This window comes from Python bivittatus, unplaced genomic scaffold (assembly GCF_059951505.1).
Source record: "Python bivittatus isolate LINGU-HERP-01145 unplaced genomic scaffold, Pbiv_v1 ctg000480_np1212, whole genome shotgun sequence".
NCBI classification, from domain to species: Eukaryota; Metazoa; Chordata; class Lepidosauria; order Squamata; family Pythonidae; genus Python; species Python bivittatus.
The window spans coordinates 23,253,701-23,459,282 of NW_028277075.1; the positions used below are offsets into that span (position 1 = coordinate 23,253,701).

The following is a 205,582-nucleotide window of genomic DNA, read 5'->3' on the forward strand; positions in this document are numbered from 1 at the left end:
TTTTCCAAAAATCATGGCGCCAAGGCTGCTAGAATTAGTTGGATACCAGAAGCAGAACATTTTGTATGTAAACCTTGCCTATCTGTCGCCCTTGCCTTCCGCCCAAAGCCAAGTGCCGCAGTCTGCCGAAGGCAGGGCAAGTCCTGACTTGCAGAGAAGCAATTCTGGCGAGGTCCTACGCCCTTCCTTGAATTCTGAGGAGGGGCATCGGCGAACCTCTCTCGTGGTTTCCGGTGACTATTAGTTGTTTGCAGTCTTCCCCAGCCTGGTGTCCATTAGTAGACTACAATTCCCATCTCCTTTGGCCAATACAGTAACTGGAGATTATGGGTATATGGTAATGTAACGTATGTGAATGGCACCAGACTGAGGAAGACTGGATGCTTGGTTTTCCTTGGCTGGTGCCCCCAAATCGGGCACGTACAAATTGCCAAATAAAGAGGAAAATCTTTAGCTGTCCTACAGCTGTATGTCTCTGGCAGTGGTCAATCCTAGGTGAAACTAAGTGAGAGGACACAAAGAACTGTTCCCAAGTTGTTTCCAGTATTAAAAAGATGTACTGTATGGCTTTTGAGCAGGGAGGTTTCGTTTAGTTGTGATAGCAGATAGCCTTTCCTAAACTTACCCTCCCAGGATTCGATTTTTCTTGAAACTTGCTGGATATAATTTCCTTCTAAACAACCCCACTGCCTTTGCTTTTTATGTACCTTGAAGAATTCCCAGTGGACAGCCTTCAGTACTTACTTCCCTCCATTGTGAAAACTGTCAATTTATTCTTACCCTTGCTTCCTGTTTTGAAACCACTTGCTGCTCTATAGGAGAACTTTGCCTGCTTTGTGAAACATAAATATTTTCCAAAATAGTTATGCAAAGAACTTTATACTAGCAATATTAATATAAAAACGGCCATGTTTCTCATTCTCTGCCTAAGAAGGAACCTGTGTTTTGCCTAACACAGGACACAGATCCAGATAATCTTCTTTATTAGATTTGGAGGCTATCCAACTCCAGAATGACTCTGGGTGGCTTACCATTTAAAAACAGAAAAACAAAAGCAAAACATTCAGACAACAGTATCCTCTATCTATCTATCTATCTATCTATCTATCTATCTATCTATCTATCTAAAGACCTCCAGAAGATCATTAAGTTCCATTAGGAAAATCATTATACAGATTTATGGGAGGATCTCATTTCCGAAGACAGGCACCATGACGGAGAATTGTTCAACTGATGAGATCTGAAGAGTAGCAAGTGGGCCTGATTTTACTGGATGGGCAGAAATAATAGGAGATAGGCAGTCCCTCAAAAACACTATGCCATGAAGGGCTTTATAGTTGAACCAGCATGTTGACTTGCATCAGAAGCTCACCAGCAACCAGTGCAATTCAAAGAGCAGTGGTGTCACAAGGGCATACTGAGGCATGCCCAGCACTGCCTGCATCACTACATTCTTGATCAGCTGTAGCTTTCAAGTGGACTTTAAGGGCAGCTCCATGTAGAGCACATTGCAATAATCCAACCGTGAAGTGACTAGGGCATGAGTAAAAGTCGAAGATGTAGTCTGAGACCTGCATCCACTAGGGTTACCTGAATTAGGTTCTATTTTTTTTCCTACTCTTCATTTTAAGATTGTGACTCTATAAAACATCCCAACTCTGGAATTATACCTCAGTTTGTAGAATCACATCAATCCTTTGCTCTATTCCTATAATAACTATTTTAGCTTTGATAATATTAGGCATCAATTGACTGATAGATGGGTTTAAAATTTGTCAGATGTCTCCATCCCATTCAATAAGCAGTTTAGCTTTTGCCATTCCAACATTTTCTTATACTGTATTTCAAAATAAGTTTATTGTTTTGATAGCAAGGACAAGCGAAAGGATTGATTCATAGTACCGTGGAAATTCAGTTGATTCTTTCAGCTCAAAACATGCTGATTGCAGAAGATGATGAGAAGATAAGGAATGATTAGATTAAAAGGTTGTGATTTTCAACTGATCAAAATTCACTGATGCCTGAGAATCATATCTGTACAGCTAGGATTTCTCTGGATCAAGTTATATCCAAGTTCGGTTAAGCGCTATAGGGTTTTAAAATTTAAGTGACACTGAAATTAAGGGGTTATATCCATTAACGTGAATAAAGCAATTGATGGTAGGTATGGAAAAATAAATTTTGGCTGGATAACATGCAGAATAACACAAATCACTTGGGGCAGAACAGCAAGAATAACATTAAGAACATAAGCAGTGCCCTGCTGGACTCCACCCCTGGTGCATCTAGTCCAGCAGTCTGTTCTCTCAGTGGCCAACCAACTACACAAGGAAGCCCATTAGTCTCCCAGCAGATGGCTTTCAGGGCAGTCTCACTGCCATCAAGGCTAACAGGATCCCCTTCCTAGCGTTTCTCACTTTAAAAAGATTGGATGAGCAGGAGAGAACCTCTCAAGGAGCAGGAGATAGTAGTCTGTTAATTTTACTGCTTGTTCACGTGCAACACAGCTTTGTGGCATTTCTACAATAGCCACTTGTCTTGTAGTATCTAAAACAAAGATGCTGTGACATTCTGCACTCATTTTTCTGTACAGCAGGTTTCCTGTTTCTCTGGGAGGAAGAATGGCATTTTCCCAGATCCAAAATACAGCCAATGGCTAGGGAAAATGTGATATCCTTGCAACTTATATCACCTCAAATTAGACAGCAGATATTTGGGCTCTATACAAGGAACAAGTCCAAAACTTGATGGTTGAAAAATGGCCCTTTGAAATAGGCCGTTTTTCTCTGAGCTTACCAGTAGAAGGCAACATAACCAACACAAAACAATAGTGGATGGGTTTTAGCATTTTTAAACAGCAAGGGCAGTATACAGGCATGCCTCGGAGATATTGTGGGTTCAGTTCCAGACCACCACAATAAAACGAATATCGCAATAAAGTGAGTCACAAGAATTTTTTTGTTTCCCAGTGCATATAAAAGTTATATTTACACTACACTGTAGTCTATTAAGTGTGCAATAGCACTAAAAAAAATGTATATCCCTTAATTAAAAAATACTTTAGCTAAAAAATGCTTTAGCTAAAAAATGCTAATCATCATCTGACAGACTTGTTTGGTGCAGGGTTGCCACAAACCTTCAATCTGTAAACAAAAATGCAATATCTGCAAAGTGCCATAAAGCAAAGCGCAATAAAACGAGGCACGTCTGTATTGAGGCACTTTTGATTCTTCAGAATCACCATTGCATTTCCACCTCAAAGAGTAAGCATTTGAATCCATATTACTTCTTTTGTTTTGCGGTGGGGGGGTTGATTGTAAAGGTGTTGGCTACATTTCTATAATTCCTGCTTCATACACATAACTTCCACTTGGGTTGCTGCCCCAAAATATGACTGCACCTGACTGATTTTTCTTTAGTCCTGTTATAATACAGTATTATTTTCCAGATAATTTGACTTTGCATTTAAAATAATCCTATTTACATAACCTTCATTCACACAATACAAAATGTTTAACTGAGCCAGTCAGGTGAAACACAGCATTCACCAACAGCCTGGCTACTGCATGTGTCTCCCAAAAGTTTGGATTCACCTCTGCACTTGGTAAAAGTGACCCAGCTTCCTTCTTAGTTGATCATTTCTCTGGGGTAGCACTACAGGAGGTCTTACTGACTGTACTCAGATGACACAAGACACACATAGTTAGTCAGGAATGTGCCAGCTGGCTCCTCTCTGCTGGTCTGGGTCAGATGTGCAGAGTTTCTGCCTAAAACCCATCAGAGGAATATACCTAAAACAAGCCAACTTTTTAAAAGTTAGTTTCTAGAATTAGTGAAGAGTAACTTCCCTCTTCTTCCACTCCTTGTCTGTCTGCTCCTCACTCTTTTTTCTCTGCCCTATGGGACTGGCAGAGAAGCATCAGATCATCCTTACCAGAGATCTGATCCTTTCTTGAAAAAGGTTTTTGAAATTAACAGGTGGCCTACCCTGCTCTTAACTGGGGCATAACAGGCAGAAATCCTGACCTATATCAAACAAAATATATTTTTACAACCGACCTAAAGAGAACCATCTATCAGGAGGAGCTTCTCTGTATGACTGGGTGGGCTGACTACTTCTGAAACAGAAAAGAAAATCTGCATTTGAAGAATTGTTTTTGTAAGAAAAGTAAGCACCAAGAATTTCAAGATTTTTTAAATTGTTTCAACTGAATCTGTACTTCTGGGCCTACATCTCAGCCACATTTTTAAGTATGAGTCTCGTAGCACAAATGGGAAGCAAGTGAAGGAACCAGCTGGCAGATAAGGAATGGAATGAGCTCTGCTGCCCTTCTGCACCCAACCCAGAAGCCAACTGGTTGCTGTAGGAGGAAACCCTATTTTCTGCTTGCATGGAAAAGAAATTATCACTGCCCTCCCTATACTTGTTCATGCAGCACATAGCTAATCTGAAGCATTCGATTCCTTAGGATTATGTAGTGATGACTGTCAACAGTTAGCTTTAAAAGAAGATTACAGTACACACATTCTGGGAAAAACAAAGCTAGCCAGACTTATTAGTCACGATGTCTGTGACCATCTGCAGGTTTGTCGGCTGTTTGGGGCCTCTGGTTTGATATAGCAGAATCTGACTAATAAACATTTTGCAAGATATAAACTTTGACGGCTGTATGCCTACAGCCTACTTGCAAATCTTTATACTGAATTCATGAAGAACTTTGCAGCCATCCAGATACACAGGGAAAGTGATGGGACATACATGACCAACTATGTTTGCCACCATAGTTTAACTCTTAAGTATGAGCAGGTTTCACTGGTCTAAAGTCAGAGAAAATGGATGTTACTATTCCTTGGTTAGCATTTTATCTAGAAAGCATACCATTTCAAGAAACATTCCTAGATTTCAGTGGGCTACAATACCCGGACCTGTCATCTTTTGCCATTATCCACCTTGACTGGGGATGACAGGAGTTGCAGTAAGAGGACAAGGAGTTTCTCACGGCTTTTTATATTGCATTACACATGCAGCATGCTGTGACGCTGCAGCCTTGGTAAATGCCCAAGGATACTGATAATGAAGCCATGTAGAGATGCCTTTTATATTTTGGAAACTACCCATCTACCCTCACAGGTTTGGTGTTTATCCATTTCCATGTTTTATCTTTGCTCATTCTAATTTCTGTTCTAAACGTGCATGAGTAAGGATAGAATGTAAACGAATGCATTAATATCACATGGGTTACATTTCATTTTCCTAATCAAATCATTAGTTTAGGTTCCTGCATTATTCCTGCAACTTTGAGGGCCCTGATTCCCATTCTGAAAGCAGAGTTATTGTAACAGATGTTCTGGAAAGTTTTAGCTGGACCTGCAACTGATTTCAGACTTTTGCTGCAGCAGCCAGTCATTTTCAAATCAAACAATTGTTTGTTTGGGCTTTAGAGACTCCCCAAGGCTTTTGAAGTCTGAGCACTCCACTACTTAGGCATAGGAAACAATGAAACATACTAAAATGTGTGTTTATGTGTTTTTATGTCTGTGCACCTAATATGAAATAAAATTAATGATCTGTTGGAACAAAAGAGGTTAGTAAAAGGACAAAAATTTCTCAAGAGACAGCTTTGTGAAAAGCCATATCAAGCAACAAAAACATTTGAGGAAACAAAAGAAGCCAGACATCTCATACAATAGTACTTCTTAAAGGGGTTTTTTTTTGGGGGGGGGGGGACTCCAGTTCTGGCACTAGATATAATAAAAGTAAAGCTTTTGCTTCCAAGGGGTATAGTATGAAGCCTGTATCCATGGAAAAGGGCCATATAAAACCCAAGGAATTAGAATGCTGGCCCTAAGTACCAATACATGCTGTCATTATTTTGGAAAATTATTTGGGTTTGTATTGCAACAGAACAGGGGAATGGAGGAGTTTGACATTATTTCCGGAAAACCACTTGGGTGTCAGGCTGGGTGATGGGTGTGCGTGTGTAATGGTGTTAATATTTAAGGAGCCCACCTGTAACATGCTATCAAGGCTCAATTTGTTTTCCTTGCTCCTGCACGAAATATCATTTCCTAATCTATCCTCCTCATACTAATTCTTTCTCCACACACTATTTAACCCAGATATTTTTAATGCCCTTTATGGGTTCTGTGTACATGATGTAAATCCCACCATGGGGGATGGTCGCTTTTCTGTATTTTATATTTCTTTTACTACTATTTTATTAATATAGTTTACTTGTTAAATGTTTTACTATTTTATTACTTGAATAGCCTTCTAATTTGTCTGATTCATTATTGGATGAGTTAAAGTATAATAAATAAATATTGTGTGAAGAATTTCTTCTGCTTTTTTTTTTTTTACTATTCTCATTTGATTTTAAAAGGTGAAAAAAAAGGTGGAGTTGAGATATATTGCACTTGTTTTCATCCTTGAAGGGAAGGTGAGTGTCTGACTTCCATTATACAATACTGTACCTGTAATCTACAACAGTTTGTCACATCACAGGCTTTCTATTTTTTAGTTAAAACTTATGATATTTTAAGGGAATTTCTTCCATAGTTGGTTTTTTGTTTTTTGTTTTCAGATTAGGAATATGAACAGTTAGAGAAAGACAGAGAGGATGAAGGGGAGATGTGCATTACGAAACAACAAAAACAGCACCTTTGCTATTTTGCAATGCTAAAATAAACTCACAATCAGTGTAAAAAATTCTAAAGGCACTCAAAATCACTTTGAGAATGAGGTGGAAATACAGAAGCCTTTTTTCATTCAAGGAAAAACAAAAACAAGACCAATTTTTGTAGAATATTAATATTGCCTCATAAAATTTTGATTTCTGTTGTAGATAACTAAGAAGCCCTGTATACATCATGCTGCAGTTTTGCAGACGTTAACGAGAGAGGGATGGGAAAGCAGTTAAAAGACTTTATGTATATTAAATTAAAAGGAAGATATACATTTAATTCATAAGGTAAATGCAAAAGGATCCATGGTATGATCATTGCTTTCAGTGACATTTCTTCATGCAAAAGATTTGAGAATTTGAAACATTACATGAGAAATAAAAGTGAATGTCCAACTAGCTATGACAGTGTCAGAATAATAGCTTTGCAATGATTTTCAGAGAGATATGGCTGGATCTCATGAAAGGTAATCTCAGGGGGATTCCTCAAGGAAATTAGTCATTGTTAAGCAATGGCTCTGAGTAAATTAGTCCAAAACAGAGACAGTGTGTCTGAAAAGAAAAAAAATCATATCAATTGAAGCAAACTATGTAGTGATGAATTTGCTGAACTCTGCTGATGAAGCTAGCACAATAACATAGGGTACAAATGGACAATTTTTTCCCCTACACATGCTAGTTCCATTTAAATGTATGGGAATAGTTAAAAAATGCTGTGTTTTTGCATCATTCCCACTCACTGAATTGGAACTTGCATATATAACAAATGGACCAAGTAGAAGCTTTCTCAAAAAAACAAAACAAAGCACAAAATCAAGATTTTTTTTTTCACCTCTAGCTCCTAACATGACATGGTTGAGAATTATGAGTTATACTCCAACACATTTAGTTGATGCCAGACGTGGGAAAGCTACCTTAGGCTTTTGGCCTAAGCCTGTTATCACAGTATAAAGTGATAAACCTACTGGAAATCTAAATACTTCAAATTAAATATACATCTAGGTTATTTATGTCAAAAGGGAATGATAAGACACCCACTGATTTAAAATGGAAATGAAAATATTTTAATTATTTTAACTACTCATCTGCTACACACCACTTCTCTCTTGGAGCCAAACTAGACATGAACTGGAAGTAACAATGGGAGTTCATCCCTGTTCTTTGGAAGAGAGATTTCCTGGAAATCCACAGTAAGGAAGAAAACTGTTTACTTCTTCCATGCCCATTCCAGAACTGTTGATTTTCAACCTCCTTGCTCCACATACAAACACAACTGCTATAATGTGCACCTTAAATGAGAGTGGCCAATGAAGGTGTAGTTCTGTTTTGTTTGTATTGGATTTCTATTTTGTAAGCTTTAGCTTACAAGTAAGTTCAACTATTAAATGCTTTTAAAAGTGTTGTATAGATTCTTTGCCAACTGTCTGTGCTGCAAGAACAGGTCTTCTTTCCTAACTACATTGTAAACTGGATTTTTCCATTTGTATATTTAACTGAAGGCACTAATTTAAAAATTAAGGACCCAATTCAGAATTTGGTGGTATCTGCAGAAAAGCTTCTCTGGTTTCACTGGAGATGAATAGATTTTCCTGCAAACCTAAATGTAAGAACCAAGAAGTGAAAACAACAATGAGCATGTCTCAGTAGTCTTACACATACTTAGGAGAAATTCTCCCTGAACTAAGAAGGCTTATATCTAAAGAAACATGGATGTAATTACCCTGTGAGAGTTTGTAGCTAATAGCAATTGTTTTACAATTCACTGTTTATTCTCCTAAAACTATTCACTTATTTTGGGCATTTTAAGTACAATGATTCTAGGTAGCTTTCTGATGATTTGATTATTATAGTTCAGAAGATTCACATTTGCTACATGATACATGTTTGAGTCATATAAAGAATTAGTCTATACAGTTGCTCATCATAAATTCTTCTGCTGTATGGAAACTGTCCTTCCTTGTCCCAATGGGGCAATCTTGGGGATATCTTGGACTACAATTCTTATAATCTCATGCTCAGTAGGGGTTATGGGCACTGCAGTTAAACATATTTGCAAGACACTAGGTGGGATAGAGGTGGTGTATAAAAAAAAAGAGGGCATGCCAAATATGCAAAATACAGAATTAATAAGAATAGCTCACCCATGTTTCTGTCATGCCTATATTAGATTGATTGGCACAGATCTTCTGATCCTGGTGACCGGAAGAGTTTCATCTGAAAAAGATCCTATTCATTGATTCTTTTTCCTCCTACACTCCTTTTAAATGTTTATCCTTTCTAGGAAATTGATTGAAAGCCAGAGACAGATTTTCATTTTTAATAACAACTAAGCTTCAAGTTCCCAAGGAGGAAAATGTTCTCCATTGGATACAAGAAGGTCTTGTATCACCCAAATTCTTTACTTATTAAAGAGATAGACCAGATCTTCTTACATGCTCCTCTCCCTTGTAAGGATGCCTCTTTAAATCAGATGAGATTATTATACCACCTTCCTCCTATAGAACAGTGGGGATAACATCCTCCATAAAAGTTACGCATGTTGGAAATTTGATAGCAAAACCTTTTGAAGTGCAGGATCTCACCATGAAAATCTCATAAAGATACCCCCAAGTCCTAAGTATATCTAGAGTTATCCTAAGGGAAGATAAATCTGGTGGATGAAGCAATAGACAAAAGTGGATGAGATATTGTAGAGGGCTTTTAAAAACAGACCAAGAGCAGCAGGCTGTCCTTCTCGGGGATAGTCAATATTAACAGTATATAGAAGCCCATTTTCTCCTTAGTAAAAAATTGTTCATATTCTTTGCTTTATGATGCCTTTTTCTGTGTAGAATTTTTTTTATTTTTCCTAGTCTGACAGCACAGAAAAAAATGTTCTCATTTTTCCAAATCCCCTACATTCTCTGCTAGATATTGCCCCCATGTGTTTCCATGCTCACATCTGCAGGCTTTCTCTTCATTACTTCCACAGACAGTGAGTTTGCTTGTTTTTCTGATTAGAATTTCAAGGATTCAAAACATTTCTGTCTTGAAAGTGGTTTTTGAGATGTTTAGACATTTGTTTTTCAAAATACATGTGACACAGATGTGGTAATCTGGAGTGCTGTGAGATGAATAGACCCCTTTGCCATATTCCATACCAACAACCGCCAGAGCAGATGCTGAATTCTAAATAAGTGTTTAGAATTTTTTTCACTAAGTTTTTCAAAACCTGTTTTTTTTTTAAAAAACAAAGGTTACTTTAGCACCAAATTCAGTGCTTACATTAGTCCTAAAACAAGGAGCAAACCGTTAGGAGTTACAATAGATTTCCAAGGAAATTTTGGGCGTACTAGCCAATGAGGCAATGTGTTGCATTCATTGCATCACTCAGTTTGACTAGTAACGATCACATTGTGAAACAGTAATAATTCTTTGCTGGTTTGCAGCCATAGAACAAAAGTGACAGTTTAGCAGCACAAAATTGTGAATGTTCCATTGCAAGTGGAATTTGGCTTCCAGATTTCTAAACTCCAAATGACATTCTGTAGCCAAGTGAATTATTTCACTTTTCCCAGCCTGAAATTTTGGAGGAGAGATTTTTTTCAGAATCACAGAGTCAGAAGAAAGTAGCAACACTCTTTGGTCTTGTTGTACAATCCCAGCTGTGATTATCCTGCAACTGCAATTTTTTTAAGTGAGATATTTGGAAGGGGGTGAGGAAAAAGAGAAGGTTTAAAGAAGTACAGTTGATTCTTAGAATAGATGGATAGTTCACTGAGAATGAACTAGCTAAAGCAATAATTACTTATTTAGGTCACAGTTGGCTAAAAGGGTACTGTATTAACTATTTAAAGTGCAATGAGTAGTCTTTGTTTTGGGAGATTATCCTGTCACTTTTGAAAAAAAAAATCCTTCAAATTTTTAAATCTTTCTTTCACAGAAAGAAGGAAAACAAAACACAGGAGGAAGAGATTTTGTTTACAGGTAGTCCCCCGGTTAAGAATGCCCGGGTTACAGATGACCCATAGTTAAGAACAGAACCTACTGTAGCAAAATTCAAGCTAAATACACAATGGTTCGATTTCATTACACAATACTACTTATACAGTATTATACAATAATATTGTTCCAGCTTACATATAAATTCGACTTAAGGACAGACCTTGGGAACGGAACTCATTCTTAAACTGGGGACTACTGTACATCAAACAGATGCCCTGCAAAAGGCTATTTCCCAATAAATGCCAACAGTTTGATTCAACACCACTTGTCACCCACTAAAAATTCTTCTGGAAGTGCCCTAATAATTCTTGTGGATAAAATGAAGTGTCTCCTTCCTAGTTTCTAGCTTGCTCTTTTTACCCTTGCCTCTTTTTTGTGTGTGGACCCACTTGTTTGAGCACCTTAAAGTTGACAAGGAGATCTATGGGTAGGTCACATGCCAGCATACAATCAAACCTCTGTCACTCTCTCTTAAACATACACCCAGAGCAATTATGTTTTAAAACAAGCCCCATTAACAACAACAGGGAGTATATTGTAACTCAATTCCAAAATGGAAAGGAGAAGTCTTTGAGAAAGAATGCAGTGTTGGGGAGATTTCTATGATCCCTCCCATAAGTCCAAAACACTTTTGCACAGTTTCTGGTATTTTAGAGCCTCAGGACAGGAACCAACTTGCATCTCTGATCAGCTGCTGATCATGAATAATCCCTTTTTTTACCCGCATAATACAGGCTAGAATCACTGAAGGGTCTTGAGGGGTGGAGAATCTTCCTAAGTATCTAATAGACCAAATGTAATGGTTCTATAGACTATATTCAGGCCACGGGGGGTTGGGAACCTCTGAAGTTCATATCCTGGAGGTTCCCCATGCCTTGTTTCAGTTCTTATGAGCCATGCAGGAAATTAATTTTTGGCTCACATATAGTTGCTATTACCTTTTGTTTGTGGAAATTATCAATTAGATAATTTGTCACCTATCTGCCTCTATTTTAAATTCTGCCCTAATGCAGCTTGGTTTTTATGCAACTCTTGTCTCTACAATAATGTGGTAAGATTTTCCATGTGGACTTTTGCATCTGTATACACATGGCAGCACAATCTGACTTACATGTATTTCTATGTACCGTAAGTAAAGTTATTCATGAAAGTAATGAGGGAATGGGGAGATCTTGGCTCTCATCTATTATGCTAACCCTTCTTGGAATACCATTAAATTTGCATGATGTTTTCCTTTGATATGGCTTTACTCTTTTGTTTGACTCAGGCCACTGCTGACCAGAGCGACTCCAAAGCTAGTCAGAGTCAAGAGAGAGAGAAAGCGCAAATGACCTGTCAGTCAAGGGCTGGTTTTATAGTGTAATTTGCTACTGCAAAAGCAGCCAGCATGAGATATTCATTCAAAACTGATGTATAGCATGCATTAAAATGTAATTAAGTTCAATCAGAATCAGATACATGACTGGAAATGAGCAATCAAATCTGTCTTAAGGCTGATTGCTAACTTACAGGTTCTAACTTGATTTATATGTATTCAAAATTTACTGAGTTTTCATTTTAAAACATGGCAAAGATCCCCTCTTGATTCTCTAAGACTGAATCCTGTGCACTGTGCTTGTAGAATTTATGTATGGAGTTAATATTCACAGGATTGACTCATATCTTTCAGCAGTTTCTGACACTGTGGATCACAGGGTTTTTAAAATATTTCTTTAAACGCTGTTCTGTCTGAGGCTGCTTTCGATGCAATCATCAAGAATTTTTAAGTAAAATGTCATCAGTATATTAAGATTACCCAGTTTAGTTTTCTTTAATTATCACAGTGGGAATATTGATTGTAGCCTTGAACCAGTATTTGGAAACAATGTTTGAGAGAACTAATACACTGCAGCTAAACCTGAACAAGGTGGAATTGATGACTATAAGAAACTAAGCATTCCCAAGGAGGAGTCTCTAGTAGCAATAAACTAAAGGATTTGCTTGTTCCTGTTTTTTATGAGCCAGAAGCTTCCTAAAATAGGTCAGCTTTATTCTGATCAAATGGCAGCATTCTGCCCCAACCGAAATTTCCACAATGATTTCCAGAGCAGCAAGAAACATAAATTTCAAAAACAGATCACTACTGGTTTATGTATGATTTAGGGGCTTGCATATCCAGACAAGGCTGGAAAATGCCTACCAGATATCTTGAGGTTCTGCTGGTTGTTAGGCAGTAATCTGGCTTGCATGTTGAACTAAGCTATAACATTGATTGACTGATGTTGGATTAGCATCATATGTGAACACAGATAATGTGGTTTTTGTATTCCATGCTTTACAGCCAAGCATAACGTGAGAATCCAGCCAACGGTGGCTAAAACTACAGCCATAGATTAGACAATTCTATCATGCTCTCCATGGGGCTGCCTTTAAAGGCCATTTGGAAACCACAACTGGTCCAGGATGCAGCAGCCTGAGTGCTCATCAGCACCTGATGCTGGGAACATATAACACTAATTTGACAGGCCCTGCACTGGTTGCTGCTTTGCTTTGGGGTAGAATTTAAAGTCCTGGTTTTAACCTATGAAGCCCTTTATGGTTTGGCACCTGGGTATTTGCAGGACCAGCTATTCTAACTAGAATTGGGCCAACCTACTAGAATTTTTTTTATTTATTTATTTTTTGGTGCCTTTGAGTCAGTGTTGATTCCTGGTGACTGCCTGGATGAGTTTCTTGGCAAGATTTCAGAAGTAGTTTGCCATTGCCTCCTTCTTAGGGCTGAGAGTATGTGACTGGCCCAAGGTCGCCCAACTGGCTTTGTGTCTAAGATGGGACTAGAACTCAGGGTCTCCCAGTTTCTAGCCTGATGCCTTAACTACTACACCAAACTGGCTCTCTAACTTACTAGATATCTCAGGTGAAACTCTTCATTGTCTCACACTTCCAAGAGGTAAAGGGAGCTGAAGCTAGAAGACACTGCTTCTCTGTGTCAATAGTGCTCTAAAATAATTTCCCAATGGAAATCAGGCTAGTCCCCTCCTTGTTGGTTTTCAGGAAGATGTTAAAACCAGACAATTTCAGAAAGTATTTTTACTGAGTTCATGCACTGCACCGTCCTTTATTTTTATTTTAATTGTGTTGGGCTTTACTCTGATTACATTGTGACTTTTGGTTTGGGGCTTTATAATTATTATTTTATTACTCTATTTTTAATCATACCTTGGATGTTTTAATATTTTTCTATATTGTATATCATATAAGCCACCATGAGTCATTGGTTTGTGGCAGGATATAAATGCAATAAGCAAGCAAGCAAATTAATAAAACATGATTAGCAGAAATAGCTTAGTACAATGTGTACATTCAGTCAAGTTCAACAATATGAGATTACATATTCAGACTGAGTAGCTGTGGATTTCAGACCTCCCAGATCCCGAAACTTTCCATCTTTATCTCTGAGTGGGACTTTACTCCCTCAGAGTTGGTGTACAGTTTGGGGCTCCTCTTCAACTCACAGCTCCTGCTTGAAAAGCAAGTGGCAACTATGGTTAGGAGGGCCTTTGTACAGGTTTGTTTTGTGTACCAATTGTGCCAGTTTCTGGATCAGGAGGCTCTACTCACAGTAACTCATCCCTTAGTCACTCCCAGTTGTATTACTGTAATGTGCTCTACCTGGGACTGACCTTGAAGGGCATTTGGAAGGTACAGTTGGTCTAGAATGCAGCAGTATGGGCACTTTGTGGCATTCCACAATGCCCCCATGTAACACCTCTGCTTTGCAAACTGCTCTGGCTTCCAGGTACAATTCAAGGTGCTGATGATCACCTATAAAGCTCTACATGGCATGGGGCCAGGTTATTTGCAGGACCACCTGCTCCAATAATGTCTGCTCACCCTTCCAGAACCAGCAGACTTGGCGTGCTCCTATTAGCCAGTGTCATCTTGTGGGACCCAGGAGACATGCCTCCTCTGTTACTGCACCTGCCCTTTGGAACAGCATTACTCCAAAGATCTCAATGGTCCCCATCCTGTTGGCCTTTTAAAGACTTGGATGTTCTCATAGGCATTTGGGTTGGGAGTGTACGCTCTTGGCAGTTTTCTTCGTTCATCTCTCCCAGGAACACCCCTACCACCATGATAAGACAGCATAGCAGGACTTGGAGGGGATCTTTAGTGAAACAGAACCATAAAGATTACTTCTGATTAGGTCCAACCCACAAAAACTATATTGTACTCCAGACCTCTTTCCTGTGGTTATCAGAATTTTCAGAGATTATGCCATCAAAATTTGCAGGCAAACTGCTAAATCACAGTGGCATGGTCTGCAAATAAAAACAAAATTGTCACGTGCCACTTTAAACACTCTTAACACAGATTTAAAAGTAAAGAACCTCCTGCCACATTCTCATACACAACATACCCAAAACACATCCAAATTACAGACTTCTGATCCTGCCCAGTCCCAGCCCTATACTATGGCCCTTTAAAAAGTGTAGTTCTTAATTGCTGAAAAACTGTCTGCCCCTCATTTAGTCTACAGGATGCCAAAATCACACAGACACACACAATCTCCATATCGAAGACACAAGTAATGCATTAATCCAGCAATACCAAATACAAGCAAGCTAGTCTACATGTAACTAAGAAGGTGGGGAGGGGTGGGGAAGACAAAATGACCCGAGAGACAATTTCCAATTCCAAGCTTATCAGTTAAGAGCGCATTGATAAACTGAGCTGGATCATAAAACCTGAGTGGATCTAAGGTTATAGAAAGGGACTTTTTTATTCCAAAACCACTCCACACCCAAAATCATATAGGAAGGCAGAGAGCCAGTTTGGTCTAGTGATTAAGGCTCCAGGCTAGAAAGCAGGAGACAGTGAGCTCTAGTCCTGCCTTAAGCATGAAAGCCGGCTGGGTGACTTTGGGCCAGTCACTCTTTCTCAGCCAAACTCACCTCACAGGGTTGTTTTTGTGGGAAAATAGGAGGATTAGGTATGTTCACCACCTTGAGTTATTTATAAAAAAAAAAAAAAAAGGCAAGATAAAAAATGTAAAAAAAAATGCACTCAGCACTTCACATAAATCTGCAGCTGCATGAGGAATTTGGAGGACCTTCAAAAAACAGTAAGCTGTACTCAAGCAAGTCACCTACTGGATGCAAAACATTTAAAGTGAATACAGAAAGATATAACATGGAATGTGCATTTGCTGCACCTATCTTACTAAAAGTATTTCAGGTTACTTCCCTAAAAACTTCTCTATGATGTATGCCATTTTCATATGAACTGTCTCTCCCCCCCCCCCCGCCCCGCCACCCCCAAAAGAGCGATGAAAGCTATAACCTTCCATCTGAAATTTGCTAGGTTATATCCACATAGAAAGATTATATCCCTCATACCTACAAATATTACCCAGTATTCCAAAAAGTTAAAAATCTTATAGAGTATTTGTTCAATACCCTGTTATATGGGAAATATATGTGGGAGGTTCAGTAGTGGCAACACTTTGATTCAGACTGAAGTATATTGCTTTCAATAGCCAAAATCAGGCTCTTTCTAAAGCACCAAAGTAGGGTTGTAAATAAATCCAAGGAGGTGGTTTAGGATACAGCCTAACAAAGCTACTTCCCTGATTTTTGATTGTATCAATCTTTGACAACAGGGCAGGATATCTTGAGAAGATAATATTTTTATTGGCATACCTAGCTAAAGTTAGACAGTTATAGATAGGAAGCATGTCCAAATGATTTCTAAAATGAAGGAGAAACCAACGCCTATTGAAGATCCTTCACTATGTTTGGTGTACAGCAAATCATTTAAAAGAGAAGCAAGAAAGTAAAGCAAGATAGGGGCTATCTGAGTGAAAGATACTGAAGTACAATCCTAGTATGAATTATTGAAGTGGAATCTGGAATGCACACCACATTATCAGGCCTTCTTGAGGCTGCATCTGATCAGAAGAACTGAGTTACCTGAGAAGTAATAGAGAAGTTGTTGCCTCAAAGCTTTGTAGTCTCAGCCTCCTGAGGAATAGTGACACCAGAGATGGAGGCAGGGGAGAAAGAGAGAGAGAGAGAAAGAGAGAGGGAAAGAAAAGGAAAATCAAGGAAGGAGGAACCTTCATTCAGTGCACAAGCATATTGCATTTCAAAACCAGGCACAAGTGCAAAGTTTAAACACAAACTCACAAAACAATTGTTCAGTGATCGCAAGGACAATCAAGAGTTGGCCCTTGAAAAATCAAGGCCAAGGTTTCAATAGTAGAGAAGTTAAAGATACAATTTGTGAAATAACTTTTCAGTTGTTTTTGCTGTAGAACATATTTTCAGTAGTAGTTACTGAACTGCTGTTTGCATACGTACCATCTCAAAGATGACATTTTGAGAAACAGATACAGTGTTATAACTGGATCTGTACCATGACTGGGCTGATACATTGTGCTAAGCCATAGTGTATTGGTGTACTGGTTTTGGCTTTGTGTGTCATGTGAACCCAAATAATGGCAAAATCCTGTGTTAGCTTGATGTGTGAATATAGTTCATATGCTCTCAAACACAGAACTGTCATATGAAACTGAGATCCAGTTCACATGGCCCCAATATGCTATTTTCACATGTGGGAAGTCATAGAATTGAGCTTTGGATCACAAAATATAGCATCTTCAGCCATTGTAAACATGCCTGCAGAAACAAGGCCTTTCTGCAGACATGTTTACAATTAATAAATTCTATTCCTAAAATCTGTGTATCCAATCCTGCTTTTGGATATTTATTTTCCTGTGGAAGATCACTTGTATGGAAGCTTAGTTTCCTGTTCATTCCACTTCATTGTTGCCCAATCCTGAAATGGCTATGTGACGAGTCATGTGTGCTACATTAACTAGATCACTGTTTCTCAAACTTGGCCACTTGAAGATGTGTAGACTTCAACTCCCAGAATTCCTCAGCCAGTGCAGAGATGCGGGGGAGATAGGCAGGTGGGCGGAGTTGAAGTGCCCCTGCGGTTGTAAAAATGGGTGGGCTACCAAGTGCCCGAATTTTGATCATGTGACTGTGGGGGCACTGCAATGGCTATAACTTCGGGGACCAGGTATAACTACCATTCGCTCAGCAGCACTGTAACTTTGAATGGTTGTTAAGCGAGGACTACCTATATAGCAAAATTGATTCTGTTTACGGCAGTTTACAGCAAAAACATAAAATATCCATGGTGAAAGGACTTAAAAAATACAATATTAAAACATTCACAATAGGTTTAAAAATAAAATATTTAAAACATTTAAGATATGAAACAATAACAACAACAACAAAAACTGAAACAGCCCTTGAAACTTCTTAGAAGTGGTGTCATTTCTTCAAGATAGGCCAGGTCAGACAACAGGTATCACAAGAAATGCCAGAACTCTACTTTATTGATAAAGGCTATAATTACAGAATCTTGAAGGCCTGACAACATTCTGCCTTCCCTATCTCTTATATGAAGACAATCAAGGAGGGGCAATCTTTAGTTTCTTTCTCATGCTTTATTTTTCTGAGCTAAACTCAGAGATTTTACTAATGGTCAACACATATTTTCTGCAAGGTCATCTCTGTACTCTTCTATATCTGGAATATCAGTAGCAATTTCTCTTGAGTGATCTTGTTGACTAGGAAATTTTCCTGGAGAATGTGGTCCTGGAAACCTAAGTACCAAGCCATGGAAGGTTTTGAAAGTTAAAACCAGCACTTTAAATTGTACCCAGAAAGCAAGTGGAAGCCAGTGTAGGGCCTGAAGTACAAATGTGATATGTTGCTGACGCCAAGGGCTGGTCAGAACTCAGGCTGCTGCATTCTGGAAAAACTGTAGTTTCCAAACAGTCTTTAAAGGCAGCCCTATGTATGGAGGATCGTAATAGTCCAGTCTCATGGTGACAAAGACGTATGTCACTTAGCCCGGTTCTCACACCTTAGGTAAGGGCATAACTGGTGCATCAGTCAAAGTTTGGCAAAGGTTCTCTGGGTCAGGGCCTCAATCTGATGGTTTAGCAGGAGCCATGAGTCCAGGAGGACCTCCTAGTCACAGACCAACTCTTTCAGAGGTAGGACTTCCCTATCAAGAGACAGCACTGGAGGCATAGGAGTACCCTGATGCATCAACAGTAACTCTGTCTTACTAGAGTTTATCTTCAGCTTGTTTGTCCCCATCCAGACCCTTACAACCAGTCACCAGGAAAAGACCTTCATGATATCTCCAGTCCAGCCTGGGAAAAGGTTGGAGACTGGGATGATAGTTGTCAAGCATGACTGGATCTAGGGAAAGTCTCTTCAAAAGGGGGCACAGCTTTTTTAATGCCACTGACAAAACCCCTTCCTGAAGAGAAGTGTTGACAGTTTCTCAGGTCCAGTCAGTTATATGCATTTTGGACACCTGAAAGAACCAGGAAAGGTGGATCAAGGCCATAGTAGTGAAGGTCATATATAGGTAGTCCTCTGGTTATGACCACTCGTTAAGCAACTGTTCAAAGTTATGACGGCATTAAACAAGGGGAGCTTACAACTGGTCCTCAAAGTTGCGGCCACTGCAGCGTCCTCATGGTCATATGATCCCGATTTAGGCACTTGGCAACTGGCTTACAATTATGACATTTGCAACATCCTGTGATCACCATTTGTGACCTTCCCTGCTGGCTTCCCACAAGCAAAGTCAATGGGGAAGCAGGCAGGAGGTTGGAAGTTGCTCCCACAAGTTGCTCCCGCTCCCACCACTTTTTTGCCCGCTCATCCGTCCATGGTCCATTATGCGCGCTTGCAGCACCCACTTGCCCACTCATAGCTCTTGCCCGCCAGCCTGCTTGCCTGGTACTCCTACCTCTTCCCACATAGTGCTGAGTTATGATGGCAACTGGGACTGTTGGGATTGTCATCACTAAGCAATGTGGTCCCATGACACCATGTTTTATGACCACATCGCTTTGTGATGAAAATTCTGGTCCCAATTGCTATCATAACCCGAGGGCTATCTGTAGAGAACACCCTATCCACTTCCTTGGAGTACACAAGACAGAAGGAATCACAGATAATAATATAGTCAGACTTTGTCCCTGTCATCACACTGGACTTTGCCCATAAGGAATTAAGACTCAGGCATATCTGAGTGAATTTGTTGCCAAAATGATGAGCAAATTGATCAGAGTAGCCTGAACGTGGCATGTGTCTGTGCTTGGTCAGTTTCATCTTTCATCTTCCTCCATCCTCACTTTAGGCATCTCTTCTGTTGCTGTATCTCCTGTAGTTCCTTGGTGAATCAGGGAGCCAAGCGGGATTGGTTGGCAGAGGGAGGCTACTTGGGTGCAATCTTATCAAGAGCCTTGTAGCCTCTTGTTGCCAGTGATCAACCAGGCCCTCAATGGAACTACCAGATCAATGGGAAACTCCCCATGCACTGTCAGCATCCAAGTGGTATCAATAACAAAGAAGGCCACCTTAGTTGCCAGCCTTAACAAATTCCAGATCATTCATATGCAATTTGAAAGCATTATAACCTCTTCCATGTATTGGGGCTACTCAGGTTTGCCTAATTGCCCTGCACATGGAACAGGTAGCATTTCCAAGGAAGCAACCTTGGCAGTCCTAGATTTCAACATCATACCAAGAATTCAGCTTCCAGGGTCTCCCAATCTATTTCCTCATATCAGTGGTGCCAGCATGCATCACAGCTTCTGTCTCCTTCCTAGGACTGCCTACAGGACTACGTCGCTGGGACCACACTTACAGCATTATGTGCAATTCTGGCCACCACACCAGCATAAAAAGTGTAAGCAGGTGTAAAAAAAGACAAACAGAATAGCTCCCCTACAAGGAATGATAACAGCAACAGGGCCTTTTTAATGTGGAGACAGAAAAATGTTTTTCTGCCTCTCGTATGGTTACAACTCAAGGTCATCCTTTGAAACTAAATGCATAGAGAGGCAGAACAGAAGATAATAATGTTTTATACAGTACATGGTTAAACTGTGGAAGACACTGCTGGCAGCTGTAAAATTGGCAGTCAATATGAATGACTTTAAAGGGGGACTGAACAGGTTCATGAAGGACTAGACGGCAATGATTACTAATAATGATGGCTCTTACCTACTCCTAAAGTATAGGTGACATGCCCTAAATACTGATTGCTGAGAAACAATATGAGCTTCCCAAATGCGCCAGTTGGCCACTATGTGGCACAGATTACTGAATGGCCTGATCAGCATTAGATTTTTATATCATTATCTAGAGGAGTCACATATTTCTCATCCCTGCTATAGCAGTCAATTCAATAACAGTGTAGCAGAATGGTTACTGCACTGTGTCAGACTAGGATGAAGGAGATTGGAGATTACATCTCTGCTCAAGTCATAAAGCCCACTGGTTAACTTTGCACCAGTCATAGTTTATGTGAAAGCATTTTGGCCAGAAGAGCTTGATCGTTTTCAGGATGCAGCTGTACTTGTCTGTTCAGTGTTGTGCCCAGTGCTGGACTTTTAAAAAGCAGTAAGGCAAGACAAAAACTATTTTTGCTTTAATTAACTGAATTTACTGTATGAGCCATTAACTCATTGTCAGCTCTTAGCAACCCCTTATATAGATTTTTTGAATTAATCAAATACAATTTATATGAATTCTCTCCATCTATTTGATAATTTCTCTTCCTTTCTATTAACAATTATAATCTGATAACCATTTTAGGGAGGAAACACTGAAGGCTCTACATGCTGCAGTTGGTGAACCCATGATTCAACCCACGCTCTCTTGCTCATATCCTACCACGTGATTTTACCATTTTAGTAATGTCCTTCAAATGAAAGTGTTCCTGTTTTATAATTGTTAGAAGAGGCATGGTTTCATTTGCCAGAAGCTTGGAGTAAAATAAACTAGATGAAAAAAATAAATTTACTTTTGTCACTGTGGAGGTAATTTTCTTTTCTCAAGGTAATGTATATGGAAAAGATTATAGTAAGTGGTGTGCAGTCACAAGAGATAGAGATCATTGCAGTTAGTGATGTCAGTCAAAAGATGATAGCTGATCTTTCAGCATCTGTACTACACCGTTGCATAAGGAGTAGATGGTTTATTTAGTGGCTTCTCAGTGACAAATGTCGGTTGTAAAGCTTTCTAAGGATGTACATCACAATTGTATCAGACCTCTGTCTCAGCTGTCTGGAAGCCAGTAACAAAAACCAGCCATTTGATCTTGGCCATTTAAAATCTAATCTCATCTAACTAGTGCATGCTCTGCTTAGTGGTACCTGACCACCTTAACAGAAATTACATGAAGTCGACAGCCCTCTTGGAAGAGGTTTGTATGCTAAAGTATTGTTTACCCCAGCAAATAATGTCTTCCTAATTAGAATTAGAATAGCTGTCTGCTCCATTTAAAGAAAGGAGATCCCAGTGGATATCTTTGATTCATCCATATGCATTCCATGCAAACCATATAGAACCTTGTGTTCCAGATAACGCAAGTATATACCCTATATTATGTTCATACCACTAGTTATCTGTGATTATATAAACATACTGGTCTATTTATTACTGAAGATATTCAGTTGCTGAGCCAGCAGATGTTATTTACTCTGCAGGCATATCATCCATGTAATTAACTCCCTCCTGATCACAGATAAAGCATCTCATCTCCACATTGAATAGAGAACAAAGAATGGAGGCTGCTTGATCTCTTGGGAACCCAGAACATGTAGAAAGGGTACTCCTGATAGGCTGCATAGTGTTGATGGATGGAAGGTCAGAGTCAACTATTGCCCTATTCAATCCAGTGTAGCAATGGGAACGCCTTATATTTCCAGAATAGGTTTTTTTTTTGCCAGAGCATGGGTTTTTTTAAAGTTTATCTTTTAAGATAATCCTTTAGCAGTTTGGGTTCTTGGTACTCTGCAGCACAATCTTATAGCTTTTATTAAGAAATAAGCTGGGGGTTTTTGTTCAACAAAACTTACTCCCAAGAAAATGTATATTGAATCGGAGCTTACATCAAATATATTATATGAATGACAAGACAGGAAGAGATGATAGCAGGAATCAAAAGTGGAAATCAAAAATACCAACAGTTTGAGATATGCAGTCAACATTACTTCATTACCTGAAGACAAAATAATTTAGAAGACCTCATTATGAAACTAAACATGGAAAATCTGGGCTAATATTAAATATTAAGAAGACAAATATAACATCAGATAGCATATTTAAAGAACTTACAGTTGTCAGTGAACAAGTTAAGTTGTGTTTCCTACAGTTCAAAGTTTTGATGTGCTGGAGAAACAAAGAAGACATTTCAATAGCAGCAAAGATCATGATTGTTAAAGTATTGTCCTTTCCAGTGATATTATGTGGTCATGAAAACTGGAATACTGAGAAATTACAGATCTGTTTATGAGGAACTTAAGAAAAATCAGCCAGACCCCAACCAAATAAAGGCTGACTGTGCCACTGAAGTGATGATCAACAAGCAGAAATTCATATATCTTGGGTGTGTGATATTACAGACTGGACTAGAAAAAGTAATATACTTGGCATGGTTGAGAAAAGATAACAGGTAAGATGAATAGACAGGTTCAAAAGGATTACAGGAATGTTTTTGGAAGAACTACATATTTATTACTAAAAGCAGTTCAAGATGGTAAGTATATGTTCATATAATCACCAGGTGTCCCACTCACCTATATGACACATAACTAACTTATAAAACTATTCCGCTTGACACTCAATGTAATGGAAACCAAAAAACAAGTAAACATATATTCAAAAATAGCATTACTTTCTTAGGACATACTTTGAAACCCTTTGATACAGAAAGATAATGGCTGGGTTCACACGTTACACTATGTCAAAATATGGTTTATTTGCTTATGGTTTAGATTGTTATATGAACCTAGCCATCGTTGTTTGTTTAGCTGTGGCTTTTAGAATTGCATATTATGAGAATTGAGTCAATTGTTATACAAAGTATGTTAACAAACCATGGCTTAGTGCAATGTGTAAACTCTGCCAATATATACAACAGTCCCTTAGTTCTTCTTGTGGAGGCCCACCAGAATTCAAAGCAGAACATTTTCTGAGTTATTTAGCATTTAATGTCTAACATTAAATATCAGCTGCTTGACAGCATAAATACATTCATGTTTCATAAGAAAAAATTTTCACTGAGTTCAGTGGAAATTAACTCTGAGTAGACAGCTATAGGATTACACTATTAATATTCCACATTTTAATACATTCCAATTAAATTCTAAAAGCTCTTCGCAATGAGCAGGACCATCCACTATCCACCTGAGCTGGCAGAAAATTATACTGACTTACTGGTGATCTCTTACCACAGGCATGAAGCCAATGAAAGGTGCTATGCTATGTATAAGGCATCTTAAGAACAGGAACTGGGGGATTTCCTAGCTGCGTTACCTTTCCTTCCTACAAAGTACTACCATCTGATAAAAACACCCATCCCTCACTCTCCTTAATATGAGATGAAGCTGGAGGTAGAAAAAAGACAAGTTTCAACAGTTGATTAGATCAGTACTTTTTTGCAGAACCACAAAAAAGGGTTCAGGCGTCATAGATTGCCCACCCCTCCTGTAAGCCCAATGTTTGCATAGTTATCTGGTGAAGTAGAATTCCCCCCAAGTAACCAAGGAGTATTAATAATGTTGTAATGTACATGAGCTTAGGGTCCTTGTGGGCGTGCTATTCCAAACATCATCTATGTACAGACTTCTGTTCTTCAGTGGGTTTTTTTGTTTCTTTGTTTGGGGTTTTGTTGATATTCATCTTGTTTTCCACTAACTGTAAATTCTACAGTTTTTAAATCTTTCCTGCAGACAACTTTCAGGCTAATTGAAAGACCAGTCTTCAGTTTGTTTGTGTTTAAGATGAAGCCTCATCTTTTAAGAGTTCATATTACTGTTTTATTGTTGAAGGATTTGTTTTAGGATCCTATGATACAGGCTAAGATCTAAATTACAGTAATGCTGTATTGCAGGGGCAGTTAAAGAGACCTGGAGACAACACTGCATTATCTCAAGTCACAATTAGATAGCAATGGCTGCAATTAATAGGGGATCATGTGCCTAAGTCATATAAATAAATAAAAGTGACAGAATCATCCTTCAGAGGCTTGTCACCCTTTAAGCACTCATGCATACCTTAAGCACATTGGGCTAACACAACAGTCTGGAAACAAAATGAGCAATTAATTAAACAAATGTACAGTAACAGAGGTAACAGTAACTATTTGTAGAATGGGAAGGCTTCCCAGAGATGTATCACTTAACAGGAGCCATGGTTAAAAAGATAAAATGGGGAAGTAATCATTCTTGGTCAATCTATAAAAAGCCACCATGATTGCATTTCAATTTTTAAAAAGTTGCGTTCTGATACTAATTACATCAGCTTCAGTGGTAAAGGTACGTGTATGTATGTGAAAATACATGAGTATATCTGTAAGAGATACTGAGTAATGCAAACACTAGTTTTAAAAACAGGATTCAACTGTTTGGTGGCGGTGGGGGGAGATCGTGCGGCATCTCTATTGTGGAACACAGCTGGTTTAAAAAAGAAATTCCATATCCTAACAGCAGCACCTACTGGCCAAAATGCACAAAGAAAAGAAAATATAATGAAGGGGTATGCTCCATTACTCACCCCATCAACTTCAGCATTTCTAGTGTAGCAGATTGGTGATGTTACTGATGAGATGGTAATATGCATTTCTTTTCAGCACTATATCTCTATGGATGCATCTACACAACATACAAAGTCATGTTTTGTTCAATCAAATTATATGAATTAACCACAATATGATTTCAAATAATACACTAGGCCCGTGTTTCTCAACCTTGGCAACTTGAAGATGCATGGACTTCAACTCCCAGAATTCTCCAGTCAGCGTGCTGGCTGGGGAATTCTGGGTGTTGAAGTCCACGCATCTTCAAGTTGCCAAGGCTGAGAAACACTGCACTAGGCTGTGAACTATGGCTAGCTTCATATACAAAGCCACCAACAAACCAGTCATATTTTGGCTTAGTACACTGCTCTCAGCCATTACTTCTTTTTCATCTATCCATAGAACAGGGTATGTATGGATGCAAGTAGTATATATTAGGGGGTGCACGCTTTCAAAAGCTTTGGGAAGAAGTGCTTTAAACTTTGCATTAGCACAGCACCTCTCTGAGCAAGCCTGAATGAAAAGGTTATGTTGCTTTTATGTGTCAGATTATCCTTAATAAATGAATTCCTTTAGTCAACTCAATGCCTGGACAACTGAAGAACTGTTCCATTGCTAGTGATTGATAGTGTTTTCCAGCATCACCCAACCATCACTGTGGAAATATAAAGCCTTTCCTTATTATTGTTCTATCAATGCAGTGATGGTTGGATGGCTCACTAGAAATCATAGAGAGGAAATGCTCCCCAAAATACTATAAATAATTAGTGGAGAAAAGGCCTTGCTATAAAGTGTTTCTGCTTGTTATAGATTGCTGCAGGCAAAGATAATTTACTTACTCATTCAATCACACTCAGTAGGTGGCAATACCTGGCTAATTTTGTCTGGACTCAAAAGCTAAGTGCTGATTAGGTTTGCATTGGGAAGTCAAAACTCACCCTAGAAGAAGACAATGGCAAGCCCCTTCAGTACTGTTGCATGGATGTATCCATGAAGTTGCCATGGACAAGTTGCCAGGAGTCAAGACTTTTACCATTCAATTAAAAAAATGGCTAATATTCATTAAAACAATAACTCATTTTTGATTTGAGTAATGTAGTCTAAAGGAACAAAAGTATTATTTATGAAAAAATTGGCATGCACAATATGTAGGGTTACCAGATCTAAGCAGCAGAATATCTGGACAACTTTTAAATGTCAACAGAGATAAAGAAAACTATTTGCTGCCATCTATTGGTCATCAATGTAGCCAATGTAGGGCTACAAGATCTGAGCTGCAAATTTCTGGACGACCACTAGATGACAACAAAGATACAGAAAATGCTAACCTTTTCCTGCCATCTTGTGGTTGTCCTGATTTTTGCAGGCCAATCCAGTGGGGTTTTTTTTCCTTTTTAATTAATATGTTTTATTGTCATAATATACAAAGAGAGAAAAAAGAAAAAAAGAAGAGAATAAAGAGAAAAGAGAAATAAAAAACACAAAACCAAACATAAAAAGATGGGAAAAAATGGGGAAAAAAGATTGTATGCATGTAAAAAATTATTCAGCCCATTTTAAACAAACAATGAAACCCTGACCTCATGGGATATTGAGCAGTCTTTCCATACTAGAGAGCCAGTTCATAAACAGAAAGCAAGCACGTACCACCAACCTAAGATTGTAAATCTAGGTTTGCATCATCTTTCCTATATTAAAGAGTAATCTTTTTTGTAGCCTCCCTCCCACATCCTTGATAATACCATAATACACTTATTTAACAATTACACTATTAATACAGTGATAAGTTTCAGGTTTTTGGTATATACAGTACTTCACATCTTTATACCATACTGATCTTTGCAACACAGTATTAACAGAAATATGGATATTAAACCAAAACAGGACAAATAGTGGGACTATTTTATGCTTCTAACATGATCCTGTGGATCTTGAGGAAGTGGACAGCATTCTAGTTTCTATGTACTCGATTTCTGCCCTGGCTGGTCAGTCAGATGGTCAGGAAAAGTGCAGGGACTTGGATTCAGGCCATAGTCAAAGAGTCTTTGCAGGAGGAGAAGTACCAGTGGCCTCAAGATGCTGGTGCTGGATCCTTTAATATTGGACAACTATAATCTTTTCTATCTCCTACTCTTGGGGAAGGCTGTAGAGAAAGTGGTGAGGCAACAACTGTAAAAAGCTCTGGAAGAAGTGGTTCATCTACACCAGTGTTGTCTAAACCTGGCCACTTTAAGATGAGTGGACTTCAACTCCCAGAATTCCCCAGCCAGCATCTTAAAGTGGCCAAGTTTGGACAACACTGATCTACACTCCTGGGTCTCAGGGTTCAGTTGCATTGATTACCCTGATGGGTAACTGTGGCAGGGTTTGGATGGAGAAGTGTAGTCATCCTTGTTCTGCTATATCTCTCAGTGGCTTTTGGTGCTATTGACCTCAGTATCCTTCTGGATTGCCTGCGAAGGTTGAGGGTCAGAAGCACTGTATTTATTAAATTAATATCTTACTTTTCATTCAGGAGTTCAAGGCAATACACAGTGTACCTAATGCTCCTTCCACCTATTTTCCCCCACAACAACCCTATACGGTAGATTAGGCTGAGAGAGAGTAACTGGCTCAAGGTCACCCAGTGAACTTCTGTGGTTCAAGGTAGATTAGAAACCGGCTCTCTCCATTCCTAGTCTAATACTTTAATCGCAGTTGTTCCTCCCATTTCTGAGTTTTATTGGTTGTACTGCACTGGCATTTGCTAGTGTTGTTCTGATGTATACCACCTGGAATCTTTTAAAACTGAAGCAATATATTAATAACAACAGCAACAACAATAACGTTGATAGCCAATCTTTTTAAAGCATTCTTTGCTGTATCCCATAACTGTAAAAGAAACTCTTTTGTTAAATTAGTCTCATCTTAATTTCTTAAGAAACGTATTAAATCTTAGCCATTCATTTTATATGAATGTTCATATATATCATTTTAATTCCAAAGTTCTTGCAAATCATTAATATTCATCTTAGCAATACTTTTTATTTTTTTTAAAAAAAAGAATAGGTGTATAATCATCCCAAATTCATTCCTATACAGGGAAGAGATCGAGTTCTATAAACTGGTCACATAACTGGAGCAAACTGTGAAATCCAGATACGTTTTATTTGAATATATTGCTATTTTAAGTAATCAACATTCCTTTTGCAATATGTCAAATGGGTTAGGGGAACCCTAACATATGTGGTTGAATTTAAGCTTTGAAGATGTTTTTATTGATAAAAGCAGTACGTTCATGATGTGTCACAGGGTCCGACTGAGCTACAGTGTAACAGCAGCGGCTACCACTTTATTTGCTCCCAGCAAACTGACAGAATCCCACAATTTTACAGACAAGAAAGGGAGGGTAAAGATGGGAAAGCCGTTTGTTCATACGGTCCAACCCTGTGATACGTTTGACCACCTGGGCCAGGGCTGAGTTTGCAAATAAAATTACCATTCATGTGCAGAAGTAGTGTTAGCGCCCCCTACTGGGGAATGAATCGCATCAATTACGGCGGTCCCTGTGTCAAAGGAGCGCCGCCCCGCCCACAGAGAGTTAACTCTTCCACGTTCTACGCCACCGTTCGCACCCGGCACAAGCCGTTCTATTTGCATGTCCTTCTGTCCAATCAGAGGCGGCAACGTTAGGAAGGAGCCAATCAGGCCGAAAGAGCTGCTGGGGTTGGTGGCGGTTAATATTTGAACGTAGACGGTGGAGAGAGTCACAGAGCAGGTTTGGGGGATTTGGCTAACGCGCACCCGGCGGGGCGAATGAACGTTTGGAGGGTTTGCCTTCCGTCGTCTTGGGCCAAAGCAGGTGAAGGGGAGATGCGTGTGGTTGTTTGTGTGCTACAGTGTTGGGATTTCCTTGCGGCAAAAAATTAAAATGATCTCCCTCCGCTCCGTAAAGGATTCACTGTTTTAACGGAAAGGAATATTGAATTAATTGCAGCAATAGTTCACAGAAACAGGTGAAGACGGAGAAGTTAAAACGATATACCCCATTATCCAGCGCTCTTTTAATCCCCTCAAGTTGTTACATAAAAGAATCAAAACCGTGGAGTTTTCTCTCAAACAGGAATCATTTGTGAAGATGATGTCAGGATTACTGGTGCAACTACAGTTGTGATCATACACCACTGAGCAGAGCATCCTTTATGCCTGCTTTTGTTGTTATGCTTGTAATTATGATTGCCCATCTTTCAGCAGTTACCTTATGGTCCTGTCTGTATATTACTGAATAGGCCAACAAGCAGGTTACCATGGCTTCAGATGGGAATGAATGGGAACTGAGCAAAGAAAATGTGCAGCCTCTGAGGCAGGGGCGAATAATGGCTACTTTGCAAGGAGTTCTGGCTCAGCAAGATGTTTCTACTCATACAATTATTCAGCAGCAAAAAAGGTGAGTGTGGTGTATCTCAGTACTGCATGCATCTTGTTTAAGGTTCTTGCTTTAAAATAAGGCATGGCTTCATTTTACACACAGATAGGATTGCTGGGTGTTTAGTAGGGATCCTGCTGCAAAGATACATTTCATGATTGAACCCCTATGGAAATATATCTGGATGTCTGATAGGTTTGTTTTTCTCTGATGGTCTTGAACGTTTTAATATAGGTGCCTTATTCAAATGTACTGTGGATGTACTGTATGTGCAACAAACTATATCTGGCATGGAGAGATCCCTTTAGGAAATAGTTTCCTGAGGTTTTTCTTTGTGTGAAAAGATTCAAATCTAAGTGTAATCTGAAGAGTATAGCTATTTAGAAATAGTTACGTACATTCTCTTGACTGTAACATGTTTTTATATTTGGTCAGGCCAAAGTTCCATTTAGTCTGTACCAGCTTCTCCTGGGGCAAAAGTTTTCTGAGGTCTAAGGAAAAGAAGTCTTATGTAGTCCTGGTATATGAAATTGAAGTAGGCAGTTAACTTGGATGCTTCTGCATAACATGCATAATATTAGCCATACCACATTGCTCTTATTCAAGTGGCAACAGTAGTAGCATGTGATGGTTATTCACTTCACATCAGTCACATACTATTTTTAGGGTTGTGCCAGCTTTGAAAATGATTTGGAATAAATGCTTTGAGCCTTTCACAAATGTAGCATTTCTTTGATATTCATTAAAGTGGCCTGACTTTTTTCACATGAACCTAATAAAAAGGTGCTGTTGCTTTATGGAATCTATTCATTAAAATTAATGACTTGTACAGAAGCCTAGAAAAAAAATCAGGGTGCTCTAATGAATAGCAGAGAACCACTGTGGAAAGTCTAAAGCACATCTTCCAGATAATGTTTAAGCATGTACAGCTATACTTTTCATTTATTATTACTGTATTCTTGGCAAGGATTTTCCAGTTTATAGTGTGTCGTATACACTCTGTTCTCTAAAGGTCTGATTTTTGCATCCTGTCTTAATTTGAAAATACTTTTTCTAGCTCTTTAGACATTTATTTATGTGTAATATTTATATAGCTGGGTGGCTTACAATAAAAAACTAATATAGCAGTATAAAAATCAACAATTAAAACATTAATATATAATGAAAAAGGCATACATTTGACTATAATTTCAGGGCATTTGAATCTGAAATTCGCTTTTACTGTGGAGATGATCCATTGGACATCTGGGACAGGTATGCTTAACTTTGTAAGTGAAACATGGAAAAATTTAATTTTCAAATCTAGGTGTTCTTGTTTTCCTTGTATTTATAATTATTTTTTAATATCACTAGGTATATCAAATGGACAGAACAGACCTTCCCTCAAGGAGGTAAAGAGAGCAATCTTTCTGCTGTTTTGGAGAGAGCTATTCAAGCCCTGAACGAACAGCAGAGATATTACCAAGACCCCCGCTATCTTAGCCTCTGGCTTAAATTTGTGAGTAATACTATACGTATTATTTTGTGCCCAATTCATTGTCTGGCAAATGTTATTTAAGCAGATTACAATACCTTGCCATATGCAGTGAACAGCAATATTTTCACACAAAACTTTCTTTGTGGGAACTGTCCCTGCTTATGTGATCATATAGCAGCAGTATTGCACTAATTTATAATGTGTTGAGCTCTCTATGTCACTAAATTGTGCTTAACCTTCTCCCATTACAAAATCACAGCATCATAATAATAATTAAAAAACAGAATAAATCTAAACAGAAAGATATATGTACCATAATAAGTTTTCTTATTGATTGAAAGGCCAAAGATCATCAGAAAGCATAAAGTCCATCTAATGTCATCCCAGCCAGCCCACCTACCCTTCAGATAACATATGCTTCAGGTTAAATTGTTCAAAAATGCATTCAGCAAAGAGGGCACAACCACTGCAAAATAACTCTCCTAACCATCTGATTCACCTAGTTTGATGAAAACTTTTTATTCTGGTCCATGACCATAATCAAGTTTTGATTTGATGAAGACTTTAGAAGATTATTTTGATGTCTAGGATATGCAGTAGGAGATATTTATTCAGATAATATAGCCAAAACTATTTAGGCTTTCAGTTATTTATACTCTTTGAATTGGGGCTGAAATGAATGGGCAATTAGTGCAAATTATACAGTTTACATATCTTAGTTTTGTATCATTCTTGTTATTAATTTTGCTATCTTAATTTGAATTAGCTAGTGTTTCCATGCTTTTTCAAAGGCACCAGTTACAAAAGAAATTGAATAATAGAAGCAGAAGTTATTAGAACTTTTTCGTGTAGGAGTATAATTGTTATATAAACTTAGCTGTTCTACTGATTCTAGTGAAAACACTGGATCCAAGACACTCTTACATTATTAAATTGATTGTTTAGGCAAGCTATAACTCTTCAGCTCAACAACCTACAAAGAGTATCTCCATCTTACTTGAGTGTACTCAGTTTATTGCTGTATTCAGGTATTTACTTAGGGAAAAGAGAATGACTCCTCATACTGATACATTTCAGTCCATATCTCCAGATAATTTTTCCTAGCTGCTATATAACTTTGTATGCCGCTCAGAGTCACATATGTGAGATGGGCAGCTATATAAATTTACCAAATAAATATAAATGTTGAACAGCTGAGGGATAAAATACAGTTATAGAAGGCAATAACATAAGTGACAAAGACCAAAAAAATAATCCTCCTATTAATTGGCAATTAAATAGGAACTGAACCATTAGAGCATGGTATCTCCAGCACCCAATCCAGATATTCTTGTTCCTGGAATCTTTTTAGAGAACTATCAAAAGCTGCAGAGACATCCAAGAAAATCAGTGCTTTCCCTGCCCGTTTCTCAGTAAAGACCACCAAAACAATATTGTTTTGTCCCAAAAGTAAGCCTGATGCTTGATTAGAATTGATTTAGCTATATGAGTTTTATTCCAGTGTGTCTGAAATTGATTAACAATAACCTGCTGAAAGAGCTTACCCAGAAAGGAGATGTAAGTAACTGGATTACAGTTTTAAACTTCTGAGTCTGGAATAGACCGTGAATTTATAACTCTTGGACGTGGTCAGAAATGCCCTCTCTTAGATGTAATAAGCATGAACGGTAAAAGTAGTCAACCGCATTTCCTAAGTAACTTGACCACATCCTTGATTCTCAGTGCCACAATATTAGTTTAGAACTGCATACAATGGATAAGAGCATGGTGAGACAAGTAATTAGAATGGGGTAAGAGAAACAAGGCTACCTGGCCTGAGTAATAAGGAGTGTTTTTAAAGAACAGAAATAACTTTGCTAGATAATGTTTTAAGGCAGCAAAATGGATCGCATGCCTGCACCTACTGACTTAATTCATTTGTTCATCTGTTTCAGTCCTTGTAAACTGAGAGAACATAGCAGAGTGCAGAAATGCACAGTAATGCATCTATTTCTATGGAATCCAATCCCTCAAATAAAGGCAAATTTATGGGCCAGAAAGCTCAAATTAGAGATTTTAAAGAAGGAAAACTTGATTTTTGGCTACTGGTTAGGCCAGGGATTCTGTTTCACTTCAGTAGGAATGTGTACAAAAGAGAAATATGTTTTAAGCATGAAACAAACTTGTTCAGAAAACTGTGCCAAACCATTCCAGATCAGCCATGATTCAGCAGAAACAAAACCTAGAACTTTGGTGCACTGGATTTCAGCCAAAACAAAATTGGAGGGCTGGAGGGTCCTGAGTAGAGCAAAGTTGGGACATGTCACTCCCTCATTCCATCCTTCATATGCCTTGGGTGCCCTTCACTATCCCTTACCTCAGCCATCAATGTCCCAGCAAGGCATCTTCCATCAGCTCACTCATCTCTGATTTTCCCAGCCCCTTCCTTTCCTTCTGCCACTGCCCATATATTCCATAGCCAAGTAAACCCCTCAGCTTTGTTTCCTGCCCATCTCCCCCTGAAACCACTTCTTCCCAGAGCAGGTCTCTATCTGGTACAAAACACCCTTGTTTCTTTCTGGATAGTTTTCTGAATTCTCCCAACCTCCATTTTATCTGAGGACATAAGGGCTAGAAGTAGAGCTATATGGAGTTACAAGTTACTGAATTCTGAGTTCCTCTTTAAAAAATTGTAACATGAACGTGTTTTTTTTTTCTTGTCTCTGTTTTCCAGGGGAACTGTTGCAGTGAACCTTTGGATCTCTATAGCTACCTGCATAGCCAGGCAATAGGCACTACACTAGCACAACTCTACATTACTTGGGCAGAGGAACTGGAGGCAAGGGGGAATTACAAGAAAGCTGATACGATATTCCAGGAAGGGATCTTTTGTAAAGCAGAGCCTTTGGATAAATTATTGTCCCAGCACAGGTACTCTATGAAAACTGAGAGATAATAGTTTGACTTTACAGAAAGCTGATCAAACACAATGTTTTTTTTAACACATTACAGTAATGGATAAGGTACTTGTAATCTGTCTCACATTTAACCTGCACCTGCATAATCAGCCTCTCTTCATCCCCCCTCAAAACCTCACCCCAATTTAAATCATACAGTAGCTATTGTATATGCCTGATGAAGTGAGCTGCAGCTCACAAAAGTTATGCCTTTTAATAAAATTTGCTAGATGGACAAAGTGCTACCCGACTTCTGATTTTGATCCTGTGGGAATGATAGTTGCATAGCTGAACTGGGAAGAATTTAGCGAAGGTGCCTTGTGAAAAATCTCCGTGTGTGGATAACTTTGGATCCAGACAGTGTGATTTGTGAGAATGCAAAAAGGTAGGAATGATAGCTGAAGTCTTGCTATTTCTGTTCATAGGGAGTTCCAAGCCCGTGTGTCTCGACAGGCTTTGGAAGAGCTAGAAAATGATGGTGATGTTGAGGAGCAGATGGATAGTTCTGTTTCTGAACCACAAAGATCCACACTGGCAGAACTGAAGGGGAGAGGAAAGAAAGTCATAAAAGCCCCAATTAGTCGTGTAGGAAATGCTGTAAAATGTAAGTTGCTATTTTGCTATTATAATTTGCCAGTTATTTATAAAAGATAGATATTTAATTATGTGATGATGTGTTGTAGTCCCAAGCCAAGGACAGAGACTCCAATATCCGCCACCTCAGCAAGCATCCATTCGTCCGACTTTTTCTGTATTTGATGAAAACAAAATGGCAGATTCTCCACCTGATCTTCCAGTACTTGTACCACAGCCCTGGGTTGCCCCTCCACCCACAAAATCAAAGGAGAATGAATTGAAAGCAGGCCCTTGGACCATGGGCAGGGTAAGAGATAGGAAACCTGCTAAATGCAGATAGAATATATAGCATGTCAGTATAAACATCTTGATGTATTCAAAAAAAAATAACAGCTTGCTAGTAAGGATGTAGAGTTCACATTGCCTTTATTAGCACTGTCTTTAGATTTGTGTATTCTAAATCTTCTCCCCTTGAATACATTTAGGCACCACAAATTTTCAAGGTACTTTGAATGTTTTCTGGTTATTAATGTCACTTTCACATTACTCTTGTAATGTTTTGCTCACAGCAACTGGCTGCTTATTAATCTGAAAGTTCAGATTAATAGAAGTCTGCTTCTATTTACTGATTTTATAATACAAAATTTACAGATTGTATAATTTATACTTGCAGAAATTGTGTATTAATTTACTTTAAATGATGAGGTTGAATCACCACTCCGCATTCCCTCTCTTGCCAATCCTAATAAATGTTACAGCTACTGACAAAACAAACTGGGATCAAGACCTTTCTCTTCCAATTTTTTTCTTTATTTACTTCCATATTTTAGCATGTTAAGTTTTTTATGGAATTATTTATAAAATGTTTAGTAATATCACCATTTCATTAGATTTAAATTTTAAATCCACATTTTCTACCTGGCAAGGTAACTTACAATACAAAAATAATGCTCAAATGTGTTTTAAAGGTACAGTGGAAGTGACTAAAAAAACAAAGTTTCACAGTGACTCTCTAGGAAAATAGTATCATTTTATCTCTGGGATCACGTAGTTGAATTGTCTGTGATTCCTGCTTCATCTTATAGTAGTTGGACTGAACTAATGAATGTGGATTGTTTAGCTGAAGGCACAAAGCATTTACTATTTACTGAGATAAGCAAATATTAAATAGTAATAATGTGACTCTGACACTTACTGTTTAGAATTGAATGGCCAAATAAATATGACTTTAGGGTTAAAATTAGCTGGTCCAGAACTGAAGTGGCTTAATAGTGAAGCTTTTAGCCATGTTTTGTATTTATATCTCTATAAGAAATACAAGAATTAAGAAGGTTGGTGTGATGCCTTATTATGTCAGGGACTATAGATACAATATCCACAAGCCAAACAAGGTCCATTGGTTGATGTATTAAGATAAATATGTGTTTTGTTTTAGCGTCCTCGAAGCAATATGGATTCCAGTGTTCTCGCTTCTGCTGTAACCCCCAGTTTTACTCCATATGTTGAAGAGTCCGCACAGCAACAAGCCATGTAAGATTCCTGCCTTAGTCTATTAAATAACTGAGCAAGGAAGAAGGGCTCTTAAAACTCTGCTGTGGTGGGCTGTACTATTAGACCTGTGGCTGCGGGATCTCTGACCACGTCTCTATCGTTTTATTCAACAAATTTGAGAATAATCGAATTTGAGTAATCAATATGGATGGTTGTCTTCCTTGGAGAAGACTGTTTTATCTTGTGTAATAACTTAATTCCAAAGAACTAAAATGGTCTTCCAATTTCTAGATCAAAGGAGAAATGCTGGGTATATTATTATTTTTTCTTCTAGCCTCCAAGAATGAAACTAAAAGCCAGTGAATGTAATTTTGCTCAAAAACAGTTAAGAATAGAACAAATGAGCAGTAAATATTTACGTACTTACCCTTACTTACCCTTATTTATACTATGAGATGTAACTAACTCTTTCAGTAGTGAGCTGTGCGCCATTTTTATGTGTCTTTTTAGTAGAACTACTTACTTCTTATAAGGAATGACAAAAGACAATTTAAGAAACATTTTTATTTTTGCATCTGCTAAAACTATAAAATACTCTTCACAACTTCATTTCCAGAAAATAGATGGTTTGCTTTGTTTATAGCCATTTTTCTGTATTAATATCCTTTCTGATTATTTGTGTTGTTAAATATTGCTGTTATGTATTTATCTGGATATATTGCTTGCTGACAAAAGTAGTCCTCATCTGGGAAGATTTTCTTTTTGTTGTTGTTGTTGTGGAACAGGGTTGTGATAGAATGCTATATGAATAATTTCCAAAGTATCGTTTGAAGTTTTAATTGCTTGCAAGATTAGTCGTCGTAAATAGCAAAACCTATATCCTGTTGGACAATTTGGCTTGTAGTCGTACCTGTGATATTAAAATCTGTTGGGTGCTGTGAATTTTTTTATTGGCAAACATGGAGGATGATATAGATCAGTGTTTCTCAACCGTGGCAACTTGAAGACGTGTGGACTTCAACTCCCAGCATTCCCCAGCCAACATGAGGTATAGATGTGGGAGAAATGCATCCCTAAAGAGTTTGAGCACATCCTCTGTGGAAGGCCCCTCTGGTATACTTGCAGAAAGTTCCCTCCATACAAATCAACTGCAATTAGTGGAGGCTTTGTGGGCCAAATAAAAAGTTATCCCAGAGGAAATGCAGAAGCAGGCCTTTTAAAACCAAGACCTCCCTATTCTCTTGTGAGGCATCATCTTATGCCAACTCCAGTCTTTATATACATGGTTTATTTCCCTTTGGAACAAATGTGAGGAATTTTATTTTAAACTCCAAACCTGATGATAATTGGGGTTGTGGTCAAATTAAGTTTCCTCACCCTTGGAGCATCAGTTATCACAGTGGCAGCCAGTTTGGAAATTACAGGCTTTGTTCCTTCCGCCATCTCCTCCAGAGCTGCTTGCTCTTGCTTTTATTTTCCTGAAAAAAATGCCCTGTAATTTCCCTTATGAGTTCTTATAACAGTTTTTCATTAGGGATCAGAGCTTTTTTTTTTTTCTTACATGTTTAAAAATGTATCTTTTCACTGATGACAAATTATTCTTCCTAATTTCTTGATTATTTGTACTTAATCCACCCTTTCTTTGTTCCATGCTTCTTTTAGGACTCCTCATAAAATAGAGTCGAGCATTAACTGTGTATTAAGTGCTCGAAAACCTGGGAAAGAGGAGGATCCACTACATCGTGTGCAGAGCCATCATCAAGATGGGCAGGAAAAGAAAGAACAGCCCATGTATTGTAAAGAGAGAGTCTATGCTGGAGTAGAGGAGTTCTCCTTAGAAGAGATCAGAGCTGAAATCTACAGAAAAAAGAGAAGGGAAGGTATTAGATCCAAAACCAGAAAAAAGACATTCCAGAATTGCTAAATGTCAACATTTTAAGAGTTATGGGAGGGAATGCACTGATAATTTCCAAAGGTTGCCATATTCAGTTTCATATGGTTTTTGAAAGAGATTTGAAGAGCACCTTTGGATTATGCTACAAATCAAGCAATCTCTGTCCTGCCATTGTAATATGGCTTTGTTTAGTCGTTAAGTCGTGTCCAACTCTTCATGACCCCATGAACCATATTGCGCCAGGCCTTCCTGTCCTTCACTGCCTCCCTGAGTTTGCTCAGTTTCATGCTCATGTAATATGGCACATATTTTTAAAGAGGGAATTTCCTCCTTGTAGAAGTTTTTCTTAAGCTGGGGAAAGAATGCTGCAATTTTAATTTTCTAATGAGCCCTTAAATATAAGTGGCAGGACATGTCTTAATGTGCATGAGCCCTCTTTATCTAAACAAGAACTGGTGATGGAAGATTAAAAAAAAGGCCTGCATATTCAAAAAAGAATGTAAGCTGTTTTCCTTTCCCATCTTTTATTCCAGAATATATGTGCTAGTTTGCAAATCCTTTTCAGTATTGATTCCACACAACAATTTTGTGACTAGGAGTCTTTATAACAAATCATTTGTTTATTTTAATTATGTTTTAGGATGGAGCTACACATGGTGCTGCCATTGGAAATGGTATCCTAGTTCTGAGCTTATTTTTTAATGATTTAGTGAACGTTCTTAGTGTTATGATGCTGAATATCTGGAATTTTATATTTATGTAGGCTAGGAGTCTAAACAATGTATGCAATCCTTGTAGCATTTTGCTACACAGCCTTTTGCTGTGAAGATTATACTTTGGTTTTTTTTCTTTCATATAAAAGAACTACAGACCTTAGCACAAAAAAAAGCTGAGTTGCAAAGGAAGATTGAAGAAATGGAAAAAGTAGTGAGAGAGCAGCAAGAAAACCATAAGCAGAAATTAGGCGTACAGGTAATAGTCTATTTTGACTTCAGGTAGGTTTATTACTTAACTCCTGTGTAATTGCATTATACTGATGCTTGTTGACCAACTTCTATTGTTTATTCAATGATCACAGCAACAAGTGGAGCAAGAGACTGCGGCTGAATTTTCTGCTGTGTCAAAGGATTTGAAATTTTCCCCAACTGAACAGCAACATGTATTAGATACTGAACCAATTGTTGAAGGATTTCTTCCAGAGTGTTTTTCCTTGAAAAGGTAATGGGAAGATGGCTTTGCCGAAGATAATTTTTTTTTTAAAAAAAGCCAATATTGCAAAATTCTATGCTGAAACAAACTATTACTACACACATATATTTAAATAAACAAATATCAGTAGATCTATCTGTTAATTTAACCAGAGCTCTGTTTTCCATTTTACATCCTGTCTTCTTTTTTAAAGCAATTTTGAACTAGCTGAAAACAATCAGTGCAAGAATTCAAACTCCAGCGGTAAGTTATATTTATAGATTTCTTTAAATCCTAACCTTGAGTCCAACCAAAGGCAAGAAAGGAAGTATTGTTATATGAATCCCCTATCCGTCAGTGAAGCGAGTTAGGTCTGTCTTTTCTTTTCTGAGAGCATGAAAGAACAATAATCAAATTGCAACTTGAAGCCTTCCTTAGTTAGCTCGCCTTGCAGGGAGAGAAGTTCCTCAGTTCTAGTTGAGGGATAAGCTGCCTCCCTCCTAGCCATTATACAGCCACTCACCTAGTTTAACATTATCTAAGACATTTTAGCCAACGTTATCATGTAGCATCTCAGATGAGTATTATATCTGTAAGCTCTCAGTTATAGTGTTGGTGGGAAAGCATTTGACCATTTTCTATTGTATGAACCATTTTGTTTCCCTATTTCCCCTCTCTGTATGTTCGTTTATAAAGTTTCTTAGAGGCTGAATCTGGAAGTCTTGGGTGGATGCTTTGATTGTCTGAAAAGGGACTTGGCCATTTTTATGTGCCTAATCTTCTTGGAAATGGTTATTGTATTTATCTGAGCTGTATATTTGAAGAAAGTGTAGACACAAGATACTAGAACCAAGTACAGACAGCAGCAGGTGGCAGGTGCTGAAAGGGTTATTTAAAGCCTATGTCTACTGGAGATAGGTGAAAGAGTTTTTCTGCCATTTTCCCAATCACATAATGACACTATTTACAAGACTCTTAGTGGAAAAGCCAGATAACAGTTTGTTGTATGGTCATTTTTATTTTCTAACTGATGAGAAATGCAGTGTTCTTCCAAAATTTCTATTTCTATTTTGGAGGAAGGGATTGAGACTAGGGATGACTGTTTCTTGTGGTAATTATATCTCACTCTGTCTAGGGGAGGTATGTACATACAGGTAATCCTCGCTTACTGACTTCCTCATGTAGTGACCATTTGAAGTTATGACAGTGGAAAAAAAAACCCTAGCTTTGTGACCAATTCTTGCATTTATGGCCATTGCAGTGTCCCATGGTTATGTGATCGCAATTTAGGCACTTTGCAACTGGTGTGCATCTATGGCCATCTCAGTGTCCTGCGGTCACATGATCACCATTTGCATGCTTCACAACCAGCTTGTGACAAGCAGAGTCAATGGAGAATGCAGACATGCAGAAGTAGAATTGCCGCAGTCATGATTTTTCAGTTAGCATCCACGCTGCTTCACTTAATGATTAAAGAGGAAGTAAGGTTGAAGTTTGTTGTGGTGATGTGATTTTCTGCTTAGCAACTGAGTTTCCGGTCCCAATTGTGGTTGCTAAGCAAGAATTACCTGTAGTGCTTCACCTCCTACATGGTTTCTTCATAGTAATCACATAGGTTAGACTGAGAGAGTTACTGGTGTCTAAGTGCACGAGCCTGATTATGAGTGGGGATTTGAGCCTACTCAGATATAAACCCCTGGACTGTATTAACTCATTCTGCTGGAGGACTGCCAACTGCCAACAATTATCATTTACAAGAGTTGGCATAGAAAGTTTTTAGGTGAGAGTGTAATTCTGTTAACCTCACTATAATGCAATCTGCTGGTGAGGCATTGCTACCTTCAGAAAAAGTTTATGAAGTCAATGAATGTGGAGATAGGATATTAAAATGCTCTTGACAATTATATTGTTAATATACTCAGAAACAGCAACTGGAAAATTTTAAGCCAATCACTATAAAACTCAACAACTTATCTTCCAGATGCGGAGATCTCTCCTGCTGTGAATTCTTCTATGCTTTTCTCTATTTTTGATGAGTCATCTGCTCTAGAAAATAAGACTGCCAGGTAGGCATAAGCAGTATTTTTTAATAGTAATAAGTAGTATCTTTCAGCAAGTTACTGGTCTGGTATTTTAAGTAAAATTCTAGAATTCAGTGAATTTTCAGTGTCAGCAAAATATGCATTTGTTTTATCTTTTAGTCTTTCTCTTGGCCTTTCACTGGTATGTGGCAAACATCCTCTTGTGGTTCGCAAACTTTCAGAAAGTATCACTGCCAAGGAAAACATACCTCCTGAAAATTCAGTAAGTTTTCATAGCTTCATTTGATGGATATTACGTGAATATATTTTGCTATGAAATGGATACTTAAAAACCCATTATATCTTCCTATCTTTACAATAGTACATTCATCAAAAATGTGTTTGCAGACATAGCAGACAGCAAGCAACAAATTGTATGGTTCTACCATCTTATATCTGTGAATGTACATATTTAAAAATACACAGATATGGCTAGGGCCAACTGTCTGAGTTGGATCTGTAACCCAGTCCTATCTGATTCTTAACAACTTGTATGATTTATAAAGTGAGGAAAAGGTTTAAGTTTCATCTACATATAAAAGCTTAATTTCAAACTTGAAAAAATAATATATGTCTTTTGATTAAGGTTACATTCCCTTTATGGTAATTTATCAGAAATTCTATACTGGCAGTTTGCCAAATGTAGTGCAAGATGGGATGCTTATGATGACCTTTCCCCATCTGTACTATCTTGCAGCTTTCAGGAGAGGTGTAGATCACTTTTACCAGAAATGTGGTTTGCTAGGGCAAGGCTTTTGGAATCACTCTAAAGGTTGCCTGAAATTAAGTCAAGTGCCACAGATTGCATATCCCCTTTTTCTTGTGTTTTATGTATCCTCTGCACAATCCCAAGATAAAGTTCTTTATTATTAGGTGATGCCTTTGTCTATCTGCACACATAAACACACACACAAATGTTATAGCATTCCAATTAATTGACTCTGGATGAACAATTCATAAATGAAAACAACTCTCCTTCAAACCAGCATAACAATATAATATAATGTAATATAATATAAAATAAATTGCTGATCCGTGTTACCTTATGCAACAGTGTATTTCAGAAAAACATTGTTGCACAAAATAGTTTAAAAGTTAAGAAGCATAATTCTAGATATAGACTAATAAGCAGGAAAGAATGTTATGCCAGCTATCGTAATAGGTAGTTTTAAAGAACCAAAACTTGCTCGCTTTTCTGTAACAATTCATTTTTTGCTGAAATTTATTTTATGTAGAATCAAAGCAAAAGTGGTCTTTTCTGGAAATTAAAAATAACTATGATGCCAAAATCTACATCATGTGTTGGGGACTGAGCATTTGAAAAATTGTATGTAAAAGTTTACAATTGTTGCTAAAATAATTCAGGGGATAAATCTATTTTAATAGAACTCCAAACTAATTATTTTGTCTTACAAGGTCTATCTGTATCACAGAATTACCTATTATATCAGAGATAGCCATGCTAATCTCTTCTGCATTTTTCTGTAGGATGAACTTCATGGAATTGAACCCTTGAGTGAAGTTGCAATTGTCACAGGCTCGCATAAGAACAAAACCCTGTGTCCTAATCCCGAAGACACATGTGATTTTGTTAGGGCTGCCCATTTAGTGTCAACACCTTTCCACGGAGTAACAGAACAGAGAAATCAGCTGGGTGACAAACTAGAGCAAGAATGTCTGGAGTCTAAGACTACACCTCTGAATCAACAAATAGCTGTTAGCGAAGAACAGTATGATGAGGCCATCTATGTGAAAAAATTGAGGTAACTCAGTTGGGAGATCAACAGCTTTTGAATGTTTGTATAGGATTGAGCACACAGTTGTCCTGGTTGCATACATTATGAATTATATAATTCACAGGTTTTCATGGTTTTCCCAGATTGCTTACCTAATTCTGCAACAAATTCTCCCATTGCTTAGTAGAATATCAAGATAATTACATACTATCATTGCTTCCAGGAATTTTTATTATGTAAAATTTTATGTAAACATGAGGCCCATTTCTTATCTTACCATGAGTAGTATCCCAGGACAAAATTATATTTGAATGGATTCTAATGAGACAGCTACTTATAGTAATAAATCATGGATTATGTTAAAAAATAATGCATTATGCATTTGTCTCCCATGCTTTTCAATCTCTATATGTGAAACTGCTGGGGAAGGTTATATGGATGGTCCATTGATGACATACTACTTACCTTCTAACTTTAAGGAAGTTGGAGGATCTAAATTCTCAGTTCAGAAAAAAATATCCAGTTTAACGTGTGCTCTTTGGAGTTGTTGAATGCTTGAATAAGCTTGCAAGATGTAAATCTGATACATCTTTCCCAATTATGTGTAGTCCAATTTTGGAGGCAAGTCAGGAAGATACCAGATCTTCAGCATCTTCAGGTTCCCCAACACAAATCTCTACTGTTAAATTTCAACAAATTCCAGAGAAACTGGAATTGGTTCACACTACTGATGAAATCACCAATGATGCTGAAAATGCCTCTGGTGAGTCTGCAACTGACAACTTACTTTCTTATTCCAGGCTCACTGCATGTACCCAATAAATATAAATTTGTAACTGCCTTCTGGAAATTGCAGCAAGAGTAGTTGGAGGGTTAATATTTTTTTAAGGGAGAATATTGTGCTACTAGCCTTGGAAAAAGGAGTGGTATACCCTCTCAGTTATCTCCTGATCCAATCACTCAGTCTCCAATCTTTGCTTTTTAGGAAAGGTTGTAAAAAGGTGGTTGGCAGGGGTAGCTGCAGAGAATCCTAGAATGAAATGTATTACCTGAGCCTCTTTCAGTTATGTTTTAGGCCTGGTCAGACAGAAATAGCATTGGTCATTCTTGTTGGGATCTGGATGGTGTGTGCCCCACTTGCTTAGACCTCTGGGTAGCATTCAGTAACAGTAATCATGGTATCTTTCTGGAGTGCTTACAAGGGTTATGAGTGGAGGCATAATTTTTGCTGTGGTTCCACTTTTACCAAAGTGGTGGTTTTAGTCAGTAGCTAGTGAGAACAGTTGAGTCCTTGGTGCTCCAACTTGGGATGCAGCAGGCTTCAGTCCTCTATCCTGTGTTTAATATTTCTATGAAAGTACTGTGACAGACCAACTCTCAGTTGAGGTGAGGAGCTATCAGCATGCTTTATGTATACCGTTTATGTATTTATCAACTCTTATATTGCCTCATTCACATAGTGACTCAGTTGTAAACCCCCCAGGCTGAGCTGGAAATGCTGTGAAAGTCTTGAACTGGTACCTAGAGGCTGAGACACTTGAATGGGGCAAAACAAACTCAAACTAAACACTGCCAAGACAGAGTTGTTGGCCAGCAACCATCATGACTATCTAGTAACATCACCCCTGGTGGTTGCTCCTGATTGGATCACATTTCCCCTGGAGGAGCTGGTTCATGATACAGGGGGTGGTCATGGCTCTTGCTAGATCAACAGAGAGATTCCTTGGCCAGGACAACTTTGCCTGGTTACAACTGGTGTGTAAGTTATAGCCCTATCTGAACCAGGAAGCCTTATTATTATCATCAAATTATTGTTACTACTATCAAATTTAAGACCAAGATTACTAGCTATCTGAGCTAAATAGAAACTTGTGAATTCACTTTTGAAACATTTGAATTTTTATTATTAAAGCTGCAATTCTTAAGTTCATACACACTCTATAAGTAAGGAACAAAGTGTATACCATAATCTGGTCTTACATTAAGCGGTTCCATTATGATTAGAAAATTCTCAGGTTATTGAGCTTCTAGATTAACTGTATAGACTTTTTAAATTCCATTCTTGTTTTTAATATATAGTAGCACAGGGAAGGATATGTGTAATCATTAACGATTACATTGGAAATAAATCTGCAGCAGCATTAGGAACAGCTTTTGGTTTTCTTACTTTCCTTCCCAGAGACAGGATTTATTATAATAATGAGATAATTAATTAATATGGTAATTGATTCAATTAATAATTGAAGCCTGTATCAGTAGTATGCCAGGAATTGTTTGAATGAGAGAGTATTTGCAAGGTTTCCTAGCATTAGTGGTCTGTGCCCTATACAGGAGGCAGCAAATGGTGTGGCTTCAGTGCCTGAGACATTTGGAAGGTATGTTTTGGGGCTGCCAAGAATTAGCAGGGAGTTTTGGAACAGAGCAACTTGAGTTTTGCTGCTTTGCACTTCCATTTCATATCTTTGGAGGACTGACTTGGAGGGGTAGGGCGTGTTTGGATACTGTCCCAAAGTTAACTGGATTCTTGGTTCACGCAAAGTTGTATTATATGCTAATAAGGGTAAAAATACCAAGTCAGGCTAGTAATGCTTTCAAGTATCAGGCAAGAAAATGCACATTGGTAATATAAAACACTAATATCCTGAAGAAAAAAAATGCTTACTTGAATAGCAATATTCCGTTATTAATAGCAAAGATAGAGGAAAATTGCTATATGGAATTGTTATCTGACAGATTTGATATGGTCTTGGTTTTTTTAAGATGACTCTCCTGAGGGTTTGCAGAACACGGAATGCAAACAGTTCTTGCGGCGTCTTCCAGATTTGTTGACCAAGGCATCTGGTTTTAAGCTGGAGGCTCAGCTTATGCCTTGGATGGAACTGGAAAAAGAAGTTAATTTAGGTGAGGATTATTATATTCTTCTGTTATGGTATAATCTGTTTTAATAATAGACTCTAGAAGGAGGGTGGGAAAACGATGGGTAGCATGTAACCCCAGGACCCCATTTGTCCTCCCAGGTCCCCTTAGAATGTATGAAGCGGAATTCTTAAAACTTTCTTTAACTTGGGGAGGTTAAAGGTCAAAATGGGTGACTTGAACCTTACTAAGATGCGCATCTCCCTTCTTAAGTCTGGCTCCATTAGGCCAATTTTCTTTTTTTATGTTGGGTTTCAAATTGCCGAAACAGAGGAAAAAAATCAGTCTCTTCTACTCTAGTAATGTCATAAGCAGATACAAAGGCAAAAGACTGCCTCCAAGGTAGAAAAATTTGACATTCTTGCATTGTGATATATAAAACGTTGGGAGCTCTGTTAAGACAATATTTAATTTTTCCTTCTAATTCAACTTGCTTGAATTCATTATTCTGTGTGGAAAGAAAGAATATTGTCAGCATTCAGTATTATTAGGATGCTTAACTTGGTTACTAAATTTACCCTGTGGTGGGGAGTAGCTGGCCCTTTAAGTAACAAACCACCCTTATATGCTGAGTAGGCTGACCCCTGAGTGCCAATAGAAAGGAAGAAGGAATACTGTTAGGTTTGGGATGGGAAGAGGGTTTGGTTTTTGGAGGTGACTGGAGTCCTGGATGAGGGGGTTAGTTCCTTCAGGCAAGGCTGGAAAATGAGTTGTTTTTGTTGTTTTCAGTTTCACATTGGCAGTTGGATACTGGATTAAAGTCTAGAACGCAGGTCTAGTCTGCTATGTAAGAATTGTGTTAGGTTTTTTTTAACTTACTTACCATGTTACCATGCAGCTGCTAGTCTTTAACAAACCTAGTGAAATGTATTTTGTGAACCCTGAATGGTTTACTTGAATCTAGTTGATGATGCCTTAAATTTGGATTGCTTCTTTTTCTCTTGAGTTAATCCTGAGAGTGACAGAATGTCACAGAAGATTGGCCAAGGAATTCAGCTATTCACCTTGTCAAATTTAAAACATTTGTCCTATTAAATTACTTTAGAAAATATCCTCAGTGTCTTCAAATGGCTAAATTTATAGTGGGCAACAGTGTCCATATAAGTTGTGTGTGGTTTGAAAATAATTCAGGAGAGGTGCTTCTAATCTTGGATAAACACAGCACTTTCCTGCTATTCTTTAAAGAACTCCAGCTTTTTTCAAACGGCCTTGTGAGCCTGGAAAAAAAGATGCTGCTGTAAGAAGTTGCCTCTTTAATGCAGCTCTCAAAGCAAGGACAACTTTGTTCGGGCTTATGCAGAAGCCTGAAAAAGGTCTGTTGCTTTAATAAGTAGCAGGCAGGTGCTGTGCTCATGTGAGATTTGAAGTACCTCTCTAAAGCATTTCTGAAGCATTGCACAGCCCCAATCCATATGCAAATAATGATATTGGTGATGATACAATCTTCCACATGCAACCCATTGTACCATCCTCCCAAGTAATTCCAGATTAATAAAGAAACATCTGTATCAACTCCAAAGATATGTAGAGATGTAGCTTTTTAGGATTAAATGTTCATATGCTTGAATGTTATTTCTAGATGTGATTGGCCAGGTGTAATGATTTGTTTTTGCAAACAATTCTGTTTCAACAGGAAATGCTATTTATCATATCACTCGTGAGTATTTGATCAGTCAGAATGACAAGATATTCTCTGCTGTTCCAGCTAATGTAACAAATAAGGATTCAACAGCATTTTTAATAAAGGTATAAGTGTCTTATTTATGGTCATTCTTTAATTAACTCTTTCAAACTCCCGTATATTCATTAAACACTTATGAAGCCCTCCTTAATTTGCAATGCAGTTCTCTTGCTTCTGTTCTAAAATGACAAGTTATCAAAGCCCCCAAGATTGTTTTCTAATTAAAAACAAAAATGCATCCTATTAGAGCAAACATTTAAAAGTACAAAAAGATTGTCACCATAAAAAAGTAGAAAAGCAACAAAAGATTTAATTTTCACTACTGCCTTAAGCTGAACAGTGATGTATTTTCAAAAATATCAATCATTATTCACTGAAAAGTAAGGTGAAATTGTATTTTATTTCTAAAACATAAGAGAAAGTTCAGGTCAGAATGAAACTTCCATTTGTTCTCTGTCTGCCTCTGTACATCCCCAAGTTTTCTCTAGGGAAGATTCCTCCCTGTTTCAGAGAAGATATAGTTGCAAAAAAATATTTTGCTAGCAGAATGATACTGTTAGATGACCAATTCCTTTTAATTCAATCCCTATGTAACTTCCCTGCATGATATGGGCCATTCCAATCCAATTTTGATTATTCATCCTAGCTCTATTACTTGGATGGAACTAGGCAGTGTTTTCAGAGTTTCTACAGGCAGTGAAGCACTGTGGACACACAAGGACACTTTTCCAAGGTGAAATTGCAGTATAAGCATGGTATTTCAGTTGCTGTAATGAGATCTGCCATGTTGACTCAAATTAATTTGCTACATAAATATGACTTATTAGGCAATAAGGAAAAACCTCTGGCTAAGTATGACTGTTGAGGTTTGAGTATTAGGAAGTCAAAACTATTTTTTTTTTAATGCAGGTGCATTCTGAGCCTGTGCCATGGGACTTCTACATATTATTGCAACTTCAAGAGCGCCTAGATGCTGAATTTGTTGAGAACTTTAGTCAATACTTCACTTGTTTCTTATATCACAATGGTTGTGTGACTCTCCACGAGACAATATGCTGTGTTACTCTTCAGGTCAGTATGTACATTGTTGAATGGCCTATTGAGCAGGAATTGAACAATTTGTTTACACTTATCTTTATGTAGTGATATATATAGACAACTATATAAAGAATTAGAACTGAAGTAAATGCAAAACAAAAAGAAATGAACATGACCAAGAAAATCATGCTTGAAATACAGTCCATACATGATATTTCCAAGAATTAATTGAATTAGAACAGAGTGATAAAATAATTGTTTATGCCTAGTCTTTATTCTTCCCTCCCACAGGATATGATCCAGTATTATAAAGTTATCCCTCGAGAAGTGGTATTGCTGATAGTTGACAACCTCCTAGAAGTGGTGGAAAAATTACATAAAGCAGAAATAATCCATGGAAATCTGAATCCGGAAACATTGTTCTTGGGAGACAGGTTGCCTATCTCTTTTTATTGACATCAAGCTTTGTGCTTTTAGACTGGCACTTTTCAGAATAATATTCCAAGTAGAGATGCAAGCCAGATTTTGGAAAATATGTCACTGAGGAAAAAATAAAAACAATACAATAATGCCCCTGATACTTAATCTTATGTTAGTGTTGGAATAAAGAGAATATGGAAAGTTTGGGGCAGTAAATTCAAGTTTGATTGTATTCTGTCCTAGCCTGTATCTAAGTTTGATAAGAAGCTTACCAATCCATTTGGATCCATCTACAACCTTCAGTGTTATTGATCATAAGCATATAGGTGCAATCACTAATATTCTCCTAGTTTACAGAGAACTGGCTGTCATATAAGAACTGTACAGTAGAAGAAATATTAATGTATATCAGGAAAGGAACTTGTTTCACACATTGTGATACGCCATGGTTTGCTTGATTATAGTTTACATAAGAACAATTGAATAGTTTTCATAAATTGCTAAGTCATAAGCTAGGACTTATAAATCACAATACACACAACAGAAGTAAACCATGTTATGATATATTTTAATATATTATAGTTTATTCCATGATTAGTACAATATAAACCCAGCCACTGTGTGATTTTGATTGTCTTACTATTTTTATGGGTTGTATTGTAATATCAAAAAGAGTAATGCATACTGAGAGCTGGAATAATGTAATGCAGTATTCTATTGTTCTCCATATGTTGGACTAAAAGGAAGTTTGGCATGGTAGAAATGTATATTATATACCAATTCAGTTTTCAGGCCATTGTTTACATATGTCATTCCTCCACTTATATTTGGCAGATGGCACTGTTGATCTATTTTTGAAGGTAATTGTAAGGATGAGAATACATATACTGCTATGAAGTATCTGTGGTCCAGTGTATCCCGTCACAGATGTCCTCCCATATACACATTTCTAGACTTCATATGCATTCTAACTTTTTTTTCTGAAAATGATCCCAATTTGTGCTAAAGTCTTCAAGTATAATTTGTAGACCTCTATAGCTGAAGATTTCAGAACTAAACAGTACACTATTTTTTTAATCTGTGGTGCACTACAAAGAATGGCAAAGACCTTTCAAACATGACACATTAATTTTGGTGCCTATAAATGATAGCTTGCTACAAAAGCATCTATTTTGCAATTTAATTTTAAATTCTCAAAATATAATTAATACTGATCCAAAGGTGGTAATTCATGATTCTCACAACATGCATATTACCTTCATATTTTTATGCTACAAATATAGCAGTCTTATGACCATTTAAAGTAACTGCCACCTGTTCTATATCTTATCTGTTTCTGGTAGTAGAGCAAGCACTATGGAAACTTCAGGCTGAGTGAAGAACTAGTAGGACTGTATTTACCAGAAAGAAAGATAAACTTGAATTTAAGATACTTTCCCTCTTCCAAAACCAACCAACTAACCAACCAAAAAACCCTAAATAAAGATTACATGGAAGAAAAGTTATAGGCACATACAAAAAATCCTTTAGCTTTCTTGATTTGTCAAGTATAGTTCCTAATTCCTATTGAAATTCATCCTGGAGACTTTTTTCCCCAACAAATTTATAAATGAGATTCATTGCCCAGAGGCCACATTCCAGAAAAAGGAAGACCGGGACAAAAAGTTAATATTAATTGACTGATCAAAATTAAGTGATCAATTTATTTTAGTATTTAGGTAAAATAAAGCATCCATGTGTAAAATTGATTCCATATTTGTATATGCATATACAAAACATTTTCTATTCAAACTATTTTCATACACACACACACAGAGTGGACATCTAGGGGTAGCAAGAACAAATTATTTTGCAATACCCTATGGAGTTTAGTGGCCCTTATTCCAGATCAGTATGCTAGCCTTATTCTCGTGTTTATCTTCCACTTGTAGAAGATGAAATCTGCAGTGGAAAAACTCTCAACCTATAGAGATTCTTTGCTAACTATGGATCTGATTTTCATGAGATTTTGTTCACATAGTTGGCTTTCATGGATAGAGGAGGCTGTCCATTGTAGACACTTACCGTCTATGCTTTAAAGACAACAAGAGGAGAACAAGGCTGATGTGATTGTCCTTGTCTCCCCTGAAGCAACTAGCAGTAGTTTTACCACCCTTCTTCCAGCCACTTGCTTTTATTATCCTTACCTGCCATCCACTAACTTTCTTTCAACAGCATTTTCCTTTGGCAGTATTTTCAGCAAATGTAAAGTACCTCTACACACATGTGTGTGCACACATGATCCACAGGTAATTAATTAATTTATGGGGAAACCTCTTTTTTCCTTTATGTAAGTACACTTAAGAATGAAGCAAATTCTTAATGCAAACACTAGAGGGAGGCAGTAAAGTAGGTATGTGCAAATACTGTACCATTCAATAAAACAGCAAATTTGCTCTCTCAGAATTTACAATCCATTTGCCATGGAGAAGACTAACAGAGCTCTGAAGATAGTGGATTTCTCTCACAGCCTAGATTTACAACTACAGCCAACTGTGAATTCACTGAAGAGCTTCCCAATAACTCAGACCCAGATTGGACAGCAGATCTTTGATGAAACCACCCCAGTACACCAGGTAAAAACCCATTTTTCTTGGTAACAATTATTTTAAAAATATTTAAAATTTTCGGATATCTTACTAGAAAATCCCAGCAGAAATACCTTTGAAGTCAGTGTGGTATGTCTGGAGTAAGGTGCTTCTAAAGAGATTTCTTTTTTTACTATATGACTTGGATGATTCAAGAATATCTAATTGCAGATCATTGTTATTAACTCATAAATCTTGTAATGGTTTCAGGTGGACTTGCTTGGCATTGCAAACATTGCCCATTTGATTTTGTTTGGGGAATACCTGCAAGTTCATCAGGAAAAAGACAGCTGGAAAACTAATAGAGATTTATCTCAGTAAGTATTTGGCATCCCAAAGACTCTATGCCTTTTGTTTTTTATTCTAGATTCACCATGACAGAAATGATGACATTGAGAGAAATGATGTAGATATTTAAATTAGGATAACATGTTAATCAGTTAGGTAGCTGTAACAACCAAGTGTGGCCTTGGGATTTAAGGGTATGTGACCCCATTCTACACTTTGTATTGCTATAATGAAAAAAAGTGTTAAACTGCAGTTTATCTTAATATCACCATCACAAATAGGCACCTTAGTCACCTCACAGGTGGACTATTGTAAGGCGAACTACATGGGGCTGCCTGAGAGTCAGCTTGCTTTGGATCCATTGATTAAGCAGGTCATCTAGTGGGACCCAGGAAGAAGGTCTTTACTGTTACTGCACCTGCCCTATGGAACAGCATCCCCCTACTAGAGATTCATATAGTCACCATCTTGCCTGTTTCAAACTTTCTTTAAAAAGCTGGCTCTGACCCCTTTAAGGTAGAAAAGATGTGGAATGGTGGTTTTGTTCTCTTGGATAGTTATTGTTTTATGGACATTTTTGTTTTTATGGAGTTGTTGTTGTTTTTTTTACTTTATGAAGCTGCCCACAGTAGTTTTGGAGTTGGGTGGCCCAGAATTTTAATAAATAAATAAATTCTACTAAGATGTCAAATAATTTAAATGTCTTTTAAACAATAAAGGGAGAAAATAAAACATATTTCACATTTTTTGTAGCAATATTAAATGTACTATCAACTTTAACATAGAATTTCAATGTGAAAAAGCGCTGCTTCAGGGAATACTTTGTGTGCTCAATTATCTCCTCTTGTCCCTATAAGATAGCCCTAATTTATTTCCAGACAGAATGCCAAAAATAAATGGGCTTCTTAATTAATTAAATGGTAATATACTTTTTCCCTGACTCTTTGTTAATATATATCCTTTGAACTTTGACAATCTAGTTTTTAAAGATATCTTGAATAAACTGATGGCAGTGACAGATGCATAGCTGTCATGAACGTGTTTGTAGTTGCTTGTTCTGTTTTGCAAAGTGCTACTGAGGTCTTGATAAAGGTGAAAGGATACCAATGGGGATAGCATATTTCTTAGTCGCAATACGTTCTTGAATCAAATATTTATTTTAGCCATGGTTTGTTGAGTAACTGTAGTGGTTGAACTCACATGCCAAGCCAAAACCAAGCCAACCACATTATGTCTTAGCATAACATATGAATCCAGATACTGACTAATAGACGATTAACTACAGCTGGCTTCTACAGCAGAAACAGTTAATCTCTTTAGTCAAAGAGGTGGGTGGATTGGACCTTCTCCATTCAAGAAGTAGAAACTAGAGCAGTGATGGCAAATCTATGACACGTGTGTCAAAGGTGACATGCCACAAAGTTTTGGGTGACACGGCAGTGTTCACCAACACCCAGCAACAACTATTCTCCCTATTTGAGTTACCAAAGAAACAATTTTACTTGTATATCTTTGTTGTAATTATTTGACCTTTCTTTATATACTATATAGCACCACACATGATTGGACTATATTTTTTTAAAAAAATGAATATGTAAAGAATTGTTTCTCTTTTGTTCAGTGGTGGTGGTGACACACCAGCAGAGTCAGGTTAGGTATTTTCCAAATTTTTGACACGCCAAACCAAAAGGTTTGCCACAACTGAACTAGAACCAGTCACAATGTTATGGCTTCTTATTTCTTTATATGCTTTGCATTTTGGTCAAGAATGATCTAGTGCCTGGAAAATGCAAACATTTTGTTACTAAATAACTGTGTCAGAAACATTTCTAATAATCTTTAATATTGAGAATAAGCCAATCAGCCATTTGAAAACAAATAATCTTTGGAAAATCAGTGCCTGTCTGTCCTCCCTGTTGAGGCCAAAATGAATAGATGCCTCTGCAGCCCTATATCTTGTTTCAGAAACTTTTCCAAGTGCTCTAAAGCAGGGATAAGCAGCCTTTTTCAGCTAAAGTTTCTCCATAGCCTTTCAATAGCATGGCAGGGTGAAAAAAAAATGGCTAGAGCCAGAAGAAAAACTAAACTAATTATATGCCATCAGTGTCATTAATCACTATATGCTTAATAATCTTCTGATTCAGGTACTTTAGCAATTGCAATTCAGCAGCAATTTTGGGAAGGTCTCTGGGGACCACACTGAAAGCTTTGGAGGACTTAATGAGGTCCTTGAATTATGCACTCTTACTCTTAAGGAGGGGCCAGGCTAGCTAGAAGTAGCGTGTGTGACTCCACTTTGCGTTGTTACCTACAGATCCTCTCAAGATGTAGTAGCTTTGAGAATAGCATTGTGGCTAATATAGAGTTAGACGAGGTGAGTAGCGTAGATCCCTGATTAACCACACAGACTTAGATGACTTTCAGAAACTCACACATTTGCACTGTCAGCTTAGTTTATTTTAGAGAGGGGTTGTGAGGCTAAAGGAAAAACCTTGTGTACACTGCTTTGAGCTGTTTGGACTAATGGTGGGGTAAGAATACTAATAATATTTAAGTAGCCTCTAAACATCCCTTCTTGAGGTGAGAAACATATGGGGACTATGGAATAGTTTTCTCCAGTATTGAGAAGTTTAGATAAGACATGCCTGGGATAACACTACCGCAGGTAGTTCTGCTGCCAGTAGGATGGTATAGCCTCAGTTGCCCAAGGGCTGGGTAAATCAGTGTACTGTAGAGCCAGTATAGTGTAGTGGTTATAGTGGTAAACTTGGAACTAAGCTCATGTCCCCCACACAACCATGGAGCTAACTAGTGACTGGCAAGAGAAATTCTCTTAAATTGCAAAGAGGGCTCACTGATTTAAAGGTTTGAAATTAAATTTGCTATTTCCCATCTTTCTGAAACACTTGAGCACATGCAATAACTAAAAGATATTAAATTAGAATCCAGCATTTTGCAATATGGAGAGTATTACTTGTTTATTCTTAGGTAACTTGAGCTTTGCTAATATAGGTAATTAATATTTGGTGCTATTTCCAAGCCTAGCTGTAGATTAGTGACTATTGTACTAGTCTTTTTCTACTGTATTTCCAACTGCTTTTCTTAAATTGTGCTATCTTCCCTTCTTCTTTGCATTGCTTGGCCCAGATCCATTACCAATTCAGCACAAAAAAACAACAACCCCATTTCTATCTAATCTGTGACTTTATGCATATGGCTTTAATTGGGGGGAAATGAATGCCTGCAACATTCAAGAAACAAGAGCTGGTAATAGCTTAGATAAATTTAATGAGATGAAAAAGTGAGATGAAAGCCCATGCCTAGTTGATAGATAACTCAGTGTGTGAAAATGTGAAAGAACAATTGATTCATTTTTACAAAACTTACTGGTCCAACATATGTGTAACATATTTGTGATGCCATTTAGCATATCTATGTTTATAACTGAAAGTGTTGATCTTTTAAAAACCTAACTTAAACCTTTTAAACCCATTTTAATCATTGATTTTCATACATCATGTTCATTGGTAATACTGTTTACTTGATAAAAGGGGATGGAGGAGGAAAATATTAATTAAGTAGAACATTTTACAAACTATGTAGGTAGTTCTACATATTTAGAAGCATACAGCACTTTGTGTATACAGGAAGTAAAGCTTCCAATAATGTATGAGCTTTTTTTTTTTTTTAATGATGTCTGTGAGAACTGTAATCTGAGACAGCCTCTTTTCCCATTTAAAAAAGTCCTCTGATGCTCTTAAGGATAGCAAATATGAATATGTATCTTTCCAGGTAACTTGACTTCTGGAGAGAGAACTGAACATGAGAATTGGATGAGGGAGCTGGACTGCAGGAAAAACAGTTTAGATGGTTTAGAAAAGTGCATTGCAAATAGATTTGATCTTTAGGTTCATGGTGGATAAACAGGAGAGCTGGTGGATAATGGAAATCACTGGACTTTAGGCAGACAGAATTTAAGTTCAAATTCTTAATTGTGAAGCTGACCAGATTATTTTTGAGGAATTTGCTGTTATCTAACACATTTCATGGAATAATGTAAGTATATTACATCAGTCCTCCAGAGGATACACAAGGTATACCTTGATTGATTGATTGATCGATTGTTTGAATCACTACAATTGGCCTGAATTCTACTTGCCTTCCCAATCACATGTTGGGATTCAGAATAGTCACATGAAGTTGGAGGTGTCTGTTTTATATACCCTTTTCTTGGATGATTTAAGCCACTGTGAAATATTTCAGGAGCTGTCCTACTAAACTCTTTCTGATCTCCAGTATACCAAATAGTCCACTGCATGATGTTTATATACCTATTTGCCCTCAACTTTATTTTAGGGTATTTAGTTTTATCACCTACACAATTAAGGGGATGTATAAATTCTTATTTCCTACAGATTTCTTTCTTAGAGCTATAAGTCATCATGACAACTCATATTTGAGTAGGTTTAAGTAGCTGGTTTTAATATAGAAAGATTATCTGTTGCATTCTAAAAAAAATAAGATTGCCTTTTTATAGCATTTGCTTTTAGGAGTGAGCTTTAAATAGATGGATTTGCATCAACAGCTTCATTGAACTGGCTCATGAAATGGATATGTTGAGTTTTCAAGCAGATATAAGCAGTATGCTTGTGGTGATCAGACTGTTCAGAATATTTGCTGAAATATTTGCATGTATGCAGGAACTCCTTGTTCCTGTCCTTAAGCTGATGCTTATGTTACACAGATAGAAGATTTCCAGCTAGACAAATTTAACTAAAGTTTTCTGGATGATATTCTCTTTTTTGCCTAGGAATATCTAGTTTACTGAAATTCAAATACTAAACTTACTTGCACTATATTGGGTTTATAGTTTGAATTATTATGCTCTTTGTTTCAATGTGTTTTATTCTGGACCTGCAGATGAAGAGGTTTCTTTGACCTAGTGGGGAAAAAACTCAAAGCCCAACTCCATTTAAATTTTGCTATGTTATTGTTTTTCCTCCTGAATGCTACATAGCCTCTTGTAGGTAATTCATTTGACAAGTTAAATCAAGAATTTTGGGCAAGCAAATGAGCAGTCTGGTGAAAAAGGAATAGGTTTTTCTATCCTTCCTCTAATCTGCTTGATTTCTGTGTTGATTATAGAGTGAGAGAATCCCATTTCTTATTATCAGCCTGCTTTGCAGAAAATGGCTTTGAAAACTAATAAAAAATTATAACTTGTGTTTCCAAGCTGACTACACTGAAGATTTTTTTCAGCAAGCACAGACATGCAACATAGCATTTTGTGGCAATATTTAATGTGTGTACAATTGTGATTTTGTATTATTATTCACACACACCCCTTTCCAGAACTAGTCAATAGAAACAAGTACAGTACACAATCTTCACTTGAGAAGAATTGATTCCTTTTAGGAAGGTGCACTGAAGCAATGTTCATCCTTGGAGCTGTTTATCTGCAGCAATACCTGCCCTTTGAATAAACACATGCAATGAACTAATATGAAACTGTGAAATAAACTGACAAAAGTAGAAGTTATTTGAAGTCTAGTTCTTGTAGTTTTAGACAATTAGACCATTTTTATGAATTATCTGCAGAGCTTTTACTGTGTTTCTGAATTGGGATATGTTTATGTAATACTTTAAAATGTTTATTTCACCTTGAAATGAACAACCTTTTGGGAATCAGTAAATCCTAAATGTGCATATCAATTAATATTAACTCTTAGTTTTATGCTCTGAATCCAACCCAACTCATGCTTAGAAATAAATTACTAATTTCCTTGTGCCAGCTCTTTAAGATTTTTTTTTCATAATGGGTAGAAGGCAGAATATCCACAAATATAATGATTTCAGTATTTTCAAAGTCCCTTTATATTTCATCATATTTAGCTACACATATCTTTCATATTGTGGGATGTGAGATTAATAATAAAACTTCTACGAGGACTTTAAATATGGTTGTCTTCAAGGATAACTGAGAAAGTGCAGATTTATGCAAGAATCTGGAAGTGACAATATGCAGAATATTCTTAGAAAAGCACTTTTTTCCCCCTCTTGTTTAGGTCCATTGATGGTGATTTGTGGAATACATTCTTTGACAAAATTCTGAATGCAAATGGGAAGTCTACTGTGCCTCTTCTACGAGATCTCAGAGAAGAGCTGAGCAGTTCATTTGACAGTTCTTTCCCCAAACGCCTTTGTGATTCCATAACAAAGCTGGAAGACCTCCTTCATGTTGGAGACATGATTCTGACATAGAGAAAATGCCCCTCTTAATATCTCCCTGCTTTTCTACTCCCCTCTGTACCACCTAAGGCAAATGAAAGCTCATGCTTCATCTTGTTCCTGCTAGATGTATAAATAGTAGGAACATTTTTCACAATTATTTCTTCAAGAGTTGTCAAAAGAATTTTAGCTGATGCCTTAACAGTATGTACAGTTGCTATCCATTGGCAATGTTCTGTGCTTGCTTCCTCTGTAAATGTCCATTCAGTATTGATTGCTTTGTAATATCTCAACTTCTTCATCCTTAAACTGTTATAAATTTCTTACTCGTTTTGTATCCTTTCCTTGTAATCACTGTTCAGTAAAACTGTTTTGCAACCACCATAAATATTTCAAGAATTATTGGATGAATGAAGATTTTTAATGCTACTTTTAGCTTTTGCAGGTATTTGGATTGGTAGTTTCTTTAAACCAAGCTCAATAACTGAACATATTCATAAACTATATATCAAAAAATCCTGTGAGAGGCAAAATACCAGATCTTAGATGTGATGTTAGTTATATAATTGGCATTTGTGTACTAGTGGAAGGGAGAAGACAAAATTATTCCTTTGCCCCTGCATTAGTACTGCCCCCACTCCTGCCGCCTATGGCTGCTATGTGTATCATGAAGAAAATTCTGCTTTGGGCAGTAACATTTACGTCAGTAGCAGTATTAGCACATGATTGCCATGGATCTCTCCCTCACGCATTAATACATTCATTTGGCAGTCTAAATTCTGTGCAATTTGTACAGTTCATTCTATACTTATAAAACCATAAGATCAGAAAAGTTTCTATATTTGACCATGGATGGAAGCTGCAATCTGCTAGTGGAGAACATGCCAATCATACATAGTTCTGGCTCAATATGTAATATAGTTATTCTAATGCTGCCAATATTCATTCAGCAGCTTAATCTGTCCTGTGATTTCTCTAAAAGGTGGTTTGGATTTCATCCCTGGATATTTTTCCCTGAAATTGAGTTATTAACAGTGAACTAAATTGATAGCAGAGGCCCAGTTTTCCAGGTCATAGTAGTTAATGATCCTGTGGTAATGACTGGTCCCTGTGCATATTATAACACTTCCCGGTGGTGCAGATATTTTTTTGCTATAAGAATACAGGTATCTGCTTACAAAGCTGGTAAAGAGTAAATATCTGGATAGTCTTTTTTTAATCTTTGTATTTTCTGGTTCTCCCTTTTTTTAAAAAAAGTATTTTTTGATCTTAGCACAGATCTCACCAAACTTTTGGAGTTTTTTAGAGTGTCCACATAGACATGGGGATCGAGGAGAAGCTGTTCAACATTGTATACTTGGTCTTTCAAAAACTCTTGACAAAGACATGTCCTTTTATGGATTGCTAACTGGCTAAAGCAAAGAGTGTAAATACTGTGTAAATGGACAGTTTTCTTAATGGAGGGAAGTAGGAAATAGATGCTTTCCTGATGCTGGGAAAGATTGAAGGCAAAAGGAGAAGAGGATGGCAGAGGATGAGATGGTTAGATAGCATCACTGAAGCAATGAGCATGAAACTGAGCAAACTCAGGGAGGCAGTGAAGGACAGGAAGGCCTGGCGCAATATGGTTCATGGGGTCACGAAGAGTCGGACATGACTTAATGACTGAACAACAACAAAGGAAATAGAATCCCTCAAGATTCTGTGTACAGACTACTGCTGCTTAATCAGTTTATAGTTACCTTGACTCAGGATAATCAGTGAGCTGATCAAATTTGGAGATGACACCAAGCTATGCAAGGTGATGAAAAACAGGATATTTTGAAAACTTTAGAAAGAGTTCTGGATCAATGGCCAACCAAATGGCAAATACAGTTCAATTTAATTATGTATAATATGATGTATTTGTGGGCAAAAAACCCCCATAGTTTCACATATAACTGATGGGGGTGTATATTATCTGTAACTAAAGAGGAAAATATCTTAGGGTAATAGTGGATAACCCAATGAAGGAGTTGACAGTGTGTGCAACTGTGAAAAAAGTAAATTCCTTGCCAAGGAATGTTTAGGAAAGGGCTTGAAAGTAAAACTGTCAACACTGCCCTTATAGAAATCTGTGGTACATTTGTATCTGGAACAATGTGTACAATTTTGATCACTACGTTTGAAAAATGATATAATTAGAGCTGAAGAAAAAGTAGAAAAGTGGGTAACTAATATGATGAGGTAGCACAAATATCTGCCTATGTGCGATTTTTTACACCTTAATTGATCTAGTGGTTAAGGGTCCAGGCTAGAAACCAGGAGACTGTGAGTTCTAGTCCCGCCTTAGGCGGGAAAGCTGGCTTGGTGACTTTGGGCCAGTCACTCTCAGCCCACTATGTCAGGTTCGGGCAACAAACCGGTTGGTCAATTCCTGTCACAACCAATGGATCAACATTCACTTGATCTGGGGGGGTGGGGTGGGAGCAGATCCTGAACCTGCGGGAAAAACACTAGGAAGAAGAAAAAATATCTTGTACTCCCTCAGCTGACTTTTTTTTAAAACTAGAGCCCTAAACTTCATTACCACAAGACATGGTGTCAACCACCAAATTCAATGACTTTAGGGGAGATAAATTCATGGAGGACAGGTTTGGAGGGGCTATTAGTTTTGAAAACTAAATATTACCTCCAGATTGTGAGCAACATGCTTCAAATACCAGTTGCAGAGGAATAACAGTTGGAAAGGGATAAGGCTTCATCTGCTCCCAAGAACCCTCAGCATCTGGCCACTGCAACAAAGTCCTAGATTAAGATGTGCCTTGCAAGGCCTGATTCAAGCAGGACTGTTCTTATGTAACCTGATGCACAACTATAAAAATATGATACCATTTGGCATTCTGAGCAGATTATATGGTGATTTAAAACACGATTAACAAAACAGGAATGCATTAAGAGACAGCACAGGAAAACACATTAAAACAGATTTTTAAAAATCTCCAGTGTAGGAGCACTTAAACTCAAAACTATCTCTACAAATACCTGGGAGGAATTGCTGATGAGACTTCAGTGGGTGCACTAGGAATGCCTCCAGGGCATTCTACTTGTGGGGCCCCACAACCGAGAAAGTTCTCTCCCTTATAGCCATCTCTTTAATTTCATTTGCATGGGTAAATATATATCCTACATGCAAGTCTTATAAGAGATTCTTTACTGACTCAAAGCTTTCCCTAGGGGCTCTTTTTTTTCCCCCCTCTCATGCAGTGACAAATCATGAATGCACGTTTCATTTCAAAGCATGTGTCTGTTGCCTTTATGCTATAAGAGGAAAAACACCAGTCCATTAAGGAACTATTCATCTTCATAAGTAGTTGTGGAAGGTAGCCGATAGATCACAAAATGACCTAAGTACAACTTTAGTTTATTGCTGGCATTCAGCCACTAGCTTCAGTCTTATGCATAATTCTTTAAGTACTACAGATTCAGGTACTGTGTTCAGGCATGTAACAACCAAAGGTGTGTATCCTTTGCCTGAAACAATGATTAAAATCTAATTTATGTTTTATAAATGTGATTAAATCTGCCCACCATTCCGCAAAATTAGGCTGAGACGTGTAAGAGGCCATGTTCTCAAATTCAGTTTTTCCTTATATTGGTTTGGATGCTCTAGATGTAAGGAAATGGATCCCACATTTTTTTAAAAATTAAAATATTATAGTAATGGAAACTTACATGTTGCTTGGTTACTTTTGTTATCCATTATTTTATGGTTAAGTGGTCTTCATAAAATATATTTATTTGATATATTTGGCCATATCATTATCGGATGACAGTTTTTAAAATTCTGTTGCCTTAATACATAAATCATAATTTTTTAAAAAATTAAATGCATCTTTGACACCTATAAAATCTCAGTTCCTATGTGTTTAAAAAAGCTTTTCTGTGGCTGTCTCTGGTCTTATATCTGATTCCCCTGTTAATAAATATTCTAGAATAGCCGTTGGCTAAATTCTTGTGTTTGATGTGCACTGTTACATGCTAAAATATAGGAAAAACTCCCTGAGATTCCTGCATGGGCTAACACTTGGCTATCTGATTTAAGACAGTTATTTTTCAGCTGGTTATCTAGACTGTTCCTTTCTGAAGGTTAAAATTATCATTTTAACTGCACTGTGGAAGGACTCTCAGAGATCACCAGCTCAGATGATTTCCCTCTTTTCCTTTAGTTTCTTGGGTTATGTGCTTATGTCTTGCTAGCTCTGCTAGTACTGGATAGTGTTGATCAGCTGTAACTAGAGATGTATTGATCGGATGTCAGGAAGTCAGAGACTAGATCACAGATGAAGTGAAACTACATTACAAAAAATACAGTTCCATTCATGTTCTGCTGTTGGGCCAAATGCTAAAAAATCTTGTGATAAGACTGATCTGAAGGCAGATTCAGGTTTGAAGGCAGAAACTACTACAGGAGGATCCACATCTGTATACTAACTAAAAATTGCTCCATTTTTAAGGTAATTCATTAGTGGTAGAATATTTTGCAAATCATGGTGTTCAAGGTGTCTTTTTGCTTTGACAAGCTTACAAAATATTGTGCAAATTTTCAAATTCTCAAGAACACTTAGGCAGAGGGGAAAGCATTAAGAAAAGGAATAAGGAGGGAAAAGTGCCTAATATTCAAGCCCTGAATCTGCATTTAGTTACAGTACAGTATGGTGAAATATGGGAGTAGGCTGCAGACATACAAATTAGGCTCTGTCAGGTACCAAGATGATTTCAGGTTGCACTCAGACCTTTTCCAGGAACTGCTAGGAAAGAGAAACAAATGGTTGCTTGCTGACTTTTGAAAATGCATTTACACATTTAAACCTGACACCATCCCTGGAATGTTGTGAACAACACATAGCAACGTTAAGCAGTTTTTAGCTTTTCAATGCTGCATGTAATTCCAAACAATATACCGAGTTAAAAAAAAAACAATAGAAGTTAAATTGGGTAGCATTACACAGCTTATTCCACATCCTGTTCTTGCCTCAGTGCTGAGATGGCATTGAAGACATGTCTTCAAGACGGAACCTCCACCTTGGTGCCAGCCTGCCAATCAGAAAGAGTACCGGAGGAAAACATATCATTAGGTGTGTAGATAAAAGGTCCATAATGATTGAATTAGATTTATCCCCAAAATTTGAATTTCAGATACTATAATGTCCTCTTTCTCCAGGGTAGAGATCCTTGTGTAGGTCAACTACATTTGGTATTTTTGAAATCACAAGAGTTTGGTAAATTGGTAAACTGGAGGAAAGAGGGACTGGCATCTGCAAGATATGGAATGAATTTCAAAATGGTGAATTTGGTATTTTGAAATCTTGAATTCTGAATTTTTTTAAGTAGGTAAGGTAGATGTTCAATATATCTGTGCATATGCTCACAACAAATGGTATAAAGATTGATGGGCAGAAGGGAAAGGAGATGAAAATCACAGCAAACATAAAATCCATTTCCTCTTAAAACTGAGTGAATGGTCATTCTAGCTGAGCTGAGGTCCCAAGTCGTTTGGAGAGTCCCAAGTTGTGTAAAGCAATGCAGATAAATTATTCTAAAATGTTCTGTCTTGGGAGTCTCCTTTATTTAAAAAATAATTTAAAGATCCTGATTTTGCTTTTCTTCAAGCACAGAACTTAATCCCATGTCTGTTTCTTTTCTTGCATCCTAACACTTGTTCATAGCACAACATGTATAAGGATACAAGAATTCAGCTACAGGTGGTGGGTCTGGGCAGTTAAATTACTTGTGAATGGTCGATAGTGCTGGTGGGTATATAGCACTGCCTTACAGACTTTAAGGAAGGATTCTTGGACCCTTCAGGGATACTATTAGAAAAACACTAGACTTAAATAGATAAATAAGTCTGAATGGTCTGTTGAATGTTGCCCAACCCTGTCTTTCGCTCTTCATGGATTCAGAGCATTACTTGACAAGTTAGCAAAATCCATCCCTAAGATGGGACTGAGGAAAATCACTGCTCTTCCCTCTATGACAGCACTGAGAGAGGGAGGGTAAGGGAAAATGGTCTCTATATAAATAGCTCTGTTCCTGTTGTATGTGTAAATTCAGTGCTTTTTGTGCAAATGACATCATCCTCTTTCCCATAGCAACTTCCCACGAGGTCAAAATCACCAGGCAACATTTAGAAAATGCAATGCTTTATTGATTTGTGAGAAATTAAACAGTTAGGGCTAAGATGTGGGAGGAGTCCTGGTGATAGACAACTGTCAAATTTGGAAAGGTTGGTTCTGTTATTACAATTTTTGAGAACCTCTTTTCTTCCGGTTATTCTGTAATAACCATCTTTGTCAAAATGAAAAATTAGGTGGGTATCTGCACTAACTTCAGAGTGTTTGGAGAAAAGATGTGCAGGTGACTAGGCAGAAGGCTTGAGAATGACTTATTCATAAGTTTTCCCTCACTAATTGATTGTCTTCAGTTCTATTTTTTTCTGCAGTTTTATTTCTCTGTCATCCCCCACCCTCAGATTCTGATAATCAAGAATCATTTATTATAGGCCCATGAAAATATGCACTTGTGGAAATGGAAGTGAGGAAATTAAATAAAAGAACAGTGGAAACAGTAATTTTCTTTCTTTTGGAGCTGATGCCTTCTCTTGATCAAATATTTGCTGCTGAATTTTCTTTCAAGAATTGCTGAATTTTCTTTCAAAAAAAGGTAAGATCTCCGAGAACACTTCTACATTATCACCATTTCCACTTCTGAATAACTGAAAGCAGATTAAAGATTTCTGTGATCATATTCTCTTCCACTGACCTTCCAAAGTTGGGAACTAAAAGCACAACCAAGATCTGAGTTGCTGCAAGTTCAGGAGGAATAGACATTAACTTATTCCAGGGTTCTCCAAAGTGACCAAGGATCGATGGGACTATCCAAGGGGTCAGTGTTGCTGTTGTTGTTGTTATTCATAGTACTATTAGTTAATGTAGTATTTATTAAATTATTTTCATATAATAAATGTTTGGGGGTTGAGGAACAATCTGAAACTTCACGAAGGGGTTGATGAGCTGAAGAGTTTGGGGACCCCTGACTTATTCTCACTCCATCCAAAAAAGAAGTAAAATTATTTAATAGTTTACAATATTTACTCTTCCACACCCTGACTTTATGCTGTGTCCATTTGTCTGACTATATACAAAAAATCAGAGCACTGCCTATGAGAGGAAACTGCAAAACCATCAAGCTTGTTTAAAAGACATGCTAGGATGGTTGCAGTCCTAGAGCAGAAGATGGGATGAGACAAGAGTTCCAGCCAATACAAAAGCAGACTGGGCACAAGCTCCAGAGAGTTAACAGTGTTTCAAAGACTAGTTTTAATTGTGATTTCAAATATACTAAACCAGAAATAAAATGATGCTAATGTCATGAGATTATGGAGACTCAGAGGGGATTTTGAAGTGGCAGAGTCCTTGTCTGGAAGTATCCTACAAAACAGAAACTGGGATTGTTGTAAATATTTTGTGTATGAATGAGAAATAGTTATTTCCTGGCAAGTTTACTGGTTTTGACATGACATGAAGAACCAATTATTTTGAAATAATACATACGGGTGTGTATATTTATATTCCAGATATGAACATACCTCTGAACCTCCTGGTTCAGTCCATATCATGAATCAGTTATTATCACACTTGCATTTTTTTTCTTGCAGCACTACAACATTAGCTGTAATTTTAGTATGTAATTAATGTGGCTCCTCCATTTCTACTTTAGGTTTGTAAGCCAGGGGAAGAGAGAAAACGATTGAGTAATCACTGGAATTACAGGGATACATATTCTTGCACAAGGTTATCTGTCAATCTAAAAATCACAGGGCAGGCTTTTCCATGAAGTATCCAAACAGCTGCTTGAGGCAAGGGATTCCAAAGTTGGAGGTTTTTGAGTGACTGTGAATGTGTTATTTTCCAGCTTCTAGTCTCAATATTCATATATCCTAGAAGGAGGTGGGGAGATTGCCACATGATACTTTGTCAGGTGCATAAATATCAAAGCTTTTTTCCTGGGATGTGACTTCCTAGTTTAGTCTAAAGCCCTGGCAGTCCCTGGTAGTCTCCTATCTTAGAACTAACCAGGCTAACCCTGCTTTGCTTCTGAGTCCATAAAGGTTTATCCACAGGGATTATTGCCTTTACATTAAACTGATTTAATGTTTCCACCAATGCATAGCTAATCAATGAGAAACGCCATGGAGATGTGACATGGTTCTTCCACACAAGGAAAACTAACCCCTACATACTTATGTACTTATACCCCTATGTATATATGTTCTGTTTATTAAATATGAAAGTACGATACAACATTTCCATGATAAAAGAAACGTTCTTACCTTGAAGCATACAAAAGATTTGTGGCTACCACAATAGCATTTTGCAAAGCATGTTATATCTTTGCAATTTACTAAATGGATGAACCTGCACTCATTTAATATCATAGGCACCGGGGGGCGGGGGAGAGGGCTGCAAGTGATAAAACATGCAATATGATATAATCATGCAAACATGCAAACCTTTTGACTTAAATACTTGTGTTCAAAGTCAGGATGCAAGCAGTGAAGAATGGGGTGTGCCTTGAACATGTTGTAATATTTTTGTCACCTTGCACGTGTTGTAATATTTTTGTCATCATAGCTAGCACTGGAGACCTATGTTTCATATTGTGAAAATATGAGATAAGCTGACTTGTTTAGTCATTAGATCTGCTGGAGATTAAGAAAGTTGGAGTCAAAGCCATCTGGAGAACATCAGGGGGAAGGATGACTGATTTATTCTTCCATTCTTGCTTTTAGTCCCTTGCTCTATTTTCTCTACAGTATTGGCTCTCAGTAAATAAAGGTTTCTTAGGAGATTGCTGTGAGGTCTTCATCAAACGTAACATACAAAACATAAAATAAATAAAAAACACACATACATGCAAGGAGATCTAGGCCTGTGCTCGTTGATAATTTATAGGTAATGACCCCAATATGGCCATTTCCCCACTTGTATGTATTCTTGCATTCTTCTGCTGTGTCCCCACAATATTGCCTTCATTTCATCCCCAGCCTATGAGTGAGACAGCCAGCCTGAAGTTGGCCTTAACTGTACCAATATATGTATTTCTTATTCCATACTGTCCAAAAGTAGCCTCAAAGCACATGAAATCTATAAGGTTTTGCACCTGTGACCATGGAGGGGATGTCCAGCTGACTGCGATGACTTGAACAGAGACAATAGAGACAGGACAGGAATCTGCAATGAGCCAGTGGGTTTCATATGGAAAAGGCTCTAATGCTGGGAAAGGTAGAAGGAAAGAGAAGATGACCAGCAGCAAGGCGGATGGCTCAGTTACAGTGGTGATGAGTGCAGTGTTGGAAGTCGTGAAGGACCAGGTTAAGGATAGATCATCATGGAGGAAATCTATATGGTTTCTAGGAGTCAAAAACACTCTGATGGCACATAAATCAAATCAAATTTATTGCTAATGCAAGGATGCGTGGAGAGCATTTGAGCTCAGTAGCAGGGAAAGGCTCCAGTCCAAACCATCTGAAGAAGCTCCAAGTTGGAGAAAATTGATTAAAGGGAATCCTGCTTATTCTTTTATTTTTGCCCATGAAAATCAATTAGGGTTTCTTGGGAACAGCAGCAGTGAGAACAATTGATCACTACCTACAGTATGCAAAATCTGGGCAAAATAAAGTGCACATTTACAAGGAAACCTAGATGTTTCCTCTCTGGTGATTTAGAGCAACCCAGTCACCACTATACTAATATAACACCTGTTTTCATATCTGTTAAATGGGCACACAGAGACGATTGGATAACACCACAGATCATAAGGGAGGAAAGTGGTTAGTCAGCATGAACAGGAAGACCTGATGCATCACACCGCCCCATCCTTCCCAAAGCATTTTGTTTCTTTTCCCCCTTGTTTTTCGATACTTGCCTGGGCAAGGGGGCGTCTGGCATTTCATAATGCCTCCACATAGCAGCTGGTAGGTTGGCACAAGGGAATGTTGGTAGGGAAGCAGCTGCAGTGAGAAGGATGCTCGGGGATGTGTGAGCATGTGTAAACCCAAACCAGAATGTTTCCAAAGCTCAGGAGATGAAATCGTGGAGAATTTTTGCCTGAAGCAAGGGATGTTTCCTTCCTTCTAAAACAAGCAGCAGCCTGCAGTCCCGGGAGGAGGGACCCAGCCCAGCAGCTCAGAAGCAGCCTGCCTCGTCTCTAAGGTAAGACCCCAGGTTTTCTCCAGGATGAGCTTAGCTGATTTCTGGACCACCCCCTCGCCCATCTATTTCTGGACCGGTGTGCTTCTTCGACCTGTGGTAAGGCAGTTCTGCTACCTCTGGGAATCTCTCGCTTCTGCTGCTCCGAGGGGGGCTGAACTTCTGCCCCAAAGCCCTGCGCTGACGGTCCCTCTTCCTCACGTTATACAAGCGGTGCCACTTCGCCTAATGAAGAGAGCGGCGGGAAGCAGGGCGCCTCGTGTGCCGTCTTGATTGCTCCTACGGCGGTCTAGCTTAAGGCTGTTTCCTCTCTCCCGCGCGCACTAGCGCGGCTATTTCGGCTTTTAATTTCATTGGGTACCGCGGGGTGCGCGCGTATGAGAGAGGAAGAGAGAGACTGAATAAGGGTGGAAATGATCTAACCTCCGAGTCTTGAGATGCCTGAGTACGTGCTCTAACACTCCCTTTTCAGATTAAGAATTTAAATTAGCCAATAGGAGCCACATTTTCCAAGTTTATAACTTCCAAAGAGCGGAGGGAAAAGGTAAGGCTTTTAACGCCGGAAAGCCTGGCGTTAGTCTAACCAAACCGGAATAGGGATGATTTCGTAAGCATACACTCTAACCCCAAACGCGGATGGGCACTTTAGATAAGGGCTGTGATGTATCTATTACAGTATAGGGAATCCCAGATAGGGGTGGGAATAGAACAGTGTTTTTCAAACTTGGCATGTGCGGACTTCAACTCCCAGAATTCCGCAGCCATCTGTCCACACATCTTTCAATTGCCAAATTTGAAAAACACTGGAATAGAGCGTGTTGATTTGTACATCAGAGAAGTAAAGGGCGGGTGGTTGTGACTGCGAATTCGGCAGTTTCTGAAGCTTTATTCTGCTTTGACTATATATTACGGAAGCAAGGAAATGAAAATCGCATACTGCCAGCCTTACTAGGTAGACCAGACAGGAAACACTACCAGGTGAGCTAATTCTACTTTATCTGACCATTCCTTTGGCTGCAGCTCATTGCCCTTTCTCCCAAGGTCATTCCCACACATACTCCTGTAGATTTTTCTCATTTTGCAACTGTTGTTATCAGGGACACAAGACGCAGAGTAGGTGTGGTAATTAATATTTCATTTTGGGATGCTCTGCTTATAAATATGCTGAAGGTGCTTAGTTTCAAATACTCAAATTAGAAATGCCCCATATTGGCAAATAGATTTTAAAAAATACTGAGAATGTGGTTTTTTAAAAAATGTATTTCTCTATAATGATTTTATTGGAATATGCTTTCTGCTAACATATCTTCAGCTGTTAGAGTACATATGCTTAAATCTCAGTATCTATTCTAACTTCTCCCTCTCTCATTTTCTTGAGGGTATTTATAATTAATTAGGTTTCCTAATTAAGTTCTAGTCAGATTAAAAAAAAACTAATTTGTGGACTGAATTTTGAAGTCTAACAGTCTTGTGAATATACTACCCAAATTGACCTGAAATGCATATTTACCTAAAGTATTTTGCAAAATTAGTTCCTTCCTCAATGAAAAATGCCTGGGTAGTTTGCCCTATTTATATAAAATACTGTAATACTGTGAAAATATTACTGGTAGATAGAAATTGTGAAAACTAGCTGTCAGATTCATCGTAGATATATAATGGTTCTGTACAACATTTGTATAGACAGTATGAATATTTTTATCAAGTGCAAATTGAGATCCCTTATTTGTGTAAAATATCCCTTCACTGTTGAGAGATAATTAGAAATAAAAACTCCCTCCAATCTTACTTGCACTGCAGATCCAGTAGCAAACTTTCAGACATTCAGAGTACTTTTCAAATCATTAGGGTAAAGGAAAAGAGATAACATCTAACTTGTGTCCTTATACCATAAGCATATCTGTGTGACAAAACATTCCATCTGTTTTCAGTTGTGCTTTCTTTTAGGTAAATTCTAAATAAATTACATTGGGCTTCAAAGAGAGCCAGTTTACTCTAGTGGTTAAGGCTCGAGGCTAGAAACCGGGAGACTCTGAGTTCTGGTCCCACCTTAGGCATGAAAGCTGGCTGGGTGACTTTGGACCAGACACTCTCTCAGCCCAATTCACCTCACAGGGTTGTTGTTGTGGGGAAAATAGGAAGAGGAAGGAATATTAAGTATGTTTGCCACCTTGAGTTATTTATAAAAATAATAAAGGCAGGATAAAAAAATCTAAAAAAGAAAAAAGACTTTAGTAACATGGTGAGATTTCACAGGCAGTAATTCCCTACATGTTGCGTTATAACTCCCTTAACTCCCCAACGTTATGAAAGCTGTGCTCCAATGTAACTGGAGGGCCTCAGAAGCTCAAAATTCCTGAGAAGACAAGCTAGCCAGCTCCTATATTTTTAATAAGTACACCAAAGAGCAAACTTTGATAGGTACAGCTTCTCATGCAGAAAATCAAAAGATGTTCTTGAAATTCCCACTCCTGGCATAACTATTACTTGTATATACAGTCTCTGTACCCTGTTTTGCAGCTGGAAATTAAAGATATAACTGCAAAATATTAAATAACTGAACTTGTCTAGCATACATATTAGACAAACTCTTATGCATTTCTTTTCTGTATTTCAGCGCTTTGTTTATGTCTCTGGCTGATTTTGTGGGACTTTTTCCTTAACTAGAAAGAGCTGGGCAATTAACAGTGTTAATATCCCTCATGGACACAAACTCTTGATAAACAAAATGCAGGTGTGTTTTAATTAATATTGATCGCCCCTGTCAGTCAGAGTTACTGGTGAAATACAGGAAATTAGAGCATGGATTATAAAAAGCCCTTCATATCAAGGAGTGATTCAGAGCAACATCTCCTGAAGGAGCCATGAATAATAGCACTCAGGAGAAGGTGTGAAAGACAGGTACATACATAAATGTAACAGTAAAGTGTGTTTGTAACTGGCAGAATTGGTAAGCAAGTTCAAATGTAGTTCAAGGAACAGAAGTTCTTGAATTTTGATAAAATATGTCAATTCCTTATTGGTTGGTGATCTGTTATAATTTTCTTTTGAGCTTTTTTTTTTTTTTAACTTTGTTAAAGGGTTTCCATCAAAGCTGCAAGACTAGGATTGTCAATATAAAATGTCAAATGTGAGGGAAGAATTAGGATAATCTGGCTCCAGTGAGGCCATAAGGCAATTCCATTCCTAGAACCAAAATCCTCCTACACTAACCTGCCTGTCCCAGTCATCTTCTTGTGTTCTGTTATGATGCCAAGTTAAGAGATCCCAGAGTTTTTCAGTGTTCAGGGCACTCTGCCCAACTTTATTATCGGGAGTGGCTCAGCCAGCAACAGGCTAGCAATTTGTTCCTGATCATCAAGGCTGCCAGTGCAGGTTATTTCCTAATCTTTTTATATAATACCCATGAAAGACCTTTGAAAGTGCCCAAATAAAGTTGCCTGCCAGAGCTTCTTCCAAAAGCAAAGTATTTCTTTAAAAAACAAAAACAGCTCATGCAGCAAGTAGAATTCTAGTTTTTGATGCTTAACAGATGGGTGAAGAAAGTAGGTGGAGGAAACAGTGGAGAAGAATAACTGATTAAATCATGTCTCTGGAGAATATAGTCTTAGGAGGCTTAAAGTGACAGGAGCAATCTTTCTGGTTGGAGAAAACCTTACAACTCTAAGACAGGGCAGCTATATTTTTTTTAAAAAACAGGTATTTTGAGATAAATTCTTGCCTTGGTGAAAACAAATGTATGCATCATGGAAATCCAGCCATAGCATAAGTGCCAGGATTTGTATACTAAAATAAGACATGGTTGCAAATGATTTAATTTTCTACTGGTAACTCCCAAGAAGGCACAACAAAATTTGTTCTCTGTACAGTTATCAGGTTTTTCCTCCTCCCATCCCTGCTGTAAATCTCTATTCACTTTGTAAGTGTCACAATTGTCTTGGGAACCATTAGTTCAAAAGCTAATCACTGTTCTCTTTTATACAATGTTTATGTGTAAATCTTTGGAAGCATTAATTATATTACAGGTAACTGTAACAGCAGTACAAAACTGGATTTTGTTTACTCAGAAACTATTATTTCTGTTAGCAGCTTTGTGCGTAATCATTTTTTGGCATTCATTACCTACACTAGGTTAATCATTGTTTATTTTATCACCTACACTAGATTTCTGTGTTCTTTTCAAGCACTTGCTTTTAAGACAATTAAGCCCTAAATGGCTTGGACCCTAAATAGAGGCTGCCTCTCTTCATATTGACCACAACAGCCTCTGAGCCTCTTCAGATCTTGCACTTCTTGAGTTTACATTTAAAGTGTAGCATATGAGTGTGACAAACAGTGTGTGTCATTCTGTGCTGAGTGTACACTAGGCAATAAAATGGGATATGTTGCTGGCACAACTGATGGTCCATGAATTTGTTGACTGGGTTAGAACTTCAGCTATCAGCCAATGTATCTATGCCTTCCAGTCAGCATTGACTCCTGGTGACTGCCTGGACAAATCCCTGCAGTTTTCGTGGCAAGATTTCAGAAGCGGCTTGCCACTGCCTCATTCTTCCTAGGGTTGAAAAAGAGTGACTGGCCCAAGGCCACCCAGCTGGCTTCATGTCAAAGGCAGGACTAGAATTCACACTCTCCCGGTTTCTAGCCTGATGCCTTAACCACTACATTAAACTGTAACCATCAGCCAATCTCATTACTTTTTTAGACTAGCTGGCTGAAACCGTGGCATACAAATTCACATCAGGGTCGCAGGGTTAACTAGTGGTTTTTCCTCTTCCTAGACTCTGGAGATAAAGTCAGGCAATAGTCCATCTACTACTCTGAGCTGAAATACCTGTTGGGGAAGTGGTTGAAAATCACTGCAAGGAGCAGTTTTCTTGTCATGCGTAATGCAAACACGCCCACAGTTAAGGTGCAAACTATTCAAGACTAAGTAAGCTTTTTAAATACCTAAGTTGGAGAACTGCACAAGCAGCTCTTTCCTTCCCTCTAAGTAAAAAGTCTGCTTACAGTAAACAGCAGGAATTAATGGAATTTAAATTAGACACGATTAACTTTTGTCACAAAGATTACATTGAATCTAAGTATGAATGAATCTGGATCTAATCCAGCAATAACCAATATTGCGGTGTCTTTTTATAATACCTAAATCTGCTGCAGTAGGTTGTTTCCTCATTCTGCCTGTGGTAAAACTGGCCAGCAACTGAGACCAACAATATCATAACAACACCGCAAGGAAATATAGAAGGCAGTTTTAGTAACTGTCAGCAAATGTGCAAATATCAACTCCCTTTGAAAAATTGGCAAAGTTTGAAGAGCTATTTTATTTTTACATGCTCCTCACTGAGTATTATCTGATTACTCTCAGATGAAGGTACAAGCTGTCGCTATTTAACCATTTATTTTTTATCTGACATTAGGTGATGCGAAAGACTGGTAAATTTATCTGTAAATGGCTCTTTCACACATCCAAGCTACGAACTGTACATGACAGCCCATGATGAACTATGCCCCAAGTCTAAGCATAGTTTCAAAAACTACTATTAGGTGAGATAAGCACATATTTTCTCAGCCTTTAAGTTAGCAATTTAATTACAATTTTAATAAGACATTTTGTATTTCTTTTTCATCCAAGTGATGAACAAGTGATTATATCATAACCAAAATATCCACGATTTTATTCCTCTAGATTGTGATGCGTGCTTTAACATTAAATCACAGGCAGTGTTTAATAAGTTAATCATGGCATCTTTATTACTATAGTCTAGGTTTTCCCTAGAGATTCTATCTATTACATAGCATCTGTATTCATAACTTCCTAGGAATGCTTTATAACAGCCAGGTTCTTGTTTTGATTTCCTACTTGTTTAAATTAAGAAAGAATAAATTCAGTATAATTAATCTATACAATACTCATCACTGGATTACACAGTACAGAGTTATGGATTTATTTAAAGATGAGAATAATTCAAAGATGTAATTTGAATAAATGGCTCCTTTGATAGTTCTAGAACCTACATGTGTAGAAAAAAAACTTTGAATGAAAGTTTGCACTTGGTTTTTTAAAAAATAATTTTATTAAACGTTACCTTTAAAAAGATAAAAACTAATACAAACTAAAAAAATAAAAGAAAAAGCAGAAAGTGCAGAAAAGAATAGAAAAGAAAAAAATAATAATATAGTAAAGAAAAAGAAATATATAACGAAATGACTTCCCCCTTCATCACAAGTATAAACAATTTAAGTAACTTATCACCTTCTCTTAAAATACAACAAATGATCTCTTCTTCCTATATCTCATCTCTTATCTAGAAACAAATCCTTAAAGCCTCCTCACTTCAGTCCTGATATCAGCCAAAGTTCATTAAGGGTTCCAGAGATGATAACATATCTATTTTAACCTTGATCAAATAAACCAACTTAATATTCCTTCCTGTTACTTTTAACAGTCTTGATCTTTAATTCCTTCAAATAATGTCCTAGAACTCGATTTCATTTTTTCTTTGTCCCTTCTCACAAAATTCTTCAAAGCTTTAACAAGCCTCTTTTGTAAATCCAATATAGGAAAATTATCCAGGTCACTCTCTTAGTTTGTTATTTGTTATTTGTATATATAACAAATAACCCTTTTAATTATTAAGACATCAGCTGGTTTCTTTTGTATGTCCAGTGTAACATCTAGTGTGCAATTTTTAAAGTCTTGTTTTTTTAAAAAGAATTCAAAACAAAAGCATCTTCCCATAGGGAGGATTCGTTATAATTAATTCCAAAACCTTATTTCAAATTTATTTGGATACTTAGTCCATTTGTAACTTTTTAAAATCAAAGTTTTAATCACCCACTTGCTGTATATTCCAAAAGAAAAAAAAATTAAGTCCTTAAACTTGTATTTAAAACTTCTTTCATTAAGCATTGAAGGAAACTCACACAGTGCTGTAAAACTTGTCAATCCAAAGGTCCTTAATAGCTGAAAAGCAATTAACAATCAATTTCTGAAAGTGATTGGAAAAGGAAGTATGCAAACCCAGTGTCCTTTCAAAGGTGGTGACCATGGTTTGAGCAAGGTATCTATTCCTTTGTCTCCTAGAGCTCTATATCCCTGTCTTGCATTCTCCTCATGAGGAGCAACTGTCTGGAGCACTTGTGGACAGTCTTAAGTCCTCTCTTTGTTCAGAGGAATTATTGAAGAGCCAGTCTACTCGCCGGTTTTTCATTCTGCTGTGGTCATCAGCTCTGCTTTTTGCAGAACTGTCTTCAGTCTGCCATTTCTTCTTTGGAAGGCCCTGTATTTGTAACTTTGGATAACACACATTTTATTTCAGATTTCACATCCAAACAGTGCACAATGTCTGTTTCTGAAGCAGTCCAGACAGTTGACGAAATTTACATGATTTGCATCAGTTACATTAACCGAATTGTTGATCCACATTCACATTGATATACATGATGTAGAAACATTGATTACATAATTACGTAAATGACATAAATTACATCAATAACATAAGCCCAGATTTAATGGACAATTGGATTTAGTGAACAACATTTCCCTCCACAAATTATCAATTAAACTGAGGTTTTATTGTATCTGAAATTGCACAATTGGTGCTGTAGAAGTATAGTACTGTGAAAAAAGCTTATTGTCATATCTGGGAATATTCCTTGCAGTCTGTTGCAAAGAAAGTCTGAACCAAGTAATAAGAAATTGTTGACACCAGCAAACTAGGAGACGGATTATACAAGTTGGAACACTTCAGTGAATGACTTGTTTTGTGCTAATTCAACAACCCAATTACCTATTTATGTTAGCAACATATTGAAAGATGACATAGAACTGGCTTTTGACCAAGATTGGACAATATTATTGACAGAAAACATTGCCAAATATTTGGATAGCTTTGACTGCAAATCATCAAATTGCTTTTTCCCCCTCTGCTTCACCTAAATTAGGGCACAGAAAAAAGTATATGGCATTATATTTTGTGGTTTCCTTGCAAGCTTTTCTAATAGAAACTTTTTCAACATTTTTTTCTGAAGGGATGTTCTGTTCTTATACCTCACTTACATGTTTTGACATTTTTACCCAGAGCCCATTTCTTTAGAAGGAGGTCACTGAAGACTTAGAGTCTTTCTATGATATAAGCAAGGAGACTCTACCACTAGGAGGAAATGCAGTAGATACTCTGGACAGCCAATCAGCAGAGCTGTGCTTATGGGTCAAGACCCACTCTACCCATCATTCAGAACAATCTAATTGTTTCTAAGGCATGTCTGCTGTGCAATGCATTTTGAGCAATCTGTGGTTTCTATCTGCACTAGAAGTCACAGTACTCACCTCACAATGTGTTGCTCTGAGGATCAATACAATATTTACAGAGGAACTATTTGACTGGCAAGGCAGAGGGTGAATAGAGGCCACAAACATTGGAGCAGGGAATGTGAGAAGCACGAAGCAAGGAAAAGTTGGAAATGATGAAGAGGCAATAAAGGACCCTATTGAATGTTTTAGGAATAAGTAAACATGGATGAAATGGTCAGTTTAAATCAGATTTGTGTGGTATAGTGGCTAAGAAGCTGAACTAGGGCTGGGAAAACTCACTAATTTACTTTGGGTCAGTCACTCACTCTCTCTCAGTCCAGCTTACCACACAGGGTTGTCTGTTGTTGTGGGACAAAATAAAGGGAGGTTCCCCAGCAAGCTGCCTTGACATGATGAGTATTCAGAATGGATGAATCAATGAATGGATATCCATCCATCCATCCATCCACCATGGTTCCATACAAGGGAATGGAGTAGCAATGATACTCAAAGACATTTTGGCTATAGCCAAGTATGTTATTGACTACAGCCAATAAACCTATAGGAACATATTATCAGAATTAATAGATATCCAGTGAACATCAGTGTTATACAAACTTATCCACCTACTACAGAGCTGTTAAATGCAATGTCAAGGAAGGATGTAACGCTACTAATGGACAATTGGAATGCCTATCAGCTGCTCCTTAAAAGGAATTGCACTTTTTTCTACACAGAGTATTGGGCTCTGGAAAATAAATGTTTAAGGAGGTATGAAGGAGACAGTGACAAGGATTGCACCATGTTATGCCAGCAAGATTTAACCTAGAGGACATACAGTAAGAATGTAGGTTCACTGAAAGGAACAGATTCCATACACTTATCCTGAGGAGCTATAAGAAGAGATAGTAGACATTGTAAAAATTGAATCAGGTAACAGTACAGTGTGTTTCCAAAATTCCAAAGAGGAAGAGATCCAAGGAGCTTTCAGAACAAGCTATCATGGTAGCCAAAGAAAAATGAAGGAAAGCCTTGGAAAACAAGAAGGATATACAATGACTGACAACTAATTTTCAGTGCCAAGCAAGAAAAAAACAAGGGATCTCAATCAAGAATGTCAACAAATAGAAAGAACTAGGGGGAAAAAATGACAATGGTTTTAGGAAGAACAGAGAAATCATAGAAGGATCTTTAGATAAAATAAGAATATTCAAGAGTAATCATAAAACAGAATAGAGGAAAATATGGTTAAAGGAAGGTAGAAAGACTATAGTGAAACCCTTTGTAAACAGAATTATAGAACATTTTTTTCAGAAAGAGAGATCAAATATATTCAGGAACAACACTAGAAAAAGAAGTACAACAGATGGCAATTAGGAAAGCACAAATGACCTATTGAACTGTTTAAAGATGAAGGAGAAGAGGCAGTTAAAGTATAACAGCTCTGTGTTAACAAATGAGGAACCAAACTGTGTGGCCTAGAGACTGGAAAATATTGGAGTATATATCTATACTGAAGGAGATGCAAGAGAATGTGCCAATTTCTGAAACTTTGTGCATGTTGTCTCTATATTTGACTGATATAACAAATACATTTTAAGAATGGCAGAATTGGAAGAGATGACACCCAGAATGAAAATCTGAAGCCCAAATACTATAAATTTAAGGTATGCAGCCAATGCATTTTTTCAACAGAAAGTAAAGACTTAGAAAAGCTCATTATGAAGGTAAAAATGGAATGTGAAATATCTGAGTTAAAGTTACATATTTTAGAAGACAAAGGTAATGTAATCTATCTTACTGAACATGCAGTCAATCGCAAATAAGTGAAGGTGATTGATAATTTGATTTCCCTGGGTTCAAGAATACATAAAGATGGACAGTGGGCTGGAAATACAAAGGGTAAATTAATCCCAGGGAAGAAAGCAATGACAACTTTAAAAAGGTTGTGGGGGATAATGATATTTCCATGACATAATAGATCTTTCAGTAGTAACATACGGCTGTGAAGTTGGACCCCGAGAACAAGAAAATAGACACTTTTAAATAATGGATCTGGAGATGATTCCTACAAATACCATGGACTGCAAGAACCAGTCAATCCGGGCCCAAATAAAGATAAACTGCTCCCTTGAGGAGATTCTCAGTAAGCAGTAACTCACATACTTTGTTCATGTGATGCAAGCAGCTGAGGGATTAGAAAAAGCAACTCTGCTTGGCAAGGTTAAGGGAAGTAGAAGGGAATGATAATGATAGTGCCTAGACAGGATCAAGGAGATTACTGGAAACCAGTCAGATTGTTAAGCATCAAGTCCATTCATCACCTGAAATCAGACCTGACTTGATGACATTTAGAAACTAGTAATATTTAAATGTGCATCTATACCTATAAATTAGCATATAGATATTTAATGCAAATAGCTTCTCTCTTTCGTACTTTTTGGAAAGAACACATTTCATCTTTGGGGGGGCAGGATGTTCCTATGATACCCATCCCAACTTAATGGCTTAAAGGATTTTGCCTCCAAGAAAAATACTAGAACGAATACTCTAGCCTCTTCCATGCTACATCTAATTTTTTCCCTTCCTCTAAACAAATTAAAAAGAAATATTAAAAAGAATGTGAATATATACAGTATTGAGATTCCACTAAACTATTGAAGATAAAACAACCTAGAGCTATTAATAGTACCCTAATACAGACTTTAGCAAATCATATCATAAAAAATGAGTTTTCCTAGTAACCTTGGACAGGTGGGTAGGAAATACTTAAAATGCAAAGCCTTTTTAAATTTATTTTCATCTCTGGAATTTTTCATTTTTTAAATTCTTCATTAAGCTCTTGATCCTTCTATACTGAATGGCTTGTACATGGTGGTAGACTCTGGTGGCCTTCACAAAATCATCTGACAAAGAACAAGGCTTGGGGAGAAGCAAGTCAAAATTTCTAAACAAAAAGGGGAAAAAAGTGAGACTCTGTTTTTTGTAGTAGTTTTTTTTTTTTTTTTTAATGGAGGACTTAATTTAGCCTTTCCCAATGTGGTGCTCCTCAAGTGCATTTGAGTTACAATGCTGAGAATTGCAATTTTCACACATTAGGAGGGTGCCAAACTAGGGAAAGACTGAGTTAACTAAAGTGAATGTTTTGATTTTGCAGCAACTTAGGCAAGGTAGAATGTGCATTATGACACATTTATCTTAGCTCTTTGGATTTACAGAGTCTTGGTATTTAACATTCATTGTTTGCTTCTGATCTTTCTAAATAAACTCAGCCTATTTTTATTTGTGAACAGCTTAGCAAGCCATTAAACTGTGACCTTATTCTTACTTCATAAATGTCCTCAGTACCAGAATCTTCCAGATATGTCCAGTTCTCTCCAGTTGGCTGGCACACACACAAAAAAGCATTTCTAGTAGCCAGTATGTTGTGAGCTTTAACACACTTGTAGCTATGGGACAATGTAGCAATACAGTACTATTGATTGTACTGGCTCATGTAGATTTTAACAAGGTGGATCTATAACAGTGCATGTGCCTCATATTTGTAACACACACACATTTATTAATGATAATATTCTCTTCCATATGACTGTGCCTGTCTGGACAAAGTGAACAAATTGGTTCTGCTAGACATAACTAGAAAGTCAGGGTTGCTTCTCGATTAGATGAAGGATTATCAAAAGCTTTTGGCCTTGAGGCTCCGAGATCAGCTTTGCTCTCCCGATTCTTTCCCCAACTTCGGTCTCTCCCAACCTTGGGACCCCCAGTACCTCAGCCGCGTGCGCTGGCTGTTCTGGCCAGGAGTGATGGGCATTGTAGTCCAACACTTCTGGAAGGCACCAAGTCTGAAAGGAGGCCGCTCTTTCCGTAGGTCAGTTAATGAACAGACGTGGGTGGGGGACGGGCTCACCCCTGCACCGCAAGTTTCAGGTCTTCCGTCCAAGGCCGTCTCCTGCTTCTGGGCGGAGGGGCGACCCCGGGCTGCAGAAGCCCCAGCGCCAGCCTTCCGCTGCGGTCTGTCGCAATTCAGAGCTGCGCCTTCCTGGGCGGGTGCTGCTGTAGGTCTGCCGCGCACCACGCCCTGAAGTCAAACTCCCAGGGTCAGGTGAACGCAGCTCTGCACGAACATGTCAGGTCGGCCTCCGCCCCCTTCCTGCGCTCCCCTGAGTTCTGCTCTCGGAGGGCCGGCGGCTCCGCACGCGCTAATTCCCGCTTCCTTCCGAAGGGGTGCCCTAGGACGCCGGTAAGCAGGAGCCTGAGCCCCGCCGGGCTCGTTGGTTTATTTATGAGGAGGCTGCCTTCGCCGTTTGCTTGCTGCTTCTCGAGCGCGGGATTTGTCAGTTACCACTAACGTCTCCGCTCCCGAGGATTAACTCTTTTTCTGCAGAGCCGCACTTTAGCGCACACGCCTGGACAATAAACGTCCTAGGGCTAAGGATGGATAAGCTGGGCGTTGAATGGGCTCGCGGGGAGAAGGGAGCAGCTTGCCAGGGTGCCTAGCTTTTGTTCCCCCTTCGGGGCTTATTTTGGGGAGGGGGAAGGGGAAGAGAAAGCTGCCTTTCCTTGGGGAAGGCCTTTATTCCATCTTCACTCCTGTAACCCAGCAACAACCGTCCTCCAATCAGCTTTGTTCAATGGCAGGAGTGCAATTTGCTCGCAGTCCTTTCTTCCTTCTCCCCTGGAACGGCCCTCCCTAGCATCTTTTCAAGGGGAGCCTGCCAGCTTCAACTCTTGTAGGAGGTGGAGGACCTGAAAAATAGACCTGTGAGGAGGTGATGTGGCATCTCTTTGAGGGAGTGGCTCTCTCTGAAAACTGTCAAATTGTGCAGAGTGTTGAATGAAAAAGGGACAGCTGGAACTGTCACTGCAGAGTGGAAGGAGTTAAAGATGGCCCAATTGATGCTTCAGAAAGCAGGCTGCATGTAGACAACATGTCTGCTGGATATGTGCAAGGTATTACCATTTGCCTAGCAAGGACCACTTTGGGGAAATCCCTGACCACACCTATTTCAGATTTATTAACAAATCTTTGCCTGGAATCCTGAGGTGGTTAGATTGGTGGGGGTTTGGGGGAACCTGGTTTTATTTTTAAGCTACCAAGCAATTGCAAATGTTGTCTAGCTCTATAATAGAAAGGCAAACTCATATTTCCTCTATTGTATGTGTGTGTGTGTAGTTCCTTGTCCTCTGTGGGAATTCTTAACTAATGTTTGTTGACTGCTGTGTATTCTTGTTTGCCAGGCTATTAAGGATCTACAGTAGTGTGCTGTGAGACTGAACAGTGAAGAGACAGCAGCAGACTTTAAACTGGTGAGAACTTCAAAGTGTACTGTGAGCATTGAAGAGAATCAAGAGGGGTTGGCAACCTGCAGATCCACAGGTGGTCCTACCATTCCTGTAGGCCCTGAGGCTGGAGCTCCTGGAAGCTCTGCCTGTTTACCTTTGAGATCCAACCAATCAACCATTGGCTAGGAGTTAGGGAACAGATTACTGCTAATGATATATGAGAATCAGCTGGACCTCACCAAGATGGAAAGGGGGTAAGGCTTCCTACCTCTCTTAGTGGGCCATTAGCAGCAGGAAACTGCAGTCTTAAGCAGGATCACTGGTTACAGAGGAGGAAAGCTTTTCTGGTTGTCTCTCTCAAGGCAGCTTTCTTGTTTTCCCTTCTCTCCTAATAGTTGCATTCTGCTCTGCTGGTTTGCTGCTGCTGCTTGCCACAGTGGGGAAGCAGTGCTTGTGAGCAGGTCTCTGGGTGGGCCTGGAGATTAGGAGGATGAGTGTGTCTGTGTCCATGTGTGCAGCCCTCAACTTGTAATCAAACTCCTAGCCATGTAATAAGTGTAATGCAAAGCCATTTGTGTACCTACCTGTTCTAAGGATCCTGTTTGTGTGTTGGAAAAATGTTATGTTAAATACATGTAAGATAATGTTTGATTCAAAAGGACAGGCAGATCAGCTTGTCATGATTTTTCCTGTTTAGAAAAAGAGGGGGAAGTGATATAAATGGTGGTGTACATTCCTCTGTCCCTGCAGATTTGTTGTTTATTGCTCAAAAGGACAAGGCTAGATCTTATCAGGTACAAATGGTAAGGAGAAGATTTGGGGTAGACTTTAGAATACAATTTTTAAGGTTTATAGCTATTTGAGAGTGGAACAGATTGCTGCAGGAAGTCATTGGGTTGTTTTGCTATATGTATTTAGCAGAGGCTGGATGGCCATCTGTCAGCTAGATTCTTACATTAGTGGAGGATCGTTCTAGATGATCACCCAAGCCTTTTCCAACTCTTTCTAGATGGATTATGAATATAGTGCAACAGGTATTACTTAATATGTACAATAGAGAGGGCAGCAGATACAATATGCGGAGACAATCTATACCCCAAGTTAGAGTAGGAATCTGGCCATAGGTAAACTGCAACTCCACCCATCCCCCTTTGTGATTCTTGAATGCTTCAGAGAATTTGGGGTTGAGTTCAAAGCATACGTGTATGATTGTAATTATCAGTCTGTGTTTCATTTAGCTGCTGTGATTTACAGATAGAAAGTGTACCTTAAAATACCCACTTGATTTTGCCAAAGAAGGTGTCTAGTTACACTAATCTGTCTAGGTAGGGATTGTCTTCTCTTTCTAATCAGAACATCCTACAAAGCTTTGGTGGAGTCTTAGTATTCCTAGGAATACCTTTTTAAAAGTTGTGCTAAATCTGAAGATATTTCCACTTAAAGACAGGGTTTTTTTAAAAAAAAACAACTGATCAAACCTAGAAATATTTCTGCACCGTTGCTAGTGTGATTGTAGCCCCATTTTATCTTATGTCATATCCCCTTGAAATGTAAGCCTGCCTTCTGGAACAATGTCCACCACTACCCCTGAGTTTCTTATGCCTCCCCTTATTTAAATGAGCCTTTAAAACCTGGCTCTAGAGCTACAGTAGATGGTAGACCTTTTGTGATAATTGGTCTGGTAGAGTTTGTGTTATTTTTCCAGATGTTGTTTTTGTATTATTTTGTATTATTTTGTTTTACACTGTTTCATCTTGTATGCCATCCAGAGTCATGATGGAGTTGGGCAGCCTACAGTTTTAATAAATATATACATCCTCAGACTTATTCACATTTTAAACATAGCTTATGTCCATTAAGGCTGGAAGGTTATTTACTTTAACAATATAATGAATCAGTTTCTGTGGAACTGCCCAAAAAGGGAGTTAATACCCTAAGCGCTAATCCACAAAAATATAACACTCCCTCTGTTAAGACAAATTATTAATAATATATCTAATGAAATTTGTAATGAAGTAACACTTGTGACAAAACCTGGACATAAAATTACTGATGAATCTCTATTGCATTTAACATAATTGCTAAGCATCTGTTCATCTATTGAACGTTTTAGACTTCTAGACTTTTCAGATTTTAGGGGGGAAAAACATGGACTGTAACCATGTTCAAGGGTTATGTGGTCTCTTTGCAGTGTACTGATTGCTCATCACATGGCCAAAACTCATTTCACCATATTTGAAGGGTTACTTGAATCTGTGAAATGCTTACAGCATTGGTAGCATACCCCTCTATCTATTCTGAAACAAATCCCATTGTATCTAATGGAACTTATTTCCAGATACCCTAAGTGTGTATAGCTGCCAGAATTCCCAACGTAACTTGAAAACGCTAGATTGGAGAAGGCTGCTGTATAGGACTGCAATCAAAATGTTAATTTATCTTATTTCTTATAGTAAAGGAAACTTTTGAGTCTACTACAAATAAGACTGGTGGGCATCAGTCTTACTGACTAGATATTTGGTGGTGTGCCAAAGAGATCATGCAATGGCTCCATCACAGTTGGTTTCTGCCATCAACAAATTATATTTAGAAGCACTTTGGTATATTCTGATAAGGTGAGCCATCAGTTCAGTTTATACACTAACACCCCATAACAGATTGTTCCTCTAGCTGGAGCAATCTGAAGGAATCAGCATATGAGGTGGTTTAACTACGTAGCTTCATAAAAGCTATGAGTCCAGAATCAGTGCTGGATTTAGGCATAAGCTAAACAAGCTATAGTTTAGTGCCTCACAATCTGCAGGGCCTCACAAAATTTCAGGTTGTTTTTTTTTTTTTGCTTTTAGAATTTTATGTGACTTATGTGTACTGTACTGTAGTTTTTAAAATCTTATGTAGCAGTTTTTTATGTGTAGTTTTAAAATGGCTTTATGTGTAATTAAAAGGCATGTATTTGTTTTCAATTTTTTTGTGGTGACCCAAGGTCCTGTTTTGGTATGCACCTTTGTGAGACCTTCTGGTGTAACTTTTTAACAAGGGGCCTCCAAGCTTTATATAGCTTAGGGCCTCACCAAATCTAAATCTGGCACTGTTCAGAACGTTAAAATATGCTTTTGTGCTGATGTGAATGAATATTGGGAACCTGTGTGTGGTCCTACCTTGTGTGTGGTAATCATATGAACTCTTTCCCATGGTTTTATTCAGTGCTAAGTATCCAGAAACTCACATTTCACCAAGAATAAATATAGTTGGAATTATTGGCTTTACAAGTTAATTAAGCAAAATAGTATATTTTATCTGATTCAAGGTGACAGGAATGCTCTGTTTTGTAATGCCACTTTCCCCAACTTGGTGCCTTGCAGGTAGGTTAGGGCTCCAATTCCTAGAATTCTTACAAACCTACCATGATGGCTGGGAATACTGGAAATTGGACTTCCAACATATCGTAGAGAAAATTGGTTTATTCTTTCATCACTGAGGACTGTTTAACATATGTAAGTTATCACTGGCTGTTGCAGTAACTGAATTATGAATATTCATGGAGAAATGTTATATACCTCATTCCTTAATACAGTAAGCACCCTATATAAAAGTTGGACTATAACTAGCAACACGGCCATTAATTCTACTTGGAAGTGAAGAGAGTTGTAGTCCAATAGATCTGGAGGGCATAAGATTGGGAGGATTTACCCATCTTTATACAGTGTACTGATTCATGTGTTGCCTGAAGCTTTGATTTATATAATTATGGAAAGGCACAATTTCAATACATAAACCATTGTTTACAAACCACGTTTGTAATACATTCAATGGGCCAAAATTAAAGAAACCACATTATAGCATAGGGCATTATGTAGACCAGGCCAGTAAGTTCATATCCAAGGAGGGACCCAATCTCAGAACCATGTTGACTTCCTGATAGCAGCTCTCATTCATGTTCTCAGAGATGTAAAAGCCAATGTGTTTGTTATGAATCAGATACTGTTTATTGTTAAATGAGAAAGAAACAAAAAGAAAATGAAGTTGAAGGCTTCATTTTTATTTTTCCTTTTCTATTCCTTGAAATAACATTAGATAAAATAATTGGGTTCTTGCAGTTTCTTATTTGTACCCAAATGTACCCATTAATACAATAAATAGCACTCTCAGACTTGTTTCTAATGGAATAAAACTGGTATTCACCAAAGGATTTAGAGTATCATTTCATTTTAAAGGCATGTTAGTCCTGTGGAATCACTAGGAAAGTAGCAGAGCTTTGTTTCCAGGGAAATCAAGAAGAATCTGACACATAAAAATGACCAAAGAAAAAGATTTGGGAAAGGAAGCAGAACAAAAGTTGTAATGCCATAGTTCTTTGGCGGAATAAGGCAGGCTTTGCCAGCCTGGTGCTTTCCAGGTTAGGAAACACAAGAGTCAAAAACATTTGGAGATGTCAAGTTGGGGAAGGGTGGAGCAAAAAACCCAATCAACTTGACAGACACCATGGCTAATACCAAGCCTATAACCTCTTCTTACAGCTAGATTTCCAGGCTCTACTGGCAAAATTCAGTTGAGTTGATTACATTCATCTGAGAAATGGGTTATAATGGCTGGTGTGGGTCTTCCGGGCTGTGTGGCCGTGTTCTGGAAGCTTTGTTTCCTAACGTTTCGCCAGCATGTACATGGAACATTTTGAAAAACGGGCTTTAGAAACGGCACCCGTTACCCCAACAGTCTGGTTCTGGTTTGTGGATGACACCTTCGCAATTTGGAGTCAGGATGAAGAAGAACTAGAGAAGTTTCTGAACCTAAACAGCATCCACCCCAATATACAATTCACCATGGAAAAAGAAATGGACGGCAAACTTCCATTTCTAGACACGTTGGTCATACGCAAACCAGACCTCAAATTAGGACACAAAGTTTACAGAAAACCCACCCACACAGACCGGTACCTACACAAAAACTCCAACCACCACCCATGGCAGAAAAGAGGCATTATCAAAACCCTGATGGATCGTGCCAATCGGATCTGCGAAACACAATTCCTAAACCCTGAACTTAACCATCTTAATTGGGTCCTACAAGCGAATGGCTACTCCAAGAACGAAATAAAAAGAACCATCAAACCAAGAAAACAACATGCGACTGAAGAAGAAAAACAGCCACCCACCAACAAAGTATTTCTGCCCTACATCAAAGGGGTCACGGACCGCATGGGAAACTGATGGAAAACACAATTTCCAAACAATCTTCAGACCCACCAGAAAAATACAGCAAATGCTAAAATCAGCAAAAGACAAAAGGGATCCCCTCACCGCCGCAGGAGTATACCACGTACCATGCAGCTGCGGACAAGTATACACTGGAACCACAAAACGCAGCATCCATACCAGGATAAAAGAACACGAAAGACACTGCAGACTACAGCAACCAGAAAAATCTGCAGTAGCTGAATATGCTCTCAAGCACACTGGACACAAAATCCTATTTGAAAACACAGAGATACTGGACAACACCAACAGCCACTATACCAGGCTATACCGGGAAGCCATTGAGATTCACAAACACCAGCACAGTTTCAATAAAATAGAGGAAAGTCTAAAAATCAACAAAACCTGGCTTCCAATCCTGAAAAATACAGCCTGCAAAAGGTCAACGAACTCAGCTCAACCACCAGGATGCATGAACAATTCACACAATGAACATGCTAATCACCCTCAGCAGCCACTTGTTAACAACTCAATAGAAAAAACCCTGCCTCAGGAAGATACACACATATTCTGACATACCCTTCAGGCACCCTCGCTGATCTCTATAAATACCCACAACAGGGTCACATCATCCTGGGCACAGAGAGAACTGCTCCTGCCCTCTGAAGATGCTGGTGAAATGTTAGGAAGCAAAACTTCCAGAACACGGCCACACAGCCCGGAATACCCACACCAGCCATCGTATTCTGGCCGTGAAAGCCTTCAACAATACAATGGGTTATAAGTTTTGTATTTTTAAAATGCCATGAACTTGTGTGTTTAGGTATTTAAAAAATACAAGTAACACCTTAAGCAGAGTAAACACAGGGTTTCTACATGGTTTGTTGGCATGATATATAGTACAGTATGGTGTGCTAATTATACAGGAAATGTACTTGTTTTCCACATAGCTGTTGTGGACTGCATGATAACTGCAGTCCACAATAGCTATAACTGTAGTCTTTTAGTCAGTGTGGTAACAAAGAGCTGTGGTGTAAATGAGATGTAATAGTTTCCCAGATTTTCAGCTATCAGCCTTTGCAGTCTATATGCTCTATGATCTGGTTTAGCCACACCATCCTCTGGTTTTCCATGTTGTGTGAGGAACATGGAAAGCCGGTGTGAATATATATCTTTTCTCTGTGACTAAGAAACCTGAAAAACAACAATTCCAGATCAGGTAAAAGCTTTTATTTGACTTTCAGTGGAAACAAATGGGAGTCTTCCCATTGAGAGTAGAGTCATTGAGAGTTGAGCAGCATATACATTTGATAAATAAAAAAACAAATATTGGGGAAGGGAAAGCTGGCTTGTTTGGACTTCTTTTTATTTATGTCAGATTACCCTGTTGAGGAATATTATTCGATTTTTATTAAGTACTTATATAGCTCCAAGAATCAAGATTCTATAGGAATTTCTTTTCTTCAAGCTTCCTACTGCCTATCTGGAATACACTGAATGCATTTGGTGTTTGAGTGTAGCAGCAGTTGGGAAATCTTCTAGTATATTCCTGGAAGTATCCCTCCTGAGCTGATACAAGTGATCTCATACTCCACTTTGTCTCCCTGGTGATCATTCTGGAGGACCTGAATATTGAGGCCTCTGGCTCCAGGTACCGCAGAATTTCATTCCTGCCATGATAAACTTGAGCTCTTCCAATATATGTCTGATTCAACACTTATAGTAAGATGTATGCAAGAGTTTGGTTTTCTTTATTGAGTAGGAGGGAGAAAACTTTCAGCAGGGACTTTTCAGTCTGTCCCTCGTCAGGATCAGGTCTTCCTGCTGAGTTTTAACCACAGCTCTCTTCCTTTGAAAGGACAACAGAGGCTGACTGTAGCTGATGGATTCTGAAGATTTTTTTCTGCTGGTATTACTGGTACTTTTGTTAAAGTCTTGATCCATTTTCAGCATTAGACATGATTCAAGTACTTGGCATAATCAGTTTGTTTGGTTCCTGAGCTGAAGACAGTGAAGTGCATGGAGCTATTTAGAACACCATTGGAGAAATCTGAAGTAAATACACTTTGTTTTCCTCAATAACACCCTCATTGAAAGCGCGCTCCTAACACACTCCTAAAGGCAAGTTTAACCATTATATTCTTTGCTATGTTTCTGCTAAGAAAATCTCCCTTCTGAACCCTTTGTCTTTGGGGAAAATTCTGAATTACTTCTAACAGACAGTTTCTTCACAAAGTAGTTACCAGGTTGAGAGAAGAGGTTTTACTGAGGACATCAAAATGGGGTGAAAGGGTTAATTTCCCAAGTGTGCATCCCACCCATTATTAATCAGGGCATCCCCAACTGATGCCATCTGCAGCCAGATGTAAAGTCATCTGTATGCAAAATCATCCACATTTAAGTCATCTGTAGTTTGATTTTAATTTTTCACATCTGCTGCCTCTTCGTTATTTTTCTTTTCCTTGCAGCAAGACCCACCCAGAAATGAAACTAAATATTCCAAGTAAGGTCAAAGAGTGAAACAGTATTATTACTAATAGTAGTAGTACTACAGTGTCAGTGCACATAAGATTCTAGGGTAAAACAAGCAAGAAAAAAAGAAGCAATCTTCTGCTCTGTGGAGTTCTTGATTAAAATTTCAATAACAAAAACGGCAACAGACGGCAAGGAAGAAGAAAAAGAGGAAAGTAATATGAGTAGGAGCAGTTGTAACTTTTTAGGGTTTACTGTATTTCAAGTGGAGATGAAAACCTGGGATCAAACAAAAGACCAATGAAATGAATCACATGGAGTAACTAGATCAAATCTGCAGTCTGGTATTCATGGAATTGCATCTAATTTTGGGGGCTTTTTTCCCCATACCTCAATCTAGTTGAAAAATTTGTGATTTAAAAATTGATGATGCATGTCAGATGAAGTGCTGCTTATATGTATGTCAAGACATCACAGATGCTGAGTCCCCTACGCTGTTTCTGCCTGTTTTCGCTGACAAAGACGAATGTCTATCAGGATTGCTTGACATTTCCAAATCTCTCAGTTCAGAAGCAGAGACAGATTTTCTTGCCCTTGAAAGCAAGTGCAAAAGTAAACAATAGTTCTTTGTTACCATCTCCATGCTACCTCTTCCTGCCAAGTTTGCCATCTTGGAGGTTTCCTACCTGACAACTCCTCTTCCTTATGAGGAAAAAAAAAATCAGTCTCTTTTTCTCCTCCTTGTCTTTGCCTGACCCTTTTTCTTATCTCGCTCCTCCTTTCAGCTAATCCCTCCCTCTGCTCTGAATCTGTCAGCTTGGTGGGGAGGGGGGCAACCCTCATACTTATTGGGAGATGTGACAGCCTTTGGAATTACATTATCTATGAAAAGGCTATATTTGGAGTTGAAAAATAGGATGTGGCTCCCTGGCAGCAGGGATTGATCATGGAGAGAATTGCAGTCTCTAGCGGCTTTTCCTTCATGGCAGTGACTGATTATTTATGCTTGTGGCATTCCAGTGCAAATGTGAATGCTGAATGGGAAAGACTACAGGCTAGTAAGATTCCTGAAACATCAGAATCTTGGGGTACAAGTCATATGGCAAAATAGGATCTTATCTGATTGCTTAAGCCTCAGGTATGCATTTTTCCATTTACGTAGTAGGTCCATATCCAATTAGGAATTAAAATTATATATTATTTAACTCATTGCTTAAAAAGTTTTATGCTTTCTCTTAGAAAGGGGGAGATGCAAATATATTCTAGCAATGTTGGAACCTAATATTTAATTCATGAGAAACAAAAGGTGTAACTGGCTGGTTTGATGCAGTTGCTCAGGGTTTTCTGAAATGTAAGATCCATGCCCATAAATTGGAAAGAAGGTTTTAAAATTTATATTTTGTGCATTTAAAAAAAAACTGATATTCTATCATTTAAAATTGTACCCAATTATCTGGCATTGGCTGTTGCTTAAAATAGTTTTGAGAAGTGCAAAACAACTGTCATTGGTTATATTAAATACACGGCTGTTGAAGATGGCACCAATAAGTCCATGAATGCATTTGAAGTGTGTGTATCTTTCCAAACCAGGTAGGTGCTGTATCTGCAGGTGCAATTGACTTATTTGAGAATTCAGTGAATGTGTGATTTGGTTCTGGTAAGCTTTATTGGATGCACACTTGAAAGCTGGCCAGTAGTAACCCACAAATGAAATCCTAACCTTAGTCCATACCTCAGTTAGACTTTGAGTCAGAGGGGAACACTAGTGCTAATTACAGCTATTAAGTTTTTCCTTCATTAATTTATCTTCAAAGAATCCAAAATTAAGCGAGTACTCTTGCTGGGGGAAGGGAAAGCAAGATAAAAACAAATGGGCCAGGATCCAAAAATAAGCTACTTGAGCCCAAGGGAGTTGTAAATTTTGAGAAACTGTGAGTAGCAGCCTGCCTAAACTCTCCAACATACTAAAAGGTTTTCTGAGACTCTCAAAAGTATGACAGCAAGCTGTTAAAAACCAAGGGTTTTTTTTTTTTTAAACAAGGTGGTGCAAATTACTCTGGATGAACCAAAGTTCTGCTGAATTTTAAAAGTCTTGCTCCAAGGTCAGTGGGTCTAAGAATTCTTCTACTATACAGACAAGGGCTGCATCAGTCTAAGATTGCTGCCCCCTTGTCATGGGGCTTCCAGTGGGCTTTACACACTGAGCCAATTCATATCAGTAGTGAATCAGTTCAATCACAGAAAATAGTGAAAACAGATTTGGTGTATGGTGGGTAGCCTCCCACTGGTGGGATTGTCTACCCCTTTCTGCTTCCTAATTAGTGGGAATTCCCTTCCCCTCCTGAAATGAAGATACCATAGCCACTTACTGCTATTTTTCTGTTGCTTTGGGCTGTTCTGATGGTTGGTGTCATTCCTGTGCTATGGCCGTTGTTTGGTTGGGAAGGCTGGGTTTTTTCCCCCTTTATGGTAAAAAGCTCTGCTTTATTAGCCAGTTTAGTTCAGTTTATCATGGAAGCTTGCATACTGTTTTGTAAATTGGCCTGCTTCATCCAGGTGCCCTGAAATATGTTAAATTGGACCAGGAATTCTGGGAATTGGAACTTTAACACATCTGGAAGTCAGTAGATTTGGAGAAAATGTTGCTGTTGAGTTAGTTTAATAAGAGCACTGCTTTAGTTTGGGTTTTGGATTTATTACTCACACTGACACTGTTAAAACACATTTTATACCAAAGTTATTTCCTGGTTGTTTGTTGTGAATTCTGAGTAACTTTCAACAATTCAGTCATGTAAATTAAGTCAAAATACAGTTAGTGCCCCTTTGTTCTTACTATTACCAGAAACATAGAGGTCCATGTTTAGGCTCTAGACAGAGTAGTTCTCATGATAATGTGAATTCATCTTTTATTTACAAAGCCTAATAAAAAGGTATAACCTTTAGCCTTTTCCATTTGGAATAAATCAGTTGCCAGAATTTCTTCTATTAAGCTACTTTAGTCAAGACTTGGATGGCCTCACTGCTTCAGATGCGTTAGAATGCAGTCATATCCTTGACTGTGTTTCATTAACAAGGTGATATTTCACACAGACAGTATGAAGAGACAGGTAACATCTAACGTGTTGAAGAAACATTTATTTACTCAATTTGTGTCCTGCCTTTCCTCCAGAAGCCAATGTCTACTTAGCTCACAGTTAGGGTTGCGTTAGTACAATCCATGGTTGTAACTCTAGGATATTGGATAAGTTATGTATGCTATTTAAACAAGGTATGCTATTTAAAGAGGAACATAGTGATTAATGTGCCTTGGACTTCACTAAAGTAACTTTGATATGATATATAAATCACCCTGGTCCAACCTAACACCTCCCAGATATTTTGAGGTACAGTTCTTAGAATTTATAGCTGGCTGAGAATTTTAGCAACTGTAATCCTGTGTATCTGGAGGATGTTGGATCAGAGAAAGCTTTTGTGTGTTTTGGATCATGCAGAACAGCTGCAGAATGAGCTAGAATTATCCAGATAAGCTTGCAGTTTTGCCAGTTGAGTAAGAGCTCACTAGTCACAACTGCTTTGTTACTTCAGCAGTTTCCTTTTAAGAATATTGGACAGGATTTGGTTGTTCTTTCTGCCAGTGTTTGCCTTCAATAAACTCTACCATTTGGATATTTCTGTGTCAGATTTTTTCTAGTCTAGGATTCATTTTAAAAGAAGGCAATTCCACTTTACTCCTAAACAATTAAATTGTGTGTGTAGCCTAGTTATTAAATAGTCTAGTTGTTAAATTTGGGATCTTTTGTGAAGCAGGTAATTATTCAGTTGTTTTAGGTGCTGCTGGCCTCAGAAAATAGGGCAGTGTAAAATATTTTATTTGAAGTAATGGTATGTGCTCCTTTTGCTTACATTAACAATATAGAATGTAATTATGTTAGTAAGCATGACACTGAAGTGTGATAGGTAATGCAAATATTGCTGAAACAAGTCTGTAACTGCTGCAGTATAAATTATTCCTACTATATTCAGCTATATCTCTGACCCAAATTTAGAGCAAAAATATCCATACTCTGGTAGCGCGCAAGCTCAAGAGAGCTTCTTGTGAAGTTGAAAAGCTGGGCAGGCAGCTGAAATCTGATAAATGCAGAAAAGCTCTGCAAGAAGCTTTTGGTGGTTTGGTTGGAGGATAAATCATCAAATGTTTTTTATAGCACAATGTTAAACTAAGGCTGTGTTGTATATAAATATCTGTACTGAAGCCCAAGAGTAGGCAACCTTTTTGAGCTCACCTGAATTCTGAAAACATGTTGTGAGTGTGCTTACAAAATGGCTGCCATGGCGAGGTTTACCTAGTTACAAAATGGCTGCTGTGGTCAAACTTTGGACATTTCTCTCTCTCCCAATTTCTCTTTTTCCCAGCGCAAGTGGGTATCCTTTCAAAACAAAGGTTGGAGCTGTTGCCTCTCCTCCTCTTCCTTATTAGTATCTTACCATATTTGTAGACTGCCCCAACTGTGAGATACTAGGTGGTGTAGAAAAAAGCAGAAATAACACAAACACATTAGAAGAAAGCAAGACATGCATATGAAGATGGGATGCCCACTGCCAGTCAATTATAGTCAAAGGTGCAATAAAATTAAAACGTTTTAGCTATTTTGTGGAAAGCATTTTCATTTGTAAGAATGCTTATGGAGCCTTATGTAGACCAAACCCCTGCTTTTATACACAGGTAATGTTAGAAACTGGCACTTTGCTTTCCTACAATCAACGTCACATTTATTATGTTTATAATTAAAGTTCAAATAGGGATGAGGCCCGATAGGCACCAAGCACTTTTTGGCACATTGGCACCATGGGTACTATGTCTCTTATCCTTATTCCAACCCAAGTATTATTAACAGAAGATTAGATTTGGGGCCTTTTCAGCTGATTAGTGTATAGGGCAGCAAATATGAAATTACTCATCTGGTATAATTCAAACATCTTTCAGTGTATCCAAATGTTGTATATTTCTACCAGGAAAATGCTATTCTTTGCTAGGCGGGGCACACCCTTGGCAATGCAGTTTGGTGAAAGATACAAGAATATCAGAAAATGCTTCTGGATTATTGCAGTTCTGCAACCCACAGTTGTCATCGGTTAAAAACAAATGGACTAGCTTATTACCTTGAGAAAGTGGTAGAGCAATTAATATTATAATGTGCATAAATAGTCATAATGACAATAATAGCAACAATAAGTGTACTAATTATTAAAAAGTGAATTTATTACTCTCCAGGCCCTTGTTCATGAACCTGGCTGACATTTACAAAACAAAGGATTATTGTTTTCAAAAGGACAGGAGGGGGAAGCTATTTCTTTGACTGGTTGACAGAAATAACCAAAATCACAGAGAGCAGGATTAATCCTCTCCCACTCACATAAACAGTAGCATCATATCACAGGAACTTTGCATCAGCAGTCATTTTGGATTAATATTTGAAGATAGGGTGGTTCAAGGAAAAGACCATGCATTTCTATACAGGCAGTAAATAGTGAGTCAGTTATTAATTAAAGAAGTATGTAATCTGTTTACTTGGTCACTTTATTTGCACCCTAATAGCGAAAGGCAGCACTTATTAATCTGTAAGACTGATACCATGTGAAAATCTAGGCTATAGAAGAATATAGGGGTTGTGCTGGTTGCTTTGTTTTACCAAGATTCATAATTGTGAGTGTGAAAACATAAATCTCAGTAACGTGATTGCTTTAGAGTACCTTATTCTTCTGTTTTTGTACACTGGCAGCCCTAATGGATTATTATTGTGATTCTTTTTCTAAAAGAAGTCAGAAATTTAAGAGAGAAAAATCTGACAATAAGCACTGATAGCCCAAGTAAGAAAACATTTTATTACATAGATTTTTTTTTTTTTGAGTCACCTTCATTCTCTGGTTCTAGGCCCAAATAAGCTTAATAATAATAATATCTGATGTAGACTTCTTCAACGTTGCCTTATTCTTATTTTTTCAACAAATTGAGGCTCTTTATTTTTCAGATTTATTTATCTTTTTAAGCTATATTTATTCCTCTACTCTGCAGCTCTTTAGAGGTCCTTCATAGGGCTGAGTTTCTTTGCTTGGGCTTCCAATGGATCACTGTTCCAAGCTCTTAGAGGTAAATGAGAGAGACCATGGGCTGTGGAATAAAGCCCTTTATACCTGTTATTTTAATTCAAATAAACTTTGTTTAGAAAAAAAAATAGGTAAAAAGAGTCCAAATTATGTGGAAAGAGAAAGTCATCTGGGAAATAAGTGTAATAGTCCAAGTTAAATCATGTCATATTCATAGCTACTAAAATCACTAAATTAAAAGCTCTTGGCCTAATCTGGCAGGGAGGAACCATAGATGCAGGGATCTGTGATGTTATTCTGCTGAACTAGACTGACAACTTGGACCTAGGGATATGGTTCTCAGATGGGGTCAATAGATGCTACATGCTATGAATTGCTTGCAAGTTATGCTGAATAAAGTTCCATAAAGACTCCAGGGCATTTGTTCTTTCTCATTCAGGCACAATGTTTCGCAAGAAGAAAAAGAAGCGACCTGAGATCTCTGCTCCCCAGAATTTTGAGCATCGTGTACACACGTCATTTGATCCAAAAGAAGGGAAGTTTATTGGCTTGCCACCTCAATGGCAAAATATTTTGGACACTCTGAAACGCCCCAAACCTGTTGTAGACCCTTCAAGGATTACCCGTGTGCAGCTTCAGCCTATGAAGGTAAGAAGAAAATATTAGCACTCTTCAGAACACTTTTTAATCATCTGGTACATGTGTAGTATCCTCCACTGCCCCCAATCAAGGTACTCCATGCATTTTTATCTGTTAGTATTCACGGTAAAAATGTGCAGACACAAGCGAGAGTTGAATCCTGGAAAAGGATTGCTGGAGAGGCAAATCAGAACTTCATCAATCTTCAGTATTATTCATATAATACATGGTTTGGGGAAGTTTCTGGCAAATGTTTTCCAGTGGCAGATCTCTGCATTAGTCTTTTACAGCAAACCTGGAAAGAGCTGTGTATTGTCTTAAAGCTAACACATTGATTATGGTAGTCTTTCCCATATTGTGTCTTTTAGGTATGTTGGGCCTGCAGCTCCCCAGAATTGGGACTCTTGGCTAAATGGTGGGAATCTTGAGATTTGTAGTCTAAACACATGGGGAGGCTGAATTATGGCTGAATTCACTTCATCTCATGCCAAAGAAGCAGTCTACTTTTAATGTGGATTTATCTGCATGCTGTATTATACTTGTACTGGATCATATTAAAAAAGCCTCAATACATTTTCTTTTGCTGTATAGCAAGAAGAGTAGAGTCTACCTATTCTGTGCATTCAGTCTGGGTGGATATGCTGCTTCTAATTTCCTCTTCTTAGGATATGGGGGAAGGGAGACTTGGAGATAGATATTGTTGGCTGTACTGGCTTTCTCCCTGTTTTTTTTTTTTTTTTCCTGAAATAGTTGACACTTTCCTTTTCCACTGTATCTTTGTATTTTAGGGTGTTAGTTCCATGGCTGCTATATTTTATCCAGAATGTGTAATTTTGTATTATAATTTTAGATTGGTGTTGTATGTTTCTATGATTTTATGGGGGTTTTTTTCAGGATTGTAAACCATTTAGAATCTGTGATGGGGCAGCAACATATATTTGAGAAGGAAAGTAGGCAGGTGGGCAAGCTATACAGGATGATTGTATCCACTGCACGTGTAACAATCATCAGGAAGAGGGCTAATCTCCTCTTCTTTTGAAGGGAATTTCATGACCAGGATATTGACATTAGAAAGGCCCTGCCTCCTATTTCACCATCAGACTTTGTTGTTGGTGGAACATGTAATTGTTTGGACAATACAAATTAGCTGGCAACAGTATAGGAACTGTTGCACTGGCATGTAGGTTGCAATTGCTGGGCATGCTGCTTAAGCCATCTAAAAAATGCTCTTCAGTTGCATTCCCAAAAGATTTGGAGAACTTTCTTTCTTATCTCAATTTGCAAGTTTTCCCAGAATGGTTTCCATTCTAGTGCAGTTTGTTACATCTCAACTGTTTAGATATTGATCTGGTTCATATATTGTTTTTAAACATGCTTTGTTGACTAAGTCACAGTTGATTAGGTTCAAACCATAAGCCATGGTTTACAAATCAGTACAGTGAGTTTTACACAAAATGCTAAGTTATTATGCAATTTGTGTTTGGTTACAGCTTACCTCAATGTGTAAACCTATCCATTATCTCAGGCCATGTAGGAAAAAATGTATAAAGCAATCTAAGATGTATATTCAAATTTGTTCTGCCGCGTTAACTTAGACATTGTCACTAGGGAAAATTGTGGCTTTAAATAAAATGGAAGTGATAAAGTAATCCCTGACAAAGGGAGTTCATATTTCATCCATTTTACTCCTGCATTTTGCTTTTCATGATGAGAAGCCAAACCTATCTGCTTGTACCAGTCTTCTAAACCAGGAGGTGATTGACAGACCAAATCACATTGTTGCCAGAAAGAAAAGAGCCAAACATAGAGGCATGTTTACACACATAGACTGTGATGTTGCCATTACCATCCGGCAGAAGAGGGAAGATCTAATATTTTGTTTCTAAGAAATTTTGTAGTTCCTTGCTGCCTGTTTTTACAGTTGTCCGGAACTGTATACAGCCTTTCTCAAAAGTGGCTAGAATAGACATAGATTAAGAGTCATGTTTCTATGAGATGGACAGCATATAAATATGATGAATGAATGAGTGAATGAATGAATGAATGAATGAGAAAAAGAGAGAGAGAGAAAGAGAGAGAGAGAGAAAGAAAAAGAAAGAAAGAGAAAGGAAGGAAGGAAGGAAGGAAGGAAGGAAGGAAGGAAGGAAGGAAGGAAGGAAGGAAGAAAGAAAGAAAGAAAGAAAGAAAGAAAGAAAGAAAGAAAGAAAGAAAGAAAGAAAGAAAGAAAGAAAGAAAGAAAGAAAGAAAAGGGTTTTAGGATTGGGCTTTTAGTGCTGCTAGAGATGTTTCAGAGATTTCATACATAACAGGACATCTCTGAAACAGCAGCACCTCCAAATTATTTCAAAACAGAGTAAGCTAGATGCTGGTGTTTAGAAGATTATTTAATGAATGACATTTCCTTCTCTCTGGCATTTCAGGGAAAGACTGAAGTAAGCCAAACCGTCTGTGGGAGTAAATCTGCTCCATTGTGGATCTTAATAGTCACAGATTCCCAGAGATCCTTCTCTGTGGAGAATGCATGAATCAGTTTTTATATATACGAAAGTGAGCTTGACTATGGTTAGAGTTCCATTTTATGGTATCAACATAGGCTGGACTTGGAGAGCTGGTGAACACCATGATAGCCCCTAGTTGAAAGACCCCTTAGGTTGAGTTTATATCACCATTTCTACCATTCTTGCAAAGTATTTGGGAGGGGAGGGGGTTGTTTGTTTTTGTTTTTAACCCAGGCTGGCAATATAAACCAGGGTATTTTGGAGGTTTTGCTAGGATGCCATAACTTACTGGTGGACTATGAAATGATAGATGAGTTATATATGACACATTTCTGATATTGGATGAGTTAAGAGGGTGTATGAATGTGCTATCACAGACCAGACATTGTGTTGAGAAGTTTTCAATCACCAGGCCATCTTCCTAAACTTTCTAATCATATGCTTAGGTGAGCATTACTGAGTAAGAAAATAGTGGTTGGATTCAAATATTGTGTTAAGTCATAATGTGGCTTGCTTTGTTTGTTTTAGTGTGATATGTGATTTTAGCTATTTCAGGTTGGAAATGGATTACCGTTATGCTGAACCAAGCTACTATTGTGTATTCAAATTAGCATGATGTGTAAACCCAGCCACTGAAAGCTATGTTGAAGGACCATATTTATTATTTATTTGATTTATATCCCACCCTTTTTATTTACTATTATAAATAATATAAATATTTTTGTATAACTCCAGGTGGCATACATAATGCTTACACCTCCTGTTTCCCCCACAACAACTACTCTGTGAGGTGGGTTGAGCTGAGAGAGAATGACTAGCCCAGAGTCACCCAGCCAGATTTTATGCCTATGGGAAGACTAGAACACATGTCCCCATATTTGCTGTGAAAGAGAACAGACTGAAAGACGTTATTGTTAAGTGACCAGTGGTGTCTATTGCTTACAGAAAAAATACAGATCTGCATAATGTCTTCTTATTTTAAGCATTAGCAAGCAGCACTTAGATGAAACAGATCTTCTGAGTAAACAAAGGTCTACCCAATTACCTTCAGGGTTCTGATTCAAAGTTTTATTTGACTATTTGGAAATAAATTGGCAAAAACATTTTAAAAATTAAATGAAAATTATCCCTTACAGGTAGTCCTCATTTAGTGACTATTCGCAGTTACAAAAGTGATGAAAAAGTAACTTTACAATCAATCCTCACATTTATGACCTTCGCAGGTCTGTAAAGCAAAGGAAAGCTGACGTAAGATAAGCACAGATGTAGTTTCACTTAGCAACTGCTTCCCTTAAGGACCAAGTTGCTGGTCCCAACTGTAGTTGTTTATATTTCAAATTTGTCACCACCCATCTCACTGCAAGCGACTCTGGGCGGTTAAACAACCACTTGCATTTCTAATTATCCATATATGGATACAGTTCCTAAATGAATCCAGTACCTAAAATACAGCATAGTCATGCCGTCAAGAATGCATGGGGAGTCCTCCGGAGATGGAAATAAGGAAGAACAGTTTTCAGAAGATGCTATTATTTTCTCTATTTACCTCATGTTAAATACTATCTTCTAAGATGGACCATGATTTACAGGAGCTTTTCAGGCTCTTTACAAAGGTTGGTATACCACTCCATCGCAAGATTCTACTGTATCTGGCTAACAATATACAGTAAAAACATAATAAAGATTTAATAAAATCCAAACTGAAATAACTAGACAAAATTAACAACATCCCAAAATGCCAGGTCACCACTGTCCTTCAAAAGCCCACCTGAATAAAATGGTTTTGATTAGTTTGTGGAAGGCCACAATGAGAGGGCCAGGCAAACCTCTGAGGGCAAGCTGTTTCAAAATATTGGAATAGCTTGCCCTTTCTAGACTCTGGGCAAAGCAAACTCTGGGTCTAGGCCCATGGCACTTAAGGGCTGAGATCCTAAGCATCATCTCTCCTGGGAAGCATCATCTCATAGGATGGGAATAATCATTTTGAAGGAGACAATTCCTCCTTCTTGGCATAGCACTTTGTATGGCTTCATAGCTAATAAGTAGTTCTTTGGCTCAGAATTTGGCTCAGAAGCTTCTAGTTAGCCTATACTGCTCCCAAAGAATAGGTTTTATAGTGCAAAAGTAGGCCTTGCTCACTAGCAGCTGGGATGCTGCATTGTATCACTTGTAGCTTCTGAGACATCTTTAAAGGTTAAGGGCAAAGTGAGTTGCAGTAGACCAACAGCATGAATCAGTATTGCCAGGTCTTCATATATGCACTTTTCCTATCCCATGGAAGACATTTGTCCAAGTTGGTGGATGCTCTCCCAAAATGGTTTGGAAAAGCTGCTTTAGGAAATATAGACCTGAGGAGATGCATCCTTTCTTTATCTGCTGGGCACTCCTTGTGTGTGTTCTGAGAGGGAGGGAAACAGACTAGGTTTGCCAGGAGGAGCTTAAAATTCATGCTGTTGGTCAAATAGAGAAACTGGCCTTTCTGCCATGTTATTAAGTAGCATACATGTGCATGAATCTGTCCTAGCAAGTTGCATCTTCACATTACACCTGGCATGATGAATGCTGAATGTTCACTGCACCAGTTATTTCAGTTTAGGTTTTTTTGTTTCCCTGAAACTACTGTGCTTTATCTTACTCCAAGGGAAGATTTTCCCATAATGACTGGAAGTGATGCTGCAGACAGCATAGGTATATTAAGCCTCCCTGTGGAGAAATAGATAATATTAATAGACTCTTAAGCTTCTGACTTCCTATGTAAATGAGTTGGCTGAGTTGTAAGACAGGTAATGTATAATAGAGGTAGGTGTCTGAGCACAAAAAGTGTAGCTATTACGTTCCAAATCAATATTTTTGCATAGTTAAAATGATTTGGCTTATAACTGGTTTCCTGTGAAAGTAAATTCATTTTGTTTTGTATTTATTATCGAATGTATATCTTACCTTTGTGTTTATTCAAGATGGCTTGCAACAATAAGTCTGATGGATTAAGACTTTAGAATTTGAGCTATAATTATAATAGATGTAAAAATGAAGTTTCATTTGCCTTTCACCTTTTAATATATTGCCTAGTAAAACAGCAGCAGGTAGTTGAAAATAGATTGTATATCATATCAGATAATTAGTTCATTGTATGCATGTTTGCTATTGACTAAGCTCCACATTTTTCTCTTCTTGTTTGTGGTTGTGTGAATTGGACCTTAGTTGTTGCTTCAAAAGAAACTAGGAATTAAAAAAAATGGCAGGCAACACAAATCAATGTATTGTAGATCTGTATTTGGAGGTTTAGCCTCCCTTTTGGAGAGACTCTGTAACACCTGATTCGTTAGTAGTACCAAATCATTTTTAGTTGTTAAGCACTGTGCAGTAAACAAAAGTGTGCTTCTCTCCTTGGATTTGTAGTTCCAGAGTGAACTAGATCTGGTTCACTAATTTCATATGTGGAAATGTATGTAAGTTTGCCTCAGATTTAGAGAATCCCCTTCTTAATGAATGAGCAGATGACATTAACTTTCCTTAATTAATCAATTAATTAATTGTTTTGTGGTAGACTGTTGTGCGAGCCAGCACATTTGAAGTGGAAGGATATATCTCTGGAATACTCAATGACATCCAGAAGCTCTCCCTCATCAGTTCTAACACCCTGAGGGGAAAGAGCCCTACTAGCAGGAGAAGAGCCCAGTCGCTAGGACTTCTAGGAGAAGATGGACCCACTGACATATATCTACACTGCGCTGAACCAGATTGGGCAGACAAATATGGAAACTACCTCAACTGCAACGGTGGAAGTAAATCGTCTAGAAGGCAGACCTTATGGCCTGATTACAAGCCCATGTTGGATGGGCAGGCTCATTCCAATAGCCTAGTCATGAAAGCTCAGTCTCTTGGCCCTTCAGAGTTCCAAGGGGCAAATAGCCACTTTGCCCCACTCTCAACAGGTTTTCAGCACCAGCAATACATCCCTGTTCCTGAAGTAAACAGAGAAAATGCTGTAGCAAGAACGAACTCCGAAGAGAACTATGCTCAGCCCTGCCATGGGAGCCAAGCTAATTTGAGACCACCTGGAGAAGGTAGTCCTGGCTCTAAATCAAGGGAAAACAGTTTGAAGCGAAGACTGTTGCGAACTATGTTCCCGTCATCCAACACTTCAAATAAGATTGGAAACAACCCACAGATAAAGGTATGTGTACTTGGTTCTCTAGAAGGTATTATATTAGTACCTTTCTAGCCTGAGAGCTTCCAAGTTCCAATTCTCAAAGCAAATATTATCTCATCTTCTTACAACTTACAACTCATTTCAGGAGGTTATACTTGCATTATGAAGATAGCCTTAAATATACATTGATATTAAACTATCAATACATACGACTACATGCACAGTATATGTATATGTATTTCTTTCAGTTGCAAGCTATCTAAAAAACCCATTTCTGCTCTCACAGAACTTTGTCAGTGTCATTGATTAGGCTTTATTTGAACATACATTTCTTACCCTCATACAGGAATTAAATGAAACATGATCTAAATGGAAAAACATCGCTCTAGAAGGTTGAGCAGGTAGGGTGAGCAGGTAGGGTGGAGAAATGGCCAGAAAGAAAAAGAATAATGAAGTTTCCACCCCAGCCATTTTATTCCTTCATGCAAACTCATAGCCCACTGAAGATGATTCTAGTTGGAAAAATATAAATTGCTATGTGTTTCGTACCCATCCTGTTTCTTGGCCTTTCTGATGTATCTCATCACTTCCAACTTCTCTGCTATGCATTTTTATTTTTACTGAACTCTGAAATCCTCTAGTAATAATTTTGTTTCTTCTCTTGATTAAATCAACTTGAGTCCAACTCATGATCATTTGATTTACAAAATATTTCAATAATAATTTTTCTTTGTGTTATTGATACCAGAAGAATTTTTTTCATTGGCTAGGTAGCAATTTAGTAACTATATTGATTGCATACTTATAGTATCCAGGGCCAAACTATCCCATCTGTTGAATGTTGTGCATTCAGTGTGACTGATCTGTTTTAAAGCAGAAGTAACCAAGGGGCTGCCTCACCCCCATGACTTCAACCTGTCCCACCTGATCACACAGAGAGGGCATGCTTCGGACCCCCTCAGTAAAAGAACTCTGATTAGTGGGGTCCAGAAGGCAGGCCTTCTCTGCAGTAGCCCCCGCTCTTTGGAACATTCTGCCCGCAGAAGTGCAATTGGCCCCCTCCCTCCTGGCCTTCCGAAGGGCTTTGAAGGCCTGGTTCTGCCACTTGGCCTGGGGTGGGGAGGGAATACTTCAAGCATGGGGATGGCTAGCCCCATAGAGGCCTGCTGTCTTCAGCCCCAGATTCTTCATCTTCTTGGACTCTCTTTTTCCTTTTTTTTTGTAATGTTTTTAAAATTTTGATGTTTTATGTATTTATATGTATTTATGGTTTTAACATTTTGTGTGAGTCGCCTGGAGTCCCCCATTGGGGGGAGATGGGCGGGGGAGAAATTTAATAAACAAACAAACAAACAAACCAGCACTGGGAAGCATGTTAAGACTGGTACTGCAGAGCAAAAAGGGAAAGATTAAGTCTTTTCACCAGTGCTAAGTTCCCAATGAAAATATGTTCTGGCATTGCTATTTGCATCATGAGGGAACTCCCGTTGGTGCTTGTCAGACTTGAATAATTTATTTTACCTTGGAAGTGGCAGTTGTTCAGAAAATAGCCCTGAACCTGGCAGGACCAGGCCTACTATTTATTTGGCAGAGAGAAGATTTTGGATGTCATTCAAGGTTAGCAATTGTTAAGTGTTTAACTTCTTGCTGCATTTTTTTTTTTCTGCCAGACGTAGAGAAGGAGAAAGGCTTGCAAATTTTTCTCTCCAATATACCAAAATAACATAGCTGGCAAAATAACATATTGTACCAAAACTGAGAAGATGGAGCGATAGATGGTCTATATGGATAGATTTAATAATATGTTAAAGGATTGAGCTAGTTCTATATTAACATTTTATGGCTATATTTTTAGTTTCTACAAATGTGATTCACTTATTCATTATTCATTATTCTATATATTCTTTTCTGATTTTATTAGCACTGTTATATTTTTGGTTGTACTTTATCATATCCTCTGGTTGTTATCCTTACCAATTATATATATGTGTATATGTATGTACACACACACACACACAAAGACGTACCTTATGTTCAGCTTGCATCTAAGTCTTCTGTCATGTCCAGAAACAATTGAGCATTGCTGCTTCTACTGCAATCTATCAGGTCTGTCCCTACTCCTAAGCCCAGAACTGCCTCGGGTGGTAGTCTGAGGAGTCTTACTCAGGGGAACATGTAGAGTAAAGCTTTGAAATTAGTGTGAGTTTCATAGAGCAAGAAAGTAGCTGGCATGGCTCCCAAAAGAACACACCAGGCTCAAATGCCTTCCTCTGAGGAGCCCCATTCAGATATTAGGTTGCGTGGAGCTCTCTATATGTAAATGCTCTAGATAACTTTTGCCCTCATTGTTCTAATTATGTCTGCTCCTAAAGATATCCACAAATTTAACATGGATGTGTGCTGAAGAAAGTCTATATGTACAGATTTGTATACATTTAGGCTTTCTCCCAGCAGATGTCCTAAATGTTGACTGTACAGTATATGGGAAACTAATGTCATTTGAGTGGGTCAATTGGAGCTCTCACTGTGTGACGGCTGCACTTTCTGCAATACGTGAGCCTTACATAGAGAGTGTTAGTCCAGTCTTGGAGAAACCGGTATATTTGTATAATAACTGAAACCATTTTTGTCTTCTTCAGAAAGGTTGAAGAAAAGGCATGTCTAGCTGCTGACCCCCCCCCCCCTTCTATTTAGATAGTACTGGATTCAGGAATTCTTCAAATTTTGTATCTGATTCTTCATGGGAATGCAATTGTATCCCAAGCCAGTTGACTGTTCCAGATCAACACAACAGTACTTCCTACAATTCCACTGCATTCTTTGAATCAAATTTAGGTTTTGTCCATTGTGGCATTTGACAATGATAATATAACAACTTTCTCAAATGAGCACTGAGGATGGAATAATGTTTCAGAATAAAGTGCAGATGTAAGCGGCATTATGGTCTGATATCCACACTAAAGTGGATGGAGTCTTGGACTAGAACAGAAAGATCTGAGGTCAGGTTGCTGCCCTGCCATGAAGCCTAGCCATTCTTTTTAAGCCCAAACTATCACCCTGATTTTGTAAGAGCAACAGCAAAAATAAATGAAAAAAAAAAAGATAATCTCTGTGCGTACATTGTCCTGGTCTCTTTGAAGGAATCATAGGATATAAATGTGTTATTTGATACCAAAAATTCTAGTGCTGCTTCTCCAAAAGAGTACATATAGGAGGCGGAGGAGGCACAGTTCCTGTGTTTTTCAATATCAGTTTTAACCAGCCCTCTTACCCTTCCATATTCCAAACTTATTCTGGATTTTGCTTTTCAAAAGTGATTATTGCAATGAGGACCCCAGATTCCTTGGAAGAGATCATAGAGCTATTCTGTGGTGTCAGCTAGTAGCTGATAATGACTAACCAAATTTGGCTTGGGCCAACTGAGAGAAGAAAACTGAAGAGAAAATGTACAGAGCCCTGCTGACTCAGAATATATTCATAAATGCAAGGGTTATGTGGTGGGAGAGCCCAGTAATAGCAAATTATGAACTGTGAGCAAGAGAGGCCACAGACCATTTGCTGAACCTAGAACGCCTAGCAGTGTAGTTTTTTAATCTGGTCTCTGCTGACAGTTCATTTTGTGTCTGTCTTTTTGGCAGTGTCAGCTTCCATTTGTAATCTAGGTCTATTTTCCCATGATTTTGTATCATTGCAATCTTATGTTGTGCTATAAACACATTTAGGATGAAAAGGCAGCATAGCTAATAATGAGTTTTGACTGTAGCAGTGGAAACTGATTGTCTGGATGTAGTCTTGGGAAGAAGATAATGTGCTGGTTTAGATTAAATGATGTGGGAATAAATGGAAGTATGGGCATGTTTATCTTGCTAAGTTTTTTTTAAAAATTGGCACATAGACAATGTGTTGAATCTATACTGTAATAGTTACAAAAGTGGACTCTGAGATTAAGTACTTGTAAAACCTTTTTGGATGCTCTAGAATACATAAAACAAAGCTGGTAATTTGAACACTCCTTGCTGTCAGGAACATGTCTCAGCTGGACTGAAAGGGTGGTGTAGACAGAAGTGCGGGAAGTAAATTTCAACAGGCAGATACTTGTAATTGTGAGTGCTGAGGGTTCTCTCTCTCTCTCTACACCCACTCATAATATATAATGATTGCAATATATACCTCCATATATGTATACCCACAGGAGTCAAAACAAAGAAATGAATATAAGGAATGTTATGTAACATAATTAACTAGATCTACTTGGAATATAAATATTGCTAACACAAAATGAGGATAACCTTTTTTATTACCCTTTCAAAGCTATACATGCTTAGATGTATATCATTGATTTTCAGCTATTTAACAGGGAGAAATGTAGAAAACATGGCCTGGGTATTTTCCTTCAATCCAGCATCTACTGCTTCCCCTCCTTGGTAACCTAAGACCTGTTTTCTGACATAGATATGCATGAATTATTTTCAGTGCTGCATGGCTATGCTGTAGGTAAGGCTAAATCTTCCAGAAAGATTAGTATTGTGATAAGATCTTTTAACCTAGCCTGAGGAGATCACAGAACATCAAGACTGATATCAACCTCACTAGGTAGACCAGACCAGGAAATCAACTCGACAGGAAGGCTAAAACTACTTTTATTGAAACTGGCAATAATAACAGAATCTTGCAAGTCTGATTGTGCTGTACCTGGTCCTCCTCCTTATGGTTCTGGGAATTAGGGAGGCTTCTATATGAGCCACTTCCAAATATCATTTTCTTTCTGGATTTAAGAAAATGTGTCAGCCCTTTTGCCTAAGTAACAGTTCTTGCAATATTTCCATCAAGGTTGTCTTTCTTACTCTCTACAGGTAGAAAGGATTTTAAAGATCATCTAGTCCAATTCTCTACCAATACAAGAATCCACTACTATAGCAGATCTTGTGGAATCCTCTATCCCCTCCCCATAGCCATTAAATTAATTGGGTGATTGTCAAATAGATCTTCAAATACCTAGTTCAGTAAACCTGACCTATTCACAGGGTTATTATGATGATAAAATCAAGTAATTCTTACTCATTGCATTCTCTGAGGAGAAAAACTAGATATGGGTTTGCATAATAAAGTAGCAATGATGATTAACAGTGGCTAATAATGATAAATCTCCATAGTAACTCCATAGTAATTGGATGATCTTTTAGATATCCATAAATTCTTTTAAAATAATAAAACTTTTAATTTTTCTACAGTTCTGTCAATTTTTAGATTGGCCATGCATTATATTCCAGTGTGCATAACTAGATATGATCTAAATTCTTCAAGAAAGAAATCAGATTCCTTTTGAATTAAGCCTGCACCAATATGATGCCAATACTGATTCTATAAAATCACTTACACTGGGTATTTTCCCAAGAGAACACTGCTATGATGACTAAGGAACATATCTAGATAGTTGTATTTTCTCTCAATTCAATGTTTTATTGCAGCTAAAATTACATTCCTAACAAAGCATTTTTTTAATTCATCAAGCTTAACTCTATATCAATGGTATATTTAATGTATTAATGTATGGTTAATTAATGTTTTAGCTCTGTGATATCACAATATCCTTCTGGACTGGCTCAGCAGATTGGGAGTGGGAGGCATCTTCCTCCAGGGCTGGATTCAGTTGATGTTGGGGGAGGTTCAGCTCTAGGTCCCTGCAATGCTGGGTGCCCCACAGCTCAACTCTCTTCCATTCCTATTTAACATTTACATGAAACTGCTAGGTAAGGTTATTCAAAAGCACAGGGTTAAGTGCCATCATTTGTACATTTCTGCCCTAGGCCGCCCAAGTGTTCTTCCCCAGGTTCTGGAAGCTATCAGGGTCTGGATGGAGCAGAACAGGCTTTTACTCAACCATAAAAAGACTTAGTGGCTTTGGGTTTTAGGGCCCTCCAGATCAGGGATTTTCCATCTTTGACTCTAGATAGGGTAGTACTCCCCCTGAAGAGTTGGTGCACAATTTGGAGGTCCTTCTGGACTCATGGCTCCCATTCAGAGAACAGGGAGCAGTCATGGCCAGGAGCGCCTATGGACAACTTCATCTTGTGCACTAATTGTGCCCCTTCCTGGAACAGGAGGATCAGCTTTCAGTCACTCACACCTTAGTCACTTCCTGGTTGGACTGTTGTAATGCACTTTACATCTGGCTGTTCTTGAAGAGCATTTGGAAGGTGCATTTAGTCCACAGTGCAGTGGTGCAGACAGCTTTGGAAGCACCCCAGTACACCCATGTAAGCCATTGGCATTGCAAGCTACATTGGCTCCCAATAAGCTTTTGAGTGCAATTTAAGGTGGTGGTGATCAGCTATAAAGCTCTATATAGGACAGGGCCAGGTTATCTGCAGGATTGCCAATCGCCAATTATGTGTTTGCCCATCCCAGTCCCTCAAGATCCGACAGGGTAGGCATAGTCTGAGTCCCTTCCTTGTAACAGTGTGATCTAGTGGTACCTAGGAAGTATGCCTTCTCTGACATGGCACCTGCCCTATGGAACAGCATCTCCCCTAAGATTTGGGCAACCTCAACTCTGCTAACCTTCCAGAAAGTCCTGAACACCTGTCTTTATCCTCAAGGCTGGGGCAGGTTTTAGCAGAGCCTGATATGTATGGTTCAGTTGGGTTATTGTTTTAAGGGCTTTGGCTTTATTTCTTGTTGATTGATGGGATAGCTATATACATTCTATTAAAAAATATTTTTAAATGGACCAAAATGTTTATATCTTATTTTATAGAGTGGGAGAGCAGCAGGGAATAAAAGTACAGAGAAAGAAAGTCCCTCCAATAATAATAATATGGAATATATATAGTAGGGGAGTGGCTGGATGTCCAGAATAGAACCCAGTGAATGGAATCTTCCAGAAGAACACCACACTACTTCCTTCTGTTGCAGATCACCTTTATATTTGCTGATCAAAGTTTCAGTGGGAATTCTAGCCCTTACAGCAGCTCAACTGGCATCATTCATGCACAAAAGGGACACTCTTTAGCAGAGTTGAGTTGAACCACACTTGAGGTTCTAGAAATATAAAATTACTGAAGGGATAAAGAAACATAAAGGAAATAAGCTGCGAATTGAGGGCTGAACCTGCTAGGGATATATTAAAAAAACCTTTAAAAAGGTTGCCTGATTGATCTGGTGGACATGGTGAAGAGAAAATAAGAATAAACAGAATGAAGTATGATTAATTCTAAACAAAATTATTTCACACAATTATCTGTTGCATATCTCCTTTCTCTATATTAATGTTGCTAATAATTTTTACCATATTTTACCATATTCTAAATTTGCTTACTTAAAGTGTGTGTGTGTGTGTGTGTGTGTGTGCGCGTGTATAGTCATGACAGTATAGAAGACTTTATCACATAATTTTTTATTGGAGTGCCATTGTTGCAAAATAATTTTGTGTTTTAAGTCTCTCATCTTTTCTAGCTTTTAAAGTTTATCTTTAGAATGGTTCTTTTTGTGAACAAGATTAGAGATAACTTTATATGATCGCATGTTTGCTATCATGTAGATAACAGACATGTGAAGTGTTTTGTAGCATGAAATCAAATTGTGTAACTTTGTGAAGCATATGTTTTGAAATAACACCTGGGCAATGACCAAGTTAAACTTGGTCCTGTAATGCACTAAATGTGTTCTAACAAGAAAGATAGGTGGCTTATACAGGCAATGTATTTTTAGCGAATATAAAGTACTGTAAATTTTTTCCTCTACTGAACTTCCAGTACCACTAAATCAGTTGGGAGGGGGGTTATGATGCCACAGAAGAGGCCTGCCTCTTAAAACCCAAATCCAGTCCCAGGCAAAGACAATAAGCGCTTTGCTTGCTTTCTGTGTGTGATAGGTTCTGTAATTCACTCTATATAACATTACAAATAGTAAGAATTTCATTTTTCATTCCCAGTCTATCCATAACTATGATATTGCACAAGGTGATGGTTGTAAGATACCTATCATACCTATGCATACATACTTAAGGCAAGAAAACTGAGGGAGCATATGAGAATATTCTTCAAATGTCTGAAGGATCCTACAAACAAGGAGCTCAAGAAACTCTCCACCATTTCAGAGTGCAGGACAGGGAATAGTGGATTACAGTAAGGCAAATTCTTGTTGAATGTTAGAACAAATTCCCTAACAGAAATAGTAGTTCAAGAACGGAACCAGTTACCCAGAGAGACAATGACTTTCCTCTGCTGAATGCTTTCAAGTGAAGACTAGACAGCCATATTCAAGTATGCTTTAATTTGGATTTAGATATTGAAATGGCTCCTTACAGTGTGTGTTTGTATCTGGTAATTTTTTCCCCCAAGATGGTACCCTCTGCAATCTATATGTGCGCTGTTTAAAATTTTTATTTATTTGTCTAATTTATATAGCCGCCCATCTCACAAAGCCAGTGACTCTACAAAGAATACTTTTATCTCCATTCAAAACAATTGCTTCAATAAGTCCATTTATGTAGATTCCATCAACAATGTATTGATTCAAATAAATTTAATTTCTTTATCTGAGTTGGCAGTTCTGCTAATAATATGTTTTCTTCTGTTCTTTACAAGCCGAATCCCTTCTTCAGGGCACCCCAGCATTGGAGTTCACCGCATAGTCCTGCAGCCAAATCCCAGTCTCTTCCCTCTGACCAGCCTGTGCCTGATTATGCTAGGATTTCAGAAGCTGGTGGTACCCCTCACAAGTCCCCAACAATTGAACATAGAATTGGCTTGCCTCAAGGTAGGCCATCGCCAGCAGGGTCCCCACGGAACAGACACACCCAAACCAGCTCCAGCAACCTTCACCTTCCCCTGGATGCTAAAGCACAGCCAACCAGTGAGGATCCAGTGGTGGTAACTCATGAGCAATTCAAAGCTGCATTGAGGATGGTGGTGGACCAAGGAGATCCTAGGACAATGCTAGAAAGCTACGTCAAGATCGGTGAGGGATCTACGGGTATTGTCTGTATTGCTCGTGAGAAGCATTCTGGAAGGCAGGTAGCAGTGAAGATGATGGATCTACGAAAGCAGCAACGGCGAGAACTTCTTTTTAATGAGGTGACTAAATTAATAGATATTAAATGTAACATTATATAGACAAGAGTGGATAGTGGGTCATATCAGTGAGATTTAGTGTCACTATTTTCACAACTTGTGTCACTAGTTTCCATGGGACTAAGTTATGACTGACTCAATCTCCATCCAGCCCTATATTTCAGCTAACAAAAGAGGCAGAAAGTTATATGAAGAAAGATGATTCATTTGGCTTTTAGAGGTTGCTTTTGGTGCCATGTATTCATTTCATTTAACAAGTCTCCAACTGCACTTTCATCAAGGATTCTGTGCCAGTTTGAAAGCAGTTCTGACCTTCTCTGTTCCTACCATATTAGTGGTGTTGGAGAGCTGAGCTGATTTATTTCCAGATCAACTGTGAGGTAGTTGAAATTGTTGCAAAGCTGGAGGGAAGGGTTCTATTTTTAAAAATGATGTACTTCCATTTTCTTACTGGAAGGACCTCTTGCTCCTCTCTTCCTCCAAACTCCTGAGCTTCAGGGAAATGTTAGCTGGACTGCTTTGCAATTTGCCCTCCGGAACCTAGACAATAAAAGCAGGTGTGGAATTGACAAACATTTTATCAGTTTTTCACTTCTGTGAAAAGTGCTATGGTGTTGGGTTTTGTTTTGTTGTAGTTTTATTTTAATTTTAAATGGGATTAGGAAGTTTTGGAGAAACCTGGACAGAACAGTGAATTTCACTCCTTGTTCTCAGCATTTCAAATTGACAGAAGCAAAATCAGAAAATTCTTCTGAGAGCTTCAAGAATAAAAATGGTGGTTGTGTGGAGGTACCTGAAAACATTATGGTTTAGACAAAGATATAATAGACTCTATTCCAACCTGTTGCCCTTCCAACAGGGGTCCAAAACTCTCGGAATGTCCAGGAAAAGAGGAATATTATAACATAGAATAACTTTTTGTTCCAGTAGTATGCCTTGTCACTCCTTGAACTGTAGAAGGATGCTGACTTGAAGAGGTGCATGTTGTTGTACTGGATTGTGGCCCTTAGCCATAGTGGCTTGGAATTCTGGTGGTTGTTATCCCATCACCCTTGAAGGCCACCAGCTTGGGAAGGCTAAAAGAGTGAACTTCTAATTGGAGATAGATCACATCAACAAAAAGCTGTAGTGTGAATTATCAGTCATTTGTCTTTTGACATCTTTCTCAGGTTGTGATAATGAGAGACTATCAGCATGACAATGTGGTGGAGATGTATAAAAGCTATCTTGTAGGTGATGAGCTTTGGGTCCTGATGGAATTTCTCCAGGGAGGAGCTCTTACAGACATTCTCTCCCAAATCAGGTAGGAAAAAGAATCCAAAGCAAGAATATATGAATCCCTTCCTCCTGCTCCAAAACAACAGCCTATATTGTGGTGGGTTAGTTAGAAAATAACCTGAAATTCTATATGGAAAACCTGTGGCTTATAAATTACACATGGCTCCAGGCATTGTTTTGAACAATTTGCTGCACCATGTTATATAATAGCCAAAGAATGTAATTGCAGCCTGCTCTTAGAATCATAAGGGATACCCAAGGGAACTTAATGATAGGAGATGCAGGATAGACAAAAGGAAGGAAGCACTTCTTCAAATAGCACTTAATTTAAAGTATCACATTTGCTGACATAGTGATGATCCCTATCAATTTAGATGGTTTTAATTCTTGGAGAATAAGGATACCAATGTTTCCTAGTCACAAGGGAGAATCAACTCCTGAGGTGTGCTGAGGACTATTTTCACAGACTCAGATTTGGCAATGAAGTTAATTTGGCAGTTTTCCACTAGAGCAGGGAAAGGGGGTGATTTTTTTTTTTTTTTTTTTTTGGGGGGTCACCAGAGTGCTGCCTTGTATGTGTGCAAAGCTTGATTTAGGAAATCTAAATAACTTATTATTCTGAATTTCTTGACTTTCTCTACTTTTTAAAAGTGGCTATCCATATTCTTACTCTTATTGGAGCAGGAAGTTGCTTAAACATCATGCATGCTATAAGTGAACATTTAATTATTTGTTGCTGTATGAAATTAAATTACTCCCACTCACAATTTTGGCTGCTGTATTTCAGACTGAATGAAGAGCAAATTGCTACAGTATGTGAGTCAGTCCTGCAGGCACTCGCCTACCTGCATTCCCAAGGTGTGATTCACAGAGACATTAAGAGTGACTCCATTCTCTTGACTCTTGATGGAAGGGTAATTCTTCCTTTGTTTCTTTCATCTCTTTTACTTCCTGCATTTTTTTTTCTTGGCTCCTCTTTGTCATAACTCAATAGCAAAGTGTGCTTTGTATGCAGAAAGTCCAAGGTTTGGTCCCTGGCATCTACACTTCAAAATAAGCAAACTAGGCAAGGTGCCATATACACATTTAGCAATTATGTGAACTGCTTTTAAAAGGTAAATAGAGCAGCCAGCTCCCCCATTCCAGATTGGAATCCTCACGCAGGGACTTCAGTCCATTGTTCCTTCTACATTTCTGATCCAGCTGGACCTGCTCATTTGCAAGGGATACATTTTATCCTATGAACCGGTTGGGGTGCTTTGCCTCTGGGACTTGCAGTCATATCCTGCTAGGCTCTTTTGAGCATGTGTGGGGGCATGGGGGGCAATGATTGGTTGGGCCCAGGAGGTGATTGGTGCCTCTTGAGGGGAGAGAAAGATGCCAACCATCTTAAAAATCATCTATATTGGACAACTATTACCCTGTCTTCAGCCTTCCCTTTTTGGAGAACATTTTTGAGATGGTGATGGGGCTTCAGCTAGAAGGGGAATTTCCTAGAGGAAACTGATTATCTAGGCCCCTTTCAGTGAAAGGTATAGGAAAGAAACTGGTTACTCTGATAGGTGACCTTATTGGGGTCTAGATGGGTGGAGTGTACCACTTCTGGTAGTGTTGGACCTCTCAGTATCAATCACCACATTCTTCTGGATTACCTGTGAGGAGTTGGGAGCACTGTTCAACAGTGGTTCCATTACTTCCAAAGGAAGTGGTTCCAGTAGGTTGCAGGGAGAGGAGACATCAGTTTGACAAGTGGCCTTTCTTGGAGTACCACCGGGCTTCTCTTTAGTATTTTTTTTAATACTTGCATTAAACTGTTGGGAGAAGATTCATTTCAAGGTGCTGGCTTTAACTTGTAAAACCCTGTATGGCTCAGCTACAGTACCTTCAGGATCACCTCTTATAAATGGAATTAATCCATACAATATGCTCCTCACGTGAGAAACTAAGAATAGGTCCTCATTTGGGGAGATGTAGGGGGCAGGGGTCCAGAAGAAGTGCTTGGTGATCACCCCTTCTCTAAAGAATATCTTCTTCCCAGAAGCCAGGTTGGTGCTGACCATAAGAGTTTCTGGAGAGCTTTTAGAGAATAGTGGGTGGGTTCGCTTGACTTGATAAGTTGATTATATTACCTTTATTATTTTTTCTTTTTTAATTGTGCTTTTGTATTTTTCTGTTTTGTTGTTAACTCTGGGCCTAGTTGTGTGATTATATACATGGTTAAAGTGATATTAAAAAATGAATGAATAAATAAATTTACTTTGAGAGAAGAAAACACCCCTACCACTATATTTAAGAGACAAGATCTTTTCTGGCAGTTTGGAGAACCATTGCAGTTTAGAATATACAGTATTGGATTGGATGGGTCTGACTGCTTTCAATTTTTTAAAAAATCAATTAAAAATCTTTTCTGCATCTGTTACCTCTGTAATACAGGTTTTCTCTATCTTCTCCTACAACCTGTTTACTTGTCTATTTTCTCCCCCTACTTTTCAGTTTAGGATATCTAATGTTACCTTGCTTTCTTTTATGTAGGTGAAACTCTCTGATTTTGGCTTTTGTGCGCAAATCAGTAAGGATGTACCAAAAAGGAAATCCCTAGTAGGTACACCATATTGGATGGCTCCAGAAGTCATTTCAAGGTCCCCATACACCACTGAGGTAATTACAGCTCCAAATCCTGAAAAGGGTGATAGTTTGAAATATTTTACCAACCCCATTCCAACACCTACCCTGTAAGAGTATGACATGGAATGACTCAGTGTGTCCTGTTGTTCTCTATATTATTATTTCTGATGCATATAATTCAGTATGCTGGGAACTATGCTCATCCACAGAAAGAATGCAAGAGGTTGGTTGATATCACTTTTCCATCTATTTCAGCAACTTGCAGCTGTGTATCAGTGAAGAGTTAGCATCACTCTAGAGTGTTGTTACAGTAAAAATGCTCCATTCGTGAATTTTTGCAGAATTTGTTACTGAACTGAATGTAAGAATAAATAACAGGAGCAATGGCACAACACTGAGAGGAAGATAAAAATGCCTTCTTGATGTAATGTTAGAAGAAAGATTAATCTTTAGTCTTTCAGGTTCTTTGGTATCTCAGCTGGGAAGTTCTCTTAACTCTGAAGAATAGTGGAACATCTTTCTGCATATCATCACCTGATGCAATCTTTTGTTTTGGCAGGTAGACATCTGGTCTTTGGGAATCATGGTAATTGAAATGGTTGATGGAGAACCCCCCTATTTCAGTGATTCTCCCGTCCAAGCGATGAAGCGGCTCCGTGACAGCCCTCCTCCCAAAATAAAAAACTCTCATAAGGTCAGTATATTTATAAGGAATTTCCAACTCTGTATGTTGCAGCAGCTGAATACACTTATAAATATTGTACACAAAAAATATTTATTTAGAAAAAGCATGAAATTTTTTTGCAGGAGATCCCTCTTGCTGTTCTTTCTTACTGCTATATACTACATGTGCACTACTTTATTGGGGAAACTGAGCTTGGCCTTAAATCCACACTCTTTAAACTGTACATCCATGCAATGAGGCAAATACTCATGTAGTTAACATATGACCTAGCATATAATACAGCCTTTCTATTTTTGTGCTTAGGCTTTCTATGTGGTGGAGTACTAATGTTTGAAGTAACTCTGGGGATCAACTGAGTGGAAGTTTCTCTCACCTAAAATATGGTTGCAGGTCAGATACAATGGAATGGTGCCATATAGTAGCTCTCTTCTGCCTATATGAGAAAAATCACATAGATTTAAGGTCTGTTCAGAAGTTGGAGATGGCAGAAATTTATCTTAACTGTCACTCCTGCAGACTGTTGCTGGCATCTAGTGGTGAATGCAAGACACATTTTTTTCTAACAAAAGAGCCTGTAAAAAAACATTTAATTTTAAATCAAATCCTGGATTTCACAGACCCAATGGTACAGTCATTGAGGTGATTGGTTTCAGTTTTGCTGAGTTTATCTGTTAGGGTTCTGTTTTGTTCAAGCAGTAGTGGAGCAAACAGTTTTACGTAATGAGAACAGGAGGTATTTGCTCCTTGACTACTATAAAAATACTCTTAACCAGCATAAAGCATAATGTTTAAGATCTTCTTAAGTATTTTGAACAGATGGCTATTCAGCCTTTGTCTGAAGAACTCAAGTTAATGGGAACATACCACATCATGACCTTCATCCAAGTCATTAATAAAAATGTAGGTCAGTATAGGATCCAGGACAGAGCTTGTGGTATTCCAATTGAGATTACTCTCAAAGCTGATGTGGAGACATTGATAAATATTATCAGGATGCAGTCATGCACCCTGCTATGAATCCTTCAAGCAGCTCTATTACCTAGCCTACATTTTGCCATTTTATTAATGAGGATATCATGAGAAATGTAGTTGAATGCTTTGCTGGTACGCTTTGTCTATCTCCCTCATATATTAAGTTAGTAAGTATGTCAAAAAGGAGATAAGACTAATCTGGCATGATTTGTTTGTGACAAATGCTGGTTCTTGTTAAGTGTTCTATTCTTATCCAAGTGCTCATAAATATGCTGTTTAAAAATGTGTTCTAGGACCCTGTTCAGTATAGGCACCAAATGGACAGGTCTGTATTTCTTGGATCCTCCTCTTTCCTTTTTTGAAGATAGGAGCAATATCTGCCCTCCTCCACCCTTTTGGGACCTTTCCATTTTCTCCAGAATTCTCAAAGTTAGCAGTTCTGCCATCAGTTTTGCTTGTCTATTCCTCCTTCCATCAGTGGCAAATGATGGCCAGCAAGGGCTTTCTTTCCCTTCAGAGAGAAGACTTAGGTAATATGTTCTGAAGTACCCCATAGCCTCTTATGTTGTTTTAAGCATTTCCCATAAGCCTCAACTCATTCTGTTCTTTAGCCCTCCTGACACAATTCATTCAGGTGGTTCTTGTACTCTTCTTTGATTATATGCTGCTCCTTCCATTTCCTGTATGTCTCTTTCTTTTCAGCATTTTAGAAAGCTTGGTGTGCATCTACACTGGTTTCTTTAGATGTCTCCTGCTTGTAGAAATTGTTTGCAGCTATACCTTCAGTATTTTGTTTTGTGAGATTTCACATCTTTCCTGAATGTTCTTCTGGGTTTCAAGCCATTGTTTCTGACCCACTTTCACCTGATTCATTTTTTATACTTTTTAATGTATCTATTGATTGTTTTTTAACCTTGTTGTACACAATCTAGAGTTGCTTGGATAAAGGGAGATGGGCTGCTAATAAACTGAGTAAATAAATAAAGAAGGAAAAAGAAGGGAAAAAAACAAAGTCAAAAGTATAGGAAGGAAGGAAGGAAGGAAGGAAGGAAGGAAGGAAGGAAGGAAGGAAGGAAGGAAGGAAGGAAGGAAGGAAGGAAGGAAGGAAGGAAGGAAGGAAGGAAGGAAGGAAGGAAGGAAGGAAGGAAGGAAGGAAGGAAGGAAGGAGGAAATACAAAAAAGAATGACTTCCAACTTTCCTCACAACAGATATAAGTATCAATTAACGCTAAACTCTTACTCTAAGTTTACAACATAACTTTCATGTTTTCTGTTATCCACTATTATTTCTAATCATCAAATCCATACATTATAATTTCATTTTTTTTCTGTTTCACACAAAAAGTCCAAAAAAAGGTTCAAATTAGCATTAAAATTACTCAATGTCTTTTCTCTAATCAAAGCCGTCAGTTTCAGCATGTCAGCCAAAAATGTTTTAGCTTTTTTACAGGTCCACCAAACATGATAGAAAATCCCTTCTTGTTCACATTTCCAACATACATTCAAAGTACCTTTATACATTTTAGATAATTTTTCTGGTGACAAGTACCAACAATATATCATTTTATAAAAATTCTCTTTAAGATTGTGACTCAGTGTAAAACTTGTTCTTCTGTTTCTAATTTCAATAGAAGTTTATACATCTTAGCAGTAACATATTCATCATTAGTAAATTAGTCTACTTCAAATTCAGTCTTACCATGTTCAAAACCAAATGTCCTTTTATCTACAATTAAACCTTTCTAGTAATTGTTTGTATGAAAACCATTGACATATATAACCTTCTGATGTCAAATCCTCTCTTGATTTTATTTTGAAGTCTCCCTGAGAAAATTCCAATACATCACCATAATTTAACCATTTATGCTTAGTTATCATTTCTCCTCTATAAAAAGCTTCTTGTGGTGACAACCATAAAGGAATCTTTGGGGACAACCTAGCTTTATATCAAGGCAATTGAAATTTCCAATTGTCACTATTGCGTGCATCTTTGAAAGTTTGATCATCTGCCACAGAAATGCCTGTCTATATAATTTGCAGGTCCAGATGGCCTATAATATAATATACTCTCAGCTTTGTTTCTCTCTCCTTTTGATTGATTGATTATATGCCATAAAGTCACTGTCGACTCTTAGCAACCACATTGATAGATTTTCTCCATGATGATCTGTTCCCTAACCTGGTCTTTCAGTGTCCCAACAGTGCACTCATCACCACTGTAACTGAGTCCATCTACCTTGCTGCTGGTTGTCCTCTTTCCTTCCATGTTTTCCACCTTCTCAAGAGATGTCTCTCCTGTTATTTTTAGCTAAATACTCTCAGCAGAATTTCTGTATTTCAAGACTACAAGCATTAACTATCACAGCTACAATTCTGATAAGTCATGTCACAGAATTTTAAAGGCAGATAACATTGTAACCTGTGCATGTTTTATCTATAACCTTTTCCATTTTCCCTACTCTTTCTATAAAATTCTGTTAAAGAGAGAAAAATGGAAGAGCTGCAAAATTCCTTCTAGTGGAAGCACTCAGTTCCTTCCTTCAGGAAGCAACCATTATAGATAGGCCTCAAAATAAAAGTGTGGAGATATTCTTTCTGTCTAATTTCTTGCAAAGACATAACACTTTTGACACTTTAAAAGGTTTTTCAAAATAATAGCTATATTTGTATTGTATTGTACCCCGAAATGATAGTTTCATGTCACCTTAAAGATTAACACACATACTGTGACATGAGCTTGAGTTCATTTGGAAAGATGAAATAAGCTTTGACTTATGAAAATTTATATGACATATATTTGTTGCCATTTCTGTTTTTAAAACTTTTCTGAAAGGATATCACCATACAAACCCCTTCATTAGTATACAGGACACAGTTGTTTGCAAGGCTCCAACATTTTCTCTTTCATCCTTTCCTTTCTATTGCCTTTAGTAACATCAGACTCAAATCCTTTCAGACATTGCTGGAGTCTCTCTTGTTGTATTTCATACTTAATGCTACTACCAATGAAAGTTCCAGGCTCCTTGAGCCCTGGCATAAAACATTTCCACAGTGTATTTAAAAAATGGCTGGAGGGGTTTAATGGATTTGTCTTATCATCTAATAGTTGGGTGTATTTGTCATTCTTTACCAAAGACTGAAAGGAAAACATGTTATCTTTATCTCATTGTACTTCATAATGCTTAAATAAAATGTGTGTATGTGTGTACAGCCACACACACACATAAATACTTTATATATGTATAAAGTTATCTTGGAAAGAGTGGCATACTAAAGCCTTCCAGTGAGCCTTGTGACCAAGAGAGGATTTGAATTATTTGGGAGCACATTTATATGGCAGTGTTATGTAACCAGATCCTTTCATATCCCTAGACCTCACAGCAAAGTGTAAGATCTGAAAGAGATACCTGTGTGTGTACTATGACAGAGTAGTTAAAGTAAGACTTCAGCCTGGGTTTCCTCAGTTCCAAGTACAACTTTCTGTAATTTGGAGCATGCAGATTCCAAGTGTAATAGCCTGTGCACATAAATTTTGAATTCAGAAAAAAAAGCAAAGGAAATTATAACTCCAGTCTTACTGTTGTTGTTCAAACAACATCTAGAATGGTGGAAATATTTAAAAAATGCAAATGCTTACCCTATAATAAACCCGTTAGTTAAAATGTTTTATTGTTTATTCTGACCTTGGAACTTTATGAAAAAGAACTATGGATTACTTTGGGAGCAATTGCGACTGTAATTTGTAATTTTAGAAGAACCTTGTATTGTTGAAACTGTCTACATGACATGTCTTAAACTATCAAATTTTGTTTCCTCAGACCTCTCCAGTTTTAAGGGACTTCTTGGAACGAATGTTAACACGAGATCCTTTAGAGCGAGCAACAGCACAAGAACTCCTGGATCACCCTTTTTTGCTTCAGACTGGACTTCCAGAATGCCTGGTGCCCCTTATCCAGCGATACAGGAAACGCACCTCTACCTGCTGACTTTGAACCTGAATATAGTATTAAAGTGCAACCTTTTTCCTAGAAATTCTTACTTGATTAGGAAAGGATTAAGGACAGCATAGCCCTGTGCACACTGCTTGAAACTGGGCAGGGCTCTGTCCCAAGATGTGAATGTGAGAGGGAATTTTCACCATCTTTTAGCTGCTTTTTAATGTTTACCTTCCTTTTTGTGGCTGAAGACAATCAAAATCTGGATTCCTACAAATTCTTACTATATTATGAATATTGTAAAGTGTCTGGATTCCTATTTCTAGAAACATATGTAAGATGGTTCTTGCAACTTGGGTCATATGTATCTGCAACCTCCAGAGGCATTAGATAGTGACTGAACTGGAACAATGTTTCTGAAAGAATGAAGTATGAGCTTTGTTCTTTCATAGTGACTAAACAACAGGCATTCTCACTCACTTAACTTTAAATGGCATCATGTTGTCTTAAACTTGCTATAAAATGACCTTGTCCCTTATTTATTTTCAAATAATTCCTCCAGCACTTTTCTTTCTTTTTCCAAGAATGAATAATATTGAGCCTACAGCTTTACAAATGTTTAGAATGGTCTGTCATTTCATAACCTTAACACAATATCTTTGGGGAGCAGTGCTGCAAGGCAGACACGTCCCCTGGAACCTTATTCTTGAAACTCTGCAGCATATAAACATAGTGCCTTCTCTAGCAGTGTCTGAAACAGAAGGCAACACGGGTTATCTCAATAAGGAACCAAGTTTGCTATAAGTACACTGGACTCATCCTGGGCCCCTCTAAATACACTGAACTCCTCAATGGATGCAAATTGAGGCAGCTGTTGGGTAGTATTTTATACCAATTTTGAATTCTGTAGCAAGGTAAATAAAGTGTGGAACCAATCCTGTTAATTTCCCTGAAAATGTCTGTTTTGCAGATGAGAATATTTACCTTCTACCTCCCATGTTTTTTAGGCAGGGGAAAGCATGGAACAGATTTTTAAATGTATGCTCATCCTGGATGTAGACAGATCACTTTTAGTATTCTTTTCTAATGTCAATGCAGAAATTTTGTATGGAGAATCTTACCAGTGTAAGAACAAGGTCATTTGACACTTAAGTGGTATTATGTGCATTATTGTATGGAGTGTTAATTACAATATATTGGAGTTCAGTCTTGTGAAGCAGATGTTTTGTATTTGTGGATTGCAAGGATTATTAAAAAAAATGGGGTGGGAGTTTGAAGAGGGTTAAATTTGATTTCTACTGCCTCAAAATTTGCCCTCACATGATAGATTACCCATCCAACACAATTGTAGATTTGTGTAAAAATATAAACTTGAAATACTAGAGACATTTTTGCTGTAAAATATTTATGTTTCAGGATCTGTGCAAAGCAAGTTCCTTTTTTAAAAATTGCCTAATTATCTTAAATATTTCTTTTTGTGTGTGTGAGTTGTTTGCTTTTGTTTTAAATTAAAAGATTTTTGATTATTCATAAATACCTTGCAGTTTTGAAATAGTTAAAAACATGCAATTGTGATTATTTTGTGGTTAACTTCCAGTGGAGAGGTGCAGGTCTAGAACTCTGAAGATTACATAGGAGAAGAGCCAACATAGTTCAACAGAAAATAACCCAAAAGGTTCTAGTAGGGTCCAAGGCTACAGTATTAATAGGTATCTGGGCAATAAGGCACATAGGGAGCTCCACCAATTTCTTTTTTTAAAAAATATAATTTTTATTAAGAATTTTAATTACAATACTAAAAACTAATACAAACTAAACTCAGAGAAAGAGAAGAGAATGGAAAGAAAGAATAAAAAGTGCAAGAAAAGAGAAAAAGAATACAATAAAGAAAAAAAGAAATATATAAAGAAGTGACTTCCAACCTTCACCACAAATATAAGTAAATTTAATAACTCTTCACCCCCTATAAGATTAAACAGATATCTCTTCATCCCATATCTCATCCTTTATCTATAAGCAATCCATAAAACAACTTTTCAATCCTGGTGTCAGCAAAAAAACCTCATAAAGGGTTGCCAGAACATTGCAAAAAAAAGTCTTATTTTAACCTTGATTGAATAAACCAACTTTATATTCCTTTCTTTTGCTTCTAACAGTCTTAATCTTTAATTCAATCAAATCATCCCTTCAGCTCTTCCAATTGTATACCTGTTGCCACTCTATAATTGATTTCATCGATCTTGTTGCTGGTCATCCTTCTCTTTCCTTCCACTTCCCAACCTGGTACCTTCAAAATATGTTGACACTGCCATAGGCAGAAGTTATGAAAGACACCAGGTTGGGAAAGAACTGTAGAGATAGTACATGTAAGAAGATCCAGAGACATAGAAAAGTGCCTCCAGAGATCTGGTCTATTAACTAATCATTTGACAGCTAGGGAGGTTATTACAGCAGATAGATTGTTTTTTCTCCATATCCAATGCAAACATCAATTTCTGTGAGTCTGCTTACCAGGAAGATTTTTTTTTTAGTTTTGGTTTTAATCTGTTTAAATAGGCATTCTAAAGGTCTAGCAGCTTGTACTTCCATGCTGACCATGAAAAGGGATTTCTTATTCTCTGAGGTCAGTGTCAAAATGTATCTAAGTAGCTTTTGGAGGCAGGTTAAATTCTGTCATCTGGTGGGACCTAGGAAGTGTGTCTTTTCTATAGTGGCCCTGCTCTGTGAAACACCCTTTCCCCTGAGATCCAGACCCTCCCAGCCTTCCAGAAGGCCTCGAAGAGCTGGCTCTTTTCCTGCAAACGTTGGGAAAGGGTGAGGCTGGAGTCCAGAACACTTGAATGTGGATGGGGGCGGGGGGGGGGGATGTTGCTTTTGGAGTGCCAGGAGTTTCTGTTGTGGTTTTTATGTTTTTATTTTTGTTCTGGGTGCCATCCAGCATTATGATATCTAAGTTGGGTGGCTATTATAAGTCTTCAATAAATGAATAAATACATTTGTGTGACAGTGGCGAGAGAGGGAGGGAGGAAGGAAGGAAGGAAGAGAAAGAGTTTGTATTCTGCTGTATTCCAGGTAGTAACTTTAGTAATAATTTTAACAGAATTGTCCAGTTCATATGGTAGCCTAAAAATCAGGAGGTCTGAGTTCTAGAATGCTTCACACTACTACAATCTCCTAAATTTTCTTGGTCCTTTAATTAGAGAATGCTGGGAAAACAATACAAACTCTGTTTAAATTAAAACAGGCCAGTTACCTAGAAAGTTCTGTGTGGACATATGCATAATTAAAATGCACGAAGCACAGCCCAGTAGAATTTAAACAGCTGACCAGTCCTATGTCCTGAAGAGAAGGAGATCAGTGACAAAACCTGCATCTTAAAACCTTGCCAAGCCTCGCTAGTCAGAACAGGAGGGTGGGGTGGAATTCCTTTGTTTTTCTTCCTCCTCCCATTGTCTCCAGTGAGAAAGATTGATATGTCAGCTCTCCAGCTTAAGAACTTGCTGTTTTGGAAAGATCCCAAACCAACCTTTGTTTCAGCCTTCCAGAGCACCAAAAAATTTCAGTCACCAACTTTAAGAGTAGCTGCATAGGTGAAGCCTACTTTTCTATGGGTTGATCACTTTCTCCATTAGTGCTGAAAAGGTAAATGGGCCGCTTTCAACAGTCTCTGAGCTTTCCTTCCAGGGAGTCTTGTACTGTTCCCTCACATTACAGTTCTGGGTCTTGTCTGGAGTGCTTAAGGATGGAATATCCCAATATTACTGCCTTTGTGATGGCTACCACAAAGCAAAGCAATACAGTAGTGAATACAGAGATATTTGCCTCTTTCTCCTTCCTTGCCCTGCTTTTATTTTTTTTAAAAAATCCATCCTTCTTGCTTAGAATTGGAAAAAAAAAAAAGATTTAGGCCATCTAAACACATGCTATAAATCCATCTTTGATTAGGGGCATGTTCAGTCCAATCCCTCCCCAGCATGTCCTCTTTTGGGAGATTTCAAAGTGAAGGTTTCTGAGACAGCATTAGTCATAGAGCTGGCAGAAGAAAGAGTTTGGTCCTATTTCCTGCCTTCTAACGTTTGAATCCTCTCTCTGTCCTCAGAGGGAGAATGTGAAGAATCCAGTGGCCCATGGAACAAATTTCTCAAAACTGAATCTCTCTAAGGTAAGAAAAAAAAAAAATGCTGGGCACCATCTTCAGGTCAACAGACTAGCACTGTATATTCCCTCTGGTGAAAAGGTGGGGTGGGGTGGGGATATAGTTCATGGGGACATAGAAGATAATAAGAAAAGAACTATGTCTCCATTAGGAGGGCCCACACTACTGGAAGGAACCATAATTAGGAGAGCTACGTTTTACTGGATTCTGAAGTAAATTTTGAGAGCTACATAGTCCATTGCCCCAAGAACGGAGAGAAAAAAATTCAGAGCTCACTCTCAAAATGTCAGAGAAAAAGCGTAATTCCTTTCAGCAAGGGGGGGCGGATCTGTAACGATTGAGGCAAGCAGAGAGCATGGATTTTAAATTGCATTATTACTGCATAATGTATCTTTATAGCAGGAATTTTAAAGAACAGGGTACCATCCATCTCAGAATTTCAACACTGATTTCTTATGCAAGGCTAGCCAATGAAGACCTGAAGGACCAGGCAGGGGACAGACCATCCTGGAGAAAATCTATCTATGCGCTCACTAAGAGTCGATGCTGACTTGATATCACATAATCAGCCAATGCTAGCTGATGGAATCTGGAGTTTGATCAACACAACCAGCATCAGTGCAGCTTCATCTCCCAAGTGGCAATATTATAACTGGAAAAATAGATACTTTTAGTCCATGAGAATGTGTGCATCTATATCCTTCAAAGCAAAAGAAGACATAACAGAGGAAACCTAGGGTTAGGACACCTGGCATGTTTCTTTGGTTAAAGCAGTCCAATTAGCAGAGAATTTAGTTTAGAAGTGCAGCACTGGGAGATCAGTTAACACTCTTTCCAGTGCCATAGGCCTGAGTGAAATCATTCCACTAAATGTACCATCAGCCATAGAAAGGGGAAAAGGACATAATACAAATATTGTATTCCTCCCACTCGAGATTCCAACTAAATTCAAAAGATAGCTGCTTAAAAGGTGGTTAAATCAGAGGTCCTTATGTTTTATGGTAGGCTGTAGGCATATTGTTCTCAATGAGTGGCTATGAGAGGGCTGGCCCTATTTTTATTATCATACTTTGGACACATTATGCTCCCTTGAGAAGTCTATAAATCAGGGAAAGGTGGAAGGAAAGTAATGAAGAGGATGACCAGCAGCACGGTAGATGAATGAGATGCAATGGTACACCACTGGAAGACTTGAAGGCTCAGGCTGGGAACAGATCATCCTGGAGAAGCTCTCTCTTTGTGGTTGCTGAGAGTCGACACCAACTTGATGGCACCAATCATCTATCATTTCTCCTTTCCTCAGAGTTTATGAGATCCATTTGGGTTCCCGAAGCATTCTTGGAAATAACAAAAATGCTGGCTGTTTTTGCTTTGCTACATACCAACCCTCCTCCCCTTTTCTCCAATGTAGTTAGGTGAGGGAGAGAGCCTGACAAGTACCAAGGGAACTGTACATGAGCACCATATTCCACCCAGTGCCACACTGGGAGCTCATGTCAGGTAAACAGTGGCAGGAGGAAAGGGGAAGCCCATCCATCTTCCAACTTCCAATGTCTCAATCTCATTTCTTAGCTCACAAATACTTTTAATCCTCCTCACTTCCCAAAGGTTTTGCATAAAATACTGTAAACACTGAAAGACCTCTAATTCCTAGCAGCAAGTCCTGCAAGTAAAAAGGCTCTTTCAGAGAGATCAGCTGCAAACCAGGAATGGTCTTGTAATGCTAATTACTTTAAGTTAGGTGGGAAAAAAACACACCAATGAAAAGAAGCAGGTAAATTAGTCTAGTTTAGAGAGTAATAACTTCAACATGAGCTCATACCCTTTTCAAGGTAGATTTATATGTGATCACTTCCATTGGTATAATATGTGATCACATATATTGGTTTATATGTGATCACTTCCATTGGTATAATGATTGCTAACAATTAAATGTCAAAGATAAAAATGGCCATTTAAACTCCTGCTAAAAATTAAGTTTTAACTTTGTTTTAATACCCTTCTCAAATGTTATCATATTGTTCTGTTGTTTTTATATCTCTTCTGCTTCTTGTGAGAGGCTGTGTATTTAGTTTTACAAAAGCCTATAATTTTTACCTTTATAGTACATCATTCCAGGTGCCTAGTAGGCAGGGATGGGATTTATAACTTAAATTATAACATAAACAAACACAATTAGCACCACTGTATCTTCACTATCACCACAGAAACTACCATGGATGCATATTAATGATCTTTCAGACTTTCTTGCTCTTTGGCTGAAAAGTGATTGATGAACATGAAAAGAAAACAGATAATTTCACGCACCAGAAAACCTCCATGAGAGCAGATTTTGACGCTAAGCACTTTCAGTCCTTTTATTTCAGAGGAAGAGATGAGCTGAGATTTGAGGGGACAGTATTGATAAACAAAATATTGCATAGCTTTGATACGAAAAGACATAAAAATACATACATAAAGTGACTGTACATATACGGTGCATTTAATAAGCGAACAGAAAGAAACTTCTAATTTGCTATTAAATAAAACATAACCTTCCCGAGAAGCTACATCCAGCACCAGTTCCCAGTCCACCTGCTAGCGATGTAGTGATGTAAATACTAACGAGCTGAAGTAACATCACGGGTGACGGAGTGGGGCGCAGGGACTGTGCCCCCAGAAATTCGTCAAGCAAAGCTGGATCGGGTGCACTCCTAAGGACGACGCCTCCAGGATGAAGCGAGGGCAGGACAGGCGGCTGCCACGAGCTGCGTCTCTCCAAGAAAAGCGGGTCACTTCTAACCGCCCGCCCGCCCCCACGATTAGTAGCCGAGAAGGCTCTGACAGTCCGGCGCCGTGGACCTGCGAATCAGCGGGCGGCCTCTCGTCGCCGAGGGCTCCTTCTTCGCTTCTGGGCCGCCTGCTTCTTCTCGGAATCTCTGCTCCTGCGCGCTCTCCTCGTCTCGTGGAAGCCCTCGCTCGCTGGCCACGTAAAGCGGGGGAGAAGCCGCAGAGGCGGCCCCGCTGTCGTCGCAGGCCGGAGACTGCGGCTCCGGGAGGATGAGGATCAAGGCGCCGGCCGCTCGCAGCGCCCGCACGCACTGGTTGTGGCCCCCGCTGGCGGCTAGCTGGAGCGCGGTGTGGCCGGCGCGGTCAGCGCGCTCGAGGCTGAGCTGCCCGAGGCGGCGGAAGGCGCGCAAGAGCCACTCGACCACCGCCGTCCGCCCTTGCGAGGAGGCGTACATGAGGGGGCTCCAGCCGCGCGCGTCCACTGCGTCTGGGTCGGCGCCGTACTGGACCAGCAGCTTGATGACCTCCAAATAGCCCCGCTCGCAGGCCAAACTGAGGGCACTGCGCCCGGCATCGTCGCGCAGGTTTACCGCGGCGCGACGCTCCAGCAGCAGTCGCGCAAAGGCCAGTCGCCACGCCGGGTCCTTCAACAGAACGGCGAACATGAGCGGCGAACGGCCCCGCTCTGACTGGCAATCCACGATGGCCCCGTCGAGGGCATCCAGGACAAAGCGCGCCAGATGCAGCCGGCCCGCGTTCATGGCCTCCAGGAAAGTCCGTGTGGACGCCCCCGGGCCCAGGTCCCGCGGTTTCAGCATGGCCTCCCGCTGCTACCGGTCCCCGTGGTTCGGTGCCTGATGGTGACTCGAGGCGGCGGCTCTCCAGATCTGCTTTATAACCTCGCCTCAAGTCTCCATGGCGATCGCCGCCTTTCCGCTCCGGGAGAGACAGATCCGTTAAGCGCTCGGGTTGGCGGGCTGGGGAGAGGATGTCGTCCAAACTCCGAGATAGTCACGGGCCCCAGGAGCTCCCCGCCCTCCTGCTTTCGCCTGTCAGGTTGGGCGGGAAGCTTAATGCAAGATCATAAGACTGATTAGCTATCCCCTTTTCAAGCGGAGTCCCTGACGATCTCTGCGTAATTGGGAGACCGTCTAAGTCAGAAGAACTGGAAATTCTTGAATGGTGGAATGCTTCCCTCTGTCTTCTTCTAAGCTCAGTTGTACAGTACTGAGGAGGCAGCAAAACTGGGCTAGTAGAAAGCAGCTGTGTCCACGGGGCTACCAAATCTGGGCTGAAGAAATTGGCAGGATCACTGCATGGCAGCCCAGGTTTCTCTGTCTCTTTGCATCCCTCTAATGGTTGTTTGGATTTTTGCAGCTCAGGTCTGGTAGTCCTATATTGTATTTGGCAGCCTTTCTGCACCTGGAATCTTCCAAAACTTTTTTTTTTTTTTTAATTCTCTCCTTGTTAATGGTCTTGTACCTCAGAGTTCTGGACATTGTAATCCAGCACATCTGGAGGGCAATTCCTTGGGGAAGGCTTTTTTTAAGGTCATGTGAAAAAGCTATCTGGGATACTTGATGCAAGCTCTGGTTGTCACTTGATGGGTATGCATATATGCATTCAGCCTTTTTGTTGCATGGTTGTGTTCGAGGATGAGTTGCATACACGTGTAATACCCATGTGCAATTCTCAGAGCCCAGAAACCAGAGTGGGTTTTGATTTCTGCTTTCTCACAGGTGGGGGATGGTAGCAGGACCAGTAAGTGCAACAAACACTGTTTCCATGGTTTGAGATTATGCCGGTGTTGGCTGCGTTGCATCTCCTTTTTCTCTGCCAAGATATCCTCCTGTGCTGAAGTCCAGCATCAGTGCATACGCAGACAAGGCCTTGTATATCACCCATCAGTTTGTGCTTAGCTCTGTACAGATACTGAAACCAGATACAGGATGGTTCTGTATCTGGTTTCAGTACCCGTACAGAGCTAATCGCAAACTGATGGGAGATGTAACAAGGCCCTGTAACCATCTGATACAGGATGGTCTTCAAGATGCACTCAGGATGTGCTGAGTATCTTCTAGCAGTTGGCAACAGTTATGTGCTCGAAGCCAACATACTAGCCAACATCTGGCCCCAAAACATATAGAGGGCTCCAAACTGGGACAGGTTGGCCTAATCTTGAGCACAGAACCAGCAAGTCCACATTGAATTCTACAATTTTCTGGCATTTTTACCTTTGATTTCAGTAGAATCCTCAGTGCTAAGTTTTATTAAAACTGTTTATCATAGCAGTAATCAGTGCTTAAGTTATCTGCTTTTGGCTCTTTGCTGATAAATAGGAAAGTTGAAAAACTACCTTGAAAGAAGGCAGTGGGAAGCCCTATTGTTGCCAGGAAAACAATATGGAAGCTTGTTTCCATTAAGCCCCTACCTCACTGTAGAGTTAAAAGTGGTGTCCATGAGTGCTTGAGCCAGCAGAAAACTACCAGCATAACGTCTGCTGTCCCTGCTTCCATTCTCTATTCTGCTTGTTTCGTGCTGTGTCTTCAGGGTAGTGTCTTCAGGGTAGTTTCAGAGCAAATTAAGGAAAGGGATTGGGGCATTCCCCAGTTTTGTTTTCCTCCCCTCCCCCGAAATATGACCAGCTGATGGGAAACTGGATCCATCATTCATTTTCTTCAAGGTGGACTGGGCTGGGGAATAGGTGAGTTTTGACAGATGGCTAGATTGGTGGATTTAGCCTTAGGTCAAAACTTGGTCTGGCTTTGTGCAAGTCTTTTGCAGAAGTGTGTTTAAAAGGAGCCTGATTCATTGGACAGCCCTGGAGAAGGCTTCACATTGAAGTGGGAGTTGCTCTCCCACTACACTATACAACCCTGCCCCCTTCAAAGTTGAGCTCTTAGGCTCCTTTTGAAAAGGCATTTAGCTATATCTACTGTATATCTATATCTAGTGCCTAACGAACAGCTGAACCTTTGTTCAAAGGCTTAACAGTTGACAGTTACAGAGGGAAAGGCTGTTTGGTGACAATGGCTCTCTCCTACTTCATAGAGCACTTTTCCACTGTGGGAAAGCTTATGGATTAAACTCCCTTTTCCCACAGGGGGAGAATCCAGTTTGAAAGATACATACTCTATACTCTCCTCACTGCTCAAACCAAACTGGTCCTGAAGAATAGACCCTAGGAACTGGAAGGAAGGGGCATGTCTCCATCAGTCTAGAGTGGCCAATAGGAGCTGGGATGATACCACTCCCTAAAGGCCTTCTGACTGCACCACCAACAAAGTAGTTAGTCAAATGCATCTGATTATATCCATGGGAAAAACTGCTGGAGAGCTAAGGATTACTTAAGGCTGCCTCAGGTATGGCCTAAAGACCAGATAAAGGCAATGTCATGAGGACACAGGACGAAAAAGAGGTTGCCAGAGCGTATTTGTGCCAGGCGCAGATGAGGAAAACCTCTTAGTCCATCTTCATAGGATTTATTTCTACTCTCCCGATCACTCTTTTGCCCATCTTTGCATCTCTTTCAGTTTGAATACTTCTTAGAGTGCAGGATAACATTCAAGGTGGGATATAATTGGTGCAGAATAGAGTGGAGCTATTATTTTCTGAGATTTAGAGAGTATACTTCTAAACATCTTTTTTGGAGCCATATCACACTGCTGATGCATATTCTGTGATAACTAGAATTCTAAGGTATTTTTCATAAGAACTATTATGATAGTCATATTAAATATGGTCTCATCCTGTACTTGTGTATTTATTTTCCTAAATGAAGAACTTTGCATTTGCCTCTGCTAGATTTTATTCGGCTATTTTCAAACCACTTTATTGACTTGCCAGGACAATTTTGAATGTTATTTCTGTCTTCTAGAATATTAGGTTTCCTTCTCAAGTGTGAGTCTTCTCCAAATTTTATAAGCTTTCTTCCATCTCATCATCTGAATCATTAATAAAAATGTTGAAAAAGACAGAGCCTTGGAATAAATCTTGTGACACTCCACTTGATACCTCCCTCCAATTTGATGAAGAACTGTGGGGAGGCACGCTTTGAGTATTTATTTATTTAATCAAGTTTCTATACAGCCCACTCTTGGCATAGTTGTCCACAGGTTCACTTAAGGATTACTTGTTATACTTCCAACTTGCATCTATCTAGCTTGTTAACCAGAAGGTCATAGGGAACTGAATGTCACATCTTGCACATATCTATCTTATTCTAGGTCTAATTCAACAACTCTTTCCTCCACTCTGTATCTTAATTAATTTGAGATGAATACTGTTCTTTTAGCCTTGTTTATAATTAGAAAGTATCATCACACCATCTTTTTAGAAAAGTTGAAAAGGTCTATCACGTGATTAGCACTTGGCTGACCTTGTCTACATTAAGAAGCTAAGCAGGATCAGTCCCAGTTAGTAGTTGGCAGAGAGACAAGCGTGGAATTCCAGGACTGTAGAACAGAGTAAGAAGTTGAAATGTATCCCAGAAGAAGCCAGTGGTAAACCATTTCTGTATTGTTGCCAAGAATTGTTGCCTGATTTTTATCCAGTAGTCAGCCAGAGATGACTACATGGGAGTCTCAAGACTCAAGGGAGACTTTACTAATCACCATGGAGAAAGGATGGCAAAAGTAAGGGAGGAAACACTCTCGGTCAGCTGATCTTCTGAATGCTTTGTGGATGAATGGTTATGTTCTTTTACAGAGTTCGAATTATTCATAATAGGAATTCTTCATATTTTATGGGGCACTGTTAAACAATCACTTTACAAACTTCAGATAGCATTCAGATAGTTCTAAATATGAGTTGGTAACAGCGGCCTTTATAGCATATTCTTCTCTGCATGATTATTTACATGATTATTTCTTTCATGAGTATTATTGCAATAAGTCTGATGAAATGCCTAAGTGAAGTGATAAAACACCAGTCTGACACCAGCTGCGTCTTTGCGATTCACATCAACAACTTAATGACCCATTCTTCACAAGTCTTTCATACTGACATATTCGCTTCAGTTTGCTTTCTTCACTGACTGTTGAAGGGCATGTAACAACTATCATTTTGACTTTAACTAGTCCTTTGTAATAAATTCTGATACAGTTGATTAATTCAATAATAGAGTGACACCCCCCCCTCATTTCCTATGTTGTGATGATTATTCTAGTTGTTGTTATTGTTACCCTCCTGGGATGAAGTTAGTCTCTTGCTGTTGATTTTCCATGTGATCCAGCAGTCCCCAGATGAAAAAAGATTAAATAAGATCCTATCTCACTTCAAAGCATATAAAGCCCAATGGAGTACTGATTATATATCTCATGAAAGCAGTATTTTTTTGCTAGTAGCTGTTACTGAAGGGATGGGGAAGTGATGTTGTTCAAGTACAGCCCTGGCATTCTCCACTGTTTGGCTGGCTGCTTGAACCTCCTAATCCAGCAGTATTCGAAGAACCCTAGTTGCCCACTGGCTCTGTAATAGAATTGGAAATTAAATTCCTGTCTAGGTATTTAACAAGAAGAGGAAAAGGAGGCAGCTGTTAATACAGCACTAAAGAAAAAATCTGTTTCAAATAAAAATGCATTCCGTAACAGCAATGTATATTGTGTATATAATATCATAACACAGAGACCACTCCCTCCCTGAAAGATGTAGATCATTCCAATCCAATCTTGTGTGATTGGCTAATCCAGTCCAGCTTTCCCTGATCTGGCACTGTTGATTTTGCTTCTGGGGAATATGGGATTTGTGATCCAATGCACTTAGAGGGTAACCTGGCAGTCATGCATACATACATACACATAACACCTTAATGTAATATTCAATAAATGTTTTTTTAATTAATGTAATGTTTTAATTTTGGAAAAAATTAAAAGCATACATTTGTAAAAAAGGCATATTTTTTGTTGACAAACTGAATAAATCGTTACAATGTTAAGGAATTTCCAAGCATCTTAGCAATCATTTCTGAGCCTTATGAGGGGACGCAATTATTTCTACTTGAGTGGATTCTTCCTTTCTCAGATACATTGTATGAAGACTGTTCCGTCCATTGAATCTTCCAGTTCTAATCCTTCATATTTCTAGAGGTGATGATAGAAACAATATTTTAGAACAAATGGCCAGTCTAGAAACACTTGTATTGCAGTCAATTCATTTTAGCCCTTCAAGGTTTGAGTTTGTTTGGAGTTGGAGAATGGATAAATGCATTAGAAATATGGCCTATTATGAGGCTGATGACCTTTTCTGCCAGTTTGTCAACAAGAAATTTCTCTGCTTCTTTTCAAACTCTAAACTGTACTTTAAAAAGCCCTCTTCCCCTTAAAAAAATAAAGTACTAAAAAAATACATGCATGAATGTTGGTGGTGGGACAGTTTCATACTTTTTTATGAAAGGCCAATGACTTGCTAGGATTAAGAGTCCTGGAGAAGGGCCCCAGTGTGCCACCCTCTGCAGCTACTGTCTGTCTTCCAAGTTTGTCCAGTTAGCATATTTTTCTTTCCTTCTTCCATTCAAGCTGCTCCTCTGGAAAAACTCACAGGCTGGTGTCAAGAAGCCATATCTTTTGCTAAGTATGTGATGGTAGACAGAAGCTAACTCAAAGGCATTAACTGAGCAGGGATTCTCCGCCATTTTCCTCTCGTGGCACAATATTTTCTTAAATTTTATAAATGAAGAAATATCTTACTGAGAGTATCTGGTACGTGAGTATTCCTTAGCAAAGTTGTAAGATGGCTTTCTAACACCTTGACCTCTCAGAAAGTTCACCTGGGCTCTGCAGAGGCAAAATCGGGTCAGTGGGTATCTTAAGAGCTGCTATGACAATCATTGCAGAGCTGGATTTCTTCCTTTTTTAATCCAAGGGTGTAGCTTTTGTCTGCAGATGTTTGGGTTGCTCCTGGAGCACATCAGGCCTTGACCTTTTGCCCGGAGGCCAGGATCTAATAGTACTGCTAGGATGCCACTATGTCCCTAGGTTAGATTTGATGGTTGCACTAATTAATCTTGAATGAATTTGTGTGGATCTCTATCATTTTAATCAAGAATTCAGATGCATTCCTAAGCTGAAGAAAATCTCACGAACTACTGTTTGCACAATTGTTTCATATTTGTAACATGCATGTACATGTGTGCGCATGCACGCTCTCTTTCTCTCTCCCCCTCCCCCATTTAAGGGTTGCTTTTGCCATTCCCTGGCATGAATAACAGCCATCTATTTCTTTTGGGAAAACATGGTTCTCTCAAAACATCCACTGGACAGTAATTTCAGCTGCAGTTCTCCAGGCATCATAGATGCCTTCTGGTTTTGTGAAAGATGACAAATGACAGTGAAATCTTGTGCACTGGCACATATTGCAAATTATTAAATATGCCTGGGTAACTGCTTTGATTGACAGGAGAGCAGCTGGGTTTGTATAATACATTCCTCTTGGTAGAGGTAATTGTTTTTCAACTTGTTTCACAGTTGGGACAGCAATACTGAGATTGCCTTTTTGCTGCTCACAGAACTGCATCTAAAAAAAAGTCTGACTGACCTACCAACATGGCTGGAAAGAGGCAAGCTTTGGTACTACAAACTGTGCCTCTTACAAATCTCAGTGTTTGATTCTTCTCACACCCCACCCCCAAACTGGACATAAAATTAAGACCAGCCAGAAAAAAACCAAGACATTCTAGGATGAACATCCTGTCACAATATCTGGAGAGAACAGAGCTTCGAGGCCATCAGGCCACCCCGGAACAGCAGTCCTCTCCTGGCCCATGCTGGAACACTTCAGTGGTCTCGAATCCACTCTGGAATAAGCAAAACTTCAACAGCTCCAAAGCTGCCTGGTTTATCTTGGTTTGTCATCCACCTCTTTTCCTGCACCCAGTTTAGCCTGTAAGCTCCTGACTGTCCCTCATGAGAACTGCTCTGTGAAAAGGTAAAACCCATCTCTCCCAACTGGTTTATCAGAGTGCCAGGACAGAATGTATGCCTGGGTGATTACATGATTGGATGGCAAACAGTGTTCAGCTGCTGCATTTTGCCACAAAGACTTTATGATGAAGGATCCCTTTGTGGCAATTCATGTGTATGGATTTTACGGTGTTTCTGGGTAGAAGCTGGAGTGTAAAGAGCAATTTGGAATAATTGGCTGGGTTCAGCTTAAGAGACCTATGTCTGCTGTTTTCTGCTGGCTTTCTGTCCTCCTTTAAGATGTTGAGCCAGCTGATGTCCCACAACAAAAGTGGTCTAAGAAAGCAGCCAAACCTGGAAAAGAGTCCTCTCTGATCAGGAAATAAATCTTGTTTTTCAATCAGGCTCAGTTTAGATAAATGGAAACGGTACAATTTTCCCTGCACTGTGGCTGACCTCCATTGTGTTGGGAATTTTGAGATGCTTCAGAGTTGTCTACTGAATGCTGTAAAGAACTTCTACATAACTGTTTTCCTGGAATCGGCTAGTATGTGTGAGACTTTGGAAGTGATCCCTCTTCACTATGTGGAGAATTTGATTAATAGAATAAGCTGGGTGTTATCAGCACTCCATTGTATTGTGGGAAAATCTTCTGATGGGGAGGGTGGTAGCTGCTGAAACATCAGTTTGGGCATCTCTATATGTGGTGTCTTCCACTCCAGAACTGGTGTTCTGTCCTGCTGATCACCCCCTCACCATTTTCCATTTGGCAGCTGAGCTTGGACTTGAAACTGCTTCAAAGCAAGATTGATTTTTGAGACACTGTAGCTCTTGCCTTCATGCCTGTCCAAAAGCAGCTGGAGAGCTGAGAAGCTGAACTAGCTGGCTGTTGTATTGTTGAAGGCTTTCACGGCCGGCATACGATGGCTGGTGTGGGTCTTCCGGGCTGTGTGGCCGTGGTCTTGAAGTTTTGTTTCCTAACGTTTCGCCAGCACCTGTGACCGGCATCTTCAGAGTGCAGGAGCACAGACAGGAGCAGTTCAATGCCGATCACAGGTGCTGGCGAAACATTAGGAAACAAAACTTCAAGACCATGGCCACACAGCCCGGAAGACCCACACCAGCCATAGCTGGCTGTTATTCAAATCCAGCCAATAGGGCTCATTCTGTGTTGTGATAGTAGTGACCAATATCTTTTGGTGCTGGATTTTAGCGGCGGATTAAGTAGAGTGAAAACTTCTGTGTAGATATAAATCTGCCAAATCAAAATGTCCAATTATTTATGCAAGTTGGGTAACAGTAACAGATATTCCATTAAGTTCTGTGGAGCTATAATGTCTGATATAAAATGAAACTTATTTCAAAAATATGGGAACTTTAAAATAAGAGTTCCACTGAGTCTTACAATCTGCTGTCCTGAGCATCCGTGGATTCTTCAGCCACGATGACATCCTCCTTTACCACCTCAGTTGCATATCTTAGAGTCTCAGCGGTCACCAGGTTCTCATATAGCTGTTGGTTTAGCCCTTGGTCTCCCTCACTGGCAGCCCTGAGGGCCTCTCTCTTTGCCATGTCAGCTTCCACAGGGCAAGAAACTTTCATACAGTTCTTCACTAAATCTTGCACCTCTGCACTGATAGATTTCATCTTGTCTTCATACTCGGCAAATGCCTCCTGCTGGAGCTGCAGAAAGACAGAAAAAGTTCACAGCGGAGAAACCTGTCTGTTTGTGGCATGTTTACAAATTCAACTATGTGTCTTTTAACAAAGCCAAATTAAAAGAAAAAAAATACTCCTCCTCTCTGAGGACAAGATCCCTGTGGAAATTACCCCTTTTCCATCCTTCTGCTGTAATTATGGGTGTGGGGAGAAAATAATTCCCACTGGGGCCTATGAGAAAACTTCCCCCCTCTTGCTGACATGGAGGGGGATGAAAGGGTCAAACTTCTTTTCCTCATGCACTGTACAGTAGTCTCTAAGAAAATTGCACTCCAGTGAAAAAGAAAAGCTTCACCAAGACCTAAGTAGTTTGTTTATTCATGCTCTCTCTTAGTGGCTCCGAACAAATAGGATTTCATGAATGAATCTTCAGGGAGGTGGATGCAACTGTATGGCGCAAATGCTGCTTAATAAGTAGAGGACTGGAGGGCAGGGATTAGGCTACCTCAGCCTTCCCCAAACTATCACCCTCCACATATTAAGTCTTCTGCTTTGGCCATGCTGACTGGGCTGTGCTGGAAGTTGCAATTCCAACACTTCTGAAGGGCAGTAAGTTGGGAATCCATTGGGGTTATTCCAGACCTCCTGCTTCACCACGAACCCTCAAAGACCATTGGTTGTCAATTGGCCATGAGATACCTGGCTTTCCTTTTCCTTGATCTTTCCTAGGCAGGTTGACTGCTTTGCTTCCAGGACTTGTTGGTGCCTTGACTGTTTCTCATTCATCTTGAAGCAGGAGAAAGATTTATGTTAGAAGGAATAACCTTGCATACAATTATATAAATGGAACAATATCATTCTATAGGTACAACAATACCATGAAGTCTGCAGTGTACTTTAGCTCCCAATCCATCCTTGTCCTCTCCAAGCCCCAAATCCCATGATGGTTAAGTACCAGACATATCACAACTGCTTTTTTGGCTACTATGTATTATTAGAATGCTTTGCCTATTACCTAATCCTCAGTGTTAAAACCAATGACTATGTTGATTTAGACTCTGAGTCATAGGTGATAAGGAGGTACCATATGCTTCTGTCCCCTTTTTTCTTAGTTTCTTAACACTTCGATCCCGATTTTATTTTTCTCAGCATAAAACATTATGAGTAGTCACCCTTAGACCAGTGTTTCTCAACCTTGGCCGCTTTAAGCTGTGTGGACATGCTGGCTGGGGAATTCTGGGAGTTGAAGTCCACACAGCTTAAAGCAGCCAAGGTTGAGAAACACTGCCCTAGACAGCTGACCTGAGGTCAGTTTGTCTCATGTGCAAATGATCATTTGGAATGTCTTAAGGCAGTGAGAAGCATTGTGTGACTGCCTGACCAAGGCAAGGGGAGGAGGCAAATGATCACCTGCTTCTCTTCCAACTTGAAAATCATAATGACTTTCCTCATATACTTGCTCCTCTGCAATTATTCAGTCAGGAGGCTCAGATAACTCTGTCAATTAGGTTAAGTTGTGAAAATAACATCAATGAATTAAAATTTGCCCTATGAAGATTATCAGGCAATGACCTTAATATTTACTAGTTGATCAACTGGAAAAGTTGATCAGCTGGAAAAGTACTAAAATAAATGTACTTATTTATTCTGTTTTTTGTTTGTTCATGTTATGACTTTAATCTACTTTTAATTTGTTTATATGGATTTTTATTCTATTTATAATGAATAATTGCACTTGTCCACCATTGTACGTCACCCTGGACCCCAGATGCATAAACGTCTAAAATTTGAAAACGTCAGCATGTTTTAACATCCACACAAATCACAGGAAAAAGATGAAAATAGGGATGAAACATCACAGAGCCATAGGTACTGAGGCCACTGCAATGTATGGTTTGAAACTACTCCAGGCATCATACAAAGTACTGCAGTGGGAATATAGCTTTGGAAATATTCCAAAAGAGAGAAGTGAAATACAGATGATTTTCTAAGTGAGGGTCTTAGACCCTATGCTCCTCTCCAGCATAGTTATGAATGAAGAGGGCAAGAATAAGTCCGTCCTTTGTTCTAGGGGACTGTGGGAGGGAGCCCCCTTGGATTAGGACCCTACATCTAGATTAGGAGCATTTGTAAATCACTGAGCCCAGCATTTGCACAAGTCAGTGGGACAGGCCTAATAACTGTTCTTTTAGAGGCGACTACAGAAAGGATCCAGAAAGATACTTACCCGCTTGACTGCTTTTACAACTTCCTGAATATGTGCATTATTGATTTCTCTTTTTAACCTTTAGGAAAAAGAAATAAAAAGCCTATGTATCAGGAGTTAAAATTTACAGTTTAGATTGTTTTTAAGGCATCAGCTAGACAAAATGGTTTCATGTCATATGTAATCACTTAAAACAGAAAGAATTTCCATATAGAAAAAATGAACACTTTTTGTCTGCAAAAGGCACTATGTTAGAAAGAACCATCCTACGAACTCTAGTCTAGGGCTAGCTAAATTATACTAATCGCTTGAGCACTTACAGGCTACGGGTTCATCCACGCACCCTTCTTGCCTGGTGCCGAGATGGGCTCCTTACTGTTTGTTGAGGACATGTCCTCACAACAAAGCCCTCTGACTGAAATACTGGTCATTAGCAGACTGACTGAAGTGAAAAAGCAGCATATTGGCAAGCCAAGGGAAAGAAAAGCAGATATTTTGAATCTGCCGGACACAGCTACTGTAATTTACAGAGACTGTTGCTGAATATGATGAAAATACACAACAGGAAGCTTTGGGCTTGTGTTTCTTCCCATCTCCTTTCCTCCATCTCATCAAATGATCCAAATTCAAGTCATAGGTTATCAAGTTTGCTTATGTTAAAACAAACCATAAGTAACATTATCCATACTGAGGATTTAGAAGTGCTCAACTAGGATTGATGGAATATGGAAGCCATTTTCATTCATAACTATGCTGGAGAGGAGATGGGCAGGCATGACTAACATCTTGATTTTTTTTACACGTACATCTCCTCACCCTCACAGACATCCCTGCTACTTGTCATGCACAACAAATTACAGTTAACCAAAACTAGAAATAAATGCTTCCAGTCATCTTGCAGTTCTGCGGCAGGAGAAGGAGGAAAGAGAGAGTAGGTCAGCCTGACATCTGCTGTAGATCATATTAACTATGTATTAAGGTGATGCCCAGACCTCCCTACCTTTCTCAAGTTTTAAATTCTCAAGTGAGGAGAATGGCTTCTCTCTCGTGGTAGAAAGATCTGCAAAAGCAGCCTTGACTCCAGATCAGGAGCGTGCAAACCGTTTTTCAGGTGGAGAGTCAAACTTGGTGCTGTGTGGTATGCTGGACGTCTTGCTCCAGAAAGTGGGCAAGACCAGATTAAAATTTGGTTTAAGTATTAAATGCAGTTCACATGACAACCCCTTTGCATTTATTTAATAATTGCCCTTTTCATTAAAAATCACTAATTCAGCAGAAATGAGCTACATTTGGGGGTGGAGTCAAAAATACCTTTCCTGAGCACCCTTATCAGCATTCTTAACCACGGCTTGGATTTTGTCCAGTCTCTTCGCCTCTAGTTTCTTTTTCATTTCTTTAGTGTCACTGTAGAGGAAGACAATCAGCTCAAGTTTACAGATTTAACAATATATCTTGATTAAGATTAAATGCCCTCTCCTTTTCTACTCATGTCACAGACGGTTTCAAGGCTATGAAGCACAGATTAACCCTCCCCCCCAATCTAAACCTCTTTGTTTACTAGACTGAAAATGTTTGTTGCTCAAGACACGTTCCTAGTGGCATGAGAGGAAAGCCATATGCATTATACTGATCCCACCTGACGATTGTCTTAGGCTTCACATTTTCAGCTTCCTCTGAGTAGTGATTGATTAGTTTACTGTTGGCATGCTGGTATAGCCCAACCAGAGAAGACCTTTACACTACTGTGCTGATTCAGTATGGAGCAACCAGTGAATTCATGGGGTTTACTTGAAATCATTGCATCCATTGCACAATTCAATTTCAGCACTGATAATTGGATTTCTGACTGTTTTTAAAGAAGCCAGCCTCCAGATATTCAGAGGAACTACTTCCCCCCACAAATGCCTAGGCTGGAGCAAGTCCCCTGTGTATAATATTTTAGCTTAGAAAAAGAAACAACTCCTTCCCATCATTCTAGAACTCAGAATCATCCAATAAAGGTGAGTATGGGGAGATTCCAGACTAATAAAAATATGTGATCCTATTATCTATCTATCTATCTATCTATCTATCTATCTATCTATCTATCTATCTATCTACCATCATCATCATCATCATCATCATCTATCTCAACAGCGTTTATTCATGACAGCTATGTATTATCTTAAGAAAGCAAGATTTATGCCTATCAATATCATTTGCAGAGGAATGAATAGGAAGGTATTCTTGTATTGGTATGCTGATGGTGGGCTTCTTAGGGAAGGACAGAAGGCTGTACTAGAGAAATGAGCTAGCAGGGCTCTTATGGATTCAGTTCCCATTCCTTGGGTGTTCAGTTTCCCATTCACCCACTCAAATTCCTTACTCTGAATAAAGAAGTTCTTCTAATAACTTAGAACTTTCTGAATGTCATTTTTTTTTCCAGATAGCCATTCAGAGCAAAATAAAGATAAATTGTCATACCAATTTATGAACTAAGAGATATGTTGATAAATGGAGTTAAGTCAACTCATTATTTGGCCCTGTATGGTTAGGTGGACAGTTGCCACTCAGAGGCTCTGTATGTTGCTGATATGTGATCTGCTTTGCCCATTAATGCAATAATCTCTGATTTTCTGCATGCAACAAGTTGGGCAGCATTTTGGATTCATCAGTGGGTCTGCCCTTCCCTGAGCCTCCCCAATCAATGCCATGTACAGCAGGACAAACTTAAGCTTTATTCCAAGTTTGGGGGACAAACCAGAGAAAAGCTTTTGTAGAAAACAGTGACAATGGACAAACAAAATAAGGTTGACAGAAGAAAAGCTAGAAGAAATGAATAGAAAAACGCTACACACACAAACATTAATTTTGTTATTTACGTATTGTCGAAGGCTTTCACGGCCGGCATATGATGGCTGGTGTGGGTCTTCCGGGCTGTGTGGCCGTGGTCTTGAAGTTTTGTTTCCTAACGTTTCGCCAGCACCTGTGACTGGCATCTTCAGAGTGCAGGAGCACAAACAGGAGCAGTTCTCTCTGTGCCCAGGGTGATGTGACCCTTTTGTGGGTATTTATAGAGATCTGAGGGGGGGGGGAAGGGGAGGATTGGGGGTGTGTGGGTGGGGTTGGGTTACTGAGTGGCTGCTTGTTTTGGTGTCAGAATTTGTGTGTATCTTCCTGGGGATTAGGCAGGGTTAGAATAGAAGAAAATAGAAGAAAAACCCTGCCTAATCCCCAGGAAGATACACACAGATTGTGACACCAAAACAAGCAGCCACTCAGTAACCCAACCCCACCCACACCCCCCCAATCCTCCCCTCCCCCCCCCCTCAGATCTCTATAAATACCCACAAAAGGGTCACATCACCCTGGGCACAGAGAGAACTGCTCCTGTCTGTGCTCTTGCACTCTGAAGATGCCGGTCACAGGTGCTGGCGAAACGTTAGGAAACAAAACTTCAAGACCACGGCCACACAGCCCGGAAGACCCACACCAGCCATCCTTTGTTATTTACCTTTCCCAAGTCTCCTTTAATGCCTTCAGCTCAGATGCTTGCTTCTCTCTTGCAAGTTGCAACATTTTAGCAACTTTCTGTTTAAACAAAAAGCACAAGGTAAGGATTTTCTTTTCTTTTTCTTTTCTTTTTTTTAACATTATCCTGAGTTGGACCTAGGATGATCCATTCCACAGAAGGGACTCAGATTCAGTGGAGGCTCCTACAGGAGGAAGGGAGCATTGATCCTTCCTTCCCCTTGAAGTGTTTTGTACCACTTCCCACACTGTTCCAGGGGTGGCGAAAACATCGCAGAAGGGACCCTCCCTAGTTTTCAGGAGAATAAAGTGAAGGACGGGAGGGCTGCTCTCAGACTTGCAAGATTCTGTTAATGTAACCTTACAGTAAAGATACTGCTAGTACTCCTGGGTGTGCTTCTTGTCTGGACTACCTCACAAGGCTGGCAGCCATTCACCCACAAAGCACTCATGCCACTTTCCTACCTTAGGAACTACACAGCAAGGAATTAATCCGATTACTCCAGATGTTTCCAAAGCTGTGTTTGTAACATACAGTCTTGTGTACTGGGGTGAGCTGACTTGTATTTTATACAAATTTGCAGAAGAGGGCAACAGATGAGGTCTCCTACTTGTCATTCTCAAATGATAAACTTCCTTGAGAATTGCCAGGGAATGGTCAGTTCTGAATAACCAACTTACTTGAGTGCACCAGAAGTATGATGAAGTATCATTCTGATCATATAAGGAAGCCACGTTCACATACTGTATGACTTTTCCCCCCCAAAACAATAATGCAAATTCACATAGCAGATCTGGGGTTGGGTTTAAAGCTATCTGACAAGTTTAGCATGTATATAATGCAGCCTTAATGAAATGTGTCAGATTTCCACTAGTGCTGTTTGGTAACTAAGTAATTAAATAAAGGAATGTTAATATACATATGGTTGCTATACCTCTGTGGCATGCTGATCTTTCTTCTTCCAGATTGCATCATATTGCTCTTCTCCCAGCTGGAGTAATTCTTCTTCCAACTTCTCCTTTAGCTCTGTCATTTTATTGTCAGCATTCTCTGTCATCTCTGTGGCATTTCCTTTCGTGCTGCTTTCATCCAAAAGTAACCTGCAACTTCAGAGACAGCAACAATTCTCAGTCTAAGGCAGAGGTGGCCAGTCCCTGACTGCTCCCCTTTTCACCTGGCATATTGTCACGATATTATAGTTACCCTTTCAGCAGATCAGTAAATGGAAGAGTCATCAGTAATACTCTATAGTTTACTGATCTGCTTCCTCAGTAGACGGGCACTGTTTAACAAAAGGACAAAACAATCGCAATCTATTTAAACTCAGCTAAAGTGGAGTCAACCTCTTACTTTTCTCTCAGGGAAAAGCATTTCCTCAAAACACTCTGAGATTTCTTGCTTCTGATCTTGCCATTTCAGAAAGTAAAGATATATATTTTCATTGAATTTTCTTTGGTGCCTGGACCTGTATGATGCCTGTTCTCCTTCTAGTTCATAGCATACTTGTATGGCATGTTTGAACAGCACTGGGAATAAACTAGAGTCACTTGTTGAGATGGGCGGCTATAGAAATCAAATAAATAAATAAACTAGATGGTTAAAGGGCTGCTTCCCACATCTTTTTCTAGCCCTAAGAGTAATAAAGTAACACAGTATTAACACATATAGCCCCACATTCCAATTTCTAAAAAATCTCTGCACTGGAAGAGCATAACATCCCTATGTTTGGATAGTGACCTTTCATATACTGGATGTTTGTGATATGAATATTACGCTTCAAGAAATGCATCCAGCACTGCCATTTAAACATGAGAAAGTACCTTTTTTTGGGAACACAGAAATTTGTTTGCCTTTTAAGTAGCCATCCAAATGTTTTTTCCCCCAGAGTGGAAAAGGAAACAGTTAATGATTAGGGAATTAGGGAACATAGAAAGTGCATGTATGTACAGTAAAAGACTCTTATCTGTATCTATTTTTCTGGGGGGAAGCAATGTTTTTCCTTTCCCTAGATTAGTGTTTCTCCATCTCAGCAACCTTAAGATTCTGGGAGCTGAGGTCCACACACCTTTAAGTTGCTGAGACCAAGAAACACTGCCCTAGATTGTAGCCTATTATAGAGGCTGCAGATAGGATACAATCAATAGGTGGAGCTATCCAGTTTTTCAATACTAGCAAGAAATTCAGGACTATTGCTTGAAGAGCTCCAAGCCAGGAAGGTGGGACATTCCTCCGTCTCTCTTGCTTGACTGAGCATATACCCAGAGGCAGGCATGGTGAAAACAAAACTAAGTGGTATGCCCCCTCTTGAGCCTAGTTGTTCATAACTCATTCAACATACTGAAGTTAAGCAGAGTCAAATTTGGTCAAGGTCTGGATGGGGAACCACAAAGGAGCCCCATGTTATGTCACCAAGATGGCAGAAAGACAAGGTTGTAATGTAATAAAGAACAGTTTTGTTCTGATTGCCAGTAAGAAATTCCTTGCTTTCCTGTTTCTGATCCAAGATCTACCTTTTCCTTCGTGGAGCTTTTGATGGGCACAACATTTCTTTTCTGCCAGGCTGGCAAACCACCTCAGTGAAAAAAGCAGCATATTTTTGTAGTAATTCTTCCTTGCGCTTTGTCATCTTCCGCTCCAGCTCCTTCAGTTCCTTCTCTTGCTTCTTCAAGAGCTTCCCAAAATTTTTCATCTCCTGTATCTCCTCAATGCTGGCTGTCTGTGGCTCTGAAACACAGCATGAAAAAAATGCCCATCAGTTAAAATAAAATGCTAGGTTGCCTCTTACTTGAGGACCCTTTTCCACAACTAATTTACTATGCCTATTTTCTCTCAAGATTACCCCCATGTTGCATGAATATGTCCCATCTTCTCAGCACCTCAAACACAAGAAAAAAACAATACTTATCCCACTAAAGAATGCTCTGGAGTGCGCCTGTGAAAATCTCACAGCCACCTGCTGAATACTGTTCAAAATACTGGTGGGTTCCCCAAGACTCTGTTCAATGTTGGTACATGCAGCTGGCTTTTCCAGCTTCCTTCCCACTGAAGCATGCCTCTGAGAAGGCCCAAGGGGCCTACTGGAGATGCAGGGCGTGCTGGAGCAGGAGCTGGCTTAGTGGCACCCCTTTCTCTACTGATAAATGGAGTTCTGTGTCTCCATTTTGAATTCCAGCGATTAGTATTCTGAATAAATGACAGATTTCTTCTGCTTCAACATTTTCTGGATTTTTCTTCTTTTCTTATCTCGCTCTGAGTGAACTTTTCAAACATGATTACAACAATAGTCATTCAAGAGAAATTTGTCCCAACCTGGTCCTTTCCACAATGTATTGGGGCACCTACTTCCATAATTCCCAGATAGCACAAGTGTTGGCAACTGCATCAACATGTAGTCTAGGTAGAAGTGGAGCTTTTCTATTATTGGCAAATTACCATAATTTCCAGTTTGTACCCAGCATACCCTATATGCATATCAGGGCAAGCACACACGCCAGTACGGCTAGCAAAAATATAGCTTAATGTTTATTCATTAAACATCAGCAAACATCAAAAGAGATAACTGGCAAAACATGACAAAAAGGAGGTAAAAGCAGGGAGAGAGGCATAAATGGACAAGAATTTACATTTTCTCTCTCTCTCCTCAAAAAGGGCAGAGAATTTTCCAGAGCCAACAGAAACAGTACAGTGGGTAATTAGCATGGACAGCCCCCAAAGGAGTGACCTTTGGTTATTCCAGCCTTAATCCTTTTATGTTTGTAACAGCAACAGAATAGAGATGGAAAGTAGGACACCTGGTGCTCCCTCCTCTATTCTGCACCGTGAAGGAAACAATTTGGTGGATGGGGATAACATATCTTCTCCTATCTATTTCTTTTAAAAGATCTAACTTTTACTTTGACTTCTGGGGGAGGTATGGTGAACTGAAGTCAGCTCTGCAAAAGCAGAGCTGACAACTGCAGCAAACACCAAGGAACCAGTAAGTAGACTGGTTTCTTGGAACCTCTCTGGATATGGAGAAGATGGGAGATCACCCACATTTCCTTCAGACTGCTGCTCCTTACAAAGAGACTGCAGGACAGCAGTTTTCTGTGAGTTTGAGTGCTGGGAAATGGGATCAGCCATCTTGTTCACAACCATGGTAGAGACTTTTAAAGGACACTAAGTTCACAAACCTCACTTTTCTAATCACTTTTGGAAATTGCCTATAAACTATCTTAAAGCTATTAGAGATCTTCAGAATGACAAGTTTGAAAAATCTTCATCAGGTGAATTTGTCTTCAACTTTGAGTAAAAGAAAAATTAATTACAAGCTTAAGAAATTAAAGAATTTGAAGTAAACAGCAAAAAGCTAAATAAGATTTTCATCTAAGAAAATTATAAATGGATTAAGGGTCCATATAAATTTGGAATATTGACTTTTACTATAAGATTTTAGAATTAATTATAAAACATAAACAACTTATTATGGGAAACAGACTTATTTTGCCTATCCTAGTTATTGCAAGTCATAACAATAGATAAGTGATGAGTTTAGATACTGGACACAAGAGGAGACTAAAGATTTTAAGTAGAAGAAAAAAAATACAAGCATGATGTCAGTTAATACTGGGACTTACAAAATGACACAAAACATTATAACATCAGAAATATTAAAGGAGATCTTTAAAGAATAGAGCCAGAAATTAGTAACTACAATGTCTGCTTCAATGGATAGACTATGTCCAAAAGATGTTAATGAAGGAATGACAGATGTGGAACAAATTTTATCTGACAAGACAGAGGAAGTACCAAAAATGGAACTACAAAAGGCAGGCCAAGAGAATGCTTTGGAAAAGGATACTTTACTGGATATAGAAGAGAAATTGGCTGACGTTTTAAAAATTAAAAAGGAAATACAAATGATAAACCAAGAGAATACAAAATGTTTTATTACTGGATCTACAAAAGAGGCTTGTTAAATCCTTGAAGAAATCTGTGCAATGGGATAAAGAAGAATTGAAGAGAAATCAAATCCTATGACAATATTTGATTGAATTAAAGATTAAGACTGTTAGAAGTAAAAGGAAGGAATATAAAGTTGGTTTATTTGATCAAGGTTAAAATGGGACATTTTTTGCAGACAACCCTTTATGAACTTTTTGCTGACATCAGGATTGAAAAGTTGATGTTTTATGGATTTGCTTATAGATAAGGGAAGGGATAAGGGATGAAGAGATATCTGTTCAATCTTATAGGGGGTGAAGTGTTATTAAATTTGTTTATACTTGTGATGAAGGTTAGAAATCACTTCTTTATATATTTCTTTTCTTTTTCTTTATTATAGTCTCTCTTTTCTTTTTCTTCTTTCTTTTTTTCTTTTCTTGTACTTTTTCTTCTTTCTTTTCATTCTCTTTATCTAAGTTTAGTTTGTATTAGTTTTTAGTATTGTAGTTAAAATTCTTAACAAAAAATATATTTTAAAAAAATCTAACTTTTATTTCAAATGTAATGAATGTCAGCATTCATCAATAGCTGGATTAAGCCCATACCTATATTGAAGACAATGTATCATGAGCATTTTATTCTTTTTAAAGAGGATTTACTGCTACTTAATTACTCAGCATTTTTTCAGTACACTGTTTATTTTCAGGAACACATCCTCTAACAAGGGCTTCTGCTGAATTCAAATCAACAACAGGAAAAGGCACAACTGTAGCAATGCCACCACCCTAATCTGCTGCATCATTCCAGATTTTTGTGATCATCTAGTACTGTTTCAGAAGTGTGGGTTTTTTTCCAAAAAATGGTGACAGCAATCTGTTTTTCCTTAACAATATCTTTGCAGTTTTATTAGCATTCTGTTTTCTGCTTTCTTTTGTTTTGTCAGATTCTAAGGTTCCACTGTATGAGTCCAATGGAGGAAATTGGCTGGTTTTTTAATTGTGTCAATTTAATCAGTTTACCTTTGCATTCCAAGGGCCCGAGTGATGCCATTTTCCAGCAATGTATGTGTTTGGATGTTCTTGTGTTTTTTCCAGTGTCAATCAAAGCCTTGCACCCAGCATCACATACATGAAATCCCTCTTCTCTGATATCTCCTTCCTAGCCACTGATGTAGTGATGGTGATAGAGAGCATTTCCAGTTCAGTATTGGAAAGGTTGGCCTGTTTCACACCTCCTGTACTTCCCGTCAGAGATTTCCTCTAAGTGAAAAAATTTCATTTCCTACCTTCTGACAGCAAATGAAACTGATCTGTCTCTGCAGCAGAACACTCTACAATCTGTTATTCAGTAAGAGGAATAGTGTTAACTCATACTTCCCCCCACCCAAAGGTGCCCTCCAGATGAATTGAGATTACACCTCCCCACACCCCATCTAATAAGGCTGTGCTAATCTGTAATATCAAAATATCAACGCAGTATCAGGTTGAAGATATTGCTTTGATGTCTAGTTGTCAAGCATAAAAACACATAAACTCAACTCAAGAGCATCAATACCATTCACTCTGTCTGTCTGTCTGTCTGTCCGTCCGTCCGTCCATCCATCCATCCATCCATCCATCCATCCATCCATCCATCCATCCATCTATCTATCTATCTATCTATCTATCTATCTATCTATCTATCTATCTATCTATCTATCTATCAATCACACACTCCACGTCAGAAGCCTATAGGAATTGATGGAGTATCTACAGAAATATGGCAAACAAAAGAAGAAGAATCAGTAAAATTTCTACCCAAGCTATGCCAGCAAATCTGGAGAAGGACACAGGGGCCAGCAGATTGGAACAGGTCAATCTACTTAACAATCCAAAGAAAGAAGACTTAACAGAATGTGCAAACTATCATAGAACAACCTTAATTTCATATGCTAACCAAATAATGCTTAGGATCAGTCCAATGCAGAGCCCTGCATGGAAAGGGAGATGCTAGCAATTCAAGCTGGCTTTAGAAAAGAATGAGGAACACAAGACTTTATTGCTGATGCATGCTGGATAATTGCACTATGCTGATGACACTGCTCTGATAGCTGAAAACGCAAATAACCTGGAAGCTCTAGTAATGAAAACCAAGGAACACAGTGAAAAGATAGGATTAAGATTAAATATAAAGACCAAACTAATGGCAACAGGCACAGCAACCAGCCTTAGAACTAATACTGAAGATATTGAAGTGATGGATAGCTTCTGCCTTTTAAGAGTGAATATCAACAGTAAAGGAACCAGCAGTCAAAAAAAAAAAAAAAAAAACCCACCACAGACTAGCACTTGGAAGAGTAGCAATGAAGGCTTTGGAAAAAATATTCAGACTCACTCAAGTCACAAATGACTAGCCTCAAATTATCCTACTTTGGACACATTATGCGAAGGCCTAGCTCTCTGGAGAAGTCTATAATACTGGGAAAAGTAAAAGGAAAGAGAGGAAGAGGACAACCAGGACAAGGCTATTGGAAATCCTGAAGAGCCAGGTTGGGAACAGAGCCTCCTGGAGAAAATCTATATACGGTTTGTGGTTGCTAAAGGTCTATACCAACTTGATTGTGCATAATGAGAGAGAGAGAGAGAGAGAGAGAGAAAGAGAGAGAGAGAGAGAGAGCAATCTCTAAAAACTTTAAAGGGCCTGGATAAAACTAAAGGTTTCAAGTCTCCTCCTACTGTAATAAGGAGAGGGTTTCCTTAACTCCTATGGCATTTTTTTCCCAATGAAGGTCCCACCCCGGAGTAAATTTGTGGAATGTGATTTGAAGGGTATTGTGGAAAAGCCCACAAGTTGCTATGAATGTAACCTAGCTGAATCACCACACATTCTGTAATGATGGTGTGTGTAGAATCTGTTTACATAAGACATTGTGCCAGATTGCTAAAAAGAGGGTGCTTTCTTACCTGTAGTTAATTTTGCAGCTTCTTTCATGGTTCCTTCCTTTGGTGTGATCAAGGTTCCTGGAGAGTGAAAACAAGATCATAGTTGACTAAAACTTTGTTTCTTTATAATCATTGATTTTGACTATGGCCAGAAGGTTCAACTGGTCCCAATGATGTGGGTTGATCCTACTTCTTGTCACATAGAGCTATACCATCTCCTTTCAATATGTGAACTATACTGTATGTGTTCTCACATTCTCAGCCCCAATCTTTTCCACAGCTTTACCTGCAGGGCCATTTGAAGGAGTGTAACAGCTTCCTACGATGTTAGGTATCCCATTGATTGAAAGATTCTTTCCCAAACCGGGTGTCTATAAAATAAAGATCAGCAGAAACGTTGATGTTAAAGCAAAAATAGAACTTGGAAACAACTGGCTGCTTCCCACCCAATCCCATCCTGATTTCGCTTTACCACTCTTTTTGGCAGTTTAATATTCCTGCCTGAAAGCAGCAAGAAACCTAAGTGTCGTAAGGTACATTTATTAAACATGATGGAAATATTCCACCATCACCCTTCAGGGTGGCCCATGTGAATGTCCTGCTGGTGAATCCAAATTTCTCTCTCTCTCTCTCTTTTTTTAATGAGAACTTTATATGAACCCAAATTTCTCAACTAGCAAAATGTTCTTTTCTTTTTCCATTCACTTGGCTTCTTTCAACTGAAGACCTCTGATTGTTTGGTTCTCTGACAGCCCCAAATATCCTATGACCTCCTCAATAGACACACTTTTTTTTTAGATTTTTATCCCACTTTTTTTTTTCATATACAACTCAAGACAGCAAACATACCTAATACTCCCTCCTCTTCCTATTTTCCCCACAACAATAACCCTGTGAGGTGAGTTGGGCTGAGAGAGAGTGACTGGCCCAAAGTCACCCTGCCAATTTTTCATGTCTAAGGCAGGACTAGACCTCACAGTCTCCTGGTTTCTAGGCCAACACCTTAACCACTACAGCAAACTCTCTTTTCCGTACGCTTACATACATTTCCTATGTTTTTCTCATTGACATTTATGTTAATGTAACATTAATACATTTCCTATGCTTTTCACATTGACCCCTCCAAATAAATTGCTCAGCAGAATCCAGAGCTGTGATAACTCAGGTAAGATGGAAATGTGTCTTCTAAGTACTGTCTTATTCTTAGCTTTGAGAAAATTCCTTTTACAGCACCTTGATTATTGAATATAAAATGTGATGAAGACTTGATGAGACATTCACTCCTTGTGTGAATAACTGTCTAATTCAGAGTAAGAAGTAGAGAGAAGAGAGTCTGAGAAAGCAGAACTTCAGCTGTTCCCTAACTCTGTCATATATCCAGGCTTTTATTTTGTTCCTGTCTGATGTGAAAAGGGAACTTGGATAAGAAAGAATTTAATTCTGCTTTGCAAAATACCTAGTAGCTAGGTTTGCAGCTTGGGTAAAATGGGCTGGAAGTCTGTGGTAAAATCAGCTGTACAAAGCAAGTCACTGTTTTAACATGGGTTAAACCAAGCCATCACATTAATCCATAATATGGTTTATTTATTTCAGCATATGATAAAGCCATACTATGGTATTTTGGTTTCCCAGTGTTTTATATGAATACAGCAACTGTAGTTTATTAATCAGGTTTAAAACTTGAGGTACCATGTGAATATAATTAGTAAACAATACTTCAGAGGTCAAATAGAAGAGATTGTTAGTTTGTTTTCATCTATTTTAGAATTCCACTGCACCGCCCTACATTCCTTGAGTCCTTTGCTAAATCCCCTTCCCCATCCCCCAGATGACAGAGCAGTGCAGACCCTAAAAGGTGATCTGTCCCCAGCTCCTTTAATACATAAGCATTCCCAAAACCCTTCAGGAAAGGATACACTGGAAGTAAGAGCAAATCAATGTGACACCAAGTCAGTGTATGGCCACTCTTGATGCACTGAAATGGGCAGCCTAGGGGTGAATTCTGAGCTTTGAGAGACTAAAGTTTCTAGACAAACTGGGCAGGAGACCAAATGACAGTTGCTATCAGAGCTGCAAAAAGGGAAGCCACAAATTGCTGCAGACATTTTCAATTAACAATCATTTTTTCTGAGCTCTGTCTTTAGTTTCTGCAGCTACTACAAAAGTTAGGAGAAACAAAGTGATGTACTGCCACACTTGAACAAATATTACATTCACAGCATCAGAAGAAAGATATATCAAAATATGACTGCACAAAAGAGAAAAACAAGGAGATCAAGAAAAGATTGATGTGAGTGTACTCCATCCCAACCCCATGTCTAGCACTGGAATTACTTGATGCTGTAAAGAAGAGGAAGAATCATGTGGATGCTGCAGGTCAACATTTAAAGAACATTAAAATATGTAATACTTCCAATTGTTTGTGATATAAAAATGGAGAAAAAATATTTCAAAAACATGGACAGTTTTAATTAAGTGGAAGTGCTAATTTTCTTTAAATCAAATTTGACATTGAATTGCAGTTATCAGTTTATTATATTGGTTTACTGCATTATGGTTATTATTTATTTTTAAAGGTCTCTATTGCATGGCTAGATTCTCCTTTTCAACTTGTTCCTTCCCCTGAAAATTGTTTTTAAAAAATCATTTAATTTTTTTCTTAAAATCCATATTTTAAAAATCTTTATTTTATTTTACATTTTATCTTGCATTGCCTTTGCCTGCTGGGGGTACTTGCCCTTTGTCCCTGCTGAAAGAGAACAGGACCTCTCCTTGGATTTCAAGGGTTGGACAGGGAGATAATATGGGAGAAAGAAAAACTTTCCAGAAAGTTGGATTCCTTACTCAGTGGGACTCACTGTGGCAGAACAGAAATAAAACAAATGGCCGTGGGAACTGCTAATGCTCACCACCTATCATGGGCCAGGCACTGAATCCTGTTGGGATACTGTTACTGCAATATTTAATCAATGATTTGATCTAGTTAGCAAAGTAGTTAACTGACTTAAAACTTTTAATGCCTCTGGTTGCATAAACCACTTCCAAAAGGAATGCTAAGGAAGGATTTCAGTCTCCTAAACCTTTGGAAACACCTTGCATTATGGCTAATGAAGCAGGTCATATTTTAGATTACTGTTTTGTATTTCAGGGCTGGTTGCTAAGTATCTTCCATCTGATTTTTTAAAAACATCTAACAGATGTTGACTGACTTATTTCTGTGAATCTTTATAGTATTTATAAATGTGTAGATTCTTAAATAACCAATAGTCAACTTTTCTGTCTAGAAACACAGCAATTCAGCTTATCACTGGGAACTATAGCCAGTCCCTCTACATTTAAGCATGCATAGAATAGGTTGGTGTGATATCATTGCACAGATGTGGAAATTATTATTATTATGGTTGGACGCACAGTCAGCCAGATGTTTAGACTGGATTTGGCATTTTTATCCACTTATCAAGTCCTTCCCAAGGACCTGGGATAAGCAAGTGTTGTTTGATGGTGTGAAAGGTATCGTCGCAGGATATAAGCTGTTCCAGGTAAAGCTGCTTTTTGCAATTGACTGATGGTGATTTTGTCAATGCTGATGGTGTTCAGGTGGTGCTCCAGAAATTTTAGGATTGCACCTAAGGCACTCATAACTATTGGTATTATCTTTGCTTTCTTTTGCCACAGTCGTTCTACTTCTATTTGCAGGTCTTTATATTATCATCATCATCATCATCATCATCATCATCATCATCATCATCATCTATTTGCCATTCCAATCTCTTAGGTGTCTCTTGTCTTTCAGATAACTTTGTAACATTCAGAATATATGGATAATATTCTGGTTCCTAACTGAACTATATTCAGAAGTATTAATCTTATGTTTCTATAAGCTAAAGCCAATTTCTGTCCTTTGGCCCCTCTTCTTTCTTCTTTTTAAAAAACCTGTCTCTGTTTTTCTTTGGTTGCTATTAAGGAAAGAGACATGTCAGACTCTGACATGGGAAATTCTGGTTTAACTATGAATTTTGTCACTAGCTACCTGATTTGAGCTATAATAAAAAAGCAGGTAAGTATTTTACACAAACAAAACATTATTTGGAGGACTCACCTCATTATTAGCATCTTGGTTCTTCATCTTTTTATCATGTGCATTAAAAAACTTTATTGGGTTGGATAGAGCCATGGTGAGATCTATTTTTTTAAAAAAACAAGATGTTCAATACCATCTCATTATCTCCTACTGATAGATTGCTACTTCCTTTACTAAGAATATAATAACATTTGTCTTTTCATGTATGCTTTTTATTATTCTGAATCAACTAATAAAGTTTCAGGACATCACATTTGTAGTAATGGATTGTTAAGCTTCTGCAGACTGCCTGCAGTGAGATAAATCTGAACTGTTCCTGTATTCAGTACATTCAAAGGTGTACCATTTATACAAGCAACAAAATCTAATTTTTCCTGCAAAACATTGTTGAGTATTTTTAGAAGAACTATGCTGAGTGACCTACATCCCCCAATTACAGTTCTCCCTAATACAGATGTATACACCCTCCTCCAGCTAAGAGACATAATTGAGAACTGTGCTGCAATATTGGTTATCTCTATCTATATATTGTGACTATGTGTAGATTGCCATTCAACAGTTGTTCAGCACATTAGCTTCTAGGAAAGGAACAAGAAAAGAGAATTTAGTCTTCCCTGTCTTTGTCCTGTTTGGCTGACCTTGTCTGGGCTCAGGAACCAAATAAGAACAAAAGCGAAAAAAGGAAAAACATCAAATAAGAACAGGTCTGTTTAGTGTTTGGATGGGAGACCTCTGAAGAACGTTAGGTCTGTAGGCTCAATTGGGAAAAAATAAATAATCATTCAGAATAAGGCAATGGCTACTCACTTCTGCACTGTTGGCAAGAAAGCTGCATTGATGGGCAGCCCAACTCTGCAGTGAGATGGGTGGTGACAAATTTGAAATATGAATTAATTAATCCAGAAGCTGAGGTCAACCTGAAGGAGACATTACCTATCCTTGTCCTGGGAAACTGCTAAGAAGCTGAAAGGGAGATGAATGCACACTGTGGTTGCTACAAGTATGGCAAGATAGACTGGGTTCTTATTGCAGGTACCTCTATAAGGTAGACCAGACTAAGAAACCAATGCCATATAAAGTCTAAAATTACTTATATTGGTACAGCTATAGTACCAGAATCTTGCAAGTCTGAATGTGCTTCCCTCCTCTCTCACTTTATCTTTGTGTGCATTAGGGAAAGGCCTGAGACATTTTCTCAAGTTAGTTTCTTTGAATGGACTTAAGCCATGCTTGGCTGATCATTGCCTCGGTAGCAGCTATTCCTCCTGTCTTTCATGGCCATTCCTTAGACCCTCTACACTTATCATCTTTTGGTAACAGTTACTATAAGGTTGTCATCTTTACTAAAGGCTGCCTAAGACACTCATATCTGCCTAAAAATACCTCATCCAGTGCCTCGCTTATTTCACAATTTTAGCTAACAGAATCTTTTCAATATCCTTCATCCAGAAGATATTGTAGATTATTCTATTTGGCCAATAAACATCAGGCCTTTGCTTAAAAAATAGCATGATCCTTTTGAAAGTAATAAGGCTAATTCAATTAACAATTCCATCTTTAAGCAGACCAAGGCTAATAGCAATAGACAGCGAAGTTCACTTTCTTCTCTTTTTTAAAATGCTGCCACTGAAGTACAGGTATCCTTTTCTTTCATCTTCAGAACACTGTACCTGCCCATGAATCAGGAACATAATCTTTCATCTCCACGTAGACAAAGAGAGAAGGCATTGTAAGGGGCCTGTTGCTCTCACTACGAAGGCAAACGTGGTGATAGCCTAAAAAAGAAAGTACATGAATCCAGTAGGAAAATACATTATATAGAGGTGGCAAACTGGATGTTACAGTGAGAAGGACAATGTGCCTGCACAGAAAAACAGTATCATTGTAGGTTCTTCAATATCATATTATTTCAGCTTTTGTAAACTGTGTACCAGTTTCACACCAAAGAAGTTCACAAATGTCACCTATGATGAAATACCTAAACTCTGGAGAGCTGGATACCAAGAGAGTGAAAGAAATCCTTCAGCCTTTCTTCACAATCTACATATGCTTCCCTAAAGAATTTGAGCTCTCTTTGTGCTTTCCTTGAAATACATGGAGGAAAAAAAAGGAAGGAGTCTGGTGACACACATTATTCCTATTTCGTACAGTTGTTTGCCTCCTCAGTTTCAGATCTTTTAGCCCTGAGTAGGGTTAAAGCACCGTAAGGCTACTTCCATTTGTAATCAATTAGACACGAATGAAAGGTTTTCAGATTTTCCAGCTCTCACAAGGAGATCCCATTTTAGCTCTTTACCCTTTTGAGGAATGCACAAAGACAGCTTTGGATAACATTCGACCCCGCCTATTGAGCCAGCCTTCTCCTCTGGCTCTATGAAGGGCATCAGGATTCATGGGAAGCTACCCAAAGGCTGTTATGAAAAAAGACAGTCAAGTTCATTGGCCAGAAAAATGGCCAAGTCTTACCAGAGCACACAGCAGTGACTGGGATGATGCGGTGACCAATGAACTTCCCGCCTTCCTCCAAAGCTACAATTCTGAGAGAAGCCAGCTCTGGCATCAAAATCTGGCAAGAAACAATTGTATGACAGTTTATAATGTATTTTAACCTTAAAAAACAAATCCTAAGGTGGGGAAAATTAGTTCCATAGCTACACTTTAGAGGTCCCATTTTCTTCTGTGTTTTCATATATAAAAGGGCTTCTGTTCTGTATTCTTGTGTGTGATATGGCTTATTAAGGCCTTAGATTTTAAAAGCAAGCCTCTGAGCTCTCTCTCTCTCTTTCTCCCCATCACATCCCCAGCTATTCCTCTCCATTAGCTGCTTTCTCACCTCCTGATTCAGCCTAGCTCAAGAGTGACATCTCTTTCCTTATTCTGCCAGTTTCAAGGTCAGCCACCTATATGCAGGGAGGGTTCAATATATGGGCTGATCCCGTCTAATATAAACTTTTCTGAGCTGATAGGTAAGAAGTATAAACAAAAAATGGGTCTGGTTAGAAGTATGAGCAATTGCAATAATATACTACATAAGCTTTAGAAACCCTCCTAGGGATAAACTTCAAGGTAAACCTGTTTTGCATTGTGCAAGTAAATCATTCAGCTTTTTACCCCATTTGAGTGTTTAGTGCTTTCAGATCTATGAACCTACTATCCATATTTAGGGTGCGAATGCATCTTTCTACCTTCTGTAGAAGAAGCATTAATTAAGACCTGGGGCACTTCCACACAACCAGGGTTGCTTCCCAAACACTCCTAAACTTCAGAGCCATTTCTGCAACAGCCAGGATCAATCATCCTGACTGCACTCATTTGGGGAATGGCCAGAGTCAATCTGTGCTCCCACTATCGGGACAATGAGAGAGCGCAGATAAATCTGTGACTCTCTCCTCCTCTACCTTCAACTCTCTTGTTTGGTTGCAGGAAAAAGCCCCACTGTCATTCAGGCTTGATCTCAAGGCACCAAAGGACTACAGTATGTTACTTGCACAGCTGAAAAGGGAGGCATGGAGAGCCGTGATGCTGAGAGATAAGGATTAGTGGTAGTCGCCAGCAATGGAAAGTGGCTCAACCATCAGCCCCATGGAATCAAATGTCTTAAATCATACACATACGCACATACACAATATTGTGTTTTGAGTATTTAGGCAGCTGAGCTAGAAGAAGGCTGTCGTCAGGGACTGTGAGAGTTGCACCTAATCCCTATGTGGAAATGCCTATAAACACATCTAGAAAAATAAAGGTAAAAAGAGGGTCAATTAAAAAATAATAGGGCTGCAAAAGCTATTTGTACAAGGCTTCATTTAGTGCATGTTACATTTAGCTGAAGTCATTGGCTCCTGTATATGTAACTTAAATTTACTATTGTGGCAATGCAAATGTGCTATAGATCATTGCTGTATTTAGGCTGCATGCAAGAGAATGCTTAAAGAAATGTAATTGTGAGACTAGCCCTCTTGTGTTCCAGTTATGGCCTTTCCTGGATCAGGAGGTCCCATCATGCTAGGGTCACAAAAGAGAGAAATGTGTAGACTCAAAACAAACTGGATATCCTACCTGCTACCATCTAGCAGGGTTGAGAAGCTAAGTGAGCTTCTGATTCTAGGAGCAGCCAGGCCTGGGGCTAGCATATTTTGCAACATATGTACTTCTAGCTTGCCTGAAAAATCAAGTCTTTCTCTGGTTTGAGAACCATTATTATAGTTATACTTAGATATTATGCTTGGGCAGAAAACCTGAACCTGTGTAAGAAGCATAAAATCACACCTGCTAGTACCATGTCTCCAACATCCCTGTGGCTACTGTCCCCAGGCAAGGCCTAAAAGGGGTCTCTGTGTGCCTGAAGGTGAACTGAACTCCCAGCATAACTGGGAGGCCCTGTCTGATCAGAATCCCCAATTGTGCCCTTCTGTGATGGAGGTTCAAGGTCATGGAGAAAAGCATCTCCTCAGCCCCCAGCCTGAGTGTGGGAAAGCGAAGAGGATGAGACTGGCACCACCCTAAGGAATTCGTAGTGTTTAGTTGCAGACTTTGGGAGTTAGAGTTAGTCTGGTGAGATTCTGTCTAGCAGGTGCAAGCCAATAAAGTAACTGAGCTGTTCCAGTACTGTCTCGTGGAGTTTCTTGGGCTGGGCCTGACATCTTCCTGTTCTAATAGCAGTAGTAAATTAATAGCTTTATTTTGGTAGTCATGCTCCTTATACTTTTAACTAATTTTTATACCACATTAACTGGAGTGCTACTGCTGTAGGATGACTAATATTCTTAGAAATATATAAATAAAATAAATGTATTGAAGCCCACTTTAGAGCTTTTGGCTCTTTCTCTTTCTCTCTCTCTGAATTAGTGGGCTGACCTAAACCCTCAAGTCACTGTGGACAATACTAAGCTATATAAGCCCCACTACTGATCAGCATTCGGTTGCTTTCTGCATTCCTAATTTTGAGAAGGTATTAGTGTCCTGGCACTCTTATATACATACTAGGCATTACAATTGCATTCCAATTCATATACAGAATAATGAAGATTATAATGCAATGAAAGGGGCATATATTTCCATATTTTATGGGCTTGAGCTTTTGCAAATCTTTAAAGATTGTTAAAGCTTTGTTTAGAAAGCACAGAATCTGTAGCCTTCAATCTGGCATATTTTAGGAGGCTTTTTTTTTTTTTAATGATGTTTAGACAAGAACTCATTGAATATGCCTCAGTTTCACTTAATTTCCCATTTGTAACATTGAAATGTTAACGACCTACCTGAGAAGGTCACTAGAAACAAAGAAATGAAGACTGAAAAGCATTTTGCCCACAAAACCTGTCTTAGGAACTACAAATTATAACCTCTGGTCCCTGGAATTTTTGATGACAGCTCTTACTCAATGAACATGTGTTCCTGACTATTTTTCCCAGACCCATGACCAAGTGGTGATTTTAATATTTTCTCCTGAAATGTGTTGTTGATCCTGTTTATTTAATTCCATTCTTATACTGCTTCCTATATCAAGAATGATAGAGAAATCTGACCTCTCTTTAATGCCTAGAACAATATTTCTCAACCTTGACAACTTTAAGATGTGTGGGCTTCAACATGGCTAGCTGGGGAATTCTGGGAGTTGAAGTCCACACATCTTAAAGTTGCCAAGGTTGAAAAACACTGGCCTAGAACCTGGAAACAGCAGACATTTTATCCTTGGAAGTGACACATTCTTACATTAAGGACTGTTACCTTTTCAAACACAAAAGGGTCTTCATTCCAAACAGGGTTGATTGAGTTGGCGTTTGGAGTTACTTTGGTTCTATATCTACGTTTTGGATCTCCTGGCAGGCCAAAGAGTTCCACCTCTACATAGGACTTCACGCTGCGTTCTGAGAGGAACTGGCCAGAAATGATCTGTGCATGGAACAAGTTCAACAGAGTAATTTATTAAATAAAGATTCAGTATTAGCTCTGTGGTCCTTTTTTCCTTTGACCAGAGGCACACACAACTTTTCTCAGCCTGAACCTGGCCTGTGAGCGATCAAGCCAAAAACTACATTCCCCAAAACATGTTGGATAGGGCCGGGGCAAAAGCTAACGTTTGTTTTGTTTCATTCACATTAACATAGTTCATGTAATTACTATTAAGTAGAGTCACATATTGAATAATCCCCATTTCTGTGTAACGTTATGTATTTCAACTCAGTAACAACCTTTGGATGTAATTGCATCTCTGTTTTAAGCTATTACTTTAATCCTTCATGTTCATTTCCCATTAGTTTATGTAAGTTGGTCTTACATTACTCATTGATTTATTTCTTAGAGTATATAATAGTTCATTTGACAAATGTATCTAGCTATTGGGACAATATCACTGCAAAAAGAAAAACAACTTTTCTTCTTTGAGTTGGAAGCATGAATTAAAAAGATGTGCAAGCATTTATACTGAGATTAAGCTACACAAGAGTTATTACATGAATACAAGGATCCTTCTCTGAACTGCTTTCTTTAGTCCTTGTGATATAAATACATTCTTAAATGTGGCGATGCTACTATTTATAGGAAAAGGAATTATGTTTTCAAAAAAAGATCAGAAGTTAACACCAATTGCTGCATGAACATGAGAAAATCAAAGGACTGACAGAATGATTTGGGAATATTTCCAGCTGCTGGAGAACACCAGATTTGCCATCAAATATACCCATGACCATATGGTGCAGTCCTAGCTGACACACTGAGAAGCCTTCAAAGAGGTTTGTTCTATTTGGACATGAAGTGCTGCATGTCCAATACACTACTGGAGTACAGTAGATACATTGATGATTTGCCTAAAATGGCAGATTAGTCCATTTGTGTCATCTTCTTTCTCCCTAAAGCTACAACTGGCCAGGTAAGTGTTAATTCCATGAGATGAATTCACTCTATTTAACCCTAAAACAACGGGTAATTTTCTATAAGCAGACCCTCCTGCAGGTCACTGTAGAATTACTTTGCCAAAACCTGCTGGGTGGTAAATATACTGGACATTTAGCACCACACTCTGGGCAGCAAATTCCCAGTCAACCCCACAGTTGTTACTTACGGTGACTGACAGAGTGCTTGCCACAACTACATCAATGCGATCCACTGAAAAAGGATCAAACTGCTTGTCTGGACGACACATGAAGTCATGTTTAAGAAGATAGCCACTCTGCCCATTGAATTCAAAGAGAGCCATGTTCTGCTGCATGGGGACATCTGGTAAAGGAAGTGGCAGAGGAGATTATTTTACCTCAGGACAACCAAAGCAAATTAGGAAGCACCACTCTGTGGACTGCCTTTCCTTCTATTACAATTAAAGTCAAAAGAAGCATGATTATATAGACAACATCAGGACCTAACATGGAATGATGTCTTGGTATGGGGTGGTTAGTGGATGAATGCGAGCTTTATTGGGACCTCAACATTATTTACTGATTATTGTTTTAAATGGCCTTTTCAGTGTATTGTGTTTTTATTTTGTTCACCACTCAGAGTTCCTTCTGGTAGATAGGCAGCTATATAACTTTGTTAAATAAATAAATACATTTATACAAAACAATACCAGAGTCAGAAACTTAATGCAGCATATCAGCCCAAACTCAAAGAAGTCCTCCACTCACCTGTTGTCTGAAAGTTTAATGCCACCATTTGGCACCCAACATTCCAGAACATCTGTGGCATATAGTTAGATGAATCCATCCGGGTCCCTTTGGGATAAATTCGGCTCATCTGCCTTTTGTTATAGCTGAGTTTCTTTTAATAGGAGACCATTATTTGAATGAAGGCAATGACTATTCTGATTTTATAGTATAAACAGTTGTACACATTATGTGAAATGCTATTCCTGCAGATTCACTATCCATTTAATTCATATTATACTAAAACAAACAATTATGCAACTGAAAGTGAACAAAGAGTATTCTGTGTTCAGTATGGTTAAGGGACACAGAGGCAATGGGGACAGGAGATTATCAGAGATAAACCATCTTTGCTATTGTCTATAATTGTTCTGCACACATAAAATAGAAGCAAGAGTTTTTCTGGGGTAATCCCGACAGTTATTGATACAACAATCATGACCTCTAGGTAGTGTGGTTCATTGTGAACTGTTTTTGCTTTTAAATGAACCCCTAATACTTAATATTACAATCACACTGCAACTAGCTAATAACCACGTCTTTTTACAATTATAAAAACAGCAATTAATATACTCTGTATGTGACTGTACATTATGTGTAGTAGTAATGCCATGGAATGTGCAACTATTATCCCATTTTCATTTACAGAGAGACATTCTGTTTGGGCATGTATGAATGAACTGTAATGAGCTTCTGTATATAGAACATAACTGATCACTGAAGAGATGCTTTAGAAAAGGATACTCTACAAACTGGATGGGGGATCTGGTCAACAACTCATACGCCTTCAACTCAGTGAAGGAGGAAACAACATAACTCTGGTTCTTTTCTGGAAAAATAAGGAAGATAGCATAGAAAAAAGTCAGTCCTCTGTTTCTAAATCCTCCCCTTCTTCCATTTAATCTCCAATCCTTGCTATTATTTCTAAATAAAAATGCCGGTTGCACATGCTTCCTCACATAGAGTTAAAAGAAGACACAGAAAGGGAAAGTTGGGGGCAAGTAGAAATTCATTTTAGGATTCCTTCCAGCATGAAAGCATATCCAGGGAGATTATTATGGCAAGAAACAAATTTGTAGACAACATCACCTCTGCAGATATTATGGAAGAAATCAACAGCTACCTAATCGAAGTTACTATTAAACTGCATTTCCTGGTGGGAGGATAATGTTCATGTAAACCTGCCACAAGCTGTAGAACCCTCATGAAATAATGGTACAGCAAACTTCGACTTATGTGCAGTGAGACCATTTTTGTTGTGTCTAGGAACATGTTTGAAAGTGGAGTGGAAACTGTAGATCAACTTTCAAAGCTGAGTGAATGCTGACTTGGAATTTTGAAAGTCAAAGTCCAGCCCATCAGTTGTTCTAAATTCAGGAAGGGGTGAGAAAAATTTAGCTCTTTTAAATGTATTGCAACTTTTGACTAGAACATAGAATCATGTCAGTTTTCCCCCTGCTAACATTTGCAGAAATTGAATGTCTTTAATAGGAAATAATTTCTTTGAATTAGCTGTCTCAGTTTCATTATTATTTATTCTTCAGTACTTTTAATCAAACAGAAGGGACAAAGTCTACAATTTCATTGGGTTTGCATCAGTTTCATAAATTCTTCCATTGTCATTCAATATTTGGCCCAAATTAGAGAATGTTTTGATAAATTTTGGCAACTGTAGTGAAAATACAGATAATAATACATGGCTACAAGTACACAATCTTCTCCCTCTTAGCTCTCAATGAATCAGTGATGCACAATAAGTCCATAAGCAGGTAAAGTTCTTTGGGTTTACACACTTCTGAAGAAGAAACCATAGATTACAAACACCTGCTGTGCATCAACAATTCCAAATCTCCCAAATTTCTGCCTTGGAATGTAGGCTCACCTGGCCCATATGATGCTGTAGTCCCAGTAGCCTCTAGAAGAGGGATGGGCAAATGCAGCTGTAGGGCTAGATACATGTTTCAGATTAACTCAGCTGGCCTTCAGTCTAATTTAAAAAGACACTGCAAACACTTCATTTGGACACCTGTCCTAGACTCTTCATGGAGAGGCAGATGAAGACACAGGGGAAAGGCTCTATCAGAAAGATTTTTAAAATTCTGAATCTGGAAACAACTGCACATAAGTAGTCGGTATTCATTCAAATTTGCTGAAAGGTTTAACTTTGTACCATGTAGAAGCTGTGTTAGCTTCTGCTCACTTAGAGAATCATTGAAACATACAATTCATCTAGGGGTGTAATACCTTTTTCCTGACTAGTACTGCCCTGTACCATATTGCTACTACACGTAGGTTTTTCCCCCCTATATATAGGTCCTAAAACACATAGAACAGTGTTAAAGAATGACATTTACACAACAAATACACAATTTCCAGTGGAAATACTGTATATCTGAGGCTTGCTTCAACCATACAGAAACATTTTCTTTAATCGGAGAAAACAAATTGTCCTTACGTGCTGAAATTTCAAAACTCTCCAATTTGATGGGTTGGATGTAATTCACCAGACTGGACATTTCTTCATAAGCAGTAACTTCCAGACCTGCAGTACCCTAAGCGGAATTTGAAATGTTACAGAGCAAATTGCAGTTATGCAAACTACAGTGGTGGGCAAAATAACCATCAGAAGGTACTAAGTAGAATTCAGAAGAATAATAAAGGGGGACCAATATCTTCCTCTTTGAATAATATTTACCCTGCAGATTGGTGTATTTCAGAACAGGATCTCAGACTAACTGGGGAAGCATAGATGTGCAGAAGCTGTCATCTATTTGCATATCCTTAGTTCAGCTTTCTGGGAGTTGTAGCTCCAACATCCCTGGAAGGTCATCAAGTTAGGGCAATGTTTCTCAGCTTTGGCCACTTGAAGATGTGTGGACTTCAGTTCCAAGAATTCCCCAACCAGCATGCTGGCTGAGGAATTCTGGGAGTTGACCTCTACACATCTTCAAGTGGCCAAGGTTGAGAAACACTGGGTTAGGGAAAGTTGTTCTAATAAGATTAGGACTAGAATATGCAGAAAAGGGATGAGCACAGCCCTATCAATGACTCTGCCTCTGGAGAGTTAGTGGGGTTTGATTTTCTCTTGTCCTTTCCTGCTGAATAGTTGATTGTATTATTTACACACCAGAGAGGGCAGAGTTTAGCAGCTGTATAGTAAAACAACTGAACTAAAGACAACACAAACTTTACAGACTTTTCCAGCTGGGTGCCCTCTGGCTGTGTCAGTGTTATATCTTCCAGAATTCTAGCCAACTTTATTTATTTATGAGTTAAAATGTCTAGCCTACATTGTCATTATTAACATAATCCCAAAGGTCATGTTCTGTCAGAATTCAGGAGGAGACACAACACATTTGAAGGGCTAATCTTTTAAGTTGGAGCAGATGACTCCAACGGACACATCTTAGCCATTTCAAGCCCTTCAGAGTGCACTACTCTGATATATTTCTCAAGAGAACCATACAAAGTATGAAGATGGAAATTAACAGCATCATCAACTTTTCAGTAAGAAAAGCTGACCAAGATAAAATAATCTGTGCAAGGTATACCAATACTGTAATCAGGAAAAGCTTCCTAGAGCATTCAGCTTAGCAGAAAATCATAAAGTTTAATTATTTCATAAAAAGAGGAAGGTTTTCTACTTTTTATGAGCTCCTCTGGCCTTACTCCATTAAGTGAAGGAAAGTATGAGGTCTGAACTATTTCCATTTCATCTTGTTAGGGGTAGGACAATATCACGTGAATAGATATTACTATATAAGAGATCATTAAGCTAAGGTCTTGGAATAATTACCATATACTCAGGCTAGATACACAAAATCAGAAATCATACCTCATCAGACTGTAGCTTTTTAATCTCTTCCTCATTTAAGTTTTCCAAATCTCCCTCTGCTTCAGGCACTTCTTCATTCTCCTCAACTGGCTTGGCTGACAATTTGAAAAAAAAATCAGTACACTTATGCAAGTTCTCATGGAGCCTTACTAGAGTTGCTGGGAATCAGACAGCATATATAACAGTAACAATAACAATAACAATATCCCAGGTCCCTGGGAAGGACTCGATAGGTGGATAAAAATGCCAAATCCAGTCTAAACATCTGGCTGATTGTGCGACCAATAATAATAATAATAATAATAATAATAATAATAATAATAATAATCAGACAATTGCAAAAGGCAGCTTTAGTTCGAACAGCTTATATCCTGTAACGATACCTTTAACACCATCAAACAACATCTGCCTATCCCAGGTCCTTGGGAGGGACTTGATAGGTAGATAAAAATGCCAAATCCAGTTTAAACATCTGGCTGACTGTGCGACCAATCATAATAATAATAGTAATATCTCCCCCAGTAAGGGACTACCTTGATGTGATTCTGGGGCTTCCATACTTTGAGGAAGATAAGAGCTATGCCAGAGGTTCAACCATACTGGACAGGTCTCATTAGAGGAGCCAGACAAAGAGTGTTCATCCCATAAACAATATGGTGAGACATAACTTACAGAAATCTATACCAGATTGGTCATTGCCCGGGTCAACAAGGACCGCGCTAGGTGTTTGAGTTCCTGGACATCTTATAGAACTCAGGACTGTTGGCTGAGCAACCAGTGCCAGCAGCTGCAGGACTACTAGAAGAAAAGTTGCTTACCCATCGCAAATATACAAAGACTGAAAACAAAGAAATAATGATTTACTATTACAAATCAAGTCCAATGAGAAGGGGATATCTGAAAAGAATGCACCAGTTATGGAAAGAAGAAATCCAGAATCAGAAATAACAGAACGCAGGCTAGTAGATCAACATAGATTTATAACATAAAATGAAGTATTGACAGTAGTAGAATTGGAAGAACTGCAAAGGTCTACCCAGGTCAAGGAAATCAAAGCCTTGCCAGCAGTAGCTCAGACAGTAGAGACAATCCAGGAGGAGTCAGTAGTAAAGGAAGCCAGCATCACTATTGAACCATTCTCATTACCAAATCAGGCACCTTTTCCTCTACCTTCTCCTCAGAAAGAACAAAGTCCTCTAACTGAAAAACAAGAGGAACTGAAATGAAGAATGACTGAGCATCTAGAATAGCAAAAAAACAACAGAATAAGATTGCCTGCATTGAAGCTTGTTACAAAAAAACCCCAAAAACCTAGCACAAGTATTAAAATATGCCAATACTGTAATATCAAATATAAATACCAGCTCACTGCAAGAAACAAATCAACTGATGTACAACACAGCTGCAGTTATAACTGAAGATCTTGGATGCAAAATCAACAAACAAGAAAAAAAGCCAAACAGTGCATCACCAAAATGGAAGATCAGGTTGGAAAATAAGATCAGTATGCTAAGATCAGATGGAAGCAAGCTAGAACAGATGAAAGAAAAGAAGCTGAAGAACAAGAAGACCAAAGAATACCTGATCAAGAAATATCACCTAGAGACAAGGAAGTTCAAAGAAGCACTGGAAATAATAAACCAGCAAATAACAACCATAGCCAAGAAAATCAGCAGATACGAAGCTTGAATTGCACACTACAGGCAGAATCTCCAATTTCAGTCAAATCAGAAACGTTTCTACCAATCCATCAATGGAGAGACTGCAATAAATCAGTCAACACCTGACAAAGAAGAAACAGTGCAGTTCTGGGCACAGCTATGGGACAACCCAAAGAAATATAACAAGAATGCAGCTTGGATGAAGGAGGTGGAGAATGGAAAAAAGAAGCTGAAATGAAATAGCTTGTAATAACAGCAGAAATGATGGAGAAAAGGGTAAAGAAGATCAAGAATTGGTCAGTACCAGGTGAAGAGGAACTACATGGTTTTTGGTTGAAACATCTGATTGGTCTGTACCCACTCATTGCCAGGTATTTTAACAACATACTGCAAGGAAGTGAAATTGAACATTTCATCTTATAGGGATCTTTTATATATAAGAAAATAATTAGTTGTTTCTGAGCCCCTCTCATCATTTTTAATCTACATGTCTTTTGGGATTTGAGTTCACATTTTATTCCTTTACCAACAAATGCAGAAGTAGATGTTGCTCTTTGAAATATAAGTTCACTGAATGACTTTGGGATGTTACTAACTCTCAATCCAACTTACCCAACAAGATTGTTGTTGTGGGGAAAAAAGGAGGAGAGAGTGCTAAGTACATCTTGAACACCTAACATTACCTTATATAGTTCTATCATTAGTCTTTCGTTTTGTTAAAGAGAATCAGACTTTTATACACCTCCTTGCTGGTATGTCCTCTAAGACCTCCATAACACATATTTTTGAAACCATGATGCTGTTTACGTTGTCTTGTAGATATTCCTGAATTCCTATTCCAGGCTAAAAAAACACCTGAAAGGCCAGCCTTATCTCTTGTAATAATCTTCCTTAACCTGAATGTTTTCAGATGTTTTGGGATGACAATTCTCACAGTTCCTGGGCAGGTATTTGCCCATGTTGTCTGGAAATTCTGGAAATTGTAGTCCCAACACATCTGGAGGAAACCAAGTTTGGAAAGGCTGTCATATAATATGATACCTGTGCTATCCTTATCTATTGGTGTGGGTTGTTCTGTGACTTCATCCTCCAGACTCTTCCTCTTCTTCAGAATATCTTGGTTCTCCCCAGGCATGAATTGGTTCTTCTTGTTCTTAATCAAGATTTTCCCCATGAGATCCTGAGGACTTGGCAATGGAACTCCTGGTTTTAGCTACCAAAGAAAGAAACAAAGAAATAAGCCAAGTTATTTCATATGATTCCTCATATTAACACAGAATGCAGATGGGCAGGATAAGTGCACCCCAATCACTGTTTAACTATTTAATTTTCTTATTCACTTACTGGAAATTTTTCCAGTGGTTCTGTCAACAGCATGTCCCCAAAGATGGTTCTGCAGTATTCAGCCATCTTAGCCTGCTGCTTAGGTCTAAAAGAAAGTACAAGAAATAAATAAGTTATGAAAAACTAAGCTTGGCATCATCCCTGCTTTACACTTTTTACTCCATGTTTCTATTCTAGCATGTGCAAGACTGTTCTAAATTTACTATCCCAGAAACTTATTGATTTTGCTTTAAACTCTGGTCTGCACCTCCACCCTACCACATCTCATGCTTGCCATTGCATGGTAACCATTTTAAAAATGTCCTTAAAATTATTTAGAGTTAATATAAGATTTTTTCTCTCTTTCTTAGTTATTAAGTAATTTAACTATCACACTGCTGTGTTCCACATTAATTTGGGTGGAATACCCTTCCCAGATCCATTTTTAAAAGACTCATTTGCTGGGAAATCTGGGAATAATGGTGCCAAGGCATATGGGAGGGAAGACTGGATGAGAATTTCCTTTTATTTATAAACATGCATTGGAAAAGAAAAGGTAGTTCTCAAGTTTTACCATCTCTTGATTGTGAATCCTGATTAGCCTTTCAAGATCTGACCGAGCATCAAACTGAAAGAAGAACTTCAAGAGACAACTCGCAGTTGGAGAGAGGATGTTTATCAGCTGCAAAGTAGCATGGCACACAGACACATACACACTCCTTTCTCATGTGATTGACTGGCATTCTGCAGGACTATTGTGTTTTTCTTTTAAAAAATAGGCCACCATTAACCATGCACTCTAAAAGTGTACATTTATTTAAAATAAAAGTTTGGCAAGCATCAGTCACTCTCAAATTTGTGTTTTACTCTCCTCATTGTTTGATTTGCTAGAAGGTTACTAATAACATTGCAGCAAGAATTAATTTATCCTGACTGAATATACTCCTCCCCATTTCCAGGTTATCAAAACACAGATTCAATCCTTTCCCACTGAGCGAGATCCTAATACTCACAAATCCACATGGTTCTCAAAAGACAGGATTACTGGGTAGGGAGAGGTTTTAAAAGCACTTTCTGCAATAGCGTCAATTGCATCCTGTATGAGACGAGAGCAAGAGTGAGAGAGAGAGCAATTTAATTGAATGTTTGCATAGGGAAAAGAAACCTACATCATTCAAATGCTGATGAACATCTCTCATAATTGATGTGCTGGGTGGTCCTGGTGAGAATTTTAGTTCAGCAATATCTGGAAAACCACTGATTGCTCACCTATGGTGGAAAGCCTTCATATATATAACGACCCCAAATCAGTAATATGTGCAGGCTCACGTGGGAATTATCAGTGCAATTTTTATTTATTTATTTATTTATTATTAAATTTGTATGCAATACAACAGTATCAGTGCAATACTGTACAATGATCAGTTGCCTGGAAGTCCCTGAGTTTCTAGTACCATGAGAACAGTCATTTATAGACAGACTCCTGATGTTAGAGGACAAGACACTGTGACCACAAGTGAAATGGAGAATCCCATAATATCCATAATTGGGAAATATTTAACAGGGAGTGGGTAGTGTAATGCCTGATTGTATTGAGAATATGTTTAAAGTATGATTATTTTACACCTTAATTGCTATGTGGTGAGAACTGAAGAAGTGCAACCATTTTCCAAAGATTTGGGGAAAAATGTATTTTTTGGGGGAAAAAAACCACTGGCAATTACTTTGTAACATTTGGAATTATTTTCAAATACATAAATGTACCAAAATACAGAGATGGGCAGTTTTAAAACCAGCAACTGATATTTATGTCCTCTTACACTTTTGTAGCCTGAAATTGCAGTTAAGCTCACCCAACTTTAGCCGGATCACATCTCAGCCTAACTTAAGATGCAACCATCACAACAATCTACTTGCATTTTATAATGACCTATTCCTTACCAAAAATTGAACACTATGATGACGGGGTCCATGGTCAAATTTATTGTTAAAGCTAATAGCCTTAACCATAGTCTGCAGACCTACAGACTTAGCCATGGTGTGGGAATGGCAGCAAAGGAAAGGATGTTTGCAACAGCATTTTTTCACCTCCTAAGGAGCACCAAAGCTTATTTTCAAAATGAAAATGCTGTGGGAAGAATTAGCTGACAACTGAACCTACATACAGCTGCCTTTTTGTTTAATAAATTAAAAAGTGGAAAGGAAGTATTTACTGGCTAACCACACCAAAGGCGGCTAGGATGCTAATTGGGTAGAGGTTCCATCAAACTACCCTTATTTGTGGTGAGATATATATGCATAGAATGAATGAACACAGTTCTTAGGAAAGGGGTGGAATGTGGGAGGAGAGGCATCCTTTTAAAAAGCTGATATCGTTAACAAAATATTCCCACTAAAGAGTTGTAGCCTTCTGCTAATCTTGAATCTGTAAACTGTGGCCTTAGGCAAAGGGGAAATCCAGAACATCCCATTGTCCTTATGAGAAACCTAGGACAGGATGGGGAGCCACAGTCTGGATGGAATATGGCAAACAGACTGGCTCCAGGATGACAAAGGAGTGAGACAAAGCTGTATACTCTCTCCTTGTTCATTCAACCTTTATGCTGAATATATATTAAGGGAAGCTGGATTGGAAGAAGATGAGTGTGGTTTTAAAACTGGAGGAAGAAATATCAATAACCTGTGCTATGCTGATGCCTCTACTCCGATAGCTGAAATTGCAAATGACCTGCAAACTCTAGTTATAAAAGTCAAAGAGCACAGTGAAAAAAATGGGACTATGATTAAATGCAGTCACCCATTGGGGGAGATGGGCAGCATACAAATTTACAAATAAACAAACAAACAAACAAATAAATAAATAAATAAATGTAAAGACTAAATTTATTTATTTATTAATAACAAATAAATAAATAAATAAATAAAAATAAAGACTAAACTAATGACAACAGATACAGCCTTAGAAATGACAACAAATATGTTGAAGTTTAGCTTCTATCTTTTAGGATTGAATATAAACAGTAAAGAGATCAGCAGTTGAGAAATACGCAGCAGAGTAGCATTTGGCAGGGCAGCAACGAAGGCACTGAAAAATATATTCAGATGCTATGATGTGACCAGAATCATGGGGGCATTTGATCTGGTCTGGCAGAGCTGTTTGTACATTCTTAATATTCTAATGAGATGGGATTTGTCAAGCTAGGCCTCTGAGGACTGCTTGATTTGATTATGTGCCAGATCAAAGACCTACCCCCCAGCACTCAGTTTCCTATAGAGGCCAAATGGATTATTATGAGTCGTCCATAAGCAGGTCAGGAGCTGAATTGTTGTTCCCCAGTTATCCCAGATTGATATTAAAATGTCTCATTCTGGAAGCATCATAATAAAGAGCTACACTAATTCTCTATTAATGTGTTTAACCCCTCTTTAAAGCCATCTCTGTTGTTGGTCTGTCCTTATATTGTATAATTTAACTTGCTGCTATATGAATAATGTTTTTGCTTGTTCCACCACTCACTTTCTTTGGACAGTCATGCATTATGAGATACCATTATGTATTTTTTTTATCTGGAAATAATATTTTTGTGAAACCTCTCTGCAACTGTCATTTATTAATTTATTTTTCCTACTCCAACACTGTAAATGATAGTTCTTGGTAATATTGCTTGATATATCATTATCTGCCTTCTCCTTCTGTAGCTCCAGCCATTGATTGACATCATTTTAAACAGGACATTTATCTTCTGTGGGTAAACTGAGTCTCATTATGCAACAGCTGTAATTCCAAATGAATTTTATCAGAAAGTAACAAAAGCCAAAGAATGGGATCAAAGCAATAACTGGAACATGCTTATAAGTTATTATGAAAGACAGGCCAAGATGGTGAGCTTCAATTCATAAAGCCACCAAGAGTCAACTGTACTGAATGGCCCATAACTTTGAATTGTCTTTTGCAGAACAACTTTTAACTGAACAAGCAGTTGATCGTGGATGCAGGATCCCGCCTCTTGACGTGATCTGATTCCAAAGGAAACTGCTGTAGGTTCAAATCAGGAGAGATCCACCTCTTTCCACCCACAAGTTATTTTGGAGAGGAAAACAAAATAGGAAGGAAGGGGAGAGGGGAATATCCAAATGTTATATAACCTATAATGAAAAGTACATGCTGTGCTAACGGCCTGTAATTCCTTTTCAAGTTTCATTGTTGTGGTGCAGAGCAATCATTCCCTGTAATTATAGCTCCAGTCAAGCACAATAGCTTCTATTTGCTCTGTACATTGCGTGGTCCTGTGTCATGGTAATTGTGATGTCATAAGATGGAGAATGTGAAATTATTAATACCAAAAACTACAACCATGTTAATCATTTAAAGGGTCATTTTATTCTTTTCCTTGCTGTTTCAACTACAGCTGAAGGTTGTAACCTGCGGAGTAACTTCCTTTCAGAATTTTTGGGCCAAAAGAGAACTTTGAACACTTGAAGGGGTAATAAGAAAGATCAAGATTCTGATCATTTAAATATATAGTTGTATCACTGTTTATGCATGCATCACTGCTGTAATACATGGATCTTAAGCACCCTTATTTGAATTGCTGTGTCTTGTGTGTCTTGATTACAGTAATGTCAAAGTACTGCTGTGCAGAACACAAAAAGTAGCACAAATCTTTAAAAAAGATGAAAATCATTCTTCATTTAGGCAAAAATTGAAATGAACTAAAGATATGTTTATGCAAAGAAATCGAGGAAAACAATAGAATGGGGAAGACTAGAGATCTCTACAAGAAAATTGGAGATATGAAAGGAACATTTAGTGTAAAGATGGGCATGATAAAGGACAAAAAAGGCAGGGACCTAACAGAAGCAGAAGAGATTAAGAAGAGGTGGCAAGAGTACACAGAAGAACTATACAAGAAAGATCTTAATGTCCCTGATGTCCATGCTGGTGTGATCACTGACCTTGAGCCAGACATCCTAGAGAGTGAAGTCAAGTGGGCCTTAGGAAGCATTGCTAACAACAAAGCTAGTGGAGATGTCAGTATTCCAGCTGAGTTATTTAAAATACTAAAAGACGATGGTGTTAAAGTGCTGCACTCAATATGCCAGCAAGTTTGGAAAACGCAATAGTGGCCACGGGATTGGAAAAGGTCAGTTTACGTTCCAATTCCAAAGAAGGGCAATGCCAAAGAATGCTCAAACTATCGCACAATTGCACTCATTTCGCATGCTAGCAAGGTTATGCTCAAAATCCTACAAGCTAGGCTTCAGCAATACATGAACCGAGAACTACCGGATGTACAAACTGGGTTTCGAAGAGGCAGAGGAACTAGAGATCAAATCGCCAACATTCGCTGGATCATGGAGAAAGCACGAGAATTCCAGAAAAATATCTATTTCTGCTTCATTGACTATGCAAAAGCCTTTGATTGTGTGGATCACAACAAACTCTGGTAAATTCTTAAAGAGATGGGAGTACCAGACCACCTTACCTGTCTCCTGAGAAATCTGTATGTGGGCCAAGAAGCAACAGTTAGAACCGGTCATGGAACAACCGATTGGTTCAAAATAGGGAAAGGTGTACGACAAGGCTGTATACTGTCACCCTGCTTATTCAACCTATATGCAGAGTACATCATGAGAAATGCCAGGCTGGAAGAATCACAAGCCGGAATTAAGATTGCAGGGAGAATCATCAACAACCTCAGATATGCAGACGATACCACCCTAATGGCAGAAAGTGAAGAAGAACTAAAGAGCCTCTTGATGAGGGTGAAAGAGGAGAGTATGAAAGCTGGCTTGAAACTCAACATTAAAAAAACTAAGATCATGGCATCTGGCCCCATCAATTCCTGGCAAATAGAAGGGGTAGAAATGGAAGCAGTAACAGACTTCATTTATTTGGGCTCCAAGATCACTGCAGACGGAGACTGCAGCCATGAAATTAAAAGACGCTTGCTCCTTGGGAGGAAAGCTATGGCAAACCTAGATAGCATATTAAAAAGCAGAGATGTCACCTTGCCGACAAAGATCCGCATAGTCAAAGCTATGGTTTTTCCAGTAGTAATGTATGGATGTGAGAGCTGGACCATAAAGAAGGCTGAGCACCGAAGAATTGATGCCTTTGAACTGTGGTGCTGGAGAAGACTCTTGAGAGTCCCCTGGACTGCTAGGAGGTCAAACCAGTCAATCTTAAAGGAAATCAACCCTGATTGCTCATTGGAAGGATCGATAATGAAGCTCAAGCTCAGATACTTTGGTCACCTAATGTGAAGAGAGATCTCTTTGGAGAAGACCCTGATGCTGGGAAAGATTGAAGGCAAAAGGAGAAGAGGACGGCAGAGGATGAGATGGTTAGATAGCATCACTGAAGCAATGAGCATGAAACTGAGCAAACTCAGGGAGGCAGTGAAGGACAGGAAGGCCTGGCGCGATATGGTTCATGGGGTCACGAAGAGTCGGACACGACTTAACGACTGAACAACAACAAAGATATGTTTAAGATAGGGGATATCTGATTTTGTAGTAGTAAATCAGGATGAATGTAAAAGGATATTGAGGTTGTAATTGATTACTTGCAGAACACAATCCATCTTATTGCATACTCTTCAGTTCTGGGTACAACTGTTGTGTTCCAGATTTTTAAGATCAGTATAGCTAAATGGAAATAGGTCCAGAGGAAGACAACAAAGATAGGCAGCAGTATAGAAAACAAGTCCTATGAGGAAAGGTTTAATAGACTTGGAGCTTATATAAACTTAAGATAAGAAGCATGTGCTGTCTTTGTATGACACACTTAAAATCATTGGGTCCTCAGAAACTGCAGCCCCTGGATACTGCTGCTCTGTGCCAGGCTGGTCTGTAACAAAGTGGTTGTCATCCAGGATCTTAACTTTGATGATGCAGATGACCTGGCATGTATTACCAAGACCCAAGGGGAAAAATCTCTTGCATCCATTCAGAGTTGGACTCCAACTGAACAGGTCTGAGTGAGTTGACTGATGCTTTGTCTAGTCTTGTTATCTGAGAGGCATTTGACCCTACAATTCCTGAGGAAATATACAGGATCTTGAGTTCTATCAACCCAACCACCTGTTTATTAGATCCATGACCTTCCTAGTTGATTAACATTTCATGAGAGGTGACCTTCTTTATGTGAGGAGATGGTTCTGCCTGCCATGAAAGAGGTGGTGGTACACTCCCTCCTAAAAATGCCATAACTGGATCAACTTTTGTCCTGTCTCCCTTCTTTTTCTTGGGATAGTTGCTGAGGAAGTGGCTGGGTTGCCGCTTCAGAGAGCCCTGAAGTAGGTTATCTGGATCCTTTCTAGTTGAGTTTCAGGCTGGGAAATATTACAGTGATGGCACTTGTGGATGACCATATTGTTCTGGACAACCTACAGAGATTAAGAGTGGGAGACATAGTGTTGAGGTTATTTTCCTCCTTTCTCTGGACGAAAGAGAATAGGTGTAGTTGGTATAGGTGGGGAGGAGGAGAGGTGAACCCTTCACCCCCTTACCTGTGGCATGCCTCAGGGTTTGAAACTCTTACCTCTCCTGTTTAATTATCTACATGAAACCACTGGGAGAGGTCATCCTCCAGTATGGGGTCTAATACCATCAGTATGCTGATGATACCCAGTTATACACCTTGATCCTGAGCTGACCAAGTAACGATATCAAGATCATGTCCCAGGGCCTGGAGGATGTGAAGATCTGGATGGGGAAGAACAGGCTTACATTCAACCCTGACAAGATAGAGTGGCTATGAGTTTTCAGTTATCCTGGTATCAAGATTGTCCATCTTTAGTTTGGGATGGGGTTGTACTGTGTCAAATGGAACTGGTATGGCCTCATAGTGCCTAAAGAAAACAAATTAAAAAAAACCCAACAACATCAGACTTGTACCTTGAACAGTATTTCAGTTGTCATAGTGTACCCATGGGTGATGATAGGCTCCTCATCTGGAGGACGTCCCTTCCAGCAATCAAGTTCCACACAGCGACAACCAGCCAAGAGAGTTTGGCGATACATTTCAGGGGATGAGATTCCAGAAAATTGTCCAGCTGTTAAAAAAAAAGGAAGAAAAAAAAGAGACATGTGCATAAAGTATTAATAGAACCATAAAACAATAACCAGTAAAAATTTATCACAAATAAGAAAAGATTAAAAGATAGGGAGGGCAGCAACTGGAAAGTGGGTACCAGGGTGTGTGAGTGTAAGTATGAGTGAGTGTGTAGGTATGTATTTGCAGCATGTGTGTGTGTCTCATTAATGTAGGAGAAGAGAGGGACAATGATTTTTCAGCAGGCAGATACATTAGGTGATATGTAAGTTATAAGCATTCAATAGGATTATAGACATCTATCCAATTATATCAGATTGTGATTCATTTTGCCTATTTTCTTTGATAAACAATGGCTAGATCTTGGATTATTACCTTTCATAGCACCTGTTACCTGGTCTTTTTTAAATTGGCAGAACCAGGGAATTTGGGGAATTGTGGTCCTAACATATATGAAAGTTGAGAAGTTGGAGAAAATTATCATTACTGGGACCAATGAGCGTGTCTTGGTATATAACACCATACCTGTTAGGTAAGTGTTGTGGGATGAGTTGATGAAATAGTGGGAGAGTGGCTGGTTCATATCTTGGTACAGCAACAGTTTGTCCTGTGATACGATGCTGTTTTCAGGGCCACACAGGAACCAAACCATTCCCTCAGGAGACAGCTGTCCTGCAGGAGCAAACAGTAGTATTGTGACTGGGAGTGGAATTCAAGGCCTTGACTTTGAATCAGGGATAGGTACCTTGCTGCCCTCCAGAAGTTTTGTATTTCTATTCCCATTAGCCTCAGCCAGCGTGGCCAGTGACAAGGGAGTTATAGTATAAAACTGCTGGAGGAAACTAGGTTGCCTGCCCCTGCCTTGGATGCTCCAACCACAGCCATGGTGCTTTACTTTGACCTAAAACCAAAAGCAATAGAGGTATGATTGTTGTGAGTTATGATTGTTTCATAACTTTTATTCCCATTTAATCTGCTGGAGATTCCTTGTTTAGCCATCTTCACCGACTTCCAGAATGTTTTGCTTTTAATTTCCATCAAGATTGTCCTCCAGTTTCTCTGCCTGTTTCAATTTTCACCATTCTTTGTTCTGCTTGACTACATTCTTTGCAACTATCTTTTTCTTTCTATCCACATTATACAATATCTTTCTCTCATCCTCATTTTTGCACAGTCTTTCTCATATGCAATTTTCTTAACCACAGTCTTTTTCACTTCGTCATTCTATCAAATCTTTTTGGTCATATTCCCATTCATCTAACTTCACATGCTTCCATGGCACTCTGTAACTTAATTCTTCTCAGTCTGTTCCAAGGAGTAAATACTCTCCATTTACTTACATTCACTTTATATTTATTCTATTGGGAGGGTAATCTATTTGCTGATGCATTTTCATACTGGACTAATACTGTCTCTTCCTGCAAATGTTGTTGTACTTTAACCATTGTTTCTTTTACCTCTTTCCTTTTCTTCCATGTCCATTTTTTCCCAAAAGCCACTCTTGACACTATCCAAACAAGAATCACCTTGTTCAATGAAGTCACTAAACCATTTACAAAGTATCCAGAATGTTTATAAAGTATTTTAAATTCAGTGGATAATATCCTCTCTCCAAATACTTTTTAGAGAACGTCATAAACATTAATTATTAATTACCATAAGACTCTTTTTAAAAAAAGCATACGGGTAGTCCTTGTTTAGCGACCACAATTGGAACTCAGGCATTAAGTGAAGTGGTCGCTAAGTGAAAAATCATGTGACCACTACTGTGCTTATGATCTTACTTCAGCTTTCCTTTGCTTTACAGAACTGCAAAGGTCGTAAATGCAAGGATTGGCTGTAAAATTAGTTTTTCATCACTGTTGTACCTGCAAATGGACACTAAACGAGGCAGTCACTAAATGAGGACTACCCATATTAAGGTTTTTTTGTTTCTATGTTCACAGGATTACATATCATAATGTAAGTGATCTTCATCTTGATGATGACTACCTGCTTGCTTATAGCCAATTATAGATTTTAAGAAGCTTGAGGCAAATTATTTAAGAATACAAAGAAAATGCAAACAACATGAATAAAATCTTTAATCAAGAATTACATGTACACCAAGTAAATATGGAAATAATTTCTCTCTTTTAGCAATTGTATTTCATACCCTCCTCCAACCTATTGGCTGTTAATTTTTTTTGGCTGATGAGGAGAGAAGAAAGCTACATAGAAGCATTCCACAATGTTAAAACTATAGTATCTTCTTTCTGGGAAAAGAGAAGTATTACTGGAGAGAAGGCCAACTAGTATTTGATGGCATACCATGAAGGTATGGACTTCACAGGACTCCTTTTCCTTAATAGGTCTTGCAGTTGTTCTATTGACATTTGGGAGGCAGTTCAGCAATATATTACCAAACTACCAAATATCTGTGTATGTGTGTGTGTGGTATGTATATGTGTATTGATACTCAAACAAGCATACATGAACGCATTCACTACTGCTTTATGCTTCCTACCCTGTTCAACATCCACATAGGAAATGGACAGTGTGAAGCACCTCTGTTGTCTCTATAGGCTTGGGATGATGACAAAACCTAATTCTAATAGAAAAGACTTACCTCTCTGAATATTCATCCCACTGGGCTCATATTTTTCTATGAGACCCTGCACTCTATCTGGTTTGGCAGGAGGGAAAAGCGTGTCATTGAGGTGGGAATTTCGCTGTTTCTTGTTGATAAATTTTGTCAAGTGATCTTTCGTCATGTATGGCTTGGCTTTTGAATGGCTAAGGAGAAACAATGAAGAAGAGTGTCTTTAGGTGTCCCTGGAAAATTCCCCCCTTAGTAGCAAGGCAACTTTCAATTTTTTATAATATTGAACAAGCTTGTTCCATCGTATCCTTTCCTTACATTGCAGATTTAGTTTCAGCACTACAAAATATGAAACAATTGGTACAAAAATAAAGTTCAGTATAAAGTGCTTTCTTTATCAACCTGAAACTTTCCCCACCATCTGCAAAGTGAACAACTAAGAACTGAACAACTAACACCCATAAAGAATACCCTTTGTAGATAAAATGGGATATAATAGAAGATACTAAGTCAGTCTTCCCAATCTGCTCCCTTTGAATCTGTTGAACTACAATTCTCACCCTCAACAGCCAGCATGGCTGGTAGGATGGGATCTGGAAGAGGAATAATGCAGCATATCTGAAAGTCATCAGACTGGGAATAGTTCATCTCAATAATCTTTGTGGCTGAAGTTAACAAACCAATCTGATGAAATGGGAATAGTCTTTTCATCCAGCAAAAAAATGCCAGTTGACACAGAATGCGAATACAGAATCCCAAAAGTCTAATACGAAGCCAACCAAACACTAGGCACAAGAGGTGCTGAAGGATAAGAACTGTGCTAGATTTCAGTGGACTCATCCAGACTCCCTTTACCCACACTATAAAAGCTTACTGTGAGGTAAATATTTCATCAATATCTGGCCGAGGACATAGGTTCATCAGGAATGTCTTAAACACTGCTTCAGGAAAGTCCTCTGGGTTGATGCCATCATTCTGGAAATGAAAGAGCAACTCATGATGAGATGTATCAATATATTCTGAGTTATAAAGGATGACCTCTAACATGGAAGTCTTTCTCCTTGGCTAAATATGACAACCAGGTTGTAATATGACCTAGAACACACAAAAGCTGCATATGATTATTTTTTTTTTTTTTGTCTGCGCTCAGTCATTACTGACCCTGCAGTGACTGCTTTGGACGAGTCCTTTGCAGTTTTCAAGGCAATTGTTTCGGAAGTGGTTTGCCAGAGCCTCCTTCCTAGAGCAGAGCCCAGCTGGCGAGTGCAGGAGGCGAGGCTTCCGTTGCTTCACGCCCTTTTCGGGCAAGCGTGGTTTCGCGCTTACCGGCAGCTGCTCCCGACTCCCGTGCAAGCGCCACCAGCATTTTTCCTCCCACTGGAGTGAGAGTACCCATTTATCTACTCACATGAGTTTTCGAACTGTTGGGTTGTCAGGAGCTGGGGAGGAAACAGGAGCTCACCCTGTTTAGCACAATGGGCAGTGTGGTGCTATGGTAGAGTGTTGTCATTTATGAGCCCCTCTACATGTGGTGTTTTTAAAAGTGCTATGCTGCTATGGTCCCATTACCTCAATGAGTTGCTGCAGCCCTTTTCTCACTGAGCTGATTAGCTTCTGATTTAACTCTGGCACAGCAGGAAATGCTGCAAAAGCAGTTCTGTAGTAGTACTACTAGTGACAGGAAGCATATTGTTTTCTATCAGTGAGAATTTGTATTTTATCCTGGTTGCTTGGCTCACCAACCTGGTTAGCTCGTGGGAAGTACTGGGCATTGCAAGGATGGCAGCAGCGAGGACATTCATGAAACAGTGCAAACTTGCTTCTGAGGGTTTAAAGGGTGAAGATGGTGGCTGCATACAAGGGCGCTACATATAACTAGACTTTTCTAACTTGTTATTTTACAGAAGTTTGTGGACTCCCAAAATTATTAGCTATAATTCAAGAATTTGAGACGATGCAGTTCAACACATCTGAAAAGACACTAGGTTGGAGGAGAGTGGTACAAAAGCTTGTTGTAAATGCCATATTCCAGATGGCAGGCTCACATGCATAGTCTACCTCCTCATGAGTAAGAAATGGCTGTTTGTCATGTGCACAAAGTGAGATATGCCAGCCCACCCTCTGCTGGAGAAAAAAGTGGTTTGATTTAAAAAAAAAATGGTAGAACTCTGGAGGAGTCCATGGAAAGAGGCTAGGTAAGAAATGGGGTTTCCATCTCCCCAACAGTCTCTGTTAAATCATTGGAATATCCCAAGAATATTCTCCAGCTTCTCCCAAGAAAGAGAGGAACATTTGACCTAGAAGTCTTCCATTTCTGTAGAAATAGGTAAAATATACAGCCAGTTGCTTGTGCTGGTTTTTAAAACAATTCTGTTTCCTGTGTGATGCTAAATCTCACTGTGTTTTTTATTTCTATGTACGTCAGCCTTCCAGGTAAACCAGACCAGGAAATCAACTCCACGGGAAGGCTAAGACTACTTTTATTGAGACTGGCTATGATAATAGAATCTTGCAAGCTTGATTGTGCTGTATCTCCCCCTCCTTCTTATAGCTCAAGGTGTTTGCCTGGGCTGCTTCCAAATGTTATTTCATTCTGGATATGCATCAGCCCCTTTTGCCTAGGCAATGGTTTCTGCATATCTCCATCAAAGTCATCTTCTTTACTCTCTACACCAGTGTTTCTCAACCCCACGCTGGCTGGGAATTCTGGGAGTTGAAGTCTACAAGTCTTCAAGTTGCCAAGGTTGAGAAACACTGCTCTACACCATGCAAGTTATGGTACTGGGTGTTTAATCTCAGGCTTCATCCATACTTCATCGTACTTTTTTAGAATCTCTTGTGATAGGTAATTCGAAATATCTCCAGTCTTTTTATAGTGATGTTAGGCAGAGAAACACCATCTTGTGAACGGTCTGGAGTATTGTATTTTCTTTAGGATGTATATTTTTAACTAGTTTGCAAGTTGCTTTGCATGATCTAGGCATCTTTGTAGTTTTCTTCCACACTGAATCTTTGCATTTTAATATTTAAAGTCAAAAAGGATTTTTAAAAACATTTTATATTTTCTTTCCTTTTTTAAAATAAAGTTTGATTTTATTTAACTTGTATGACATTGGTCTATCTTCCAAGAGAGTGGAGGAAGGGCCAAATCCTCTAGTTATCATGCCTCTATGCTATATAGCCAGGAGGTGGTACTATAGAAATCATTTCAACTTTTATATTTTGACCTTTTAATCTCCAGAAAGGCAGTACAGGTTAAGGCAGAGATCAGGTAAAATGGCCCATGGAAGATAGATGGTGGAAGCAGGAACTACAGAGCTGCTACTCCAAAGCAGAAGGAGGGACCAGGGTATCAATACTCTTGCTACAACACTGAATTAGGAAGTCTTCTGAATTAGAAGTGGTCTGATGGGGAATTGAGAATTACAGGTAGTCATCATTTAGCAACTGCAATTGGGACTGGCAACTCGGCCATTAAGCAAAGTGGTCACTACATGAAAAATCATGTGACTGTGACTGCCTATGATTTTACACAGGACAATGCATACTAACTAGCAATACTGACAAACATGTGACAGAGAGAGATGCTGTGAAGGTCATAAATGTGGGTACTGGTCACAAAGTTACTTTTTCATCACTGTCATAACTGAATGGTTGCTATCTGAGTCCATCACTAAACAAAGACTACCTGTACAGTTATGTCTCTAGGTTATTTGCAGATTGGCAATTGTTTTCAATTCATTATTTGTTAAAATGTTCAACAGTCTTCCCCTCCTTCCGTTTGATACACAGTCTTGTATCAAACTTCTTACTCTTGATACAAACCAATATGAATACATTTACTGACACTCACTTTATTCAGATATTAAGCCTAAATAAAATATGCAAGTTTTTATAGGAGCACAAAGGTATATTCACTGGTTTCAGTAGTCCTAGTGATCCCATACATGCTGCTTGTACCCATTTAGTTCCGGACCTGTCAGGTTAAGTCTCGAATTCTGAAAAGGAATTCCATCTGTATTCACTGGAATATGGGTAGAAGACTCCCTTTAGATGAAGCTGGATAGAATCCCTTTTTCAGACGTGGCTGCTCAGCTTAGCAAAGTTTTGTGCTGAAGGGGCAGAACCATTTGCTCAGGAGCCCTGATGAATAAGTCCAGCCTATGGAAATCTGTTTACTACATAATTTACACACCTTGTTCAGGATTAAATTCCAATTCAATCTGTGAGTTCTGGGCTATGTAAAAGTAAGAAAAAAAAATAATTACTGACCTTCCCCTTTGGAAGATGACAGGCACTTAATGCTGCTTCTACCCTTTTTCTGTCTGCAGGAAACATTTGAAAAATACTGAAAAAGAAAGGAAAGATAAATTAAAGACAGAGCCACTCATGGAACACTGCAATGTTCTAGTGGGAAGATTGCCCACAAAGAATAGCTGTTTTTTAAATTTTAAAATTTTTAAATTTATATTCCACATTTATATGGCCACCCATCTCACACAAAGCAACTCTGGCATAACAATAAAATAAACAAAACTGTACTGGAAGGAGAATATTATGCCAGAGTGGAGTTAAACAGCCCCAAACCTTCAGTGTCCAAGGTTAGCTGTTACATTCCTAAAGTGAACAGGGCTGTCAGGCCTAGCCCAAGGAACTCCAAGAGACCATGTAAATTCAGTCCAGCAATGTTTATTAGCTACAACCCCTAGCAAGAATCTTCCCAGACTGAAACCCCAGTTCCCAAGTAATGCCAGCCACAACATTGTGAATTCCTCAGGGAGGTGTCAGTCTCATCCTCTTATCTCTCCCTCTCGCCTCAGGAGATGAAAGAAAATGTTTTTCTCCCTGAGTCTGGCCTTCATAATTCCATTCCATCACAAGGGCTGAGGCTTCTGTGTTTTTGGAGCTGAATGGGGGTTTTATTTGAGAGGATGGAAATATCCAACACATATTTTGTTTGGGCTTTTTTGACAAAGATAAGGTGGGAAATCAAACTTTTGTTTTTTAGTGACTTGCTCTCAAATGTTGTAGTCATGATTTTGGATAGTTCCAGGGGCCACAAAACTAACATCTGAGGCAGCAGTTGGCCTATGTGCTATAAGATGCCACCCTGATTTAATGCATCGCAATAGAAGCACTGAATAGAAAACATAAGAATGCTCTTGCGGTAAACCAGATCAGATCTGATTCTTCATTAAACATTACACAATTATATTTCCAGGAAGAGGGAATATCCATGGTGAACTATGCCACACCTATCATACACACACATACACCAGACATTCACTGTTACTGACAGCAAAGCATCACTGATGTGTCATATTTGTGATATATTTTTAAATGCACTACTTTGCAAAAGATGCCAAGGAAGTAGTACATTTAAAAATCTATCACAAATAGAACACATCAGTGATGCTTTGCTGTTGGTAACAGTGAATATCTGGTGTGTGTGTGTGTGTGTGTGTGTGATCAAACTGCCAAGATGGAATACTCCCCCTGTGTAACAGACTTCTGCATTCCACTGTATTTTGTGGGATTGTGACATTCCTTTTGAAAAATGCTGAATAAATATGCTCTGGGAATAGAGACTAGCTGGTTACAACTTTGCCCAAAGCCCAGTAGGGGCCTATGCCATCGTCACATCTCAGGGCCATTTCAAGACTCAGTGCATCATTGATCACAGCATCATAAACACCATACTCACTTCCTGACAGGAATTTTCCCCTCAGCGTTCAGCTGCAGCTTCAGTTTCACCAGACTGCAGGAAAGGGCAGGATAGATACATTTTCATTAGTTTGCTACCTACAAAGCTGTGGGACAAAAAAGAATGAAGGAAGGTAGCCATTGTGGGGAAAATACTGAAGTAACTCTGGTTTGATTCCCCCAGGAACTGGAGCCTAGAGCCTGTGTGAGTAGAATCAAACTGGTTAAGAGTATCCAAAATAGATACTTAAGATCCAAAAAGACAAGTAAAGTTATATGCTGGAGTACCAAGCCTGGATTTCTAGGCTTTCACAGAGGGGAGAGAAAGAGAAGGAAGGGAATATTCTTCGTCTAGGAAACAGGCAGAAAGGAAGAACTTAAAAGCCTTCAGTCACAGGATAGGAGAGCAGGGACCGGCGAAGAAACAAAGAGGAAGTCCCTTGTTTCCTTCTCCTAATGTCCCAAATGGTCAATAAGACGAAAGATTTCAATGAGTTGATGCTGCTGGGATTGCATCTACATCAGCTACAATATGAAGAAAATGACTACAGAGAATGTCTTGCCCATATTTGGCTGTTGTTCTCTCTTTGAAGGGAGGGGAAGGTTATGTACCTTCCTCCTACAAAAATACAACACTCCTGTGTTTTTGAGTGACCTGCTTTCAGCTTCACTCAACCACCATACCATACCACTAAGACTGACAAGAACCACTTGGAAACACAAGTGGATGAATAACTTATGAATAACTACTTACATTTTCTCCAAGAAAGTGTAGCGGGAAGCATTATATATAAAGGGGTTCCTAACGAAGTCCATGAGGTCATCTGCCCAGTTCTGAAAAATGAAGCCAATGGTGCAAGCTGAAAGACCAAAAATTGTGAAGTGTAATGTCTACATTTCAGTGCAGGAGTGGCAGGGCCAGGCAATATTTCCATATGGAATAAATGCTCATTTTCTATTATTGTTATCCTTTCTAAAGACATGATTCTAATCGATGCCACAATTTGAATCAATGATATTTACTTTCTATGTATTTAAACTAAATGGAACAAATTAACGTATTTCCCCTTCCATCTAAAATGGACGATCACTTTAGTACTCATACTCAGGTATTTGTCTAAATAAATATAGGGTCAATAGATATAAATACCAACTTTGCTTGAAGACAGTTCAGTGCAACCTTCTTGGTTCTTCCTACCATCTTTTGTTTTCATCACAGTCCTATGAGGAGGGTTTGGCTAAGACATCAGGAGTGTCTCAAGGCCATGAAGGGAACTCATAGCTGGGTGGGGATTTGAATATGAAAGTAATCAGGCCTAGCCTAACCACTATATTACACTGGTATTGGGTTTATTTAACTTTTAAAACAATCTTGGTCCATTTTTGCCCATGGCTCTATTCTGTGAAATACTTTAGGGTGGAAACGCACATAAATACCCTGTAAACCTCATGCCCAAGCTAGATTAAAACCAAAGTCTGCCATCTCTAATGCCCTTTAGGCATAATTTCAACTGGTTCTCTCACATATGGTACTGTGTGGCTATTTTGGTTAGCTTTTTGCTTGCATAAACCTCTAGAATAGTTAAGGAACATTATAAAAAATAAACTAAACCTGCTAAGAAAAGTATTTTGACTAAAGAAAAGTATTTTGACTGTGCACAAATACTCAGTAACCCCTTTTCTTCCTTTTGAACAGACTCCAGGATTTGTTACAGCATCACAACTTTATCTTATTTTCTAATACCTTTCCAACATTTTCTTTATAAGAAACAAAATTGTGAAATGTGAGGTCCACCATATCAGGACCAGAAACCACAGTCAATATCTTGTGAAGAAAGTTATTGTTTGGAAAATCCAATTTGAAAACTTCTCGGAGCTTGTGGTTCTGCAAAGAATAGATAGACAACAAGTAAATAAATAAAAAATAGCACGTTAAGGAAAACAGAAAGGAAGAGAAGTGAGAAAATTTGAGAAAACCTTGCCTTAAGATCCAAAGTGGGATTTTGCTTTTTGAACACAAAAGAAGTAATAGTTTAATTAAATATTTACTCAATATTATTGTTTGCTCTCTCTTTCTTTCTTAGTTATAGGTAATTTTAGCAAGGTGATTTTGGTTCTCCAGTGTATATTACAGTATTGCAATATACTGTGAGATATACACTGGGCTTTAAATGCTGTAACCAACATGGGGCTATTGGAGAAAAACAGTTTTCAATGTGCTGCTTCTGTAATTTGTATTGAGTCAGCTACAATATTCAGAAGGTATTTTGTCTCTCTTCATCCTGTTCCACAAGCTTGGCCCTGATAAGACCAGAATCCTAAGTATTTCTACCTATGGTCTAGAAGTTCAGGACCACCTCTAAGGAAGCAGATGTTTTAGCAAGCATAACATCAGGACAGAATCTACACTGGCGTCCTGTCCATGTCTGAGAGACATAATGGCTATTTTTCAAAATGCAATTGCTGCTCAGTGCATTAACAGCATTACAACTACTGCACTTAAGATTAAATACTTGCCTCCATTGTTATTCTGGAACAAGGAGGAGCTGTTTGAATGCTTCCATTTTAATGCTGTTGCATCAGGAGGATAGTTATAGAAATACATGAATATGCCATGCAAGTGAGTCACACATCACAGTATTAGTAAAATGCTTATATAGATTGATCCTAGTTTGGCACTAAGAATGAAATATTGTAAAGCTGTGGCCTTGTTGCTGCTGCACTTTCGAAGTTTTGTCAAGCATGCCCTATGTGACTTGGATAGTGGGAAGCTTCAGCTGTCACCATTCAGACTGATGTTTTTTCTTTTCTGAAGTCCTTTAAGGCATGCAAACCTCAGCATCCTAGCAATAATGCAGCTCTGTAGCCTAAAACACATACACATTCACACACAGAGTGCACATACTGTACTGATTTCCTGCCCACAAATTTCTCCCCTCCATAATAGTTCACAGTAGAAGCTTGGCTCCTACTTCTAAAAATCCATTCTTTTGCTCTCCTTCCCTTTCTTCAGCAATATTGTGTTACTTAATGGCACTCAAAGGAGGCACAGCTACCTCAACCTCTTCTGTTAAGATTTATTGGTATTCGATTGTATCTGATTGCTAGCAGAATTATTTTCAAACCTCTGAGAAATCATGTGGGAAACCTTCTCTGAACAGAGCTCCAATCAGAGAAGGTGCCTCTGCCAAATTTGGGAGAGATCTCCCTGCACTAAAGGACCTTCTGTGTCGCATTTGTAGTGCTGGAGACACCACTGTGGGGAGGGAAAGGTGAAGATGGAAAAATTCACTTTTTCCAGTTCAGTTGCAGGCACTTAAATCCTCTCCCAGTCCGTTAAGGTCACAGACTGGAAGCTGTTTTTCACATCGTCTCAATCTGCACATGGCCTTTTTTACTATGGACAGAGTTGTTACAAAAGATGGAAAATAAATTAACTACAGCAGATTTCTTTTGACTTGTTGCTAAAACAGCAGCAGCATTCTGTTGGATCCTCTTGTAAATCAGCAGTCTTGAGCAAGGGCATCAGGGAGATATCAAAAATGTCAAGATGATGGTTGCAACTGCACATTCAATGCCCTGCCCATTTTTTTGTCTGTGTGACACCTCTGTTCATCACAAAAGATGTATAGAACAGTTTTCCCTGACCTCTAAATTCCCAATCAGCTTGCCCAATTTCAGGAGCCAAAGTCAAATACATCTGAAAGATACTAGGTTGGAGAAGACTTCTATATACTATGTCATAAACTTACTTTAGGAATCTTTGCAAATTTCCCCACTCTAGTATCTCGGATGCTTGTAATGTCCAAAAATTCAATTTCCTGCAAAATAACAAAATGTGCATATTACTCAGTAACCTAATCATCTTTGGGACTGGGAGCTTCAGTGAACATGAATTAGTATACATTTTATTAATTTTTCTATAGGACTAAATCTAACAGATTCACTAGAAGTAGACTCGGAGCCTTTCTTTATCAGACTACTACAAAACAGCAAATTGTAATGGCCGAGCTAGAAAAAAATCAGGTTGCTGTTCAACAGCTATGGCATATAAAAATCATTTTGTGCAAAACATATATCTAGGGAAGATGCCACAGCTGTAACTGCTGTAGTGGATTGCTCCAATGAAACCTTTGTACTTCATAGTACTGGAGAAATGATGAAATAGTGTACTGCTGGACTTATTGGGGGGAAATCCGCAGAAAAGTAGGTGGCTCAAGGAAAGAAAAATAATAATGAAAGAAACCCACATTTATATATTTATTTTACAGTTTTTATAGCCCACACAACTCAAAGACTGAACAGGTTACAAGAAGTTAGAATAATAATGCAACAATAAAATAAATCAAAATTGCAAAATATCAATGACAATAAATCAACAATAATAAATCAGTTCTCCTGAGCAGCATTCCATATGCTAGGCAAGAGTTATAGCTAGCATGCTATATTGCAGCACTATTAGTAAACATAGCTCTAGAAGACATTAGAGACCAATAGGGTGTGAAGAAAGGAGTTTTTATTTTAAGGTGGTAGTTGGGTCTGCACACATATGTATTTAATGCTTTAACAGTGTATATATTTTAATCTAATTTTTAACCTTCTTTCATACACAGACACACACGTGTATCTATGGAAGGACGGAAGGACGGAAGGAAGGAGGGAAGGAGGGAGGGAGTCTAGACTGAATACTTTGCAAGCTGTTGCCAAACTTTCCCAGACAGGACAGGATTTTCTTAAGCTGGTTTAGAGTTAAACCAACATTAGCACAGGACAAGAACAATTTAAGGGTGCAATATGCATAGGCCCTAAATAACTTCATAGCTGATCTCCTGGAGCTTTATTTAATCCTTTCTCATTGAGGTTTCTCATGCAGTGTTATGAGTAATCAATTTTTCGGAGAGTTTACTAGAATACTTAAGGTGAAATTGTTAAAGACAACAGGGGAGCAATGCAGTGGCATCACAGCTTCATACTACTTTGATCTAAAGAACAATGGACAAAACCCTGAAGAAGAAGGAATGCTAGATCATTTAAACATCAGCTTAGCCCTGAAAAGGAGGAGTGGGGTAAGAAAGAAACTCAGGATTGATCTGTCTTGATTCACTTTGATATATGTAAGGAGATGAGAGGAACACCGTCAGGCTTTTGAGATTCTGTTATTATACCCTGCAACAATAGAGTTTCAGTAGTCCTTGTGGAGTCTCATTCCTGGCCTGGCCTACCTCAAAGGGCTGACATTTGCAAAGACTCTTGCTGAGTGCATTGCACAAGCACTTTGCACTCAACGTAGCAACGTAGACATCACCTGCTCCACGGTTACTGCTGAGCAACAGCAAGTATAGCTGCTGATCTGATATCATCACTGATCTTCATTCATGCAATTTTTAAAATATATGAGTCCCATTTTCTTATTTTGGTTTCTTGAAGCTTTGCAACTTAAGAAACTTAAATGTGCCTCATGGTTTTTGTTTCAAAGTGTTGACATATATATAATTACAGTATTATCACAATTCTTCAGCTTGCTGAGGCTAGCTACTTCAGGGACAAATTTCATATTATTTGCAAAGAAATATTAACACTTCTCAACTCTGTGTGTTTTTAAAAACAAAAACAATATACATTTCCTTCAGCTGAGAGTAGAGAAGCTGCTGACTGATCTTCCTTTATAGATAGTTGACTTTATGTATAAACAAGGATCTAGAAACTAGTGAGACGGAGAAATCAAAGAAGCATTGGACACCTATATGTGGTTCCAATAGAAGAGAATATCTGTAGCTCAGGGTTGAACTATGGAGTCCTTGGTGCTCTCTGAGCTTGGTTGTTTGCTTGCAGACGTTTCATTACCCAACTAGGTAACACCAACAGAGCACCAAGAACTCCACAGAGCAAAGAAGGTATGCTATTTAAATTTGGAAAGAGAAAATGCCTGGGAGAGAATGGTTGTTGCCTCCCCTGACACTTTTCTACTCAAAAGATCCTCTTCAAAAGCTGGTTTCAATAAAGTCAGGCCAGTAGGGTGACTGGGACATGGTGGATTTTCACAGGATGCATTTGAAAGAGCTCATGGAAGCCTAGATATATATATATGGAAATAATAGATGAGCAACAATTCCATGAGAAGAATAGAGCTAAAAGGACTTTCATTAAAAGAATATGGGCAACTATTGTTCTGATGTAGCTTTTGTACAGTGTGGAACATATGTGGCAAACATCAATTCCCAAACTCACCCCATTAATGGCAATTTTGTTTTAGCACTTCAAGCTCTTGTTAACATTCTCAAAAGCACTTCAGACAGCCTTCAGCACTTAGACCACCAGGATTGTTAGGTTGCAAATCCTAGAACTCCTGGCTAACCTTAAAGGCTGATTTAAATTCAGCCTTGCTCATAAACACTGATTGTGATTAGAATGCAAATCTGGTAATGGCTTCTCCCATACTTAAGCAAACTACCGCTCTATTCCCAGAATTGTTTATTTTAATTTTCTAATTTAAAAAAAGTATTGCATTTCCAAGGCAAATGAGGCAGTTGATTTCTTAGTACTTGCTTCTTTTTTTATGCAATCCACTTGCATCTAATAGTTACCACACAAAAGGAGATATACTTGACTTCCTAGAAAATCTATCCTTCTGTAACTCAAACGGTCCACGATTGATGTCAGCCCTTCAGGGTATAAACAGGAAACCAAAACCAGGTAGTCCCCGGATTAAGAACACCCAATTTAAGGACAACCTATTGTTAAGAATGGAGCCTATTGTAGCAAAATTTGAGTTAAATACACAATGATTCAAGTTAAATACACAATGGTTCAAATTAATTACACAATACTACTTATACAGTATATACAATAATACTGTTCTGGCTTACATACAAATTCAACTTAAGGATAGACCTTGGGAATGGAATTTGTTCTTAAACTGGGGACCATCTGTACTAATACTACCTTTATTGTAAGGTTACGGTAACAGAATCTTGCATGTCTGAAAGCATTTCTCCCCTCCCTTGCCTTTATTTTCCAGAGAACTAGGGAGGGTCCCTTCTGAGATGCTTTCTCCACCCCCATTCCTTCTGTTGGCTGAGACATCTCTTGTCTGACAGTTGCCCTAGCTGTGGCTCTTCCTCCTGTCTCCCAAGGTTATTCTCATAGCCCATTACAAATATCTAGCATGCATTAGAAACAATGTGCTTGTTCTTTGGCCTTTTCTAAAACCAGCTTGAACATGTCATCTTCCTTTCCATATAGGGTTCTAATCTGCATTGGATGCATTATGTTGATAGGCTCTGTTAAGTCTCCTTTTTTTTGGTATTGATACACAGATTGATCTCTTCCAATCTGTTAGCCACCATGTTGTTCTCCAGCTTTGCTGGCATAGCTTGGTTAGAACCTTTGCTGATTCTTCTTCTGTTGCTTGCCATATTTCTGTGGGCATTCCATCAGTTCCTGGAGCCTTCCAACTTGGAAGGAACTAGAATGATAATCTAACTTCATCTTCTAGTACTAGAGGTTTTTGTTAGTAGGGAATATCTTCTAAAGTATCTTGGATGTTGACATTTCTACAGTACAGAATTTCAGTATACTGAAATTCTTCAATTGATCCATCTTCATTTGATCTTCTACTGTATCTGCCCATTGGTGTCCTTTAACATACCAATCTGAGGTTGGAACCTCCTTCTGAGTTCAGAGATATTTTGGAAGACGTTCCTTGTTTTTCCATATCTGTTTCCATCTTCAGTCTTTACAGATGTTGCTGTAGCATTGCTTCTTGTTTCTTCTATCAAGTCTCTTGAAATTCTTTGTTAAGTTTCTTCTGAGATCTTTGTCTTTCTTTGCAATTTCCACAGTTTGTTCTGACAGTTTGTTTTCTTATGTTTTTTTTAATCTTTGGCAGTCTCTTTTCATATTGATCCTTAACAACTTCTTTAAGTTGACTCCACAGTTCCTCTGAATCTCTATCAATGAGGTTCAGGACTTCAAAATAATTCCTGATGTTCCTCTTGAAAATGGAGGGTGCATGCTCAAGTTCATATCATAGAAACCAGCTGGTTTTCTTCTTCCGCTTTAACTTAACTTGGAACTTGCACATGAGAAATACATGATCTGTTCCACTGTCAGCTCCTGGTTACATCTTTGCTGTTATAACTAAGCTCTTTCACCTCCTTCTACCAAATAATATAGTCCATTTGTTTTCTATGTACTCCATGACATTTAGGAATACAGGCATATTTTGTAAACACTGTGATCTTCTGGCTGAAAGTGTCTAATTCCATCCATCTCAATTCCCTGATGCTAAGATGTCAATGTGTTGTCAATTCATTTCATCTTTCACTTTGCCATGTTCACGCTTCTTTTGTTCTGTGTTCCCACTGTAATTCTGACTTTGCAGCTTTGGATTTTCTTTTTCTGCATTGCAACATCAGCAATTAGACATCCCAAAGGCTTTAATCTAGCTCTGTCATAAACACCACTAGTACTCTAAAAGATCCTCAGCAGTGCATTGAATGCCATCTGACTTTAGGGGCCCATGATTCAGCTCTATATTGTTATTTTATATATTCTATCCATGTTATTTTCTTGGTAAAATACAAGAGAGGTATCCCATTGCCTTCTGCCATGCAGTATGAAATGATGCCTTTGCCATTGTCACCTTCAACTTAATCCTATATTGCTGCTGCCCAATATAGCTGCCTGCTTACTTTAGCCAGGGTAGCTGGGATGACCTTCACATTTTGGGTGACCCTGCTGGGAATATATGCTCAGTGTGAACTGAGTGGCATGTCTGCTTGTTCTGATCTGGATATGCGGATTGACTGGGAGTGTGTTGGGTGTAAACTAAACTGGAAATTACCCACAGTAATTTTCCAGCATCTACAGTATAATGATACACGTTCTCAAACAGACGCATTTGGTATCAGAGCAAAAGATACAAATTCCATTTTATTTCTAGAGCTGTGGTAGTGGTAATATAAGTGAGTTCCAAATGCAAAACTTCACATCCCTAAATTATTTATTTTTAAGAAATAACTGGCAAACCATTTCTTATACCTTGAATGGGTTTAAAACATGGAGGCAGCTGTAAAACATGGACATACTGCAAAAAGCATCAAGAAGAAGCAAGATTCATGACCATCCAACGAGGCAAGATTACAAATTACAAATTAAACATCACAGCCAGGATCTAAAACGATCTAGCTGCCCAGGGTATGGTAAACAGAATGCTAAGTGGGATGAGCCTTCAGACGGATCCATTCCAGAATTTATTTTTGCTTTTCTAAGATTAAATACTTTCCCAGCCCCCACAAAACCATGCACAGCTAATACTGCATCCTTCACATGTTGTCTAATCCTCAAGCTTCAGTTATGCGGAGGAGGAAGCCACGGTGAACCACAATCTCTGACTTTCTGCTAGAAAGCAGAACTAAGCAAGCATAATTTAATGCAAACTTGACAGCTCTTCTTCTGTGTATTTTTTCTATGAACTGAGAAACAAACAAATCCTTTTCCTGTGCATTATTGCTACTCCAGCACTGTATCATCTAATCACCACATCTGAAACACGTATCTTTTGTTGGGTCATATCTGCAGATCTCCTTGGTCCAGATCTTCAAACCATGTCTTCATTTCAGGTAATGTTTTGCTTATTTTTCAAAAATTATTTTTTAATATAGAATACAAACAACTGCAATAACAACAAAATGTAGTGATGATATTGTGCAAAAAAAAAAAAACGGAATATGTTATAGTGATGAAAATAAACTAAACTTGACCAGAAAACCCCCTTATATTAACAGAAAAATTTCCGCATAATAACTACAGATAATAATATAAAATTAATTGAATCCTTAAGCCCATCATTGAATCCAGGCCATAGAGAAACATATTGCATAAACTTCTTATTTTTAAAGCACACAGACTTTTAAAAAATAAATAATAAGCCCATATCCAGGATCCATTCCTTAAAATGAGGACAGTAAGTTTCTTTCAAGTTATGTAAAATTATCCTCTTTGCTATGTCCCAGACCTGACACAGCCAAAGCTCTTCATGAGATGAGAAATCCCATGTTTTAAGAGTATAGTTTAATATTGCATTAAGATTCTCAATGGTAATATTTCTTCCCAAAACTGTATTGGCATATGTAGTGATAAGGCTATAGCTAGACAAGAGAAGATCACATGAATTAAAGAACCTTCAAATATCTTACAATGTAAACATAAAAAATCTAACACCCATCCCTTTTAAAACACTGTATTGAACCCATCCCTTTGAAGGGTCCAATAAACATAAAACAATATTTTCTGGTGAATTAATTTCATTTTAAAATCATAAGACATGTATTTTACAATTTTATCACCTGATTGATTCTCCAAAATTGGATATTCCAATTTTTTATTCCACAATTCAGACATATAACGCATATTAACTTTCACGTTACTTTTTCATTCCTTGTAAAATTGAATTGCTGCTTTCCATTCAAGTGCCGCGTCACTCAGGGATCCTAAAATTGCAGGTGCCTCAGAGGGTGCTAGAGCATCTGGGCCTTACTGTTTAATATGTATTTCAATTGCTAAGCAAATATTACAGGAAATGTTTAACATGTAATCTCTCAAAATACTTAAAACAGCCTTTAGAAATCAATTGATTTAAAGTGTTGATCCCTTGTTTAGCCCAAGAATCCCAGTAAAACATCTTCCTAGCTATCTTCAATTCCACAGTGTCAATGTCTCATGCAATTTTGGATCATAACGTAACCTTTTACTCATTAACGAACAAATGTGTCTGGCATCTTTCAAGGCTGAAAGTCAAGATCTCTCTTTAGTATACCTGGACCCTGCCAAGATTATAGAAGTGTTACATACTTGCTGTCCAAATAGGCCCAAAGAGGGGAATAATCATAAAAACTCTTGTTCCAAACACATACAGAAGTTAAAATAAAACCCCAGTGATATAGTTGAAAATCTGGCACATTAAAGCCGCCATCATCATAAGGTAATATCAATTTGGTAAAGGATATGCAAGAGGCTTTAGCCTGTCATAAAGATTTTCTCATCAACTTATCTATCAGTGCAATGCACCTAATACAAATTAACACTGGAATCTCCCCTAGAATATACATTAATCTCTATGTAACATTCTTTTTTATAACATTAATTCTGCCCCGAAGACTTAATGGGAGTTTTAAGTAATCTATTGATATAGTAAATTTCAAAGGCAGCAAATTAAATGTATTCCAGTCATTAGTATAACCAGAATATAAACCATAATGCTGTAAGCTTTGGTGACAACATTGCATAATTATCAAGAATAGGTGTAATATAATCAGCATATAAAAACAATTTATATTCAGTATCAAATGCCACTACACTTTTATTTTCTGGAGACTGACTAATAGTAGAAACCAATGGTTCAAAAACCAAATTGAAGATTAAGGGAGATAGGCAATATCCTTGCTGGGTACCACAATATAACTTGATAATTTGAAAGATGAATGCATTTGTAATATCTCTTGTCACTGGGTGAAAATAATATGCCAAAACTTTGCAGCTTCTCCCGATTACCAATATTTCTAGTTAAAAACATTTCAAAGACCATTCAAACTGTTCTGAGTGTAGAGTCCCCAGTTTAAATTTAGCTGCTTTAAATGCTTGATGTGAGTTGTCTGTAGAGTTTCTAGCGTATAACAAAAGTGAATCTTTACTTTTCTTTTCTAACTGTATAAAATTAGAGTCTCTGAATATCTTTTTTGCTGAGGTGAAAGCAATACTGGGTCTCTGATAGATGTCTTATACTCACCCTTGTGAGTTAACATATTGGTAGAGACCCAATTTTTTTTTTTTTAATCTTCTGAATATATTCTGCAAAAAAGTTAATCTCTTAGGAGAGAAATATTCAAATCCCATCTAAAATTGGCTGAACTATAATTGCTAAAATTCACATAGTCACTAGAGTGTGGTCTGCAATTGCAACAAGGCCTATTGAAGAGATCATAATTTTATCCACCAAAGCAGAAGAACTAAAAAATAATCTAAGATGAAATAATTTTAAAGTGCTTATAAAACAAAGTTTTCTATTTAGATTTTAACAGTGCCAAATGTTTCCAATATATGTGCTTTATAATGCCTCCCAATTTTGAGAAAAAAGATTTTTTTCAACTTCTATCTGAGAATCTTAAATTAAATTAAAATCTCCGGCACGGATTATACAGTATGTTAATAATTTTCAGGATATAGTTTAGAGAACAGCTATGACATATTTTAGGAATGTTCTTAGTGGGGCATAAAAGTTAATCAGAGCACTCGTGACAGTAGCTATCTTTATAATAAAAAAGTGTTCTTCACTGGCTCAGCTTCCATATGTCACATCAGTTTCAAGACTGTTGAGCAAAATGGCTACCGCACATGTCTTATCTAATCCAGCTCCTAGGCCTAAAAAAACCTGTTGATTTGGTAGAATATGTGTTTCTTGCAATATGATAGCTGGCTGTAATTTTTCCATCTTGTTGCTGTATTTGATGTTTACCCACACACTCCCATTATTTGTGTCAATGGCTTCAGAGGGCAAAACCACTGAAAAGAAGATTGCATGGACACAGACAGAAACTACTAGGTGGGAGCTCAAATGTACATTGTGATCCTGGACGTCTTAAAGATTCCCATCATTGGAATCAGGATATGGCAGATCCATAGGTATCTTTGGGCGTTGTGTTTGATCTCTGAAAACATTTATACCACTGTGATTATCAGCTTCTGACAACCAGGACTAACCTTATTTTGAAATGTCCAATACAGATAAAATCCCTTTGGATCCACCCGTAGAATGACAGGAAAAGCATTTGCAGATTCCTGGGGGGAAAAGATGCATAGATCAGAAATCTTCATTTATTCATTTTTGTATTTATGTAGATAAGAAACAAAGAAAATCAATACTAGTTTCTGGAGGAACACATATGGATAGATGTTCCCATTAGTATGTGGTTGGCCACTGCTGGACCAGCTGGGCTAGCCTTCAGTTTAATCTAGCAGGCCTCTTCTTAAGAGATTTCTGCAGGCAGCTCTGTGTGATCGGGATTAGATAATGTTGTTTAAGGTTTCATCTCATCTCATTAGTTTAGGATTCTACTTCTATCAATATGTAGGTTAAGCTAGGTAATAGGGTCAACTTTTTTACACTTATGAAAGTCGTGTGCTATTGTTATTACTTTGGCTGTCTGGCCCCCTTTCTTTTGTCATCAGAAAGTCTTTCTTTTTTTAAGTGTGCCTTAATAATGTATCTATGCATCTATTTGTCCTAATACTTTCCAGAATTTCACTTGCACATTTCCTTTCACAGAAATAAAGCTGACTTTTCCTAATTCCAAAGCTGGTTACATCAAAATGCAACAGATTTATTAGAAGATACACGAGATGCAGAGTTTCAAATGTGCAAATTCAGTATTATTTAAACCGGAACCCATATACATAAACTGGAGTTGGATGGAAAAGTATTCACAGAAGACATGTTAATGGTATCTATTCTGAAACATCAAATATGAAATGAAATTTGAATTTTTTTCTGGCACAGGAATTCTGAGCTTTGCTGGAAATTGGTGGATTTTTTTTCCCCTTGAAGTTTCTGTGATTGTCTAATTTTGGTCATTTTTTTAAATGAGATGATTTATCTCAGTAAATAATTTTTATCTTGCTCTTCACTTGAAAAGACTCTCAAAGTAACTTAGATCAGTAATAATTTCAATACTATACTAATAAAAAGAAATACACCACAAAAGGGAAAATAAGACAAAGAAGAAAAAGTAAAGCAAATTTTTGCACCACTTTTTGCATTAAGTTTTTAATAAGTTGTTGGAAATGGAGAAGAAGACCCAAAAGAAGCATAGGTCTCAGTCAAGTGATAAAGTGTCCCTGTTCCCCAGCTCTCCTGAATGATTACAGGTTATTTCTTGTGTCGCCTTTAAACTATATGCTGCCCTGAAAGTTTGGTTTCTGCATACACTAGCTTTCATACTTCTTTGATACGATATGCCTTGATTTGGAACTTGAGAAGGATTGGAAATCAATTTGCAGCTGAGGTCAATGCCGGACTTGTTCAGTGTAAACAACTTCATTCTGCATTTTCTGAGACTCTGAAATTATCTTAATTCAGAAAATAACTTTGATCTTTTAAAATACTTAGTATCACTGCACCATATAGTATAAATGCCATGAGGAGATTTGCATTGAGCTGTTCCAATATGAAAGGCTGAGGTGGCATTTCATGTGAAGAAAAAATTACAATTGACATTTAGATAGGGTTGTTACAACAGCTTACGTCCAAGTGACAGCTTGTTCCAACTTGAATCTAGGCATTAAAACCCAAATGGGTACAAAGCTGTTCCATGAATAGGTAGCAGATAACTGGGCTATTTTTGCTGCATTTGCTCTCAATTTGGATAGTGCTACTCATACTGAAACTAGTAGCAATTTTAATATATAACTAAAATAGATATAAATAGAGAGGGACAGAGATAAAGATAGAGATAGAAATATACTGATTCAACTTCCTCATCATTGAGCAATGATGATTCTGAAATTTGAAGAAAACAAAATAGATACTATATAGTTAAATTCTTGTATACTGCATGTATCTTCTTGATTATCAAGTGTACCTATTTCATCGTTTTAGAGTAGCATGGTCAAGTGTTTTTTTGTTTAAAAGAAGACAGACCTCTGCTTTTAAGAAAGTATTCTTGATTTCAAGGGCTATTCAGCCTGAGTCATTAAGATGGAAGAGCAAACATCAAGAAGTTGCCATCCACAGTTACAACAAATTGTAACATCACGCACTTGAACATGCTCTTTTCCACTATGATGAGATGCACTGTATTTCTGTACAAATTATAATAATTATTTCTAAAACTGAATCTTTACATTTCCATCAGCAGTTGTAGCCTTTCTGCAAGTCTGTCCTCTTCTGCCCTCTTTTGTGAGAATGTCCTCTTTTATTAATGATGCCTAAGTACACCCATGCACCCGTCACCTTCTTCTTTTTCAGAGTTTAGCAATGTTATGCAAAGCACAGAAAAAAGTATAAGTAGCAAGTAAAGGAAATAAAAGGCAGGAGATAAGGGAAATACAGCTAAATCTAGTTTACACAAAAACATTCATTATAGCTCTCCAAAGTTTTCTATCCTTGTAAGTTGTCCTTGATTTTATCACATCTAAACACCAATTCATACTTTTTTTTGTTCTTTACATTTCTCATCTTTCTCTATTTGAGGATCTCGGAAACTCCATCCAACCATAACATTCTTGCTCTTCCCCTTCCTACCAACCATTCTTCTTTCTTGTATTTGTTTTGCATTCAGTCCTCATTCATGCCATCTACATTACCAGACATTTATTATTTACCACAGACATTTACTACTCATGATCATTCTACAGGTTTTGCATGTCATAAAACTTCTCCATCCATTCTTCCATCTTTAGTCAACATTCTACCAAGGTATAAAAATTCATCAACTTGCTAATTTTTTTGTCACAGGTGTCTAACTTCAAATCATTCACCATCAAAGGACTATTCCCTGTCAAAGCCATCCTCTCCACTGCATCATGCAATCTAGGTAATATACATTGCAAATCATTTGGGTTCTCAGCCAGCAAAATGACATTGTCTTCATAAAAAGGTACACACACTTTCACATCTCTAACAAACATAGGTCTAATGTCCACACAGGCGTTCCTTATACGTTTATTCATAAATACATTAAACAACCAAGAGGACATCACATCACCTTTTTGTATTCCCTGTACAGTGTAGAACAATTTCCTAAGCATTCCATTTATTATCATGCAGGCTTTACTTCCACCATATATTGCTTTAGGTCATTCAGCAGCCAACCTTCCGCACTATGCTCATGCAAAACATTCCCTAATTCAGGTCTATGCACTCCATCATGTTCTTTCTCTAAATTAACATTCATATAATAAGACGAGGAGCACAGGCATATACAGTATTTCTCAATGACCTGCTGAAGAGCAACAATGTGGCCTGTGTACCCCAGCATAAAGCCACTCTACACCATCCAGGTTTTGCTCATTGTCAACTCTTTTAACCAGAATTCTGCCAAGCCCATTCCCTCAAACTACTCCCCTGAGGTTTTGCATTCACACTTGCTCTTGCTTCTGTAAACTTGAACAATCATGACATTCTTCCAACAGACACTGATTTAATTTTCACGCATATGTCAAACAAGTCATATTGTTCTCTCATGATCATTTTTGCAGCTTTCTCTTATTTTCCTTCTTTTGTATGGCAAAGTTGATGTGTATACAAAATAGGTGGGACCTGAATCACAATGCTGTGACTGCCATCTTGCCTCTTTTGACTTCCCTGGGGGCGCCACTGTCACAGCTTTGGTCAATGAGGCTGTTACATAATTCTTTTTAGTAAGATAAGAAAAAGTTAGATTAGATTACTAGCCTTAATTGTACCTATGCCATACGGAACACTTCTGACTACTGCCAACAATGCAATATCAGCCAGATTTTGGCTTATTGCGCCCAGGGTGTCACAAGCCCAACCAAAATCCAGTTTTACTTTAAGCATGTTTACACTTTTCTAGACAAACTAGAATTTCTAACCTAGAAACTACCTTACAAGTTACACACTGTTTTCTATATCTCATCAACTACCATGTCCCACCAAGGTACATGGCTATTCTCTTCTAGACCATCTTTTTTAAATGACTAAAGAACACATTGGTCCACTAGAAGGAGAACATAGTTCAATCTCTGGATGCCACCAAATCCTGCCTTTGATTTGGAATACCAGTTATATGGAAAATGTACAATCTTACCAGTTTCTATTGACTCTTTATTATTTGGAGATCCATATATATGTGCACAGTGAGGATTCAAGAAGCTAGGATTCTCCTTGGGACACATTAGATCTGGCTACAAATATACTGAAAAGTATTACATGACAACATAGATTCATGACTGATTGACCATGTACCAAACTGGAAGTCTCTGTGCATCTGAAGGAGACCATTGCAAGAGACTTATTGCCTATCCAGTGGCAAGATGACATCATACTTTGTGTTATTGTTTTTTGTAAATATCTTTATTTTTTGTAACAAAACAATATTTAACCTAAAAAAAAAAGAAAATTAAAAAAATTAAAAATACAAACTAAAAATACAAACTAAGAAGGAAAGAAAAAAAATTATATTTATACTTATCAATAGTCACTGGTTCACCAATGAATTCACTACTCTAATATAAACAATACAAGATATTATTGTAAGATATCACAAAATCTCTGCCATAATAACAAAGTTGCTGCATCCTTTGTTTGGCAGAAAATGATCATTTAGTATCTTGTTGGGATTGTGTATTAAAGTACGTTAGTAGGTTTATGGGGAAATATTTAAATGTTAAACATGTCAATGTAATATTGAATTATATACCAAAATACTGGAATTTGACCGTTTACCAGGAATTATGGTTGTATCGAGCATGGGGGTGGTGGTAAAAAGAATTATATTGAGAAATTGGAAAAGTGATATTATTCCAGGCATCAAGGAATGGTTGTTGAAAATGTGTGATCTATCTGTTTTGGAAAGGCAACATTTTCTACCAATCAAAGGATACTTTGTATTATTGTTCTTTTCTGCAAAATGAATATTCTGCAACCTTGGAATCTGTGGAAATAGGAAGAGCCACAATGGACTCCCTGTTTACTAACAGACTTTAATTATTACCATTTAAACACAGAGCTGTTTCCATTTCATGTAAAGCATGATTGATATTAATGAGATCATTTTGTGCTTTCTGCCAAATCTTGTGAAGTATTTGAAAATTACAGTTAAACTTAATTTTGCAAGTTGTATTAATAAAGAACTAATAAATTAGGATGCTTAGTAATAGTAGGCATGTAAGATCACACGACCACAGATTGATATGACCAGATCCTAGTAAGTATCCATATGAAGAAATTAGTTATTAACAGGCTTCCACCAAAAGTCTCTTAATCTTTCTGTCAGGGATAAGAAAAGGAAGCAATTCATCAATCCAGGGATAATTTTCTACAGTATATCAGCTCAGTCCTTTTTTAGGGGCTACTTAAAAGGCCCTACTGCTCCACCTTCCTTAAACAGACAGAATTTGAACTAGAGATTGTTCTCGATTTGCTAAGACACAAAGCCGCCTTAACCCTTATCCATGGATGTTTCTGCAACCATATGTGCAGTCCACAGCCTGTCCCCCAAGACCTCTGAGTGGGTCTGATTTTGTTCCCATACACATATTGAAGCGAGAATTGCCACGGTACTTACGTCATCCCACTTGATAAAGCGTTCACCTTCAGTCATGTACTTCTTCACCTCAGGAGGGGTCAGGATAGGGGTAAGCACTGACATTTTGGCATTCACCCCCAAGGTTGGGCAGGGGGGTTGTCTCTCTTCTTTTGCTTTGCCTCCTTTCTGCCTTTTGGGCCTCCTGCTCACATGGTGCTCGCTGTTACTTCAGGAACCCAACATGCTTTATAGGCAGAGAAAACGCTGCAATGGGTCCCAGAGACAAAGACTGAGCCCCTGATCTGCATAGGCAAATGACGGGCTTTCTAAAGCACACAGGTGAACGCTGCAAAGTCCCGAAACGTCAGGCTAGGTAGACAGAAATGATCAACAAGAACCATACTGCAGAAAAGAAACCGACAAGCAAGGGCTTCCTGCTCTCAACTTCCTCATAAAAGCTTCTGCTTCTCTCCTCACCAGTTCAGAAATTGTTTCAACATTCTTTTCCTTTCTGAGACTTTTCATTTCTCAGAATTAACCATTGTGGCAGGGAATTCAAACAGCTCTTTTCAGTACCTGGGAATTAGAGGAATTGTAGTTCCAACATATCCAGAGGT

At 38.4% G+C, this 205,582-nt stretch overlaps 4 protein-coding genes across 7 annotated transcripts; 2 read left to right on the forward strand and 2 right to left on the reverse strand.

The window, feature by feature from the left end:
• Positions 1–29,052: 29,052 nt before the first annotated feature.
• Positions 29,053–58,719, forward strand: BUB1B (BUB1 mitotic checkpoint serine/threonine kinase B). Its single transcript, XM_007437142.3, has 23 exons — positions 29,053–29,175; positions 29,603–29,760; positions 30,934–30,993; positions 31,093–31,237; positions 33,930–34,126; positions 34,578–34,756; positions 34,836–35,035; positions 36,164–36,258; positions 37,882–38,099; positions 38,976–39,085; positions 39,192–39,331; positions 39,516–39,565; positions 41,283–41,367; positions 41,503–41,605; positions 42,871–43,145; positions 43,727–43,881; positions 45,879–46,019; positions 47,668–47,780; positions 48,625–48,786; positions 49,045–49,187; positions 51,617–51,788; positions 52,011–52,117; positions 58,154–58,719. Exons 2-23 carry the CDS (start codon positions 29,621–29,623, stop codon positions 58,347–58,349), a joined length of 3,186 nt encoding a protein of 1,061 aa, XP_007437204.2. The 5' UTR covers positions 29,053–29,175; positions 29,603–29,620; the 3' UTR covers positions 58,350–58,719.
• Positions 58,720–80,963: 22,244 nt separating this feature from the next.
• On the forward strand, positions 80,964–123,325 carry PAK6 (p21 (RAC1) activated kinase 6). Of its 3 annotated transcripts, XM_088145445.1 has the most exons (10): positions 80,964–81,108; positions 82,107–82,175; positions 96,360–96,568; positions 102,605–103,234; positions 111,799–112,287; positions 113,454–113,587; positions 114,350–114,476; positions 116,095–116,220; positions 116,747–116,881; positions 121,663–123,325. In XM_088145445.1, the coding sequence occupies exons 3-10, from the start codon at positions 96,365–96,367 to the stop codon at positions 121,828–121,830; spliced, it is 2,013 nt and encodes a 670-aa protein (XP_088001571.1). In that variant the 5' UTR covers positions 80,964–81,108; positions 82,107–82,175; positions 96,360–96,364; the 3' UTR covers positions 121,831–123,325. The 3 variants fall into 3 exon arrangements, with proteins under 3 accessions (XP_088001571.1, XP_025028267.1, XP_088001572.1); XM_025172499.2 differs by lacking the exons at positions 80,964–81,108; positions 82,107–82,175 and adding an exon at positions 90,695–90,953 and having other exon boundaries at positions 121,663–123,324; XM_088145446.1 differs by lacking the exons at positions 80,964–81,108; positions 82,107–82,175 and adding an exon at positions 91,892–91,917.
• Positions 123,326–128,283: 4,958 nt separating this feature from the next.
• ANKRD63 (ankyrin repeat domain 63) lies at positions 128,284–129,553 on the reverse strand. Its single transcript, XM_088145078.1, has one exon. The coding sequence runs from the start codon at positions 129,520–129,522 to the stop codon at positions 128,737–128,739; it is 786 nt and encodes a 261-aa protein (XP_088001204.1). The 5' UTR covers positions 129,523–129,553; the 3' UTR covers positions 128,284–128,736.
• A 3,223-nt stretch (positions 129,554–132,776) lies between these two features.
• On the reverse strand, positions 132,777–205,372 carry PLCB2 (phospholipase C beta 2). Of its 2 annotated transcripts, XM_088145447.1 has the most exons (33): positions 205,005–205,372; positions 199,459–199,536; positions 190,452–190,520; positions 188,444–188,584; positions 187,454–187,533; positions 186,701–186,754; positions 185,269–185,344; positions 181,871–181,971; positions 181,024–181,190; positions 178,941–179,087; positions 178,259–178,416; positions 171,370–171,452; positions 170,378–170,462; positions 170,075–170,246; positions 167,373–167,467; positions 165,993–166,089; positions 164,282–164,366; positions 163,520–163,644; positions 162,961–163,115; positions 161,628–161,792; positions 158,370–158,469; positions 157,574–157,678; positions 155,922–156,004; positions 152,109–152,193; positions 151,844–151,900; positions 146,489–146,702; positions 144,913–145,084; positions 143,961–144,037; positions 141,779–141,871; positions 140,489–140,546; positions 138,961–139,047; positions 138,008–138,285; positions 132,777–134,784 (listed from the first exon to the last, which is right to left on the reverse strand). In XM_088145447.1, exons 1-33 carry the CDS (start codon positions 205,086–205,088, stop codon positions 134,769–134,771), a joined length of 3,642 nt encoding a protein of 1,213 aa, XP_088001573.1. In that variant the 5' UTR covers positions 205,089–205,372; the 3' UTR covers positions 132,777–134,768. The 2 variants fall into 2 exon arrangements, with proteins under 2 accessions (XP_088001573.1, XP_088001574.1); XM_088145448.1 differs by lacking the exon at positions 132,777–134,784 and having other exon boundaries at positions 137,674–138,285.
• Positions 205,373–205,582: the final 210 nt, after the last annotated feature.

What these genes read in the sequence shown, in the direction of transcription:
- BUB1B (XM_007437142.3), top strand. Translation starts at nt 29,621, where the DNA reads ATGGCTTCAGATGGGAATGAATGGGAACTGAGCAAAGAAAATGTGCAG. An exon ending in ACATTGTTCTTGGGAGACAG is followed by an intron (nt 49,188 to 51,616) that starts GTTGCCTATCTC and finishes TTGCTCTCTCAG; the next exon opens with AATTTACAATCCATTTGCCA. An exon ending in AAACCACCCCAGTACACCAG is followed by an intron (nt 51,789 to 52,010) that starts GTAAAAACCCAT and finishes TAATGGTTTCAG; the next exon opens with GTGGACTTGCTTGGCATTGC.
- PLCB2 (XM_088145447.1), bottom strand. Translation starts at nt 205,088, where the DNA reads ATGTCAGTGCTTACCCCTATCCTGACCCCTCCTGAGGTGAAGAAGTAC. An exon ending in CAACTGAAATACTGTTCAAG is followed by an intron (nt 171,453 to 178,258) that starts GTACAAGTCTGA and finishes CGTCTCATACAG; the next exon opens with GATGCAATTGACGCTATTGC. An exon ending in TTAAAGGAGACTTGGGAAAG is followed by an intron (nt 141,872 to 143,960) that starts GTAAATAACAAA and finishes CTTCCTCTACAG; the next exon opens with TGACACTAAAGAAATGAAAA.
- PAK6 (XM_088145445.1), top strand. Translation starts at nt 96,365, where the DNA reads ATGTTTCGCAAGAAGAAAAAGAAGCGACCTGAGATCTCTGCTCCCCAG. An exon ending in GAAACAACCCACAGATAAAG is followed by an intron (nt 103,235 to 111,798) that starts GTATGTGTACTT and finishes GTTCTTTACAAG; the next exon opens with CCGAATCCCTTCTTCAGGGC. An exon ending in GGTCCCCATACACCACTGAG is followed by an intron (nt 116,221 to 116,746) that starts GTAATTACAGCT and finishes TTGTTTTGGCAG; the next exon opens with GTAGACATCTGGTCTTTGGG.
- ANKRD63 (XM_088145078.1), bottom strand. Translation starts at nt 129,522, where the DNA reads ATGCTGAAACCGCGGGACCTGGGCCCGGGGGCGTCCACACGGACTTTC.